Source organism: Eumetopias jubatus, unplaced genomic scaffold, assembly GCF_037043125.1.
Source record: "Eumetopias jubatus isolate StellerSeaLion01/CBP00866 unplaced genomic scaffold, mEumJub1_p1.0 scaffold_3, whole genome shotgun sequence".
Classification (NCBI taxonomy): domain Eukaryota; kingdom Metazoa; phylum Chordata; class Mammalia; order Carnivora; family Otariidae; genus Eumetopias; species Eumetopias jubatus.
In genome coordinates, this window is record NW_028274809.1 from 9007894 (window position 1) to 9251255 (window position 243362).

Sequence of the window (243362 nt, forward strand, 5' to 3'; positions counted from 1 at the left end):
GGGCTGCAGAGGTGCCCTTGGGTGCCCAGAGTGGGCCCCTCAGTGCAGACAGGTGCAGTCAGTAGTGGGGACTGACAATGGGGCTGTGCCCAGCAGTGGAAGAGATGGCCAGCGGCTGTTCAAGGCAGTACCCACGGCTGTGGGCTGGTGTCAGAGGCTGGTCAGACTCCCAGTAGGAAAATTCGAGGAAAGGAATTAGAGCAATACCCAGTGGATGTGGCGACCTCACACCTCTCCCACATCCTCCTCCTCTGCTGAAACGTAGAGTGCTGTCTCCGCCCTGGAGCTCTGGGGGCAGCGATAGCCCCAGCCGGGGCAGGTGGGTTCACCCTTGGCTGGAGCTGCCTCCAAAAACCCCACACTTGGCAGAGCATCGATTGAAATGTGAAAAGCCGCACACTTTGACCCCACTGTTCTCCATTTAAGTATTCTACAGGTATAATTGTAAATGTGCAAAATAAAGTGTGTAAAGAGTTTATTTACTATGGCAGTTTGTAGAAGCAACACATAGCAAACAAACCCAAATGCCCAGAAGTAAGGACAAATAGTTAAATAAAGGATCCTTCCACATGAGGAACGCTCTGTAGCTATTAAAAAAGACGAGGCAGCTCTGCATGCACTGATGTGGAGTTCCGAGATAAATCTAGTCAATAAAAAAGGGCGAGGGCGCCTAGGTGGCTCAGTTGGTTAAGCAACTGCCTTCGGCTCAGGTCATGATCCTGGAGTCCCGGGATCGAGTCCCGCATTGGGCTCCCTGCTCAGCGGGGAGTCTGCTTCTCCCTCAGACCCTCTTCCCTCTCGTGCTATCTCTCATTCTCTCTCTCTCTCAAATAAATAAATAATCTTAAAAAAAAAGGGCGAATTCACATGAGTGTATAGTATGTAGATAGCATTTGTGTTCAAAATAATAAATACGCACTAGTCTATTTGCAAATGCAGTGAGTGGATCTGGAAGGAAATGCAAGAGACTGCTGCTGGCATTGTCCTGGGACACAGTGGCCAGGGGACATGGAGGGAGGAGACCATTTACTGTGTATCTTTCTGAACTTTGTGTACTTTTATACCGTGTGTGCTTTGCAATACAACAAATAAGTCATTTTTATAAAACTTAAAAAAAAAAAAAGCAGCATTTGGAAACCAAACTCCTATGCTCTTGCCACTCTACTCTGTGTAGACCCTGGGGTCCTAGTTACAGACCCTGCGGTTCTGGTTATCCCTCTACAGGGATAGAGGAGAGCATTGGAATCCTGGCAGCAGGAGAATCACACTGGAGGGAGCCTTACTTAAGTTTCTGGGCATTTGGGTAAGCCACCTATGGGTTCCTTTCTAGAATCTCCGATTTAGAACCCCTGAGGATATGGATCTGAGCCATCCTGGCTTTACTCTTAATACTTAGCCATAGCCTCGGAAAAGGGAAAAATAATCCCTGCCTTCATTGAATAGATGAAAAACACAGGCAGAAGGGCACAGAGGGGAGAGGCACGATCTCTGGTTTGCCACCCCGTTATGTGCTAGGGCAGGCTCACACCACAATTTCCCTTCATCCAAGGTCTAGTGCATTTGGACCTTGAGAGGGAGGTCCACACTGCCTGCTCAAAGCCATCATCTGCTCTTTCCTGTTCTGGCTATAAGCAATTTATTTCATCTGGTGTTTACTCACCTTTATTTTTAGATGCTCTGTGTTTGTCTTTTAAATTTCAGCTTTGAGGTATAACTGACATTTAAAATTGTAGGATATTTAAAAGTGGATGCATCCTGGTGATTTCATATCCTAGACACCGAGAGGTGTTCCCCCGGTTAGTTAATTGACATATCCATCACCTCAGATATTTATCTTTTCTGTTTTGGTGAGAACCCTGAAGTTCTACTCTTGGCAAATTTCGATTATACAATACGGTATTATCAACTGCTGTCACTATGTTTTACATTTGCTCCTCAGACTCCTTCATCTTATAGCTGAAAGTCTGCACCCTTTTACCAACCTCTCCCTATTTCCTCAATTCCCCAACCCCTGGCAACCACTTTTCTACTCTGTTTCTAGGAGTTAGATTTTTCTTTTCTTTTCTTAGAATTCCACATATAAGGGATAACATGCAGTATTTGTTTTTGTCTGGTGTTTATTTCACTTAGCATCATAACCTCCGGGTCCATCTACGTTGTCCCAAATGGCAGGATGTCTTTCTTTTGGCTGAGTAATATTCCAATTTAAAAAGATAAAAATCTTTTTAAAGATTTTATTTATTTATTTGAGAGAGAGAGAATGAGAGATAAAGAGCACGAGAGGGAAGAGGGTCAGAGGGAGAAGCAGACTCCCCGCTGAGCAGGGAGCCCGATGTGGGACTCGATCCCCGGACTCCAGGATCATGACCTGAGCCGAAGGCAGTCGCTTAACCGACTGAGCCACCCAGGCGCCCTGTACCACATCTTCTTTATCCATTCATCTGACAGGTTGTTTCTGTACCTTGGCTATTGGGAATAATGTTGCAATGAACATGGGGGTGCAGATAATCTCTCTGAAATCCTGTTTTCATTTCTTTTGGAAACATACCCAGAAGTAGGACTGCTGGATCATATGGTGGCGCTGTTTTTCAATTTTTTGAGAAACCTCTGTATCATTTTCCATAGTGGGTGCACCAATTTACATTCCCTTGCATACCTTTTATTTTTATTTTTTTTTAAAGATTTTGTTTTTAAGCAATCTCTACACCTAACATGGGACTCAAACTCACAACCCTGAGATCAAGAGTTTCATGCTCCACCAACTGAGCCAGCCAGGTGCCCCAACCTTTGCATGCCTTTTAATTCAATCCTTGGGCATTTAAGAGAGTGTCCCCTCCTTTTCTCCTACCACTGTCTGCTCAGTAAACTCCCATCCCACTCCCTCCCTTTCCTCTCAGAAGACAACCTCCCATTCTCCCAACAGACGGGAGCTACCATGATTCTGACACCCACACTCTGTTCAATGAGTGGATGTTTACTAAGCACCTTCCACGCACCAGGCACCATCTGGGCACTTAGGAGGCACTTACTGAGCCAGACTGACAGGTCAGCCTTGCTGCTGCGCCCCCCAGCCTACATCCTGGCATACACTTACTGGCAGCTACACGGGTACTCTTACCCTTAGTCTCAAATTGGTCTGGACCAAGGGGTGGCCCCTTCATTCAAGAATCCTTCCTCACTTTATCTTGTCCTCTCCTTTTCTTTCTGACCTTCCAATTCTCCCTCTACTGGCTCCTTCTCCACAGGCTATCCCAAAGTTCATCTTCTTCCTTGAACAGCATTAGCAGGGGGATCATTCTCTTTCCTTGGCTTCTAAAACTACCCTCTCTGGGGCGCCTGGGTGGCTCAGTCAGTTAATTGTCTGACTTTGGCTCAGGTCGTGATCTCAGGGTCCTGGGATTGAGCCCTGCGTGGAGCCCTGCCTTAGTGGGGAGTCTGCTTGTCCCTCTCCCTCTGCCCCTCCCCCCCCACTTGTGCTCTGTCTCTCAAATAAATAAATAAAATCTTAAAAAATAAATAAAAAGTAAGACTCCCCTCTCTGGCTCTGCTTCTGCCTCGGGCCTTCTTCCACTTCCAGATGTCTCCTACCAGGCCTGGGCTGCCTCCTCTCTTCATTCTGGCTGCTATTCTGGGCAGGTTCCTCATACAGCCTGTGCCTGTGGCCATGTGACCATCTCTGCAGGACCAATGGCCTGAAGCCGTGGGTATTCCTCATGCACTCAGTATGTCCCACACTGATCTCCTTAGCTCCCCCCCAGATCTGCAGCCCTGCTTGTGTCACTCCACTCACGCACACACTCAACAGATAATGGAAGTAAATTATCCTTTCTCCCTCTCTATCCAAGTCACCAAGTCTGTCAGCAGTAACAATGGCTAAAAAGTGAAGGCTGGGGTGTCTGGGTGGTTCAGTCCGTTGAGCATGTGACTCTTGATTTTGGCTCAGGTCATAATCTCAGGGTCATGGGATGGAGGCCCACGTTGGGCTCCCGGCTCAGCCGGGAGTCAGTCTCCTTGAGGATTCTCTCTCCCTCTGCCCCTCCCCCCATTTGCCTGCGTGCTCTCTCTAAAAACTAAAGAAATCTTTAAAAAATTGAGGGCTTAGGGCTTATTATTTGCCCTAAAGAAATACACGCAGCATCTCACTTAATACCCATAATGACCCAAGAGGCTGGTACTATTATGATCCCCATTTTATAGATGAAGAACCTGGAATGACAGAGTAGGGTCCTAGCTCCTCTACTTACTAGCTATGTGACCCTGGACAAGTTGATTTGCCTCACTATGCCCTAGTTCTGTAAAACAGAGGTAACTTTCTTGTAAATGAATCAATATGTAAAAAACTGGAATACTGCCTGGAACTTAGTAAAGCATTATGTAAATATTAAGCATAACTATTTTTCTATCCCAGGCTGACTCCAAAGCAAGGGACTTGAACACTAAACAATACTGGATCTTCCCACTACTTCCTTTTCCTAAATCAATCATTCATTCATTCATTCATTCAACAAATGATTTTCACCTCTACTTGTGTCCGCCAATGCTTTAGGTGCCAGGAATATAGCAGAGAACAAAATCTATGTTCTCATGGCTGGGGAGGGAGCAAACAGACAATAAACAGTCAAGAAAGATGCCAGGTTGTAATTATGTACCTGCAGATGACTCAATTAGGGTGATGTGATAGGGAGTCCCTGGGTGGCACTTTTCATTAGAAGGTCAGGGAAAACCTCTTAGGAGGTGATATGAACAGATCTGAACAAGGAACCAGCCACACCAATATTTCTAGAATATTTTCACTTGATCATGCCTACCGCTCACCTCTCCAGCCTCTTTCTATGAGTGCCCTAATCTTGCTCTGTGCCATACTGCTTGAAAACACCAGGGTCTTTGGGCACCTGGGTGGCTCAGTCGGTTAAGCATCTGCTTTCAGCTCAGGTCATGATCCCGAGGTCCTGGGATCTGCCTTCAGCTCAGATCATGATCCCAGGGTCTTGGGATAGAGTCCCTCATGGGATTCTCTACTTAGCGGGGAGCCTGCTTCTCCCTCTCCCCTTGCTCCTCCCCCACCCACTCATGCTGTCAAATAAAATCTTTAAAAACAAAACAAAAACAACCCCCCCCCAAAAAAACACCAGGGTCTTATTCCACCATGCCTTGGCCCATGCCATTCTTTCTGTCCCCCATAACCCAGGAAGTGTACCCTGGTCCCCATCTCAGAATTTAGAAAATGAACTTCCTGGGGGATTTCCACAGGTCAGAAAGCAGGGTGCTGACCGCAGAACTGGCCCCAGCCCCCTCCCTGATCAGAGCCCCCCGGAGTAACTGTGGATTTCCTACATACTCAGTCCCAGGAGTATGCTAGTTAGGAATTGCAAAATAACTTGATTGCTCACAAGAATCCCCATGGGCCCTTGTTAAAATACAAAATCCTGGTCCCCAACCCAAACCTCTTTAATTAGAATCTCCAGAGTTGACTCTGAACAGCAGTGCAATTGTGGAAATATCGTCATAGCTGAAGGTATCAGGCATGGTTTCGTAGAAACATTTTAGGTATCAGATGCCCAGGATATGTTCTAGGCAGGCTCTATACTAGGCTCTAGGCAGAGCAGGAAGTGCTCTGGGTTAAGTTTGGCACCAATGAAGTTTGCCCACAGTGACCCATCTAAATAATTGGCAAAATCAAATCACAATGCAAAGAACCTTCTGTGCCTCCGCCATTGAGGGAACTTTTTCTTTGGCTCTTTTGACCGACTCCTGGACCATCTGGTGATACTGAATGCGCAGTCACATTTTAATGTATGCTTTAGTCCCAAATTAACAAAAAGGTAACTCGTGAGTGGTCAAAGGGTTGGCTCTGTGCTTGGTCAGGTTCCTCTCCCCACCCCAGTTACGACGCCTGGTGACCACCAGGAAGTTATCTCTCTGGGCCTTTTCCTCATTGGGAGAAATACCTAGTGCGTGAGCTTACTTGACATTAAATGTGCTATCTGTGCACTGCTCACAACATACGCGACTGTCTTTATTTAAAAAAAAAAAAAAAAAAGCTCTCAGGAGGCAGCTTCGGACACGTGGCCCGGGAGAGAACCACCTGCAGACGGGGATTTTCTGGCCCTGGTCCGTTGGCGGGCGGGGCTGAGATGGGCCTCCAACGGGGGCGCTGTGAACCTTGCGGACCCTGAATTTCCGGAGGTCTCGGGCTCATCAGCGGGGAAACGGTGGACGAACTGCTTTCTCCACGGCCGCCGGGCGGCTCAGCGTGGAGAGCGGGCCGGAGCCGCGTAGCATCTCCAAGGCCTCCCGAGTCCACAGGACCTCGACACACTCGGGAACCCAAGACCATCCCTATCCAACAGCCCGGGGCTCAGGAACGAGCGGCGCCAAAAACGTCCGTCCCACAGCGCAGGCGCCCGGACAGCGAGCCGCGGAGGGGCACTTCAGGAACCGCGCTCTCACTACCCAATCAGCGCCGGCCTTGCACAAAGCGAGTCCCGCCCCCAGGGCGCCGCCACCGAATCCCCTCCCCCTCCCCTGCCCGCCTCGGCCCGCCCACTCCCGCCTGCGCCCCGCCCCGCGCCGTTCTTGGGTAGAGGCTCGCGATTGGTCCAGGGGATGGGCGCAACCTCTGATTGGTCGACACGGAGTCACGAGGGGGCCGTCGTCGCCTTTCCAGAGGCGATTACTGGGCAGGCTCAGTCTTTCGCCTCAGTCTCGAGCTCTAGCTAGCAGCCAAGTGTACGCGCTCCGGGATCTTCTGTACCAGCGGCCGCCATCGACGTCGCTTGGGTTTCTCTGGGCTCGTCTGCGCCACTCGCTCGCCACACACTCTGTCGGCATAAGCCGCCATCATGGTGAAGCTCGCAAAGGTAAGAAGACGGCTTGCGCAAGCATGGACGTTGAGGCCTGCTTTCTGAGGAGCGCGCGCGCGGCGCCGCGAGGAGGAGGGCCTGCGCGCCGTCCCGGGCGCGTTCGAGGGCGCCATGCTGCGGGAAATCTCGCGCGATTAGTGGGGAGGTCTCGCGGCTTTTGGCTATTTGGTGGAGAGGTGAAGAGCTTCGGCAGGTTCCGCGGGTGGTTGATGGGGCGCGGAAAGACTTCAAGACTGATTGGGGAGGGGGCGCTGGGCCCCGGGGTGGAGGGATGATGCCAAACTCCTGCGGCTGGCCCAAACGGGACCCCGCCTCCTGACGCACGTGCCCCAGCGCGCGGCCCGCCACGTGGGCCGCGCGCCGCGTGTGCCCCGGCGTCTGCGGAGGGGACCTGGCGGTGAGGTGGAGAAGCGGCGGGATTGCTTTAGGTGGAGGCCCTGCGGCCCACGGGATGTCGGCTCCGGCCAGGCAGGCGGACACGAGGTGGGCTCCAGGAGGAGGCCCAGCCTCGTGCTTTCTGTGCCGTGCTGCGCGCACATGGGGACCTGCGGGGTATCCCCACGTGGCCCCGCCGGGCCTGGAAGGGGCGGGGTTGTTATCACGGGAGGGAAGTTCATGGGAAGACCAAAGCTGTAGTGAGGTTAAGGTCTGATTTAAAAAAAAAAAAAAAAAAAGTTGTCTTAAAGATCCTCCCCCGAATTTGGATTCAGGCGACAGTGTAGGATGTGGTGCCAGAATTTACCAAAGGCTTTTTTTCAGGTGTAGTTCCCCGCTCTCGGCGAAGGGCTACGGATTGTTGGCCGTTAAAATCGGCCAGTTGTAGTTTATTAAATTCACGTCTGAGGTAATGGTTGATGCTGCAAGTATAGTTTTAAAAAACGGATGTGCTTAACGAAGGCAGAAGGAGGAGGGAGATAATTTTCCTTGTAGCTGCCTTTCCATTCTCGGGTCCTTTTTGTAAAACGTGACAGGAATAATGGAGTGGGGGTTGACAGTTTCTGTTTTAACGTTGACCTCAATAACAGTTTATATTTTTATTTTAATATCTAGCAGTAGGAAAGACGGATTTTAAGAAAGGGAGATGACTGCTTTTTTCTAAAGAATGATGGCAAAATATGAATGGTCTGAGATGTAGGTGTAATGTGCTAAATGTCTATTTTAGGCTGGTAAAAATCAAAGTGACCCCAAGAAAATGGCTCCTCCCCCAAAGGAGGTAGAAGAAGACAGTGAAGATGAGGAAATGTCAGAAGATGAAGATGATGATAGCAGTGGAGAAGAGGTAATTATATACGACTTAATGCAGACGTGTGTTCCACTAGGAAATGGAGAGTTAAAACAGGTGGTATTAGATGTCTGAAAATACTGACAAAAGTAAGATTATATTCCTTCATCCATGGCCTGCTGACATGATTGTTTCCCAAGCCCTTCATTGACATGTTGATACAGGTAAGTATTTGGATTTGAGAGAAAAGATTGGGAGTCTCCTTTCCATGAGCACTGTTCAGGGCTTGGTGTTACTTGTTTTGTTAACTAACTAGTGACATTTTTCTAGTTTGAGTATGTTAACCTAACATACTAGATTATAAACAGCCTGGACTGTTAACTGTTGAGCGGCATTGCTGTGCATTGTATTCAGGTTTGAGGTTAGCTTTACCAGAATAATAATAGTGGTTATTTTAATTATTTTCCCAGCTTCTAAGCGGGATTTAGTCTCTGTTCATTGTGTATGAGCTTAGTGATACTGGTTACTGTACCTCTTGGTGAGGGTTGAGGGTTGCCACCTCTTTTTGTGTATAACCTGTTACCATTCCTGGTTCCTGTTTGTTCACTGTAAAGACAACTATTGTATTTGTGCTCAGATTTCTTGTGTAGGATTTAATCAAGGTTTTACTGATAATACATTACCCGATAAAACCAGCAGTGAGCAAAAAGTATAACTTAAATGTAGGTGAATAACGGTTTTTATCAAGCCTAAGATGCTCACTTTTTGTATTAATTTTGCAAGGGCTAACTGCCCAGTGTATTTGATACTCGTTTTATTTTTTGGTTTTAATAATGAGCATTCAATGAACTTTATAGTGCCACCCACTCTAGGACTTCTAAATGATTTAGTAGCACTTAATGAGTAGAACTTTTTATGTGCAGAACTTAACAGTTACATACGTCAACTCATAATCTCTAACAATATGTGAGGTTGGTGCTGTTACCTTCACGGGAGAAAGAAGTTGAGGCTTAGGATTTTTTTTTTTTAAAGCGTTGCCTAAGGCTGTCACACGGTGGCAGGTGGGGTCTGCGTGGCCTGTCGTCGGAGTCCACGTTAGGCTGTGCTGCTTTAAAGATGGGGTTGTGATGTGTGAGGTACTTTAACTGTTAAGGAGGGATTCCGTATGCTTGAGCATTGGACTTGACGATGAAGGGTCTCCTTTCCGGCACACGGCGGGGCCTGTGTCCCGGGCCTGTAGTTGAGCCCGCTAGCGTACGTCCTCCTGCGCGTGGTCTGGAGCCAGCGCCAGTTCCAGGGTTCAGTACCGGCTCATGACCCCGAGCTGTCTTTTTGGGTTTGGGAACAGACTTACGTTTGGTTTTATTTATTCTTCAGGTTATCATTCCTCAGAAAAAAGGCAAGAAGGCTGCCACCACAGCTCCAGCAAAGAAGGTGATGGTTTCCCCGACAAAAAAAGTCACAGTTGCCACACCGGCCAAGAAAGCAGTTGTCACCCCTGGCAAAAAGGCAGTGGCCACGCCAGCCAAGAAGACCGTTGTGCCGGCCAAAGCGGTAGCGACACCTGGCAAGAAGGGGGCCGCAGCAGGCAAGGCACTGGGAGCAGCTCCTGGTAAGAAGGGAGCGGCCGCCCCGGCCAAGGGAGCAAAGAACGGCAAGAACGCCAGGAAGGAGGACAGCGACGACGACGACGAGGACGACAGTGACGAGGACGACGACGACGAGGACGAGGATGACGACGACGAGGACGAGTTCGAGCCCGCGGTGATGAAGGCAGCTGCAGCCGGCCCTGCCTCAGACGAGGACGACGATGATGACGACGACGAGGAGGACGAGGACGACGACGACGAGGACGACGACGACGAGGAGGAAGACGGTTAGGAGTTCTTTCGTTGGTTCTTGGGCCCCTTTTGTAAGATCCGTCAGGGGTGAGTTTCGGTAGTAATGCTCCGTCTTCTGTGGGTTCCGTGACGACCTGGGAGTTAGGCGAAAACCGTTCCAGGCGTCTTCTGGGGTGTTGGTGGCACGCTAGGCTTACCCACAATCACTGCCTGCCCCTGAGGAGGCGCTTACAACGGCACATTCTGTGAGCATTTTTCATAATGGAGCCTTTTGCTTCCAAGTAATCTCACTGCCTTCCATCATTTGCTAAGCACAGGGGCATTGATGGGAGTATGTCTCCTTTAGATTTTCCCAGAACTAATACTGTTTTGGTAGAATTCTTCTGAGTGTTTGACTAAGTTGCATCACTTTCAGACTCTGAAGAAGATGCTATGGAGACTACGCCAGCCAAAGGGAAGAAAGCCCCTGCAAAAGCTGTTCCTGTGAAGGCCAAGAGCACAGCTGAGGACGAAGAGGAAGAGGAAGAGGAGGAGGAGGAAGATGACGATGACGATGAGGAAGAGGAGGATGACGATGAGGAAGAGGAAGAGGAGGAGGAGGAGGAAGGTAATCAAGTTAGCTTCTGAAAATTTGAAGGAGACACTTCAAGGGGCATCTGGCTGGTTCAGTTGCTAGAGCATGCAACTCTTGACTGTGAGGTCATGAGTTCGAGCCACATGTTGGGTACAGAGGTAACTTAGAAAGGGTCGGGGGAGGCCCTTCATTCTGTGCGGCTCCTCACTGGTAACGAGATTGCTTGAAATCTTCTTCAGAGCCTGTTAAAGAAGCACCTGGAAAACGAAAGAAGGAAATGGCCAAACAGAAAGCAGCTCCAGAAGCCAAGAAGCAGAAAGTAGAAGGTGACTGGGGAATAGGGGGGGATTGGGGAGGGTTAGGATGCCTGATAGATAGCACAAGTGATGAACAACAAAGGGACTTAATACTGAAACCTGATGTGATACTGTGATGTCTGATGTGCTCTGTGTGGAAATGGCAGACTGGAAGTTTAAGCTTATGCCATACTTTACAAGTAGACTAATTTGAGTTTGTATTTTGTACAGCTACGGAACCGACTACGTCATTCAATCTTTTTGTTGGAAACCTGAACTTCAGTAAATCTGCTCCTGAATTAAAAACGGGCATCAGTGACCTCTTCGCTAAAAATGATCTTGCCGTTGTGGATGTCAGAATTGGTGTGTCTAGGTGAGTATGAGGGAGTTCTGCACATTACTTCTGGGTTTGCAAGTCTTCAAATATTAGAGATTAATGAATTAAGTTACCAGATTATCAAAATAAAAAATCCCAAATTGATGTTTCCAAAATCTTTAAATTTTGTTCTACTACTAAATTTTTAATAAGTTACGAGATTCGATGTTTAAGCTTCTAGAACCATCTCAAAATACTGGATTTGGGGCCCCTGAGTGGCTCAGTCGGTTAAGTGTCTGCCTTCGGCTCAGGTCATGCTCTCGGTCCTGGGATCCAGCCCTGCATTGGGCTCCCTCAGTAGGGAGCCTGCCGCCCCCCGCCCCCATGTTTGCGCGTGCTCCCAGATAAATAAAATCTTTAAAAATGCACGAGAGGGGCGCCTGGGTGGCTCAGTCGTTGAGCATCTGCCTTCGGCTCAGGTCATGGTCCCCAGGGTCCTGGGATTGAGCCCCACGTCGGGCTCCCTGCTCCGCGGGGGGCCTGCTTCTCTCTCTCCCACACCCCGTGCCTGTGTTCCCTCTCTTGCTGTGTCTTTTTCTGTCAGATAAATAAAGTCTTTAAGAAAAAGAATATGTATGTATGTAAGAGTATTGGATTTGAAGAGCTGTAACGGTTAATGCTTTTAGGTAGGATTTTCTTAGTGCTGAAAACAGGTTCTTTTTGTCGGTTAATATCAATTGTTACGAGCAGTATGGCTAATAAGACCTCAAAGGTAAACTCGCATCAGTATTTACACCTTACGCTGTAGTAGCAACAGTTTATAGAGCCTTGACTTCTGTTAATACCGTAGGTGTTTTTGTTTTAATTTGATCCTTGCTTGCATCCTCACATTAGTGTTACTGCTTGCCCGGTATGTGGTCTATAGCTTGTGTTTTTGTGGGATTTTTCCCCCACTCATAATTTTTGCTTTTTTCATCTTACCGCCTTAAAGGAAGTTTGGCTATGTGGATTTTGAATCTGCTGAAGACCTGGAAAAAGCCTTGGAACTCACTGGTTTAAAAGTCTTCGGCAACGAAATTAAACTAGAAAAACCAAAGGGAAAAGACAGTAAGAAAGGTATGTAAGGCTTTAGGTGATTGTGATACTGCTCTCTAACTTGTTAACGGATATGTATCTAGTTGGAGCTAAGTGGCCAGACTAAATAGTTTAGCTTTTTTCCTTTGGGTTTCCTTATAATGTGAGAATTAAGTGAGTTCAACTGTTAAATCCACTGCTTGCTGGTGATACAAATTCCTGAGTCAGGTAAGCAAGAATAGACTTCATTAAAAAAAGAATTGGTTAACTATAGAGAGGTCTTTACTCACTGGAACTAGAGTGCGTCCCAGCTACGCTCTTCGTATCCTTTAGCTTCTCTCTGTTCACTTACCATGTTTCAAAATGTATGTTGATGGTTTTTTAATTCAAAAAATACTGAGCACCTATTTTAGTTTGAGCTCCGCTCTAAGTATTCAGCACAAAGTTTGATTTCAATTACGACAGCAGCTTGTGTTTTTCCACTGCTGCATCTCCATACTAGCAGAGTGCCTTATATATTGTAGGATCTCAAATTATTGGAACAGAACTTTTCCATTAGTTGGTCTTTGTGGGTGAGGAGAGTGTCTTTTAGGCCATATGTTTCCAGTTTTGTCTTTTTTATCTAGATCGAGATGCAAGGACACTTTTGGCTAAAAATCTGCCTTACAAAGTTACTCAGGATGAATTAAAAGAAGTATTTGAAGATGCTGCGGAGATCAGATTAGTCAGCAAGGATGGAAAGAGTAAAGGGTATGTTTTGTGTCTATGGAAGGTTGAGTTTTATTTAAATTAATGCATTTCCCTGATTTCGTAAAAGAAATTTTGATCTCACTTTCCCGGTGTGTGATACTGGGCAAATTAACCTTTAATCAGTGCCTCCATTTCCTGTCTGTACAGTGGAGATAATATACTTAATCCATAGTGTGATTTTTTTTTTTAAAAGGCGAGCTGGTATGTATAAAGTACTTTGCAGTGTGCCAAGCTTTGTAAGTAATAGTAGTTATGCAGTGAGGTGGGGAGACCAGGAACAAATGTTCTAGGTGTACTTGGCAACCTTGTGTAGTATGGGAGGAAAGTTTAATTGAGAAGCGGAACATGGCAGAAAACCAGAACATTTCAGTTTTTTTGAAACGACGTTTTTATTGTACTCATTTGAAACGAGTTACTGTTGCTGAGATTAAAACATTTGTGTTAGAAGAATATGGTTTCCCCCCCCCCCCCACTGTTTTGCAGGATTGCTTATATTGAATTTAAGACCGAAGCTGATGCAGAAAAAACCTTGGAAGAAAAGCAGGGCACAGAGATAGATGGGCGGGCTATCTCCCTGTTCTACACCGGAGAGAAGGGTCAAAGTCACGACTCTAGAGGCGGCAAGAATAGCACTTGGAGTGGTAAGAACTTAGGGAATCCCAGGATTGATGGGTGAAACCTTGTAGATTGACATCAAACAAGTTACACCTCTTTGTAATAATAACTCAGCGTCTTGAGTGAGAGCTATACGGAGTCCTTTTGCATTAGAACATAGACAGATTAGCTTCCTTTGATATGTATGCTTTTTACTTAATTAGTGTGCATTTTTAAATTAGAATGTTGTAGGAAGATGCAGACAGGTAGCTTTATCTCTAGGTAACAGGAATGAAATCGTGCATGACAAGTACTCAGTATGACTAGCAGGTGGAAGTCCACCTGCATCAACATTGGTATGTTAACTCTTCACAGTGTGGAAGTTCTTGAGTAAGGTGTTGTAGCCGTGACTAAACTTGGGGACCATTGCTTCAGTCTTCATTTGGCACTTTTTTTTTTTGTAGGTGAATCAAAAACACTGGTTTTAAGCAACCTCTCTTACAATGCAACAGAAGAAACCCTTCAGGAAGTATTTGAGAAGGCAACTTTTATTAAAGTGCCCCAGAACCAAAATGGCAAATCTAAAGGGTAAAATAACTAGTGTCTTTAGGTTATCAATTATGGGCTCTAAGAATGTCTTGCATAGATCTAAAAGGGGGGGGGAAGTAAAGTTATTTTTTCCTGTTACCGGAAGCTGAATGACTTCAGCTCCACAAATTTGTATAAAGAGCATGACTTAAGTATCTCTTTGAGGTAAAAGGCTTGGTGGCGTTAGATAATAGCATAGGAGCCATGTGCTTGGTAACTTGCTCTAAGTATTGATTGTTCATCCTCAGGTATGCATTTATAGAATTTGCTTCATTTGAAGATGCTAAAGAAGCTTTAAATTCCTGTAATAAAAGGGAAATTGAGGGCAGAGCAATCAGACTGGAGTTGCAAGGACCCAGAGGATCACCTAATGCCCGGAGCCGTGAGTTATATTTAATAGGGTGTGGTGTTGTGGGTCAGCACTGCTCGGTGCATTGCTGCATGTTTTTTTTTTTTTGTTTGGTTTGGTTTGGTTTGGTTCGGTTTTTTTTTGGTCCAATTTAGAGACGAACATTTTTGTTTTCCTCTTGTTGCTAAGTGAAGGATACTGGATATGATGACTGATTATCTGAGAAAACAATTGATGAAATCTCAAGAAAATTCCTCTAGATAGTCAAGTTCTGATCCAGCTGTCTTCTCTGAGCAGTACATCTGCCCCTGGTTACTGCCCTGTGCAGTAATTGTAAAAAGCTGCCTGCTTAGGGATTGCTGTCTGCCTTGTTTGCATTACTTCTGCTTTCCATAAAGGATCTGAGACAGGATCTGAGCTGCTCTAGTAATCAGTGTAAGCTTAAGATGGTGGTGGTTGTATGCCTTTTTTAATTCAGCACTAGTTTGCTAAGTTGCTTTTAGCTGCTTTTTTTCAGCTTTTAAGTGAAAGGCTAGCATCTGCTAAGATGAGCATTCTTGGCCAGTAGTCTTATACTGGACATTATTGAAAGCCAGCATCTGGTTATTATGACTTGTGGCTTTAGGTAAAATGTACAATTTTTCTTCCGTAGAGCCGTCCAAAACTTTGTTTGTCAAAGGTCTGTCTGAGGATACCACAGAAGAGACATTAAAGGAGTCATTTGATGGCTCTGTTCGGGCAAGGATAGTCACTGACCGGGAGACTGGGTCTTCCAAAGGGTAAGATGAGCAGGGAATGTTCGGTGTCTGCTAAGTGGAGATCTCCCATCTGGCACATCTTCTCATTGAGCTCCTTTCTGTCCATTGGTGGCAGTTTATGGATTCGCACGAGAAGAAGAGACAATTCACAGTTGCATTATTTTACCTTCTGTCTTCACAGAGGTATATTTTGCTATTTTGTGAGACATTTCTGAGGTTCAAGCAGTCAGTAAAACCAGTTTCAACCTTCCATAGGTAGCTGCTGTATTATTTGGGTCTTTCTCAGTTGAGCAAGTCTACTTCCTATGGGATCAGTGTCTAGCATGTGCGGTTAATCTGGGCACTTGTTCAGTATGTGTTCTATAATGGGCAATTTCACTCGGCATTTTAGGTTTGGTTTTGTAGACTTCAACAGTGAGGAAGATGCCAAAGCTGCCAAGGAGGCCATGGAAGATGGTGAAATTGATGGAAACAAAGTTACTTTGGACTGGGCCAAGCCTAAGGGTGAAGGTGGCTTTGGAGGCCGTGGTGGAGGCCGAGGTGGCTTTGGAGGCCGAGGTGGTGGCAGAGGAGGCCGAGGTGGATTTGGTGGCAGAGGCCGGGGAGGCTTTGGAGGTAAGAAGGCTGGGGGTCTTCCTTTTGTATGCCCTGGTAACTGTGGCATATGCACTTTGGAATGTGCTCAGAGCCCATGGTACCCTGTCTCACAAGTTCTCACTGATCACTCTGGGGAAGGGAGGAGTCCTGGCAGCTTTGCACTCATTCTTTAATGAATGTCTTGCCTTCTTGTAGGGCGAGGAGGCTTCCGAGGAGGCAGAGGAGGAGGGGGAGACCACAAGCCACAAGGAAAGAAGACGAAGTTTGAATAGTTTCTTCCATCCCTCTGTCTTTCCCTCTTCTGTTTGAAAGAAAAGGACTCTGGGGTTTTTACTCTGTTACCTGATCAATGACAGAGCCTTCTGAGGACATTCCAAGACAGTACAGTCCTGTGGTCTACTTGGAAATTCGTATAGATAACATTTCAAGGGAGATAACCCTGTTGGTTTTGACTGGATATTCATATAAACTTTTTAAAGAGATGAGTGATAGAGCTAATCCTTATCTGTAAGTTTTGAATTTATATTGTTTCTTCCCATGTACAAAACCATTTTTTTCCTACAAATAGTTTTGTTTTTGTTTTTTGCGTTGGGGGGTTGTAAAGGAAAGCAGAATGTTTTATCATGATTTTTGCTTCAGCAACTTTGGGACAAATTAAAAGTCCTAAACTCTGGTGCCAGACTTGTACTTCCTAGAGTGTTTCTCCTGGACTATTACTGAAGGTAGAGCATGGCAAAGCCAGCTCTGCCACTCCAGATCCATCCCACCACCCCTTCCGGAAATGCTTGGTAAATTGGTGTCAAGTATCCTGGCTACAAGATTTGGTGAAATGGCTGGTAAGGTGACATGAAAGGCTTGTTGGCAATCTGCTATGGCTTACCTGCTTATAGCAGGCCTGAGGATATCAGGTATGCTGAAGAAGTTCTGGAGAGGGTCCAGGAGCACATTGGTCAGGCCTCCTGAGGCATGCAGCTGAGAGCGTGGACCCATTGAAATTGGCAGTGACTCAATAGAACTTGTGCCAGATGACTGGACCAGTGGGGGCTTTGGGACTGTGAGCCTGGGGAGGAAACTACCAAGTCCACCAACAGCTTCAGGTTAAACCGATGAGAAAGAACTTTGGTATTAGACTATGTTCGTACTCCCTAACATAAGTACTCCTTATCCCATCTACCTCTGATTAAGGTTAAGGGCCATATGAAAGGTCTATGCCAAGGGATTAACAGGATTACTAAACAGTGGCCCAGATGATAACAGAGCAGAGATTTTAAACCTAGCCATCCAAATCCAAACGCCCATGGACTCTAAGCACCTGTTTTAATCAGAGTAGTCAAAATGTAGAAGGGGCACCTGGCTAGTTAGCATGCAACTCTTGGTCTCAGGGTTGTGAGTTTGAGCCCCACAGTGGGTGTAGAAATTGCTTAAAAATAAAATCCTTTAAAAAATATGTGTGTGTGTGTATATATATGTATATATGTACACACACATGAGAATTTTTTAGGCTTAGAGGGCAGTCAAGGAAATGGACAGTTCTGTTTTGTCCTGTTTGAGTTGCACTATGGGATGAGGAAATCTAAGCTCCATGTCATCCATGACACAAACCAGTCCTGATGCAAGTACTGTGGATGTAGAGGACCAATGGCCACCTTGGAGGGTGAGCTTGCCAGTGGAAGTTTGGTGCTGCTGTGAAGAAAGCTCAAGCCAGCAGGGGTACATTCTCTGACCAGCCAAACCTAAAAACCTTGGCATCCTGTTTGTCTAGATTCCAAAGTTTGAATTGGAGCAAATAAAGAATATCGTGGGTTAAGTCTGTTAGCTCTTAAATTACAGCAAAAGTGAATGGTGTTCAAGATTCGTATCAATGGCAGATGAATGCCCCACCACTGGACTTGCAAGAAGGCCTGTGAGGTTGGTGTTAAGATCCCAAGATCCAGCAAAGGAGGACTAGGGCTTTTGTGACCCTACAGCCGTTGCCTACGTAGGTGCTTTCCCTGGTTGCCTACTCTTGTCTGGCTGGCTTACAGGTTTATACCTGAAAAGGTATTTGGCCATTAGGAACATGAATTGGGGTTGAGGTAGGCCCAGGCCCAGCACAGCCAATGCTCAAGTACTACTCAAATGCTGTTAAATAGGATTTGACCACCCCAGACTTGGGGTTCTTGTGGGTTCCTTGCTGGAGGGAAGGGAAACCTACTGGACCATTAAGAATTCCTCTTACATGTATACTATTTAAGAGAGTGCACGGAAGGAGGGAGAAGCTGACTGCCAGCTGACCAGAGAGCCCATCCTGGGGCATGATCCCAGGACCCCGAGATCATGATGTGAACAGAAGATGCTTAACCAATGGAGCCACCTAGAATGAGTGAATTCTGATTCCAAAGAGTGCTCCTGATACTGTGCCTGGGGTATGCCAGGCATTTACCTCAGCCCCTCTGTAAACCTGCTGTGGGCAGAAAATAAAGGTTCATCTTCTATTTAGTTCATCACCATTAAGGGTGATGGTCCAGCCAGCCCTGTTACTACTGCTTGTTCCGGAGATGGTGGTCTGACTGGTGTGGAATGGAGAGGAGGTTGGAGGGTGTTGGTAGCCCTGGAAAGCCAGAGAGGAGCATTCAGGTTTCTATTTAGGGACTGGAATCCTGCAAATAAATACCTTAATTCTAGGCCTCCTTGAGGCTGGTTTTGGATTTGGTGGGTTGGGTGAAGATTTTGCAGCCATTTTAGAAAAGCGGTTCCCTTTAGCAAATGGTTGTCGCTGCTTCTGTCATTCTTCCAGCAGGTGGCAGCACATCCACAAGGATGTGAAACCTGAGGCTTCGTTTCAGGCGTGTGTGCGTGTGTGTGCGTGTGTGTGCGCGCGCGCGCGCGAAAAGATTTTATTTATTCTTTTGAAAGAGCGCACACAAGTAGGGGGAGAGGGAGAAGCAGGCTCAGCCCGACATGGGGCTCAATCCCAGGGCCCCAGCTGGGGATCATGACCTGAGCAGAAGGCAGACACTTAACCATCTGAGCCACCCAGGTGCCCCCCAGGGCCAATGTGTTTTTAACTTCAAATTTACCCCCGGGTTAAGTGCTGGGGCTTGGGAATCTGCAAGGAAGTCCACTCAGCACGCTGAGAGATGCAGTAGAATCCACAGACACCTCCCATTTTATTGAACGCTTGTCTTGTGCCCTTTCTCAGAGTTACCCCATTTTTCTGAGCTTGGTTCGCTAATGATCTCTTGTATCTCAATCTCTGTCTCCCCTCAGCCTAAAAAAGTGCCAAAACTTTTCTCATAAAAAAAAAAAGGGTTCCCTGGGGCACCCGGGTGGCTCGGTTAAGCATCTGCCTTCTGCTCAGGTCATGATCCCGGCGTTCTGGGATTGAGCCCCATATTGGGCTCCCTGCTCAGCAGGGAGCCTGCTTCTCCCTCTCCCTCTGTCTACTGCCTCCCTTGGTTGTGTTCTCTCTCTCTCTGCCAAATAAATTAAGATTGTCCACTGACCCCACCTCCCCACCCAGTTATTTCCACTTCCCTTCATTGCCAAACTTTGAGAAGGACCACACTCCTGCCTCCCACTCCTTTTCCCCAGCATTGTGGCTTCTGTCCAACTGCTTATCTGCAGCATCTGATAGATGATCTCTCCTTCCATCCTGAGAAAAATGGGCACAGTAGAGTGGCGGCTTTGTGATACTGGGCTGAGGTGGAGAGGGAAAGAAAAGAACAGCCCTAGGATTAGATCCTTTCAACAGAAAGGATCTCATTCTCTCCAATTGATAGATGTGAGTTGGTGGCTGTCCCCCTCAGGTCAGGTAACCCAGCAACTGAGGGTAAAGTCCTGGAGAGTTCCTCTGTTACTGGTCCCTCCACATGGAAATGTGAAAACACACATGTCCCTGACAGCTCTGAGTAGAGGGGCTCGGTTTTGTTCATTGTTCTGTGTCTTGGGCCTAGGACAGTGCCTGACACGTAGTAGGTACTCAGTAAGGGCTGAATGAAGGGACCCTGGAGAAACTGCTCCAACTGTAGGGAAAGCTGTGATAGCAGGAGAGAATCTAGGCCAGGAGTTCTTAACATATATTTTTAAAGTTCTTAACGTTTGCGTATAGGGGAAAGCCTTTGAACCTCTCAGAATAATATTCTCAAAATTATTTATTTAAAAGAAAGGAATACAGGGGCAACTGGCTGGCTCAGTTGGGAGCATGTGACTCTTAATCTCAGAGTTGTGAGTTTGAACCCCATGTTGGGTGTAGAGATTACTTTAAAACTTTTAAAAAATAAGGATGACAAGGGAAACCAATTATATTGAGGTAAAATTATTAAATTTTTTTCCTTTAAATTTTTTATTGTTATGTTAATCACCATACATTACATCATTAGTTTTTGAGGTAGTGTTCCATGATTCATTGTGCATAACACCCAGTGCTCCACGCAGAACGTGCCCTCCTTAATACCCATCACCAGGCTAACCCATCCCTCTGCCCCCCTCCCCTCTAGAACCCTCAGTTTGTTTTTCAGAGTCCAACGTCTCTCATGGTTCGTCTCCCCCTCCAGTTTTCCCCCCTTCATTCTTCCCTTCCTGCTATCTTCTTCTTTTTTTTTTCTTATGTTGCATTGTTTCAGAGGTACAGATCTGTGATTCAACAGTCTTGCATAATTCACAGCGCTCACCATAGCACATATGCTCCCCGATGTCTATCACCCAGCCACCCCATCCCTCCCACCCCACCCCAACTCCAGCAACCCTCAGTTTGTTTCCTGAGATTAAGAATTCCTCATATCAGTGAGGTCATATGATACATGTCTTTCTCTGATTGACTTATTTCACTCAGCATAACACCCTCCAGTTCCATCCACGTCATTGCAAATGGCAAGATTTCATTCCTTTTGATGGCTGTATAATATTCCATGGTGTGTGTGTGTGTGTGTGTGTGTGTGTGTGTGTGTGTGTGTGTGTGTATACACCACATCTTCTTTATTCATCTGTTGATGGACATCTTGGCTCTTTCCACAGTTTTGCTATTGTGGACATTGCTGCTATAAACATCGGGATGCATGTACCCCTTTGGATCCCTACATTTGTATCTTTGGGGTAAATACCCAGTAGTGCAATTGCTGGGTTGTAAGATAGCTCTATTTTCAACTTTTTGAGGAACCTCCATACTGTTTTCCAGAGTGGTTGCACCAGCTTGCATTCCCACCAACAGTGTAGGAGGGTTCCCCTTTCTCCACATCCCCGCCAACATCTGTCGTTTTGTGACCTGTTAATTTTAGCCATTCTGACTGGTGTGAGGTAGTATCTCGCTGAGGTTTTGATTTGGATTTCCCTTATGCTGAACGATGTTGAGCACTTTTTCATGTGTCTGTTGGCCATTTGGATGTCTTCTTTGGAAAAATGTCTGTTCATGTCTTCTGCCCATTTCTTGATTGCATTATTCTTTGGGTGTTGAGTTTGATAAGTTCTTAATAGATTTTGGATACTAGTTCTTTATCTGATATGTCATTTGCAAATATCTTCTCCCATTCTGTTGGTTGTCTTTTGGTTTTGTGGACTGTTTCTTTGGCTGTGCAAAAGCTTTTTATCTTGATGAAATCCCAATAGTTCATTTTTGCCCTTGCTTCCCTTGCCTTTGGTGATGTTTCTAGGAAGAAGTTGCTTTGGCTGAGGTCAAAGAGGTTGCTGCCTGGGTTCTCCTTTAGGAGAACTCTGTCTCACATTTAGGTCTTTCAACCATTTTGAGTCTTTTTTGTGTGTGGTGTAAGGAAATGGTCCAGTTTCATTCTTCTGCATGTGGCTGTCCAATTTTCCCAACACCATAAAATTATTAGTTTTTAAGCACAACTTTTGTGATAGAATTATATGTGTTCACTAATGCATTAGATAAGATGTATTTGCATTTAAAATACAGTTAAGCTAGGGAGTTTGGTTCTGGTAATGATGGAGTGGCTTAAAACAGACAAACCCTCCTCCTGTTGATAACAATTATAAACTCTGTACAAAATATAAATCAACTTTTGAAGATGTTGGACAAATAATAGCAGGTAGAAACTGGAGCAGATGTCTGTCATCCTTGAAAGAAGACAGGAGTACTGTGTGAGATCCATCTTTAACGAGCTTTCCTGTCCCCCTGAGGGTATCCCCCAGTTAGCGTGAATCCTTAGAGTTTAAGCAGAAAAGGGGGTCTTACTGCACTGAAGAGTCAGTTTGTAGTTTGAGTCTGGAAATTTTCCTGAAAATACAGGAGACATAGAGCCATAAAACTGCACACTTAATAGCTCCACATTCTCGGCCAAGTCCTAAATTGCGTATGCTCAGGGCAAGTCTCTAATTAGCCCAGGGGAAATCAACAGTGGAGGTGAAAGAGCTGACTGTGATGCGTGGCTACGGGGAGAGAGTTTGGAGTTCAAGTTCTGCCCAATTAGAGGGTTTTGATAAGCACTTCAAGCTTTTCTTTGAAACTGAGAAGGGCCATACTGTAGAAGTAACAGCCACATTCCAGGCATAAGGACTGAACCTAGGAGTAGGGGCAAAATGCAAAACCAAAATAGGCCCACCTTAACAAAGCCTAAACCTTGAAACTAAGCCCCCACATTATCAAGGTGATCTGTTGGGAATTTAGTTGCCTACTAGAACAAAATAATATTCAGAGGAGGATGATAGAATTCAGACTCTACAGGGCAACATGCCATGTCCAGGAAGAAAAATTTACTAGAGGTGCCTGGATGGTTCTCTCTATAGAGCATGTGACTTTTCATCTCAGGGTTCTGAGTTTGAGGGCCATGTTGGGCATAGAGTTTACTTTAAAAAAAAATTAGGCATGCACTGAAGTATGAAAATGTAGTCCACAATCAAAACAAATGTCAATAAACACATAACTCGCATGTTGAAATTTGTAGGCAAGGCCTTTAACCGTTACAAATATGTTAAATAGGGGCACCTGGGTGGCTCAGTTGGTGAAGGGTCTGCCTTCGCCTTAGGTTATGATCCCAGGGTCCTGGGATTGAGTCCTGCACTGGGATCCCTGCTCAGCGGGGAGCTTGCTTCTCCCTCTCCCTCTGCCCCTCCCTCCTGCTCATGCTCTCTCAAATAAATGAATAAAATCTTAAAAAATAGAAACCCAAATATGTTAGATAATTTTCAGGAAAAGATGCATATATCTAATAAATGGCGAATATCTGGAGAGAGATGGAAACTCTAAGAACAGAACCAAATGGAAAGCCTAGAACTGGAAAACAAAATATCTGAAAAAATTCACTAGAAGGGCTTAACAGCAGAAGAAAGAATTAGTTAACCAGAAGACAGATCAATAGAAAATATGACAGAGTTCAGGACATGCTACCCCAAAACATAGCATCTTGGCATATTGACTATTTCAAGCTGAAGGAATTTGAGAAACAGCAGATGTAGGAGGGACTCTGTGACCTTCCTTGAAGCAGGTCATAGACCCCCCAAGTGCAAGGTGCCTTCCCTGTACCCAGAGGAAAGGAGCACCCTTATCTCTGAAGACAGGAACACCGAGAGGAATTTGAAGAACAGGCCTCGCTGTCTGCTCCAGTTTAATGAACTTAGCTCATACCTTCTTTTTGGTCCTATCACATGTTCCCACAACTCTCCACTCTTCATCAAACCTAACAAAGACACTCAGGGGACACTTTTTTCCCAAACTGAAGCTCAAAGAGAAAAAAGACTGAAGAAAAATGGAGAGAGCCTCAGTGACAATATCAAATTGCCTAACATATGTGTAATTGAGTCCATGAAGGAGAGGAGAGAGTGAATGGGGCTGAAAAATATCTTTTTGAAAAATAATCCTTGAAAATTTCTAAATTGAATGAGAAACAACCCACAGAACCAAGAAGGAAGCCACCTCTCTACACATCATAATTCAATTGTTGAAAAAGATAAAAACTTTAATACCACCGGACAAAAAAGACCTATTACCTGTAAAGGAACATCTATTAAGAATGATGGCTAAATTCTCATCAGGAAAAATATAAGACAATGGATGATATCTTTTTTCTTTTAACATTTATTTATTTTAGAGAGAAAGTGTGAGTGGGGGCAGGGGCAGAGGGAGAGAATCTTCAAGCAGACTCCCGGCTGAGCGTGGAGCCCAGAGCCCAACAAGGGTCTCCATCCTTTGGCCCATGAGATCATGACCTGAGCCAAACCAAGAGTTGGAAGCTTAACTGAGCTATCCAGGCACCCCAAAATGAACAATATCTTTAAAGTGCTAAATGAGAAATATCAATCTAGAATTCTGTATCTACAAAGTATTCTTCAAAAGCGAAGGAGAACTAAGTCACTTTCAAATAAATGGAGATGAGAGAATTCATTAGCACACTTGCAGTTCAAACCACAGGAGTCCCTGTGTGACTCAGTTGGTTAAGTGTCTGAGTTCAGCTCAGGTCATGATCCCAGGGTCCTGGGATCGAGTCCCACATCGGGCTCCCTGCTCAGCGGGGAGCCTGCTTCTTCCTCCGCCTGCCGCTCCCCCTGCTTGTGCTCTCTCTCTGACAAATAAAACAAGTCTTTAAAGAAAAAAAGTAGAAACCCCAAGTGAGATTAGATAATATTACAAAGTGAGTGATAAAACATTTTTGGGATGCAGCTAAAGCAGTGTTTAGATGGAAATTTATAACTTTAAATGCTTTATAAAAGAATGTAAAAAAGATTTAAGATTAGTGATCTAAGTTTTTAGGTTAAGAAGGTAAAAAAGGAAGAGGAAATTATGCTCAAAATATGCAGAAAAAAGAAATAATAAAAATAATGAAAATTGATTAACAGAAAAATCAAGGTAAACAGGAATTCACTGGAAGGATTAAAAGGATTAGTACAATCGAGAGCAAGACTGATAAGAAAAAAGAACTGAAAACACAACCAATATCAGAAATGAAAGAGGAAATATTACTACAGATTTTTCAAATATTAACTATAATGAAGGACTATTATGGACAGCTCTGTTCTAATAAGTTCAACAACTTAGCCAAGATGAGCAAATTCTTTGAAAACACAACTTTGCAAAACTGTGGACACAAGAAGAAATGGAAAATCTGAATAGCTAGGCCTGCATCTATGAAGACATTGAACTTATCATTTAAAACACTCCCACAGAGAAAACTCCAGCCTCAGACAGCTTTACAAGTCAATTCTATCAAATGTTGAAGGAAAAAATAATACCAATCTTACACAAACTATTCCAGAAAATAGAGGAAGAGGGAACACTTTCCAATCTGTTTTATGAGCGTTGGTACCAAAATATGACAAGGACATTACAAGAAAAAAAAAAAAAAGGCTAATGTCCCTCATTAACAAAACAATTCTTTAAAAATATTAGCAAACTAAATCTATCAATGTATAAGAATGATACTACATCATGACTAAGTGGGGTATATCATCAATTCAAATTTGCTTAATGTTTGAAAATTGGTGTAATTCACCACATTATAGAATAAAGGAGAAAATACAAATGTCCAAATAAAAGTAGGAAAGCATCTGTCAACATTCAACACTCAATATTCATAATAAACAAAACTCAACAAACTTAAACTGATGAAAAACATCTATGAAAAACCCACAGCTAGCATCACACTTCAGAGTGAAATGTTGAATATTTTCCCCCTAAGGTAATAAACACGACAAGGATCTGCTCTCACTATTTCTAGTTAACACTGTATTGGAAGTCCAGTGCAATAAGCCAAGGAAAAGAAATTAAAAAGCATAAAGATGGGGAAGGAAGAGCTAAAACTCTTTATTCACACGTGGTATGATTTGTCTGTGTAGGGAAATCCTAAGGAATCTACCAAAATACTATCACTAATAAGCAGAATTATAAAGGTTACAAGGATGTGAAATCAGTATAAAAATCAGTTCTATTTATATACAAAGCAGCAAGCAATTGGAAAATAAAAATTTTAAATTAGCATTTATAACTGCATTACAAAAAAATACTTAGAAATAAATTTTGTGTATGTAGACAGATTTACTTTTACTGTAACAAAGACACTTGTACATTTTTTTTTTTTTTTTAAGTAGGCTCCACACCCAGTGTGGAGCCCAATGCGGGGCTTGAACTCACAACCCTGAGATCAAGACCTGAGCTGAGATCAAGAGTTGGATATTTAACTGATCAAGTCCCCCAGGCACCCTGAGACACTTGTACAATTTCAACTTTTAAAAACTGATCATCCTCTTTCCAGTGAAACAAAAAGAAAAATTTTAAGTAAACAAGAACGAAATTATAATAGAAAATGTCAGTTCCAAATAAAATCCTACAGTTTCTGCTATTTCTCTCACCAACTGGCAGGGCTCAAGTTATCGTCTGGAGGAAATTTTATTTTAAAAGCGTCATTTTAGACTGCAAAGACATCCATTAAACATCACAATTAAACATGCCAAAGGAGAAGCCAAACGTCAAAATGCCTGCTTAACCCACCCAAACATCTCAAACCCATCCTTTGCTGACCTTTCATGGCCCCATTTTTTTAAAGTTAAAAAAAACTTTTTAAACAAGAGAAAGTGGACAGACACATGTAGGTAAATGCCAACTGTCCATATTCACATGGAGACACAGTGTAATCTCTCAGCCAATATACGGAGATGGGAAGGAAAAAGGTAGAATTCTATGCACTGCTACACGGGGGCCTAGCACCCTCCAGCTTCCGGGCAGCTAAGGGAGCAGAAGGTGGTTTTGTTTTGTTTTCCCACCACAGACAACGGTGGTGTTCATTCCATAAAGTTTTTGTTGAGACAGGAAGGGATGAAAATGAATTTGGTACAGAAAGGAGTAGAGATCCCCTCCCCGCCAATGTGTTCAGCTCAAGGTCTTTTTCCTCCCAAGATAGTTGAGAACCTTTACTGGTGTGAAAGAGTGAAGAGAGACCTCAAAAAACAGGGTGACAGAGCACAAGAGGAGGGGGAAACAAACAAACAAACAAACAAACAAACAAAAAGACTGCAACTGGCTCCTGGGAATTGGAGAAAATTTCAAAAGGAAGGCTGGAATCTCTGTGTTCCATTCCTCAGCTTCCCCTTCAACCTCCTCTCCTTCCTCCCCCTCCACATCATCTTCATCTTCTTCACCTTCGTCCTCATCCCCTTCTTCATCAATATCTTCCAATCCTTTTTCAACCTCATCACCTTCTCCTTCCTCTTCGTCATCCCCTGCGGGAGCCAAGGAGTGCTGTCATGGATTGGCCGGGAACCCTCTCTGACGCTGTCCTCACTCACCTGCGCCTGCGCCTGAGCAGTCAGGGGACCAGGCAAAGCCGCTCTCTGGCCCCCCACGCTGCTTCCTCCTGCTGGCTTTATTCTGTGCCTGACTCCAGCATTTTTTCAAATCCTTCCCAAATTTCCACTGACTTCAGGGGGCTTTGAGGGTGGAGCAACACTCAGATGAAGTCCTCTGGGAAGAGCTTTGTTTTCGAAGTAAGGGTTTTCACCCAAATAAAAATCTATGCTGTAACCAGATTTAGTATCTTCAAATTCTGTTAATTCAACTCTTGGCAAACAAAGCAGCGCCTGGTCATCATCATCCCCAAGCAGTGCAGACACTTGCAGATGGCCGTCAAATGTTGTTACCCCCAAAATGTGGGATCCGGGCCATCATTTCCGACCTCTTTGGAGAAAATGGTTGGTAGAGTTTGCTATATTTCTGTTCTCCTTTCAAAGTCTCACTGGCTTATCTATTAAGTCTGTCTATTGCATTTTGTGCTTTATCGGTACAGACCTAAACGCAAAACATAAAACTATAAAGCTTCTAGAAGAAAACAAAGGAGACTATCTTTATAACTTAAGCGTAGGGAAAGATTTCTTAGGATTACAAAAGGCATTAACTATAAAGGGGAGGGGCACCTGGGTGGCTCAGCTGGTTAAGCGTCTGTCTTCAGCTCAGGTCATGATCCTGGGGTCCTGGGATCAAGCCCCACATTGGGCTCACTGCTTATGGGGGGAGTCCGCTTCTCCTTCTCCCTCTGCCATTCCCCCCGCTAGTGCACTCTCTCTCTCTCTGTCAAATAAATAAAATCTTAAAAAAAACTATAAAAGGGAAAAATGCTAAATTGGACTTCATCAAAATTAAAATGTATGCTCATCAGAAGACACTGTAAAGAAAACGAAAAGACAAGCCACAGGATGGGAGAAAATATTCACAAATGTATTTCCAATAAAGGATTTACACCCATAAAATATAAAGGGTAACAAATCCATAAGAAAAAGACAACCTGGGCGCCTGGGTGGCTCAGTCGTTAAGTGTCTGCCTTCAGCTCAGGTCATGATCCCGGGGTCCTGGGATCAAGCCCCGTGTCCGGCTCCCTGCTCAGCGGGAAGCATGCTTCTCCCTCTCCCACTCCCCCTGCTTGTGTTCCCTCTCTTGCTATCTCTCTCTGTGTCAAATAAATAAATAAAATCTTAAAAAAAAAGAAAAAGACAACCCAATAAAAGTCTTTTTTTAAAAAAGATTTTATTTATTTATTTATTTATTTATTTATTTATTTATTTATTTGACAAAGAGATACACAGCGAGAGAGGGAACACAAGCAGGGGGAGTGAGAGAGGGAGAAGCAGGCTTCCCACGGAGCAGGGAGCCTGACGTGGGACTCGATCCCAGGACCCCGGGATCATGACCTGAGCCGAAGGCAGACGCTTAACAACTGAGCCACCCAGGCGCCCCCCAATAAAAGTCTTAAACAGACACTATAAAAGAAAACATCTGGATTCAGAAGAAAGTAGATGAAAAAGTGCTCAACGTCATTAGTCATCAGAGAAATACAAATCAAAACCACAAGACGATACCACTACAGACCCACCAGCATGGCTAAAATTAAAACGACTGACAGTTGCAAATGTTGTCAAGGCTATAGAGCTAAACCTCTCATTTATTGCTGGTAGAAGGTAAAATGATACAGCCATTTTGGAAAGTGGCCGTTTGTTATAAAGTTCAATGTACAGCTACACCAATAGTTTATACTGTAAAGTCAAACATATACCTACCCTATGACTCCATTTCCACACCTAAGTGTTTCCTCGGGAGAAATTAAAACATAATATATCCACACACACACAAAAATGTATGAAAATGTCTGTGGCAGCTTTCTTGGTTCTGGGATAAGTCCTGAAAATCTTGATTTGTGTAGATATATATCTAAGCATCCAGGGCTTGCTTTACTAGGTGAAGACATGGTTTTCTCAAAGAATGCTAGAATTCTTCAAGGCTCCTTTAGTTAATTTCTATTTGTAAAAAGTATTTTTGTCCTAAGAACAATGAGTTCATCCTTAGCTGGGCCACAACTCAGAAACACATTATCTCAGAGAGGAAAGAATTGTGGATTTATGGCTCAATTTTGATTGAACCCTAAACATCGAAATAACTTTTGAAAGAGTTACGAAGTATTTCCAGGAGTTGGAAAATGGCTCTCTGCAAGGAAACTGCTAGAGCATCTTGTGTCCTTACTCTGTCCTGGTAAAACTTTTCCCCAGCTTTTGATCATTTGCAAGGATATTGTTGGCTCTGTTTTGTTCTTCTGTACTGGGAAGCTCAACCAAGAAAACTTGTAAATTTTCTAGGAACATCACAAATGATCATTTCAGGACTTTGGATAGAAAGACATCTCCTTCATATGGTTAAAAATAGCTGCCAAGTAAGCCAACCCAAGGATAAAATCTTTTCCTTCGGAGGGTTTCCAGAAGAGGGCTTGCTTTCTCATTCAGAAATAGTAAGACTTCGGTGGTTAGTTTGAACAAAAATGCTTTAGGACTTGTCCTTTGAAAGCCAGTGAGAAACATTTCATATATTGCTTTCCCATTTCCTGGTAAACTTTTTCAAATGCAGTGATTGAGAGACCTGCTTCTGATAAAGTTGATGACTTTTATGAATGTTGAAAAACATCTTGCAGAGATGTGGGGAACGTCTTTATTGTCTGTGCCTATCTGTGTAAAAAGCACTGAATAATGACAACAATGGAGAACTTTATCACTTAAGTTTGCAAAATCAGTTTTGAAGGAGGTCCATCTGAGCAGAGAATGAAGCATTTCTTTCCAGGCAAATTTTTTTTTTTTTTTTTTTTTTTGCCAAAAGCCCTTTTTACCACCTCTGGAATGTTGACAGCCTTTGTAGTTTGCACTCAAACTCGCAAACTCACATAGTAAGAAAATCGTCTGCATGCCCATAGTGACCCCAAGCAACTCCCTTGAGAGGTGTCTGTGGTTTCCTCCAAAATGCAAGTCTGCTGTTTCCTCAATGACCAGCTTCCAATGTTAAAAGATATGTCATCTATTCTAGAACATATCACACCATTTGACGAGGGAACTGCATCCACTGTTTTCCTCTGATCCAATCCAGAAAGTCGCTCAGTAATTTCTGTGCACCTGCCCTTGCCTTCTACATGTCTCTCTAACAGTGTGGGAGAGTCTTCTTCGGCTAAGCTATTTCAGAGTGCGCTTCAATAAAAGCTTATTGTGAAATAGCCAATCCAAGGGTTGGGAGTGTTCCAGCTTTACTGAATTGAGCTTTCCTTAAACAAAACCCCCTGCATCTTTAAATGCATTTGCAGGAGAGACAGACGTGCCACGCCCTTTCAGTTTTGCTGGTTTCATTGTTCCATTCACTAGAAAGAATTTTCCAGCACAAAAATGCTGGCTCTTGTGTTGTCATGTTCATTAAAAGTGAAAGTGGATAATACAGGCGCGCCGGGGTGGCTCAGTCGGTTGAGCGTCTGCCCTCAGCTCCGGGGTCCTGGGATCGAGCCCCACTTCAAACTTCTCTGTCTGCAATATTCCAATGGCAGTGTGATTTCGTCCAGTGACTTTTGATGTACCAACCTGGCTGAGTGACAGCCCCCCATTCTTTGGTCAAACACTAACCTAGGCATTGCTGGGAAGGTGTTTTGTGAGGTGATGCAAGCTCATAGGCAATTGATTTTAAGTAAAGGAGATTTTCTTGGATAATCTGAGTGGGCCTAATCCAAACAGTTGAAAGGCTTTAAAGAGCAGCATGGACATTCCCAAAAGAAGAAATTCCGCCTGTGTACTTCAGCTCCTGTCGGTGGAGAGATCCAGCTCACCCTTCCTGACCGTCTGCCTTTGTGGATTCTGGACTTGCCAGCTCCCCTCCCCGACAATCAAGAAATACATATACAATACAACACATCTCAATATATACAGCCATCCTCATTATTCTTGGATTTCATATTTGCAAACTCAGCTTACTTGCTAAAACTTAGTATATCCATACAATGAACAGGAAATGAAAAGGAGCTATTGAGTGCGCCCGGCTGGCTCAGTGGATAGGGCATGCGACTCTTGATATCCAGGGTGTGAGTTCAAGCCCCACGTTCAGTGTAGAGCTTATTTAGGAAAAAAAAAAAAAAGATTGAAAAGGAGCTATCGATGATAGGAAGCAGATTAGTGGTTGCCTGAAGAGCCGGGAAAGGGGAGAGGGAGGCAAAGAAGGAAGGAAGGAAGGAAGGGAGAGATTAGATGGGGGTACGAGTGATGGATAAGTCCGCTATCTTGATTGTGGTCATGGTTTGACATAAGTATGCATGACACAGTTACTACATCATACACTTTCAATATGTGAAATTTATCACATGTCAATATACTTCAGTAATGATGTAAAAGACCCCCACATCTTGGCTGGAATTGTTTTAAGGGGTGCCTGGCTGGCCCAGTTGGGGAAGTGTGTGACTCTTGATCTCGGGGTACTGGGTTCGAGTCCCACATTGGGTGTGATTACTTAAAAATAAAACTTTAAAAAAAAATAAAAAGAATTGTATTAAAACCTGAACATTAACTTGGAAAGACGGACATGGTTTCAATACTTAGTGCTCCACCCTGGAACACGTGTTTCACACCACTAAGAAAAACATTCACATTTCTTCACACCTTAGGAGTAGTAAGACTACTCCTAATAATTTTTTTTTACTCCTTTTTTTAAGTGTTTTTTTTTTTTTCCTCTCAAATTTTTATTTAAATTCTAGTTAGTTAGGGGCACATGGGTGGCTCAGTTGATTGAGCGTCCGACCCTTGGTTTTGGCTCAGGTCATGATCTCAGGGTTGTGGGATCGAGCCCTGCATCGGGCTCCAAGCTCAGCAAGGAGTCGGCTGGAGATTCTCTCTCTCCCTCTCCTCTGCTCTCTCTCTCTCAAATAAATATATAAATCTAAAAAAAAAATTAAATTCTAGTTAGTTAACATTTTTTTATTCCTAATAATTTTTTTCTGGTTACTTTCATAGGGTCTTTCCCACTGTTACATAATCTAATCGATTGTTAACATATGAGAAAACACGTCTGTTCTTCCTATGAGTGTTGGTCTTGCATTCAAGCCTCTTTGCTCCACTGTCATAAATTTGAAATTTTGGGTTTTTTGGAGTAACCAACTGTATCATCTGCAAATCATATAACCTCCTTTTCACTAGTCATATTTCTCTTGTCTGTTTTACTGTTTCATGTCCTTTTGCATCGTGAACTTTCAGCCCTAGTTAGCTCATGGATGTGGGTGTGCATGTGTGTTTTGCCCTTGATCATGATGAGAACCACCCTAGTGTTATACCATTACGTAGGATGCCAACTTTTAAGTTGAAATTGATGTTGAGGAAAAGATCTGGTATTAGGGACATTGTCAAGCATATGTTAAAGTAGAAAGACCAGAATAATGAACCTTCTAATCCACTTCCCCTAGCTTTGTCCACCTTTGTTTCATTTGTCCCTCCTCCTTCCCCCAACCCCCAGAAAATTTTGAAACATATTCCCAATATTATATTATTTCATCCATATTCCCAATTTTCCCAGGATAATGTCCATATATTTCCAACATTATATTAATTTGTCTGAGATATTTTAATATGTATCTTTGAAAGTTAATGATTCTTTAAAAAAGTTAATCCTGTTATCACATCATACAAATTAAACATTAATCCCTCGATATCATCAAATATTCAGTGTTCAGATTTCCCTGATTATGTCTTTTTTTTTTTTTTCCCCCACTTGGCTATCAAATCTGCATTCAAAGGAGCCACACGTGGCTCGGGGTCTCTTTCAATCTGTGAATTTTCCTTCCCTCTTTTCATTTTTCTTGCTGTTTGTTCACTGAAGACATTGAGTAATTTGCCCTGCAGAATGAACATCGATTTTGCCGATAACAGCCCTGTGGTGTGTTGACCATGTCCTTCTACCCCCTCGTATTTCTAGAGAATAGATCAGATTGAGGTTCAGGTTTTGGGGCAAATATAGGTGATGTCATAGGGCATGTTGCCGGGACCCAGACTCTGAGAGGGAACTTTGCAGAAGGAGGTTTACTGGGCAGGGCTCTCAGGCTCAAAGCCTCTGCAGAAGTGGGGGACGAGGGAGGGGACAGAGGAGCGGCTGGGCAGGGATGCACCCGAGACAGAGGTCTCAGTGCCCATGGGAGCTCTGGAGCGGGGACAACCCCTAGATTGTTCTGGAGGGAGGCAAAGGTGGCGCTTTTGTACCCTCTCATTGTCCTGTCTCTGGGGCAGCAGTACAACCTGTGGGCACCTGCAGGGAGGGACCCAGGTGTCAGCAGCCGGCCAGGCCACACTTCCGGCAGCTGGGGGGATGCCTGCTGCAGTCCTAAAGGCGGAACCTGAGCAGAGCTTGGATGGATACTTCCTACCGCATCACACGGGGAGACACCCTGTCTGGTTGTCTCTCTTCCGATGTTAAGGTTGATCAGTGGTGTCAGCTGTTGCTAGCTAGCCTGCCTGGTCTAGCCATTGTAGGCTGCCCCATCAGCGTTTCCTTAGTAGTTTAAAGAGCCACTGATGATCATATTAGATCTATTTTTTCATGAGTCACAAAATAATGATATTCTAATTCTACCATTCGTTCCTTATTTATTAGCTGGAAGTCTATAAAGGACTTTTCTCCTAAACTCTTTGGTTATCCTGAGGTACAGTTCATACAGAATAGGCAGAATAATTGCTTGGTTCTCTTGATTTTCCAATTAAAACATATCTAGTGATGCTGGGGCCCTCGGGTGGCTCAGTCAGTTAAGCATCTCCTTTCCGCTCAGATCGTGATCCCAGGGTCCCGGGATCGAATCCTGCAGGCAGGCTCCCTGCTCGGCCAGGGAGCCTGCTTCTCCTTCTCCCTCTTCCCCTACCCCCAGCCTCAGTGATGTCCTGCTTAGAGGACTGCATTCTCCTCACCACAAACACTGCTTCTGGCTTAGACCCACGACACCCGCCAGCCTCACGAGAATCTCTCCTTGAGTTTTTGCCAGAAATATGAGAAAGATACTCATTTTGTAACTGAACTGATTTGAGTTGGTTCCTTGGTGAGGGACAGATGGGCTACACTAGGTGGAGCTGTCACACAGAAAGGAACATCTATTTGCAGCAAATAAGATGAGGGGAGCCGAGACTCCGGGAGCAGGGGTGAGTGGGTTTCCTGTATTGAGGGTTAGGATGAATGCTTAGAAAGGGGAGCTTTGTCATCGTGTGCGGAGATGGGCACAAGGTCACGCATGTGTCTTAAGGAAAGGTGCCTAAACTTGTATGTTATGTTAATGAGGTTTGTGCGCCTTTTTGGGTGGAGATTTTGCATTATAAGGAGGCAGAGGTAACAGCGGGACAAGGAGGAGGGGCTATGGGCTTGCTCCAAGAGCCAAGAGCTGGAATAAACTAGACAGGGTGTTGGGGTCCTTATCTTGGGTAAGGAGTGCAGGGCCTTGCTTAACTTTAAAGCAGCACTGGGGCGCCTGGGTGGCTTAGTTGGTTAAGCGACTGCCTTCGGCTCAGGACATGATCCTGGAGTCCCTGGATCGAGTCCCGCATCGGGCTCTCTGCTCGGCAGGGAGTCTGCTTCTCCCTCTGACCCTCCCCCCTCTCATGTGCTTTCTCTCTCTCTCATTCTCTCTCTCAAGTAAAATAAAATAAAATAAATCTTTAAAGCAGCACTGGGAGTTTTACCACTCATCTATTGTCTCTTGTATGGTTAGGCTATTTCCCGGCCTGGTAGACACTGTTAAGTTTTGCATTCCTTTTAAAATCCTTCACTACTGAGGTGGGGTTTTTTTTGTTGTTTGTTTTGTTTTGTGTTGTTTAGGTTTTTGCATTTCTTGCAATTCTGACACCTCCTAGGGAGTTCTGCAAGAAGTGTGCTTGGGTGAGGAGGGCATAAGTCACAGAAAATAGCTGGGGGTCTAAAATGACTTCTCTTGTATCACGAAAGCTGTATCTCCTCTTTCTTTTTCTGGGGACTCCCTAACTCTTCCTGCTTACTTTTTTTTTTTTTTTTCTTTTGGAAGTGTGATCTGGAAAGACCACCTAAGTCTGAAGCTGCCTGTGAGAGAATCAAATCAACTCAGAGAAAAGAAAAGCCAACAGGTAAAAAAGCAATCATTTAAGCACCTGGACTCAGCCATGCCTGAAGCCCTAGAGATTTGTTACATCCACAAAAAGATCTTTTTTCTTGACCTAGTTTGTGGGTGGGTTTCTATCAGTTACCAGTGACTGCAAACTGAATAGGGGAAATCTTTGGGACAAAACTGGAAGAACCATATTCTTCCAGGGACTTCAGCAATCTTACTGTGGGCCCCACTCCCCTGGTAAGAGAAGAAGATATGAGAAGGGGAGATGTGTCTCAGTTAGGTGCAGATACAGAGGTGCTGGTGTGAAAGCTGCAGGGTGGCTAGAGAGGTGGGGGAGAGCAGCGACAATCTCCAGAAGGGGAAAGATGGACACTGCCTAGTCCACTCTCTCTAGCAGAGACCTAACAGAGGCAACTCTAGCTCGCAAAAGGTCCCCGAGGGGGCCTTCTGGGCCGCAGCTGGTTAGCAATGCCCATGGGTTGCTAGAGAGTCAGAGGCACTCAGTGGCAGCGTGGGCACAGGGCGGTGGGTGAATAGGTTAACTGTGTCTAAGTCAGTAAGAGTGATGAGGAAGACAGCAAGAAAACCCAGCTTTGGTGAGAATGATCCAGACCACAAGCCCTTTGGGGGTCCCAGAGATAAGGTGAAGGCTGGGTCTGCACTGGACAAGGGGGAATATTGATCAGTAGGACTTAGGGACAAATGGGAGAGCAAGTACCTGGTTGCTCAAGACCAGGAGCCGGATAGGGGCTCTGGCCGTGTGCAGCCTGCAGGAGTCCTGGGCCATGCAGCTGTGTTCTCTCTGCTGGGTTTGGCACCCAGCTTATATCAAATTCGTACAAGGAATTGGAGAATTTGTCCTTCTTCACATCAACCATGGCTTACATAGGCTGGAGCGACTTGTTTCTTTGGAGTCTGGAAGAACTTACTGCCCAAAGGACCTCCAGAGACTCCAGGAAGATGATTCTTTGATAATGCTTTCAAATTCCTCCTCACTTATGGGAACATAACGATTTTCGTTTTTTGAATCTGTTTCTTTTATTAATTTGAACTATACTTTTCAAAAAACATTTATAAATCTATTCACATATTCATATGGGAATAGTAGTACTTATAATTTTACATTATAATCTGCATTAATTACCTCAACTTGCTAATTATATTTGACTTTTTTGTCCTTTTATTAAGTTTGGTGTAGATCTAATGCTTTCTTTTTTTGTTCAAGAATCTACTTTTGGGGCGCCTGGGTGGCCCAGTCGTTAAGCGTCTGCCTTCGGCTCAGGTCATGATCCCAGGGTCCTGGGATCGAGCCCCGCATCGGGCTCCCTGCTCCACGGGAAGCCTGCTTCTCCCTCTCCCACTCCCCCTGCTTGTGTTCCCTATCTCGCTGTGTCTCTCTCTATCAAATAAATAAATAAAATCTTAAAAAAAAAAAAAGAAAGAATCTACTTTTGGGGGCTCCTGGCTGGCTCATTTGGTGGAGCACGCAACTCTTAATCTTGGGGTTATGAGTTCAAGCCCCATGCTGGGTGTAGAGATTACTTAAAAATAAAATCTTTTAAAAAAAATCTACTTTTGGATTTCTTTATCAATTCTGCTGCTTTCACATTCACCAAACTTAACTTTCATCTTTATTATGCCTTTATGATTTCCTTCTTCTGGCTTTGCTTTAGTCTGTTTTACAGTTCTCTCCCTGAAATTTTGAGTTGAAATGTTAGATCAGTTATTTATATTATTTTTTTCTTATAAAAATGAATGCATCTAAAGTTGTTAAATTTTACAGTGTTCAACAGTCACCGATTTAGGGCCAAGGCCTGACACTTAACAGCTTTGAAATCATAATGACGTAAGTTGGCATTGTCCCATAATGATATGGTATTCCTAATTCAAAATAATCAGACATTATGGTTTCTATTTTCTCTCTTTTTTTTATTTTTAAAGATTTTATTTATTTATTTGAGAGAGAGAACAAGCAGTGGGGAGAGGCAGAGGGAGAGAGAAAGAGAGAGGCAGAGAGACAGAAGCAAACTCCCTGCTGAGCAGGAAGCCCCACGTGGGGCTCGATCCCAGGACCCTGAGATCATGACCTGAGCCGAAGACCGACACTTAACGACTGAGCCACCCAGGCGCCCCTCTATTTTCTCTTGGACTCGACAGTCATTAAGAAAGAGGCTAGGATTGTTGTCATTGTTCTTCTCCCCCCCCCGCCCCCATCCCCTGTTGTCAATATTCTTGTTGTTTGCTTTACTTTTGTGGGTATTTTCTGGTTTATTGTATCATGGACTTAGTAGTGTTTGGCCTGTCGAATTTCTGCTTTGGAGAAAACTTGATGTTTTCTTTCCTCTTAATACACATATGTGGTGGAAGTTTCATGTGCAAAAGGAAGGTACAAACTGTGTGTGGTACAGAGTTTGATATGGATCTTTGATACAATCTTATTCACGAAAGTGTTGCATCTTTGATGGTCTTTAATTTTTGTCAGTTCACTCTATTCTGGGTTGCATATTTAATCACACTATTTAGTAGGGGAAAGACTCTCACTACTTTTGTGTTTCTGGCAACAGCTAGACTGGTGCAGCACAGCTGGGTCCTCTGCTCATGCCACAGTCAAGGTGTTGGCTCGCTGCATTCTCATCTGGAGCTCAGGCTCCTCCCCCAAGCTTATTTCTGTTACTGGCAGAATTCGGCTCCTTGCAGTTGTAGGACCAAAGTCCCCATTTCCTTGCTGGCTGGCAGCCAGGGGCTGCTCTCGGCTTCTGGAAGCTGCCCTCATTCTTGGTCACTTAGCGCCTCCAGCTTTAAGTCTGCAATGGCATCTGGAATCCTCCTCCAGCTTCCAATCGCTCTGACTTCTCCTTCTGCCACTGGCCAGAGAAAGCTCTCTGCTTTTAAGGGCTATGAGATTAGATTAGGCTCACCCGGATAATCTCCCTGTCTTAAGGTCCACTGTGCCATAAGGTGCAACATAATTATAGGGGTGATATCTCATCGGATGCACAGGTTCCTGGGGAGCAGGTGGGATGTCCGTGATGGGCGGCAGGGCGGTGGGCAGGCAGGGTGTGTGTGTGTCTGTGAGAGGCATACTGTTATGCACAATGGCTCTTCATTATACAACATACATGTTATGAGAAACTTTCTATTTTTCAAGTGCCAGACAGCACAGCTTTACATTACATAAAACAAATCTAGCAAGAAACTTTTGATCAGGTCTGGGTGAGCTGGGCTGATTTGAGTCCTGCCTTTCACCTGGCAGCTGGTTTTAGTTAACTAGAGGCAGCTGTGGTGGATGGTCAGCTGTTTGGACACCTGCCTGAGGGTCACCCCAGACCGCGTGCATGGCTTCCGTGTGGTTGGTGGTTAGCGTTCAGGTTTTGCGGCCCAGCCGCCTGAGCGCAGATCCCCCCGCTTGACTTAGGGCAGCCTGCTTCGGCAAGTGGGGCCACTGCCCTTTGTCTCCCGGATGAGCAGCCGGGTCGGACCAACCCTGCCGCAGGAGGCCCCTGGTTTTTTACTTGAGCTGAATTTTATGTCACTTGCAACCAAACATATACTAACCAATGTTGGTTATACACAGTGTTAGCTTTATATAAAAATTAGAGGGCTCAGCCTGTCTGTAAGGGCTCAGCCGCTAAACGATTCCAGGGACAGCGAACTATTCCCTGATCACCTAAGCCCTTTCGTTCGGACCTCAGAAGGCCTGGGAGGGTGGGCAGGCCTGTGATTTCTGCCAGCCGCGAGGGGCTGCACTCATCTCCTCGGTGGGTAAAGCAAGAATAAGTCCTCCTTCCCCTGAAAGAGCCTCCCTCCCTAAGGTGGCCCAGAGGACCTCGAAGCCATCTCGCTCCCCCCAAGGCCACCATGTCTGTCCGGATGTTGGCACACTTCTGCCTCCTGAACTGGGCCTCTCAACTCAGTGAGACAGGCTCATGGTAGAGAGCCTTATACAGGGGCGCCTGGGTTAAGTCTGAGTCTGGATTCCCGCTCAGCGGGGAGTCGGCTTGTCTCCCTCCCCCTCTGCCCCTCGCCCAGCTCGCACGCTCTCGCTCTTTCTCTCTCTAGAATAAAGAAATCTTAATAAAAGAAAAAAAAAAGCCTTATACAGATAAGCCAAAAGAAAAGAATAAAACCCGGGGAAGCCCACTACCAGCAAACAGTTCCTGTTAAACAGTTTGGTGTGGAGCTTTCCAGCGTCTGTGAGGCACACATGCCCTTAGGTAACGCGGGGGTCTTTGGGGTCCAAGTAACGCAAGTTAACAGATTTCCACAAAACCAGCTCAAGTCCTCCCTCCCCTCCCATTGTCACGCTATCCTACGTGGTCAGTAGGGGGCGCTCCCGCCATCTCCCGGGATGGCCCGGGAGCCCAGGACTCCTCCGGCCCCGCCCCGCCCCGCCCCGCGGGCTCGGTCCCCGCGGGGCCCCGCCCCGGGCCCGCCGCTGCCCAGCCGGTCCCGAGGGGGTCAGTGCGCCGCCCGCCACGGCCGAGCCGCGGGCCCGCAGGTGCGCCCCGCCAGAGCCCCGGGATTCGGCGGATTCCACCGTCACTCACCGCCCTCCGCTCCGCATCCCCCCCCCCGCCCCGCCCGACGGCAAATTGCGACTGTCCCCACTAAAGCCCGGGGCGGTTCAGGGATGGCCTCTGAGAGGGCGCCGGTGGGACGCCCGCGCCCTCCGCTACCTCCTTTCGGCACCGCGATTACAAGCCCTTGGGGGGCAGCTGCCCAGCCTAGGGGCGGGGGCAAGAATTCCGGGCATTCCTGTTAGATTCGGCCGCGCCGGATTAAAACAAAGCGCGAGGCGATTCCTAATCGGTCCCCGGCGGGGTCAGTAAATCCCTGCCCGGGCCGCGGGTTCCCCGCTGCGTCGCTCGTCCGAGTCGCGGGGGCAGCTGTTTAAAACCCTGGACTCGCGCCCACTCCGAGGGTCGCAAGTAACCCGCCTGCGTTGGGGCCTGGACGCGCGCATTTTTCAAAGCTCCCTGGGGGACCTTTCAGACAAGCTGCAGGGCTTGAGTCCTGTCGGAAAGGACTGAGCTCCGTGCCTGGCGTCTCCTGGACGGTGTAAAATTTGTTCCAAGATGCAAGTTTTGAATTAGAAATACATGCAAAAGTTGCATTCCGCCCCATTATGTGTCTGTTCGTTTTAATATAAAAGCAATTGTGAAAAGAATTTTCAGAAATAGATACATTTATAATTCGTACAGATATAGAAATGACCTTGAGGTAAAGATTTCTTTTATTCACCTGAGGGCAAGCGAATGCTACAGCCGGTTCAGAGACATACGGAGTGAAGGCATTGAATTCCAAACGGAGGCAAAACTGGTTTTTCCACGGCGGGGGCGGGGTGGGGGTGGGGGTGAGGCACGTGTTCCCCTAGCCCTCAGAACCTGCAATTTAAAAAAGGTGCAAAATAGCTCAAGGACAATGAACTGGGCTAGGAGCGGACCGCTTGGGGTTGTGCTTTAAAGCTTAGTGTATTTTTGAAACAGGTTTTTCTTCACAATATTTTAAGTAACTATCTGGAAGAAAAATTTTTTTTCTTAACAGGGCTAATACTGCTGGGCTCCCCCAAACACCAAACTATAAGATTTCCAAATCACTCATTGCATATAACACTTTTCTACTCTTTGGGCTTTGGGGCAAAAATCCACAAATACACCGGGAAGTTACTACTGACGGGAAAAGGAGGGCCTGAAGCTCTTGGGAGACAGTAGGTTGAAGGGTTAAGGAGAACAGACCTAAGTTCCAGTCCTGTCCTGTCACACAGTAGCTGTGGGACCTTCTCCTGGGAGCCTCGGTTTCTTCACTTGACCGTGGTGTATATTGGGGTTTCAGAAGCTTCTCTCCCTGCTCCTTCTCAGCCCGAGTGGACAGAGCAAGTCACCTGGGAACAGGCTTTCTTTGTTCAGGCTAGGGTTCTTTGGGTCGTCTCCTATAGTTATGTAAACGTGGCCCAGTGGGCATCCTTGGCTACCCCTTCTCAAACCCCCTTGGAATGCAGAGCTGGTGGCTGGGGACCAGGGAAAGCTATGTCGTGTTCGAAGCCCAGGGCCTTTGGGGAGAAAAGGGTTTGAGACCCATCTCCCTGTCAGCCTGCTCCTTAGGATCAGGTTGAGGACCGACTAACATCTGTTGTCAAAGCTAAGAGAAGGATCTCTTTGTGTGTGAATTGTGGGCCCCCCTACAGCTTGTGCCCAGAAGGCAGCATCTAAGAATGCGGGGGGCTGAGCAGGCCCACGTTCCACAGCGCCACCGTGTGGAGGGACAGGCAACAGTCGAAGAGGGCGGCTCAGGCTTTTCTGAGAGTCGTTGGATTTGTGGACTTCGGACTTTGGAAGCCCTGGAAGTTCTGTACAACTTGGGAGTGAGTGGGCTCCAACAGGGAGAAGAAATAATTTTTCTGAGACCTCCCTGGAATAAAAGACAGATAAACAAACAGAAGCTTAGTCACATGTATACCTCCTGTATGCATGGGAAAGACCCAGGAAAGCAGAGTCAAACTCTACAAAATGGCCAAAGCCACCACCCTAAATACCATCTTCAGCTAAAGATTAAAGAAAGATGTTGGGGCAGATGGTGTGTGTTGGGGGCGGGTAGTCACTTATGGGAGGTTATCAGGAAAACACAGCGAACGAGCCTGAGGTTGTTACGTAGATTTCAGACCCTGCCTTCTGCCTTGATGCTTCTCCATCCCCCTCTTCCTGGTGTAGAGAGGGACACCCAAATAGAGATTTCTTTTACAGGTTTAAATATCCTTTACAAAAGGGTCACATCTAACTCAGTTTTCAGAGCTTCTCCTGTGTCCGCTGTTTCTTAAAAATAACCAGCTCAAGATAATTCTCATGCCAAAGAGGTATATTTTGGTGTGTCATGTTCTACTTCAATTTTCTGCCAATAAGGGTCCAGGAGGGACTCAGACTCCATCACTCAATGAGAAACAAAAAATGTATCTGTGTTTGTACCCTCAGGGAAGGACATACCCATTCTACATGTGAAATGCCAGGCAAATTGAATAAGCTCCAGAAAATGGCCCTTACCATCATTGTTACTGGGAAGCAAGATTGTTAAGACCTGAAAGGCCTTTGTGTCTGTTTCCCAAAATGATCAGCAAAGCAGACCTTGGAAAGGGCAAGGTCACACCCCTTGGAGGCAGCCAGGTTACACTCCCAGGCAGATGGAGGAAATGAGGGCCAGCTGGGTGAAAGGGCCGGAGCTGGGTCAGGAGCTGGCTGAGGGCTGGTCAGCGGGGGTGCCCTCTGGGCCGGGCCAATCCTCTGGACACCTGGCTTAGGGTGGGCAGGGTCTCAGCAGGTTTTCCCAGTCACCAGCCCCTTCTTTTGTGAAGCCCTGTTCCTGCTGTGCGGACAGTGGTGGGGACGCCTTGGGGCCATGTTCCACGTTCCCAGCCTGAGGTTCCTGGGGCCTGGGACCGGCTGCCTCCCCATGCCCCACAAGGGGGACTGAGGTCAAGGGCGTGTTTCTAGGGTTCCCATCTGATCTTGTTTGTTCCTGGCTCTGGAAGCGGTGATGAGTCCTCAGTGCCTGCAGGAAGCATCCTAACCCTTAGCCAGACGAGCCCTTTTACCAGGATGCCCCCACCCCCGTCCCTCCCATCTCCACACCGTCCACACCAGGCGGCTGGCCCCTCCTCTGGATGCCCCACTGTTTTCACTCACTTCTGGGCTGTGGCACCTGTTCCTGGCCTGGCACATGTTCTCCTTCCCCTTCTACCACAGGAATGCCACTCCTCCTTTGAGACAAAGGTGCAGCGTCAGGCCCAGGGCTGAAGCCTGCTCCTCACCCTGTGCTGGGGGGCCTGTTAACGCTGGTTCCTATCGGTGGGCTCCCCGACCTTCCTCCTTTCCTTCTGCTGAGCTAACTGCCGGCGCCCCACTCGTCTGCCAGCTCTGTTAGCCCAGGCCTGGGCCCCTGAGGTAGGAAATGGGATCAGGAGCAAGGCTGCCCCTGGGGCCCACGGCTGAGGCTGAGGCAGTCCCCATGCTGGGAACGCACAGTCTGCTGAGAGCTCCCGGTCCACGGGGCCCAGCTGGAGACACCAGTGAGCCCCGTTGCTCTCTCAGGATCAAGTCTGAACACCTTCCTGAACCTAGAAGGCCTCGCAGGCCCTGCCTCCCTCAGGGGCTCCTGTTCCTTCTCACACACATCCCTCGGCCCCCACCCCAGGGAGGAGCTCTTTTCTGCTTCAGCATTCCAACCGCTTTCTCTACCTCCAGCCCTTCGTATAAGCCCTTCCTTCTGCCTGCCCTCAGGGCACAGCTGAACCCAGTGCTGCCCCGGACCCCCCCCCCCAGGCCTCGTCTGTCCAGTGGTCCTGCCACCTGCTGGGCTCCTGGATGGTGTCTCCCTTCCCCCACCATGCTCTTGTCCTCCGTGGACTGAGCTCTGGTTAGACAGAAGCCCCACAGCCCCACTCTGCTTTCTGGAGTCTTCCTGGCTTCACAGGGTGAGAGGGACAAACAAGGCTGACAACTTGGGCCTGACCTGTGCTCAGAGGGCTGTGTGCTCAGTTTAATTCTCTGTTGTGATGGGACGCCTGGGTGGCTCAGTCGGGCAAGCATCTGCCTTCGGCTCAGGTGATCCCAGGGTCCTGGGATCGAGTCCCACATCGGGCTCCCTGCTCGGAGGGGAGCCCGCTTCTCCCTCTGCCTGCTACTTCCCTTGCTTGTGCGCTGTCTCTCTCTCTCTCTCTCTCTGTCTGGCAAAAAAAAAAAAAAAAAAAAATTCTCTGTTGTGCCAATCTTGAAATTCATAACTTTCTAAAACCAGGGGCCCTGCTCATTTTGCACCGGGCCCTTCAAATTACCTAGCTGGTCAACAGAGAGGGGAGATGTGGGGAGATCTGTGCTGACGAGGAATAGCAGCAATGTCCCTTTTCCTTCTCTTAGGGCTTGGACCCGGGCAGCTGGGGCCACGAGGGACACCCATTTAGTCTCAAGCCCCTGTCTGTCCTCTAAGATGTTGCCTTATATGAGGACCCAGCCCTTCCTTTCACTTCCCCAGGGTAGACATGTGGGGGCATCTGACCTACTCCGCGATGCCTTGAGCTGGGCGCAGGCGGGGAGCTGCTGGCTTGCTCACTTCTGGCCCCAATGACTCTTGGGGCGATGGCTGTTCTCCCCACGCTGGAGGTAAGCAACTTAGGCCGAGGTGCCCCATACACGGCATTCCCCTGGACCCCCAACCCTGGACCCCACTGAGCCACTGTTTCAGTGCTTCTTGCCAACCTTATCAATGCATCCAGGTGGACTGAAGGGACATCAGGGAGCCCATCGGCCCCTGCATACCCCCACCCACCGTAACATCAGGCTCATGGGAATGTACTGTTAGCCACCATGTTTCTCCCCCACACCACCTCCTCCAGGGGGCAGCTCTCTGGACTCTGGCCCCTGTGCTTTCTGCTTTCATCCTGGCACCCGCATCCCTCTAAAGCTCTTCAAGCATCCTTGTGCACCCACCAGCCAAGAGCAAGGGAATAAACTGTGTCTTCAGAAATCTCTGGCAACCCTGGCCCCAGACTCTCTCTGATGGAAATGGTGACAGGAAGTCGCACACCAGAAAAACCAGCCCCCTTTTATTGAGAAAATAGTGTTGATCCCTCACTCTTTTCCCAGGTGCCTCCACCCTGATATGAGGTGGCATCCTTCTGTACCCATTGCCAAGGACGCCTGAGGGTTCACTCCATCCCTTCACAGGGGCCCATGCTGGTCTGCTCAGGCCCTGGAGAAGTAGGCAGGCAGGGAAGGCAGGGTTCCGGAGGGGGACTGAAACAGGCATGGGGGTGCCCTGGGTGGGGGGGTGAGTGGCCGAGGGAGGTGGTATCTTGCTGGAATGAGGGAAGGGAAAGAAAGACCACCACCATCTCCCGAGGCCTGGCACTCTCTCCCTCCAAATTCTTCATAAATAAAACTTCACAGTAATAGAGGAATGTCCATCTCAGGGCCAAACCGGCTGCCTTCCGGCTGGGGAGCTGGCCTCGGTGGGACCGCACGAGGCCCTCGGCGGCTGGGTAGCACTGTGACTGCGGGGACTGGAGCACTGCTCCCTGGCCCTATGTCGGGGTGCGGGGCGGGGCTGCAGCCCATCCGGAGGTTCTGGGCATTGCTGAGGTAGTCGGGGCGGCCAGCCGTGCTTCCAGACACAGCTAGGAGTGAAGCCACCTGCGAGCAGAGACCGGGCAGCAACTCCAGGTCTGGGGGCGGGGGTGGTGCTGAGGGCCTTCCAGCTCCCATCTCCTGGAGACCCAGGGGCGCGGGGTTGGGGGGGAGGGGGGACGGACCTTGGGGGCCTGTGAGCCTGCACAGGGTTGAGCTTCTCCTGAAAGGGCTGCTTGGGCCCGTGGGGGGAGACTGAGGCATTTCAAGGGAGGAGAATCCTCTCTGCGAAGACAAGAGGGCCACCCCTGACCCATCCAGGGCCAGGCCTAACCCGGGTACCTGAGCACGGGGTTCCTTCAGAGGCCACCAGGGCCTGCCACCAGGTCACAGGGAGCCAAGCGGGGAACCCAGGTTAGGAGGGTTACGAGTGGCCGCGGGTCTTGCTCCCAAGACAACCTGCCGCAGGCGAGGCAGTTACAAAGGTTCCCGGGCCTCAGCTCCACTTTCTGGGTAAGGTCCACGCAGGGAGGCCCCCTTCTGGCTAACTGCGCCCCATCACACCCTGGGGCCACACAAAGCTCCAACCCCCCCCACCCCCCACCTCCCTGTTGCGGGGTGGGGGAGGCCCAAGGTCTCTGTCCAGCCTGCCTGGGGCTCAAGAACCCGTGGCCCCGCCTCTCCCCGCGGTCTGGCTGCGGTCAGAGCACCTGCAGGTTGCGGGCGCAGGTGAGGTTGCCGTGCACCAGCCCCCACATAGCCAGCAGCTCGGGGGGCAGCAGCTTGTGCACCACGAGCATGGAGCGGAAGAAGCAGGGCTCCTTGTTCATGCGGCTGTTGCGGTTCCGGGTGATGCCGAAAGTCTTGAAACCCTCGTGGGCTGTGGGCTGCACGCTCAGCACCTCCAGACACATGCCCAGGAAGACGTCGTCGATGGGGTACAGCTCCAGGGTGTCGCAGGCTTGGCGCAGGCGCCGGGCCAGGCCGCCCGCCATGAGGAAGCCGCCGCCGCCCGCGTACGGGGGGTAGCTGGCCTTGCTGTACAGGACCCCCGGGATGTAGTATTTGTTGTCCTTCTTGCGGATGGGCCGAGCGCGCTGCAGGACGTCGCCCACGAACAGGTCTTCCTGAGGCTGCCGGTCAGCCAGAAATTCGAGCAGGTTGGTGGGGTTGACGAAGACATCGTCGTCGCCCTTGAAGATGAACTGGACGTGGGGGCAGTAGATGTCAAACCACTTGAGGAAGTGGATCTCCTTGAGGGTCAGGTTGAAGAAGCTGTCCAGAAAGTCCCACTGCAGGATGTCCCCGTAGAGGCGGTCCTCGTAGGCCAGCAGCTGCTGGTAGTGCGCACGCTCCTCCTGCTTGGAGGCCGTGCCCAGCAGGAAGAGGGTGCGCAGGGCGCCGCGGCCGCCGACCCCCGACTCCTGCTCCCGGCCCCAAGTCTGGCGGATGGCCTCGCGGCGGTCGTGCTGCGTGATGACCGACTTGACCACCACCAGCAGGTAGACAGCGCCGCGGCACTTCTCCGGGTGGTTTAGCAGCATGGGGAAGTACCGGCAGTGACGGTAGGTCAGAAACTGCTGGAAGTGGGGCTCCAGGCCCTGGAACCAGGGCTGCTGGGTCATGTTGATATTCGCCGAGCAGTTAGTGGAGCTGATGTCCCAAGTCTGGGGCCCTGGTGGGGCCATGGGTGTGGCGGCAGCCATGTCCTTGGTGTTCTTCCAGAAGCTGTTGGGGTTCACTAGGTGTCCGCTTGGGTTCTGGGCCTTTTGTGGCTCTCGGGTGGGCGGCGGGGGCTCTTGCAGAAACTGGTGGGGGGTCAGACTGCGCTGGAATACTGTTACGGCCACAAGCAGGGCCAGGGACAGGCACACGCTCTTGTAGACGGTTTTCTTCCTGGGGGGTGGGGTTGGAGGGTGGTACAGAGGAGAGAGGAAAAGATGAGCCCCCAGTGACTTGTTCGGAGCTGCAGGGGACACAGACTCAAGTCCCGCGGCCCCTGAGTGGTCAGAGGAGGGTCCTGCTTCCTGTCCTGCCCTGCCCTGCCTCTGCCAGGACCAGGGGGCCCACGCAAGCCCTGCAGAGTCAGGCTGCCCAGGTTTAAATCTTGACTCTGCCACTTTGAGTGGGTCCCCCCCGCCTTAAGGTCTCCAAACCGTGATTTCTTCTTGTCCTCAATGAAGTTAACAAGGAATCGGAACACTATCTAAGGAGTCCGGCGCGCAGTGGGTGTGCAGTCCCCGGAATGCCGTGAGTCTGTAAGGACGACCTCTGGTGGAGATTTCTGCCTGTTCCCCAAGCCCAGCAAGCCACCCTGTTTGCTTTCATTTCCCTGTGCAAACCCGGTGAACCACTGGGGTGAGCCATGAGGCGGGGCACACACAGCACTTGCTCTTACAGCCTGGGAGCTCAGTAACCTGTGGGGGACACTGGACAGAGGCTCTAATGTGGGACCTGAAGAAACCTGTCCCTTCCGCTTTCACCCCATCCATCCGACCCAGTGCAAAACTGCTCACAAGGCTGATGGAGGCCTGAGAAGGGGGCAGGCGGCTCCTAGCATGACCGCCGCCCTCTTACCACTCTCCTCAGTCTGGGCCCCACTCTCTCCCGCTAGGAGAGAGAAGGTCCCCCAGGTCTACTGCCCTGGGAAGGGTACACATTCAGACCCCCACTCTCCAGGGACCCTCCCTGCCCAGAGAGCCCCTACCACTCCCATTTCAGAAGCAGAAATTAAAGCCTTTTGCAGGAGGTGCAGGCAGACCCAGGGCAGAGGTGGGGGGGGGGGGCGGCCCAGGGCCCTCTCTCAGGTCACACTCTGGAGGTGGCCAGGTCTCCTGCCCAGATCTCTCTTGTGGAGATACAGGGGGTGAGGGTTCTTGGGGAACAGGCAGGCTAGAAGCGTGGCCTCGCAGGGCCAGGCCAAGAGGGAGACAACCCCGACTTCCAGGGGGGAAGCTGCAGGGCCAGGGAAGAAACAGACTGCAATGTACATCACAGGGAGTCTGGAGAAGGCTGGGGTGGTCCTCAGGACTGGCTGGTTGAAGGTGCAGGCACCCAGGGCAAGTCAATGTTGAGCCCCCTGGAGCGACATTTTCCCGTGGGGTCCCAGGGTTTCCTGTGTATGCGGCGGGAGGAAGACTGGGTCACCCCAGGTGCTGGAGTGGGGGGAGACTCGACCCTCCCAAAGGGGAAAGCACAATGTTCCGGGTCAGGGTCTCCTGCCCTGGGAGTTTCAGCGAAGCACCTCTTCCCCACAGTTGGGGAGGTCCGGACTGGGGGAAGTCCCGCGGGGGTCACCCCAGGGGAGGCGGAGGCGGCAGGGGTGTCTCTCCGCTCCGGACCGGTCCACCTGCACCGTCCCACTACATCTGGACAGAAGTCCCGCAGGGGAGGAAGGAAAAGGGGAGAGGGGCAGAGGTGGGGGGGCTGGAGGCTCTAACTCCCCCGAAGGAAGGAGAGCCCTTGGGTCCCGGAGTGGGATCAGGGTGCCTCGGGGCCCGGGCCCAGGGCAGCCGAGCGCCGCCGGCGAGGGCAGCGCGCACGGGCCCCGCGGGCCCCGGCCCGGTCCGGCTGGTTGGGGCGCCGCGCACCGCCGGGCATCCCGACCGCCGCCGCCGAGCCCGTCCGTCCCGGGAAACTGAGGCCAGCCCAGGGCATCCAGCGCGGCATCATCCTCCGGTCCCCGGGAGCGGCCCGGCGCCCCACACGCCCGTGCGTCCCCCGACCTTGGGGGAGCCGGGGGTCCCCGCGCCCCCCGCCCCGGCCCCCCCAACCCCCAACTCACCATAGAGACATGGCGGCCCGGACCCGGGCGGCGGCGGAGCAGGGCGCGCGGGTCGCAGCTCTCGGCGTCGCGGCTCGGGGACGGCGGGCGGGGACCGGGACGAGGCGGGCGGGAGCGAAGGCTGGGCCGCGCCCCCGCCGCGACTTTCCTCTTCCCCGCGGCCGGAGGAGGGGCCGGCAGGGGCCGCGGCGGCCCAGGTGCGTTAACCCCTTCGGCGCCCCCGGCCCTCCAGCCCCTCGGCCGCGCGGCCAGCCGTTCCGGACCGCGGCCAGCGCCAGTGGCCCATTTCGCGGAGGCGGAACCCGATGCCCGATCCGGAGTGGCCCAGTCGGGACTTCGGAGCCCACGAGGGTCACTCCCGTTCCCGAGGACTCGGTTTCCCCCGACGAGCTTCCCTGGGGTCCTCGGCCCCTCTGGATGCGTGTAACCGGGACACCACCCCCCGCCCACCTTCCATGCGCCCCCAGGTACCCACCATCTCCCTCTGGCCCCATTCGGGACTTTTCGGTGGTGGGGGAGGCAGAGGAGGCGAGGGCTTGCTTCCCCCCCTCCCCTTCCCTCTGCCTTCTTCCCTTTTCCCCTTCCCAGGCCGACCTCCCTGCACTGCGCTGTTGGGGCCCCTGGGCCGGCTACCCAGGGCTGGTCTGCAGGGAAGGGGGACTGGGGGAGCAATGTCCCTGGGGAAAGAGGCCCTGAGGAGGCTGGGCTGCCTGTGTCAGGGGCCACAGCTCTGGAAGCCTTCTCTGTGCCCCCAGCTGGAGGCCCTCCTCACTACCAAGGGAAGGCCTGCTTGCCTGGCAGTGACCTCCTCTCTTTTCATCCCTCAACAAATATTTCACTCAAAACCCTTTTTGTCCCCTGCCTTTATTAATCTGCTTGTGTGTGTGCGGGACCCAGCCATTCCTGGGGAGTGGGCTCAGGCAGACGTATAACACAGAGGGCCAACTTTGGCCCAGCAGGATCTGGGGTGATAGGTGTTTCCATCCAGGTGACTTCCAGAATCCTCTAGCTGGTAAAAACCTCTGCGGGTCTGGCTGTTGTCCATGTGTCTGTTGTAGTTTTGTTCCATGTTGAGGTCCCATTACTGAGCTGACAGGAGGACCTCAAAAATGCCCAGAGAATTGAAATGGAAGCATTTCACAGTCCAGTAAATAACAGCTAACATTCATCAAGCAGTTACACTATGTGAAGCACGATTCTAGGCTCACACAAGAATCACTTAATCCTAGAGGCACATACTATTATTATTCCTATCTTACAGAGGAGGAAATAGAGGTGCCCAGGGGGCAGGGAAAGCCCAGTGGGCGAGGTCTCAAAGCCAGGCAGACCCTGAGCCCTTGGAGGAGAGCAGTGACAGGGAGGTATTTTCCTGCTAAGGGGTCCCTAGGGAGGTCAGGAGGTCCCTGAGTGCAGAGGCTGGTGGTAGGAAGCCTAATGAGGCTGCTCCTACTGAGCTGGGCCCCAGGACCGGTAGAATTTGCTACTGGGATGTTGTAAGCTCTAATCAGGGAAAGTGAAAAGTTCTTCCAGGCAGAATTCCAGAGAAGAACCCTGGGGTCAGTGCTCTTTCTAATGGCCCTTCCCTAGTACCAGCACTGGAGGAAGGTCTGACCAGAAGACCAAAGTCCCCCTTGGCTTGGCTGCCTGCCTCTGAGGCCACCTGCAACCCCCCTGGCCACCTGTCGCACAGGGCACTGGCACTTCACTCCACTGCCCAGGCTTCCGGCTTCTCCCCCTTCACCCTGCTGGCGTGGCTGGGAGAGAGGGCCAGGCCCGCCTGGCTGAGAACATCCCACCAGGCCTCAGCACTGACCCCTCACCCAGAAGCTGTGGGGTTTCCTCAGGTGCCCCCTGGGGAAGGGCTTTGGAGCCCAGGTTGGAGACTCTAGGGGCCTGGGGGTTGGGTCAGGCCTCTGCACTTCCGGGCTGTCAGTAGGGGCAGGTGGCTTATCCCCTTGAGACCTCAATTTCCTGCTGGTACAGGGTGACGTGGGATGACGCACGCGAAGTGCGTAGACTAGTGTCTCTTACATGATGGTATTATGACACGTTGGCTGCTGTTGATATTAGGATTGTTAATATATGACCCAACCCAAAGGCCCCAGAACCCACCGGGGCTCAAGGAGGTGGTAAAGGGGGAAGCTGCTAAAGGCCAACTGAATGTTTGCCAGTGGAATCGCGTCCATTAGAGGAACAGTTTGTCACCATGGATTCATTTGATCTGTGCCTAGGTGGAACTGGGCCTGGGGAAATGGATGAAAATTAAGGATTCAGTCCCTGACTGTGGTGTGGGGGTGGGGGATGTGGGCGCCAGGCCAGAGCCTGGTCAGTTTTCACTGTCTCTCTGTCAGGTTCCCCTGCAGGGTGCTTGGGCCGGGCCCTATCAGGAGCACTCTGAGGCTCACCCACCTGTCCGGGCGGGCAGAGCCCCGGCGGATTCCTGCTCATTATCTCAAGCCACTGGCCACAGCTGGGGTGGTTGAGCAAAGGCCCCTGAGGAGGGGGCGGTCATGCTGCAGATGGAATCTGTCCCGGTCCTGCTGAGCCAGGAAGCTGCAGGACCTCAGATCCCAGGAGGCGGGGCTGGGTGCGGGGCGTGGTCTGTCCGGAGCCTGGAGGGAGGGCGGAGGAATGGGAAGAGTAGTTGGGTAGGCAGAGGCAGGCCAGAGTCCCAAGCAGTGGTGGCTTCCAGGTCACTGTCACCGGTTATCCCCTCTTTCTCTCAGGCTGCCGTGCTGCCCTGGGAGAGGGAGCTCTCCTTCCTCCCAGAAGCTTCCCTTCCTTCAGTTTCCCCGCCTTCCCCACACCTCCTGGGCCCCTTCCCTCCCCCTTCCCATCCCTGCTCCCTTGTTCCTCTCCCGGGTCCCTCTCTCCATCCCTTTTCCCATATAGCTGCCCCGCCAACCCTCTAGAATTGGTTGGAATCCAGACCCTGCTGGTTTGACGCTAGCACAGTGTGGGCTTTCACGGGGAAGGGGTGGGGTGTGGGTGGCTGGAAGGTCAGAGGTTGCCTTGGGCCAAACTTCGGCCAAAGCAGGGCTGACTTGGGCCCCAGAGCACCTGAACGCTGGGTGTGAGCGGGGCCGTGGCTGTGGGGTGGAGAGCTGCCCCTGGCTATAGTCACATCAGTGCGGTAGGCCATGTTGGTGAGTGTGGGGTGGAACTCAGTTGAGTACTTAAAGACCCTGAGGAGACGCCTACACTCCAGGGCTGTTACACGACAATGGCGGCTATGGCCAGGGCTTCAAGTGTGGCCGTCTACACTCGCAGAGGGCCTGCTCATTGGCAGTGGAGTGTCAGAAGTCCCTCTTCAGTGAAAAGAGTGTCCCTGAAGATGTGTGCTTGGCAAGACAGACTGCACAGTCCCCTCTCCCCGTGCCTGAACAAGTCTAGCAACCCAGCAGAGCAGTACCCTGGGTCCAGAACTTTCTCTAATTGGTCCCGGTTGCCCCGCACAATGACCTGACTGGAGGGTTAGCCGGTCTGGGGCCATCACGTCCTTGAATCCACCCAGAGAGAAGCTTTCCCGCACAGGAAGGAGAGTGGGGGTCTGCTGGGAAATCTGTTTTGTGCTTCATGGTACTAGATGCTTTAAGTGGGGTAGCACTGATTTCACTGTAACAGACCATCTGGTGAGGAGCTGTGGGGTGAAGCCTACCATCCTCACCCACCTCTGGTCCTTGGCGGCCACCCACATCCACTGCAGAGAATGACCCACCCTGCAAGGCACCCTGGGAAGAACCGCCCAGTCAGGAGGACACAGCACCAAGAAGGAAAGGGAGACCAAGAAGAAGCTAGCAGAGAGGTGGGGAGATGGAGGAAGGGCGGAGGAGGTCGGGGAGCAGGGAGGACAAAGTTTTAAGGCATGGGTGGTCTGGTCTGGAGTCTGGGAGGCCCCCACACCCAAGGGAAGATTGGGCCAAAGAGAAGCTCAGATCACAAGGGGTTCTGAGAAGATGGTGGGAAGTTAAAAGGGGCTCTCTGCAGGGTCTCCATGTGAGCAACAAAATGAACCACATCCTGTTGTGAGGAACCCTGAGATGTCCTTGCCTACAAGGACCAAATGCCGATCAAGCCAAGACTGACCCACCCAACCAAGAAGGTAACCTTGCCATAACGAGTGAAGATGTTTTAAAATTACAGTTTCAGGGCCTGCCTGCCGAGAATCTGATGGAACCTGGGAAAGGGTATGTTTCCAGTTTCCCGGGTGATTCTGATGTACAGGCAGGCCTGGGATCCGCTGGCGCTGAGCCCTCCAACTCCAGCTCTCTTGGTCAGCTGTGGGCAAGGGGCAGAGGAGGGACACAGAGGGAAGGCAGGACAGGGAGGCAGCTGTGGAGGAAAGTGGGGGCAGAGTGCAGGAGAGCTGATGAATTCTCTTTTCTCAGCCAAGCAGGTAGCAGTTGAGGAAGCACAGGTGGGTCTGTGAGCCTGACAAGTGTGGGAAAGGGTGGCACAGCCTCTGGGGGCAGTTCTGAGGGAGAGACCGTGAAGAGTGCTTAGCATCAGGCAAGGGTGTTCCTGTGCACCCAGGCCCAGGTTCCTGTCCACCCCGAGGCAAGGATTATCTAGGGCTCTTTCGGGTGTGAGTGACAGAAGCCTGACTCACAGCAGCTCAAGCAAAAGGAATGTATTTGCTCCTGTGACAGGAAACCCCTCTCTCTTGCCCTCTCTTGTTCTTTCCCCACACCCCATGCCCCTGGACAGCCCACCTATCTCTTGGCTCTTCTACATCCACAGGCTCCTTCCATGAGGAGGTGTGCAGATGGCCTCGGGCATTTAGCACTCTAGCTTGAGGATCGCGGAGGAAGGAGTTTTTTTCCCTCTGAACCTCTCAAATCCCAGGGAAAGGGCTCTCATGGGTCTTTCCTCGGTCACATGGCCCAACCTGGGTCGGTGATCGTGTCTGGGGACCTGGGTACGATGACCGGCTAAGGCCTGGGTGTCCCCTGTGGTGGTTGGGGCAGGGCCCTGAGGCTAGCAGCCCCACAGAAACTCCCTGGAGGGGGCAGATCCCTCAAAGGCAGCTGCCTATTATCAAAAAAGGCAGCAGAAGGGATGGCGGGCCAGTCTCCCCACTCCTGCCAAATCCCCTTGGCCCTTCAAATTGCCCTCCAAAAGAAGCCCCTAAGACTGAGAGCCCCAGAAGGAAGAAGAATGGGGTGGGTGGCTGTGTGGGAAATGTTCCCACATGTTTTCCTGACAAATCCTTCTCTCCTGGATGGGAGGAGCCCCCTGGCTGGCCACTCTCTGGCCCTTCTCCTTTGCCTGGGCCCCCGCTGGCTGGTCTGGGGGCAGCCGAGGCCACCACAGCTTTGGGGGTGTGGGAGCCAGTCAGGTGAGGGTGGAGCTGGGCAGCTGGAAGGAGAAGCCTGAGTTCAAAAAGGCCCAGGAACAGGGCTGTGGGCAGGCTTGGGAGAAGTGGGGGGAGGGCCAGGCAGGGCTGGCAGAAGCACTCCCCAAGTGCTGCCCTGGCCCCCAGCAGGCTCCTGTCAGCAGGGGTGGGGGGCACACGCACATAGATGTGCACTCTCTCTCACAGTCACAGACCCAGAGCGAGACAAATGCACACTCAGAGTGGAGCAATACGGCATACAGACGACACAGACCCAGAAGATACACGTGCACGTGGACGTACTTCCAGAGACACACATACACACACGACACTCGAACACACACATACACACAGACACATTCACTCAGAAGCATGCACACTCAGAGGCACGCACATATCACACTCATATTCAGACACCCATGAGATGTATGTACACCCAGAAAATATAGACCCCCCCGAGATTCACATTTCTAGAGAGATGCGTGCACACACACACACACACACACACACACTCCCTTAGACATACCCACAGTCTCACATACACCGATACTCAGCACACACAGAGACTCACCTAGAGAGACACATACCTTCACGCACATACACACTCAGGCCCAAGGTTTTCCCCAGGTGGGAGGGACCTCCCCTGACCACCTCATCTGCTACCAGTGAAACCCTACCTGGCAGGCCCATAGGAACCGGCTCAGGACCAAGCACGTCCCTACTGGGACGTTCCAGAACGTTCCTACGTTCCTACGTGCCTACTGCATCCGTGAATGGCCTCTTTTGATCTGCCTCCGGGTCCTCAAGTGTGTGCCCATCCCCACCTCTAGGAGCCTCTTAATACCCCTTACTACCCCCGCATCTACCCCCATCCCCTATTTCAGCCATCCTGGCCTTCTCCCATTTACCGAGATCCCAGCCTTCTGCTCAAATGCATCCCGCCCCCTCTTCTGAATCGAGTGAATTCCTGTTCATCTTTCAAAACCCAGCTCAAATGTCCCCTCCCTTGGCTGGCATCACATCTGTCTGTCCCACTAAACTGGACACAACTAAGAGCAGGGGACAGGCAGTTTTCCTGGCAGCGCAGGGGAGGGGAGGCCCTGAGGCCTATGGGTTGAACAGCCCAGGGAAAGAATCGCCGGCCTGGGCCACCTGGAGGAGACCCTGGCAGGGACGCCGGCTTGCCTTGGTCATATGCAGAGGATGACTGGGTGTGCCTCCCCCAGCGAGGCGTGGGCATCCCAGACAGTTTCGCAAAGCCCCAGCCCTGCCCCCAGCACACACGTTCGACTCCACACTGACACACATTCACACGCGGGTGGGCATTGTGCCCCCTTGTCCTGGGCAGCTGGGCCGCCCCTCCCCCCGGCCACCAATGACTCACATCCCCACCCGCCAGGCGGTCTGCTTGGGCACACACAGCCTCCTTTCAGCCCCTTGGCCTCAAACACTAGCCTAGTCTTCCCTCCCTGGCGCCTCCCCTTCCCCAGAGCCGGCCTGGCCTCCCAGCCTGGCAGCTCGGCCCCACGGGGAGGCCACGCAGAGGCCGCCTTCCTCTCTGGAGCCTAGGGCTCCCTGTCTCTCGTCACCCGGCTCCTGTCCAAGCCAGCCTTGAATGGCTGCCTTTTCATGGCCCAGAGCCTGGCCAGGTGCATTCTGGGCAGCCCTGCTCCCGCCCGTGTCTGCCGGGAAGCTGGAGGGCCTGGTGCTCAGCTACCACTGAGGCTTGAGCACCAGAGGGGCCGGTGAGGCTCAGCTTCAGAAATCCCTCCCGGGCTCTGGGTCACACCTCCGCAGACTCTTCACACCTCCTCCCAGCTGCCCCTTCACCTGCGCTAACCACTCCAGCGAGGCACGGATTATCCTCATTCCCATTTTACTGAGGGAACAGCTGAGGCCCAGAGAAAGCTCAGCCGGCTGGTGCATGGTGGAGCTCGACCCCGGTCTTGGTGGAAGAGGGGTTAGCAACACAGTGTATCTCATGGGATGGCACCGGATGTGATGGGGTGGCCGAGCCAGGCACCTCGAAGTGTTCCTCAAATCGGCACCACGTGATGATGGTCACAAAAGCGGTTCTGGGTTTTGTACCCATCACCCTTCCCTTCTTTTGGTAACAGATGTTCCCGTTTAGTTTTGGGGTGGGCTCGCGACCAGGCTGGGCCAGTCACAGTCCCTGTGACCGGCACTGGGCCAATTCGGGCTCTGCCCCGGGGAGTTTCACAGTGGAAACTAGGAGAGGGCCATCTCCCCTCTGACCTTGGAGATTTTGAGGGTGCGATTCAACATATCAGGCAAATGTGTCACCTGCGCCCCATGCCCCCTTCACTCTGCAGCGGGAGAGAAACAAGACAACCCACGGAGCAACACAGAAACAGTCTGAATGGGGCCAGAATCATGGTTCTAGAGGCCTGGTGGTCAGCAAAATAGAGTCCCTCCCTCAAAGATATCCACGCTCTAATCCCCAGAATCCGCGACCCTGGTAGGTTATTACAGGCAAAAAGGATGCAGATGTAACTAAGGTTAAGACCTTGAAACAGGGTGGCTAGCGTGGATTACCAGATGGGCCTAATCTAATCACAAGAGCCCTTGGAAGTAGAGAACCTTCTCTGGCCGAAAGCAGAAGAGATGCAGCAGAAAGGAAAGTCGGGGAGATTCTAGGCGTGAGCGGGACTTGGCATGCCTTTACTGCTCTGAAATCTAGGGGGCCGCTTGCAGCCCAGAGACCAGAGCGAGGTCTGCCCCCAGCTGACAGCCAGCAAGGGCATGAGGACCTGGGTCCCTCAACGACAAGGAGCTGCGTTCCCCCAGGCTGAACGAGCTTGGAAGCTGATTCTCCCCAGAGCCTCCCTATAAAAGCCCAGCTGGCCGTCACCTTGATTTTGACCTTGTAAGATTCTGAGCAGAGAAACTAGCTGAGCCAACCCAGGCTTCCCATCTCCGGAGTGTGAGAGAATAAATCTGAGTTGTTTCAAGCCACTGAGTGCGGTCACGTAGTTACAGCAGCATTAGGAAGAAATACAGGCCCTGAGACCTAGTGCGACAGACACTGCCTCCCCTGACTTGGTTACAGGTGCCAATAATTTTTTGCTGGTGTTTTTTGTCACCCACGACCAAGGACTCCTAACTAATGCCCTTGCTGTCATCCCACTCCTTCACCGTCCCCCCCAACAGCCTGCCCTCACAGGTGGATAGGAGACAGGGCACCTCAAACTTGGGACAGGTGCCACCACAAGCTTGAGGACAGCAGAGTGTGGGAGGGACAGGCCCTCTTGGACCTCACAGTCTGTACACGCCCAGCTCTGCCCCTTCCTCGCCAAGCCGGATCCCTCCCTTCCCTGCAGCAGGGCTGAGGTCAACGGGGAGAAAGCCAGTATGTAGGAGCTAGGGAGGAGTGACGTGTCTGAAAACTTTCTATGTGGCTTAGAAAGGCTGGCAGGGTCAAAAGACATGGCGGCGGGGGTGGGGGTGGGCGTGGGGGGCAGAGGGTTCTGGTCCAAGATGGCGACATAGGAGGCTCCTGAACTCATCTTCTCCCATAGACACACTGATTCTCCAGCTACACACGAGAGATTCCCTCTGAAGGAAGTTCTGAAACTAGCTGAGCAGTAACTACACATCAGGGGAACAACAAAATACCTACACTGAAAAGGTAGGAAGGTCTGAGACACACTCTCCTTATATGCCTGACCTCCAGCACAGTGACAATTGAGAAGCAACTCAGAACTCCAACTTCTCCCTGAGGAGCCAAGTGGTTTGACCCAACATCTAGCACCACAAATTTTAAGACTTCCACCTGAAGGATGGGTCCCCAAAACAACTAGCTCTGAAAGCCTACAGGGCTTGTGTCCCTGAGACCCACCAGACTATAGCAAACAAGGAAAGAGTTCTTAGCTAGCTTCCCCCCACCCCCCGCCCGAGGGCTCTACTATCAAAATTCCAATGGCGTTTTTCATAGAAATAGGAAAAACAACACCAAAATTTGTATGGAACTATAAAAGTCCCTAAAATGCCAAAGCAATCTTGGGAAAGAAGAACAAAGCTGGAGGCATCACCCTTCCTGATTTCAAACTATATTACAAAGTGATAGGAATCAAAACAGTATGGTACGGGCACAAAAACAGACATGTAGCTCAATGGAACAGAATAGAGAGCCCAGAAATAAACCCACATATGTATGGTCAATTAATTTACAATAAAAGAACCAAGAATATACAATGGGGAAAGGATAATCTCTTCCATGAATGTATTGGGGAAGCTGAATATTCACATGCAAAGGAATGAAACTGGACCCTCATCTTATACTATACCCAAAGTCGACTCAAAATGGATTAAAGACTTGAATGAATTGCAACCTGAAACCATAAAACTTCTAGAAGAAAACATAGGGGGTAAGCTTCTCGACATAAGCCTCAGCAATTTTTTGGATTTCAACGCAACAAAAGAAAATTAAACAAAGCTGGACTACATCATACTGAAAAGCATCTGCACAGCAAAGGAAACAATCAAAAATTGAAAAGGCAACCTAAAGAATAGAAGAAAATACTTGCAAATTATATATCTACTAAGAGGTTAATATTCCAAAATATATAAAGAACTCATACAACTCAATAGCAAAATTCTGGTTAAAAATGGGCAAAGGAACTGAATAGACATTTCCCCAATGAAGACATCCAAATGTCCAACAGGTACATGAAAAGGTGGTCAACATCACTAATCATCAGGGAAGGGAAAATCAAAACCACAATGAAATATCACCTCATACCTGTTAGAATGGCTGTCATCAAAAGACAAGAGATAAGAAGGACTGCTGAGGATTTGGAGAAAAGGGAACCCTTGTGCAGTTGGGTGGGAATGTAAATTGGCATAGCTACTATGAAAATAAGGTGGGGGCAGCTGGCTGGCTCAGTGGGCAGAGCATGTGACTCTTGATCTTGGAATTGTGAGTTGGAGCCCCATGTAGGGCACAGAGATTACCTAAAAAATAGGGGGGCGGGCACCTGGGTGGCTTAGTTGGTTAGGCGTCTGCCTTTGATTCTGGTCATGATCCCAGGGTCCTGGGTTCGAGCTCCATGTTGGGCTCCCTGCTCAGTGGGGAGCCTGCTTCTCCCTCTCCCTCTGCCCCTTTTCCCTACTTGTGCTCTCTCTCAAATGGATAAATAAAATCTTTTAAAAAATTTTTAAAAAAAGAAAGGAAGAAAGAAAGAAAGAAGAAAGGAAGAAAGAAAAGAAATAAAAGAAAGGAAGGAAGGAAGAAAGAAAAAGAAAAGAACATGGAGTTGTTTTTTTTTTAAGATTTTATTTATTTATTTGACAGAGAGAGAGAGACAGCGAGAGAGGGAACACAAGCAGGGGGAGTGGGAGAGGGAGAAGCAGGCTTCCCGCGGAGCAGGGAGCCCGGTGCGGGGCTCGATCCCAGAACCCTGGGATCATGACCTGAGCTGAAGGCAAATGCTTAACAGCTGAGCCACCCAGGCGCCCCAAGAATATGGAGGTTTTAAAAAAATAAAACATGGAACTACCATATGATTCAGCAATCCCACTTCCAGTTACATATTCAAAGGAAATGAACGCAGGGTATCAAAGAGATAGATGCACACTCATGTCCATTGTAGCATTATTCACAACAGCCAAGACATGGAAACAACTGAAGTGTCCATCAACAGATGAGTAGATAAGGAAGAAGTTGTGTATGTATACAATTGGAATATTATTCAGCCGCGAGAGAGGACGTCCTGCCATTTGTGATAACATGGATGGACCCTGAGGGCATTACGCGGAGTGAAAGAAGCCAGGCAGAAAAAGACAAATACTACATGGTATCACTTAATATGTGGATTCTTAAAAAAAAAAAAGTCAAACCCAGAAACAAAAAAGTGGTTGCCAGGGCCTGGGGAGTGGAGGAAAAGGCAGAGGTTGATAGAGGGGTACAAACTTCCAGCTGTAAGACGAATAAGGTCTGAAGATCTAATGTGTAACATGGTAATGATAGTAGATAACACTGTGTTGTATAACTGAAATTTGCTAAGACAGTAGAAGTTAAACGCTTTCACCAAAAATAAATAAATAAATAAATATGTGAGCTGAAGGATGTGTTAATTCACTAGATGGGGGTAAGCCTTTCACAATGTCTACCTATACGGAATCACCATGATTTAGACTTAATTGTATTTATTTATTTATTTATTTAAAGATTTTATTTATTTATTTGAGAGAGAGAGAGCATAAGTGGAGGGCAGAAGCAGAGGGAGAGGGAGAAGCTGAGCAGGAAGCCTGACTCGGGGTTGAATCCCAGGAATCCTGGATCATGACCTGAGCCAAAGGCAGACGCTTAACTGACAGAGCCACAAAGGTACCCCTATTTTTAGAGAGAGAGTGTGCAAGCTGGGGTGGGGAGGGAGGGGCAGAGGGAGAGAAAGAATCTTAAGCAGGCTCTTGGTTCTGCTCGGAGCCCAATGTGGGACTTGATCTCACAACCCTGAGATCATGACCTGATCTGAAACCAAGAGTTGGACCCTTAACCGACTGAGCCACCCAGGCACCCCAATGATATACACTTTATTTTATTTTATTTTTTAAAAAAGATTTTATGTATTTATCTGACAGAGAGAGACACAGCAAGAGAGGGAACACAAGCAGGGGGAGTGGGAGAAGGAGAAGCAGGCTTCCCGCGGAGCAGGGAGCCCGATGCGGGGCTCGATCCCAGGATCCTGGGATCATGACCTGAGCCGAAGGCAGACGCTTAACGACTGAGCCACCCAGGCGCCCCTGATGTACACTTTAAATATCTTACAATTTTACATTGTCAATTATACCTCAGTAAAGCTGGGGGAGAAAAAGAAGAAGGGGTGAAATGCCAGTTTTCACTGGATAGTGGGAGACAATGGTGTCTGAGCCCCTAAGTTGCCCACTTCTGTGACCCAGGCTGCCCTCCTGCAGCTGCAACCAGCTCCCCCTCAGTTCCTTCTGGAAAATCTCAAGGTACCATCAACATTTTTTGTTGTTGCTCCCAGTGGGTCCTTAGCAGCTCTCTGGAGCCATGTTTTCTGGAATCTACGTCTAGGGCCAAAGCTCCTCAGTCTGCCATCCTCCCCCTTCCTGGCTCTGCTTTTCACAAGCATTGATTGAGCAACAAGGGCATACAGGCTGACTGCCAGGCGCTGGGAAGGGAATGAACATTTCTCAGCTACAACACCAAAAGCAGGATCCATAAAAGGAAAAATCTGATAAGTTGGACTTCATCAAACTCAACTTCTGCTCTTTGAAAGACATTTGGAAAAGAATGGACAGACCAGCCATAGACTGGGAGAAACTCTTTGCAAAGCAGGTTTCTGATAAAGAACTTGCATGTCGAGTACAGAAAGAACTCTCAAATGTAATAATTAGAAAACAAAGAACTCAAAATTTAAAAAACGAGCAAAAGCCTAGAATGGATTTCTCACCAGGGGAGGTCTGTAGTTGGCAGGTAATCACATGAAAGATGCTCAACGCCATCAGTCACTGGGGAACTGTGAATGAAGATCACGGAGAGACACATCTAACAGAATGTCTGAATTACAAGACTGGCCATATCAAGTGTTGTTTAGGATGTGGAGCACCTGGAAATCTCATACAATGGCGGTGGGAGTGGACATGGGTGCGTCCACTTTGGACAACAATTGGACAGTTTCTTTTCTTTTCTTCTTTTCTTTTTAAGTAGGCTCTATGCCCAGTGTGGAGCCCAGGGCAGAGCGTGGAGCCCAACGTGGATCTTGAACTCACGACCCTGAGATCGAGACCTGAGCTGAGATCAAGAGTCGGACGCTTACCCGACTGAGCCACCCAGGCACCCCCAGTTGGACAGTTCCTTAATAAGTTAAACATATACCTACACCTGACCCAGCCATTCCACTCCTGAGTATTTCCCAAAGAGACTTATGTCCAAAGACTTACACATGAATGCTCACAAGCGGCTTTTATTTGTAGGAGACAAATATACCAATGGTGGTCTTTCTAGACAATGCAGTCGTACTCAGGAATAAAAAGGGCAAAGTTACTGACAGATGCCACATACGGATCATCTCAAATTAAGCATGCTGAGTGAAAGAAGCCCGAGAAAAAAGGAACACACACTGTGGGATTACATTATATACATAAAATTCTAGAAAATGCAAACAGATCTATAATGACAGAAAAGTAAGTTGCCAAAGGGGGAGATTACACGAGAGGCCACAGAGATTATTGGGGGTGATGGGTTGCTCACTCTGTTGCTTGTGGTGATGGTTTCATGGGTGCTCCCACCTACCAAAGTTGATCACGTTGTACCCGTTAGTGATACCTCAGTAAATAGTGATACTTCAGGAAAGCTGCTAGGGATTTATTTATTTATTTATTATTAATTAATTTATTTATTTAAGTAGGCTCCATGGTGCCCAAGCTGGGGCTTGAACTCACGACCCTGAGCTCAAAGAGTCGCATGAATCGCATGCTCTACCGACTGAGCCAGCCAGGCACCCCAGCGATCCCTCAGGAAGGCCGTTAAAGGGAACAAGGAATCAGCTGTGCACAGGCTCCCCGAGGGGATCTGTGGTCTGTGGGGAAGGCCGTGGACGCCCAGCAGCGGCCAAAGCCAGGAGTCGCTCCAGAGCGTGGGGCGTGCAGGGTGGAGACCTAAAGCTCTGGTACCCAGCCCGCACTCCTGCACCGGGCCCAGACAGGACGCGGTGGGGAGCAGCCCCTGCCCTCCCTCCCCTCTGGGAGCTCACGGGCAAGGACCCCACAGTGTGCCTGTGCTGTAAAGGGACGTTGAAGGATCTTGGGAAGCAAGGACCGAGAGGGGCAGGAAAATCCTCCGGGGACTTAATGTCCCTGCAGGGGTCCCAGAAGGAATGGGAATGGCAGGTAGGGGCCTAGGCAAGGAAGGGCCACCAGGGAGCTGGAGCCGGGAGGAGCCTCTCCGTGTGTCTCCTGGGGGCCGACCCCTCCCCAAGGGCCTGCAGAGCCTTCCTTCCTTGAAGGCGTGGGCCCTCCCTGATCTCAGCCTGGGGTCGGCTCTGTCCCCACATCCCGCACCCCCTCCCCGGCCCGGCTGCTGGTCTTGCTTCGCCCACCACCCTGCACAGGGCAGGGTCTCAGAAACCAGGACCCTGCCCAGGAAGTGGTAACACAGATACAGGGGGATCCACGTTTCAGGGGCAGTACCCCTGCTCCACCGGAGACCCCAGGCTGCTCTGCTCATTGTGGAAGCCCATCCCTCGGCCGGGGATAAGGAACTGATGGGGTCGTGTCTGGGGCCGTACGGGGTGAGACGTACGCAGAGTTGAAAGGCACCCGGTGACAGGCAGTGAGGGACGAGTGGGTGAGATGGACCCTGGGGAGATGGGACCCACTCCGGCATTGCCACGAGAGCTGGGTGCAGACACAGGGGCGCCATGCGCCCGAGAGGTGTTTGGGCCGTGGGCAGCTGTCCCCCCGTGGGGGCTCCCGGCTGTCCTCGGGGTGCGAGCTTTGGCGTGTGTAAGGGATGAGGCTGTGAGGGCAGTCTCTGGGGAACGGGCAAAGCAGGATTGTGGCGCTGACTTCCCCAACCCCCTCGGAGGTAAGCCTGCTTGGGGAGGTGACACCTCCACACTCAGACCTGCCTGACCAAGGAAGCTTTCGGCAGGACAGGGAGAGCTGGGCTTAGGCCCCCTCTGCCCCCTATTCTGCATGGGCGGACATCCATCTGAACCTTGGACTCCCTGCAGACAAGCCCTCCCCTCCTCTCTACTTGGACCCTCTTGTCTATGGGTGGAGTCCCTGGTGCCCTCCCTTCTAGAACTTTCGATTGGAGACTGGAGTGGAGCCCTGGGTAGATGAGAGGGGAGGGGCTGGTAGGAAGGAGGTCAGTGAGCAGATGGGATGAGGGGCAGGAGCAGAAAAGAGCAGAGCCAGGGGACCCACGGTTCTGGAGACCGGAACCCAGGATCTTTCCTTAACATGGGATGGTCACTTTAGGTGTGGGGAGTCACTGGTTATAGGTGTTAGAGAACCAACAAAGAACAGGAAACCCGGTCCTGGATTTGATGCTGCAGCAGCCCACCAAAAGGGACTTGAGTGAGGGCAGGGCCTCGGGCACCTGCTCCAGGGCACAGAGGGGAGAAGCCAGAGCTGTTCCAGGTGGGGCAGATTTCAGCACCTGCTGGTCCCCACCTTAGTCCGCAGGCAGGGACCTCGCATTGGGGCAGTAAACTTTTTTTATCAGGCGTCCGACTGTGTAGGAAAAAGGTGGTGGTATATTTCATGCCTGGGCCAGACAGTTTCTGAGAAGTTGTATTTAACTGTTAACTATGATCATGAACTTTTTGGTCCAGTTTGTTTGGCCTGCAGCCACTCCTGCCTCCTGGTGACCTCAGACTCCTAGCAGGAGCCCCGACCCTCAAGTCTAGTCCCCCAGCACAGCCCCGGGCTGATCTGACCACCAGTGTGGCACTGTGGCATCACCGTCTGTCCTGCCTTTACCGCCATTGCTGATTCCCCGGCCATCTGGTCTTGAGGTCCCCTCCCTTGTCCCTTCTTAGTCTTAGATTTGCACGCATCACAGACGGGACCCTCACCATTTCGCAGTAACAATGAAGGTGGAAAGTTGTTCTCACAAGCGTGAAGATGGCATGGTCTGGAACTTCGTGAGAGAATGGTTGGTTGCTAAAGCATCAGGAGGGACCCAGCCACACAGTCTCTTCTACCGGGAAGGGCCGGAGGCAGAGCCATGGCGTTGACACACTTCCTGCTGGCCGGGGTAAGGTGCACGTGTGTGTGTGTGTGTGTGTGTGTGTTGTGTGTGTGTGATGGCACCACAACAGTTTCACAGCTGCGGCCTGGGTACCTGGGCCCTAATGGAAGGTGCATTTGGAAGGAATACACATGGCTTCGCTCTCAAATCTTTGGGTTGCCAGTGACATCCAACTTCAAGAGTCATTAGAAGGAAAAAAAAGGCAGGGATTTATTGGCCCAGATAAACAGAAAAGGTCCCTGTGTGGGCTGGAGACAACTGCCACCAGGGGCCCCGCCCGGCCAAGGAGCGCCACCCCTGCCTCTTCCTGGGTGGTGCCTCTTCTCCCCTGCAGAAGGGGACGTGGCACCAGCATTTCAGCTTTGCCAGCGAGAAGGAAAGGGGCTCCCAGCTCAGGCTGGAGCCTCAAGTGCACCTCCCGCCCTGTAAGGCCCTGGAAACCTGGCGACCTGGCGACCGGGGGAGGTGGGTGCGGGGAGCAGACCCAAGTCCTGTTGGCACCACGAGGGGAGACGCCGACCGCCTCCCTGCTTGGAAGGAGGTCAGCTCCGGGCTCCCAGGGCAGCACCTGGTGTCTGCCTGCTGTGCAATCCCCGGCACAGCCCCCACGGTCCGCACGGATGGGGCCTGCACGGTGCTGTGGCGCCTTAAAGCCCATCTCCAGGTGTCGGGGTGTCGGGGTGTCGGGCGTCCTAGGATGCAGCCTCTGCTGCTGCAGACCTGCTGCAGCTCTGCACCTTTCTTAGTAGTAGATTGTCCCTGAAGTGGGCCCGCCCCCCCCCCCCCCCCCCCGCCTCCGCCTGCAGCCACCAGAACAACCCAACGACATCCACATCCAGTCATTGGGGTGGTGCTCAGAGGAGGCCCAGCCTGGCTCAGCCTCCTTTGCTGTGATGGGGGAGTTGGTCTCCTTGGGGTTCTAGGATAGGCCAGTGATAGCTCCCTCCCTATTTCCATGTGTTCCCTTGGGGGCGTCCCACAAAAGCTTAGAAATCCTCTCCTCTTTTGCCTGCTTTTTGTGTTTTCCCACCTGCTGGCCACTCCGTGCTTTCAGCAGAAGGAGGGCTCTGGCCACGGATTTCCTGTCCAGGGGTTGCTCCCCACTGTCCCCTGAGCCTGTTGCTAGTACTCCCCCAGCCTCTGGCCCCTCTGGCCCGGGCCACCCGGCATCCTGTCGGTGATGCTCTGGACACAGAAATCGGCTTCTCCCGAAGTGACCCACCAGGAGACTCCCCATGCCAGGCCTGACTGGATCCTCAACTCAAGCCTCAGGGCCTGGAGGTCCTCTGAGGCTCTGTAAGCCCTAAGATCACTTGGCTCCCCAGGTGGGCCCTTGAAGACTGGCTTTTGGGACTGGCGCTAGTGTCGCTCACCTCACACCCCAGCCATTTCTGTCCCCATTCTTCCTGCCTTCCACTCAGGCCCTGGATCCAGCCTCTCTGCCCTGCCTTCTGCCTGTAAGCCCAGTGTCCCCAGTAAACCCAAGGCCTTGCCCTTCTGGACCTATTAAGTCACCGGAACCCTCTGCCTGGCTTTTCCCCAGAAGATGCTGCTCCCAGAGTTCAAGGCTGACTGGGGCACTGCCCGGGCACCTGCTACTGTGAAGATGGCCCCCCCTTATCTCTTCTCAGCCCTGTCGGTGCCCCCCCACCCCGAGCAGAATACAAAGTCCCAGGGGTCTGGCCGTCTATCCAGTGAGTCCTCGCTCCTGGGGCATGGCGAGTGACCCGGGGTGATTTGGCAGGCCTTGGAGCAGGTGCGGCCGGCTGGCACATCTCTGCGCAGGGCTGGTAGCCGAGGAGTGAGTGGCAGCAGGATACCAAGCGGCGAGATCCAAGGCACACCCAGGGTACCCAGACGTCATCCTCACCGATCACCTAATCCAGGAGCAAAGGCTCCGGGCTGCTTCCAGTGAGGTGAGGGCCTGCAAGGGACGTGATGCTAGCACCCTGGGCCAACACTGGGATCTGCGGCGATGTCCAACAGCTGTGGACAGAATCTTCTGGAGCAGCTGCTGCTTCGGGGGCACACACCACCCTGTTGCTTCCGACACCCCCCCTCCCGCCCCCCGCGCAGTCCCTGGCCCACCCAGCCTTCTGCCTTGGGCTGCACGGCTCTGTACACTCCCGCCAGTAGTGTGCTGGCATATGTAACAGCCAGCTCTCAGGGGGGCAGGGGTGAGCCCTGGGGGGCGTAGTGTTTCCCAGTTTCGGGGGTGCATGTATGCCCAGCACGGCCAATTCCGAGTGTCAACATGATGTCACAGAAAACGGAGTTGGGGGGAGATGCCCAGGAGCCATGATTTTATCATATTTCCCCCAAACAGATACAACAGATGTAAGTAACCTCCGGGACAGAGAGAGTAATTTGGAAGGGATGAGTTTTGAGTATTTATTACCTTTTTTATTTTTATTTTTTAAAGATTTTATTTATTTATTTGACAGAGACACAGCGAGAGCAGGAACACAAGCAGGGAGAATGGGAGAGGGAGAAGCAGGCTTCCTGCTGAGCAGGGAGCCTGATGTGGAACTCAATCCCAGGACCCTGGGATCATGACCTGAGCCGAAGGCAGATGCTTAACCGACTGAGCCACCCCGGCACTCCTTTATTACCTTTTAAAAATAGAATTTATTTAATTGTAAGTTTATATAATTTCAGTTTTGTTGATGGTTATGTTTTTTTTTTTTTTGACAGGAAGTAGGTTTTATTGGTGGGCATGAATATGGAGGGGGCAGTGCTGAGGTTCTCATGAGTGCAGAGCCCTCCACTTGTCCAAGGGGCCATGATTAGGGATGTATTTGACCCCACAGCCATCTGGGATAAGCCACTTTTCAGCCACATGTCTTCAAATTCATCTGCATTAAACTTAGTAAAGCCCCACTTCTTGGAGATGTGGATCTTCTGACAGCCAGGGAACTTGAACTTGGCCCTGTGTAGGGCCTCAATCACATGCTCCTTGTTCTGCAGCTTGGTACGGATGGACATGATGACTTGGCCAATGTGGACCCTGGCTACTGTGCCCTGGGGCTTTCCAAAGGCACCCCGCATACCTGTCTGCAGCCTAGATTGGAGATAGCATGAGGTCAGACCTCAATATCCACTGGAAAGGGCTGTCTCCAAGGTCCCTTAGGGCAACCCATACAATCAACAGGCTGCATACACTCCCAAGGAGGCTACTGTTTGCAGCCATGGCACACTGGACCCCCATGGACAAAGAGCACAGTCGGCTTAATTGGCTGCAGAGATGGTTATGTTTAACAGCGCTCACAGAACTCATGAAAATTTAGCGATAGGCTCTTACGAGCGGGAACAAGCTGGCTCGGGGACACGACTGCCTCGGGCCCAGGGGCAGAGGAGTGCCCGTTGGAACCCCTGCTCCCCAGCAACCCCCAAGATCACTGCTCCGTGGCCTTCTCTCCGGCCTCCCCTCTGAGAGCTCATGCCCTGTCCCCTCTCCCTCTCCAGGGCATGCCCCGCCCCCTCCCCCCCCTCCCCGCCCCCGGCCCCAGCGCCTTCACAGCCTTTCCTGGGGCCAGACTGACCCCCGGCCCACACCTCGGGGGCTATAGCTCTCTGGAAGGTGCCTCAGCAGCCAGGCTCTTGCCCATGTCCCCCAGCTCGGACAGTGGTGATGGTCCCGTGCCGTGCTCTGCCCCCTCCAGAGTGCGTGTCACCTGTCCCCCTCCCAGGAGAGGGTCTCCTGCACCAGCTCCTCTTTCTCTCACCCCTCGTTCTGCCCTCATTTTCTTGTTTCTCTGGTCCCCTCCTCCGAGACCCCAACCACACTCCCCGTTCCTCCACTGACACCTTCAACAGGGCACTCTGTGTAGGTTGCCGGAGGCCTTTCTCTCAACCCCACCACCTCCTCCGGGAAGTCCGCCCGTCACTTCACTCTGGCACTGGTGCTCTGCCCTGATCTCTGGCCATCTGCAAAGGCTAGGAATCCTCCTTAGAAGATGGATAGCAACTCAAGGGGCAGAGGCATCCATTTTGTGTGGCTAAGCGGCCTGCAGGGGCCTGGAACCGTCACTAGGCCTTCCTGGAGTGCACGCCCAAGATAGTAGCCGGCAGAGGTAGAAGCTTATAAGATCTGACTTCCCCAAGGTCCCCGGTGACAAACCGTCTCTCCTGCCTCTCAGCTCCTGCCCTGGTGTGCCCCTTAGATAAGACCCCTGCAGAGCTTACCAATCCTTCCCCCTTCCCCCCGCCCCCTCCTACCCCCCGCCGCTCTTTTTCATTTGGATTGACCAGCCTGGCCTTAACCCAGGAACCCTAGAAATACTCCACTGGCCCTTTCAAAGGCAGATGCCGGGGTGCTATGGCCCCCACTCCGCCCGCACCCTGCCATGAGCCCCCCGGGTGGCCTCTCGAGGTGTGAGGACCTGTGAGAGACAACCTTCCCTATTCCCCTTGCTCCTGCTGTTGGAGGCCCCACCGAGCAAAAGTGAGTCCAACAAAATCACAACAGTCCAGGTCCCAGCACAGAGCAGCCCTATGGGATGTTTGCCGAACTGAATCAAAATGTCACACCATGGTGGAAAAACCACCCTGAAAGATTTGGTTCTGGGGAGCGAGGTAAGTTCTGAATGCCTTCAGTGTGGTGCGTTGTCTGGGTCAGGCCCCAGGTCTGTTGTGTCCCTGTAGCCTCGTCTCTCTGCAAGGACCCCTGGCTTCGGTGGTGTGACATGCTTTGGCCAACGGGGGAAGAGTAAACACGACGCCGGTAGAAACCCAAGCAGCCCGGGGGCTTCATCTCTCTCTCTCTCAGGGCAGCTGGAGCCCTGAGACCACCAGGGAAGGAGCCCAGGCTAGCCGGCTGTGGGATGAGAGGCCTCATGGAGGAGAACTCGGGACCCAGCCAACAGCCAGCCGCCAGACACGAGCGAGGCCCTTGGCAGCCCTCTGACCACAGACGCACATCTGGGCCCAGCCAAACCCAACAGAAGTGCCCCATCGTGGAGCCACATCATTGTAAAGCTGATAAGTTGTTGTTTTAAGCAGCGACGCTTTGGCTGTAGTTTGTTATGTGCAAAGCAAAGCGAACCACTCCTTAGCACAATGCACCACAAACGGAGAGATGAAGATGGTCAGGCAGGCCGACCGGCCAGCCATCCAGCTGTGAGGCGGGGCTACTGGCACACTGGGAGGGCCCAGGAGGATCCCCTAGATCCTGGGCCAGGACAAGGGTAAGGCAAGTGAGGCATTCACCTGCACACAAAATGGAAGGCAGTATCCCCAAACTGAGGAATAAAGATAAATAATATTTTAATGCAATATTAGAGAAATCAAATTGGCAAACTATGGCTCATGAGCTGGCTACCCATTTCTGTAAAAAAAAGGTTTCTTGGAACTGGGGCTGGGATTAGGATTTATTTTTATTTTTTTTTAAAAATTAAAAAAAAGATTTTATTTATTTATTTGACAGAGAGAGACACAGCGAGAGAGGGAACACAAGCAGGGGGAGTGGGAGAGGGAGAAGCAGGCTTCCCGCGGAGCAGGGAGCCCATGCGGGGCTCTTATCCCAGGACCCCGGGATCATGACCCGAGCCGAAGGCAGATGCCTAACTGACTGAGCCACCCAGGCGCCCTTGGGATTAGGATTTAGCAAGCAAGGTAAGATCATATAAGCACAGGATCAGCTCTTGTTTTTATTAAAAAGTTTGATTTTTTGACATGGAATTTTTTTTTAATTTTATTTTGTTAGTCACCATACATTACATCATTAGTTTTTGATGTAGTGTCCCATGATTCATTGTTTGCATATAACACCCAGTGCTCCATGCAGAACGTGCCCTCTTTAATACCCATCACCAGATCGGGCGCCTGGGTGGCTCAGTTGGTTAAGCGACTGCCTTCGGCTCAGGTCATGATCCTGGAGTCCCGGGATCGAGTCCCGCATCCGACTCCCCGCTCAGCGGGGAGTCTGCTTCTCCCTCTGACCCTCCCCCCTCTCAAGTACTCTCTCTCTCTCTCTCTCATTCTCATTCTCTCAAGTAAATAAATAAATCTTTAAAAAAAAAATACCCATCACCAGGCTAACCCATCCCCCCACCCCCCTCCCCTCTAGAACCCTCAGTTTGTTTTTCAGAGTCCATCGTCTCTCATGGTTCATCTCCCCCTCCGATTTCCCCCCCTTCATTTTTCCCCTCCTGCTATCTTCTTTTCTTTCTTTCTTTTTTTTTTTTTTAACATATAATGTATTATTTGTTTCAGAGGTACAGGTCTGTGATTCATCAGTCTTACACAATTCACAGCGCCCACCATAGCACATACCCTCCCCAATGTCTATCACCCAGCCACCCCATCCCTCCCACCCCCCTCCACTCCAGCAACCCTCAGTTTCCTGAAATTAAGAATTCCTCATATCAAAACTAATGATGTAATGTATGGTGATTAACATAACAATAAAATTTAAAGAATAAAAAAAAGAATTCCTCATATCAGTGAGATCATATGATACGTGTCTTTCTCTGACTGACCTATTTCGCTTAGCATAATACCCTCTAGTTCTAACCACATCTTTGCAAATGGTAAGATTTCGGTTTTTTGGTGGTTGCATAATATTCCATTGTGTATATATATATATATACACACCACATCTTCTTTATCCATTCATCTGTTGATGGACATCTTGGCTTTTTCTATAGTTTGGCTATTGTGGACATTGCTGCTATAAACATTGGGGTGCACGTACCCCTTCGGATCACTACGTTTGTATCTTTGGGGTAAATACCCAGTAGTGCAATTGCTGGATCATATGGTAGCTCTATTTTCAACTGTTTGAGGAACCTCCATACTGTTTTCCAGAGTGGCTGCACCAGCTTGCACTCCCACCAGCAGTGTAGGAGGGTTCCCCTTTCTCCGCACCCCCGCCAACATCTGTCATTTCCTGACTTGTTAATTTTAGCCATTCTGACGGGTGTGAGGTGGTATCTCATTGAGGTTTTGATTTGGATTTCCCTGATGCTGAGCGATGTTGAGCACTTTTTCATGTGTCTGCTGGCCATTTGGATGTCTTCTTTGGAGAAATGTCTGTTCATGTCTTCTGCCCATTTCTTGATTTGGATTATTTGTTCTTTGGGTGTTGAGTTTGATAAGTTCTTTTTTTTTTTTTTTTTAAAGATTTTATTTAGACACAGAGATGGAGAGATCATGAGCAGGGGGAGAGGCAGAGGCTGAGAGAGAAGCAGGCTCCCCGCTGAGCCAGGAGCCTGATGCGGGGTTCGATCCCAGGACCCTGGGATCATGACCTGAGCCGAAGGCAGCTGCCCAACCATCTGAGCCACCCAGGCGCCCCAAGTTTGATAAGTTCTTTATAGATTTTGGATACTAGCCCTTTATCTGATATGTCATTTGCAAATATCTTCTCCCATTCTGTCGGTTGTCTTTTGGTTTTGTTGACTGTTTCTTTGGCTGTGCAAAAGCTTTTTATCTTGACGAAGTCCCAATAGTTCATGTTTGCCCTTGCTTCCCTTGCCTTTGGCGATGTTTCTAGGAAGAAGTTGCTGTGGTTGAGGTCGAAGAGGTTGCTGCCTGTGTTCTCCTCTAGGATTTTGATGGATTCCTGTCTCACATTTAGGTTTTTCATCCATTTTGAGTTTATTTTTGTGTGTGGTGTAAGGAAATGGTCCAGTTTCATTCTTCTGCATGTGGCTGTCCAGTTTTCCCACCACCATTTGTTGAACAGACTTTTTTCCAATGGACATTCTTTCCTGTTTTGTCGAAGATGAGTTGACCAAAGAGTTGAGGGTCCATTTCTGGGCTCTCTATTCTGTTCCATTGATCTATGTGTCTGTTTTTGTGCCAGTACCATACTGTCTTGATGATGACAGCTTTGTAATAGAGCTGGAAGTCCGGAATTGTGATGCCGCCAGCTTTGCTTTTCTTTTCCAACATTCCTCTGGCTATTCGGGGTCTTTTCTGTTTCCATATAAATTTAGGATTATTTGTTCCATTTCTTTGAAAAAAGTTGATGGTATTTTGATAGGGATTGCATTAGATGTGTAGATTGCTCTAGGTAGCATTGACATCTTCACAATATTTGTTCTTCCAATCCATGAGCATGGAACGTTCTTCCATTTCTTTGTGTCTTCCTCAATTTCTTTCATGAGTATTTTATAGTTTTCTGAGTACAGATTCTTTGCCTCTTTGGTTAGATTTATTCCTAGGTATCTTATGGTTTTGGGTGCAATTGTAAATGGGATTGACTCCTTAATTTCTCTTTCTTCTGTCTTGTTGTTGGTGTATAGGAATGCCACTGATTTCTGTGCATTGATTTTATATCCTGCCACTTTACTGAATTGCTGTATGAGTTCTAGCAGTTTGGGGTGGAGTCTTTTGGGTTTGCCACATAAAGTATCATATCATTTGCAAAGAGTGAGGATTTGACTTCTTCTTTGCCGATTTGGATGCCTTTTATTTCTTTTTGTTGTCTGATTGCTGTGGCTAGGACTTCTAATACTATGTTGAATAGCAGTGGTGATAGTGGACATCCCTGCTGTGTTTCTAACCTTAGGGGGAAAGCTCTCAGTTTTTTCCCATTGGGAATGATATTCGCTGTGTGTTTTTCATAGATGGCTTTTATTATATTGAGGTACATACCCTCTATCCCTACACTCTGAAGAGTTTTAATCAAGAAAGGGTGCTGTACTTTGTCATATGCTTTTCCTGCATCTATTGAGAGGATCATATGGAAGAATCAAGAGGATTCTTGTTCTTTTATTAATGTACTGTATCACACTGATTGATTTGTGGATGTTGAACCAACCTTGCAGCCCAGGAATAAATCCCACTTGGTCGTGGTGAATAATTCTTTTAATGTACTGTTGGATCCTATTAGCTAGTATTTTGGTGAGAATTTTTGCATCCATGTTCATCAGGGATATTGGTCTGTAATTCTCCTTTTTGATGGGGTCTTTGTCTGCTTTTGGGATCAAGGAAATGCTGGCCTCATAAAATGAGTTTGGAAGTTTTCCTTCCATTTCTATTTTTTGGAACAGTTTCAGAAGAATAGGTATTAATTCTTCATTAAATGTTTGGTAGAATTCCCCTGGGAAGCCATCTGGCCCTAGGCTCTTGTTTGTTGGGAGATTTTTTTTTTTTTAAAGGATTTTATTCATTTGAGACACAGAGATAGAGAGAGAGAGAAGAGAAAGCATGAGCAGGGAGAGAGGCAGAGGGAGACAGAGAAGCAGGCTCCTTGCTGAGCCAGGAGCCCAATGTGGGGCTCGATCCCAGGACCCTGGGATCATGACCTGAGCCCGAAGGTAGACGCTTAACCATCTGAGCCACCCAGGTGCCCCTGTTGGGAGATTTTTGATGACTGCTTCAATTTCCTTAGTGGTTATAGGTCTGTTCAGGTTTTCTATTTCTTCCTAGTTCAGTTTTGGTAGTTTATACATCTCTAGGAATGCATCCATTTCTTCCAGATTATCTAATTTGCTGGCATATAGTTGCTCATAATATGTTCTTATAATTGTTTGTATTTCTTTGGTGTTGGTTGTGATCTCTCCTCTTTCATTCATGATTTTATTTATTTGGGTCATTTCTCTTTTCTTTTGGATAAGCCTGGCCAGGGGTTTATCAATCTTATTAATTCCTTCAAAGAATCAGCTTCTAGTTTTGTTGATCTTTTCCACTGTTCTTTTGGTTTCTATTTCATTGATTTCTGCTCTAATCTTTATTATTTCTCTTCACCTGCTGGGTTTAGGCTTTATTTGCTGTTCTTTCTCCAGCTCCTTTAGATGTAGGGTTAGGCTGTGTATTTGAGCCCTTTCTTGTTTCTTGAGAAAGGCTTGTATTGCTATATACTTTCCTCTTAGGACTGCCTTTGCTGCATCTCAAAGATTTTGAACAGTTGTGTTTTCATTTTCATTTGTTTCCATGAATTTTTTTTAATTCTTCTTTAATTTCCTGGTTGACCCATTCATTCTTTAGTAGGATGCTCTTTAGTCTCCATGTATTTGAGTTCTTTCTGACTTTCCTCTTGTGATTGAGTTCTAGTTTCAAAGCATTGTGGTCCGAAAATATGCAGGGAATGATCCCAATCTCTTGGTACCAGTTAAGACCTGATTTGTGGCCCAGGATGTGATCTATTCTGGAGAATGTTCCATGGGCGCTAGAGAGAATGTGTATTCTGTTGCTTTGGGATGGAATGTTTTGAATATATCTGTGAAGTCCATTTGGTCCTGTGTGTCATTTAAAGTCTTTATTTCCTTGTTGATCTTTTGCTTAGATGATCTGTCCATTTCAGTGAGGGGGGTGTTAAAGTCCCCCACTATTACTGTATTGTTGTTGATGTGTTTCTTTGCTTTTGTTATTAATTGCCTTATATAATTGGCTGCTCCCATGTTAGGGGCATAGATATTTACAGTTGTTAGATCTTCTTGTTGGATAGACCCTTAAAGTAGAATATAGTGTCCTTCCTCATCTCTTATTACAGTCTTTGTTTTAAAATCTAATTTGTCTGATATAAGGATTGCCACCCAGCTTTCTTTTGACGTCCATTAGCATGGTAAATGGTTTTCCACCCCCTCACTTTCAATCTGAAGGTGTCTTTGTGTCTAAAATGAGTCTCTTGCAGACAGCATATAGATGGGTCTTGTTTTTTTATCCAATCTGATAGCCTGTGTGTTTTGATTGGGACATTTAGCCCATCTAGTCCATTTACATTCAGGGTAACTATTGAAAGTTATGAATTTAGTGCCATTGTATTGCCTATAAGGTGACTGTTACTGTGTATTGTCTCTGTTCCTTTCTGGTCTGTGTTACTTTTAGGCTCTCTCTTTGCTTAGAGGACCCTTTCCAATATTTCTTGTAGGGCTGGTTTTGTGTTTGCAAATTATTTTAGTTTTTGTTTGTCCTGAAAGCTTTTTATCTCTCCTTCTATTTTCAATGACAGCCTAGCTGGATATAGTATTCTTGGCTGCATATTTTTCTCATTTAGTGCTCTGAATATATCATGCCAGTCCTTTCTGGCCTGCCAGGTCTCTGTGGATAGGTCTGTTGCCAATCCAATGTTTCTACCATTGTAGGTTACAGACCTCTTGTCCAGAGCTGCTTTCAGGATTTTCTCTTTGTCTCTGAGAATTGTAAGTTTTACTATTAGATGTTGGGTTGTTGACCTATTTTTATTGATTTTGAGGGGGGTTCTCTGTGCCTCCTGGATTTTGATGCCTGTTTCCTTCCCCAAATTAGGTAAGTTCTCTGCTGTAATTTGCTCCAATATCCCTTCTGCCCCTCTCTCTCTTCTTCTTCTGGGATCCCAATTATTCTAATGTTGTTTCGTCTTATGGTATCACTTACCTCTCAAATTCTGCCCTCGTGATCCAGTAGTTGTTTATCTCTCTGTTTCTCAGCTTCTTTATTCTCCATCACTTGGTCTTCTATATCACTAATTCTCTCTTCTGCCTCTTTTATCCTAGCAGTTAGAGCCTCCATTTTTGATTGCACCTCATTAATAACCTTTTTGATTTCGACTTGGACGTCAAAAGAACTTTAGTTCTTTTACTTCTCCCGAAAGGGTTTCTCTAGTATCTTCCATGCTTTTTTCAAGCTCAGCTAGTATCTTTATAATTGTCATTCTGAATTCTAGTTCTGACATCTTACTAATGTCCGTATTGATTAAATCCCTGGCAGTCAGTACTGCTTCTTGTTCCTTTTTTCTGAGGTGAGTTTTTCCATCTTGCCATTTTGTCCAGAGGGGAACAGATGAATGAGAGAAAAAAAATGCTAACAGGGTAAAAACGACCCCAGAAAAATATACACTAAACAAATCAGAAGAGACCTGAAACCGGGGTAAAAGAAAGGGAAAGAAAGAAAAAAGAAAAAAAAAAAAAGGAAAAGAAAAAGAAAAAAAAGAATATGATCAAATATGATCAGGCTGGTGAATAGATCAGTGCCACACACTAGATTCTGGGTGTATTTTGGTCTGTTAGAAGAAACTGCCTCCCAAAATTTTAAGGAAAGAAAAACTTATATATGTACAAAAATAAGGGTAAATATGATGAAGGGATGGAATATGACTGTAAAGATGAAAATTATAAAAAGATTTTATAAAAGGAATTGATAAAAAATTGGTTGAAAAAAGAAAGAGAAATTAAAAAAAAAAGGGAGAGAATGTAATCAGGCAGGAGACTAGAACAAAGCCACACACTAGAGATTTAGGGTATATTATGATCTGTTAGAAGAACCTGTATCCCAAAATTTTTAAGAGAGAACAGCTTATATATATACTAAAAATAAGGTTAACTACAATGAAGGGATAGAATATGACTCTAAAAATGAAAAATAAAAAAGATTTTTAAAAAAGGGATTGAGGGCACCTGGGTGGCTCAGTTGGTTAAGTGACTGCCTTCGGTTCCGATCCCGGAGTCCCGGGATCGAGTCCCGCATCGGGCTACCTGCTCGGCGGGGAGTCTGCTTCTCCCTCTGACCCTCTTCCTTCTCGTGCTTTCTATCTCTCATTCTCTCTCTCTCTCAAATAAATAAATACAATCTTTAAAAAATAAATAAATAAATAAAATAAAAAAGGGATTGATAAGATGTTGGTTGAAAAGGGAAAAAGAAAAATTCAAGAAAAAAAAAGAGAAAATTAGAAAATTAACTTTGAAAGACTAAAGAATCATGGTAAAAAAGCCATGAATTCTATGTGCAGTATTCCCCTAGCGCTGGAGTTCTGCCGTTCTCCTTGATCGGTAAACTTGGTCTTGGCTTGCTGGCTGCTCGTGCTGATCTTCTGGGGGAGGGGGCCTGTTGCCGTGGTTCCCAAATGTCTTTGCCGGAGGCGGAACTGCCCCGCCCTTTTCGGTCCGGCCTAAGCAAGCTGCTCAGGTTTGCTCTCAGGAGCTTTTGTCCCCTGCAAGCTCTCGGTACAGCTTTGGAGGATGAGAGTGAAAATGGAGGCCTCCCATGGGCGCCTGGGTGGCTCAGTTGGTTAAGCCACTGCCTTTGGCTCAGGTCATGATCCTGGAGTCCCGGGATCGAGTCCCGCATCGGGCTCCCTGCTCAGCGGGGAGTCTGCTTCTCCCTCTGACCCTCTTCCCTCTCGTGCTCTCTCTCTCATTCTCTCTCTCTCAAAAAATAAATAAAATCTTTAAAAAAAAAAAAAAGAAAATGGAGGCCTCCCAATCTCCACCCCGGAGGAGCCGAGAAATCGGGGCCCCCTCCTCAGTGCGCCCCCAGAGAAAAGCAGTCACTCCCCTGTCCCCGGTCTCCGGCCGCACTCCGCGCTCACCCGGCCTGTGACCGAGCGTTTCTATCTCTGGCACCCGACCCCGTGTGGAGTCTCCAAACCCAGCAGATCCCTGCGGTGCGCTCCCGCGCCGCTCCTCCCGGGGGAGGAAGGGGAGTCTCCCCGGCTCTGCCGCTTGTTGGGTCCCTGCTGGAGGAGCAGTGGCCCGACTGGGCCGCGGATTACAGTTTATGGCCACCCCGAGCTGAGAGCCCGCGCCTCGGCTCCGTCTCTGCAGCCGGCTTCCCCGCTCCGATCCCTGGGAGCTCTGCCGCACTCAGGCACCCCCGGTCTTTCTGTGACCCTGAGGGTCCTGAGACCACACTGTCCCGCGAGGTTTCCACCCCCCGCTTAGCCACTGGAGCGACGTCCCTCCGCGGAGCCGACTTCTACAAGTTCCTGTTTTGTGCTCCGCGGCTCTAGCACTTGCCAGAAGCGGCCGACGGAGGCCCCCTCCCCCGCCGTCTATCCTCCCGAATATCGCCTCGGATTCACTTCTCCGCACGTCCTACCTTCCAGTGAGTGGTCGCTTCTCTGTTCAGAGAGTTGTTGCTACTCTCTTCTTCGATCTCCTGTTGAGTTCGTAGGTGTTCAGAATGGTTTGATCCCTATTCATTTGAGTTCCTGAGACCAGACGAAATCCAGGTCTCCTGCTCCTCCGCCATCTTGCTCCTGGATTTCTGTCATGGAATTTTTGCGTTAATCTCATTTGTGTCTTTGTTTCTTGTTTACTTCTGATTTGGGCTTTAGCCTACTGAGTGACTGACCCCTGGTATCTGATTGGATCTCAAACCTCTACCTATTACATTCCCACCAAAGGTCATAATTTAAGCTGTTGTCAGGCATTGACATTTTGCTGTGAATGAAGCAAAATGAGATCAAGTTCTACTCAGGAAAAATTAGGGGGCCAGGTAACCAGAGAGCTGGGGTCAACTTCCGGGGGAAGAAAGTAATCTTCCTGAAGGCCCACCATTCTCAAAATTTCCATAGGCTCTCCACCGTGGCTCCCTGGGTGGGTTTCATGGGCAAATCCTAGTAGCCAGCTGCATGACCATGTCCAGATGACCTTTGAAGACATCTGGGTTTATTCCTGTACTTGATTCTTCCCCCCATAGGTCGTGTTCAAGCCCGACCCCAGTCAGCTCAGTGAGGCCAGCAGACAGCTGGGATATTTATGAAGAAGCTGTTGGTATTTTACCAAGACTCTTGCTGGCCATCAGCCCTGGGATGTGGACATGTGTGTTGGCGAGAGGAGTCTCCCAGGGTGTGGTGCGGAGACTGGATGGTATTTACTTACCCCAGAGAACCACCCCGGCTGTACCTGGTGCCTTCAGTGTAGTATGACACAGAGTTGGCTACTTCCCAAAACTCTAAAAGACATTTTCTTTTCCCAAAGTAGCCAGACGTTTACAAATCAGGCGTTAGCCCATCTGTAGGTTTGAGGGAGAAACAGCAGTTGCTTTATACCATGGATAAGGGGGTGAACCGATGACTCTTCCAGTCCCTTTGGATTTCTGGAGACAGGGGAAAGGCTGTACCAAGTCAGTGGCATCTGAGGAATCCGAAGGGGAGTGGATTTACTAGGGAGAACAGGAGAGATTTTTTCATGACATTCCCCTGCTGTTCATCTGCAACCACTTTTTAAAGTTTCACCACGGAGGGATCCCATTTCAGGTACCCAGTCTCTGCTTTTCTGTGTCCTTATCAGCAGGTACTTGTGATAAGCCTTGGTGTTTTCTCTTAATATATCCAAGTTGGGAGGTGGAGAGTGCCTGGAGGTGGACATTCCCAAGAAGAAGGTAGGGCCTTGTTCTCCACCACTTTCTTCTCCAGGAACACGGAGGGCTACAGATTTCCAGAGAATCTGGATGTGGCCTCTGAGCCAGTCACACAACCACCGAGTTCTAACACGCCCAGCCTCCTGCCACTGCCAAGAACTCACAAGATTAACCCAGGATCCTAACCTGGGATGGGTTTATGGACGTCTCGGGGGCAACCCGGCAACTTGCCTGCTCTAATGTTCTTCTGTTTACCTCCTCTGCTTGCTCTTTTGAGGAGTGAGGAGGCCATTGAAAAATGCAATGCTTATCTTCTATTTACGTCCAGTTGGATCACAAAGACGTCTTCAGTAAGGGCATAGACAGGGCAGACGGGGTGCTTAGGGTATAATACACGATTTTATTCACACACACACACACACACACACACACACACACACACACACACAGTCCATACCACATGCAAGTACCATCTAGATATTGATTGCTTTTATTTCAATACTCCTAGTTTAGGAGAGGTCAGATCCTGCTCCTCGCTTGGGGGACATTGCTGGCTCTGTCCTCAGACATGGGCTCTGATGTCACCCTCCGCAAGGGGCCAGCACAGTCCTTCCCAGTGGAGACCAGACATCTTGCCATTGGAACTGTTTGGGTTTGCAGTCTTAGAGGAGGAGGGAAGGGGGAGGCGGGGTACACTGGTCAACCCTATGAGGCCTTTAAACCACGTGTGCAGGAGATCAGGAACGGCTGTATCTGCCAGGCTCTATATGGGACTAGACCATATTCTTACCAGGTTTCAAAAAAGGAAGAGAACGTCAGATCTGCTGCTTAGGAATATGGCTTGAGAATGGGTTTCCCTTATTCTAAATCCCTTTGGTTTTCTCCAGGTTGGACGGAGAAAGTTTCCACTGAGGCCGAGGCCCCCCGTCCCTGGCTGCGTGTTCAGTCCCCCTCTCCTCTGCACAGGCTCCCAAGATGAATAGCTCGCTGGTTGGCCCCGCGCTGCCCACCCAGCTACGCTCCTCTGTGCGTGAGGGGGCAACCAGAGAAGGACAGTGACAGGAGCCCGTGTCGTGGGAGGCAGCCTCGCCTCCGCTCCTGAAGCCACCTGGCGGCTCGCAGACAACCGTCTCTCCACATCTGTCACCTGCAGCCGCTGGCTGGCCGAGAAGGGGAAGCTGGCTGGTCCTCGGGCAACGGGATGGTGACACCGGGGAAGGAACCATCCTCACTTCCTGTAAGATGGGCTGCCTGGAGAAGAAAAGCCAGAGCCAGCTGCTAGCATGGAGGCGACATCCGCACAGAGTCCCCTCTGTCCCGTACAAGCCCTTCTTTCAACCGACTCTGTGCAAACAGAATACAGAGAACCTTCCCTTCCCCCCAGGTCACCTGCTCTGTGGCCGGGGCCTGACTCACATGGCCATGCTCTTTCCTCACAGGAAGCAGGCTGCTTGGTGTGGGGCACTCAGCGAGTTTTGCTGGCAATGGTTTTGCTGTTTGTCGAGGCCGCAGGACGCGAGTCTGCTGCTAGCCGGGCTATCTACGCGCAGGCAGGGCCCCTGGGGTAATACTGTGATTACTGCTACCGGGGGCTCTGGCCTGGGGCAGCCTGGCGTGGCCCGAAGCCGGTGGGCTGAGGGCGGGCCTGGCTACCTCTCTCTGGCCACGCGTTCCCGGCATCTGCGGGTGCTTCGTCGTAGGGGTGGGGTAGGGCAGGGCACCGGCGGGCCTGTGGGAAGCAGCAGCTTGCGCTGCACGGCTGGTGGGGACGGCGGGGGGTGGGGGGCGCTGGGGCTTGGCTGTGTGCGTCCCAGCGGACAGGCGTGGGAGAAGAGGGGGGCCGGGCCTGCTCTCCAGCCACGGCCCATTCACCACACGGCCAGGCCGGCGGGGCGGGGCTCGGGTTGACCACAGCGCCCCGGGGCTCCAGCAGGAAATGAGTGGGGCAGGGAGGGTGGGGCGCAGCATAGCGGCAGAAATGCAGATATCCTGAGTGTGCCCAATTTCCTGTTGCTTGACATCCTTTGGTGCTGTTTCTCGTTTGTTTTCCTTTATTTTGATTTATTTTATTTATGTATTTATTTTTTTAAAGATTTTATTTTTAAGTAATCTCTACACCCAACATGGGGCTCGAACCTACAACCCTGAGATCAAGAGTCGCATGCTCCACTGACTGAGCCAGCCAGGCGCCCCTCCCTTATTTTTAGTTGAGACTCTTTAGAAAGGCCCAGGCTCAGCTGGGGAGTGGAGGAGAGTGGCCAACTGGCCAAGGCTAGGAGGGGACCGAGAGAGGAAGTGGTTTCTACAGTGCCCGAAATGGCACGAGGGAGGCCCCCTGGGCCCATTACCCTCAGTGCCTCTGGCGGCCCCACCTCCAAGGCACCCGCCGGTTTGGTTTCCCGGCTGCCTGAGTCGCTGCTGCTGCCTCCCACCCGGAGGCAGGTCCAGGTTTCAGGGCTGACCACATGAGTCCCACGTAGGTGGGGGGGGGGGCGGATCTTAACTCTGAGGGGCTCTGCCTGGGTGGTCTCCGTCTGCCAGGTTGTGTGTGAGCCCCCGAGGCCAGTGGGCAATTGCATAAATAGAAAGATGAGTGAAGAACTGGTCTCTAGGGCAGAAGAAGACACGGGCCGGGGCCCTGGTCCTGCAGGGAGGAGGAGCGGCTCTCCCTTTGGAGTGCGGGGCCCAGAGAAGCACAGTGCCCTGCCCTCCGGTCTGACTTACTCTGTGGGCCCCTCGTGGAGGCCGACATGGAGCTGGGGCGGCTGGCTTGCTGGGGGCTGCACGAAGAGAACTGAGGGGCCAGAGCGGATGCCTTGGCCTTGGGTGGGTACAGGTCCAGGATCTCTGGGGCGCTGGGGGTCCGGGGCTTGCAGGTGAAGGCTGATGTAAATTCCCTGGAACGAAAAGTATGCATGCTTAGGAGTCGCAGGGGGTAGGAAGGGCTTCCCCCGCTGAGTGCCAAGATGCCAGGCAGGCACGGTCCTGGGCACGGGGTAGGGGTGGGGTAGGGCAGGGCACCCGACGGCATACATCCCTGCCCCCATGGAGCTCACACTCGACGGGAGGAGGAAGATAACAAAAAAGGAACAAATGCTAAGGAGGCGATGAAGCTGCGAAGGGGGACAGGGAGCTTGGGGGATCACTGAAGTGTGAGGTAGGCCGGCCTGGGAAGGTGTGGCCGGCAGAGTAACGGTCCCCCATTCTGTCCGTGTTCTACTCCCGGGATCTTTTGTGACAAAGGAGAATGAAGGTGGAGTGGAGTTGAGGCTGCTGTCTGCTGACGTTACCATAGGGAGATTATCCCCGACTATCAGGCTGAGCCCCAGGAAACCAGAAGCGTCCTTAAAAGTGGGAGAGGGGGGCGCCTGGGTGGCTCAGTCGTTAAGCGTCTGCCCTCGGCTCAGGTCGTGGTCCCAGGGTCCTGGGATCGAGCCCCGCGTTGGGCTCCCTGCTCAGCAACAATCTGCTTCTCCCTCCCCTACTCCCCCCGCTTGTGTTCCCGCTCTCACTGTCTCTCTCTCTCAAATAAATGAAGTCTTAAAAAAATAAAAAGTGGGAGAGGGAGGCAGAGGAAGAGAGAGAAGGAGGAAGGACCGTGAGGAAAGGCACAGAGATGCAAGCCTGCTGGCTTTGAAGACGGTGGAAGGGGCTGTGAGCCAGAGAGGGCAGGCGGCCTCCAGAAGCCAGAAAAGGCAGAAAAGAGATTGCCCCATAGAACGCGGGTAAGTCGTGCGCCCCGTGCACACTTTGATTCCAGCCCCGTGAGAGCTGTGTGGGGCTTCTGGCCGGCAGAACTGTAAGGCAGTACATTTGTGGTGTTCAGGTCCCTACGTTTGTGGGCATCTGTTACAGCAGCAATAGGAAACTCATTTTAGATGCAGTGGTCAGGGAAGGCTGTGCTGAGAGGGTGACATTTAGCCCCCAAATAGTCCTGTGGGGCGGGGGCGGCGGCATTACTTCCCCATTTTTCAGATGGAGAAACTGAGGCCCCAAGTTTGTGAACTTTCCCAAGGTCACACACATAACACGCAGGTTGTGAGGCCAAGATTTGAGCCCAGTGGGATCTCATAGCCAACCCTTCTCCAGACACCACCGGGCTGCCAGCCCCGGGGAACAACCTCATGGAGATGCGGTGGACCAGTCGGAGCCGGCACCCTCAGCTTGGCGCCGTTCGACAAGAAGTGCCAGGAGTGGGGTCCCGGCTCTGAGATCCCCTCCCTACCCAGCCCTTTGCTGTCTGGTGGTCACGGAGCTTTATCTACCTTGCTCCAGCCTTGACTTCTGTGGGCCCTGGTATCTATGTGCCCATTTCCCCGACTATAACTGAGGACTGGAGTCCCAAGGTTGCCATCACCACTGAACGAGCTAACGGACGCAGCAGCTCAGCTACCAGCCCGGCACATGCTCTGTACATGGCAGGTCCGTCTGCCCTTCCCTAAGCGGGTGCCTCAGTCTGTGGGCCTCACCCAGTCTCTGCACAGCAAACAGCTGTTGAGCTTGGAGAGTGAGGCCCCGCTTGGTGAACGGTGGGGAGGGTGTGCGTGTGTGTGCACACACGGGGTGGGAACCCCAGGCAGGTGGGGGGCGGGGGGCATGCTCACTGGAAGGGCCCGGACCCTCAGTCCTGCTCTGCTGCTCTCCAGCTAATGACTGAACGTAAGCAAGTTTGCCAACATTTGGGGAGCCTCAGTTTCCCCACCTGCAAAATGTCTCTACAACAGCTGTGATGATTCTGCAAGGGAGGCTGTGCCCTGAGGTCAAGTGTGGGCCCCATAAATGGAGGTTCTGGCTCTGGGGAGTGGGACCTGGGAGGAAACTGGAATTTCTTATTTGAATCAATTCTATATTTCCATATGCCCCCCCCTTTTTTTTTCACAGTGAGAATATTTTAATCATTAGAAAAATCAAACTGAAACATCTGAAAAATCTCCTAAATTCAAATTTAGGAGAAGACTGGCATAAAAACTGCCCATACTTTAGGCAAGAAATCTTTGTTTTATTATTTACTTATTTATTATTTTAAGATTTTATTTGACAGCAAGAAAGCACAAACAGGGGGAGCGGCAGAGGGAGAGGGAGAAGCAGACTGCCCGCTGAGCAGGGAGCTCAATGCAGAGCTTGATCGCAGGACCCTGGGACCATGACCTGAGCCGAAGGCAGACGCTTAACGACTGAGCCACCCAGGGGCCCCAGGCAAGAAATCTTTGATACCAGATTGAAAAGGATACGGGTCCCCCTGCTAGTGCTTTCGCTTTCTCTCTCTCAAATAAATAAATAAATAAAATTTAAAAAGAAAAAGAAAAAGGATACGGGAGATTTAGCCCTATTGTATTCTATTAAAGTTTAAAATGATTTTTTTCTTTATTTAAAAAAAAATGTAGGTATGTATGTAAGTAAGTAGGTAAGCTCTACGCCTAGGGTGGGGCTTGAACTCACCAGCCTGGGATCAAGAGTTGTGTGCTCGACTGACTTGAGTCAGCCAGGTGTCTTTTAATTAAAAGAAATTAAAATTTCTTTTAATATTATTTGGTTCAAATGACTCTTTCCCTATTTTGCTATCCTAATTTTTTTAAAAGATTTTTATTTATTTATTTGACAGAGACAGACACAGCAAGAGAGGGAGCACAAGCAGGGGGAGCGGGAGAGGGAGAAGCAGGCTTCCCACTGAGCAGGGAGCCTGACGTGGGACTCAATCCCAGGACCCTGGGATCATGACCTGAGCCGAAGGCAGATGCTTAACGACTGAGCCACCCAGGCACCCCTCTAATTTTGGATATTTTTATTATTGTTATAGCAGCTGATTATTTTTAAGTTGTGGTAAAATACAAATAACACAAAAATTACCATCTTCTGGTATATATATATATACAGTGGAAACTACTCAGTCACCAAAAAAAAAAAAGAAATCTTGCCATTTGCAATGTCATGGATGGAACTAGAGGGTGTTATACTAAGTGAAATAAGTCAATCAGAGAAAAACAATTATATGATCTCACTCATATGTGGAATTTAAGAAACAAAACAGAGGAGCAGAGGGGAAAGGAGAGAAAAATAAGACGAAATCAGAGAGGGAGACAAACTGTAAGAGACTCTTAACTATAGGAAACACTGAGGGTTGATGGAGGGGAGGTGGTGGGGGATGGGGTAACTGGGTGATGGGCATTAAGGAGGGCACGTGATATAATGAGCACTGGGTGTTATATGCAACTGATGAATCACTGAACTCTACCTCTGAAACTAATAATACATTATATGTTAATTAATTGAATTTAAATAAAAAAAGAAAAAATAAAAAAATAAAAGTAATTCCAAGAGAAAAAAAATTCCCATCTTGACCATTTTAAAATGCAGCCCTACTGAGGCGCCTGGGTGGCTCAGTTGGTTAAAATGTAGCCCTAATACATTTTAAGAAGGAACAACTAAGAGAAACTGGTACAGACTACTCAGGGAGCCCCGGCAGCTGTCCCTGGCAGTGAGTGGCAGCCTTGGGTTACCTGGGGGTGTCCATCACATGGTCATGGGACAGGGAGGCCAGATGTGAAGGAGCTCGCTGGGTAGGCCCAGGATGGCTGGCCAGCTTCACTGCGTGGGGCCTTATAGCCAATGGGCAGCCAGTTGTCAGGTTGTGGGGATGGGGTATGCTGAGGCGAGTTGGCAAGAAGTGAAGGGTGAAAAGGCCTGGGTCTCAAGGCTAGGAATCTATAATCTTCCGACCCCAAAGCAGCCAGGAAAGGGCCCCGTCCTTTGGGATACCAATTAGGCAATGTGTATGAAAACTCTTACGGGTGCGTTCATTTTCTGGATCAACTTTCTGGGCCATGGTGCCTAAATATTCGGTCAAATGTGATTCTGGATTCAGGCGTTTTTTGGACGAGATTCACATTTAAATAGGTGGATTTTGAGCAAAGTAGACTGCCCTCCAGTGTGGGTGGGCCTCATCCAATCAGTTGAAGGCACGAATAGACAAAGACTGATCTCCTCTGAGCAGGAAAGAATGGTGCCAGCAGACCACCTCTGGACTCCAGCTGCAACTCTTCCCTGGGTCTCTAGCCTGCTAGCCTACCCTGGGGAGTTTGGACTGGCCAAGCTTCTACAATCATGTGAGCCAAACCCTTAAAATAACCCCCTCCTGCCCACCCCCCACCCCCACCCCCATCCTGTTGGTTCTCTTTCTCTGGAGAACCCTGACTAATGCACCTTCAAAGTCAGCCTCCTCTTTGCCCTGGGGCACAACCTTTGTTTGGCCATGGTAGCGATGTTGCTGGGGAGAAGAGCACCCTCAGACAAGGGCTCCTTCTGGCTTCTTCTCTGGGACTGGAGAGCGCCAAAGAGCCACTCCTTGGCTTGGCTGAGCCCAAACCATGCTGGGGGCTGCTGCGGCAGGGGGGTGGTGTCGACTGAGGGTGCTGGCCACTGTCCCTGACTCCAGCAGGGGTGATGGCATCAAGGCTCTGCGGGAGGGACACCGTGGGAGGCAGAGGTGGGGGGTCAGTGAGGCCTCCAGGCCCCCCAAATGGTGAGCTCAGCAGTCTGAGCAGCGGGGAGCCAGAGCCCAGGAAATGGTGATCGTTTAGGAGGCGATAAGGCCAGATTAGGGCAGGGCAGGAAAAGCACGCGGACAGGAGATTTGGGATGGCAGTGACCTATGACCTGGGAAAGTAAATTGCTGTGGGAATATTGGTGCTGAGTAGTAGATAAACTTTACGATCTAGGTGAACTGGGAGGTGGCCTGCAAGATAGACCATTATTTATTAGAGAGGCCTGGCCCACTGAGATGATCTCGACTCCTCAATAGGAGCATTGTGTGGAAGGGAAGAGCAATCAAAGGCTTCTGGAGATATTTAATCTTTACTTGTGTTTGGAATGCTGCTGAGTCATAATCTCCCAGCTGAGCATTCCCCGGGGCAGAGGACCCTGTGTCCCTTCAGTTCTCCGGGGCTCCTGTCTGCATGGAGACGAACGACATTCGCTCTGGGGTCCCCTCAGTGGACTCTGCTCATCAGGGCTCGCCACGCGCTCTCGGTCACTGCCATGAGATTTCATCCGCGCTATACCAGAGCCCAGAAAGGCGCGAGGCGTGGGGTGACACCAGGTGAAGGCAGACACACAGACTCGCCAACGGTGTGTGCGCGCGTGCACATGAACACGCAGGGCTCCTGTCCCCATGCTCCTGACTTACTTGGTCTTAGTTTCTCATTTCTCTTAGCTGGAGGCACCACAGGTGTCCCCACAAGCTGCCACATACCCTCTGGGGACAAGTGCGAGGGGATAAACATATATGTAGACGTATGTAAAATCTCTCCCTTCTTCACGTTCTAAAAGCCATGTGCTTGCTGAAGAGTCATTTCCTGTCTGTGGCAGGACCGGAACTCTGACCCTGTTTGCTTCTGGGAGCTGGGCCTGGGCCGGGGTCGGGGAGCCCGCTCCCCTGCAGGTCCCTGGGACACCGGCAGGCACCGTCCAGGCCAGTGCCTCCCAGTGGGTCCAGCTGGGCTCCTCTCTGCAGGGCCTGTGGGCCAGCTTGGTTAACACTATGGTTCCCCAGATACTCCGCTGAGGACTCTAAGAAGCAAGCAGAAAATGTGGCAACTGGAACACTTGGGTGTAAGGAACGGGAGGGAGGCAGTGGGCTCATGGCGTCTGAAGCTTTTACTCCCAGCAAGACCAGTGGCTGGAAGCTGGTAGAGTGGGGCTGGAGCCTCGGTTACCTATAAACCACTTCCTCTCCGGGGTTAAGCAATGAGAGTATCATTCAATCTACCATTTCCCTAAACCCGAAGCTCCAGGGGCTTCCATGGGAAACGGGAAGTCAAGCCGCGCCCACCCAGCGGCTCGTCTTCTGTGGCAAGGGGCCGTCCTCACCCTAAGGACAGAGAGAGAGGAGCTGGGGAAAGCAGAGGGACAAACGTCCCCCACTCAAGCCATATGGAGAGCCATTCTCTCTCCCTTCTCCCGATTCACCCACCAGAGATTCTGAGATCCTGCTCCGGACCAGCTGGGAACATGGGGACAGACAGCCTCACCGTGGCCCGTCTTTCAGGACAGCGGGGGACAGTCATGGACTGGGGAGGCAGCGGGGCTGTGTGACTGGACTTTGGGGTCAGGGAGGAGGAAGGGGTGCTTAGCGGAGACCTGGGGCAGCCGGTGAAGAGGCTGGGGGTGGGGAGGAGTGGCAGGCGGCAGGGGTGAGGCGGGTGGACCGACTGTCTACTTCACCCTCTTTCCATCCTCCTCTTCCTCAGACAGAACCCACCCCCACTCCTCCCAGACCTAAAATAAGAGTTGAATTCACATGACAGACATTAGGGTGAGAGCACCCATGGACTGAGCCCCACGGGGGCTTTTGTGCCCAACAGGACCTTGGAGGGCCAACCGGGTCACTCCGCTTGGTGTCACCAGGGGGAGTGTTTCTCAGGAGAGCCTTTGGGGATCCCCTGCTATGAAAACATTATTCTGGGGAGAGGGGACTGTCTCCAGCAGTAAGCCTCAGACACGAATTCTGCCTTTACAGGAAGGAAAAAAAGACATGGTTCTAGCACTGACAGGGCAGGTTTGGCCCGGCTGAGACGCAGGACCGTATCTGGGTCCTGCCCTGGGCGCGGGGGGCAAGCGCGGCAGGGGCCCAGCCTCAGCTCTGGCCCAGTCCTCTGAGGTCTCTCATTCTGAGCCCCCCACTTCAGGAGGGTGCCGAGAGCCAGAGAACCCCTGACCTGTGGGACCAGCCTGTGGGCCTCGGGCACTTCTAATCCCGGAGCACACCTTCAGCCATTCTGCCGGGTGGGGGAGGTGAGGCCCTGGGTCCCCAGCAGGTCAGGGGACACCCCTCCCCACCCCAGTCCAGGCCCCAAAGTCCTCTGGCTCCACCCCACAGAGCTCCACTGCCCCTGGGAGCTCCAACCTCCTTGTTACCCAGTGCCCTCCTGCAATCTCTGCCTAGAAAGGAAGGCCCCGGGGTGCTGCCTGCCGGGAGAGGGGCAGGGCCTGCAGCACCCTCTCGCCTGCCCACCTCCTCAGACTTTCTGCCCTGCGGGAGCCGGCTCTGCTAAGCCTTCTGCCTGTCCTGGGGCCCCTGCAGCCTTCAGAACTCCGCAGGAACTCCTGTTTCTGTGGCTTCCATCCGTGGGAGACAGCAAGGAGGGCAGCCAGGCCTGAGTAAGGGGAGGGCGGTGGGCTGGTTTCTCTGACCCCTCTACACTGTAAGGGGGAAACATCTGCAGGTGGGGGAGGCTTCAGGTCTCAGGGGTCTGGATTGCAGCCCTTCCGCCCCCGTCTCATCCAGATCTGGAAGGCCCTGCTGCTCACAGAGCTCCTGACGGGGCCAAGGTCAGCCATCACCCCAGCTGCTGGTAGGCCTGCTCACTGCAGACACACTTGCGGAAACACTTCCCAATTCTTTAGAAAGGTGGAGGCACAGGAGGCCCGACCAGTCACCATGGCAAATCTCCTCGAATTCAGGGACTCTGAGGGTGTAGTCATGTGAAACCTGGCTCAGGTCCAATAGTTTCGTGCAGGAGGTTGGCTTTGCCATCTTGAAACGAGTCCAGCTGCAGGATGCTGCAAGGCCAGGAGGAAGTGGCAGGAGCAGCCAGCCTCGCCATTGGGTTGGGTCTGGACACCAGGGCTAGGCGCCTCTTCCTGAGCAGGCTGCCTCAGATCTGAAAGGAGACCCAGGCTTTCTAGATTCTAAAGAACCCCAAGTGACCTCTCAAAGGCCAGGCTGTACTCATTTGGTGCAGAGGAAGAGAAAACACCTTTTTTTCCGTTTGGGATCCAGTTTCTATTTTAGGAGGATGACATCTGAGCCAAATATTTTCACTAATCCAGTTCGCCATCTCTCTCCCCTCCATCCCACCTTCTCCAAAAGCAAATAGCTGCTCACGGGTTACTCCGAATCACACATCCCCACAAACGTGTTCAGCTTGCAGTTCTTAAAACGAGTCCCTTGGGCATGTTTATGACTTTCTTCTCCTTCCAGTCTGACAACCGATAAGTCCCAGGGGGCAGGTGCCTCCCCTTGGGCTCCGAGGTTAACAGGTGTGGTGGCCACATTCCCCCTGGGCTTTCTCCATAGGTTGCTTCAGGCCCCAGTGAAATGCTCCTTTGCGATCAAAGTCAGAGGCTGGACCAGAGATGAGCCCTCCCAGGACACCTCCCCATCCCTACCTGGTGGTCTCTCCACTGCCTGGGGTCTGGTTGGGGACCTCCGAGGAGGGCAGGCGAGCCTCTCCCTGATGTCCTGCTGGCAACCATTCTCCTGGCTTGATGTCCACGGTGGCTGGGGAGGAGAGAGAGTTCAGTCAACTCTGGCTCTGAAACCCCTTTGGGGATGCTCCTTACTGGGGCTAGGCCAAAAAGCCAAGAAAAGCACATGCCCAGGCCAGCCCCCGATAGCTCCCTGGAGCTTATGGATGAGGCCTCGCTTACTTGCGCAGCCCCAGAACTTTCCAGGTGGCCACTTGGACTTAGGACCTGGGGCTGCAGCGTGAGTGCTCTGGCTGGAGACCTCTGGCCCTGTTGCTTCTCCTGCCCCCCCCTCTGCCTCTCAAACTACATCTCCAAGATCAAGACCTGAGCTGAGATCAAGAGTCGGACGCTTAACCGACTGAGTCACCCAGGCGCCCCTGGGGTGTCCTGTATTTTTATTTGCCGCCCGGAGGTGGGGCTCTCTTCCCCCTGGGCTGCCCCAGGCCCCTTCAGGCCTGAACCCCTCAGTCCACCCCCAGGGGCAGGAGCCGCCCTCATTCCCAGCAGTGCTCATGCTGACCTCACGGCCAAGGACCAGGGCCCCCAGGTCATCCCGGAGACCTTCACTGGGAAGTGACAGAGAAGTCCTCGATGACTCTGCCGGGGAGCTCTCCTGAGAGCCTAGTCTGGATTTCAAATGACATGACCCCCTTCTCTCCGGCCCCACTTCTCTTCTCCTTCTGCAGCCAAAGGGGTCCATGCCACCGTCAGAGCAATTCTGTGACCAAGTCCAGATTTGCTGCTTCCTTAATCCAAGCTCCTTCTAGCTGTTTTGTTTAAAAATCTCCCTGGTACCTTTGCAATTGTGGCCTCTACTTTATCTTAAATACAAACTTTCTTCTTTGCAGCTTTGACTCCCAGGTAACGGTCTTTTCACCCAAGCAGGGAATGGAACCCTGGGATGGCTTTATTTACAGTCCATACTGGACAGTCTCCACCTAGAGCTGGGCCTGGAACCGGAAATGGAGCCTTCTCTGACCTGTTCTCTGGTGGACAACTGGCCTGCTTGTCTGTGCTCTTGGCTCCTTGGGCTTCTAATCAGGCCCAGGAGATAGCATTTAGGTATATGAAGCAATAATCAACGGCAACTACGTACAGTTGTGTGCTGGGCTACACACAGAGAAAATCCCATTCCAGGGGCAGGCAGTCCTCCAGGATCAGGAGCTTTCCCAGGTGGGTGTGGGTGCAGGGCCAGGTTGGGGGGTGGGTGGGAAAGCCCCCTGGCAGGAGGGAGGAGGAGTTTTGCTGAGCTCTCCTGAGACCCTCTGAGGTCTTTTCGGCTCTGTCACCCAATAGCAGTCACCTCCTATGCCCCTTCCGACTCCCTCCACTGAATGTCACAGTGCGGGCCTTCAGAGCTCCCACCACTGAAAGCCGGACACTGGGGCGGGGGTGGGGGCGGGCACCAGCAGCTGTGTGCATGCACCAGAGGCTTCCCGGGACAAAGTACTGTTTCCTCACCTGTGGGTCCATTTCAGACAGGGCTGGGCATTTTCACTCCAGGCCACTGACAAAGTATGCGGCTTTGATACCCAAGATAGCCTCAGTTGATGGGGTAATAAGAGTAACTTTCCTGAGGCCAATGTCTTAGAAAAATTCGAAGGCACATTCTTGACTTTTTCCTTTTGGGAGCTATTTCCTTGGCTCTGTGGGGCTAAGTCCCTCTGCTTAAAAAGAATGTACTTTCTGGCCCTGTGGTCAACTGGATCAAGCAGTTGGAGGATCCCACAGGCTCCTCATCACGGGATTTCACCTTTAGCGTTGACTGAACGCAGAGATGTGAAGAGCTTCCTGCGCAAATGCGCTGGAGGCCACCGCGGCGGGTTCTCGGTGGGCCTGAGGTGGCGCAGAGGTTCCCAGCATGAGTGCGGGCCGGGAGGCCAGGCTCAGTAGCGAGTCACATGTGAGGGGCCTCTGAGGAGTAGCTGCGTGAAGCCAGACTGGGACGGGGGGACAGCTGAGCGAGAGCACAGAAGTGGGAGAAAGGGCTGGAGAAGCAGGACTGTATGGATGGAGGGGTCCAGAGGAGGTCAGCTCAGGCTCTTGACAGGGAAGGAGTATCACAGAAGACAACGGGGCCGCCTGGCCCACCACTGCCCTCTTCCTCTGGGGCCTTCTTATATCTGCTGAGCCCAGAGGCAGCCTCAGAACTAGTCTCCACCCTGATTATGTGCATTCTAAGCACAGAAGCCCAAGCCTGCTTGCTCTCCATCCTCACATAGAGGCTGGATCAGAAGAGGGAGGGATGGCCGAAACAAGACCAGCTGGGGCGGGGTTGGGGGCGCAGACGCTGGTCCAGGGCCATCGGTCCTGGGGTGGCTGCAGCTGGCCAAGCCTGAAAGAGGGTAGGAGGAAGAACAGAATCTGTACCAGAAATGCTCCCTAAGTAACCAAGGGAGAGCCACTAACCCGGAGGGTGGGCTTCTCTAGTAAAATGTTCGTAAAGGAGAATGAGGAGTGCTGTCCTGAGTCTGAGGACAGGCCAAGCAGGCCTGGGGAAAGAGGTGAATATGGCTGGTTTCTGGCTGGCGGACTGAGGGCAGCGAGTTTGGAGCCCACTGAGGTGGGGGGTGGGGAGTTGATGGACACGGTTGGGGGGGGGGGGTCCCAGGCAGGCCTAAGCAGAGAGGAGCATGCAAGAGGAGACATGTGGAATATGGCCTCAGAGTTCAGGGCTACACCTGGCAGTGTGACTCAGGCCAAGCGGCTGCCCTGGCTCCAGGTGGCCCACGAGGAGGGCTGCCACCTCCCCAGGGAGAGGCACTGGGGCCTGCTGCTGATCACCAAGGCTGCCCACTGTTTTCACGCAAGGAACCAGGACTGGCCAGGGCCTTGACTTTGTCAGGGCTACCATCGATTGTTTTTTGAAAATCACAATGACACCACCATCTCCAGGAAGATCAGTTGCCACGCAGCTACTCCATCTGTGGCAACCTCAAATGCCTCCATCCTACAGGTAATCCATGCTAAATCTTTCCAAAACATAGGACCATACCGAGAATCGGTACAAGACAGAGGACTACCCTGGTGGTTGCTTTGGTAAAGCAAGGATGTACCTGATAAATAAATTACCCTAAATGCAACTTTTGGGAAGTCCAGGCCTATAGAGCTTGAAATCATTTTTAACTCAATGGCATTAGGTTAAATTGGCAAAGGTGGTTAGACTACCTAAAACCTCCACCCTGGCAGCAGAAATCTCTGGACAATTGGTGGAGCTAATCACCTTTCATTGAAGGCATATTAATGTTTACAGCTCTAATAACATATGATCCCAGGTGGCAAAACCTCTAAAAGTGTGCATAACCAGGAGACAGTCCCCCAGACTCTCAAACAACCTGGCTCTACTCTGACTCTGTGACCAGCCTCCTGCTTTGAACTGGGGCTTGGAAGTGTTGGAATCCAATTGTGAGCAGATTATAAAAGTTCTCAGATGTTTCTCATCCTGGAATCTGATCTGCTCCTCTGTTGTTTTTCCTCTTTGCATGGAGATTATGGTCTTATCTGGCCTGCTCATATCCTTTTAATTTCCTCTTGCGAATTAAAAAAAAAATACTTTGTATGTTTCTGATTCAAAGCATATCTATTTTTTCTGGCATCTAAAAAAATCCTTTTATCCCCCATCAGTCTCTGTTGAACTCGACTAGATGTTTCAAAATGTTTTGGCTTCTTCTGGCACAGTTGTCAGACCAGCCCTCGAACAGGTAGCTGACCGCCTCAGCATCAGAGTTTGAGATGCCAAAGTCTCGGTCAGAAATCTCCATCATTCTGAGATGACTACTTGGAAATCGCACAGTAAACACACAACTTTTCGCGAGCAGAAATCTTGCCCGACTAGTGCGTGGGCAAGTCTCTCAGAGAAGAGGGTTTAGAGGTGTGCCTGTGTGGTTGCGGGCCTGTGGGCCTCTGTGACTCAGGGCCGTGGGGGAGATCAGGTGTGAGGCTGAGGCCTTTCTGGGTCTCTAACTGTTGCTGCTTGCTGCCGGTCCAGGCATCACCAGCCCCCGAGCTGACTCCCCGCCCCCACCTGCCCGCGGTTCTTACGGTTCTTACCTGAAGAGGAGATGCAAGGCTCCGAAGCACCGGGCTCAGCCCCCTTGTAGACGGGAGGGTGGGCGCTTGTCAGGGATGGGAGGCTGCCGTTTTGGGCAGGCTGGGCCATCTGGGGCGAAATGGGATGGTCTTCCAGACTGGAAGAAAAAATGAAAAACAGCAAAAAATGCAGATAGCCAGGAGGTATTTGCTGACTACCGCGTAGCATCACAAACAGATACAAGAAGTGGAAGTACCTGAAATTCCTTATTAAACTGGTATTAGCAGACATTAAACCTTTTTAAGGATATTGGCAGAAACTAGAAAATACCCTGGTAGCTCCTAAACATTTACAGTGATACATGGGCTTCATATCTTTCTAACACACAAATGATATCTTCTGGCTTTGGGGGACATGGGAGCATGACATTTCAACCAAACCATTTAAGGCACCAATCTTCTGGTTTTTCCACAGAGGATGAAGCAGATGAGCTGAAGGGACGAATGCAATCAGAAAGACGTGACGTGTCATGTCAGCCGTGACAGCAAGAGCTCGGCAGGCACGGGCCCGGGACGAGCTCGCTGTCTTCATCACCACCTCCATGGTGCCTTCCCGCCCGCCAGCACCTGGGTCGGTGGAGACCCATTCACCCCGCAGACATGGACTGGGCGCCTCATTGTGCCGGACCCCCCCACCCCAGCCGGGTGCCAGAGATGGGGGACCCGGGCCAGCAAGGCCCCGAGAGGTGGCCGGAGGGAGGTTGGCTCCTCATTCAGCCTTGACAGCAAATCCCGAGGAAGGCTCTCCAGGTGGGCCTGGCAGTCCAGCACTGGCTTCTCTTCAACAAGGAGACACTCGCCACCTGCCCAGCGAGGGCTTGGTGGGAGATACAAGCGCGGCGAGTATGTGGCGCTCTGCCCAGGGTTGGGCCCCATGAGATGGCCGTTCTTGAATGTCAGTTCCAGTAGCAAAGACAAACAGACGCTAAGCCACCCCGAAGGGCAGGAAGGGTGTGTGTGTGTGTGTGTGTGTGTGTGTGTGTGTGGCATGCGGCCAGTCCAGCTAGGGCTGCCTGGGGCCAAAAGAGGGAAAATTTTCCAACAGAGGTAACACCGCGAGGCAGATGCAGAGGCAGAAACAAACAACAATGCCGCACTGTTGCAGAAAGATTTCAGGCACCACAGAAACTGCGGGCTGGAGGGGACAGGGTGTCCGGGGGCACTTCGAGGCCCAAGGTGGGGGGGGGGTCAACTGAGAAGGACCTTGTCAGCGAGTGTTTGGTTAGATTTGATCCCTAAGGGAGATAGGAGTCACCGAAATGCCATTCTGCGATGATGTGCTAGAAATCTCATTCTAGGGTGGCGGACGGTAGACCGTGGCAGGGGGCACCACTAGGGGAGAAGAGGTGGCTCAGGAGGGCAGAGGGGAGGCCAGGGCTGGGAGAGCAGAGGGAGGAGAGGGCTCGGCCGCCAGGGGGTGGGATTCTGGCTCGGGGGTTTGGGGGTATTAATGCCATTCCCTGGAGCGGGGGGGGGGGGCTCAGAAGACAGCGGTGTTCACCTAGGAAGCGCTGACTCGGGGTGCTGGGGGGACACCCCTCGCACTTGGGGCAAGTCTGGAAAGGAGTGAGATTTGGGTGCCTGGAGTGTGTAAGGAAACCTGCGGAGAAGCAGGATGGGTAGGGACCAGAAATGGGGCATTTTAGGAGGCAGAGGGGTGAGTTAGGGGCCAAGCCCACGTGGCAGCAGGGTGTGGGGGCGGGACAGTGACCAGGAGGGTGGTCGGCAGTGGCGACCGTGAGGGATGCTGTGCGGCCTCGGCTTGGAAGCTGCAACTGATGAATTACTGAACTCTACAGCTGAAACGAATGATATTCTAGATGTTGGCTAATTGAATTTTAATTAAAAAAAAAAAAAGCAGCAGCAGCTGCGAGGTCACTGGTGGCCGTGGCAGCGGTAACTTGAAGTCACCAGTGGGCCGCGAGGGCCGAGAAGGGAGGGCAGGGGTCATGGAAGCAGGCAGAGAGGGCCTGGGCGAGGGGGGCTGGGGACCTGGGAGCCTGTGGGGAGGCCTGGGGAAGGAAAGCAGTAGGAGGGGAGGGTGAAGGTGGAGCAACGAGGTGTGAAGTGATGGTGCCAAGTTTGGACAGTGAGCAGAGGGGAGGGATCCAGAACCCACGAAGCGGTGAGGCGGGGCAGGTGGCGGGGGTGGAAATAGGCCGAGGGAGGGCTGGGGTGAAGGAGGGCCCTGAGTGGCACAAGGTGACTTTTTATTTTAAACCTTCTTTTCTTGATTAAAAAACCAGTAAGTGTTGATCATGAAAAATTAGGAAAATATATGGGCTACATAGAATGTCCTGCCCTCCCAATACCTAGACACGACCCTGATTAACATCTGATATCTTTTCACTTTTAAAAAATGCAAATATATACTTTAAAAAATAAACTTGGGATCACTGTAAGTGGCCAGCAGGCTGGATCTACCCTGTTTATGCTTTTTCACTTAGCAATATATTGTGAGGCTCTCCTCATGTATTAAATATTCTTCTAAAACGTCATTTTCAAATACTGTGTTGGTAAACAGCCTCCTACTTTGGGCATTTCGATTTTTTTTTTTTAATAAGTTTTTCTTTATTTTTTTAAGAGAGGGAGAGAGAGAATCTTAAGCAGGCTCCACGCCCAGTGCAGAGCCCGACATGGGGCTCGATCTCACGACCCTGAGATCATGACCTGGGCCAAAATCAAGAGTCAGATGGCTTCACTGATTGAGCCACCCAGGTGCCCCCATTTAGATTTCTTATGACTACTGCAATAAATGCCCCTGTCTATATATCTGTGAGTATCTGACTGCTTCTCAGCATCAAATCCTAGAAGTGGGATTACTGACTCCAGAAGTACTAGTACCTGGAATGTGTGCGGTGTGTATTGCCAGTGTCTCCAAGATCACGGAGATTCTCAGCTGATGTTCCTGGCAACACCAGGGGATCAGAGCCAGCTGGATTCGCGAGTCACAGACACTTTTTACAGGGGCTAACTAAAGATCCTGCAAGTTGACTTTCTGCCGAGCGCAGGGGGCAACCGGCATCCGCCACCATCCACTGACCACAGGACATCGACCATGGCTCTGTGTGCTTCTGGAGTCAGAAATCACATCTCATTTATTCTTGTTTCCCTAGAAATTAACACACCATCTGGCACACAGAAGTGATATAAATGTCTGTAGAATTGGCCCAATGGAGGGAGCTGGGCAACTGCACTAGAGTGGGAAGGTCCAGTTCCAGGAAAATGAGGTCCTCTCCGTCCTTGCAGGGACCACTTCCACAAGTCAGGGGACATCCCCGGCATGGAAAGACATCGTCTTCTTCCTCTCCACAAGGTAGAACACCCAACCCCAGAATTAACGGTGCCCATTGGTTAGATCTTATATTTATTAGATTCCCTTTATCCTTATTTCTAACTAAATATCCTTATGTCATTGTTGCCTCTCTGGGTTTCAAGAACTTTAAAAGCTAATCTTAAAATAATTTTTAAAGATGATGATTTGGCATCCTCTATCCCATGTTAAGCAAGATGAATTTTATCAGTTCCTGTTACCACTTCCATTTAAAAAGATATAAACTAGATTTACTAGTAGTTGACACTTGGCTAGATTAAACAAGCAAACACAAAACCTGATACAAATGACATTTTGGGGACAGTTAGGGAATACTGATATACTATAGAGTGTTACGTGAATGTTGACTTTCTTAGGTATGATAATGTGGTTAAGTACAGGATGTTCTTACTCTTGGGGGATGCGTGCTGCAAGTCTGCAACCTCCTTTCAAACTGTTCAGCAAAACAAAGTATATGTGTGTAAATTATATATTATGCACATAGAAGGAGACAGAGAGAGGATGCAAAGGTGCCAAATGTTCATAACTGGAAGCTAAGTTAAAAATTACTGACAGTAAGTTTAAGAGAAAAATACATTATTAGCAGTTTAAAATAAGAACCTTGAAATATGAAGCACGTGACGACTAGTTTTGAAATGAAATCAAACAGATCACCAGTCCACGGTATGGGCCTGGAAATACTTACAGGTCAGGTCCCACGTGGGAATAGCACTTGGCAGGATCTGGGTGTGGGGGCCTCGGCATCCCCAGCAGCCACGCACGGAGCTCCGTGAGGGCAGGCATTTCCGTGCTGTTTGTGGCTGTATGGCAGGTGCCTGGCTGTTCATTACAAATTACTACAGAGTAAAACTGGAAACAACCAAACTGCCCAGCTATGGGGGATAACTAAGTAAAATATGTCCTATTCATTTGAACTATTTTATGGCCAATATTTGTAGGTTTTTCTCCTGCTCTCTATAACCCCCTGGCTCGTACCCGTTTCTCTCTGCCATTCTCTCTAGACAGTTGGACTGACTGGCCTGGGGCCCCCCCGAGAGCCCACAGGGGTCTAGGCCCCCAGGTCCCCAGGTTGGTCCCAGGTTCTGAGAAACCACACTAAAATTTTGTTCACATCAACCAGCTAGGAGCAAGTCTATGAAGAAAGCTAGGCCGCTAAACATGCATAGAGTTGCTTTAAAAAAGTGAATGTGTTTATCTAAAAATAAGTGGATTTGATGTCTTACCCTGTCACACCCCACCCCAACAGAAGGCCTGGTGCCATGGTGGGGGAGGGGTGCAGAACAAAAGCAACCCAAGGCCTGTTGGGTGGACCCACCATGCTCCTTCTGGTCCTTGCTTTGAAATTACATTGGCCAACACTTGGCTTCTTCTGGGCGAAGGCTGGAAGTGCCTGGAGATCCTGAAATCCAACCACTTCATTTTTTTGGAAGAAGAAAGCTGGGGGTGAAGGAGACAACCTCTTTCCCCTCAAAAATCCCCAAGAGAGAAATAATGAAGAGATAAATGCTTTCCAATGTGAACGTTTTATTTTGAGTTTTTCAATACACACATCTTACACTGCAGTTAAAACAAAGCTTAAGAAAAGAAATCCCCGCCTCTGTTAGCCTGGACTTACACTGGGTACCCGGTCCTGTGGCCGCCGGGGGTGACGGGCCGGCGCAGGGGCTCGTCGGCACTCTGCTGCACACTGGCCAGGCCCTTCCGCCTTGCCTTCCCTGTGTTCGTCATAATCTGGTGGAAGGAAAGAGGAGACAGGGCTAGAGACACCACCTACTTGAGAGCTGACCTCGAAGGAGAAGTTCCTACATGTAATAAATTATAGTAATAAGAGGCTTTGCAAATAGATGAAGAAGGATCATGACACAGATTATTCGGATAAACAGAAATTGGGGCAAAAACTCGTTTAGGCTTGCATATTATACCGTTTAGCAGTATAAATTAAAAAAAACAATCAGACCATGGAAAAGAGAAGAAGAAAACAGTTTGAATAAACAATTACATCTCGGGGAAGACGGAGTTTTGAAAGTAAGAAGAAAAAAAAGATGGGCAGATTTGGTTTCATAAAAATTTTCCACTTATATATTAGAGATAAGCCAAATGAACAGGTAAACAACCAACTGTGAAGAAATATTTGCACAGGGTGCCTGGGTGGCTCAGATGGTTAAGCATCTGCCTTCGGCTCAGGTCATGATCCCAGGGTCCTGGGATCGAGTCCCGCATCGGGCTCCCTGCTCCTTGGGAACCTGCTTCTCCCTCTGCTTCTCTCTCTCTCTCTGTCTCTCATGAATAAATAAATAAAATCTTAAAAAAAAAAGAAATATTTGCACATATTTAACAGAATGGAAGGTTAAGATTTTCATTAGATAAGCAGCTCTTACAAATCAATAAGTAAGACAGTAGACGACGGAGCAAAGAATTCAAATAGCTAAGTCACACAATAGAAAAGATCACTGGTAAATACGAGAAAAAAATGATCAACTTTACAAGTAATTAGAAACTACAACTTCATAAAAAAGGTATCATCTTTCAACGATTACATGACCATGTAATTGGCTGGCAGGATTCAAAAATGTTAGTGGCCCAGCAGGCTAAGTCATTTCTAATTACTTTAGGAAGTAATCTGGTGTTTTGTATCAGGAGAGTCATAAAAATGTTCACATCCTTGGGTGTAAATCCTAGGGAAAGAACCCCAAATACGGAAAATGTTAAATAAACAAAGTTGTTTGTTACAAAACTGTCATAGAGTAAAACTGGAATAATCTAAGTGTCTGGCAAGAGAGGAATAAATAAGTGAAATATGGCATATTTATTTGAAATATTAAGTGGCCATTTACAATGATAAAGCCTGGGTTATGAAAAAGTGTTTATTTAAAACATTTAATAAAAGGTTGTAATACTGTACATAAATGATGCTTTCAATTAGGCTAAAAGTACACACCAGACTGGAAGGAAATGAACACTAAATGCATCCAGTGGGAAGCAGGATAGCAGAACCGAGAGGAATTTTTTCTCCCCTTTATTTTCCAAGTGTTCCGTAATATGGTTAGATCATGTTCACAATTAAGACAAATGGTTTACAGAAGAAATGACTGTACAGCCGGGGAAATGGAACCAGAGTCTGGACTGCGCCAGTGTGGGCTGCCCGTGCGAGGTGGTGCCCCCGTCGTCCGAGCGGGACCACCCGGGAAACCGGGGGAGGGGGCATGGGACCTCTTGACACTCCTTTTTCAAATTCCTGTGAATCTAGAATTACTTGAAAATGAAAATTAAAAAAAAATTGGCTTATACAACAACAAAAACAAGCCAGAAATTAAAAAAAAACAATTGGAATTACATCTTTGATTCCTTGATTTTTGCTGAGAGCTTATTTGGGTTGATCTCGTGTTTGAGGCAGGGGAAGGGAAGAGGGGCCTCCCCGCGCTGTGGGGCCGGCTGCCAGTCAGGGGTGTGTGGGGGGGGGCGGAGGGGAGGCAGTGGGAAGGGGAGCAGGGCCAGAGGACAGAGAAGGTGCCTTCAGCCTCCGGGGAGAGGAGACGGCACACGATCAGCCTTCTACACAAGAACTAAAACGCAGTCCCACCTCCCCTTAGGCCTCTTGTGTGACCCACAGAGGAAGGATGTTTTAACTGCAAGCCCGCCGCACTGCTGGCCCCCCTCACTCGCACTCCCCTTCGGCCACGCTGCCCTGTCCAGTATCGAGGCTCAAATTTACAGGCCGGGCTACTCATCTGGTGAGCAGGTGCCTTACGTCCAACCCTCAAACGCCCCTCCGGAACACCCCTGCTTCTCTTTCTCCCTCCATTATGCCACCCGGCTCTTTCCAAAGAGGGCTCAGAAGGTGGGGTCTTAAGGTACTGGACCAGGGGACAGGGTGCGTGCGTGCCTTCTTGCTTCCTCATCCTCCACGCCATGCTCCTGAGCTCGCCCTCCCAAATCCTTCCTAGGGGACACTTACATGTGAGAGTGTTTCAGCCTGTGGAAAACCCTGTCAGCCATACCGTTTCTTTCTTTCTTTCTTTTTTTTTTTTTTTAAGATTTTTAAGTAATCTCTACAACCAACATGGGGCTTGAACTCACAACCCGAGATCAAGATTCACGTGCTCTACCACTGAGCCAGCCGGGCGCCCCTGTCATACCAATCTTCTTAAAACCCTATAGGCCTAGGGGCACCTGGGTGGCTCAGTCGTTAAGCGTCTGCCTTCAGCTCAGGTCATGGTCCTCATTTCAGGGTCCTGGGATCGAGCCCCGCATCGGGCTCCCTGCTCGGCAGGAAGCCTGCTTCTCCCTCCCCCACTCCCCCTACTTGTGTTCCCTCTCTCGCTGTGTCTCTCTGTCAAATAAATAAATAAAATCTTTAAAAAAAACAAAAAACAAAAACCTTATAGGCCTAGGAAATAACTTAAGGTGGGTGGTATTTGTGCTCTCCAGGGGATGAAGAAACTGAGTCTAGCCTGTGGGTCAGAATGTCTGGTCTGTTACCCAGAGGCCTGAGGAAAGACCCAGCTCTGTTCAGGGCACACCTGGCGTCTCAAAGCAGCCATTTCCCAGAGGGCCTGCCCCCTGCTCACCTTACGACCTGCTGTGCCTACAGGGTGAGCCACGCAGTAGCCCACAAGGTCTCCAGGCCCCTCTCTGGGCCCCTCAGTTTCAAAGCAGCCTTTTGGGGCTGGAAAGATCTGAAAGGAAATCTAGTTCAACAACCTGCTGACTGTACCGAGTTCCGCAGAAATGCCTCAGGGGCTACTGGGAGAGAGAAGAGAATGGGTTCCTGGCAGTCACCTTACTTGTCCAGAGGGACTCAGCCTTCATCTGTGTGACAGATGGGGGGTTTTGTTTGAAAGAACGTTCTGCTACTAAAAAAATGCAGCACATGATTGAGCAGAATGTAATTTTTCAGTAGTAAAAGATGGTCGAAACATGTCAATTTAGATAAAAAATATTACTTCCCATTGACTAGTTTTCAAGGATTGGTGAATCACATAAAGAAATTGTGACATGCTAATAAAACAGTATGAATTTTTATAAGAAAATATAGGTACTTCACTCTCTATCATCTATCAATCCATCCACCCACCCACCCACCCATCCACCCACCCATCCACCCACCCACCCACCCATCCACCCATCCACCCACCCACCCATCCACCCACATAGAAAATAATACGGGAGCTGGAGCAGACACTATTTGCCGCCCACCCAATATTCATTCTCTCTTGACTAACAGTACTCTGATTTTGTTGGCAAAGAAATGTTTCTACTTAATTTGAGAGAGAGTGAGAGAGCACAGCAAGAGGAGAGGCAGGGAGAGGGAGAAGCAGGCTCCCCACTGAGCAGGGAGCCTGATGCAGGGCTCCATCCCAGGACCCTGAGATCATGACCTGAGCTGAAGGCAGACGCTTAACTGACTGAGCCACCCAGGCGCCCCAAGAAATGTTTCTACTTAAAAATAGTCCCTTTCCCAGACTTCCTTGCAGCTGGGGGTCCTGGGACCCAGTTCTGACCAGTAAGAATGGAGTGCAGTGGCCAGCGGCAGCTTTGGGGACAAGCACTGTAGAGGGGCAGATGTGGTCGGTCTGCCTGTTTGGCCCTCTTCCGGACTTTCTCATGGATCTGTGCCAGGAGCTGCATCAGTCACCTCATGACCAAGAGGCAACACCGTGGGAATGAAGGGCTGATGCGTGGAGGCAGGACTGCTGCTTCAGGAAACTGGAGCTTCAAGGCCCAGAGGGGGCCCTCGCAATGTGTTCATGTAGTCATATGTTTTTGTAACATTTGCAAAAGGATATTTTTTAAAAAATATTTTATTTATTTATTTGAGAGAGAGAATGAGATAGAGCATGAGAGGGGGTAGGGTCAGAAGGAGAAACAGACTCCCTGCTCAGCAGGGAGCCCGATGCGGGACTCGATCCCGGGACTCCAGGATCGTGACCTGAGCCAAAGGCAGTCGCTTAACCAACTGAGCCACCCAGGCGCCCCATGCAAAAGGATATTTTAATTGCAAGCACTTACTACTGCTGTTTTTATCTACTCTGACTTCCCTTCTGCCTTTTCTTCCTGCTCTGACTTCCCTTGTCACACTTCCTGTCATGTTGGTGACATGATGCTAGAATTTAGGGCTTAGGAAAGGGGATGCTGAGTCCAGCTGACATTTAATGCGGGTTTCCTGGGATATATTCATAGGATTCCCACTCATTTTGGTGCACAGCCAAACAATCACTAGCTGTCCTGGGGTAGGAACCGCTTCTAGGAATTCCCTATGTTGTCAGAGTATTTATGAATAATCAGCATGCAAGAGAACTTGAAATACCCCCAAATCTTGCAGCTTATTTGTGGAAGAAACTTGAGGATGGTGTTCTCAAATTTAGCAACAATCCTAAAAATGTACACAGCATTACCAAAAACTAAATGTGAGGCCAAAGGATTTTCTAATCTTGATCAAATTTGACTAAATTTGATCAAATACGTTACAAGAAGGACTAATTTCCTTTTCTCTCTGTAGAAAACATTACAAACTCATTGTCATATATGTAGAGACAATCAAAGGCATAAAACAAAAATAAAGAAAAAAGCCCCTATGAGTTGTGCAAAGCAGCTAATTAATAAAAACACTATTTTTCTATCTGTGGTATCTGTCAATTCTTAAAATTTGAATCCACTGTGATTTATTTTCTCATTCTCATTCTCAAGTAGGTGTTCACTTTCATAACTAGCTTTGTATTCCTTTATTTAAAGAAGGCCTCCCTCAATTGGGGTGCCTGGGTGGCCTTCGGCTCAGGTCATGATCTCGGGGTCCTGGGATCAAACCCCATGTGGGGCTCCCTGCTCACCGGGGGGTCTGCTTCTCCCTCTCCCCCTCCCCACTGCTTGTGCACTCCCTCGCTATCTCTCTCTCTCTCAAATAAATAAAATCTTCAGAACAACAACAACAACAACAACAACAACAAAGAAGGCCTTCCAAACCCTGTAAGCCTGAGGTCCTACAAAACCTGGGTCTTCCCTTCGTACTGACGGGCAGAGTGTAGAAAGACATGGACAGAGCCTGGGGTCTGATGTCCCCCAGTATCATCAGTGGGACCGATAAGGCAGGACTCTGCTATCTGCAGTTGATAAAGGAAAGACGCCGTAGAGATTAAACGGAAGGGAACAATGGTTATTATGGTTGTTTGTGCTGTTTACTTCTGACTTCTGAGTAATAAGCATTTCTTTTGTGACGAGAAAGAATACATGGCCGCCTAACTAGCTCACTAGGTAGCGTGTGCAACTCTTGATCTCAGGGTTGTGAGTCTGAGCCCCATGTTCGGTGTAGACACTAATTAAAAATAAATAAATAGGGGCACCTGAGTGGCTCAGTCAGTTCAGTGTCTGCCTTCAGCTCAGGTCATGATCCTGGGCCCCCTGCTTAGCGGGGAGTCGGCTTCTCCCTCTACCCCCTCACCCAGCTCATGCTCTTTCTCTCTCGCTGTCTCTCAAATAAATAAAAAATCTAAAATAAATAAATAAATGTTAAAAAAAAAGAATACAAGAAATAAACTGAAAAAGAAACACATTTATGGGGCGCCTGGGTGGGCTCAGTCTTTAAGTGTCTGCCTTTGGCTCAGGTCATGATCCCAGGGTCCTGGGATCGAGCCCCACATCGGGCTCCCTGCTCAGTGGGGAGCCTGCTTCTCCCTCTCCCACTCCCCCTGCTTGTGTTCCCTCTCTCGCTGTGTCTCTCTCTGTCAAATAAATAAATAAAATCTTAAAAACAGAAAGAAAAAACGAAAGAAAAAGAAACACATTTATAATACTCGGGGATTGGGGATTGTTTTCCCCTGCTTGTTCGGTTGTGTTTTCACACACAAGAATGGGGACTTTTAGTTCCAACTGATCTCCCGCTCTGCAGAGGGCACTGAGTCTTCACCATTAGGCAGGCAGAGCAGGAATAACGGATTGCAAAGTGATTGGAAAAAGCTCCAAAGTGGAGACACATTTGGGAAAAAAAAAAAAACTGCAGACTGAGGTCTTTGCTTCTCTGGTTTTGGTTTTTGCTGCAGCAAAACAGGGCCAGCTGCCAGAGCCTCGTGCTTCCACCGAGGGCAGTGGGGTGGCAGGGGCCTGGAGCCCTGCTTTCTCCGAGGGGCTCGGCCCTGCACCCGGCCAGCTGTGCCCACCGCCCAAGTGGCAAAGTTTCCATGGCCCAGACTCTGGCTTCAGGACTCCTGGGGGCAGGGGGTGGTGGTGATAAAGATGCAGATTCCCAGGCACACCTCCATACACATTCTCTGGAGGCAGGGCTAACCAGTCCTTCAGGCGGTCTCTGGAAAACTGCATGAATTTGGGCCTTCATTTGACAGGGGGAAGAAAGTGTGGAAAGTGAGTAATTAGCTTTTGCAATCGGCATTCCCCCCAAAACTGAGTCTGTGCTTAAAACTGAGACTGTACAGACATTGTGAATATGTCACTCAGTCGGACTTCTCTCAGTTTCAAATACAGCATGCAATTCACTGGAAAATCGACAGCTCTTCCAGAAGGTGGCACAGCTTAGTGGGACAGAGCAAAGGCAAGCAGGCTCAAATCAACTTGAGAATGTTCCTTACCCTTCCTCGGCCTCAGCTCTCCTGTCTAGAAAATGCTACACTAAGAGAATTTCCCCCGTAGCTTGTTGGGAGGACCAAATTAAATGGAGTCAGATGTGTGAAGCAGTCAGCACAGGGCTTGCTTGGCCCGTGACATGTGCTGAACCAATTTAAGACACGCCTATTACTGTTGTTAAAGGTAACTAACAAGTTTAAACTCTGAAATAAAAACAAAAAACTGAGGGACGCCTGGGTGGCTCAGTCGGTTAAGCGTCTGCATTCGGCTCAGGTCATGATCCCGGTGCCCTGGGATCGAGTTCCGCATCAGGCTCCTTGCTCAGCAGGGAGCCTGCTTCTCCCTCTGCCTCTCCCTCCCCCTGCTTGTACCCTTGCTCACACTCTCTCTTGCTCACTCTCACCCATGCTCTCGCTCTCTAACAAATAAATAAATAAAATCTTTAAAAAAACAAAAAACAAAAAACTGAGATGCTATGATAGATATCTGTGCCCCTTTAACCATGGCGACAAAGCTATTTAAATCAGGGCGTTCTTTTTAGGAAGAAATAAATGATTATTCAGCAGAGTATGGACAATACAAAAAAATTCAGAAATAACCAAGCAAGGAGAAGTTGGCAAATCATCAGTCTTGACCTGCTGACGGTCACGGCCTCGGGAAGAAGCAAAGCATGTGGCTTTCCACCAGAATTCCAAGTAAGCAGCACATCTCTTGTGACCACTGCCACTCTCACGCAAGCTTAGGAAAAGGGACTTGTTCTCCCGTCGCCAGCTTTCCGAGCTCCCTGTGGTCTGCAGCATTTTCAGTGGCCGGGCTCTGCGGTGCGTGCGTGGGAGCTCTGTATGCTTGCACTTGGGAGGGTGAGGACCGGCAGGGGGGCTGCGCGGGGAGGGGTGTGGCTACGAATGCCCAGCAGGGGGCGAGCTAAGGGGTCCAGGAATCCTGAGAATGGCTTCTTTCCAGCCCCCAACACCCTGGTGGGCCGCCGGGGATGCTCCAGCTCCACCCTCACACCCCCCACCCCCAACCAAGCCATAGTTTCCAAATCACTGGTGTCCACAAGAACTGATTCCTGGGATTACGGTACAGAGGTCTGGGGGCGGGTCCTAGACTCATCTTTGGGCACATTCGAGGGTCTGGGGCTTTGAGGAACCATGGGCTAGCCAGTCTCTGCCCACCCACTCACCACCCCTGCTGTTATCTGCAACCCTCACCAACAGCACAGTTTCATCTGCTCTGTGTCTTCTTTTGTAAACTTCTCCAAGGTGACAGCCAGGTCTTCAATTTCTTGGCATTCTGCTCTGTTAGGCAGATGCCATGAATTCAAGAAAGACACTTTGAATGGTCTGATACAATGTTTCAAAAAGTCCACATCTTTCAAGTGATCTTGAGAAACCTCCGATCTGCCTGGTACATCAGAAGAGGCGGCGGGAATCATGACTTTTGGGCACACAGGCCCCAGTGAAATGTCTTCTATCTTTAGCAGCTTCCCTCGCCTGGAACAAGCCGATACGACGCTGTGAACTTAGAGCCCTTGTCCGCCCTGGAGCCCAAGCACAGCAAGTCAGACTTGTCGTTGAAATTGGTGACTCCCACCCAGAGGCTGGCAGGCTGTCCATTCCAAGTCAAGACTGGCTGACTGAGGGCAGCTGAGCCTGACTAACGGACAACGATGGCAACACTCGGAGCGTACGGAGCCCCTCGGTGATGACTGCCCCACATGCACTTTTCTAATGAAACTTTAAAATCGCTTCTACTATGAGACCCTACGGTGACCCGGCGCGGTGGGTTGAGGGGTAGCCCCAGAGAGAGATGTCCATGTTCTAACCCCAAGAGCCCATGAATGTGACATTCAGAAAAGCGGGCTTTGCAGACGTAATTAAGTTACATCTCTCTGAGATGAAGAGATTGTCCTAGATGATCCTAGATCCAATGACAAGTGTCCATTTAAGCTATGAAAGAGAGAAGGGGAGGAAGCCCTTTGGAGACAGAGGCAGAGTTCAGGAGGGACACAGCCACCAGCCGAGGAACATGAGTAGCCAGGAGAAGCCGGGGAAGCATGAAAGCCTCTCCCCCAGGGCCTTCGCATGGGGCCTGGCTGTGTGGACATCTTGATTTGGGACTTCTGGCCCCCAGAACTGTGAGAGGATACATGTCTGGTGTTTTAAGCCACCCGGTTTATGCTCATTTGTTACTCCAGCTGTAGGAAGCATTGATATGATGAATTCTTTCTGTACGTCATTCGTATTCCTCACATCTCCACGGAAAGTCACGGACATCGAGACAAGCAAATGTGCTGGACTCGGAAGCTTTCCTTCTGGTGAAAGGATGGTACATATACATTCAGGGGCTTTAGAGCTGCATGCAATGGGAGGATGACACCATTTCCAGATGGCCTGACACTGGGTGGCTGGTCCATCTGCAAGTTCTGCCCCTTTGAGCCTCCCCAAGCTGCAGGAGTGAGCTGGGAGTCCCAGATGTTCTGCATCTTGGTTTTTCTTGTTGTTGTTGTTAAAACTCTTCGCCATTGGCAACATAAGATCTCACCCACAGCATTTCACTGTGTTGAGGTGCTGCAAGTCATTCAGCTGGGGGCTGCATTTAGGTTCCTGTTCACCAAGCTGCGGGACGCCCTTGCTGACGCTCATGCACCTGCGTGGTTGCGTCCGTGGGAAAGTCCCCAGGGCGCAGGGCTGTGTGCCCCACGGCTGTGGCTCCCACCCTCCAAAGAAGCCCCACCGACTCGCCTCTTCTGTTCTCGTCTCCTGCCCATGGAGCAGGAGAGGCTGTATTTACAAATGCACATCCTATCAAATGGAGCCCAGTCCTTCCCTGACAAAGCCAGTGCTCTTCCAAAGGAAACAAAGCCTCGTCAGGGCCGGACTCCCTTCCACAGCTTGAAGCCCGACTGCCTCACTTCTAACCTTACCTGACCTAATGTAAACAGAGCCTCCACAGTCCATCAGACTCCTTCGATCCTGGAGACACTCTAAGGACTGTGACTGGCTATCGGCCTTGACCATGGCCAGAGGCAAGGGGTGGGTAATGGTGGCACCCCGGCCCAGCCTCCTTGGGTCATCTCCCTTCTTTCACTCCTACCCTCTACAGTCCATTCTCCATTATGCAGCCAGAGTGAAGACAGAAGGTCATATATTAAAACAAGTTAAATTGAGTCACTTCCTTGCTCCAGGACTCTCCCAGCTCATGAAGGATAAAATCTCAAACCCTTGCTTACAAAGCTCCCACAACTGGGCCTCTGTCTGTCCTCTAACCTCAAGTGCCACCAGCAGATGCTGTACCCCCGCCTGGGGCCCTGGAAATTCTTCAAAAGGTGAGGAAGACCAGGGCCCGTGACTGAGGAGACCAGTGCCCAGGGTGAGATGAGGAGGGCAGGGCTGGGGGCAGCGATGGGGAGGCACTTCCTGCTCCTAGTCACTCCTACAAGGCTCAGGCCACCTGTACCCACATCCTTTCCCTTCTCAAGTCACTGTCCTTGCTGGCCGATCGTTGAGAGACTGGCTCCCAGCCTTCTGCTCCACCCATAACCTGACTAATTTGAGGAGATGTCAGAGTCCATGTGACTGACCCAGTCAACCACCAGCTTCAAAATTCCAGGAGCTCCTTTTAATGCCAGTGGCTTCCACTCCTGTGTGCTCTGCCGTCCGTCATAGGGCTTCAGTACTGACTGGCCCCCACTCCCTTGCAATTGCTCCTCCTTTCAGAAACCTTACACTCTAACATTCCACCTGTTCACTGATGTGCCTTCTGATCATGGTTTCGTGAGACCCCTGTGGGTCCTTGACACCGCCACACTTTCCTGGCCACTCGGCAGCTCCCTCCTGACTCACGCCCTTCCCTATTTTGCTAGTGGGTGGTAATCAGGGGCTCCCAGAGCTGGCTGAGCATCAGAGTCAGCGGGGAGCTCTCAGAGCTCAGATTATGGCCCCATCTAGGCCATGTGACCCCATAGGCCTCTTGGATGCTCAGACTGACCACTCAATCCATCCTGAAACACTCCTCCCTTCTGTTTTCCAGCACACTACGTTCTCCTCGTTCTGCTCAAGCCTCTCTGTTCACTTTCTGTCCTTCTCTGAGGCCCCTCTTCTTGCTCCCCCTCCTGACATCTGGTCCGCCTCTCTGTCCTCAGCCCCTCACTCTCTCCCCCTCCACCCTTCGCTTCGTCAGGCAACCTCACATGTATGCTGACAACTTCCTAATCTGCTGCGCTCTTCTCTTCTACAAGATTAGGTGCACAAAATTCAGAAGCTGGCCAGGTAGATGATTACCACTAAAGATGGGCACACCTTAGATGCTAGGAAGGCTCCTGGCATGTGCCCTCTAGTTTTATTTGAATCTCTTTCTGTTCACCAACAGCTCTGGGACAGGTAGCTAAGACCACAGTGCACTTCAGGGCCCCTGCAGGCAAACTGGCCAACACAGAACTTCTCATAAACACAGTATTGTAACGGACCAGACCAAACCATTATGTGTCATTGCAAAGGCTCAATGCATCAATGGCCCATCTCTCCTTTGCACATCTCCCTCGCCCCCTCATGTGGTACTTACTCCCAAGTACTCCGTGGTCAGAAGCTTCTCGCCTGAGAGCTCTCCAAGCTGGGGCTGGATCAGTTCATCTTTGTCCAGATCAGCTTCCATAGTATCATGGTCCTCCTGTTTCAAAGGACACATGGGGTGAGTGCTCTGGACCCCCGGCCACGCACTCCCAGAGAGCTGGCTCCCCAAGTGAGCACCCTCCATGGAATGAGAAGGCCTTTGCCCAAAGCCGGCAACCGGTGGGTTTGCATTTCAAAGGTCTTTGGGGGCAGACCGTCCTCTGCTTATAACCTCTCCATGAAGATGAAAGGGAAAATGCCAGCTCCCCTCTTTCGGAACCTGGGCACCTAGGGAGCACTTCCATGACCACAGGTGTGGGAAGTTTCAGTAAGACACCCAGCAGTCTCTCCTAGTCACAGTTCTCAGAATTTCCCTCTGTGAGGGCCAGGTACCACATGAACAGCCAAGTCAGTCTATCAATAACTATCACGTGCCTTCATACGCACAGGCCTTACAGGGCACATAAAACTTGTTCTTCTCTAATAGTTTACAGTCACCGAAAAGAGAAGAGCTGTTTTGCTTTTGGGAAGATGGAGTGGATATACTTTTCCTTATTCCTTCCACTAAATACGTCCCCAAACACTGAACGTTATATATAACATAAACAAAAGAGACCCTGGAAGATGGAGAGAAGGAGCAGACTGGTTAGGTCCCTGAAGACGCAAGGAATGAAAGGTGCTGAGTTCCCTGGGTTTCCTTTGTTCCTTATAGATTCCACACTTGGAGCTGAAGAAGCCAGCAACTCAGCAACGTGAATGGTGAAGACAACAAAATCCCCCCAAAGCCTGCTCTCTGTAGCCAAAGGACCAGGAAAGGGATAACCTAGCATGAGAGAAGTTTTAGAAAATAACCAAATACCACAGAAAATATCATGGCCCCATCACAACCATACCAGGAAGGGCCTCAGGGAGCCCAGGCTTCTACCCACACTAGGCTGTCATCAGGCACCCCCACATCCCCAGCTGGGGTGATATGAGAGAAGAGCAAGCAGGGAGGGGGGATTTCATCCTTGCGGGGCAGAAATGCGGTTCCCATCCCCAGGTGAGAGTGGAGACCACGTGGAGAGCCTAGCTTTCCACTTGACGGTAACGAGCTATCCCCCTCTCCATGCTCTGACGGTGCCAGAGGAGGTCTGGTGGAGATTCAAGGCCTTCACCACTGACCCCCACGCCCCTATGGTGTCAGACGGGGCAACGTGGGCAACACTAATGAGGCGCTCCTACCTGTTCTGGTTCGAGAGATACTAGTGGAGGGCTAGAAGGGATCTGGAACTCCCACCCCTGCCCTGCAGTAACAAGGGGTCTCCTCCCATCCCCTACCACTAATGGGTGTCAACAGAGGCTGAGTGTAAGTCCTGGCCTTCTACTCACACCTGGCAGTAACGAGGAGGAGCCCCTGCTCCCCCTGTCAGAGCAGTGTCAGAAGCAGCCAGCTAAGGGTGCCTGGGTGGCTTAGTCGTTAGGCGTCTGCCTTTGGCCAGGTCATGATCCCGGGGTCCTGGGATCGAGTCCCACGTCGGGCTCCCTGCTCAGTGGGAAGCCTGCTTCTCCCTCTCCCACTCCCCCTGCTTGTGTTCCCTCTCTCGCTGTCTCTCTCTGTTGAAAAATAAATAAAATCTTTAAAAAAAAAAAAAAAGAAGCAGCCAGCTAAGACAGAAGGCTTAAATTAGATCAAAAGTCTTTTTTTTTTTTTTTTTTAAAGATTTTATTTATTTATTTGCCAGAGAGAGAGAGAGAGTGAGGGAGTGTGAGAGCACAAGCAGGGGTAGCGGCAGGTAGAGGGAGAAGCAGGCTCCCTGCTAAGCAAGGAGCCCGACGTGGCACTTGATCCCAGGACTCTGAGATCATGACCTCAGCTGAAGGCAGATGCTCAACTGACTGAGCCACCCAAGTGTCCCTAGATCAAAAGTCTTATAATACTCAAAATATCTGGGTTTAAATAAAAAAAGTCATCATACCAGGAACCAGGGAGCTCTCAAACTGAACAGAGACAATCAGTAGATGCCAACATCAAGATAACAGAGTTGCTAGAATTATCTGATAGAGATTTTAAAGCAGTCATCACAAAAAGGCTTCAATGAGCAATTACGAACATTCTTGAAACAAATGAAAAAAACAGAAAGTCTCCAGAACTTTCTGGAGAAAGAAAAATAACAAAATAAACCCAAAGCAAGCAAAAGGAAGGAAATAAGAAAGAGCAGAGCGGATATCAATGAAAAGGAAAGCAGAAAAACAGTAGAGAAAGTTAGTCAAACAAAAAGCTGATTCTTTGAGAAGATTAATAAAAATGTCAAGTCTCAAGCAAGATCAACAAAGAAAAAGGTAAAAGCCACAAATTACCAATGTCAGGAATGAAACAGAAGACATTACTACAGATCCTGCAGATATCAAAAGGATAAGGGATTACTATGAATAACTCTACACACATTGGTTTGACAACTTAGATAAAAACACAAACTATCACAAGCCTCTCAGCATGAAATTGTGATATAGGACTATTCAAGTAATCTTAAAATGTTGATTATGAAGGAAATTGCTTCATAAAATTTCATAAAAATTCCCTGAAAAGAAATCTCCAGGCCCACATGGTCTCCCTGGAGATTTCTATCAAGATTTTAAAAAAGTAACACCAAGTCTATATGTCTTCAAGAACACACAACAGGAAGGAATACTTCTTAATTCACTTTATAAAGCTTTTCTGTTACCAAAACCAAACACAGTACCATAAAAAGAAAAATACAGGCAAATGTCCTTCATGAATAAAGATGCAAAAATCCTTAATAATCAAGTTAAAAGAAAAGGGAAAAAAATCCTTAACAAAACCTTAACAAACAGAATAGAAGAACAGATCAGTATGTTAAAAGAATTATACCATAATGACCAAGTAGGGTTTGTTCTGTCAATGCAAGTTTGGTTCAGTATCTAAAACTTAAACATTGTAATCCATAAGATTAACAGGTTTGTGAAGAAGAAAAATCACATGAACATATAAATGGATGAAAAAAAAAAGACAAAATTCATATTCATGACAAAAATAGGAACAGAGGGGTACTTGATAAAGAGTCTATAGCTAATATTATGCTTAATGATGAAAGACCGGATGCTTTCCTCCTAAGACTGGGAACAAGGCAGGGATTCCTGCTCTGACCATTTTTTTTTTCTTTCACCATTCTTTTCAACATAGTGCTAGAAGTTCTAGCCAGAGCAATAAACCAAAAAAAAAAAAAAAAAAAAAAAAAAAGGAAATAAAAAGCATATAGATCAGAGAGGAAGAAATAGAACTGTCTCTATTTGCAGATGCCATGATTTTCTACGTAGAAAATCCCAAGGAATCAAACCCTCGAAAATCCTAGAACTAAGTGGGTTCAGCAAGGTCACAGGATACAAGATAAATATACAGAAATCAATTTCTGTATACTAGTGATGAACTTAAATTAAGACACTGAAATGAAAAATACAACATTATTTACAATTGTTCACAAAAAATAAAAAATAAAAAATACTTAGGTGTCAATCTAGCAAAATATGTATAGGATTTGTATGCTGAGAACTATAAAACACTAATGAAAGAAACTGAAGATCTAAATGAAAGAAAAGACACACCTTGTTCATGAATTGGAAGACTCAACAGAGTTAAGATGTCAGTTCTGTTCAAAGTGATATATGAATTTAATGTAATTTCTATCAAAATACCAGCAAGATTTTTCTGTAGATATATACAAAATTATCCTAAAATTTATATGGAAAGGGCAAAGGGACTAGAATAGCTAAGAAAATTTTGAGAAAGAATAACGTGGGAAGAATCAGTATACCCAATTTCAAGACTTACTATATACCTACAGGTTTAAAGATTGGGTGGGATTGGCAAGAGCGATAGATATATAGATCAACAGAACAGAATAGAGAACCTCAAAGCAGATGTACACGAATATGCCCAACTGATTTTTTACTAAGGTGCAAAAGCAATTCAATGAAGGACTGCCTTTTTGATAAATGGTACTAGAGCATCTGGACATGATCGGGGAAAAAAATGGACCTCACTCTCATTCTCATGCCTTATCTAAAAATTAATTCAAAACGGATCATGGACTTAAATGTAATAGTATCCAATTGTTAGAAAAAATGGGAGAAAATCTTCCGGATCCATGGGTAGGCAAAGAGTTCTTATACTTGACACCAAAAGCATAATCCATAAAAGGAAAAAATTTGATAAATTGGATTTTACTGAGATTTTAAAATCTTTTGCTGAAAGACCCTGTGAAGAGGACAAAAAGCTAGCGACTGGGAGAAAATATCTAGAAACCACATATTTGACAAAGGACTAGTATCTAAATAATAGAACACATAAAACATTCTCAAAACTCAACATAAAAAGCCCAAACAATCCAATTAGAAAACGGGCAAAAGACCATGAAGAGACTAAAGAGGATCTATGGGTGGCAAATAAGCACATACGAATGTTCAACATCATTAGGTATCTGGAGAATGTACATTCAAACCACACTGACGTGTCATTCTGCGTCTATCGGAATGGCTTCCGTCAGAAACGCTGATGAAGATGCAGAGAAACTGGATCACTCCTATGTTGCTGGTGGGAACACAAAACTAGTTACAGCCACTCTGGAAAACAGTTTGGTAGTTTTTTCAAAAGCTAAGCCTACAACTACATACGACCCAGCAATTGCACTCTTGGGCATTTATCCCAGAGAAAGGGAAACTTATCGTCATATAAATATCTGTACATGAATGCTTACAGCAGCTTTCCTTGTAATGACTCAAAACAGGGAAGGAGAGATTAAATGAACTGTGGTACCTCCATAGAGGAGGTACTGATACACACAAAACTGGAGGCACCTCCAGTGACTTATGCTGTGGGAAACAAGCCATTCCTCATGGTTATAACCTGTCTGATTCCATTTACATGACATTCTTGAAAGGACAAAACTGGAAATGGAGAACAGATCAGTGGTTGCCAGGGGTTACAGAGGAAATGGGGGTGGGAGGGAAGTGGGTGTGGCTATAAAAGGGCCCCTGGTGGTCCTGGAAATCCTCTGGATCCTGAATGTCTCAATGTTCATTTTTCTGGCTGTGATATTATACTATGGTTTTGCAAGATGTTACCCCTGGATGGAACTGGGTAACGGGGGGGACCTGCAGTTCTCTTTCCCACTCTCTGCCACACTTCAGAGATGACGTTGTCCTTTGAGGTTAAATTATAAAGATCGATACAAAACAGACCAGCCCTTCACCTGACAGGTACTAAGGAAAGAAGGTGTCTATGAGGGGACCCGGCCGGCTATGGAAGTGAGAAAGAGGGAGGATGGGGCCCTGAGGAAGCTGGCAGGCCAAGTGCTGGTCCTGCCCTCAGAGTGTAGGGGTGCCCCGGGCCTCGTGCCAATGGTCCCTGAGATCATCTAACCAATCCTTCCCCTGATCCCTTGCCCACTCAACAACCTGTAATTTGGCTCCTCTAAACTTGCCAACAGGAAGAGAAAGCTCTATTCTGCCAACACGTGTACCCTGTCCCTGTTTTCAAACTAACTTCTCGTCATTCTGGATGCCCCAGTCGTTTGTGAATTTGATTTGAGTCAGTTTCCAAGGGATCTGAAAGCTCACATTCCTGTGGGCCCTGCCTCTGGGCAGGGCTGGTGCAGGGAGGACAGGCTGTCTCTCCAAGCTCTCTTTAGCACACAGAGGGATAATGCCATCTGCCATCACCAGGCAGTGTCACTCAGGACAGGCTGTTTTAAGAAAAGGGGGTTTGGCTTATGGCCCCCAAAGGAGACCAAGAGGCAGGTCCCAGACCAGCACAGAGCCTTCTCTAACCATCAGCGCTGTCTTACTCGGGGCACAGGCAGCTGAGCAGATGTTCCTCTGACCACAGGCCCACTGAGGAACCCACCTTACGTTGATTTCCACGGTACTCTGCGTGGCTCCGTGGGGACTCCTTTTACTATACTCTTCTGTGTGGTGCAGAGGCTGAGCCTGAGAGCAGTGACCAGTCCACAGTGACAGGCTGGCCTGGAGGCCAGGAGTCTAGACTTAAAGGTGGGGGCAGCCCCTTTCTGCCCAGATCTTTCTGACTCGGCCACTTGGGACCTGCAGAGAAGCCTGTGTCTGGAGAGGCCTCGGCTGAATGGACTGGGTCTTCTGAGGCCCGAGGGTCCCCACACGGGGCTGAGATGGAGCTCATCAGGGCAGAGAGCAAAAAGAGCAGGGCCGCAGCGGCATTCCAGAACCCTCGGTCTCATCCCTCTCCTTCCTGTTCTGTCCAATTCCAAACAGAGAATCCACTCTTGCCCTGCTAGAACACCAGGTTCATGGGCAACGTAAACCCCAGTCCTGACTCATTTTCCACGGTCAGGGCTGCTGCCTTCTCCTCCTCCTGCTTCACCGGAGCCTGCAGCTCGGCTAAGGGCTGGTGTAGCCGCCATCCTGAAATTTCACTTGGGGCTCCTTCAAGGTAATGCTATCTGCAAGGCCCTACCTGAGGTCAGCTCTGGGACAGCTAGATACGAGTTACGGTGTGGCCATGGCTTAGCATTTAGTTTACTAAAATGCCAACATCCTAGTGATCAAATAGTGTGTACATGATAGGATTATTTTGGGAAAGCGACTGCTCTCTGTGAACAAAAGTGGCAGGCTCTGTGGTCAGAGTGAGTGGCAGGGAGCTCTGGGCAGCGGGGTAGTATTTCAACCCTTTCCAGGGGCCGAAGCCTTGGAGACATGGGCGGGAAATGGGCATACAAATCACTGTTTCATGGAGGGACTGGTGATACACCACTTCCCTGCCAGGGTGGAATATGAAATGTTAAGAAACTAAACAAACGTCCACATTCCATTTCGATGAAAAAATAAACGGCCCACGGCTCACTTCAGCCAATGCTAGCCGGAGTTCTTTCTTTACCCTGGACAACAAGCACCTCTGTAAGACACTCGAAAATCAACCTATATACATACTGGCAAGTGCTGCTCATCGCAAGTTAAACTTGATTTATTAACTTGTCCCAAAGCTAGTAAGAGGTTCGCTGAAATATTTATTCAATATTCCTTTTTAGTTAAAACAAATTGAAGCTTTTTTTTTATTACAACTACTTTATAGTTAAATTCATTGATAATGGATAGGCCCTCCCTAACCTCCAAAAACACAGGACACTTTCTGCATTTGGTCTCTAATATATACAACTGTTGATGAAAGGGAACTCGAATCGCAGTGTATCATGGGAGTGTGGGGCCAGAGAAAGCACCAGGGCCCCATGGCCCATCTACTGACCACCTGGAGAACTGGCTTCCTCTGTCACAGCTGTCCATGGCAGCATGCGGACAGATACTCTGGTGCTTGCAGGAAGATCACCTTAGTGCACAATGGACGAAGGCAGGAAAACGGACGTGAAAAAATCGTTATTCAATTGATAGTTCTGGGTTAAGAAAGTTCTGTACTGAGGCTGTCATTTGGAAGGACAGGAGTCTTGTCAGTGTGTCTCAGTTTCTCCATTCGGTGGATGAGATCATCTTGCTGCCTCCTTGAAAATCATGACGTCCTGACTGAGGACATTTCTTAAGTTCTCTGATTTCAAAAAGCCAAATACTGCATAGACACAAGTCACAGTCCTGGTTTTCCTAAGAAACACTAATATCAGTGGAAGGGAAATGGAGGCACGTTAAGACTTCTGAAATGTAAAGAGCAAAAGTAAAACGAGCTGTACTCGTTGAGGTGGAAAATGCAATGTAACAAAAAGAAGCGAGGGCTTAATTCAATACTATTCAATCCGCTTCTAGCAGCACTTGGGAAACTGTGCAGAGGGAGGCTCGGGAAGGCAGAGGAAAGCACTAGATGCGGTGGGAAATGTAAGCAGAGAGCCTACCAGAAATGATGCTTGCTGATAGCGGGGCATTTGCTCCACTTTGAAAGTTGGTGCCAAGTGGATTAAAACCACTGAGGATGTAGAAGAACTTTCTGAAATGGACAAACCTAGGAGGCATTCCCTGAAAACCAGAGTTTATGCCGTCCACCTGGGCAAGAGGCAGCTACTTTCCATTCGTTTCACAGGTTTGGCTGGGAGCAATGTTACTCGCCCCGCACGCTTAAGTGCCAGTGCAAGCGTTTGAGTGTGGTGGCCCCCAGGGCCAGAAGGCACCGTGTGAAAACAGCACCAGCGGCCCTAACTTTCCCCCTCTGATCATGGATTCCAAACGAAACATATTTTGAAATCTACTCTGTGAAGCAAGGAGGTGATGGATAAGGAAATGGTTCAAGAAGAAATGCCTCTGAAGGGTGGGTTTTAAATACCATTGCTGGGAGGAATTTTACTAAAATTACTGGTCTTTATGTACTCGAGCAGAATGTATCTGATTACGAAAGGTACAGGTCAGCGATAACTGTTCACTTCCAGAAATTAAGAATGCCTCGTAAAAAAGGCACTTGAGCTGAGATGAATTTAGATGTTCTAATACGAAGCTTCCCCGAAGCAGCTCGGTGATCTTATGACACTACAAGATTCTTAACTGGAGGCTTTAGACACATAATACTCCAGACAAACCAGATTCTAAGCAATTGGCCTGAGAACAAAACGAAGGTTGACCACTAAATGCATTTGAAAACTCAGATTCTTCCAGATATAATGCGGAGAGCAGAATGTATTCAAGTGGTTTTACATACGACAAGTGAAAGTATTGAGTGTGTTTCCCACTTGAAATAATTACAAGACTTCTACCAGTGGTTTAAATTTGAGACACTTTCTCAGAACACTGAACTGTAAATCTCACTCTTTGTAAAAAGAAGGGAAAAACACTCCACATGGCAGAGAAAGGGTGGACCGAGGTGACCAGGCAGGCAGTTTCATCAATAGATTTCCCCGTGGAATGGATCCTTTCCACTTCTGCAGCTCTGAGCGTGTGCCCAGGACTGCAGATGCAGGCAGGTCCTGGATCCTGGAGGACTCATCGTGATGCTGAGAAGTTGTTCTAGACAGCTACTTCCCTCATTCACAGAAGGCATCCCCGGGTAATGACAGCTGGTCTAACCACCAGCCCAGTTCATAACTAACCACATGACAGAAACCAGTGAAACCCCCACACCCTTTACTTCCCTGATTCTTTTATTTATTTTAAGATTTTATTTATTTGACACAGACAGAGAGCAGGGGGAGCAGCAGAGGGAGAGGGAGGAGCAGGCTGAACAGGGAGCCCAATGTGGGGCTCGATCCCAGGAGCCGAAGGCAGATGCTTAACCGACCAAGCCACCCAGGCGCCCCTTCCCTGATTCTTTTAATTCACTGCTTTAGCTGCTCAGTTTGCTTGTTTACACTTTTTCTGAAGTCTAAGTGAAGATGCACGGAGAAGGTGGCACAGTTGTTCCATCACAAGCAAGCTTACTACGATGCAGAACACACAGAATCAGGAGACCGGGAGGCTTCACAGGACCAGAAGTCAAAGACAGTAGCCAACAGCAGAGCAGGGTCCAGAGACCACGCCTTACACAGACAAGGGCACTCGGGTAACCTGAATCGTGGTTCCTTCTAAACAGGGGTCCTGTAAGTGTGCTCAGGAGCTGGGGGGCCCAGGGGAACAAGAGACCCTGGGACCGAGCCTGCGTGTGCCCCCCAAGTAGGAGTGAGCAGGGGTAGGGCTAGCTAACAAGAAACCACCACCCGGAAGTGGAAACCATGCCCCTGACAGAGCGAAGGTATTTTCTCACGTGCCAGCAAGAATGTCATAAGGGAAAGTATTATTCAATAAACCACGTATGTTCTGGACATTTAGGTGGACCTCAAAGTCCTCACAGACTCTAGATGAAGGAGATCTGAAAAGTAAGCCTCTTGTGTTTCTCAAGTCCCCAGGGTGGGGTGGGGATGGAGGGCGGGAATCTGACTGAATTCATTCGGGTTTTTCAGGAAAACCCTCATGAGCCCACTGTTACTGGAAATCTGCACTGCTAACAGCCCCCTTCCCTTCCTTCACCCACTGAGGGTGCCCAACTTCTCTTCTCCTTGCTCTCTACGACCCCAGCTCGGCCCTGGCCACCCCCTCACTGGGCCCAGTTTCAGCTCTGGCCAGGAAACACGGGAGGAACCTCTACTCTAGGTGACTCTGGATTGCTCCAGTCTAGCCTGGCTCTGGATTACGATGACGTTAAAACCAGCTCACATGCACTGAATCTGCACTAGCATTTTACAGCGATTATGCCATTTGATCCTTGCAACCACCTGAGGAAATGGGTATTTATATTCCTACTTTCTAGATGAGGATGCTGAGGCCTAGAGAGCTTAACCAAGTCGCCCAAGGCCACACAGCTGATAAGTGTGGGGCAGGACTCAAACCCAGGCAGTCTGATTCCTGAACCACTTCCTTGGTAGTTAGGTTCAGCCAATCACTGTCCAACAGTCGGCAAGGGTCTGTCATTTCTCAGGGTCTCTGGGGGAGTACAGAGAGGCTTCTGTGCTTGGCCCCACCCATTCCCTGTCACCTTGGACTTGGAATGAGGATATGGGCAGCACACGTGACAGGAGACAAGCATGTGACCCAAGACCCCAGTGAGCGGCAACAGTAAACCGACTTGCCAAGGAGGTATCTATGGAAGTAAGATAGCGTCTTGGCCTTTAGCCCCCAGCCCTCCCCACCTGCCCCAGCTTTTCTGGAGTAGATTTATTCTGCACAGTTCCAGGAGGAGGAGCAAGCTGATACTAACTGGGCAGGAAGGAAGAAGAGGAAACTGTAATTTTAGTGTGTGTCCATTATGGGCTATAGATTAACTCTTTAATCTCACAATGGTTCCGTAATGATTATTTATCCTTCTTTTTATGGATGAAGAAATAAAGCTAGTAATGTGAAAGATAAGATAAAGGTGGGGGCACCTGGGTGGCTCAGTTAGTTGAGCGTCCGACTCTGGGTTTTGGTTCAGGTTGTGATCCCGCCCTTGTGAGATGGAGCCCCGGGTCAGGCTCTGCGCTCAGTGCGGAGTCCGTTTCAGACAGTTTCTCCCTCTGCCCCTTCCCCCGCTCACGCTCTCTCCCTGTCACAGATAAATAAATAAAACCTTAAAAAAAAAAAAAAGATAGCTTGGGGTCTCACTGAGTGGGGCTTTGAATGCCACCATTAGCCACTTAATTTTACTAGATGCTGGGGCGCACAGAAATGTTTTTTAGAAGGGAAAGTGTAAATGGGCTCAGGCACCCTGGAGAGCATGAGGATAGGAGCTGGTAAGGATGAGACCCTTCTGTACACCCAGGATGCAGCAAGCCCAGGCCTAGGTGTGTACTTGAGAGAAGCATTTATGCGTGTGAGGAAGCTCCTCGCTGCACCGTGGAAAACACAGGGACAACTTGCGGTCCCTCAGGAAAGAATGGATCCAGGCCATACGGCAGTTAAACGGATGCGCTAGGGCAGCGTGTATTGGTGTGAATAAATCTCTTAACACATAACATGAAATGGAAAAAGCAAGTTGGTAAATGAGTCACAGCGTACTATGCCATTTAAGTAAAATTAAAAGCCATAAAACAACAGCGTATTTGTTTATGGAAACATAACGATATTACAAAAGTACAGAATCTTCCATGAAATTTTGTGCACCAGTTTCGGGACAGTGGTTGAAGCTAGGGAGGAAGGGAGGGGTGGAGGCTGAAGGGACAGAGCCACAGCTGTCTGTTATATTATTTTCTGTACTTTCGGGAAAGATTAAAATGTTCCCCAATTTGAAATGAAGTGCTCATGTCCCTGCGTGCCCCAAGTCCTGCTGTCGGAAGACGGTCTGGTGGCCACATGCCGGACAGGCTGGGAAGGAAAGAGACTGGGCAGTCGGGAGGGCATGGAGATGAGCCTTAAGTGAGGGTGTGGAGCAGAAAAGGAAATGAACGGGGAGATGAAAGTGACTTTCAGAATGATGAGCTCCAGTTTCTGGAAGATGATGACAAGTATGAGTGGTAAGGAACGATTACAGATCACTTAGCAGTTTAAAGAGTATGTGTGCACACTCCTAGCCTCACGGTCTGTTAGTGCAGATGCACATACCGAATAGGTATCATGAATGAGACACTGGGTTGAGCCCTGCTCTCGTTCAGGGCGGTGAGCAACTGGCCCGTTTTAGAGAAACCGACTCTTGTCCGTGGCAGAGTCAGGACCCCAACAAGGGTCCCTGGTTCTAAGGTGGGTTTTTTAAGCCCAACTGCCTCCTCAGCCCAGAATTCATGAGGTCCACAGGCTGCCTGGTCTCAGTGCCTCAGAGCTTAGTTCAAGTACAGGAATGTTAAGCCCCATCAGTGACCGAATTCACTTGGCAGTTCTCTTTCTCACTGGGAAGCAGCACTTGTACTTGATGCAAGAGGAGTGAAGATGTCACTTCTCACAAAATCCCTTCCAACAGCTTCCTTCGTCTCTCAGAATAAGAGCTCATGTTCTTCTCAAGGCCCTAGGTGATCTGGCCATTTCGACCTTCTCTGCCCCCACCCTATCCCTTCCCTATTTCTCCCTGTTCCTAGAACACCGGAGTACGCTTCTACCTCAGGGCCTGGACGTCTGCTGTCCCCACCGTCATGGGGCTCGCTCCCTCGTGCCCTTCCCAGTTGACTGTTCTTCAAGGCACTCACTCTCATCTGCCATATTATAGTTCCAGCTGCTTATCTGTTTAAGGTCTGATTCCTCCTGACAGAGTATCTATTTTATTTACTGCTCTCTCCCTAGGGCCTAGAATAGTGCCTGGTGATGTTTGGTAATAGGAACACACGTCGCTCAGGAAATTCTCCTCTACAGAAATCAAGTACAAAATGTGACACATTTATTAAGAACAATCATTTCGGAACACTGGAAAATGACCGATGGCAGGCAGCACCTTGAGAAGTCTTTGCTCACTGGGGAAGTGCTCCGGCAGCTGAGCAAGAATGGCACATTTATGGTCCACTTGCCTGGGGGAGTTCCCATTTATTTCAAGCAGTGAAAACCCACAGCTTTACCAGCTGAAGGGGTGGACCTGGTAGCCAAGTAGAGTAGCCAGAGTCAAGGGCTGCAGAAAGACTGAGGTAATAAAACCTCCGGGCATCCCTGACTGCTAAACTGTAGACACAGGCAGAAAACTCCAGGGGGCCCAGAGAAAATTAAAAGCTTGGGCGAGGACTTACACTTTTTCTGCATGTTTAAGTGTATTCCTCAACTCTACACATGGTTCAAGTGGCAGCAGGTGGAAATCTTCCTGACTTGAGGTATGTAAACCTAATCTCTGCCCATATCGCTGACTGGCAGGCAAACTACACAGGGAGGCCTCCGGGGTGGGGCATAGCACAGGGAGCGGGATTGCTTGGTCAGAGGCCAGGCAGGTGAACTGTTTACTAAAACCAACACCACCACTCAGGAGGACAAAACATAATCCAGAGTCACCACAACATACTATCTACAAGGCCTAGTTTTCAACCAAAGACATTACTAGACACGGCGAAGAAAGAGAAAAGCCTGGTCAATACTTGGGGCAAAATCGCCATAGAACGAACTGTGAGGAGGCTCAGATATTGGACTTTGCAGACAAAGACCCCAAAGCAGCTATCATAAAACTGTTTAAAGAATTAAAGGAAAGCATGCTCAAGAGCTAAAGGCCAATATACTAAGAATGAGTAAAAAACCCAGGAAATCTTGACTGGGAAATGGATAGTATACAAAGGAACCAAATGGAATTCCAGAACAGAAAAGCATAACAACTGAAATGAAAATTGCAGTGGGTGGGCTCAACATCAGATATAAGATGGAAGAAGAATCACTTAACTGCAAGACGGAGCAACAGAAAGAGCTGGCTCAAAGAATAGAGAGAAAAAAAACCCTGAAGAAAAACGAAGAAAGCCTCAGGGATCTGTCAGATAATATCAAGAATTCCAAAATACTTGTAATTGGATTTCTCAGAGGAGAGGAGAGAAAGGGGCAGAAAGAATATTTGAATAAATAATGGCTGACCACTCCCCTACAATATATAGGCCCAAGAAGCTCAATGGACCCAAACAAGGAGACACACAAAGAAAACCACACCCAGACACATCACAATCAAATTGCAAAATTAAAGAGAAAATCTCAAGTAGCAAGAGAAAAAGAACTCCTCATGTTCAGGGAAACCATGATCTATGATACAATCAACAGCTGGCTTTTCATCAGAAACCGTGAAAGCCCAAAGGCAAAGAATGATATATTCATAGTAACAGAGAAAAGCCCATTGGCCAAGACATTTGCATCCAGTGAAAGGAGCCTTCAAAAATGAAGGGGAGATAATGGCAATTCCAGGTATTAAAAACAGAGAGAATCTGTTAACAGACCTGGATTACCAGAAATGCTAAAGACAGAGCTTTAGGCGAAAGGGAACTGAGGTCAGATGGTAACTTCACACCAGAAGGAATGAAGAGCTCTGGAAATGGTAAACATGTGGGTGGAGACACAGATAGATTCTTTCCCCACGAATTTCTTCAAAAGACATGTGACTATTTAAAGCAAAGAGTTACAACACTGTGTTGATAGTGTTGTAGTATATAGGGCAACAGAGCACAAAAGAGGAACAGAAATGGAGCCATACTGGTGCAAAGTTCTCCTATTTTACCAGAAACAGACAGTATTGACCAGAAGCAGATTGTCATACTTAAAACATGCATATTGTAATCCCTAGAGCCAGCTTAAAAGGAAAAAGGCAAATACAGCTAAAAAGCTAATGGTCATTAAAATGGTATGCCAAAAAACACTTGTTTAATACCAAAGGCAACCCAAGTGAAGAAGATGAGAACAGAGGAATAAAAAGATGACATAAATAGAAAACAGCAAACAGCAGAATTAAACCCAAGTAGATCTGTAATTACATTAAATGTGAATGAATATGAAACAAATTTAAAATTCTTGAAAAAGAACAAAACTGGAGGACTCATATTTCAAAATCTACTGTAGAGCCGCAGTAACTAAAATCATATGATGTCAGCACAAACACAGACATACATCAAGTGGACAGAAATGAGAGCCCAGAAATAAATGCTTCTGTTTATGCCAACTGATTTTTTTTTTTTTTACAGAGGGACAATTTGACAAAGTAATTCAACAGGTCAAAGCATATCTTTTCAACAAATGGTACTATGCCAATTGGATATTCACACGCAAAATGGTAAGTTTAGATCTTTACCTCCCACCAAACATAAAAATGAACTAAAAATGGTCCTAGATCTAAATGTAAGAGCTAAAATGACAAAACTCTTAGAGGGAACCACAGGAGAAAATCTTTGCCATGTTGGTTTAGGCCAGTGGTTTTCAACTAGGGGTGATTTTATCCCCTTCCAAGGGACATTTAGCAATGTCTGGAAACATTTCTGGTTGTCACAACCCCGGAGTAGGGTAGATAATACTGGCATCTAAGGAGTGGAGGCCAGGGATGCTGTGAAACATCCCTTAACACAAAGGACAGCCCCCACAAGAAAGCGCTAGCTCTCCCCAAATGTCAACAGTGCCAAAGCTGATAAACGCTGGGTGGGGCCAAGAGTCCTTAGATGCAACACTAAAAAGAGACCAAAAAATTTTTGACTTTATTAAGATAAAAAACTTTTGTGCTTCAAAAGATGCCATTAAGAAAAGGGAGACAGGCCACCTGAAACTAATGTAACAGTATATGTTAACAATACTGGAATTAAACAACTTAATAAGATAAAAAGAAAATGAAAAGACAAGCCACACATTGGGAGAAAATACTTGCAAATCATGTATCAGAAAAAGGACTTGTATCCGGAATATTTAAAGAATTCTCACAACTCAATACTAAGACAAACAACCCAGTTTTAAAAATGGGCAAAATATTTGAAAAGATATCTCACCAAAGATCACATATGAATGGTTAGTGCTACGGGTTGGGTTGTGTATCCCCAAAAGATATGTGGCAGTCCAAATCCCCAATACCTTGGTGTGACGAGAAAAATGTTTTTCAGAGTTGCTGCCGATGCATCTTCTAGTATAATAACCCTACTCACACTCAGAGTCTGGACATTTAGATAAGGACTCAAGTTTAGGATTCCTGCAATAAATTCCTGCTTTGCTTTTCCTAGGCACCTTTAAAAATAACCCCTTAGAATTAAGTCTGAGAAAAGTTAGTGACCTCTGCCCCAACCACCTTACAAGTAACAGGTGCTTACCACCCTGCCTCTCTATCCCCTGCCTTCTCTTGACCTGGGACAGAGAACTGCCTCACTGTCCAACCCAACCCCGCCCCCCAGCCCCCAAGTTCTGGGATCTGTAAGCAATAAATTTATTGACTCTACTTCCTTGGTGTGTGTGTATTAAAACAGTGCCTTCAATCAAAACAACCCCGTGGATTTCACCTCCCCAAAGTGGGAGCTCTGATTCCGAGGGAGCTGCCTGTGTGTGGTTTGTGTCCCCTCATTCAGCAGGCCATGGTCTGTACATTCCTCATTCAGTACACCAGTTCTAGCTTCTCAACACTCTCAGAGGGTGACCCTAACTCGAAACAGGGCGGTGGTAGATGTGCTTGGCGAAGGTGAGATCATACTGGAGCAGGATGGGCCCTGAATCCAGTATGACCGCTGTCCTTTTAAGAAGAGGATGTGGAGACAGGGCAGTGCCACAGGACAAGGGAGGCGGAGATTGGAGGCATGCATCTATAAGCCAAGGACTGTCCAGGACTTCTGGCCACACTAGGAATAAGACAAAGGCCTGGAACAGATTCTCCCCGAGAGCCCTGGGGGAGCACGGCCCTACTGACACCTTAACTTTGGACTCCTAGCCTCCAGCACTGTGAGGCAGGACATTTCTGTTGTTTGAAGCTACCTAGTTTGTCATATTTTGTTACAGCAACCCTAGCCAACTAAGACAGCAGGCAAGGGCATGAAAAGATGCTCAATGTCATTACTTACTAGGAAAATACACATGAAAAACACATTGTCATATCAGTTCACACCCACTAGTGTGGTTATAACCAAAACAACAGACAAGAACAAACATCAGGGAGGATGTGGAGAAATGGAACCCTTGTACACTGCTGGAGGGAATGGAACAATGGCACGGCCACTTTGGAAGAACAGTTAGTCCCATTCCACCAAAAGGTAAACACGAATGTGTCAAATGACCCAGGAATTCCACTCTTGAGTAACTACGCACGAGAATGAAAACATAAGACTACACAAAGACCTGTACACAGATGTTCACAGCAGTGTTATTTATGATAGCTAAAAAAGTGGAAACAATGCAAATGTCTACCGACCAGCGAACAGATCAACACAAAGTGGTACATCCATACAGCGCAATACTAGTTAGCCACAGAAAGGAATGAACGACGGCTGCATTCTATAATAGGGTTAAACCTCAAAAGCGTATGAAATGAAAGCCACCAGATGCAAAAGACTATATACTATTAGAAATGTCCAGGGGCGCCTGGGTGGCTCAGGCAGTTAAGCGTCTAACTCTTCACTTTGGCTCAGATCGTGATCTCGGGGTTGTGAGATTGAGCCCTGTGTCTACACGGCTCTGTGCTGGGTGTGGAGCCTCCTTGAGAGTCTCTCTCTCCTCTCCCTCTGCTCCTGCTCCCAGTTCTCTCTGGGAAGAGAGAAAAAAAAAGAGAGAAAGAAAGAGAGAAGCGTCCAGAAAAGGCAAATCTATACAGACAGAAAGCAGATTGGTGGTTGCTTGGGGGCAGGGGAAAGATGGACAGAAATTCCACCTTTGGGGATGACAGAAATGTTCTATCATTGAATTTTGGGGATAGTAGTGCAACTCTGTAAATGTACTAAAAATCATTTGAGTTGTACACTTAGAAAAGATGACCTTTATGATATGTAAATTATACCTCAATAAAACTGTTTAAAGTGTTTATGGATGCACTAAATAAACAATCCAATCAAAGGCAGAGATTGTAAGACTGGATAAAAAAGCAGAATCCGGCTACATCCTGCCTACAGAGAAGCACTTTATTATTTAAAAAAATTTTTTTTAAGTTTATTTAAGTAATCCCTTATCCTTAATGTGGGGCTTGAACGCTTGACCTTGAGATCAAGAGCTGTATGCTCCACTGACTGAGCCAGCCAGGTGCCCCTAAACAAACTTTCTTTAATTGAAGTATGGTTGACATATAATATCAAATTAGTTTCAGGTGTACAACACAGTGATTCAGCAATCATACATATTATGAAATGCTCATCTTAACTGTATTACCAGTATTATTAACTATATGCCCTATGCTGTACCTTTCATTCCCGTGACTTATGAGAAAGTACTTTAATCTCTTTTAAAGATTTTATTTATATGACAGAGAGAGAGAAAGCACAAGCAGGGGGAGCGGCAGAGGCAGAGGGAGAAGCAGGCTCCCTGCTGAGCGGGGAGCCCGATGTGGGGCTCGATCCCATGGACCCCGGGATCATGACCTGAGCCGAAGGAAGACGCTTAACCCACTGAGCCACCCGGGCGCCCTGAGAAGGCACTTTAAATTCAGAGACACAGATAGGCTGCAGGTAGAAGAATGGAAAAAGTGATATACCAGGTGAACGGTGTGCATAAGAGAAATGGAGTGGCTATATTTATATCAGACGGACAAAGCAGTCTAGGAACAGTGAGAGACAAAGAGGATATTTCATAATGATAAAGGGGTGGGATGCTGTGGGATGTTGTGGGTCAACATAACAGTTACAGATATAGATGCTTAAAACAAAAGAACTCTAAAATAGGTAACACAAAAATTGCAAGTCTACAATTATAATCAGAGACTTCTATATTCCTCGCTCCATAACTGGTAGGACAAATGGACAGAAAAATCAGTAAGGACACAGAATAGGCCCAGACATATAGTAGGTGTTCGACAAACATATGTTAAGTAAATGAATTCTTGCTGAGTCCACTTCTGTGAGGTTCCCAAAGCTTGATCAACTTGGGACGATGCAGGAGAAAACAGAAGAGCTACTGCTCAGACCACAGATGGTGTGCGCCAGGCACTCGGCTCAGACTACACACAGATACTCATTTACTCCTTACAACACGGCTTTCTGATTGTTAGGGAAAATATTAAGTTTCTGAAATTACAAACTGGAGGTGAACCCCAGTAAAGCTGGAAAAGGGTGAGATTCAGACTATCACGGGTGGCACGGGTGGTTGGATTTTCCCATGTTGGGTAAGGTTTAGATGGTAATAAATGTCAATTAATTAATTTATTATTTATTTATTTATTTATTTATTTATTTATTTATTTGACAGAGGGAAACACAGCGAGAGAGGGAACACAAGCAGTGGGAGTGGGAGAGGGAGAAGCTGGCTTCCTGCTGAGCAGGGAGCCTGATGCGGGGTTCGATCCCAGGACCCTGGGACCATGACCTGAGCCGAAGGCAGACGCTTAACGACTGAGCCACCCAGGCGCCCCAGTAAATGTCAATTTAGATTGCTAAAAACTCTTAACTTCATTTGGAAAGAACTTCTTGATTTATTGTCTTTTTTGTTTGTTTTGTGAAGTCACAAAAGATCATTTTGTTTAGCACAGAAAGGCTATCTTAAAATGGTTTGTTCTGAGATGAATCTCACTGTGGTGGATTGTTCAACACACAGCAACTCTCTACTCCAGCAAGCGCCCCTTTGCAATGTGCTTTGCAAACCCTCCCTCACGGAGGAGGACCACGCACCCCTGACCCCTTCAGGTGGGGCTGGCCATGACTCTGACCAGTAGGGTGTGGCAGAAGCAAGGCCCAACAGTTCCAAGGCCTCAAAGGCCTGGCGGTGTCTGCCTTCAGCCTCTGGGAATTCGGCCACACTTGCTGTGAAGACACCCAGTGAGCTCACCAGAGGAGAAGGACAGGCCCTTCTGCCGGCACCACCTGCCAGACCGTGAAACCACCTTGGACCTTCCACCCAGCTGACCTCCAGCCAGATGCAGCCACGGGAGTGAGCCCAGGTGAAACCAGCTGAGCATCTGCTCAGCCAATACTGGATCACGACTGTGGCTTTTTTAGGCCACTAAGGTTTGGGGTGCTTTGTATCAGTTAGCAAAGCCTACCCAGTGCACCCACAAACATAACACTGAGCAAATGAGCCAGACTCAGAAGATGTCATACTGTATGATTCCATTTAAATGTATTTCAACAACTGAGCCAGAAGCTGAGGGGGCCTGCTGGGATGAGGGTTCTAGTGAGCTGGGGGGGTTCTAACAGGCATGAGCACTTTGTGAAAATTCTCCGGGGCCTGGAGCAGGGGCCTCTGGCTGATTACATTCCTCTGGAGGATTCTCTACAGTGAGAAACTATAAGCAGTCTTGCACAACTATCCGCTGTGAGCACTTCCTCAGTGGATCTCTGTCCAGCCACCAGCATGTGTCATGGATTGTGCTAGGTGGTGGGAGTGCCCTGTGAGCCAAGCTGACATTGTCCCTGCCCTGGTGGCACTTGTAAGTTCATTACCAGAGAATAAAAGGCAGTGCGAATAAACAACAATGAAAAAAAGATGAATAAAAAAAGATGAATTAATCATGAAAGATAATATCAAAATAAATGCCAAAAAGTAGCACATGGGGCGCCTGGCTGGCTCAGTCAGTGGAGCGTGCGACTCTTGATCTCAGGGTTGTGAGTTTGAGCCTCACGTTGGGTGTAGAGATTACTTAAAAATAAAATCTTAAAAAAAAAAAAGCACATAGTTGGCCGCTAAATGAATTGCATAACTAATTCTCTGTAATGTGGCTCCCACAGAGCAATGACGACTTTTACTTTGCTTCTGGTTTTTTCTATTTCAGGGGAACTTGCTCAGCTTTTCCTTTTAAAGATGTGAGTGACATCCACTTGACTGTTCTTAGCAGCAGATCGTTAATACACCAGGTCCAGCAACTGCTTAATGACAGTCACTTCTGTACTCTTGTCATTCTGCAAAATTGAGTATGGTGCAATGCTCATTTTGCTCACTGTAATAGAAGACTGCCCTTATTTCTATGTTTTACATAGCAGCCGTATTCAATATTTTATAGAACATATGTGGTACAGAGAATTTAGATACAAACTGGCTCACCTGGAGCCAAACCAACCCTGAGTCCTTACAACCAAGCCCCAGAGATGCAGGTGGGGGCCTGAGTTACCACCCGGGGCACAGATGCCTTGAACTGTGAAGCTGGAGGCCATGGTAGGGCAGGCACTATTTTTTCCTCCAGTCACACTCCCAGAACCTAACACGCTAAATGTTTCTTGAATGCCGAGTGACAGTGATTTCATAGGGTAGGTAAAACAAGTTTATTTATTGAATAAAAATTATAAAATGAAATAATGAGGAGTGTATTTCAGCACAAGGATTTATCCAATGGGTCAAGATTCGAAATCTACATGCCTCATTATAGGTAATGTACTATTCCAAAACTCCGTGATAATAGGAAAAAGCCATGCATTGTTTCATTATTTGTAAAAAAAATTAGATAAGAGAGAAAAAAAAGTCCACTGGTTGACCTTCTCTGCATCTGTTTCCATGGAAACAGATGTTGGACAAATAGGGTTTGTGAAAGGCCCAGAATCATGAGGTGTCTCCGAGCCCTCACCTTGTTTTGAGCCTTCTGCTGTCTATTTCCATAGAAACCAGAGTGGAAATGAGGGCAGGAGCCATGAATCAGCCTGTTGGGTGGTTCATCCCAGCCAAGGTCTGAGCGCACAGGAGCTGTGTTATAGAAATAAACGAATTTAGAACCAGAAAAAAAGCAAAAGCCTTAATTGGGAAACACTGGTTTCTTTCTTGACTTGGTTAAATAATGGAAAGTCCCCACCAGTAATACAGACCTAGACAGAGATTTCTCTGCTAATTAGGTAACAGGGAATGAAAAGCACATCTGCACCATGCCCAACAAGCTGACCACCACGGGTGACCCAGCAGAGGTGATTCGTGGAGAGCAGCTTGCTGGAGGCTCTTTGGACGTGTGCAGGTTCCAGTGGGTCAGCCGTCTTGCAGGTCATATATGAAAGCGGCAGAAGAGAAAGGAGGTCATGGCCCAAGCACTCGACAGTATGCCTTTGTCTGTGGAATGCAAGATTACTTGAAGGATGCCTGCATAGAAACGGACTGGTTCTAGGCCCATCACTTTCTCTTGTAGCTAGATCATGGTATGTACCACTCCATTTAAAATCAAGTTTCACCCTGCCTATGATATGCCCCCCTAAGCCTGTGTGCCCCGTTTTTGTTAAACGCGTCACCATCCTCCCCAGGTTACCCCAGCCTTCAGCTCCTCATGACACACCGTGGCAGCGAGCACTCGTGCGGGTCTGGTCCGCAGGAGCTCCCCGTGCAGCACCTCCCCCACTGAACTGTGCAGCAGAAAGGGGGTCAGGCCCATGGCTGTCCCGCCAGCTTGGGTTCAAGCCTCAGCTCGACTAGCGACTACCCCTGTAACCTTGAGCAAGTTCCTGGGCCTCTCTAAACTTGGGTTTTCTCATCCAGTACACACAGGGCTGATAACAGAACCTTCCTGATGGCAGAGGTATGAAGAACACATGGAAAAAAGCTGGTAAAGTTCTTGGCCCCGTCCCGCACATAATAACCCCTGAGAAGATACCGCCTGCTAAGTAATTCTAAGCTTTCTGGATCCGAAGTTCACTTGAACACTGAGGCCAGCAGAATCTTCCTGGGGCACAGCGCTGTTCACAGCCCTCCCCAGCAGAGCACAATCCATGGTTCTCCATTTCCTGCAGCCCGGCTGCAGAGCACCCCTGCAGCTTTGTCCCCTGCCTTCCCACTTTGCACAGCCCCTGCCGAGGCCAAAGTGAACCATCCTTGGCTGGGTCAGGCCTAGGCTCTGGGCTCATGCCACTCCTCGGCCTGATGCCCACCCTCTGCAATGGAACTCTGGACCCTAAGTCATACACCTCTCTTATTTGCTAAGTTTCTTCCTCTGGTTTTTAAGTAAAAGTTCTTTTCGAAAGACTCTGGCCTTTATCAGTTGGGGTGAATATTAAGGGGATCAGTGTGAATCTTATAACCAGATGAGGTAACTGTCCCAGGCCTGGAACCCCGGATGGCAGCAATGGTGGGCTGATGGAAGTGGGAAACTCAGGGGGTGGAGGGGGGAGGTTTGAGACCATGTAAGGTCCCTGGAGCTCTTTCGCCCTTGGAGAATCCATTTCAGGTAGAAGAGGGAGAGGGGGCTAGAAGTTCAGCAGACCCAGCCTGTGGAAGCCTTGTGTATTAAGTACATCTCCTGTTTTCTCTGTCTGATGCTCTGACATCTGGAGCCTTGCTGGCCCTCGGGGGACTGCCAATTCCTAGAGACAGTGAACTACTCGCTTGTGAGCACACCTTTCAAAGGCAAACCAGCCAATCCAGAGCCCACACTCCAACCACCTCCTGCCTCAGGCTCTCACACTCGGGGCGATTATCCACCTGCCTTTGTCACCCCAGGCCCAGGTGCCAGACAACCAGGGACAGCCCCTAGGCCACAGAGCCCAGTGAAACCATTCAAACTAGCCAATCTTAAACCTGCTTACTCTGCCTCACTCGATCCTTCCTGTGGAAACCACAATAAATGCTACTGGCCACATTTCCCTTCCCTCCCTCTGCCTGCCAACTGACCCTGGGGTTCCCTATGTAGCCCCCCGGGATGTAGCTGCCCTTGCCTTTTGGGAACTGTAACAAGCTATCTTTTCTTTTCTTTTTTAAAATTTAGATTCAATTAATTAACATATAATGTATTATTTGTTTCAGGGGTACAGTTCTGTGATTCATCAGTCTTATATAATACCCAGTGCTCATTACATCACATGCCCTCCTTAATGCCCATCACCCAGTGACCATATGTCCCCTCCTCTCCCCACCAGCGACCTTTGTTTCCTATGATTAAGAGTCTCTTATGGTTTGTTTCCCTCTCTGATTTCGTCGTTTTATTTTTCCCTCCTTTCCCCTATGACCCTCTGTTTTGTTTCGTAAGAGTGAGTGACATCATATTGTAATTGTCTTTCTCTGACTGACTTATTTCGCTTAGCATAATACCCTCTAGTTCCATCCACGTCATTGCAAATGGCAAGATTTCATTTTTTTGGATGGCTGAAGAGTAATACATTGTATGCATACACCACATCTTCTGTATCCATTCATCTGCCCATGGACATCTGGGCTCTTTCCACAGTTTGGCTATTGTGGACACTACCAGCTATCTTTTCAAAGACACCTGTCTTCTGATCTATTAGTCTTACTGAACCTCACATTTTCTACGAATACACTGTATTTTAAGACACCTGAGGCTATATCCTTATCTAGGGCTTCTCTATGGCACCCACGCTGCCACCAGAGCCAAAGATGGAACGCCAGGTGCAGAAACACCAGTATACGTGGTTCTCTGGTGGGCCTGGAGCTGATGCTGGAGGTGACACTGATGATGGTGACCATAACCATCATGCCAATAATAATGAGAGCTAACATTCACCAAGGGCTTAGAATGTTCCAGCAACTGTGAAAAGTGATTTGATGTTAATTATTCCTTAGTGATCATAACATACAGCGATGCTATAAAAGCTACTGATTCAGTTCCATAGCCTGCCACTTTTCTTTGAACACTAATGTTTCTACCCGGGGCCTTGTTTTGGTAAAATGCATCTAAAGAGAGTATCATATTGAGTTCTATGTTGAAAATTATATGAATTTTTATTTTAAAGGAACAAGACCCAGTTTTCTGCTTTCTGCATTGATGTGTAGGAAATATGGTTTCAAAAAAAGAAAAAGTCTAGCCCTCCTGTGTCACAGTCAACCACATGAGACGGTCACTGGGTCTGAGTTGCCTGCAGCCACTGGGGGGGGTGGGGGTCAACCGCAGACCCACCCACCAGCCAGCCTCCTTCCTGTACCTGACCAGCTTCATTTCCTCAGGAGAGTGTGCATGTGTCACTGGGCCACAGGGAATGGGTGGCGGCAGAAGAATTGATAAGACAAAATAAAACAAAACAAAATGAATTCCAGCCCTTAGGAAAAGATGAAAAACCCTTGTATCCATTTTATAAAGTCAGAGTAAATTGTAATACTTAAACTCGTAAAGACTGTACAAAACTGCAAACCAGTGGTACTCAGGGTGTGGTCTGGGGAAACTTTGGAGGCCTTAAGACCTCAGAGGGTCTATGAAGCCTAAACCATGTTCACAACTACAATATACTTATACATTATAAATTATAAAATGTAAAATGTATAATTAATATTTAATAATACTTGCCTTTTTTACTCTCATTCTCTTATGCTACAGTGAAGTTTCCTAGAGGCTACATGACTTGTGATGGTATCATTCTGATGGCTAATGTAATGTATGTTTATTACTTTTCTAGAAACTTCTAAGGGTATGAATATGTGTTCTCTGTTCTTCTCTTGTGCATTTACTACCTACCTTGGTTACATCTACTAAAATTGCTATAACTTCATTATCACTCAATATATTATTCTCAACATATTATTATTTTGAAATCAAATCTTTCCTTGCTCCTCTGTGGAAACAGACTATGAGTACAATTATTGTTTTATTTTTGGAATACTATTTTTATGATTTTTCAAGAACTTTTCTAATTTTTAAGGTTTTCTCTAAAACTGTTATTTTAGGGGCACCTGGGTGGCTCAGTCAGGTGAGCATCTGTCTTCAGCTCAGGTCATGATCCCAGGGTCCTGGGATTGAGCCCCACATTGCGCTCCCTGCTCAGAGCTGAGTCTGCTTTTCCCTCTCCTTCTGCCCTTCCCCCTCACTCCTGTGTGTGTGCACACACGTGTTCACTCTTTCAAATAAATAAAATCTTTAAAAACAAAAAAACCTGTTATTTTAAAACTTAAGAATCATTTATGCTAAAATAAAAGATAACTTGTTTATGGTATTTTTTCTTATATTTGTAAGGATGGATCATTGGCTTAAAAAGGGAGATCAGAGGACCCCCTTTCTCAACCCAAAGCTGTACCATATATATGAAAAGATGCTGAGAAAAATGAAACTGACTTATCAGGAAGTTCTCTGACTCATGGAAGGGAGGGATGTTTTCCAAAGAAGCTAGGCATTACACGTGTAATTCTGTGGAACTACACGGAAGCTATCTTTCCCTCAGTTTTATAGATGTCAACAAGTTGCCTTACTATGTCTTATGGAAAAAAATATTTGTGGATAATATTACTATGCCAATTAAGCTGAGGTATAATTTTGAGAGCAATCATTGCGTGTTGAAAGAAAAAGGATCTGGGGCACCTGGGTGGCTCAGTCGTTAAGCGTCTGCCTTCGGCTCAGATCATGGTCCCAGGGTCCTGGGATCGAGCCCCGCATCGGGCTCCCTGCTTGGCGGGAAGACTGCTTCTCCCTCTCCCTCTCCCCCTACTTGTGTTCCCTCTCTCGCTGTGTCTCTCTCTGTCAAATAATAAATAAAATCTTAAAAAAAAAAAAAAAGAAAGAAAGGGATCTGAAAATTTTAAACATAGATGCGGTAAGTTCTTTAAAAGTCAAAAATTGAAAACTTTTAACTTTTTTTCAAATTAGAAATTAAAAAGCCACTGCAACTATGTGATGAGTATATGGGAACGCTGTAGTATTTTTTTCTGTCAATCTAAAATTATCCACCCACCCAAATTATTAATAAAAACACAGCCACTGAAGAACCCTGACAGGTAATTACTGTCTTGAATTGAGGAAACATACACAATAGCTTTGTAGAGCTTACACTGCTGAATGCCTGCTGAATGGAAAGTTAACAAAAGAAACTGCAGGGCGCTTGGGTGGCTCAGTTGGTTAAGCGACTGCCTTCGGCTCAGGTCATGATCCCGGAGTCCTGGGATCGAGTCCCACATTGGGCTCCCAGCTCAGCGGGAACTCTGCTTCTCCCTCTGACCCTCTCCCCTCTCATGCTGTTTCTCTCTCTCTCCAATAAATAAATAAATAAATAAATAAATAAAATCTTTAAAAAAAATTATTTGTATTAACAGATAATGGGTAGCTTACTGTCATTTAAAAATAAATACATTTTATCAGTTTTAAATTCTTTCTAATTTAGCAAATATTGATAGGCAAAATCCACATAAACAAAAGCTCTTTAAAATCTTCAGTAATTTTTTTAAAAGATTTTATTTATTCATTTGAGAGAGAGACAGAGAGAAGGGGAGAGATCAAGAGCAGAGGGGGAGGCACAGGGAGAAGCAGACTCCCCACTGAGCAGGGAGCCCGATGTGGGGCTCGATCCCAGGACCCTGGGATTGTGACCTGAGCCGAAGGCAGACACTTCACCGACTGAGATCCCCAGGCGCCCCCTTCCATAATTTTTAAGAGTATAAAAATGTTCTGAAACCAAAAATTTGAGAAGTTACTTCAAACTTTATGTAAATATTATACACATTTTTCTATGTATAAAATATTTAATAATTGGGGTGGCTGGCTGGCTCAGTCGGAGGAGCATGAGACTCTTGATCTCAGTGTCATGAGTTCGAGCCCCACATTGGAGGTATAGTTTACTTAAAACAAAAACAAAAAATAAACAAACAAAAAACAACCGGGGCGCCTAGGTAGCTCAGCTGGTTAAGCGTCCGACCCTTGATTTTGGCTCAGGTTGTGCATGATCTCAGGATTGTGGGATTGAGCCCTGTATCGTTGGGCTCTGCACTCAGTGGGAAGCCTGCTGGAGATTCTCTCTCCCTCTCTCTCTGTCCCTCCCCCTGCTTGTGCTCTCTCTCTCTAAATAAAATCTTTTAAAAAACCAAACCAAAACAAAAAATATATATTTAATAATTAAAATTTAAATGAAAAAATAGTCTTAGGAAAAATCTAGGAGACTACACATAAAATTTAAGGTTCAGGGAAACCTTAATCAGGACAGAAACCCAGAAGCTGTAAAAGAAAAGTCAATTTATTTAGCTTTTTAAAAATTTTAAAAGATTTTTGGCAAAAGCTGTAAAAGTAAGTCAATGAATAGAAGATGCATCTTTCAGTGTTTTGTAATGAAGGTGAAAAAGGGTCTATAAATGTAATGTACAGAGAATTCACATGAAGTGACATGGAAAGACAAACGCAATTTTAAAATTGGGGAAAGGCCATGAATAGGAAATCACAGCATGGCCGATCCAAATATCCAATAAAATAACATAAAAGACACTCATACTACGCAACGGACATGCAAATTAAGATAACAACGAGACAGCACTTCATCACCAAGAAACTGGCAAAAATAGAGTGACTGCGCCCATCGCTGGTGGCGATGGAGGGAAAAGTACCCTCCCCTGCACTGCTAGTAAAATCTGAATTGTTACAGCCTTTTTGAAGAGCCATCTGGAAAAATCTATTACAATTAAAAACACACATATACTGTAGCCCAGCAACAAAAGCCCATGTAAATAAAAGCACCAGTACATAAGGACATAGTTACAAAGATACTGACTGCAGCACTGTCTGACAAAGCAAAAATCTGGGAAACTGTACATCTATGTGTAGCATTAAAAAGAATCAGTTTGCTCTGCTGGCCTAGAGAGGGACTTCCGGAAAATATTAACAGGAAAAAAAGGCCACACTGTGTATGTGTGTGTTTGCATCTATGCTCATTTTATAAAACCAGGACTGACGGAAACGGACATGGACATGTGTACACAAATGTACACTGTGTATTTTTAAAAAAATTTTTTACTTATTTATTTGACAGAGAGAGACAGAGAGAGGGAACACGAGCAGGGGGAGTGGGAGAGGGAAAAGCAGGCTCCCCGCGGAGCAGAGAGCCCGATGCGGGACTCGATCCCAGGACCCTGGGATCATGACCTGAGCCGAAGGCAGACGCTTAATCGACTGAGCCCCCCAGGCGCCCGTGTGTGTGTGTATGTATCTTACAAGAAAAATATGAAAGCACACACACATACTGATGTGGGTCACGGGAGCAGCAAGGGATAAGCTGAGACTCTCTCCCCGGAAGGCACCTCTCCTGCTTTCCTGACCACACCTTTCTCTTCTTCCTCGTTCCGATCCTCTCACCTTTCACCCTAGGCTAGCGAAGGCCTGTCGAGTCAGTCACGTTCCAGTACTCTTGCAGTACTCGAATTTGTACAGTACTTTCCGTTGCTATCACATCCATGAACCGATAATCATACGTTTGTTTTCTATCATTTGTTAACTGTTTCTACGTGTTTACATCTGTCTCACGAGAGACCAAATCGGGCAGTGGTTGACGGCGTGGACTGAAGAGTCAGGCCAGCTGGGTTTGATTCCAAGCTCCATCACTTAACTTACTAGCTGTGTGAACTCGGCAAGTCACGTATTTTCTCCATTTCCCCAACTGTGAAATGGGACCGGTAACAGCAGCTCTCGCAGGCTTGTTGTGCGCAGAGTGAGCATGCGTACCACACCGAGGACAGTGCCTGGGACGCGTGCTACAGCCGTGAGCCCCTGCTATCACCATCACAATGGTCTCACCTCTCCATATTTTAAACTCTTGGAGGTATTTTAAGCCACCTATACTCTTTTAGATTTCTTTTGTCTCCCTTCCTCGTTATTTCCTAGAATAATGTGATTTCAAAGAGCTCAAATATTTGTTGAATAAATAAATGAATGACTCCTATATTTGAGAAATCTCTAGAGAAGGAAATGGCTGAGCATTTGATTGTCACTTATGTGGCAACCAGCAATTAAATCTCTCTTTTTACCAGGTGGCTGATCTCACCTGGCACTTAAACCTGTTTTGTTAAGAGAGAATATTTGTCTTAAAATCCGTCTTCTCAAATAGCACAGGAAGGCCTTTCTTCTCCACTTATGAGCTGGACACCTCACTTTAAACTGTCACAAGGAAACGAGCCGTTTGTGGTAGAAACACAGGCCTCGGGGTTCCCGATCCCTGTGATTTACCGGCAGCTCTTTGGGAACATATGACATATGCTTAATACAAAAATAAATTGTATTAGACGATACATTTCTTTAAAGCACCTGGTGAGATGCGTTCAAACCCTTCCACTGTAGCGGTCACCTGCCTGTGGCTGTGCCTGTACGGTCCAAGCTTATCTAAGGATGGTTTTCTTTCTCTGGAGGTTTAAATGGGCCTGGGGGCATGTGGGCCACGAGAGCGTAAGAATCAATTGTGAAAATAATGAAAACATCTGTCCTTCTGATGCCGTCCTTTCTCTCTCCTCCTGACTCTTACTCCCTCTCAGCTGGATCCTTCCCAGCAGCACTTGAACATGCTTAGGTCTCTCCCAAATTAGAACGGAGCAGAACAAAACTGCCCTGCTTAGCCTCTATCCCACTTTCTGTCTCGCTCACAGCCAGATTTGTGGGAAGCGCCGCATACACTTACCGGCTCCGTTCTCCCACTTCCCAGCTGCTCCCCAACGACTCAGTTTGGCTTTTGCCCCATTAGTCTTCAGAAGGGCTCAGCACCCGCCCTCCGTCCACTAAATCCACACCCTCTCACTTCTCACTTCACGGACTCTGTGGCTCTCTCTGGCTGACCAAGGCCTCACCACCGCGCCCCCCCCCCCCAATTTCCTCCTCCTACCTACCCCCCAGGTAGTTTCCAATGTCAACAAAGAGGGCACATAAATTTCCATGCCTTTTTGTTACACGTATACAGAGGCACATACATCATTCATCAGAATGTGTATTTATGGTTTTTTTTCTGAAATTGTAGTGTTCATAACACTTTGTGATTTCCTTTTCCCATCTGACATGATATGCCAGTCTTGAAGTCAAAAAAAAAAAACATTTCTAACTCTACAATTTTTTATTTTCACATATAAATGTACGCATATCAGACATCACTAAGTGATAGCGCATCAGGACAAGTTATTACATTTTTAAAAATTAGAGAGAAATTGCATCTAGGGGTACTCTTGAGTTTCCAGGGGAGCAGGACCCATGGCCGCAATCGCAAGTGCACAGATGTTAACTCAATGGAAGGCAAAACGAGCATAATTTCCTGTGGCTTCTGGCCACACCCCGATAGAGCCATTTTATCTTGAGAAGTACTGAGCAGCTCCCTGAAAACACTGGCTCCATTATCTGTGTTTTGGGTTTAAATAGTAAATTAAAAACATTTTACATTGCTAAGCAAAATGACATATGATCAGAGGCCTTGAAAATAATTTTGCTTGGGAGGTGGCAGCCACATTCCAACGACAGTGGAACTTGCTCTCTGCAAGTTTCCTTTAGTCTAAGTCTGGGCATCTTTCACTTTCCTTTCTCTTTCCGATTTAAAGAGTCACACCGACCCTCAACGAAGGCTGAGTAAAACACAGACAGCTCAGCCTTCCCCGGGGTGCCCTTGCTCATGCTCTGCGGTGGGCCATCAGGGTCACGAGGGAGGGGAAGTCCAGGACCTGCTGACCGGAGTTCAGCACAAAACGTCATGTTCTGGCCTCAAATGCCCGATCCTGTCCTTACAATTTCCCAATTACACCCCTTCTAGGAATCTTCTGAAAATTCTCGTTATCACAACAAATATTTTCAAACACCACCCTCTTAAAATAAAAATCTGCACAGGATAGCCAAAAGCCTGGAAAATTAAAAGATCTCTATATGGGTGCCTGGCAGGCTCAGTCAATGGAACATGCGACTCCTGATCTCGGTGTTGTGAGTTCGAGCCCCACGTTGGGTGTAGAGATTACTTAAAAATAAAATCTTAAAATAAATAAATAAATAAAAGATCTCTATATTCCTTCATTTTTAGTAGACTATAATTGCTTCCATAGAGATATTTCCGAAAGTTGAATGCCCATCATTAACAGAACAGTTGAATCAAATGAATTTTCCCTTGCAATTCAAAGGGGTTAACAGCAACAAAACAAAACAAAAAATCCAAAGCAAACAAAAAAACCCTCAAAGAGGTAACGCAGGAGGAGGAGAAAGAGATCTGGAAGGGAACTTTTGGACATAATGACAAAAACTCACTGGAGTTAAATAATTAAAGACATTAACTCAAGGGCGCCTGGGTGGCTCAGTTGGTTAAGCGACTGCCTTCGGCTCAGGTCATGATCCTGGAGTCCCTGGATCGAGTCCCACATCAGGCTCCCTGCTCAGCAGGGAGTCTGCTTCACCCTCTGACCCTCCCCCCCCATGTACTCGCTCTCATTCTCTCTCTCTCAAATAAATAAATGAATAAAATGTTTAAAAAAAAAAGACATTAACTCAAAATATAATTTAAAACAGTACCGAAGGGCCAGGCACAAAGCAGGTGTCTTATCACAGTCCTGAGAAGACTGAGTCAGGAAGCTGGGTTCTCCCTGGCGGCTGGCAAACAATGGCCCACAGGCCAAGATGCTTTTGGGTTTTTTTCTAATTTTATTTTATTTAAATTCAATTAATTAACATACAGTGTATTATTAGTTTCAGAGTAGAGGTCAGTGATTGATTCATCCGTTGGATGCATACAACACCCAGTGCTCATTACGACACAGGCCCTCCTTGATGCCTGCTTGTGAAAGGCCAGCAAGCTGAGAATGAGTTTTACATCTTTAAACATTTGAAAAAAAAGATGGTTAGTACACATAAAAATCAACTGGAATTCAAATTTTAGTGTCCATAATCAAAATTTTATGGGAACACAGCCACATTTGTCCATTTATGTATTGCTGATAGCTACTGTGCATTACAGTGGCAGACCTGAGCGGTTGGAACAGACACCTGGGTAGCCCACGAAGCCTAAAATATTTACCACTTTCCTCTTTACAGAAAAAGTCAGCCAATCCCTGTTCTAAACCAGATTTTACTGCCGTCGACTTTGTGTGACCTGAGGCTGGTCTCCTGCCCTCTCTGGGCCCACCCCCAGAGAAGGTGCTGGCCAGGACCCCCAGCCAAGGTCCAGGGCTGCACTTGTCGGACAAAGGCGGACAGAGCAAGAGCAGCCGCTAGTGCCACCTACAGCTCAGGAAGGAAGTGGCAGGCGTGGGGCTGCGGTGGGAGAGACAAGTCACTGGTGGACCTCAGCGCGGCTGTCTGCTTTGGTGGAGGGCTCCTATTGAATTATCTCCCCAACTGGTGCCATCGATGGACAAAATCTGACTTTTACACACCTTTCAAACAGACCACAGCTCCAAGTAGAAACATATCCCCCACATTCACTTCAGGAGTAACTGCTCCCCACAAGAGAGAAGGAATGCAAACCAATTATTACTACAGAGAACTGGAGAGGGTGATGTGTACGTTTTCTCTAGCTCTGAAGGAAAAACAAGGAAAAAGCTTGTCATCTGAGAGATCCATCTATAGTGCATGAGTCACCATTCTCTATACCATTTCATGAGACTCACTCACATCAGTTCTGAACCGTCAGGCTTTAAAAAACCAGGTAAGCAGATTTTTCACAGCGGAGGAAACCCACATGAAAACAATGCAATTAAAGGAGCCAAGTGAACCAAGCCTCTCACGCGAGAGATTCTCGCAGTGAGCCTCTGTGCCCAATGTTCCCAACCAGGGGAGGCTCATGCCCCTTCAAAGCAAAAGATTCATGTTGAAGAACTGTTGTCTTTGAACTTCCCGTGAAATCCAAGTGCTGTGGAGTGTGGCATCTGTGTGCTGGCTGAGGCAAGCCCACCAAAGGTGCGGCCACCCACAAGTGCTCCCACCTCGAACCCTCCTGTTGGTGGAGTCTGGCTGCTGCCCCCCAGTGCCATGCCCTGAGCAGAACCCAGCAGGAGTGATGCTCTGATGCTGTTGAGTGTGAAGAGGGTTGGAAGTTTTGCCGCCAACTGGGAAGGAAGTGCAGGCGAGACCGCTGAGTGATTAGAGGCCGTGGAGGACACGAGGCTAGCGTGGACATGGAAAGGAGCCACACGACATTCCACGTAAGACCAGCAGACACCCACCCAGCCGAGCTCTAACCAACCCCCAGAACTGTGAGAAATAAGGCAGCAGGGATCGAAATCTCCATTTCTGGACTAACTCTTCAAGGCAAGGAAGAGACTCAATAGTTTGGCCCAAGTTTTTTATGTGGTGTCAAGAGCCTCCAACTTACTTCATCATCTTCATCTTCATCGTCGTCAGATTCAAGAACACCATCCAGTAGCTCTTCTATATAAAGAAAAAATAAACGAATGAATAACTGCGAACACAGTGGGGAGCCTTGGCCAACAGAACCCTTCAGCTGCTGCAGAGACAAGAATGAGGTGGCACCAGAACAATCGGGTTTCTGGTGCCCATGCAGCCACAGACTCAGATCATCCCAAGCAACTTAAATCTCTCTCCCCGTTTGTACCAGAACGCACTGGTAGTGGGCATGAGAAAAGTTGAAAGACAGCATATAATTTGAGAGGAATTTAGAGGAAAGGAAGTGAACGAGTATCACTAGGCACCGTGCTGGGTACTGTCGCGTGTGCTGTTTAGTCCTTACAAAGATTTTGTTGACTCTCATTCCCATTCTATAGCAAAGAGCAAACAGAGGCATAGAGAGGATAAGGGACTTGTTTACGGTCACATTCCCACAGGTGACAGAGTTGAGATTTGACTCGAGTCTATTTCTAAATCCCATGATTTTTCCACAGAGGCTGGAATAGTGGCCATGGCAGTAGGGTTCCCGAAGGCTCTCGTGGTTCACTGCTAGATTGTAAAAGCGCTTATAAAGGGGATAACAGCACATTGGAATCAGAGAAAGAATGAGCCCCTGTTTCTTCATCAGTGAAATGGGTATCAGAACACCTACCTCCTAGGGTGATTGGGGGGATTTTATAACACATCAGAACTACACCACCTGGCCCAGGTTCAGGTACAAAGCAGGTATGACATAGACGTTTGGTTACTTTCTCCTCCACGAAGACTTCCCTGATCCCTCACTGAGTAGTCATCTCTCTTGCTCTGCTGAACACACTCAGCATTTTCTCTAGACAGCACTGCACTAGCATAGTACTAGACAGTACTATAGTATAGTACTAGACGGCAAGGTAATAGATAGTAGTACTAGACAACACTGGGGTAGATAGCGGTACTAGACAGTACTATAGTATAGTACTAGATGGTACTGTAGCAGACAGTAGTACTAGACAGTACTGCGGTAGACCGCAGTATAGGTACTGTAGTATAGTAGTGCTAGAGAGTACTATAGTCCTAGATGGTACTGCAGTAGACAGTAGTACTAGACAGTACTGTAGTATAGTACTAGACGGGATGGTAGTAGATAGTAGTACTAGGCAACACTGCGGTAGACAGCAGTATTAGTACTGTGGTAGATAGTAGTGCTACACAGTACTGTAGTATAGTACTAGACGGGATGGTAGTAGATAGTAGTACTAGACAGCACTGCAGTAGACAGCAGTATTAGTACTGTGGTAGATAGCAGTGTTAGTACTGTAGTATAGTACTAAATGGTACTATAGCAGACAGTAGTACTAGACAGTACTGTAGTATAGTACTAGACGGCACGGTAGTAGATAGTAGTGCTAGACAATACTGTAGTAGATAGTAGTACTAGACAGTACTGTAGTACAGTACTAGATGGCATGGTAGTAGACAGTAGTACTAGAGAGTACTGTAGTATAGTACTAGACGGCATGGTATGAGATAGTAGTACTAGCCAGTACTGTAGTATAGTACTAGTCAGCACTGTAGTAGATAGTAACAGTAGACAGCACTGTGGTAGATGGCAGTACCAGACAGCGCTGTGGTAGACGGTAGTACTAGACAGTACTGTGGTATAGTACTAGACAGCACTATAGTAGACAGTACTCTGATAGTGCTTGCCACTTTTGGATGACCAGTGTTTCCTAATGTATGAATGGCTACGCACTATCTGGGAATTGTGAGTGCCTGGGGAACGAAGCACTGGGCTTACTCATCCCTTTATTCCTTATGTGTCTTCCTTATGATCTCTCATTTCTTGAACAGATGACATGTAAGTAACGAAAGCCTGAGAGAAGAGGGTAGGATGTCAAATAGGAAGCAGGAGGAAAGAGTGAAAGGCAATTCTTTTTTTTTTTTTTTAAGATTTTATTTATTTTTTGACAGACACAGTGAGAGAGGGAACACAAGCAGGGGGAGTGGGAGAGGGAGAAGCAGGCCTCCCTCCGAGCAGGGAGCCCCATGCGGGGCTCAGTCCCAGGACCCCGGGATCATGACCTGAGCCGAAGGCAGACGCTTAACGACTGAGCCACCCAGGCGCCCCTCGAAAGGCAATTCTTGAAGAGATTGCTCAGCACACGTAGAAAGGTGGCAGATTCACCCAAACTTAACCCCCAAACCATTTCACAGAAGGGAATATGCAGAAACCCCAGGACACCCATCGTCCTCAACATGAGCCTCATTTCGAAGGGAAGGACTCCACAGACTCGGCTGGACCAAGGACAGCAGGACACAGACTTCTGTCCTCACCTCAGTGGGGCTTGCACGCCTCCATGCCCATCATGGCCCCACCACTGTCAAGAAAACTACTTTGCAGACAGGGGGAAATTATGTCATTCTGCCTCTGAGCTGATGCTGCATTACCTAACTTCTACTCCCTCCCAGCGCATGAGGAGCATGACTCCATTCTACCTGCAGTAAATGCCCATCAAGCAAGTGGTTTTCAAAATGGAATTGCTGTTATATTCATCAATTGTAAACATTTCTTTTTCAAATAACGGAAATGTCCTCTGCCACTTTTAAAAAAGAATCTTTGACATTTTGTGAGGTCATGGCTGGTCCAGCCATACTCCCTCCCGAGCCTGTTGGCTCAGAGGCCTCCTCTTTCCAGAACAATCCAGTCCTGAGAACTAAAGTACCTTATCAACCTCAGCTCTTGCTCTAGGGCATGACGGGGGCATCAGCCCAGTTTCCCACGCTGTTCTGTTCGCTGGGCCCTGGCACAACCAGCTGCCCTCACTCCGGTAACTGCCAGCATGTGGTGCTGGAGCTGCCAGTTTCCGTGTTTTCCTGAGGACCCAGCCGGTTCGGCTGGCTCTGCCCTGCTCCTGTCCTCTCCGCAGTCCCCAGCAAGTATGGGCCAGGCCCCCCGCTGAGGGCTGGTATGACGGACAAACGTCCCTGCTGTTGCTGTTGGCAGTCATCTCCGCTTGCCAGGTCACCAGCATTCCCGTAAGCTTCCCCAGAGCAGTCCTTCCTCGCCTGTGGGGAGAGGTTCCCAAAATAGCTAGAATTTTTGTATTTGGAAACCTTAAAACTTTCTAAGATAAGTAGTGCTAGAGAATGGAGACGGGCTTGAATGTATGAAAACCCATTTACATGTCTTAAGTATATACTAAAGTAAAACAAGAAAGTCAAAAAATAAAGATCGTGGCAATGCCATTTCACGTATCTTAAACTAGAAAACTGCTACTAATTCATACTTTCCTGTTACCGTCCACTTGAGGATGAGGCCTGGACTGGGTGGGAACTCCAGCTCTGCCCTCTCTGGCTTTCATCACCATGCTGGTACATTCATCCAGCCTGACTCCATGCTCATGACACATATCCTAAGGTATTTGTGTGTGTGTGTGTCTGGTCCTCCATCCAAATGTTCAGTGACTTTCTAATTTTGGTTCACAGTAGCAGACTCCTAGGTAATAGTCTCTGGGGACCTGCCACTGTCCCATGGATACAGAATAACTTAAGTGCTTGAGATCAAAAAAGAAATACTTCTCACACTCTTTCTTTAAACTGGAACTTACCGAGAAAGGCAGGTGTATCTCAGGCCTTTCCTGGACATAAAGCATGAGCTGCGCCCATGATAACTTCTTGGCAAAGCACATCTCTCACGGAAATGTCAACTGACCCTCCCTCTTCACATTTGTCAGCATGCTGGCTTGAGGGCCAGATTTACGTAAGAGAAAGAGATGGTTTTGGCCAGAGAGCAAGGCGGACCTCCCCCTGTGCCTTGGCTGCCAGGAAGGAGGGAAGACTGACAAAGAAATGGAGGTGGCTATGTCTCGACAGACTGAAACACAGAGTGAGGCTTGAAGAAGATTCGCAGCTAGATGTGACCTTGAGGCTGCATAGGACCCCTGGCCTGGGACGGAGGTCTCAGCATGGCTGAGGAGCATGGAGCAGAAAGGGACCAATGCTCCCAGCCTTCCCCCGCTTTCTAAACTGTTGCCTACCCAAAGAAGGTTAGGGAGCAAGCTCAGCCCTGACTGAAGTTAAGGTTTTATTTAGCGTTATTTTGTAAATATGCCTGCCCAGCAGAACTGGGGCTCGAAGTCAGAAGTGAAACTGTTTAGCAGGGGCACCTGGGTGGCTCAGTCGTTAAGTGTCTGCCTTCGGCTCAGGTCATGATCCTAGGGTCCTGGATTCAAGCCCCACATCGGGCTCCCTGCTCGGCGGGAAGCCTGCTTCTCCCTCTCCCACTCCCCCTGCTTGTGTTCCCTCTCTCGCTGTGTCCCTCTCTGTCAAATAAATAAAATCTTTAAAAAAAAAAAAAGCATCTGCCTTTGGCTCAGGTCATGATCTCAGGGTCCTGGCTCAGCAGGGAGTCTGCTTCTCCCTCTCCCACTCCCCCTGCTTGTGTTCCCCTCTCTCACTGTGTCCCTCTCTGTCAAATAAATAAATAAAATCTTAAAAAAAAAAAAATAGCATCTGCCTTTGGCTCAGGTCATGATCCCAGGGTCCTGGCTCAGCGGGGAGTCTGCTTCTCCCTCTCCCTCCACCCCTCCTCTCTGCTCATGCTCTCTCTTGCACATGCTCTCTCTCTCAAATAAACAAATAAAATCTAAAAAAGAAAGAAAGAAAGAAAGAAATGAAGCTGTTGCAGGGGACCTGGGTGGCTCAGTCGGTTAAATGTCTGACTCTTGATTTTGGCTCAGGTCATGATCCCGGGGTCCTGGGATCGAGCCTCGTGTCAGGCTCTGTGCCCAGCGGGGAGTCTGCTTGAGGATTCTCTCTCTCCCTCTCCTTCTGCCCCTCTCTCCACTCGTGTGCGCGCAAGCTCTCTCAAATAATTAAATAAAACTTAAAAAAAAAAAAGAAATGAAGCTGTTGCAAAAAATCAAATTCTATTCCTTGCTCACCTGAATTTGGGATGAATCATATTTGCTCTGTAGGAGCCAAGGGGGAGGATGTTCCCATGGAAACGGGCCCTAAGAGAGAGGAGGTCTCACACCTCACTGGCTGCTCTCCCAGCTGCTTGCTTCCTGTTGATCAGGAGCCTCTAAGGCCTCTTTCTGCCTCTCCATTTGTGCGCACGTCAGCGGCAGGGATACACCATCTTGGCTGCCCATGGGGATCACCCAGGAGCTTTAAACATTATTCACACCTGGGGTCCCCCCGGAGATTCTGATTTCACCAGCATGGGATGCTGCCTTGCGGATTTAAAAAACTCCTCAGGTGACTGCCACGTGCAGCCCAGGCTGTGAACCGTGAGCTAGAAGAGCCACCTATGGGCTTCTTCCAGTGAATGGCTTCTGGCAGCTACCTTGCTCAAGCTACTGACTTGGGAGTAGCGATCAGGAGATTTGTTTTTCACCTTCGCTCATGGGCAGGACAGGATCTGTGCACATGGACTTTCTGTGATGGGAAGGGCATATAGAAAGACATACACGACAAACTTGGCCCTGCAGGCTGGCAGGGCCAGGTGCCTCTGACAGGTCTATGAGTCAGGATCAAGGTGTCAGGGGTCCACAGAAAGAGCTAGCGTTTCCCCTCCATCCTGGTCCCATCCAAAGCTTCCTGCACCTTCCTTTCCTGCTTATTATGGGATGTAGGTTGTCACAGTAATGGAGAAAGCCAGAGAGAAAGAGGATCATATCCTCCCGTGGAGCCAGTAGGCAATATAAATTTTTCTTGAAAGAATGAACACATGCGGGAGAATGATGTTTTCTGTAGCAGTCCTGGGGAGAGTGGCCTTTGTTTTCCTTATCGGGACCCCAGGGAAGCCTTATGAGGTGGGGGAAGAATTAGGAGGGGAAAGCCCACATAAAGAGAATGTAAGGTTAGAGCAGGGTGTTTGTGATTGCTTTTGAATTCTTTTTCTTGACTATAAGCCTGAAGTGTGATGAGAGATCGCTGGTCTTGGGACACACTGGCTTTGACTACCTGGTCAAACTTTTGTTGGTGGGTTCACTTGGGTCTCCCCAACCTCCCTTAAAGCCTCTTGAATGAATTTCAAGACACAACAAGCCTTCTAAGAAAGCTCACACATTTTTCTAGCCCATGTAAAAGATGCAAAAGATCACAGATTCTTGCACTGAACGGACCTGAATTAAGCTGCTTGATGATGAATTCAATCTGGCGGACCATCTCAGCATTGCCTTCTTTGATGAAGCAGCGAAGGATGTCCTCCATTCCCTAGGGGCATTGGAGAGAGTAACAGTTAATATTTCAGGTTTTTTTTTTTTTTTTTAAACGGGGTGAAACTAGTTTTCAACGGAATAGTTTCACCTAATCAAAAAAAAACCAAACCCCTTATTCGGGGGGAGGGATATACACAGTAAAAATTCCTCTGCTCAGTACTAAACGTTCTTTTTGTTCTTTTTACAATTCACAGTGGAATTATTTTCCTCTTGGTTGACTATATCCGACCAAATTATAAAACATTTAGCCAACAAGAAAACCTATTGTACAGGAAACTGGGGGTTGCCAGAAGGAGGTGGGTGGAGGGAGGGGTGAAGTAGGTGAAGGGGATTAGGAGATACAAACTTCCAGTTAGAGAATAAGTAAGGAGTCACAGAGATTAAAAAAAAAAAGGAAGTACAGCATTGGGAATATAGTCAATAACGTTGTAATAATGTTGTATGGTGACAGATGGTGACCACACTTCTCGTGATGAGCACTGGGTAACATACGGAATTGCTGAATTACTATATTGTACACCTGAAACTAAGATAACACTGTATGTCAACTACACTCTCATAACAAGTGAAAAAAAAACTGTAAAATTTTACTGGGTAAGTATTCCCTTTAGTTCGGGCAGTATGTTGTTTTGGGAGGTGGTTTCTTTCTTATGATTTCTTTATACTCTAACTTCTGGATTTTAGGCACAAAATGAAGAGTAAAACCACATGTGTAGAGAAGTAAATGAACAAGCAGTACCTCTTTTTAAACAGCTATCATTCTTTTTCTCTCAAAATAATTACAAAGTCACCACACTGTACATTATTTACTTCATCATAAAACGCTGGCGTCAGAATTTTCAATATTGACTACGAGAATTGCAGGGAAACGTCGAGGTAAGACACTGACTCGAGCACATTGTCTGTCTCCCCTCCCTCCTCTTTCCTTGAGGGATGTGAATGAGGATTTGTGGCTGGAGCTGGTGAGGCTTCTTGCCACTACAAGGGGAAAGTGTTTCTCATCATGAACCCAAAACAGAAGAAGCAGAGAGACACGGATCTACTAACAGTGAACTCTGATCAAGCTCTGCCTGAAGCTTATGCCTGGACTTCTCAGTGAAATGAGCCAATATTTCCCTCTTTAAACGTAGGCCTGTTTGGAATCAATAGCTCTAACTGAATCAAAGCAGTGCCAAGTGTGCAGCTTTGAACACGGTGAATTCCCATCGTCTAGAGCAGAGCATTACCTTCTAGAAGGTTAAGACTGGATTGTATCTGAGCTCCCTCATGAATTAACCGTGTGACCTTGGTCAAGTTGCTTAGTTCCTCTCAGCCTGTGTCCTCAACTATAAAATAAAGATGGCAACTCTAGTTAACATGAAATTTTTAAAAGATAAAGAATGTAAATTGGGTATTGGTTATATAGATGTATGTTTGTCAAATGCACTGAACTGCGTATATAAGGCCTATGCATTTCACTGTTTATAACTCATATGTAAAAAAATAGCATCTAGTCCAACTGCTGGCACACAATAGATGCTCAATAAATGGTTAAGATTGTGCTTGCTGTGTTTGGAAGGGTTTTGTGGCTCAGAAGAGAGCTCTGGTAGCTGAGGCCAAGGGAATAAACAAGGTTGCAGGTGACAGAATAGTGAGAGGCTTAGGACAGCATCTTTGAGAACAGTAACATTTAACTGGTAGGCAGAGATAGGTAAGCACACAGAGGAGAACATGAAGGAGTGGTCTGGAAGGGAAGAACAACTGTGGATAGTCCTTGGATCAAGGAAGAGGGTGCCAAGAGGGCAGTAGTCTGCTCCAGCTCAGGGCAGAATGTTTGGCTGGGGTTTAAATCCCACAGAAGAGCTTCGTGGCCGACAATTGCTTCAGCCCTGGACGCAGGAGGCTTTGGAGTAGGCATGAGGGCATCCCTATTGATCTGAACTGCTCTCCTGCCCCAGACCTTGGCAGTCTCTTCCAAGTTCAAATGGGGCTCAGTGCACTCATTTACCATTTTCTCCACTTTGGTGGGTATTATTTTGAGACCGCCATAATAGCATTCAGTACTGATATAATTTTTAGGTATTCTTTGTCATTTTCCACCAGCACACAAATAGTTGCAAAAACAGAGTTCTTATAATGTCATACTCTCCTCTCCTGGGACTCCAGCTACATAAGTGTGAGACCTCTGGGTATTGTCCCCCAGGTCTGAGGCACTGTCCCTTTCCTCCACATTTTTTCTCTGTGGCCTGGATGATCTCTAAGGGTCATGCCCTCACATCCTACAACTTCGACTCTCTCCTCTCCACCTGGTCCCTGTCCCTTTGCTGCCATTCCCTCCTGTCTTCTCTACCCCTCACCCTGGATGTCCTTCCTCCACGCTGCCTTTCATGCTACTTGATCCATATCACCTCTGTTCTTTCTTTTTCTTCAGCCTACATGTCTGCTTCCTTGTTTCGGCCTTGGTTGACAACTCCTGTCACTGGAATGACCATAATGCAGAATTTAATCGTTTATTTTCCCTGTTCTGTATTGAGATAGCCGATTTTATTTTTTTTTAAAGCAATAGGCAATTAAGTTCCATTATTACATTGTGACCACACAGAATGGTTCTTAATTAAGTTTTTATCTCTGGCATAACTGTTGATGTAATTTTAGATGACTAATTAGGAGATTTAGCAATTCTTCTAAGTAAGCAAAATCAAGTGGAGGAACATGTTTCATTGGTCTCAAACTGAATATGGCCTGTGTTTTGACTGTGGAAATATATTTAATCTCTTCATAGCATTTAATATGCCCACTGTTAACCTGGTTTCACATTACAGGGAAAAGGGCAAAACTCCAGCACTTTTGCTGATTAGATCTAGAAACACTTGTCATCTCAAAAGAGGCTAATCACCTGAAGCTTGTTTTGTATTTCTAATATAAACACTAATGTAAACACACTAAATATTGAATTCACTATTTACCAACCAAAGTAGCTACCTGACAGTTTGATCATCATTAGCAGGATTTCTGCCCCCATTGGTTGCTGTCAGAGCACCTGTAGGTTAAGAGTGTCTGGCCTGCACCAGTTTTTTTTTTTTTTTTTTTTTAAGATTTTTTATTTATTTGATAGAGAGAGACACAGTGAAAGAGGGAACACAAGCAGGGGGAGTGGGAGAGGGAGAAGCAGGCTTCGCATTGAGCAGGGAGCCCGATGCGGGGCTCGATCTCAGGACCCTGGGATCATGACCTGAGCCAAAGGCAGACGCTTAATGACTGAGCCACCCAGGCGCCCCTTGGCCTGCACCAGTTCTCATTGCTGCCCCAGGCCCTCGAGGAATCCTGGGGGTGCATTTCATTGGGGACTTTCTCCATTTCACCATTTTCCTGCATGAAATGCATAGACTTACCCAAAGCCCCAAATTAAAATGAACCATTAAAAATGTCTATAAAAATGTAACTTTCCAAAAATAAGCCTGCTGGGAACTTTCTAACACTGTAGTTTTTGTTAGAGAGAGAGAGAGAGAGAGAGAGAGATTAAGCATGAGGAAGGCAGGGGCAGAGGGACAGAGAGAATCTTAAGCAGGCTCCACACCCAGTGCAGGGAGCCCAATGTGGGCTCACGACCCTGAGATCAGGACCTGAGCTGATCAAGAGTCAGATGCTCAAACGACTGAGCCATCCAGTGCCCCTCTAACACTGTAGTTCTTCCTTTTTAAAAAAAATTTTTTTTTTTTTTTTTTTGAGAGAGCGAGCGAGCACGAGAGGAGGAAGGGTCAGAGCAGGGAGCCTGATGTAGGACTCAGTCCCGGGACTCCAGGATCATGACCTGAGCTGAAGGCAGTTGCTTAACCGACTGAGCCACCCAGGCACCCCTTTAACACTGTAGTTCTTAAGATTTAGGAGTTAGGGATCGCTTTAGAATCTGATAAAAGCTACAGACTCTCTCCCCAGAAAACTGCAAATGCGTATCTGGCATATAATTTCAGGGAGTTCGCAAACTGTGTGTCAGCCACGGAGCCAAGACGGTCTAGGAGCTCCCTGCTCTAACAGCTTCTGAACTGCGCCACTGACTGAAGCTTACGAACTGCTCAAGCCCATTTTCTTACCATTGCTCTTGCTTCCTCACGAATGGATGGAATAGAAAGGATGCTGTACAGAGCTCCATTCACATACGGCTGTATCTTTAAGGGGAGAAAAAAACAGTCATTTGCAAGTTCTCAAACACTGTACAACTCCGTGATCAAACACCCCACTCAAGAATAATCTGGCTAATGAGGAGAGTGAGCGTTACCATCTTCCTGAGCTCCAGGATGCACGTTTCCAAATGACCGATATCTCCATTTGCATGTCCCAGGGGCAGTGACAACTAAGAGTTCAAAGCCACGTTCATTATTGGCTCCCAAAGCTCACTCCTGCTGTGTTTCACTGCTTGACTAACGTCATGCTGATCACGCAGGCTTCTAGAACCGCTGGAGTCATCATCGACTGTTGTCGCTTCTGCTCTCCAGCGTTCAGTCTCCAGGCTGCCTTTGATAGGAACCCTTCTTTCCCACACACACTACCACTGTCCTTGCTCAGACATCGTCCGTGACCTAGGTGACACTCAATCTCCAAAAGAGTCTCTCTCTGTCTTTGATGTTCACACTATAGTCCAACAATCATATCATTGCCAAAATTCTACAACATGGGCCAAATCATCCCTCTTCCTACCTTGGAAACCTTCCCTAGAGCCTACCTGGAAAGTTCTAACTTCTTAGTACAGCACACAGGCCCCTTCAAGGTTTGGCCTCAATATCATGTCCCCCTGCCCCTCCCTTCCTGCCACCTTGAGGTTTACTCTGTACAGATTGGTCCCACCCTACTTACAGGGCCCCCCACCACACCACACACTCTGCTGTGCTTCCTGTATATCCCTCCACTGCCGTACTGGATTCAGTGTATTTTTATATTTATACTTCTGTCTCCCCCATTGTGAGCTCTTCAAGGACTGGACCCATGTTTTACGCACATAGGTAACCCCAACATCAAGCTGCACAGGACACAGTACATAGCAGGTGCTTGATAAATGACAGCTCCCTTTTGAGTAGATTTTGTGCTACACCCTCCACAGCAATGGAGGAGGGCCCATTCCCACCATTCTTTTCTAGCACTGGACTTTATTATCCCTTAGTTTTTGCCAGTCTAATGGGTAAAGAGAAAAAAGGCATCTTATGGTTGTTTTTACTTTCATTTTCCTGACTATTGGCAAAACTAACCATCTTGTCTTTATCTATAGATCATCAAGATTTACTGTTCTGTAAACTGCCCATGTGTGTACTTTACCCTTTTCTTACGTCTTTTTATTACCAACTTATAGGAGCTCTTCATATATAAGGGATATTAAACTTCGGTCCTATGTGATGCAAACTTTTCCTCAGGGTATCATTTGTCTGTTGACTCTTACTGTGGCCTCTTTGTCCATATAAAAAAATTTAATGTTCACAAAGTCAAACCTGTGCATCTTTTTCTTTATGGCTCCCAGGTTTCATTTTCAAGATCACGACTATCTCACACAGGACTCATATACGTAGCATTGATTTGTGTAGCGAACACATTTCTAGGCTCTAACATGTGTACAGGTAGATTTTCCAGCTCATCTTCAAAGCAGATATATTTGTAACAATCCTCCGGTCTATTCTGTCCTCAGAGGTAACATACTGGTTCCAACACTTGAAACCAACATTTACTATTAGAGACTGAATATATTTCCCGTAGGCTTCAACTGCCTTTGTTGAATAAAATGGAGAACAGAGTCTAGAAGTAGTTAAGAGCTCTTGATTTTAAAATATAAAAAGCATGGCATACACTGTAACAACCACCAACGCTTCACTTGCTGAAGCAGCCCGGGTCACTCAGCTGGGGAGGGGGGGCAGGGGGATGGAAGATGCGAGAGAAGTGAAGAGAAGGGGAGCTGTCTGCAACTAAGTGCCTCACTCTGACCCAGTGGTACTCAGTCCTGTCCTGCTAAGACACCCGTGCACCTGATCTGGCTAGAGCGGTCAGGTTTCTGTTGAGGCTTTGGCGTCAGGTGCCAAGTCATGCCACGGTTTCTGCACAGGCATCTGCAGAAAGCCAGTGAGAGAGCACTCATACCATTTCGAAGTTTCTGTTAATTAGTTTATCAAGACCTCTACTTCATTTTAAAAGGGCTTATGGCCCATAGGCTAGACGACAGAAAATCCCACCATGCTGGGGAGGACACGGGGGAGAGCAGAAGGCGGTAAAGCCGCTCTGTGGGACAATGTGGCGGGACTCCGACCTGAGACGGACACACAGGGCGAGCCAGCAGTGACGTGTGTGTCTGCAACCCAGGGGCCCTTGGGGGCCAGGATGGCGATGTCACCGAGGACCGGCGTGGCGGCTGAGGGCTGGAGGCAGCTGAGGTGGACAAGCCTGGGGGACTGGATGGGGGCACCGCAAACAGGGGCTGTTTTGCAGGGGCGAGATTAAGGAATGAAATGTATACAAAGCAACACAGAAAAGTCTAAAAACACAGTGAAAAGGTAGGAAAAGAATGCGATCTAGAGCGCGATACTACTGACACAATTACACACATGCAGCAACAGCGTTAACTAAATTTTCAGGCCGCGCCGCAGCACAGGGAGAGCCGACGTGGGGGAAGAATGAAGCAGGGTAAGTGACAAGGAGGAGAATGAGGCCTGGGAGGGAGCTGGTACACACCAGTGATGGTGGAGTGATAGGAAATGAGGAGTTGGGATCAACTTCCGGCTTCCCAGTTCCAGAATTTGGAGGACGGGGTGCACTGACTAGTGTGGCCAGCCTCCCCCAATCCCCAGGCTAGCAGCGCTGGCCCAGTACCTCGTGGTTCTCATGGCCGAGCAGATCCGAAAGAACTTTTAGCACCAGACCCGCCACCTTGGCACACATGTTCTTCCCTTTAGAAAAAACAATGAGACAAAATACGACATGTCTAAACGCACAACAATCACAGTTTCAAGTCAGGCAGACTTGAACACAAATCTTGGCTTCTCTGCTTATGAACTGTGTGACCCTGGGTGAGTCACTTAGCTAATCTGGGCCCCAGTTTCTTCCTCCTGGGATTCCTTAGGGATTTTTAACATCTACTGCAAAGGGTGATGCAGAAGGAAGTAACTCAGTACAGGCTGCGCATTCCAAGTGCTCAGTAAATGGTGGCGCAGAGGGCACAGAGCTATTCATGACCGTGAGTGGAAACACAATCTATTCCAGAGCAATGCTCTGCCTCCCAGGTGCACATACCATCGTCATAAAAATCATACAGGTGTCTTAGCCAATCCAAACATCATAACAATCACTGCAAATAAATTGGTGATACTAAGAAAAGCTGCTTAGAATCTGGTAAACGTTTTAAAGCTAGGATACTTGCATATGCTATTCTTTAAGAGAAGACTGAAATCACATTTACTCAGTCAACAACACATGAGTGGTTCAGATTACAAAGCATCCAAAGGCAAAGAAGCTTCTCACAAATACCGCTATTTAACTATGTAACCTTCTTCCAAAACTGGGGCTGCTCAGACCGGGGTCAGCCACAGGCTGGACTTAGCACTTCTTCTAAAGAAGCTTCTTCCATCCCAGGTAACAGATGACTTAAATGGGATGGGACCTCTAGAAAAGCTGCAATCACTACTTTTATGGATCAAATGTCCTGAGATGTGCACGGGAGAATCCCATGTTGGGGGAGTGAAGGGGGAGAGACGGCATGGTTAGGAGCAGGGACACGGTCTGACATCCTTGCTCTGCCCCCCAACTTAGCCCTGTAGAATCTTGGAAACATATTTCTCTGTCTTTGGATAGAATGGATCATAATTCTTCACCTCCTACCTTTGAATAATGCAATGAAGTTGAAGAAAAATGTGAACTATTTTAATTTCCTCTTAATTCAGGCACTGCATACCTCTAAAATGTTCTTTTCCAAGGCCAGAATGGTATCCGGCTTCAGGGATTCAACACCCACATACCTAGTTGGAAATGTTTTACACTCTATTTCTGTTTCAGTTTTCTATGAGGGAGACTAAAGGCAAACCACATCAGGCTGGGTGGTCATCCAGGTTCGACAGTCAAGCTCTCTTCCCCTCCCCCGCACTAAAGCCAGAGGGCCCAGGGACAGGGGGCTGAGAAACCTGCACTCCTGAGGCAGAGGTTCATGAGCAAAGCCACCGAGTACTCCAGTGTATAGTCCGACAGGCAATCGGGGTCCTTCAGAATATCAATCAGCCAGAAGATGAGGCCATCTCGAATCATCGCTGTCTGCAGCGGGCGCCTAGGATGCAAAAGCCTACAGGTCAACTAAAGCTGGCAAGAAACTTTCCCTGTAAGAGTGCGTGGTGATGTGCATGATGATCGGAAAAGACAAACTGATGGGATGCCTGGGTGGCGCAGTCGGTTGAGCGTCCGACTCTTGGTTTTGGCTCAGGTCATGATCTCAGGGTCCTGGGATCGAGCCCCCTGCCGGGCTCTGTATTCAGCGGGAGTCTGCTTGAGGATTCTCTCTCTACCTCTGTCTCCCCCCCGCCTCCCCGGCTCCCTCTCTCTCAAATAAATAAGTAAATCCTAAGGAAAAAAAGAGACAAGACAAACTGTGCGGAAGATACAGACTCTGAAGAATATTTTGTTGTTAGACCCACACACAACTGAAACAACAAATTCTTTACCTTTTGCAGGTATCCCTAAGATTTAGAGAGAGACAAGGCAGTCAGGAGGACTTCTACCTCGAAAATTTCTTTTTCTATTTAAAATGAGCAGAGTACTACTTCAAATATTTAATAAATATTTACTGAAAGCTTTTGGTCTACCTCACCCAGGAGACAGCCATAGAAATAATTCATTGACAAACAGATTTTTAGTAAACTCTAGTCCGGCTAGGCACTTTGAGCTGTGTAAAAACAAAGAAAAGCCAAAAACCAGCTCAATTCCATTTTGATTCAGGTCTCTGTAACGTAAGGGTAGTTTAATGATGTGGGCAATACAATTTATACAGAACTATTTTCTGCCCAAAGTCCAGGTGTAAGATCTTATAAAATCCAACACCTCATCCAAATGTGTTATGGTGAATGTCTTCCTGCCAACCTTAAGAACTGATGAGATTCAGAGCGCCTGGGTGGCTCAGTCGGTTCAGCGTCCGACTCTTGATTTCAGCTCAGGTCATGACCTCAGGGTTGTGAGATCGAGCCCCATGTCCCACTCTGCACTGGGCCTGGAGCCTGCCTAAGACTCTCTACCTCTCCCTCTGCCCCTCCCCCCACCAAAGAACTGATGAGATTCAGCATGATGGTATCACCATGAGAAGTCATGTGAATTCTTTGAAAATCAAAACACCATGGAAGAAACACCATTGCACATCCCCTAATGAACAGGTTACGGAAAAACTCCCACCCAGGACATTATCTGTTTGGGCTATTCTTTTTTTTTTTTTTTTTTAAGATTTTATTTTTTTTAAGTAATCCCTACACCCAACGTGGTGCTGGATCTCACAACCTAGATCAAGAGTCACATGCTCCACTCACCGAGCCAGCCAGGCGCCTGTCTGTGCTATTCTTAAACACCACACTCACCTCACTGGTGAAATTTACTGGAATACATTGAAGGCTACACTCTTGGTAATCCTAACTACTTTCTACCTTCATTGTACAGACCCTAGAACATTGCAAAAACATTAAGCATATTTCTAGAACAGAACAGCTTATTACTGTTTGAAGCACAAGAAAAACTGGCAATAAATATCTATATTACCAGGAGGAAGTATTCCTTCATTATATCTTATCTTTGTTACTGTAGTTATTAAATTTCCAAAAATTTTCCAAATACGGTCAACATCAACCTAAATTATCTTTCTAAACAAATAAAAACCAAGTGTTCATATGATCTGAGGAAACAAGAGCTTTGCTACTGGAGTTTAGTTTTCAATTTACACATAGTTTGAACAAGAACTTTTCATTGGCAGGGACCTGGCAAACAGTAGGAACTGAATACCTACTCCTTTCCCTCTCTAAATGTGCACACTGAGAACAAGTCACTTTGCAGGCCTTAGGTTCCTAGCGAGAGTCAATCCCGTGTCAACCACGTCTGACAGGAAGCAAGTATGTCCAGAAGAGGACTGACGATCAGAAAAAGCTGAGGACTCAAGGTACTAGAATTCTTCCTGTGGCAAAGAGACAGTGAGGTGCTCCTGAGGGAATCTACATGTTGGAAGAATTCCATGACTCAGTGACTCCACTCCTAGACATTGACTGATGCAGGCGAAGGGAAAGGTTGCAACCACACAGAGACTTGTAGGCAAATGTTCAGAACATGATTAGACACAAAGAGTAGATACAATCCAGATGTCCATCAACTGATGAACAGATAAACCAGATGTGGTCTCTCCATGAAATGGTGTGTTCTTCAGCATTACAAAAGGAGCAAAGTACTCACACAGGCTACCATATGGATGAACCTCAGAAACACTACGCTAAGTGAAAGAAGCCTGTCAAACAGAACACATATTATATGATTCCACTTATCTAAAAATGTCCATTATGGGTAACACTACAAAAAACAAATCAGTGGTTACCTAGGGCTGGGGGTCGGGATAAGGACTGGAAATGGGCCTGAGGTTTCTTTGTGTGGTGATGGAAATGTTCTAAAATTAGCTTGGGGTGATGGTTGTACAACTCTGTAAGTATACTAAAAATCACTGAACGGTACATTTAAAAAGGGATGAATTTTGTGCTATGAGAGTACACTTCGATAATGCTGTTCATGAAAAAAAAAAAAGCTCTAGGTGGATAGAGCATGCCAAGTCCTGACAGGGTCCAGATGGAGACTACAGGGTGGGCGGCTGGAAGCGGGAGGCTCCAAACCTGCCTTCCACGGAACTACTTAGCACACCGACGTGACTGTGTGTTTACGTGCACCTCCCACCACGGGCTGTGAGCAACGTGCAGGCTGAGCCCTATCAGGTTTTGTTCGTGGGCATGTGGCCTGGAACACAATCCAGCCCCTGGCCAGCACCAGCTACTGGTCACGAGGAGACCGCAACAGCACTTCCTCCCTCTGCAGCAGCTTGAGCAGAGGGTTTCGAGGATTCGAGATAAGCTTGCTAGCTCTATCTTGGAAAGTCACCCAACCTCTCCTAAATGTTAACTGAAAATATCATCTGCCTCTTGGGCTGCCACTGGGACTAAACAGTGGCTCACATAAGCCCTATCTGATTTCACAGGAGCCACCAAGACCTACTGCAGTCAGCACCTGAGGCTGAACTTCTGCAAGGCCCCGAGAACGTTCTCGCGGGTGACGATGTCCTCATCTTCCTCCTTCAGCCTTTCCTCCAGCATCTGCAGCACCTTTGTGCTCTGGGCCAGGTAGAGGCGACCTAATAATATAACCAGAGATGCATGGTCAGAGAATTTATCTTGTGTTAAGTTCATGCCCCAAAATCACTTTCTATGAACACATGGCATGTAATACATGTAGAGTTTAGGTAATTTTAGGTTCTAAGAAAAACTTAGAACCTATTTCTTCTGCAAAGTGGTTTTATCCAATCGACTATCTAATGATGAGAAAACCACTCTTCTTATAATCGAAACATAATTCATCATGGGGCACCTGGGTGGCTCAGTCGGTTAAGCCTCTAACTCTTGATTTCAGCTCAGGTCGTGATCTCAGAATTGTGAGATCAAGCCCCGTGTTGGGCTCCACGCTCACTGGAGAGTCTGCTTCTCCTTCTCTCTCCCCCCCGCCCCCGCCCCCGCCCTCTCAAATAAATAAATAAATAAATAAATAATCTTTAAACATAATTCATCACTATGTTTTTGCGGGGAACACTGCTAGATCTACAGGGAGAAAGAAGGTGAGGAATCTATATGTTATGGGCTCCTTAGTCTTTATAATAGAGGCTGTCAAATAGTAATGCTTTCTGGCCACACTCCTTGCTCCTTCTAGACGTACCCGTGGCCTGGAGAAGGAGTTGGGAACCACACCTGGGACCCTACAATAAGCCTTGAGTTATCACTAGGCCATTGTGGACTTGTGTCTTGATACAGATGACGTTAATGCATGTACCTTCATTCATAATAAAGGTCTGCTAAATGGTTGGAAGAACAAGCAAATAATCGAGTGAACCAACTTTTGGAGTATCATATATTCATAATTTGAAAACTCCCTTTATTCACATTTAAAAAGCTGAAACAAAGTAGAACTTGTGAAAGATAATGATACTTTGTAAAGTCATTCTGAATTCAGCTTTGGTATGTACTACCTTTGGAATTTTCAAATTCTCTTGGTTTTAGAAGTTATCTGCTTTTTTTAAAAGATTTTATTTTTAAGTACTCTCTACAACCAGTGTGGGGCTTGAACCCACAACCCTGAGAGGTCAAGAGTCACACGCTCCACTGAATGAGCCCACCAGGCACTCCCAAGAGTTTGTACTCTCTTGAAGGAAATGATGCAGTGCCTATGGGATCAGCTCTGATTATTTCACTAACCTTATTTTGCCTTAAGCAGAAAATTACAGAAAATGCATTACCTGTTATATACTTGAAAACAATCTAAATAGTACTATTACAAAACCAGGAAGCTTATAAAATAAAACCAGAAGGCTTATAAACTCTAAAACCATCAAAATTTGCTCTGACATAAACTAAGCAATATGACAACAACCAACTTGCACGAGACACCTTCGATGCACTAAACAGGAATATACTGAGGAAACATATGGCGCCTTTAAGAAACTTGAAGAAGAACGTCCCCTTTCAAAGGAACAGAATGCATTAAATAAGACCCAGCTGTTCTCTTTGAAGAAAGCTGACGACTCACCTTCTGCCAGGGATGCGAATGCGTTGACGAGCCGGGCCATGTACTGCCGCACCACCTCGCTCCTGGAGTGCAGCAGCTGGAGCACTCTCCTCTGCGGGTGGAAGCATCCAGAGAGGCAAACGATGAGGTTAAAGGAAACAGAGCTAAACATGCGGCTCCTCTGTGGGCCTGCTGTTCTCTGCCTCTACGCGCAGTTATTAGAGGTGAAACAGACTGAAGACAACAGTTCATCTGGAAATCTCAATTTCCAATTGATTTTTTTTTAAAGATTTTATTTATTTATTTGACAGACAGACACACAGCGAGAGAGGGAACACAAGCAGGGGGAATGGGAGAGGGAGAAGCAGCAGGCTTCCCGCAGAGCAGGGAGCCCAATATGGGGCTCGATCCGAGGACCCTGGGATCGTGACCTGAGCCGAAGGCAGACGCTTAACGACTGAGCCCCCCAGGCGCCCCTCCAACTGGCTTTTTTTATGAGAGTTGACAAGAACAAGTTACTGAGACTCTAAGCTGAAAGACTGAATTATACAGCGCGCTTAGCCCGTGGCTGGCACAAGGGAGGAATGCTGTTTGTGATGACCACTGCTCCTGTTTTTCCAGGTTCACGACAGATCCAATACATGCATCTAATTTTGCCCCCTGCAAACCACAGTAAAGCTACAGTGCATGGAGTTCTTTAAAAAGGCATAAATTCTGAAGGACAGAGAGGCAGCACAAGTAGTGCTAACAACACAATTTCGGAATTGGGAATGCAGTCACCAGACAGACCTTAGCAGACCCAAGAATACCAAGTCTCGAAGGCAGCAATGGGCAATGAGGAATTACCCAATTTATAGCACTTCATCCTCAAAAGGAAAAAAAAACTAAAGAAGAATGGGTGAAAGCTGTGAAAGCCGCAGCTGGGTCGCACTCTTGCTGCTCCTCCCCACCGTCCTCCCGCCTACTCCCCGCCTTCAGTCTGGGGGTACTCCCTTGCCAGGCTAACACGAAAGGTTTCTGGGGCTGTGAGGAGCGAGTTGGACAGGTAGGGCGGTCAGGGTCAGGGTCCCCAACAAGAAAATATGGAGACAGCTAAGATGAAATAGCACTAACGTCCTGTTTTGCAGCTTAGACAGGATCACATTTGCATTCTATTTTGCAGCCTTTGCAGAAATGACTTCTGCAAAATGTCCTAAAATAAGACCATTAACCACAAGCATTTGTCAATATCACGGGCAAGGGGCAGTTAAGACCTAAGCCCCCAGATGTCAGCAAAAAAAGACCATCAGCACAGAGACATTAACCTAATAGGTAGACAGATATGTGACCAAAGCCCTGATTGGCATGACTCAGCACACTCTGCTTGCTTAAGATAGTTTTGCAGAAGAGCTGATAAAAACCCCTCAACTTAGAAACTCCGGGGGCAACCCACTCAGGCCCCCCGCCGGCTCCGGGAGCTTTACACCCTTGCTCAATAACCTTTGTTTTGCTGCCCACCACTCTTTGTCTGGTCTACCTCTTCGTTCTTCGAAGTGGCATGACTGAGAACCATGGGCACCCAGGGGACAAAGAATCCTATTAACAGAGGGGGACACCTGGCACAGGTGAGCAGGGCTTCTACACCCAAATGGGGAGAAGGAACAGTGCCTAAATGCAGAATGAATACTGAACAGAGAGCACCCCATCCTATTCTCCTACATGGCTCCCAGAAGGCTGCACCCAGATCTTCACCCTCTAGGTAGGAGATCAGAAAACTCTTCTTGGAGGAAAATGACCACCAGCCCAAGAGAAAAGAACCAGAGATCCTAAAATCAGAGGTTCCTACTAGAAAGCCCACCTGGATCACCCTCAGTGGAGCTCTGCATCTCCAGGCCCTACCCTCATATTCAGAATTTCCAACTGGCTTTCATTCCCCCACTCAAAACATTATGAGATAACCAAGGTCTACCAGAAACCCAAGGCAAGTTTCCAATATGGGAGACAGGGTTAAAACAAATGGCGGGGGCAACCCGGAGGAAATGGGACTGTGCAGGGAGAAGAAAACCAGAGATAAGCGAAAATGTGTCACTCATAGTAGCCTCAGAGACACAAGAGGCTCTACTGTATCCATGAAAAAACAGATTGCCATAAAAAGGGGGAGTGAAGAACTCGACAGAAGGGATGGAGAATAAAGATGAGATCTCCCAGAAAGCAGAGCAAGAAGAAAAACAGAAAATATGAGAGAAAAGACAGAATCAGAGAACCAGTTCAAGAGGTCCAACATTCAGAGAGAGAGAGAGAACCGAGAAAACAGAGAGGAAATCATCAACAAAATAAAATCGAGAAAAGTTCCCAGAACTGCACTTGTCAGATGGAAAGGGCTCCCAAAGCACTCAAAACAATGAACCAAAATACACCTCATGAAAGATATCAGTGCGACATCTTTTAACACTGGTGATAGAAGACTCAACAGGTTGCTAGGGAGAAATAACCAGGCCACATACAAAGGATCAGGAAATAGAATGGCTTTGGACTTCTCAACAGCAACACTGGAACCTAAAAGACAACGGAGCAAGATCTTCCAAGTAATGAAGGAAAATTATTTACAACCCAGAATTTCATACAAAGAATAAAGACTTTTTCTGACATACGTTATCTCAAAAAATCTACTTCTCACTCCGAAAGCTATTAACTATAGGACGTTACTCTCTCGGACCAACCGAGAGAATAAGAAAGAATAGTGATTCTCGAAAGTGTGGTCCTGGACCAGCAGCAGCAGCATCACCTGAAAACTTGCTGGGGATGCAAATTCGCAGGCCCCATCCCAGACTTACTAAATGGAAACTGCAGGGACCCAGTAGTTTGTGTTTTAATGAGGTTTCCAGGCGATAAGACTGCATGCTAAACTCTGAGAACAGCTCAGCTATTAGAACTCACTAAACGACTGGTCCAATTTCCCGGCTGAAAGGGCCAATCTCTCCGGTGTCATGGTGACACGGCATCCATTTTGCTCGAGTTTTCCTGCTCTGCAGATTCTCTGACACCTTAAGATAGCTCCAGCTCATTCCTTGCTTAAAATAAACCATGGCAATTAAAAATAATGACTTGGGGAAGAAATGACCTGTCTTCGAGGGCTACAGAGATCACAGCATTGTGACAAATATCACAAAACCTAAGACGCCTTTCATTAGAGAACACGTTGTTTTTTATATATACAACCAAGAAAGGCAAGAAGCCAATTAAACTATAACAGGCCATCGACTATTAGATATGCTCTAATTTCCCAGAATCCTAAAATGGGTGGGGGAGGAATGCATCTCAGATTTAATGAAATAAGATAGTTTTAGAAAGATTCAACATTGAATTTATTCTTCAAATCTGAGTTTGTAAAGTCACAACAATATATTTTTCAGTGCTTCATGCCTGATAAGTTGGTTTCAATGCCATTACAAAAATAAGCAGAAATAAAAGTAAAAGGAAATAAGTCAAAAATTTGAAAGACTATTTTTCAAACTAAATACAACTCTTTCACGGGAGTAGTAAGACTACATTCAAAGAATAAACTGGCAGCTCAAAATTCTCAAACACTACGCCTGTGTGCAGGACAGACTAACGTGTGATTAGCTTCTGCAGGGTGCTGTTTCATCAGCGATCCTAAGGGGTGTCGATATTCCACCCAGTATACACCCTGTGAAGCTTCAGAACAGGGAGGTAAAGTATTTAGATCATTTTGGATAACACTGAATGCAGATAATGAGATGCAGTGTCCTTATATATGCCATGTTCGAGATCTCACTCCTCCTGTCCAGTGAAGCCCGGTGTTGATAACAGGTAACGGGGTGAGGAGTGGGGAGGGAAACCACCACGTATTGGCTACTCTGTGCTGGCCACTGGGTTAAGTACTTCCCGTGACCAAACGCAATCATTGCCACAACCTCACGAGGCAGGTGATGGCTCCTTCTCCGAGATGGGAAGTGCCCAGACACCCAGTATCTTACTTAAGGTTATCTGGCTCATGGGCAGTAGGGCAGAGGTTTAAAACCAGTTAATCTCACTCCGAATCCCATACTTTGCCCACTGCATCATCAGACCTATCTGGTCCAAAACTATATACAAATATTGTGTTAACATATTTTAAGTCAGGCCCAGATGAAAAACAATTGAATTGGCTTACCCGCCTTGCCCACCATAAGTCATGCTGAGCTTGCAGGACTCATGGTTAAGGGGTGGAGTGAGAGAAAGAGTTGGGATTTTGGGAAAAGGAAACATGACAGCAAAGAGCTCCGGAGTTGAATCAAGCAGTTCTAACCTGTTTAGGACTCTATTAGAGGTGAAAAGTGGGCCAATATCTGGGGTGAGTAGCAGATCTCAGCAGCTATCAGAAGCTTGAGGTCGACATACGGTCACTAGGCTGAAATATCATATAAGTCAAGCCTCCCCCTACTGCTAAGATCACCCCCTCGAAATGAAGGCCCTGGCTGGGCTCTGGCCCATCTCTCACGGACCTGGCTGTGGCTGTGACAATCCAGGAGGTCGTTGCCGATGTAGGCTTCCAGAACGGTCTCCCTCTGCTCTCCAGGAAGGGATGTGGTCAAGCGCTAGAATGAAGAAAAAGTCACACACCCAAGTCTTAATATGGAGAAAAATGTTCATATAGTGGGTATCTTTTAAATGGCAGTAGCAGTAACTACACATTTAACCAAACTAAATAATATTCTGGTGGGGGCGGTGGGAGTAGCTGCCCAGGCAACCAGTCAACTAACAAGAAGTTGCGATGTTATATTTCCTAATGGGTGATGTAGGAGTCAACTCACACACATGAAATCTCCAGAGAAGGGAAGTGATAAAATGCCCAGATGGTAAGTGTATAAATAAGGGAGAGTCCACCAACACCTAGAGGTTTTCTCACACAATGGGAGAGAAAGAAGGAGCCGACTATTTAGTCAGCACAGGGGAATGTGAGCATGGTGGGGGTTGGGCGGGCGGGGAAGGAAGTGTGGTACGGTACAGGTCTGGGGGGCGTGAAAATGCAGGGGGCATGTGGGGGTGGGCACAGGGCAGGTTGTTGAGGGCTTGGAGCCAATGCATCGCCAACAAATTAGACTTTATCCTATAGGGACTGATGCAGCAATATTGCGTGCGTGCGCGTATGTGCGTGTGTGCGTGTGTGTGTGTGTGTAAGGGGTAGGTGGGTAGGGTTTTGTAGATTCTGAAAGTCATAAGCCTCTTGCATTGTATTAAGGAAGAATTCACTTACTGTCCAGGGGGCTAGAAAAAAAAATGTTGTATGGGGAGTGTGTGAAATGTGGATGTGGGTGTGTACGTGAGTGTGTACAAGCATGAATTCTATGAGAAAGTCACGTAACTAAAGTGAGCAAATGTCCTTGCTTTTCCAGGAAAATCCTACTAAAGACCCCTGAGACTGTGGGCCCTGTCTCTGCTGAGGAGGGGCTGGACATGTAAAGAACGACATGGAAGAAGACAAGAGCAGCAGAAACCCCCAGGACTGAAAGATGGAGGCCTCCAGAGGCGGGTGTAGCCGACAGACTGGATCCACCTTGGCCAAACAGGAAGGCCCTGAGGGGAGAGAGCACCAGATTAAAGGAGGGTGTGCCAAGAGTGTCACAGGTGGGGGCTGCCGCCCTTCCATCCAGTTCCCTGAAGCCGGGGCCAGGGTGCTGGAATAGGGTGGAGGGCTGAGAAGCCGGAGGGGGACACAGACAGATCTTAAGACACCTTTTTATTCTTCCTGGTTATTCTGTGACAATGTCATTCACTCAGCAAAGGAATACCCTGTCTCACCAAGAGGCTCAGTAGCAGGGACTGGGAGGAGGTGCTGGGGGGACAAACTGGGAGCCAGAGCATGAGTTTGCTAACTTGAGCAGACAGAGGCAATGTGCGGGGTAGGGACGGTCGCCTGAGATTCCTCACGCTGCCCACGCACCCTAGTCAGCTGAGGCAGGCATCACCAACTGACCACAGGACTCCTGCTGACCCTGGATGCATCCTCAGAGTACTCCTCAAGACCATATTCCAGGAAGCACGACCAACCACCAGAGGTGCAAGTGAGGAGACCTTTTTCTATAGAGATGGGGAAATTACTCAAAGCCATTTTTGACACCAACATACCCTGAAATTTAGGGATCCATGAAGGGGTCTGACACGATTACAGCCTAAGTAAGAACGGATCATTCGGTTAAAGAGCCAGCCAGTGTTGGCCTAGACCTGCAGTTCTCAAAGTGTAGTCTGTGGAATCCTAGGGGGCCCCAAAGACCTTCCAAGGAGCCCACAAGGTCATGATTATTTTCATAATAATACTAAGATATAATGCATCTTTTTAAAAAAGATTTTATTTTATTTCTTTTTAAGATTTTATTTATTTATTTGAGAGAGAGAGAGAAAGTGCACAAGCAGGCGGAGGGGCAGAAGGAGAGGGAAAAACAGACTCACTGCTGAGCAGGGACCCTGACGTGGGGCTCAATCCCAGGACCTTGGGATCATGACCTGAGCCGAAGGCAGATGCTTAAACTGGACTGAACCACCCAGGCGCCCCTAAACATTTTATTTTTTTAAGTAATCTCTACACCCAGCGTGGGGCTCGAACTCAAGAACCCGAGATCAAGAGTCGCACGCTCTACTGACTGAGCCAGCCAGGAGCCCCCGATTTACCTTTTTCATGGTCAATCTCTCAGAGGCTATATGAAGTGTGACACTGTGATGAATCAATTGGGGAAGCAGATGTGAGAATCCAGCTGTCCCTCCATCAGGCCAGACATTAAAGAAATTTGCCAAAATATAAAACAATTTCCTTATAAATTTTTTTGTTTGGAAAATAGTTATTTTTAGGGTGCCTGGGTGGCTCAGTTGGTTGGGCATCTGCTTTTGGCTCAGGTCATGATCCCAGGGTCTTGGGATTGAGCCCCACGTTGGGCTCCCTGCTCAGCAGGCAGCCTGCTTCTCCCTCTGACCCTCCCCCATCTCGTGCTCTCTCTCTCTTTCAAAATAAATAAAATCTTTAAAAAACATTTTAAAAAGGAAAATGGTTATTTTTTTATATTTAAAAATTATTTATGTTATGTTCTGGGTTCATTACTGTTCATCTTAAATGAATGAATATTTAAAATGTTCTCAGTTTTGGGGCACCTGGGTGGCTCAGTCGTTAAGCGACTGCCTTCAGCTCAGGTCATGATCCCAGGGTCCTGGGATCGAGCCCCGCATCGGGCTCCCTGCTCAGCGGGAAGCCTGCTTCTCCCTCTCCCTCTGCCCCTGCTTGTGTTCCCCTCTCTCGCTGTGTCTCTCTCTGTCAAATAAATAAATAAAATCTTTAAAAAATAAATAAATAAAAAATAAAATGTTCTCAGTTTTAATTAATTTAATTTAATATAGTATCTACTATAAATATTGGTAGATAAAATTCACATAAACTAAAGCCTTTAAGGTCCTCAGTAATTTGAGAGTGCCAATGCGTCTGAGACTAAAAATCTTGAGAACCACTGGCTTAACTGGGACCAATCTGAAGAGTGGGAAGAAAAGCAACAATTCAGACGAGGCTTGACTTCCCTTAAAAGACTAGTTCATCAGTGTCCACCCCTGCTGTCCGCTCGAGTGGCCCCAGGGAGCACCTAAAGGCAGAGGTCTTTGTGAAGCTGTCACGAGAGTGACTCTGGGCTCTCCTACGCCGACTCCGCGGGCTGGGAGGCTGGCTCACGACTGACGACGGGGGCAGGCTTGACACTGCAGAGAGCAAATGACCAAGGGACAGCACAGGCAACTGTGAGGTCAACAGCCGGGTTCTTACCAAGAGGCCAAGGCTGTCTTCAGAAGCTGTTTTTACCTTTAGCTCTTGGTGTCGGCAGGCAGCACGAAGAAGGATTTGTGGTAAATGGGGTACAAAATACAAGCAAGGTAGCCAGCCAAGAAAACCGGCATGGTCTTTTTTTTTTTTTTTTCTTAACTTCAAGGGAGAGGTACATACCCAGCGCAGAGCCTGCAACAAGAAGGCTTTCAAGCGGTCACTCCCCAAAATCAAATCCTTCTTCAGTTTCTCATAATCCAAGGAGGGCAGCAATGGGACATCCTTCAGTTTCCTACTCAGCCACACAAGTTCAGAGAAAGAGAAAAGGGCAAAAGGGAACATTCGTTAGACCTCCTGAGTATCGGGACACCAGCGGCGGCCCAGCTGTTTTCTCCGCTCCTGGAACCAAGTCCAGGCTCCCCGCCCCTCCAGCATCATCGAGCTCGGTTCTGCCTGTGGATGTACTGGGGCTTCGTTGAACGTCTTTCCCTGAACAAGGAGTCCCTGCCTGACCAGGTTTAGAGAGCACTGCGTTCACACTGGGCCAGGTCTCCGTCCCACGGAGATGGAATCACCTTGGAGGCACCAGAACTTGCTGCACTGCTCAAATCCTATTAGAATCTGGAGCAAAGCCCCCAAAGACCACCAGCAGCGGCCCGCAAGAGTTCTCCCTAAAAACTCGCAGCCGCCGTCCCGCTCAAGCCCCAGGCACTGAACTGGGGGGGGGGTGCGAAGGACAGACCAGGGTTAGAAAACAACTGTGAAGAGCAGGTGCACCGTCGACCCCCAAGGCAGTAAAGGGTGTGCTAGGAAGTAGCGCGGGTTCATCTCTGGGAGAGTGCCAAGTAGGACACTTGGCAAACCCTCCTCGAGAGGACACAAGTGGAGCCCTCAGCAGAAGCCAGTTTCCTTTGTTCCACAGGAGGGGACTGGAGTGCGTGGGAGAACCAGTGAAAAGGGAGCGAGGCCTGCGGTCTAGCTAACAGCACTGTACCCATGTTAATGTCCTTGCTTTGATGTTGTACTTGTCACAGAAGATTCACCACGGGAGGGGGAGGGGGCCTGGGGGGGTCAACTTCCTGTGACTCTATTAAATTATTTCAGCATAAAACAAGTCAAAAAACAGTATGGTTTTCCGGACACTGTGCAGGGAATATTAATACTAAGATCAATACTCCCGGCACAATACTAAATGGGGGCTCATGAGGACTTGGGTGAAAAGATGCATGATAATGGGTTCTGGGGTGCCCGGCTGGCTCATTCGGTACAGCGTGCAACTCTTGATCTTGGGGTTGTGAGTTTGAGCTCCATGTTGGAGGTAGAGATTACAAAAATAATAAAATCTTAAAAAAAAAAGATGAAGCGTTCTTCTGCTTTTCATTGACGTGTAACCGAGCTACGTTACATTAGTTGCAGGCCCTCGACATAATGATTCGCCATTTGTACATAGTGTGTAGTGGTCACCACACTCTCTTTACCCTCTGTCACCATACAAGGTTCCCATGTTTCCTTTCTTGGGATAAGAATTTTTTTTAAAAGATTTATTTATTTACTTATTTATTTGAGAGAGGGCGAATGAGCGGGCGAGAGAGAGAGAGAGAGTACATGACAGGGGGAGGGTGAGAGGGAGAAGCAGGCTCCCTGCTGAGCAGGGAGCCCGATGCGGGACTCGATCCCGGAACTCCAGGATCATGACCTGAGCCAAAGGCAGTCGCTTAACCAACTGAGCCACCCAGGTGCCCATGGGATGAGAATTTTTAAGATTTACTTTCTCAGCAACTTTTAAATTTGCAATACAGTATTTACGGACTATAGCTCCCAGGCTGTCCACTGCAACCCAGGAGTTTCTATTTTGTAAGTGCAAGTTTGTACCTCTTGGTCTCCTTCACCCATTTCAGTCGTTGCATTAGTTTTAAAGGGTGCAATAGAGGTAAGGGTGGGTGGAAGGGTGGAAAGGAGGTAGGACGCCAGCGGGACAGCATTTAGGGTACTGTAAATTTTCTTTGTATGTGCCTATAGCATTCAACTTTTCTATAATGAGCATGTATTAACATTATAAAAAAATACATGCTAGTTTTCTTAATGTTAGTTTTTAAAAGACAAAATGAGATCCTCTCATAAGGCCCAGGAGAAAAGGCCTGAGAATGGGGCAACAGAGGAGATCTCAGTAAACACGCCTGGGAGGAGGTTCTATTCTGCACATCACACAGCAGAGCCACGCACATGTGCACACTGCTTATTCTGACACGTATTTTCCTGAGGCAGATACTACTGTGTTTAAAATTAACACAGATGGGCGCCTGGGTGGCTCAGTTGGTTGAGCGACTGCCTTCGGCTCAGGTCATGATCCTGGAGTCCCGGGATCGAGTCCCGCATCGGGCTCCCTGCTCGGCGGGGAGCCTGCTTCTCCCTCTGACCCTCTCCCCTCTCATGTACTCTCTCTCTCGTTCTCGCTCTCTCAAATAAATAAATCTTTAAAAAAATAAAATAAAATAAAATAAAATTAACACAGATACTTTAGAAATTCCAATTACAAAGAACTGGCCAGTATTCTTCGAAAATGTGAAGGCCATGAAAGAGTCTGAAGAATGACTTCAAAAGAAAGGAAACACAGACAGGACAAGCACATCAACGTGTGACCCTAGACTGAATGCTGGGCCAGACAAAGGACGCAATAGAGCAGCTGGTAAAATGTGAGGAAGGCCTGTAGGTGAGATGATACGGCGTCAGCATTAATTTTCTGACTTTGATAACTGTACCGGGCTTACGCAAAATATCAACATGCGGAATCTGGGTGAAGGGCATAGGGGAATTCTTTGTACAATATGTGCAGCTGTGAAATTATTTCAACATAAAAAAAGATTTTTTAATTTAAAATTTAAACAAGGTCCTGTTCTAGACAAAAAAAGTTCCATTTGTAAAGCCACATCTAAAATTGTTCTATAGCTGGGGTGCCTCTGGAGGGAAGAGAAGTTATCAAACGCAGGCCATAGTTACTTGCCCATAATGGCAATATTAGCCAGTAAATTTATCGTCAATTAAGTTGCTCAGCAGCCCCACATTTCTGTGGTTCAGCCACTCTCCCACTGCCCAAGAGGACTGTGTTATACCTTCTCCTTTGTCCCCTTTAGCCCCTCCACTGACTACCCCCTTTACTCTCTGCAGGTAAGCTTGCCTCTTACACCACTGGGAATAACATTAGCAAACACCCAGAGAGTTTATTAAGTCCCCCAGCATTGTACTAAGTGCTTTATACACATGAACTCATTTTTATCCTCACAATAAGCCTATAAGAAAGTTACTACTATTACTGTCTTTTCACAAGTGAAGAAACTGAGACACAGGGAAGTTACATAACTGGTCCAAGGCCACAGAGCCGGCAGCAGAGGAGGGATTTTTAACGCTGGCAGTCTGTCTCATACGCACTACATTATACAGCCGCCGTCTGAAGAGAACAAAGTGCAGGGTCAGCGTCAGACTCAGGTAGGACTGAGGGAGGAGGCAGGCTGTGTCTCTCTCAGGTGTCTGAGTAATCTGACAGCACCCCCCGAAACCCCACAACAAGGGTGGGCCTCAGAGGGTCACCAGAACCCACCCTCGTCCTCATGCCTCTGCCGAAGTTTCTCAACTTCCTTGTTACTGCAACATACATACCAGATGAAGTTCCCGAACATCAGACACCCACACGGGTGACAACCTAATCGATTTGGATAGGAATGCTCAGGCAACCACAAAGCTATCCTGTGGCCCTGGTCCCATGTGAGCCAGCAAAGAACATAAAATTTAGACATTGCAACACCCTGTTGACTGCCCTACAATAGAAGATTAATCTCTATAGAATATCATAGGAACAATTCAACAATTTTTTTTCCCTTTGATGTGATCTAGCCAAAATAAATAGAATTAATACTAAAAGATACTTTTAGTTTAACAGTATTACTTAGAATTACTGGTATTTCCTTTATATCCACACGGAGCTCTAGCTAATCAAAGGCTCTCCTCTAAGCTAGGCTGTCAAGATGAACGTTTATCAAAGTTTGAATTCTAGTTTTACTTAGAGCTGTTTACCATCCTAACAATTCCTAAGAGCAATTACTTACCCGGGTGCCAAGGAGGCTCTTAACATGGTTGAAGCCTAGAGGTGGGGGGTGGAAAGAGAAGAAGAGAGACCGTGTTAAGCAGTGAGAACAATGCATTAATCCTAAATCACTCTACTCACACAGAATCAACAGATTTGCAAATTTTTGATCCATCAGGATTCTCCTATCATAATCATATATGATTTAAAAATTAGCCCAAACAGGGACGCCTGCATGGCTCAGTCGGTTAAGCGTCCAACTCCTGATTTCAGATCTCTGGGTCATGAGATGAGCCCGGTGTCAGGCTCTGCGCAGAGTCTGCTTGTCCCTCTCCCTCGGCTCTACCCCTGCCCCCAGGCTCGCGGGCGTGCTCGCTAGCACACTCTCTCTCTAAAACAAAGAAAGAAAGAAAATTTAAAATAAATAAATAAAATAAAAAATAAAATAAAATAAAATAAAAATTAGCCCAAACTGAAGTTAAGCTACACACTACTCAAGTAGTTCCCAAGCTGCCTACCACCCTTGGTTTGTTGTGACTCTGCTCCAAGGAATACTCCATAAAAAAACAAGCAAGTTCTCCCCAGCCAAACTCTGAGAGGCGCTTAAAGCTGCCTAGTCAGATGTCACAGAGAACAAAAGTAATGAAAAGTGCTTTATTATCCTGACTTTTTTCTTAAATTAACTCTTTTTTAAATTTTTTAAAATATTTTATTTATTTATTTGAGAGAGAGAATGAGAGATAGAGAGAGAGCATGAGAGGGGGGAGGGTCAGAGGGAGAAGCAGACTCCCCGCTGAGCAGGGAGCCCCATGCGGTACTCGATCCCGGGACTCCAGGATCATGACCCGAGCCGAAGGCAGTCGCTTAACCAGCTGAGTCACCCAGGCGCCCTATCCTGACTTTTTTCTTTATTAAGATTTTCTCCTTAGGGGCGCCTGGGTGGCTCAGTCGTTAAGCGTCTGCCTTCGGCTCAGGTCATGATCCCAGGGTCCTGGGATCGAGCCCTGCGTCGGGCTCCCTGCTCCGCGGGAAGCCTGCCTCTCCCTCTCCCACTCCCCCTGCTTGTGTTCCCTCCCTCACTGTGTCTCTCTCTGTCAAATAAATAAATAAAATCTTAAAAAAAAAAGATTTTCTCTTTGAGTATAACAATAACATGCACTTGGTACCAAATCTAACCCTATAGAGGTGTTTATAGAAAATCCCCCTCCCACCCTACTCCCTTTTAATCCTATTTATAGGCCAAATCACTGCCCACTGTATGGATATTCAGTGTCCTACTTATTGTTTGTTTTGTTTTTGCCACTACAAACAATGCTGAATTAAACATGTACTAAAATAGACTAGAGAAACAAAAAACCAAATGTTGTGTGTGGTGCTTGGTTGGACCCACTCAAACCAACTGTAAAAGTTGTTTTGAGACAATAAGGGAAATCTAAGTATGGACCACACTGATACTGTATGATACTGAGGAATTCGTGCCAATTGTATTTGGCATTGCAGTATGTTTGCTTTTTGTTTTGTAAAGGCCTTATCTGTTAGATAAATATATTGAATTATTTACAGGTAAAGTGATAGAATGTTTGGGATAGGTTCTAAGGAACTCCAGGAAAAAAAAGTAAGGAGAGAAGAGAAGAGATCTTGGCCCTCTGTGGAGCTCTTCCAGAAGCGGTGGGCAGTGGATCTCCGTCTGCTCTGTGTCACCACAGCTCTTGAATGGTCATTATCCACACTTACCGCAATGAACTGTGATTATTTTGCAATGATTTCTGTGCTTTCTCCTTTAGCAGATACCGAGTTCCATAACAAGTGGAGATATATTACCCTTTATATATGTACCCAGCACCTGGTACAGTGCCTGGGCATACAGAGGCACGTGATCAACATTTGTTGAATGAATGAATGAATGAATGAATCAATCAATGAACGAATGAATGACGACTGACTTCTCAACATGGGCTCTCCAGAATCCTTGACTGATAAACTGGCCCTAGTTGATGATTCCATTCTCGACTGTGTCCGTCTGCAGTATTTACAGGCCACACAGATTCCCACCTTGGAGACAGCAAACTTCACTTTTAAAGGGCTCATGACCATGTATGTTTTTATATTTTTTAACCCTTGACTTTTTTTTTAATTAAAGGAAATGCCTATTCCTGTTATTGGCTTAAAGAGCAAGGAGTTGAGAAAATAAATTTGAAATGGATATAAATTACTCATCTAACACATTAAGACGACCAAGAAGCCAAGATAATAAGTCAAATGAGTCAAATAAGGGCATAGACATATTAAAATATTAGCTTAGGGGTGCCTGGGTGGCTCAGTCGTTAAGCGTCTGCCTTCAGCTCAGGTCATGATCCCAGCGTCCTGGGATCGAGCCCCGCATCGGGCTCCCTGCTCAGCCGGAAGCCTGTTTCTCCCTCTCCCACTCCCCCTGCTTGTGTTCCCTTTCTCGCTGTGTCTCTCTCTGTCAAATAAATAAAATCTTAAAAAAAAAAATATTAGCTTAATATAAACACAAAATAAAAATATTTTTAGGGGTGCCTGGGTGGCTCAGTCTGTTAAGCGTCTGCCTTCGGCTCAGGTCACGATCCCAGGGTCCTGGGATCGAGCCCCACATTGAGCTCCCTGCTCAGAATTTCTACCTGAGCAGAGAGTGAAATGGAAGCATTATGTCTCCATCGCTGCTCAGCTGCAGGCAAGGAACCTGAGCCTGGCCCTCAGCTGTTACTGCTCCCTGAAGCCAGTGGTCATGGGGTGGGGACAAGGATGGACGGGGGCCACATGAGCGGGCCAACAGCAAGATGAGGAGCTTTGCCCATGTTTTGTGACATCAGAAAGGGTTTTGAGGGATCGGTCTAAGCTGTAACATGACAAAGTGTCCCTTGGTCAAAGCGTCTGCAGATGTACCAGGTGGGACTCTTGAAGAGTCTTTAGTGCACTGCTGAGTGTTGTGAATCTCAGAATATGGCATGTCCCAAACTTCAAACATCAGCCGTTGGCTCTGGGGACAGCAAACCCTCTAGGATTAGTGTCTGTAGGCACTTGCTTTGGAAAAAGCTGCTCTATAGGACGTCGCTACCGCCAACTCTGCAACACTAAGGGCTACTTGCACAACACGGGACTACAGGGGTACGTGCAGGAGGGGAGGGCTGAAATGAGACACTGTGCACATGGCATTTGGAAATGCGGCTGAGTCAGTGGAGTGGGAGTGCCGAGTTGCTGAACGTGCTTTCCGGGCAGGTGCCTCTCTGGCTTACCAGGTCACAGAGGGCACCACCCTGGGCCCTGCCTCCACCCTGTAGACTGCAGGCATCTGAGAGCCTGGGGCTAGGCAAGGTATGCGGCAACAGGCTCACTTGGGGAAGTGCTAGGGGTCGGGGTGCTGAGGCCTCTTGGGCTTTCTGTGACCAGAGCTGAGCATGGAGAGACAGATGGGTATTAGATCACAGAAGGCTGTGGACTCCATGCTGAGCACTGTGGACCTGGAGCAACGACAGGTATTAAGCAAGACAGTAACATGATAGATGCCTGTACGTACCTACATCCCTCCTGAAACTTGAGGGCATAAATAAATAAGACACAACCAGAAAGGTCACCCCCGCTCCCGCACGCATGAGTAATCCGATAGGTGAGAGCTTTCAGACTGAGACCGGTTAGGAAATGTTGCTTTAGCCAGGAGAGAAAGAGGAAGAGCCCGAACAGACACAAAGCAACAAAGACAAGGGGCAGGAGGGAGGAAGGCGCTCAGATCCCTAGACTGCCTGAACATAGGGCCCGAAAGAGGGAAGAGGCTTGGATGATTCACAGGTGTTCTCTGGAGTGTATCTGCCAAGACAGGAAGTACAGGAGGGGAGACCATCTGTCTGGAGGAAAAGATGAGCCTGTTTTTGGATGCAGAAATGATGTGCCTATCAGACATTCACAGGGAGAAAGCTTGTAAGTCTGAGTCTGGAAGTCAGAAGAGAAATCTGAGCTAGAGGTACAGACACTCTCTGCCAATCACGGTCCCACCAACTGGCTGAGATCAAAGGTGATCAATCCTCACATCACCAGGGTCAGGTCAGGTATGGGCATTGGGGTAGGAAGTGTAGCAGGGAGAGGTGAGCCAGGTGTGCAACTCCTCCTCAGTACAACGGAGCATGAGACCCAAAAAGGCTTCCTTGAGGTGCAGTGGCGAGGCAGACAAGGAGCAGGCATCTTGCCAAGACTTAAGAAAGCAACATAATGGACAACATAAAGTCTGATGGTGTTGAACTTTAAGCCAGAGCCACCGTCCACACAACAAGCTTTAGGAAGACTCCTCCTCAGCAGAACAATGCCAAGCAGTGTTTTGTGAGCAACTGCATGAGGCCATCCAAGAAAGGGTCACCGCCACCAGCCCCAGCCCCCTGCAGGTTTTTATTGCTAAGAAGGATGGCTGATTTTGAAGTAAATGCTTTCTAAGATTTGCATGTCCTGAGCCTTAAATATATATAATGCAATCACACCTGGCAGTATTTTAACTTATATTCCCAATGGAGTCTACTTGGGAGTTGCTGAAAAAGAATTAATTCCCAAATGGGCCATTTTTCCAAATAAGGTTGTATTTAAATGAAACGTCTCCAGCCAATGAACTCCAAAACCCACAGGTACCACTAGGTAGGACTTGGGACTCACCCACAGAGCTATGCTTGGGTTTCCACCTTTGGAGTCAGCACTGGACTCTGTATCATGGTCAACCCTCCCCCTCCCCACTCCTGCCCTACAATGGACGCTCTACATGGGTAAGGATGGTCACTCTCCTCCATCAGGCACTCCTTCCCTGGGGTGTCTCTGCATTTGTGCTTACCCAGTATAAACAGAGGACTAAGAAGAGAGACAAACCACGGTGCTTTCCCATGCTGTCTGCAGATAAAAAGATGTATGCTGAATCATTATCAGAAACAGCAAAAAACTGAAACGCCACCTAAAGGTTTGCAAGAGGAATGGTTAAATGGACCACACTGCTCTTAAATTAAAACTCTAAAAGATAAGGAAAATATGAATAAATCCAGAAGGATATAGAAAACTCTTTAAAACAGTTGCAGAGTGATATGTCTAATAAAAACCTTAAGTCTATATAATTTTTTAAAGTCGGGAAGGATGGATGTGAAACAGTCACCAGGGTCACCTATGGAGGGAGAGGAGATGGGTAAGTGTGAGGGAGAGACGGGTTTGTGTTCACTTTCCTATTAGATTGTTGTTTTCCAGTGAGCACATTTGTGTATTACTTGTACATGTACAATCTTAGAAAACAAAAAATCCCTGCCTTTTGTGCCCTGAGGGAGAGGTTTCCCTTCTTTACAATGATCAGATTGCTGAAAATGTAAACACAGATTTACCTTGTCTCCCAGGAGATACTAACCCATGGTCTGGAGCCTGAGCTGGTGACGAGAGCAGGATGACAAACCAGGGGGTAGGGTGGTGACAGGCAATCAAACTGGAAGGGGCCACCTGAGAGAGTTCTCTTTTCAAAAAATCAATCCTGCCATTATTAGTCCTTCTGGGAACATCAGAATTTGATCACCAGCTCTGCTCATGTGAGTGGAGTTCTGGACACAGTTATGTGGGCATGAACTAGGCCCCACTCCTGGTGTCTCCTCTGCAGGGCCCTGCACCAGCATAATCCCCCTGCTCCAGGGCGTGAATTCCTGGCTTTGGGGGTTTGGGAGAGAACTGGGCACGCATAGCCCTGCTCCCTGCTTCCCGGCTGGGGGAAGATGAGCGCTCCCAGGGAGCAGAGGTCAGTCCTAGAGCCCTTGGGTCCTCACTGCCAGTGGTGCTGGGAGAGGGGAGGGGCTTGTCTAGAGCTGGCCGTCACTGGGTGGCCACATTTCTTGAAGGCCAGGATTTAAATGTAGGAAACCCACCTGTCTACAAAGAAAATCCACATTCTCCAACATAAGCTTCATCAGAGTTGATGGCAATATTGCCAGCCCCTTTTTCCTTTATTGTCCTATTTTCCAAATGGTTCAGAACTCGGGGGTTAGAAGGGTGTTATTTACCGAGTCCTTCTGAACTTTCAACAGCGAGTGAGGTTGCAGAAGGCCAGATTCTTAACAGCCAGTTTTAAAGAACAGTATCAAACATACTAAACTTTATGGATACCAGCAGTGTTCTGATGGGCCTGGGCCAGCTCCTTTATAGAGTACAACGAACTGGAACACTCAAAGGCAACAGAACAGAGAGGAGCTGATGGAGGACCACACTAAAGGGCATGCCGGGCCGTGCCCACCTCTTTATCTTGAAACTGATGGCATTGTGTTTGGACCTAGCGTAGAACTTAAACCCCCGGCAAATAAGAAAGCGGCCCTGCTCTCCGTCCTGCCATTCAACCACCAGAATTCCTATCTAAGTTGTACCTTCACACGTTATAAATCCAATATCCTACACTGACTGTAGGCTTGCCCAGCCAACTATGTTCTATTATACTTTTACAAGGATGTTCTTTTACAGTGACTCACATCCACTTTTTATCATCTTAGAGAGAAATCTATGGGAATAATAAAAGATTGTTTGCAGCTTTTATTGCCTGTTCCTAAGTCAGTGACTCAGGAGAAAGAAAATGGTTAGGAACTAAGATAAACAGAGCTCATCCTCTCTCTTCTGGCTTCTAAGCCCAGAATCTGTACCTTAATACCACTGTAACAGGGAAGGATGATAGCACTAGTCTCTTGACAAAAGACATTAATGTCTAATGGGATAAAATACCAGATATGATGTGCCCCCCCTTTTAAACTGCTCCTTATTAACATGATATCCATTTTAAATAAGCTGGATGCCTCACTCCGCCAACAGAAAGTGAAAATATAAGGATGCTTGTATATATGCAAGATAGGATGGGATTTTATAACACAGACCTGAAAAACACTTAAGTACTTGCTGAGCTAATAAATAAGTGGAAGGGAGGGAGGCAAGGAGTAGTCTAGACACAGGTCCTGCTATGCTAATTCCTGCTAGAAAGCCATCCTTTTTGGTAAACATGCTCCTTACCTGACTTAGAGCTAAACGTACAGTGTACACAGAGGGTCAACTCAGCCAGTCCTCGGGGATGTGGCATGAAGCCCCTCATTCTGGAAGGCCCACAAGGAAGTTACTTTTCTGAAACTCGGATGTCTCTGTGTGCTTTCCTGACATTTAAAAATGGCCGATTCCCTAAGATTTCTGCACGCTAAAACCACTGTGGCTGCACAGACCCTGCAGCTTCTATTTTTTAAAAAGAGATTTTATTTATTTATTTGACAGGCAGAGAGAGAGAGAAAAAAAAAAAAAACAAGCAGGGAAAGCAGCAGAGGGAGAGGGAGAAGCGGGGCTCGATCCCAGGACCCCGGGATCATGACCTGAGCTGAAGGCAGCCGCTTAACCGACTGAGCCACCCAGGTACCCCCCTGTAGCTTCTATTATCCACGTGTCTTTGCCCCTACCACCCACGGCTCTACAATGCTGTGAGCAGCCGAGTGATGGGGTCAGGGACATCTGCTCTCCGCCACGTTACTATGTCCTTTCTGTGAAGACCCACAAAAGAAACTGGCAGTGTAAAGGGCCCAGGGAGGGCGTCAGTGGCCCAGGACTGGTCTGTCCGGGGCATGTGTGGCGGGCTCGGGGGCATTCGGCTCACTGCTGTGCTTCCCACGTTGCGTGTGTAGCATGTATGTTGTTGCAGGTGCGGTGAAAGGTAGCTAATGAACATCACGCAACTGTCTTTCTTCCCCGGGAGTAAATCATGTACCTGCTCACAGCGCTGTGCGGCACGGGCTGCGAGGAAGCTCTGAGCCGGTCTGTCCCTGCTTCCACAGGCGTCCGGCAGCCCTGACACGCACGTTTGTACTGGCCCTGGCCGGTGCTCATTTGTACTGTCCTACCCTCATTGTCCTTTAACCACAGTTTCTCCCCCCACCCCCCGCAGCATTACTGAGACGTAGTTGACAGAGGACACTGTGTAAGTTTAAGGTGTACAAAGTGCTGCATTGATACACGTATATCTGTGAAATGATCACTGCGATCAGGTTAGTTAACACGCCCGTCACCTCAGTTACTCTGCGGGCGGTGGTGAGGACATTTAAGATCTACTCTCTTAGTAACCTTCAAGTATATAATGGAGTATTGCTTTTTTTTTTTTAAGAATTTATTTATTCATTTGACAGAGAGAGACACAGCGAGAGAGGGAACACAAGTAGGGGGAGTGGGAGAGGGAGAAGCAGACTCCCCGTGGAGCAGGGAGCCCGATGCAGGGCTCGATCCCAGGACCCTGAGATCATGACCTGAGCCGAAGGCAGACGCTTAACGACTGAGCTACCCAGGCGCCCCTAATGGAGTATTGTTAACATTAGCCACCACGCTATAAAGTCCCAGAGCTTATTCATTTTATAACCAGAAGTTATACCCTTTGACCAACATCTCCCACTTCCCCCACCTCCCAGCCCCAGGCAACTACCACTCTACTTTCCATTTCTGAGTTCTAACCACAATTTTGTTCTTTCCATCTTCTATTTTTTTTTTATTTCTCATATTTGTGTTTTCTCATAATAAGCTGCTTCAAACATACTTGAGAATGAAGTAGGGTATACATTTTTCCTTAATACTAAAAAAGGCCTCTGTTTATGAAGACCCTAATATTAATGTGCAAACCCTCCCCCTTAATTAAAAGCCGTGGCTCTGACCCATGGGGGTGCCTCAGGATCCCCTGGCACTTCCTTCCGAACTGAATACGCCTGGCTCCAGCATTGAGCCTGTGGCCCAGACAGCAGGTTGAGGTGAGCTCCAGGGACATGGGTTCAAGAACTTTGAAAACGTCCGCAGGAGACACTGGTGTACTCGTTCCCCAGGTTAAGAACCCCAACACAACACCACATGCCTCTGGATGAGCTATCCTAAGAAGGACGCAACATCACCTAACTAATATTTTGCCCTGGGAGGCAAACCCTGAATCTAATCACGAGGAAATATGAAACACAAAAAGGGAAATGTTCAATTTTTTAAATGAGGGAACAACTATAGAGGACATGGCTCAGGTGAAAATTGGAACATGCTCAGATTAGGTAAGAGCATCATAAAGACATTAAATTTACTAAAGCAGATCACTGTATGGTTACATAAGAGAATACTATTAAGAAATGAACTCTAGGGGTGCCGGAGTGGCTCAGTCATTAAGCGTCTGCCTTCGGGTCCTGGGATCGAGCCCCGCATTGGGCTCCCTGCTCCACAGGAGGCCTGCTTCTCCCTCTCCCACTTCCCCTGCCTGTGTTCCCTCTCTTGCTGTGTTTCTGTCAAATAAATAAATAAAATCTTTATTAAAAAAAAGAAAGAAAGAAATGAACTCTACACTGGAGTAAAACGCCATAATATATGTGATTTATTCTCAACTGGCTCAGAAAATAGAATGTGTGTGTGTGTGTGTGTGTGTGTGTGTGTGTGTGTGTGCAGACAAAGTAAACAAATGGGCAAAATGCCAACAGTTGCTGGATCTGGGTAAAGGGTATACAAGTGTCTTTTGTGCTATTTTTGTGACTTCTTTGTAAGTTTGCAATTATTCCAAGTAAAAAGTTAAGAAAAGAAAAAGAGAGAGCACCTGTTTTTGACTGTACAGCTTCCAATATGGCAGTTATTTTAAAAAAGAGAATGAAGTTTCCTTCCTTTCCTATTGATTTGCACATTGTTACCAGTAAGGCCTTGGCACGGAACAGTCCCAAAGGGAAGAGCAGACTGTACCTCTCTCCCGCCGCCCCCAGGACGCAGGCCCCAGCTGCTCACTCCTCAAAAACAGCTTTCTTTTCCTTCTGGGACTTTACAGACCTCTGAAATGCAGACTCCTGCATGTTATTTGCCCTTGCTCTTTCATTTTTTTTTAGTTAGGCTATGTTTAAATCTGGGGGGCAGACGCGGGGCCCAGAGCCTCACCGTCCCAGGCCTCGTGAAGTCCACGCTGTGGGCCAGGCTCTGCCGCATCTGGTCACTGAAGAGACGGACACACACGCTCTGGAGGTACTCCGGGGTGATCTGCGGAGAGGGCGCGAAGATGGCTGGTGAGAGGCCCAAAACTCCCGCAGGGACATCACGGGCCCCAGTGATTAGCAGAGCCCTCACTGGGATTTCTGTAAGGTACGCACAGGAGCTCTGGGAGCTAAAGCACTGGGCCCGACAGAAATAAACCGCTAACATACTGCAGGTATGATCGTGGGCTACCATATTTTGAATTCTGTAATTGCACGAGATGGTACTCTCACGGTCATGTAAAAGAAACTGATTTTAAACCATTTCTGTGTGTGTGTGAATTCCAGCAGGAAAGTCAATCAGGTGGCCAACGGGTGGTAGAAAGAATGGTGGGCTTAACATCTGAAAATCTGGGCTCAAGCCCTGGACTCAAGAAAACTAACAGCTCTGCCCCTTGCCTTCTGATCTGTTGAGTGAGATGAACAGTCTGCATCTGTGGGTCATGGTGACAGGGTGAATGAGATCACGCAAATGCCCGGCACAGGCCAGGTCTCTCGGGAAGTGCTTGCGGAATGAATGGTGGAGACATTTTTGATTGAGTGCCGGCCAGCGTGAGGCTGCCCTGCTGTCCCCGTCAACGGCACTTGATTCTGGCCTTTCTTTAGCACCTCTTCCACCCTCTCGTTAGCTACTGTAACTCAGGACTGGCATACAGCATCTCAGGTGGTAATCTCTGAATTTTTTCTTTTCATTTTACATCTTCTCTTTTTATAAAACGAATGCACATTTAAATCGCACAAGTGCCCCAACCTCTCCCCAGTCCCATCCTTCCCCATATGCCAATCCCTGGAGGTAACTATTAACCATTTTGCACCCTTCCAGCCTTTTTTTTTTTTTTTTTTTTTTTATGCCTGATTGCCGGAGGGGAAGCTCCTTTTCCCTGGGCTCATGATTCCATGTGGTGAACCCCCACCTGGTCATGTCACTGGCCCCTCTCCGCACCCTCACTCGATTGTCCCCATGCGAGGACTATGCAACCCATTCACAAGTTAGAAAGAGCTGCAATGCGGAGCTGCACCCACTTCTCTCCTTGGAGGACTCCACTGACCCACTGGAAACTTCTGGTCTGCTTCAGACACATGAAAGGCTCTGTGCACCCATGGCAGATGTCTGTACTCATCCCGACACTCAGCTCTATGTGAAGCGACTCAGACAAAGAAGCGCCCCATCTCAGGCCTGCACTTGCCACATTATCCTGCATCCATTTCCTCTGAATTTCGATAGTATCAAAATGTAAACAATTCCTTTCTCCTCCTATATTTTTAACCTTTCCTTTTACACCTTTTCATTGTCTATAACCTAAAAACACATCCAAATATAGTTCATATTTAAAAAGCACCTTCCCCTTCCTCTACCCTAGGTCTTCATCTATCGACCACCGGCTCAGTATTCTTCCTTCACAGCCAAGGTCCTCAAAAGAACAGCCCACGTTTGCTGTCTCACTGCCCCTGGACCTCCCAACACACTACAATTAGGCTTCCAGCCTCATCACTCCATGGAAACTCCCATGGCAAAGGACACCACCACTGACCTTCTAAATGTCAAAATCATTGGACACTTTTCAGTTCTAGTCTTCTGTGGCTTCTGAGTTTTGCATCACCCCTTACTCCTGAAACTGTTTCCTCCTTTGACTTCTGAAACTGCTACCAGAACCATTTCTTAAACAAGAAAATTTGACTGTGTCACTTTCTTGCTTAAAACGGGTGAATGAGGAAAGGACACAAATAATCAATAGACTAAAAAGCAAAGTACAAATGGCCAACAAACATATGAAAATATATTCAGCCTCATACATAATTAAAGAAATATAAATTGAAACATAAAACACCAAGTTTTACTTAACAAAACTGGGAAAGAGTTCAAAGTATAATCAAAGTATAATAGAGTCTAGTGCTGGCAAGTGTGTGGAGAAATAAACACTCTGATACAGATAAACTCCTGGGAGGGTTGGGCAGACATCTTTGAACTCTCAGGAGAAATAATTTGGCAACATCTATCAAAATGTTAATGCCCATAACCTTTGACCTAACAATTCCACTCTTAGGATCTTACTTTACCTGTTTTCAAAGGTATACAGTACATACAAGAATATTCATTGCAACATTTTTTTTTGTTCTAGCAGACAAAAAATCTAAATGTTCACCATCAAAGATCTGACGAATTATGGTTCACCCTTACAACGGCATAATGTACAAGCCTAGAAAAGAATGAGGGTAGTGTGGTCATGTGGAAAGATCTCCAAGATATACCGAAAGTAAAACACCAAGTTTCAGAAGAATAATGGGTCATAGGATCCCAAGTATATGTAGGCTGCATGCACACACATGCATATGCATAGAAATGTTTGGAAATAATACACAAGAAAATGTTCATCTTGAATACAAATAAAGAAGGGACACTAAGAAACGGTGTCTGGGAGGGTGCTTCTGCTCTTTAGTATAGACTACTCAGACTTGTTCCAATTTGTTACCACAAACGTGTATTTTTTTTTACATTAAAAACAAGCCAGTTAAAAGTCTGGTCCCTGGCCCTACCGTCACGTCACCTCTCTCCCTGTGCGGTGGCAGTAGGAGCTCACGTGCCCATCCCTGGTCAGCAGGCCACACCTGACACCACATGACTCTGGCTCTTTTGGTAGCTGTTGTTTAACAGGAGAGAAGGCAAACAAAGGCATATGCTTTTCTTTTTATTTATTTCTGTATTGTTTGAACCTTCTGTGTGCCCATATTTGTTACCAGAGATTACAGAAGCCATGTATGGTTTCTTTCTGATACTTTTCTTTTTTTTTAAGATTTTATTTATTTATTTGACAGAGAGAGACAGCCAGAGAGGGAACACAAGCAGGGGGAGTGGGAGAGGGAGAAGCAGGCTTCCTGCTGAGCAGGGAGCCCAATGCAGGGCTCGATCCCAGGACCCTGGGATCATGACCTGAGCCGAAGGCACACGTTTTAACGACTAAGCCACCCAGGCGCCCCTACTTTTCTGTTTTAAAGAAAAGTCAACACATGCTATTTTTAAAACTAGAAAAAAAGCTAATTAATTTGAAAAGTCCAATTTTTAAGGTATACATTTCAAAAGCTGCTCACTAACTACAGGACAAAGCAAAACTTCCTAAACATGGTCTCTAGGCCTCCCCAATCTTTGGGAGATGGTCTTTGCCGGTCCGTCTTCCCTGCATCACCTGCCAGCATGTGGCCACCTCCCCAGCTTCGGCCGTTCTGGCCGCACCAAGCAACTTGCAGCAGTTTGTGGGCTATGCGTTCACAGGAACAAAGAGGCTTTCAGTACAGGATACTACAACACATTAAAAAGCTACTACGGTAAAAAATACAATGCATTACTAGCTTAAGAATAGTCAGATCATGGGCGCCTGGGTGGCTCAGTTGGTTAAGCGACTGCCTTCGGCTCAGGTCATGATCCCGGAGTCCTGGGATCGAGTTCCACATCGGGCTCCCAGCTCAGCGGGGACCCTGCTTCTCCCTCTGACCCTCTCCCCTCTCATGCTGTTGCTCTCTCTCTCAAATAAATAAATAAATAAAATCTTTAAAAAAAAAAAAAGAATAGTCAGATCATGGGGTGCCTGGTGGCTCAGTCGTTAAGTGTCTGCCTTCAGCTCAGGTCCCAGGGTCCTGGGATCAAGTCCCGCATCTGACTCCCTGCTCCGTGGGAAGCCTGCTTCTCCCTCTCCCACTCCCCCTGCTTGTGTTCCTTCTCTCGCTTTGTCTCTCTCTGTCAAATAAATAAATAAAATCTTTAAAAAAAGAAAAAATAATCAACGGAAAAAATTAAAATCCCACTACGTGATAAAGGTAGCCATTCAAATTGGTAAAGAAAGACAGAAGTAAATAGTTCTGGCTCAAATGGTTATCTTTTTTGGGGGGGGTAATTTCTTCCTTATATCATCTATTAAAATAAATTCCATAAGGATTAAAGATTTAAAGGTAAAATTAAAACAATAAAAACCAAACAAAATGACCAACAGAAAAAAGTTAAGGTGAGTATTAATTTGGCTCCCTTAGTGGGAAAAGCTTCTTTGCACTTCAGAGCTTCAAAGCACTTCGAAAAGGCAGAGTGAATGAAGGGAAAACTTGATAAATTGATTTGACTATACAAATCCGTAAATTTTACGAAACTAAGAAACACTAATTTAAAAACCAAAAAACAAACTATGGAAAATATTTACAAAAGATGAATTCTGAATGGCCTGTGTCTTAACAGTGATGTCCAAAGCTATATTCCTGCTTTCCCCTAAAACCTGTTCCACCCGAGGCTGTCCCTGTCACAGCTGGTGGCGCCGCCCCTGCCCCCACCCCCGCACAGCTTAGGCCAAAAACGTGGAGTCGTCCGTGATCCCCCCAACCCCTGTCCAGGTCCAAGCCAGCATGAGACGCAGTTGGCTCTATCTCCTAACACACCCAGCGGGGCACCTCTCTGGCCCCACTTGCTACCTCCTCCACCACCAGGTCTGCCCTGGTGACTGCAAGACCCTCCTGCTGGTCTCTCTAGTTCCCCTAACCTTCCAAGGACCGTTCTAAAGCAACGAGAGCTGATACTTCCACAGCATCCAGACCACCCCACCCCACTGCTCTGCTCCCCAGTTTACTCAGAGTAAAGGCCCCATCCTTAACGGCCCTTGGACCCCTGACCTGCTGTGTGCCGTTCCTCCTCCCTCGCCGGGCTCCTCAAACAGGAGAGACACACGTCCACTTTTGGTCCTTTGCACCCTTCTCCTTTGGCCTAGAACTCTGGGGAGAATCCCCGAGGACTGCATACCTAATACCCTCACCTCTTCCAATGAAGCTCAAATGAAGCACACCCTGACTACCAATTTAAAATTGCCCCCGGCCCACATCCCCACACATCCCCACCACAAACTCTGATCCCCTTCACCCCTACAGCGATTGTCATCTTCTAACACATGACGTCATTAATTATCTGTGTTTACATGTACCGTTTATTAGCTCTCGCCCCTACTGGAATGTATGCTCCCTGAGGTCAAGGATCTTTGTGTTGTCGTCCGATAGATCCTACATGACTAGAACAGGGAGGGCCTGGTGCACGGTAAGCATGCAATAAATCTGTGTTCAACGAATGAGAGAAGCATATAAAAAATGTTCAATGTCATGTGTAAAGAGTATAATGTGTATTTAAATCCTGAGATACTATTTCTCATTGATTAAATCTGCAAACAAATACAAATGTTAATGCTAATACCCAGGACTGGCAAGGGTATAATGATAAAAAGAACTGCCAGTAGACTCAGATGAGCAGAACCTTCCAACAGGACCTTAGTATAGATTTCAACCTAGAAAATCAACTTTAAAAAATGTAACCGGGGCCCCTGGCTGGCTCAGTCGGTGGAGTGTGTGACTCTTGATCTCGGGGTTGTGGGTTTGAGCCCCATGTTGGGTGTAGAGATGACTTACATAAATAAAACTTTAAAAAAATAAATAAAACTAAAAATGTCACAGAGGCTCATCTCCTCCCATGACATTTATAATTTATGACAGTGGAAAGCTGGAAATGATGTAGATGTCCAACTGCAGGGACTGGACACTAAGTGAAGTACGACAATGCCATATAAGGGGATTGAAGCCACTAACGCTTGAGGCTTGTAGAATAATGCCTTCAAGAATGCAAGATTCAGTATTAAGGAAAAAAGATTAGAAAACTTTGGGTGAACTAGAGTCCATTTCTGTAAAACACATGTAGCCAAGCACTGAAAAAAATACGGAATGTTAACAAGTGTTATTACTAAGTGACACAATTACAGGTAATTTTAATTTCACTTTTGCATAGTTCTCTATTTCTAAAAATTTTTATAATACATATTATTTTGTAAGCATATTTTTAAGTCACTAAAAAATCTTATTTTTTTTTAAGTAACCTCTATGCCAAACATGGGGCTCAAACTCACAACCCCAAGATCGAGAGTCACATGCTCTACCAACTGAGCCAGCCAGGCACCCCACTAAAAACAATTTTAATACACAACCTTACATTTGTGACAAAATGATACAGAACTTGATACATGCACATGAGTACAAAACTGGGGAAATCAGAATAAGATCAACAGACTGGATCAATGCCAGCATTCTGGTTGTAGTACTGTACTATGGTTATACGGTTACCATTGGGGGAAACTGGGCAATGTGCCAAGACTCTCTTTGCATTATTTCTTAAAGTTGCATGCGAATCTACAATAATTCCATTTTTATAGAAAAATGTATATTTCCACAAAGAAATTTTATTATACTTTCTAATTTTTTAGTAAGTGAAACACTAAAGTCATTCCCATTAAAGTCAGAAATAAGACAAGGAAGCCCATGGCCACATTATTTGACAGTGCTCCACAGTCTTAGCAAGTATGCTAAGAAAAAAGAAAAGTCATTACAAATAACGAAACAAAACAAAACAAAAATATTATTATTTGAAGATGGTATGACTGCTAACCTAGAATACAGGAGAATCAATCAAAAGAATCTATCAGATTAACAGAGTTCAGAAGGATAGCTGGATATAAAATCAATATGTGAAAATCTGTAACTTTCCTTTACACCAGCAGTGTATTTCCCTCATTTTTATGCCACTCCATATTATTTTTTTTTGTTGCCAGACAATTTATTCTTTGCTAATGTTAAGAATAAGGTAGAGGAATAAAGATGTGGTCGATAGTGTGTCAGGAAAAATGGATAAAATACTGCAAGCAGCACAATAACCGGTGTGGAATGTCCGCGTGGTCTCCTTTCTGCTCTTGGCTTTGTGAGGCACAGGGGCAGGTCTCACTGGCTGGGAGCGGCCAGGAATCCCATTATCAACACAGCCCGTGCTCTTAACACTTCTTTAGCTCCTAACAGACACACGAGTGACTGCGGATCTTTCTTACCATCTTGCCACTGACGGTGGCCTCCAGGGAATCCACCAGCTCTGCTGTGACCCCGATGAGATTGTGGTAGTCTGCCTGAATCTTGTTGTACCGCTTCAGGTACGTCACTGACCTTCGCTCGGCTTCTACCAGCTGCTGGTGGAGCTGCTGTGACATTTCTAGGAAGACAATACATATTGAAACAAATAAACAGTAAGAAAACCCCACAAAATAAAAAAATAATCATATTCTTCTCAAGGGAGTATCATGCCTACTTTCAGAGTATTTTGCTATCACAATGAACTTGACATTATTCGTGTTTAACACTTTGTTGCTATTTCTCCACATGTTTAATTACCAAGTGCTGTGTAACCACTGATTTTCAATTTCTTGTCTCTGGTAGTTCAACTGAACCATCACTAGTTTTCTTCACACAATCTTTCCTTGACTGAGCTCCATGCAATTTCTTTTAGTTGTTCTATGTACAAGAAACAAACTCAGTGTTTCTTTTTACAATCAGCTCACAAACTGGATGAACCAAACCTCTGTCTTTTCCTGGTTTTGCCCTGTGATGTTGGCCGGGGGACAGTAAGTATCTGCAGGACAGTTCTTCATTTTAAGTCAAGGTTAGGCTACTTGACTAATGCTGAGAAAGCTAGAATCCAGAATTAGGTAAGGTTCCAGGTGCTCACTCTGCCAGCTTGATAAAGCACAAACCAGCCCACTGGGCCTTAGAGCAGGCAGCCTTGGAAGCTGTTAGGGCTCTCTTCTTGGACTCCCCACCAGGGGCAGCGCTTGACGGCCAAGCCACCCAGGACACAGCTGGGATAGCAAATCTTCATCCATGTCAACACTCCTTTGCCCTATCCTACTTTCCGCCCTCTCAGAGGGCTAAGTTTGGATCGAAGGAAATGACGCTGCCCCCAGACCCAAGTTAACTCCCTCCTGTCCCAATCCAGGTACTGCATAATAGTTAAAAGTCATTGTTTCTGAACACATTTCATCTATACAGAGAGAAATTTTAAAATCATAAAGACCTGGGCTCAAGCCCCTCTTCTACCACAGTCTTGCTGGACACCTTGGGCAAGATACTTAACTTCTCTGATACTCATTTCTTTCTTTGTATATTTTTTTGAGAGAGAGAGAGAGAGAGAGAGAGAGGATGCATGCAAGGGGGAGGCAGGGCAGAGGGAGAGAGAGAATCCTAAGCAGGCTCCATGCCCCACAGAGCCCAACAGGGGGCTCGATCTCACGACCCTGAGACCATGACCTGAGGTGAAATCAAGCGTCGGACACTTAACCAACTGAGCCACCCAGGCGCCCCTGATTCTCATGCCTTATGAAATGGGGATGATAATGACCTTGAAGAGTTACTGTGGGATTGTACTGCACAGGGAATACAGTCAATGATATTGTAATAACACTTATCCAGGTGAGCATTGAGTATTGCACACCTGAAACTAATGTAACACTGTATGTCAACCACACCTTAATTTTAAAAAAGCACACATACAAAACCGAGTCATTGTGAGGATTCAATGAACAGATACATCCAAGTGCCTAGCTCACTGCTGGCCCACGGGAGGAAGTCAATAAGTGGCAGCAATTACTATTGTTTCCTCTTTGGGAAGGGCCAAAGATTTTCTAAATGTATTTCTATGCAAGAAGATAACCTGAAAAACCCAGAGGTTACACTGTGAAACAGTAAGACGCAAAGTTTGAAATATGTTAGAAGCATCCAAAAATAAAGATGATCAAGCCTCACTTCCAGAGACTCTGATTTTGTGGCTGTGGGCTGGGGGCTGAGAAACTGTAGGGTCAACAAAGTCCCCACATGGCTCTGACACATACCACAAGTTTGAGAACGGCAGTCCTAACTCATCTGTTCCTCTTGGTGTTCTTTTTTTTTTAAAGATTTGTTTATTTGACAGAGAGAGACACAGTGAGAGAGGGAACACAAGCAGGGGGAGTGGGAGAGGGAGAAGCAGGCTTCCCGCCGAGCAGGGAGCCCGATGCGGGACTCGATCCCAGGACCCTGGGATCATGACCTGAGCCGAAGGCAGATGCTTAACGACTGAGCCACCCAGGCGCCCCTCCTCTTGGTGTTCTAAAGAGCCATGAAGATCATGCACAAACTGTATTTCAAAAACTTTGTTTCATGATTATGTGTAGAAGTAAAATATTTTAACTATTAAAACCCAAAACATCACATAATAATGAACTAACATTATTATTGCTTAGCATCCTTCAAATCTTTTAAACTCCTCTGGCATAAACTTACATCCAGGGGCGCCTGGGTGGCTCCATCGTTAAGCGTCTGCCTTTGGCTCAGGTCATGATCCCAGGGCCCTGGGACCAAGTCCCGCATCAGGCTCCCTGCTCGGCGAGAAGCTTGCTTCTCCCTCTCCCACTCCCCCTGCTTGTGTTCCTGCTCTCTCTCTCTCTCTCTCTGTCGAATAAATAAATAAAATCTTTTAAAAATAAATAAATAAATAAAAATAAACTTATATCATGTATTGAATCTTTGGAGAACATCTCTGGAAATCATTTATCGAGTTTTTACTTAAATATTATTAGGGAGAAGGAGTCACTACCATCTCCCTATGCTCAGTTACATAAGCTAGAACTTCTGATGATGAAAATTCTACAGGTTGGTTTATAATTCCATTTCGTGGTAATGACTATTAGAGAGCATCTGGGAGAATTTTCTCAACGTGTACCAAGTGGCAAATGATGAATGAAGAACCCAAACCCATTAGCTGGGGCAAATGACCTCACAAATCATCAATATAAAAGCCACCAAAGTTGTCCCTCTTGAAAGGGGACTGCACAAAGGAACACTCCCCCTCGGAAACTCACTGCGCAATTAGCTAAATGTAAGGGACCCAGAAATATCTGTGACCATTTCAAACACACTGTTTAGCAGCCTGCTCTACAGAGACTGATACCACCTTGCAGACACCTTAGCTGCCTACAAACAGGACCTGACCATTACTGGAAGCTACTGGGGTCGCAGCTCTAAGATCTCAACTTTATTTCTGAGCATTAAAAAGAACTCTGACTCTTTTTTCCTTCTCAAAAATTTTATGAGACAAGGACGACTGAGCCAACATCCCTAGCCGTGCAAGAGCTCAACTTTTAGCAGAGAGGTCTCATTTCAAATTCCATGTTATATTAATGAAACTGTCTTAGTCATGGCAGTGATATTTATCGAGACTCTTCATATTTCAAAACTACTGGCAGAATTTGTACCAAAATCCAAAGAACTACATCCCAAGTTTTAAACAAGGAGATATATACAACTAAAAGAATGTGGGTTAAGGTCACAGAAAGTTTCTTGATCATTCCAGCATGCATTCAAACAGTAACAAATGTGATGGAGATCTCCCCTGTGGGCAAGCCTCAAGCTTTCTCTTAACATTTCCACTTTAAGTACATTGCTTTTTTTTTTTTTTTTAAGAGTAGATGAGATTTAATTTTAGCGATCCCTCTGTTGCTCAAGACAAAATGGTACATTTTAAAACACGGAACTATTTTTCCAACATCTAAAAATCTAAAATCAATCACTCTAACTTTACAATACAATATACTCTCTCTTCTTTGTATTCAGATATAAATTGGCTCTTTGCTGTTTTGCTAATCCACAAGTACTGGATGAAGAAAGTTACGATGTATAACTTTCTGGTCATCATTTTTAAAATACCATTTAAGGCTCAAAAAAAAAATACCATTTAAGGCTCTACACTCTAGAAAAATGGTCAGTTGCTCATTTTCTGAAGGAGTCAAATCAATTAATGGCAAAAATGCCAAAAGATACGATTTCTCTACCTTTTTTAGATGGCCAGGTAAAATAATAACACAATACGCTGTATTTCCAACCTGAATTTTTCTTCTAAACTTCATTTTATTTTTTGTATTTATTTTTATTTTTTTTTTAAGATTTTATTTATTTGAGAGAGAGAGAATGAGAGATAGAGAGCACGAGAGGGAAGAGGGTCAGAGGGAGAAGCAGACTCCCTGCTGAGCAGGGAGCCTGATGTGGGACTCGATCCCGGGACTCCAGGATCATGACCTGAGCCGAAGGCAGTTGCTTAACCAAATGAGCCACCCAGGCGCCCCTAAACTTCATTTTAAAATATAATTCCTTTTCAGAGAATTTTCCACTCCAAGCAGTTTTTTTTTTTTTTTTAAAGATTTTACTTATTTGACAGAGAGAGAGAGCACAAGCAGGGGGAGCGGCAGGCAGAAGGAGAGGGAGAAACAGGCTCCCCGAGGAGCAGGGAGCCTGATGCAGGGCTCGATCCCAGGAACCTGAGCCGAAGGCAGATACTTAACCAACTGAGCCACCCAGGTGCCCCTCCAAGCACTTTTCTTGCCTCCTTCAAAAGCTTATGGAAATCTTAGCTGATCCATGAAACCTTCCTATCAAGACACACAGAATAATGACTTGCCCAACCATTCAATGTAAAAAACAATACTTAAGTCTAGAATTAAATTAAATTGGGGGCATGTCTGGGCTTTGAGATCACTGCAGCCATTAAGTGTGGGAGGAGGGGACAAAGTGCAGACAACTGGCTGTCATGACACCGGCCGGGCCCCTGGTACCAGGGCTGGTGCTAATCTCTGGTCTCCATGGCAATGCTGCATTGGCGCTTATTTAGCCACAGCCACACGCTGGGCCTGCCAGTCTCAATTCCACAGAAATTCTGCTTGGCATCCTCAGAAAACTCAATTAAAACTGAACCTAAAAAAGGCTCAGACACCCTGGTCTCCTTGCTGAAATCCAAAGGAAAGATCTATAGAAAAACACAGGCTCTTCCCCTCCCAGATTTTGCACTCCCCCTCCCAGATTTATTTTATCTGTAAAATTGGGCTACTTCTCAGAGACATGACTGGTTCCTGGCAGAAAGCTATCCTCTGAAGCTGCAGGGTATGTTGGGGTGACAAGGGCTGGCTGAGATTCAGGAATCGGGGAGGTTTCCCACCACTTTCCCTCCACCAGTACCGAGGAGTTCAAAGACTGAATCTGAACAGAGGCCAAGCAGATTCAGTCAAGAACTAAGGCGATCTTCTGAAACTCTTAAGGATGCAGGTTGAGGTAGTGGTTTTAAAATGAGTGCCCCGTCTTTGACACTCCTTCCTATCAAGAGGTGGAAGGTCATTCTCCTTCCTTTGAATGTAGATTGGCCTTAGGAATTGCTTCTAACGATAATGTAGCAGAAGTGACACTGAGTTACTTGAGAGGCTGGTTTAGAAAAGGTGATGCAGCTTCCACTGGCTCTGTCTGGGGACATTCGCCCTTGGAACCCAGCCACCACGCCACGAGGAAGCCTAGGCCATGTAGGAGTTCCACTCAAGGGCCTCAGCACCAGCCACCAGACTTGTGCAGGTGGGTGAGGAAGCCTTGAAGATGGCTCCACCAGGCTCCATCGGCATCCAGGAGACACCGAGGGAGAACTGCCTGAGCACACGATTCCCGGACCATGCAAGATGGTGATAATAATATAAATGGACATTGTTGTTTTATGCCACTAAGCCTGAGATGGTGCACTAGGTTGGAACAGAAACAGAAATAGTGGGGCAAAGCTGCATTTCCAGGAGTTGCAGGGCAGGACCCAAATGCCCAGCGCAACTTATGAATTCCCACTGTTCTGGGGGCGCCTGGGTGGTTAAGCAACGACTCTTGGTTTTGGCTCAGGTCATGATCTCGGGGTCCTGGGATTCAGCCCCACATTGGGCCCCGTGCTCAGCGCAGGGGTCTGCTTGAGGACTGGAAAAGGTATATGATGTGTTTCAGGCCTTCGGTAAGTTCTGGCGGCATAATCCTCAGTCCCACTCCCTCTGCCCTGCCCTCCCCTCCCCCCTCACGCGCTCTGTCTCTCAAAATGGATAAGGAAATCGTTAAAAAAAAAAAAAAAAGAATTCTCACTGTTCCAAACATGAGAAAACTGGCACGGGACCCACTCCAGCCAAGGCCCGGGAACTGTACTAACTCTTCAGGGAGCAGGCCCGAGGAGCCGAAGAAATCCGCTCAGGCTCATCTTTGGGCTTAACTACACTGAGGGCGGAGCAGTCTCCGGAGCGCCAAGGTGACCCGGGGAGCATTCCACGTTGACCCCATACACCCACATCTGGGTTCAGGCAAGGACTGAACAAGGATCCCCCGTGAAGGATCGGTGGGGCCTGTCCCTCTGAGCTCCGGGGGGCTGGCGGGGCTGGCGGGGCCACGCACACACGCAGAGCCGCTGGGCTGGGGAGAGGCAAGGCTACACAAGGCCGAAACAGGCATCCAGACTTCCCGCTACCTCCCTCCTGGGGTGTCAAATCTAAAGCTCGTCTGTCACCTCCCTGGAAAGCAAAGAGCTAAATAATTTACTAATACTTCCTTTCTTTACAAAACTTTAATTTTCTAAAAAAAAAAAACCAAAACAACAACAACAACAACACACACACACACACCCATGGCGAAACAATGGCAGGAAGTTTTAAGATCAGCTCTAACACTACCCTGCGGCAGGAGGGGCAGATGTGCGATTCCACGTGGTAAAACTCCACCTGCTGGGGACTGAGGATTAGGCCACCAGAATTTAGCGCAGGCGTGAACGCTTCACACAGCCTTTCCAACATTTCAGCGGTTTCCTAATGTAGCATCGAGGCCGAAACTCAGGCAAAGAACAATTGTGGCCACTGACTTTGTTTTGTTGTTGTTGTTTTTTTAAACAAACCCTTCTGTCAAGGGCTGACCGGCTACTGACTTCATATTAACTAAAGTTTTTCTCACCTTACCGAAAAATGAACAGTTCTGGTTAAAAAAAAAAAAAAAAAGCTAATAATGGAAAACCATCATTTTATGCTAAAAACTTAATGTTGGAATTCCTACTTTGAATGCAAAAACTGGAAATGCTTTCTAAGATGGGTGCTCCAAATTGCTACAGAAATAACACCCCCCTAGACTAGTTCAAGACAAAAGTGACAGATACTAAAATGATTCTTCCCCCCCACCCGCGCCTCCCCTGCATGCCGCACTGTGTCTTCTGGCTGTGCCCTTTGGGACAGGGCCTGGATTCCCTTCATCTCTCCACATCTGGGTTACCTGATGTGCCAGCCCTACTGCAGAGGGGGCCTCAGGGAACCACAGCAAAACTTGATTGCAAAGCACTTCATAAATATTTAGACTCTGTTTTATTTAAAAAAAATATTTAGACTTTTAAAGCCCTTGTTCACCAAGTGCATGAATTTTCTCCATCTCTGCTCCTATCCCACTACTCAAAAGTGAGTCAAAACTTTTGAGTTGGCAAAACTGTTCTTTAAAAAATGTTAATCTAGGGGTGCCTGGGTGGCTCAGTCGGTTAAACGACTGACTCTTGGTTTCAGCGCAGGTCATGATCTCAGTGTCATGAGATCGAGCCCCACGTTAGGCTCCGTGCTTAGCTTGGAATCTGCTTGGGACTCTCTCTCCCTCTCCTTCTGCCCCTCCCCTCTGCTCGCTTGCGCGCGCGCGCTCTCTCTCTCTCCCCCACTCTAAAATAAATAAATAAATCTTGAAAAAAATAAAAATTAAAAAATGTTAATCTAGATGCTTTACCTTTATGACTTTGTCCGTTCTCCTTCTGGGATGAGAAAGAAGTTGAGGAAAACAGGCATTGAGGGTAAAGTCCTCAGGGTCTCTCACATTGTGCAGCCAATCTGAGAAAGCCTTAGCAAGATGCGAGAGGGAATTCTCAGGATGGTAAAGTCTGCTTCTTCATGTAGCTATAAGGAGCTGAGACACTTACTGACTTCTCAGAACCTGGATGGCTCACTCTCAAGCGAACCCTCTTCTCTCCAGCTCAACTCCTGCTGCCTGCATGCAAGTCTTATGCTGCTTCAACAGCCCCCCAAGCGGCCTCCTTGTCCCCTTCCAAAGACCTTCCCCACTGCTACCAAACATTCTCCTAAAAACGCAAACTGAACTCATACCCTTCAACTCTGTCACTTCAATTTTAAAGCTCCACCCTAAGGAGATTGAGATGGGGACGACAACAGCAAAGCACAGTAGCTAAGATCACAGACTCTGGAGCCAGACTGCAAAGCAGTCTAAATCTCAGCTCCCACACATCAGGCCACATGACTGAAGACAAAGCACTTAACTTGTCTGGTTTGGGTTTTCTTAAAATTTTTTTGGTAACAGCTTTACTGAGATAAAATTCACAGATAACTCACTCATTTTAAGTTTATATTTCATTGGTTTTCAGTATGTTCATACGGTTGTACAACCATCACTACAATTAATTCTAGAACATTCTTATCACTCCCCAAAAGACCCCTGTACCCATTAGGAGTCATCTCCATTTTCCCTACCCTCCCTGGTGCTAGGCAACCACGAATCTACTGTCTCTATTGATTTGCTTCTTCTGGATCTTTCATACAAACAGAATCATATAAAAGGCAGCCTGTCACGTCTGGCTTCTTTTACTCAGCACGATGTTTTCAAAGTTCATCCACATTTGTAGCATGTGTCAGGACTTCATTCCTTTACATGCCTGAGTAATATTCCACCACATGGGTATGCTGCATCTTATCTATCCATTAATCCCTTGATGGACATTTGAGTTGTTTTCACTTTTTGGCTGTATTGAATAACACTGCTGTGAACATTCATGTACAAGTTGTCATGTGGGCATATGTTTTCAGTTCCCTTGGGTATATAGCTAGGAGAGGAGCTGCTGGGTCATATGGTAACTCTATGTTTTAAACTTTTGAGGAAACAACCTATTTTTTGAAGATACCATTTAATGATATGGGGAAATGGGCTCTCTTCATTGGATAAAAATATTTAAAAAGACACACATGTACAGGTATCTATGTTTATTTAAACATTACATACTTTTGGGTGTATGTATGTATACAAATGCATTTCTGTGCTTTCCAAATTTTCTATGAGGAATATGATCAATTTTATAATCAGGAATAAAAAGGAGTGATTTTTTTTTTTTTAATGTAAATATGAGCATGGTATTCTCCTACCTAAAATGTTTCAAAGGCTCCTCTTGACTTACAAGACCTCACACAAACCTTTGTGCCCTGGCCCTGCCTAGTCTCTGACTTTCTCTCTATTCTGTTCCAGCAATACTGAATTCCCAAATATACTGTCTCAGTCCTTTCGCACGAGCTGTTCCCTCTACCTGGAATTCTCTTCATGGGCCTTGACACACTCTGTCATGAATGCTTCATTCACCTGGCAAATATGAAAGCAACACTAAGTTATCCCCATCTAGGAGGCAGCCTGAGCCAGCGGGCTGCTTCAGCACCACAGGTGGTCTCCATCTGCTTCAAAAGGATACGTATAATGTTAAAAGCTTTGGCGTGTTACTGGCTTTAAAAATTAAAGCCAGAAACTTTTCCAACTTCAACTTTAATTCTGGAGTCCAAGAATCCTGAAATAAAAAAAGAAAAATAATAAAAGCCCTAGATCATTAAATGCCAACAGCATTGTCAAATTGTGGCCTTTGGCTTAAATAACCCCATCCAACACAGTTACTGAAATCAAAAGCAAGATGCCTTGCCTGTGGTGTGATGCCGCGAAAAATAGGTTTTTGGACATCTAACCAATTCATTTATAAAAGATCAGATACCCACAGCAGGAGGAAAGAACGAGTTCTGTTATAAACAAGGAAAAAAGAACCCTGTACATGATTTGAATATTTCATGTGATTTAAACACAAGCATGACAAATAAGCTTATTAGGTTGAATGCCAACCAGAATTCAGAATCGTTGAAGCATACACGGTGCTGGCGGGCATACACGGCTATCACTCAGTTCCTGAAAGTTTCCCAAAGAGAAAGACTCATTTCCATAAACCTCATCTAGATAAGAAAAAAAAAAAAAAAAGACAGAAGCTGTTATCTGCCTCAAATAACCCATCATGTCAAGAATTACGATATACTTTTAGTTTGATTTGTCCCTTAATAATAAATTACTTATCTCAAATAATGCTCATTAGAAGGAAAAAATAATGACTTAAGTAGTAAAAGAAAAAGTGTGACAAGCAATCATTTTTCTCAGGACAATTTTCCTTACAGTCTTTATATAAAAAAATCTATCACCAAACCAAGAAGTTCTACAGAAAAGAAGCAAGATCTCTAAAAATTCCTATCAACTTACCTCTTAGGCCCTGCCCCACCCCCGCAGGACCCCCCCCCCCCATCCTTCCGCGCTTCCCCTCCCCAGCTCTGTGTCCTTCTCCATGCCCCCACCCCACCCGTTCTACCCAGGGCATCATCTGGCTTTTGGAAAAAATACTGTCTTATATTTTTAAAAGACTGTGTAATTCCCTGACACGGCATGATAGCTTTAGTTATAATGTGTGTGTTACGGGTTGAACTGTGTCCCCTAAAAAGATATGCAGAAGTCCTAGCCTCCTCAGAATGTGAGGTCATTGGAACGGGGTTGTTGTAGATGTAATTAGTTAAGATGAGGTCATACTGGAGCAGGGTGGGCCCTTAATGCAACATGACTGGTGTCCTTCTAAGAAGGAAAATTTAGACAGACACAGAAGATGGGCCTGTAAAGACAGGGGATTGGAGTTATGCTGCCACTAGCCAAGGGACATCTGAGGCTACCAGAAGCAGAAACAGGCAAGGAAGTATCCTCCCCTAGAGGCTTCGCAGGGAGCATGGCCCTGCCAACACCTTGATTTCAGACCTCTGGCCTCATGAACGAGACAGAAAGTCTCTATTGTTTAAGGCACCCGGTCTGTGGCCCTCTGTTACAGCAGCTCTGGGAGACTAACACAGCGCGCTACCGCTCAAGGCTTCTGCGCTCAACCATACCATAAAGAAGGACTACCATGTTGGCCGACATAAATGAAGACATCTTAAAAAACAAACAAAACAAAATATTTGGGACATGGAGACTTCCAGTTAAATTGCTCTGTTGCTGATTACTATTTTGTACCACTAACAAGTACATATTTTCAATTGAACTGTTTACCTTCTGATGCTCTGCTAATGACAAGGCTGAGATTGGGATAAAACCTCTCTGGGTAATGAATCCCTTATTTTTTTTCTTGACTGCTCTGATTATTCTGTGCTTTCAGCTTTGAGAAGAAGAACATTTCCCAAGTCTGCTAGGCACCTGACTGCCCAGCTCCCACAGGAATGGGGGAAGCACTGGGCTGGTTCTCTGTACTCCCTGCATGAAGTCATGCCCCCTCTTTACAACATAGTCTCTTCACTTGTAGAATGTAGACTTTACACTAGATGAGTGATCATCTGACTTTTTTTTTTCCAACAGCAAAACCCTTCTGATCGTTCAAAGTCTTGCCCAGAACCCTAATATATGAAATGAATAAAAGCAGGGTATTCTTGTGGAGTTCATGGAGAACTCCATGCTTGACTCTCTTGGCCTACCCACTGCCTCCTCCCTCCCTCACAGAGCCCACAAGAATTCCTTCCAGTTCTTTCCATTTTCACTAATTAAGCTTGACTTGGTCCCTGGCACCTAAGTGCCCAAAAGTTTTTCTGGAAGTAATCAACTAGAGGAATACCTAAATATTTCTGCAAGGAGATGCTCACTGACAAACAATTTGCTGAAAAGAGCTCATTACAATCTCTACAAAATACTTTTCTTTCCTGACACCTCAGCAGAAAAGATAACCTGAAAAAACAATGAAAACAACTAAAAAAGCTGGATAAGTTAACCATATTTTAAAATCCATCCCCAAGTGGCAAGAAAGGAAAAGCAGAGGCTCAAAGTGACAGTTTTCGCTCTAAGGATAACTCAGAGTCTAGAAGACCTTACACCTCAGTTCTAAGAACGGTCATGGTACAGAAGACGAAGACAATAGGATCCACTCATAGTAAACAATCTAATAGGAGACCCTAGCATAAAACTGGGATCCCAGGGCACCTGGGTGGCTCAGTTGGTTAGGCATCTGCCTTCAGTTCAGATCATGATCCCAGGGTCCTAGGATTGAGTCTTGCATCGGGCTCCCTGCTTAGCAGGGAGCCTGCTTCTCCCTCTGTCCCTCCCCCATTTCGTGCACTCTCTCTCTCTCAAAAATAAATAAAATCTTTTAAAAAAACCCTGGGTTTTTTTTTTTTTAACCCCAAAGGGCTATACCATCAGGAAAGAGTCAAGGACAAACCAATCCACTGTCTAGAAGGCGACAGCAAGGAAATCTACCTGTCTTGACCTTGACATTAGGTAGAAGGGAGGAAAAACCTCATTTGAAACTTCATAACCCAAACTAGTCTCATTAAAGATTGCAGCCTAAACTGAAACTATCTATATGGTTCCCAAAGCCTTGAGCAAAGAAATTTAATTTAAAATGATCCTGGGTTGGTAATGCCCTAGATGACTGAGAGATGCAAATGCAGATCTCTGAAAGAACCAAACTTCACTCAGGCCTCAAAAAACTCCCACAAGTCCCAAGTAGAATAAACTCATTGTCAAAACTCAAAATAACTAATTTTTTTTTCAAAAAAAGATATAAGGTGCCGTGAATGAACGAGCAGAAATTAAACACAGCAGGATCAAATCTATAAAGGCTCCTGATGTTAAAATTAACAAAGAATAGGGCGCCTGGGTGGCTCAGATGGTTGGGCGTCTGCCTTCGGCTCAGGTCATGATCCTGGAGTCCTGGAATCGAGTCCCGCATCGGGCTCCCTGCTCCTTGGGAGCCTGCTTCTCCCTCTGCCTTTCTCTCTCTCTGCCTCTCTCTCTGTCTCTCATGAATAAATAAATAAAAATCTTTAAAAAAAAATAAATAAAATTAACAAAGAATATAACACAAATGTATAAAATGGTAAACAAATAAAAAGGCTTGAAAATATGAGCAAAGAACAAGAGACTATAAAAAATGACCCAGTAAATTTGAATTAAAAAACAAAAAGAACTTCTATTAACAAAAGTTAGTGACTGAAATTACAAATTCAGTGGATTAAAGAACAGATTAGACTGTTTGAAGACAGGTGTGAATAAATCACCCAGAATACAGTCCTGACAGAGATCACGAGATGGAAAATACAAGATGTTAAGAGACATGGAGGGCACAACACTGTGAACATCCTTGACTCTACTGAACTGTACACTTCACAATGGTTGAGATGGTAAATTTTATTTTATGTGTATTTTGTCACAAATTTTTTAAATAAAAAAAAAAAGGATAGAAGAAGCAAGTCTAATGCAGATTTAATCAGATACATAGATTAAATGTAGATTTAATCAGACATCCAGAAAAAGATAATAAAGAGGAGAGGCAATATATGACGAGAAAACAGAATTTTCCAGAGTTGTTCAAAGACACAAAACGTCACATCCAGGAAGCCCAACAAATCCCAAGTAAAAATAGAAATCTACCCCTAGACAGGCCATAGTAAAATTGCACAACCTCAAAGCTCAGAGAAACAAGACAGATCACCTACACAGGAAGAGCAATGAGACTGATGGCCGACCTCCAATAGCAATAAAGGGAGCGGGGTGATAACATCACCTTCAATGTCATAAAAGAAAATAGCTATATGGGGCGCCCGGGTGGCTCAGTGGGTTCAGTGTCCGACTCTCGGTTTTGGCTCAGGTTATGATCTCAGGGTTGTGAGATCCAGCCCACACTGGGCTCTGAGTTCAGCATGGAGTTTGAGATTCTCTCTTTCCCTCTCCCACTGCCCCTCCCCGCCCCACACGCATGCGCGCGCGCTCGCTCTCTCTCTCTCAAAATAAATAAATCTTAAAAAAAGAAAAAAGAAAGAAAATAGCTGTAAGCCCACCATTCTGGACCCTGTCTAAAAAAGCAACAGAGACATTTCAGACAAGCGAGAATGGAAAGAAGAGATCGTCACCCAAAGGAGACTCTAAAGGGATGTATGTGAGGCAGAGAAGATGATTACAGATGGAAGGTCCTTAACGCAAGACGGAACAGCAAGCACATCTATGGGTGAACAGAAGGGTAAATCCATACACACATAGATTGAAATCAAATAATAAGATTCTGTAATGTGTGGGGTTAAAGTATATAACTGAAATACTTGACAATAGCAGCAAGTGAGCTGGGAAGGGGATGAAGGAGGTGAATGCATTCTAAGGTCCTTGTAATGGTCAGGAAGACGAGAAGATCTATGAGCTTTAGATTTTGTTATGCATACATACTCAGGTATCTATGACGGCCACTGAAAGAACATATGTAGAGAGTAGCAAAAGGAAAAAAAAAAGGAATAACATGACTCCCCATGAATACTGAACCCTGCAGACTCGGGACACCAAGCCAGAGCGGGCCAGCCGCCTGCCGAAGCCCGGGCTGGACCTCAGCTGCAGCTGCAGTACTGTGCCATCATCTTCATAAACAGAAGTCTTCGCAGTGAGAAAATCCACTATTTCTTTTCAAGTTTCACCAAACTAAATTTGGATGGACAAAGAAAACCAAGCACAGAATTCAACATAGGCTACTCTATGACAAGCCTGCTTTCATGAAGTCATTCAACTCTGTGGCCTTCAATTTAAGGGCTACTATTCGGGAATGCTGACAGGTGTCTGACTAAAGTATAACGGAACAGGAGACGGAGACACACTGGGTCTGGAGAGAGAAGAGCATCTGTTGTCCAGTGGCGCATGAGGACTCTCCAAAGAGATGCTCGGAAACAGTGTGAGATCTTTCTTTAGAAAAAGCAACTGCATCGGTCTCTTAAACATGTTTTCATAAACCTCTCAGGGGACATCTTAATTTTATTAAGTCAACAAGAATTACTACAATGGATAAACACTGATAATAAATAGTATGCTGAAATGTCAACTACGGTGAAATAAAACAATTAAAAGAGCTCCAGGCAAGTAGTCTGAAGGAAGTAAGAGTACGCAACCAGGTCCTCAGAAATGTGCCAAGTAAGTGAGACTCTGAATAGAAATTAAAACACATATGGTCAGCAATTACGTAAAATAACCTAGTTCTTTTCAGGCCACAAATTTCGATGTAATTGAATAAAAATTATCCTTCCGATATTGAAAAGGTATGCATGGAATGCTCGAAGAAGTACACTTAAAAATAGTTATGTTAGTCTGAGTTAACAAGTCTTAATACACCCAAAAAATGAAATTTTATGGCACAAGAAAAGTTCGTCAAAGAAACTTATCTGAGAACAGAAGCGAATTTTCAGGTTTTTTACGGCATCATTCAGAAACCACCAGCGTCGACAAGGTGAAACCGCAATGCTGCCCCGGATCCAACTGGTCACTCACCTGGAAGAGCTCTTTAAAGGAGGGGTGGACCATGGGGTTGGGAACAAAAGGCAGAGCATAGAAAGGGAGAAACTCCGTGGTCTGGCTCAGCGCTGCCCCTTTGGTCTCCAGGTAGGTTTTGAAATAAGAAATCCTCTCTTCCAGGTCCTCTTTGTCCTGCAAAGAAGGAAAGATGCTCGCGTGGGGTCTCCTGCTGGACGTCTGGCTCCCCCCGCACCCCGACCATCCCACTCCTTCTCCGCAGCCCCTCTAGTTCCAGCCATGGTGCTGGCATCCTCCCCCTGCCCCCCCCTTGCCCCGGCCTAGCAAGCACACGGTCTCCAGTCATTCAAACACCACCCCTCATGTCCCCCTTGACGGAACTTTGTCAGGAATTTCGGAGAACTAGATACATAGTTCGATCTGCTGCCCTTTTACTTTATAATTATCATGTTCTCATATCCTTAAAATTCTTCATAAACATCATTTATACCGGAAGGACAAAACCTGATCTCATGGGTCTATCACAATTTACTTAGCCAATTCCCCTATTATTAGATGTGTGCATTGTTTCCACTTGTCAAAAATCATAAACATGCGTTTCCAGGATTCCCTCAGGAGAGGTGCAGAAGCTTCCACTGCATTCCTCCTTTCCTCTGCAAAGCTAACTAAGGACTGATCTTGCAGGCTGCACTGGCTGCACGCGTGATCCAAGGCAACCTGATCCCTCTCAGGTTTTGATTTCCCCCTGCGCCTCAGCGAGGTCGGAGCACTTGAGCTGCTCAGCCCGGAATCGAGTGCTCTCCTTCCCTGACCACCTGGCTGCACCAGAGCCGTGTATCCTGTGTATATGTGCTCTTCTAATCAACACATCTCACTCCGTCTACACCGGGAAGCCCTCTTCTGGCCACTGGGCTTAAAAAAATATATGGTGTTTATTGATTTTTTTGATCTTACATCAAAATAAAAAAGTTAGAAAAGAGAAATAAATATAAAGAAAGTGAAAATCTCCCATGATCTCACCCCCCATGCACACTGTCTTGAGGAACAGGAATGGCTACCGTGACTTACTATAAAGCTGCTCCCTCCACCATGACCCCTCCCCTGGCCCCCCTGACATTTTAATAAGTGAACACAGGTGCTTGGGGGCAGTAGCTAATGCAAGGAGAAGCCACTAAAGAAAGGCATGTAGTCAAATGTCAACATGGCCCTGCTCCCATCTGTCATTTGCTCTGTACTGGGAGGCTTGGTGGCCACAGTAGCGGGCGCTCTCAGCCGTGCCCTTGGCACCCCTGCAGAAGGACTGCAGAGGCTACTCATCTGACCGCTCAGACAGACCTTCACAAACAGGCATCTTTCCACTGCTTAAGCTCAAACTTCTCTTCTATTAGACAGTCTAATATGTGGTCTCAATAGGTGTCCTCTTAGACATATGTGTATTCGTGTTAAGTTGCCAAATAAGGAAACTTTATTTTGCTGGGTTTTCAGAAATTTGAGGCATTGAGGAAAACCATGTAGCTTTCCGTACAGAAATTATTAACTCCCCGTATAAACTAGAAAATAAACTACTGGGAATGAGACAGAAAATCATGCACAGGACATGGGACGCCTACTCCTTGGAAGCAATACGATAAAATGGCCACAAAACTAAATTAATGCTCATTTACAAAACAAAAAGCTAACATTTCCCCTTGAACACACCCCTCGGACCCACCCAAATCACAAAGGGAACCTACAGGTCTCCCTACGGAGTGTTTCAGAAGATAGATGGCAAAATGGATGTGAAGATAGAATTCCAACTTCTGGGCAAGGGAGTCACGATCTCGGATGGAACTGGGAATATGCTCCTCCCACAAATTGAAGAACACCTTCTGGTCACCACTGTCAAATGCAGCAACGAGGTCCTTCTGTGGAGAAGACATCAGACTGAACCCCAGTCATAAGGGAGGCCCATTCTCCCAACACCCCAACTTCTCACAAGCTACCCAATACCCTGCATACCCCATACACTCTGTGGTTCCAGTGTGAAAACTCAGTCTCCTTCCTGAGATAAGGGACAGAAAACCAGAGAGCTAGAAGGCTTCAAGCATCTTAGGCTGAGATTCCCACAAACCAACCCTGGTTGCAAGGTCAAGTCTCAGCTTTACAAAGAACAGATGAAATATTTAAGTCTCTGACATGGAAGGAGCCAGGCACAGGCCTAGGACTTGAGGCCCGAAAACTCACAGGCACATAAATACACTGAAGTCATCCTGTGAACTTGCTGACCCAGAGCATGTGATCAGTAAAAACCAGGTCAGATCCAAAGCCCAGCCAGGCCTCCGTGGCACTCACCCCGCACACAGAAACTTACTGACAGTCCAGCTGAGTCCTGGAGTGGCAGCTCCTATACACTGCCTCAGTCAATCCCTGGCCTGGGCGGCGGGTGCTGTCATTTGCTCCCTGTTGCTAAAGTATGTCCCATCAAGATGGCACTTGGGAAGTGACGACAGATTCCCAACACACCATGCAGTGACTGTCTATGTCCACCAATTACAGAAACAGGGACGCACAGGTTGGAGTTGGAGGAAGGAGCACAGGCCTGGCGCTCTTCCCACCTCGGGGCTGTGTGAGTCTGACCATGCAGGGCAGGCAGTTTCCCAAACTACCATGCAAAAGCAGAAATAGAGAATTCTGGGGAAAGGAGGTGGCCATTATCATGCCACCAGCCTGGCAAGAATGATGACTGACCCACTGCAAATACCTGCTGCGTAATTTTGCAGATTTAGGTATAAGGCAGAATGGACAGAACTTCCTAATGGTCCCAAACCATGTGATTCATATTGTTTTCCTTACTGTATCAAATGCCCAAGATACTCAGACCTACATTTTGTGCTCATATGCAAAAGTTTTTCTTGGATTGGATCTTCTATAGAACCTCCCGTTCCCCCCACCCAACACCATTATTCATCACCATTAATTGATCATTGTTTTTTTATACTTTTTAAAAATGGCTTTATAGTTTTCCTCTTTTTTTTAGGTTGTTTAGAAATAAGCTTGTTAATATTATAAAATGGGAATGTACTGCACAATGTTGCACTGTCCGGTTATACTTAAAGACATTCATTAATGAATCTTTGAGGGACGCCTGGGTGGCTCAGTCAGTTAAGAGTCTGCCTTCAGCTCAGGTCATGACCCCAGGGTCCTGGGATTAAACCCCGCACTGGGCTCCCTCCTTAGTAGGGAGTCTTCTTCTCCTCCCTCTGCCTCTCCCCTAGTTTGTGTTCTCTCTCTCACTCGCTCACTCACTCTCAAATAAATAAAATCTTAAAAAAAAAAAAAAAAGAATCTTCGGGGTGCCTGGATGGCAACCAACTCTTGGTTTCAGCTTGGGTCGTGATCTTGGAGCTTGAGGATGAGCCCCACACAGGCTCCATGCTCAGCGTGGAGTCTGCTTGGAGTTTCTCTCTCACTCTCCCTCTGCCCTTCCCAGCTGCACTCTCTCTTACTCTTTCTAATAAATAAATCTTAAAAAAAAAAAAAAAAGAATCTTCAACTGTGCTTATTACAGAAATGTTCTCTATTTCATGTGATCAAGAACAATGACTGTTACCTTACTCTGGAAGGTCTTGGCTCCTCAGCCTTGGAAACAGCGAAGGACAGCTTGTCAGCAGCCATGGCAAGGGAGGTGCCCAAAGTGCAAACAGGCACCACGGCGTCCGGAAGAACTGGGAGGAAGCCCATTACTGACTGACGCAAGGTGCCGGGGATCTTCCCAAGCAGCAGTACTGCTGGAGTCTGACCCCACTCCAGGCTCACCGCGGCTGAGCTCGAAGCCGACCCCGCCATCCCTGTGAGCCACTCTGGGGGAGGCATGCTCTCAAGAGAGGGCTGGAGACCAAGAGCTCTTTGTGTGAGTGAGTTGTGTGCAGACTCTTGTGAGTATTTTAAGGCTTCGAGTCAAGGTATTTTCTTATGTGGACTGGCAGAGTCCACATGTTCAAATGGGCCATGTACAGTTTGTTCTAAATTCTTCACTTGTAGACCTGGGACCACAAACTTTCCTGTATCATTATAATCACATCTAAAATCCATCCTAACTTATGATTCATATTCTGTACCTGGAAATAGTCCCTGCATTTAATATCGACATACAAAGCGATCCAGTGTTATAACTCAATATAGTCACAAATATTAATGATCTTCTCTAATATAAACCATGATCCCAGCCAGAATCACCAAGCTCAGAATATTTATACACCATCCTGGGGTCGAGTCCTGCGTCAGGCTCCCTGCTCCTTGGGAGCCTGCTTCTCCCTCTGCCTCTCTCTCTCTCTCTCTCTCTCATGAATAAATAAATAAAAAGTTTCAAAAAATAATAATAACTTATAAACACACACACACACACACACACACTTCTTACAGAACTGTGCTTCGGGAAATTCTCCATTTGTTGAGTGTCACTGGCACTTAAGATATTTTGCTAAGCTGCTGTTCCAGGTATTTTTGTTTGGAATAGCTATCACAGTGGGCGCAGCTGTTGATTGGATGAGCAGAAAAAATATGCTTGCGGCAATCAGAAAGTTTCAAGGTCTTTCAAGCCATAGAAAAATGGACCTGAATACAACTGAGAAATGTGAACCCAAACCATAAGATATCACTTCACATCCATTAGGGACTACTATCAAAACCAAACCAAACCAAAAACAAGTATTGGCAAGGCTGTGGAGAGCTTATAACCCCTGCACACTGTTGATGGAAATGTAAAATGTAATCACCATGGAAAAGAGTATAAAGTTTCCTCAAAAAATTAAAACTAGAACTACCATATGATCCAGTAATCCACTTCTGGGTATATATCCAAAATAACTGAAAGCAGGATCTCAAAGAGATATTCGTACACCTATGTTCACAGCAGCACTATTCACAACAGCCAAGAGGTGGAAAAAACTCAAGTGTCCACTGATGGACGAATGGATAAACAAAATGTGGTACAGACATATAATGGAGTCTCCTTCAGCTTTAAAAAGGAAGGAAATCCTGTCACATGTCACAACATGGACAAACCTTGCTCCCTGTCCCCTCCAGCCTCCCTGAGCTAGAACGCAAGTGCCTGGAGGGGTGAGCTTTGGTTTGGTTCACTGTGTCCCCAGTGCCTAAAATGCATAACCTAAAACTCCTCAGGATGGGGATCACATTTGTTTCAGTTACTAAGCATTGCATGGTTTCCTCTTTTTCTTCTTCCCAAGAAATGTACATTAAGGAAGGCACTTGATGGAATGAGCACTGGGTGTTATATGCAACTGATGAATCACTAAACTCTGCCTCTGAAACTAATAATACATCATATGTTAACTAAATTGAATTTAAATAAAAAATTAAATAAATAAAATAAACAGAAATGTACTTATGTGGAAGATATTATGTCACAACCCATTTCCTAGGGAAGGTACACAGATTTAAAGATGACATTACTGGGATGCCTGGGTGGCTCAGTCAGTTGAGCACCTGACTCTTGATTTTGGCTCAGGTCATGGTCTCAGGGTCATGAGATAGAGCCCTGCTGTGGCGGGCTCCGTGGTCAGGGGGAAGTCTGCTTCTCTCCCTTCTCTTCTCCCTCTGCCCCTCCCCCTACTTGCACGCTCTCCCTCTCTCTAAAGTATATAAATAAATCTTTTAAAAAAGAAAGATGATATTACTAATTCATACAAAAACACCTGAGCATCTACAAGTCACACTGGGGGTGCCTGGGGGCAACCTGGCTGGCTCAGTCGGTGGAGCATGTGACTCTTGATCTCAGAGTTGTGAGTTCCAGCCCCATGATGGGCACAGAGTTTACTTAAAAAAATCAATCAATTAATTAATAAAATAAAATAAAAGTCACTCTGACCAGGTTCCCAGAAACAATTCCAATATTCTCTAAAAACTGCATTTTTTACAAGTTGGGAGCATCTTGATTATTGACAGATATCAAAAAAAAGGAAAATGTTACCTGGATGATCAATGATTTGGAGTCCCTTAAACAACCACCTGCTGTTTTAGATAATGGCTTTCCTTTTATTTTGCATTCTTTTGAAAATGTTTTCAAGGTGTCTTCAAATTCAGCAAAATCTAAATACTATAAAAAAAGAACATAAATGTATATACAATTCTCTATTTTAACATCAACAAAGCCAACTGTCTTTGATGTAATTGTACCAGCTCGAAGTTACCACCTATTTATAATGGGGTTAACGAACTGTCATCTTTGGAAGAATTCAGGATCCAGCTTAGAATTTACTTACTCGACACACGTACCCAAAGCCTAGAAAGACAGTATCATAGAAAGTGCTTATTTACAGAAAATAAATTTGCTTTCAGAAAGAAAATGTGAACTGCATGATTCATGATCATTGTTAACAGAAGCAAAAGGATGTGTGCAGCATTCTGACAAAGGCAGAAGTGATCCCCAGAAGGCCTGATGGCTTGGGGTCTGGTAGATCTCTGGGAATTTGCCACCTGAAACTGGCCCTGGAAAGAGTGCCTGTCCTTAAGAACAGAAGACCAGCCATTGAAAGACAGGCAACGTCATCACTGATCCTGGAGCACGGCACTCCTGCTCACCGCCCATCCTGACCCCTCTCCTGGCCTCCCCTACCATGTACTCTACTGCTGTTCTCCCCTCCTTCTCAGTTTGTGGCAGTTACATCTTTTGGTTTCCACCTCCTGTGTGTGGGCTCTTTCCACAGGCCCTGTCCACAGCCCTTTGCTGGGACAGCTTTAAGAATGTATTCATGACCACACCAACGAATTCCAAAGCTGCATTTCCAGGGCAGATGCCTTGCCCCACGGCCGTGGCTCACAGTGCCTGATGAACGGTTTAATCACAGACTAAAACAGGAGCAACAGTTTCTTGAGCATCAGCTATGTGCTTGCCCCACGCTAAAGGCAGTAGAGAATATAAAAAAGCCTAGGCTATGGGTCCTGTCCTTCAAAAGCTTTCAGTGTAGGAAACCTAAATGTCCATTAACAACAAGTTAAGCAGATACAGCCGCTCAGTGAAATATTCTACAGCATAAAAAGTATGAGGCAGATCACAGGAAGATGTTCACGCCATGTTACCATTGATAGAGAAAAGCCAAGCTTCAGCACAATGTGCATGGCATCATTCCATTTTGTAAAACAAACTATAGACATGTAAATATATTTTGAATATTCATATAAAAAAGTCTGGAAAACTAGACTAACCCATTAACAATGGTTTCTGCAGGAGTGGAGCGCAGGGAAATGAACTTTTTATACTTCCACATTGTTTGAATCTTTACTGTGAGCATATGTTACAATTTTCTTTAAAATTTTTTTTCAAGTGGCTTTAAGATTTCAGTTTAGTTATGAAAACAAAAAAAAATCATATAATGGAAAACAGGTAACTCTAATGCAAGGATAGAAAACACATTATAAGTTACTATAAAATTTGCTGCATTGTAAAATACAAGTTTTCAAGATCTCTTTCTGTGACCCATGTTTTGTAAAACATACCTCTTTCACAAGTCCAAGTAATTCTGATTCATGAGCCAGAACATCCCCCATATTGAATGGTTACTGTTAATTCTCACAGCAAAAATCTCTACAAGGCAAAAATAGAAGATAAAAGCTTTCATTTCAACCGTCTGTGAAATCATAAAAAGGTGGCTGTGGTGGGCAGAATAAGGCCCCCACCCTAATCCCCAGAACCTGTGAATACGCTAGGTTGCATGGCAAGAGGGAATTAAAGTTACACACGGAATCAAGGTTGCTAATCAGCCGACCTTAAAATAGGGAGAGTATATATGATTATCTGGTGGGCCCAGTGTAATCACAGGGATCCTTATAAGGAGGCAAGAGGGTCAATGTCAAGAGTGATGCATCGCTTGCCCTGAAGGTAGAGGGAAGGGCCCCAAGCCAAGGAATGAGTGCAGGCAGCCTCTATATGCTCAAAAAGGCAAGGAACAGATTCTCCTCTGGAGCCTTCAGAAATGAACAAGCCCTGTGGACACCTTGATTTTGGCTCCATGAGGCCCATTTTGGACTTCTGACCTCCAGAACTGTAAGATAATAAATCTGTGTTGTTTTAGGTCACCAATTTTATGGTAATTTATCATACGGAAATACAAAGGCTAATGTTCATAGTAATTCCTTCTTCTATGACAACTGCTAAAATGAATATGAACACGGCCTAGAAGTTGGTGTAAATGAGCAGCGAGGGCTCTTTGTGAGACTGGGGAAGATTATTCTTCTTATTTGGCTTTCTAATGTGCCATAATGTGGTATGTGTAATTCAAACAGTCAAGACCACAAAGTGCATTTTAGAACAAAACAGAATTTGATAAGGTTCATTCATTTACTTTAAAGAAGGATATGCATTAATATTAATTTGATATAAATGAACACCAATTCCTCATTCTGCCTCCAAATAAAAACTAATCATTCACACAAAGATATGGGATACTACTTATCTGCAAGAAATCTTTAATGTTTCCTGAAGATCATAATCATTTAGCCTTACAGTAATGGGGGAGGAAGTGGAGTGCATTTACACAAGTGTTAACACAAGGTCAGGCACCAAGGAACGTATTAGGTCAGTCTTTGTTTTGTTTAGTTTAGAGAGAGAGAGCGAGCGGTGGGGGGGGGGGCAGAGGGAGAGAATCTTAATTAAGCAGGCTCCATACCCAGCATGGAGCCCAACATGGGGCTTGATCTCATGACCCGAGCTGAAATCAAGAGTCGGACGCTTAACCAACTGAGCCACCCAAGCACCCCATGGTTAGGTTTTTAATTACATTTAAGGATGCACAATATCTATGTACATTTCCAAACATTTAAATAAATAAAATATTGCAAACCTTTTAAAAAAGTATTTTCTACTTTTTCTGTCCCCAGGTGTGCCCAAAGCAGCCACTCCCTGTGCCCCACTCCCAGGCTCTTCAGCCAGATGGACTGCCCATAACCCCAGGGGAATGAAAAAAGTCTGGGCACCGATACTAACTGTGCCATTCACTGGCACCTGATCTGGGGCAAATCACTGAAACTCGGGGCCTCTTGCATCTACAAAGGAGAGTGGAGAATTGATCAGATCTCTTCTAGTTCTAGGAACACATGATTCTGTAACATTACATTTTGATCTGCCCATTACAGTGCATTTGATTTCAATTATTTGAGCATAAGTCAGGAAGATTAAATGTAGTAATGTCCCCCTTTTCATTCTTTTGTCTGTCTCACCATCAGCTTGTGGCATCTCTCCCGAGGTACGGTGACACAATCTCCCATCCCCTCTGTCTCCACTTCAATTTCTATCCTATTAACAAGGGATCTTGCCCTTCCTGCTTAGGACCCTCCTGTGGTTCCACCATCCTCCACTACTTAGGCCCAACTCTCAAAGGCTACACAACGTGGCCTCCCACACTCTCGCCTTTGTTCTGTTAACTTGAGCCTCGATGGCCACTTGTGTGACTGCACCCACCAGAAGCCCACATCACAAGCCTGCCCTCTCTCGAGGACTTTGCACTTACTGCGGACACCCTCCAGATGTCCCCATCTCCTTCAGGTTGCTTAAGTATCACACCTTCAGAGAGACTTGCCCTGACTACCCTTTGTACGGGGTCAGTCCCGTCACTGCTTAGTCTTTTGTCCTGTTTTATTTTTCTCAAAAGCACTAACCACTACCTGACTTGCACATCCCACCTGTAAACAGGAGAACACCTGTCCCCTGGCACCCCCAGTGCCTAGGCCAGGGCCCGGCACGCTGGAGTTGCTCAAAAAGGAATGGCAGTAATTTCAGGTATGAGGAAAATAAAGCAAGGAAGGGGACAGAGCTTGGAGAAGAGGGGTCTAGGGTTATTTTAGATAGTGGGGGCAGAGAAGGCCTCCCTGGGAACATGTGGGCAGCGATGTGAGGACGTGGGTACCTCTGGATCTGGGGGGGAGGGATTTGCAAGTGCAGGGGCTGCAGAGTGCTGAGAGTGGCAAGAGAAGCCAAGCCAAGCAGACACTGAAGGCCGTGAGGTGCCGGGCCAGGTCAAACGGGCCTTGTGTAAGCTAGCGGCTTGCATGTACTGGGAAGCCCGGACAGGGGGCTGTCAGGGGACTGCCACCACCCGATTTACAGTTCCTAACAGCGGGGTCTGCTGTGTGGGGGAGAGACTGAGGGGATGGAGCGGTAAGGAGGCCACGGCAAAGCCCGAGCTGGTGACGAGGGAAGTCTGGATGGGGAACAGGAAGCTTGTGAAGGGTTCGGCTTCCACATGTGAAAAGGAGAGGTGGCATGACCCGCTGATGGACTGGAGGTGGGATGTGAGGGGAGAAATGAAGGGCGACACTGGGGCCTAGGCAGATGCCATTTGCTGAGGTGGGGGAAACTGGGGGGCCGTCTGAGAGGTCAGCTTGAGAGTGCTGTTCCAGCCATAAGCATCACAGGCCCATGAGGCATCCGAGGGAGTGGGGTGCTGAGAAGGCTGGTGCATGTGAGTCCGGAGTAAAGGGAAAGGCGATTTTCTCTTTCAACATTCCTTCGGCTATTCAGGGTCTTCTCTGGTTCCATACAAATTTTAGGATTATTTGTTCCAGCTCTGTGAAAAAAGTTCATGGTATTTTGATACGGATTGCACTGAATGTATAGATTGCTCTAGGTAGTACAGACATTTTAACAATATTTGTTCTTTCAATCCATGAGCATGGAACGTTTTTCTATTTCTTTGTGTCTTCCTCAATTTCTTTCATGAGTGTTCTATAGTTTTCCAAGTACAGATCCTTTGCCCCTTTGGTTAGGTTTATTCATAGGTATCTTACGGTTTTTGGTGCAATTGTAAATGGAATTGACTCCTTAATTTCTCTTTCTTCTGTCTCATTGTTAGTGTATAGAAAGGCAACTGATTTCTGTGCATTAATTTTTATATCCTGCCACTTTGCTGAATTCCTGTATGAGTTCTAGGAATTTTGGGGTGGAGTCTTTCGGGTTTTCCACAGAGTATCATGTCATCTGAGAAGAGTGAGAGTTCGACTACTTCTTTGCTGATTCGAATGCCTTTTATTTCTTTTTGTTGTCTGATTGCTGAGGCTAGGACTTCTAGTACTATGTTGAACAACAGTGGTGATAGTGGACATCCCTGCCGTGTTCCTGATCTTAGGGGGAAAGCTCCCAGTTTTTCCCCATTGAGAATGATATTCGTTAATGTTGAAAAAGAAAAGCAAAGCTGGTGGCATCAAAATTCCGGACTTCCAGCTCTATTACAAAGCTGTCATCATCAAGACAGTATGGTACTGGCACAAAAACAGACACAAAGATCAACGGAACAGAATAGAGAGCCCAGAAATGGACCCTCAACTCTATGGTCAACTTAACTTTGACAAAGCAGGAAAGAATATCCAATGGAAAAAAGACAGTCACTTCACAAATGGTGGTGGAAAAACTGGACAGCCACATGCAGAAGAATGAAACTGGACCATTTCCTTACACCATACACAAAAGTAGACTCAAAATGGATGAAAGACCTAAATGTGAGACAGAAATCCATCAAAATCCTAGAGGAGAACATAGGCAGCAACCTCTGTGACCTCGGCTGCAACAACTTCTTGCTAGACACTTTTCCAAAGGCAAGGGAAACAAAGACAAAAATGAACTATTGGGACTTCATCAGGATAAAAAGCTTTTGCAGAGCCAAAGAAACAGTCAACAAAACCAAAAGACAACTGACAGAATGGGAGAAGATATTTGCAAATGTCTTATCAGATAAAGGGTTAGTATCCAAAATCTATAAAGAACTTATCAAACTCAACACCCAAAGAACAAATAATCCAATCAAGAAACGGTCAGAAGACATGAACAGATTATTTCTCCAAAGGCATACAAAAGGCCAACAGACACACAAAAAAATGCTCAACATCACTTGGCATCAGGGAAATACAAATCAAAACCTCAATGAGATACCACCTCACACCAGTCAAAATGGCTAAAATTAACAAGTCAGGAAACGACAGATGTTGGTGAAGATGAGGAGAAAGGGGAACCCTCCTCCACTCTTGGTGGGAATGCAAGCTGGTACAACCACTCTGGAAAACAGTATGGAGGTTCCTCAAAAAGTTGAAAATAGAGCTACCCTACGACCCAGCAATTGCACTACTAGGTATTTACCCAAAAGATATGAATGTAGTGATATGAAGGGGCACCTGCACCCCAATGTTTATAGCAGCAATGTCCACAATAGCCAAACTATGAAAAGAGCCCAGATGTCCATCAACAGATGAATGGATAAAGAAGATGTGGTATATTATATACAATGGAACACTACTCAGCCACTAGAAAAAATGAAATCTTGCCATTTGCAATGACGTGGATGGAACTAGAGGATATTATGGTAAGTGAAATAAGTCAATCAGATAAAAACAATTATCATATGATCTCACTCACATGTGGAATTTAAGAAACAAAACAGAGAAGCATAAGGAAAGGGAGGGAAAAATAAAACAAGACGAAATCAGAGAGGAAGACAAACCATAAGAAGCTCTTTTTTTTTATGATTTTATTTATTTATTTGACAGAGAGAGACACAGCGAGAGAGGGAACACAAGCAGGGGGAGTGGGAGAAGGAGAAGCAGGCTTCCCACTGAGCAGGGAGCCTGATGTGGGGCTCGATCCCAGGACCCTCGGACCACGACCTGAGCTGAAGGCAGACACTTAACTGACAGAGCCACCCAAGCGCCCCAAGAGGCTCTTAACCATAGGAAACAAACTGAGGGTTGCTGGAGGGGAGAGAGGCGGGGGGATGGGGTAACTGGGTGATGGACATTAAGGAAGGCATGTGATATAATGAGCGCTGGGTGTTATATATAAAACTGATGAATCACTGAACTCTACCTGTGAAACTAATAATGCATTATATGCTAATTGAATTTAAATTTAAAAAAAAGAAAAAAAAAGGAAAGGTGGGAGCTGGAGGTAAGCATTTGGAAATTGTCAGCATAAAGATAGCATTTCAGGAGACAAGGATCCCAAACAGACCAGGACTCCTAAGGAGAAGGCGCAGCAGAGCAGAGCTCAGGCCTGTGCCTGAACCCTGGAGCACTGCGGTACTGAGGGCTCAGGAAGAAGAGAGGCAGCCAGCAAAAGATGAAGCCAAGAGCAGTGACTTATCGGTGGGACACAGCCGGGAGACTGGGGAACCTGGAAGCCAAGGAAGGCGTTCCCCACATCAACTGTGACTACACATGGTTGAGTAAAATGCGGGCAGAAGACTTGAGCCCTGGATTTGGCAACATGGAGTTTGACAGTGACATGGGCAAGAGCAATGAAGAGAGGCACCTGACTGGAAAGGGTTAAAGAGAGGAAGAGAAGTCACAAAGAAGGGACAGGGAGATCTGTCACAAAAAGGGGAGGAGTGATCGAGTGGTGGTTAGAAAGATATGGGAGGTTTTTTAAGGAGGAAGATATTATAAACAGTAGGTTTGTAAGTTGATGGGAAGGACCCAGTTAGAGAAGGACAAATCGAGGCAGAAGAGAGGAGATGGTCAAAGAAGCAAGGTCCCGGCCGCATCCAGTGTCCAGCTGGAGGGCTGGCCCTAGATAGGGCGGGGACAGTCCATCCCCTGACACAGAGGGAGGGCAGAGGAGATGGGTCAGTACCATCTCCTGGAATCTGTCCAAAGAAACGGACAGACTCAGCGATGAGTAGAACAAGAAACAAGGTCATCAGCGGGAAGATGCGTGTTGATAGCTGGAAAAGAAGAGAAGGCAGGAACCAAGCTGACTACCGACCAGGGCAGGATTTCCAATATCAGGAGTCTGCTTAAGACACATGGATTCAAATCCAAAATGGAACCAGTCTGCATAATTCTGCAGTTTCTCCAGCCTCTGCCAGCTGTCTGAGTTAGGTTAGCCAAGGTGAGGTTTTTCCAGAAGACAGGGGAAAGAGAAAACAAGTATAACAGTGATGGAGCAGCGGAGCCGGAGGAAGGGAGGTGCACGGGGGGTTCTAGGGCAGTGAAAAAGCAACAGGCTCAAACACCTGCTTAACGAGGCATGGCACCTAAGATCTGCTTCTGAGACACATTGATGGGAGCTTGAAAAAGTGTGATCAGAGCAGAATGGGTGCTTGATTTTAGAGGTGATGCAGTAGTAAAATGTTCATGACCATGGGAGTGGTGGATAAAGAGAATGGACAAAAGAGATGCCTAAAAGATGAAACCGGAGTGAGCAGCCAGGATGGTAACATCTCCAGAACTGAGGTAGAGACGGGAAGCCAGGCGCTACAGCCTTCACGGAGTAACAACTGCGCCCCTGCTAGGTGACAGCCTCAAGGAGGGGTGGCGAGTGGTAAAGCCCAGAGCATGTACTTCAAAACAGGTGGGGGTTCTGAAGCAGGGAGGCAGTGGTCTAGAAGTAGCAGGGAGGACAGGACGCCTACCCTTCCCGGGACCTACAGTCCTGCCAGATACACAAGGAGGAGAAAGACCGCCTACTGTTGGGGACCACCAACTCTGCAACCCTTCTCTGGATCCACACCACCCCTGCCCCTCTCCCCCTTCCCCACATCAGGCCCACCAGTGGTAAACCCTGGCCATTCCCCGGTACCACATGCTTTTTCACAACTCCAAAACTTCTGTTTGATATACTTGCCCCATCACAAACTTGACACAACATGCTAACTTAACCCAGAACTGACCTCCTTCAGGAGGTCTCCCAGGAACCCCTCCCCTTCCTTCCCTATCAAGGCTATTCTCCCTCCTCTGGGGTACCTCTGAACTCTACATTTACTTCTACTGCTACACTTATTACCCTGTTTACAAAGGCAGTGAGGTGGATTTAAATGTGATCTCTCCAGGGGCACCTGGGTGGCTCAGTTGGTTAAGCATCCAACTCTTGATTTCGACTCAGGTGATGATCTCAAGGTCGTGAAATAGAGCCCCGTGTCTGGCTCCACGCTGGGTGTGGAGCCTGCTTAAGATTCTGTCTCTCCCTCTCCCTCTGCTTCTCCTCAAGCCCCCCACCACTCACGCACTCTCTCAAATAAATAAAAATAAACAAATAAATTTGATCCCTCCAGAGCCTAACAGAGTCTGCTAGGCATGATAAGACACCCAAGATATTTACAAATAAATGAAGTCCAAGCAGAGAGAACAGCATTTTTTTTTTGAAGGTCCTAGAATAAGAAAACTTTGTTTTTGAGAACTCAAGCTCCTTCCTACCTCAGGGCCTTTGCACATACTCTTCTCTCTGCTTGCAACATTTTCCTCCTCTTTATTCACCCAGCTAACCTCTGTGCTTAATAAACATCACTTCCTCGGAGAAGTTCTTCAAGACCATCATTTGAGTAAGATCCTACTGTGATGGTCTCTCCGTGAATGTGAGCCACTGTTCGGTATTCTATTACTCTGACATACTTAGAAATTAGAATTTTCTCTAAACCTTTATATCATAAAAGTTCATTTATTAAGAATTTTTGTATGCCAGGCAATGTGCAAAATGTTTCATTTAATTTGCACAATACACCTGAGAGATGAATATTATTTACATTCTTTTACAGATGAGGTAACTGAGGCTCAAGAAGCCTGAGGTGCTCCCAATAATCCAGCCAGTAAATGACAAAAGTCAGAATTTAAATCCAGACCGACATTAACCACTACACAGCATTACCCCAAAGGCTGGGACCACCTCAATCAGAATCAGCTTGTGCAAATGAAATTCCTAGAACCACCCTGATCCTACTGAACACCACGGCAGGCACGATGCCCAGAAATTGCTTTAAACAAGCTCTCTTTTATGCACACTCAAGTTTGAGAACCACTGCTCTACTTTATGCAAAAACTAGAGAAAACTTCAGCTACTCGTGGGGGTTGCAGTATGGCGGCTTCTTATTTTCTATATAAAGGGCTTTAGGACCTACAAGCTAGCTAAGGGGAAGGCTATGGGATTTGTCTGGAAGACGAATTTGCATGGCTAGGATCCTAGTTTTGCTTAGACCGGATGAAGTCTGGGGAGGAGGTTAGCTGATGCAGAAAACGGAGGGGCTGGATCTAAAAGCCCCAGGCTACCCGCTTACGCCGTCACTACCCAGCTGGACGACTTGCGCCCCCCTCCAAGTCTGGCCCACTGAAGCCCAGATCAGGGACTACCTGCGGGAAGCAGCTGGGCCTGTCCTCGGTTTGTTCAGGAGGCCGCCTCGGGCCCACGCCAGAGTAACAGCCCAGGGCGGCTGACCAGAAGTGGGGGCGTTCGGCAGCGGCTGCCAAGCTGGCTTTCCTCCGGGGCGAGGGCCCCGCAGATCTTGGGCCCTGGGGCCCCACCACAGCCCCTTCCCGCCCGCGGGCTGCGGGTGCCGGGGCAGCCGGGCCGCGTCGGAGGACAAGCTTACCTGCTGCACGGCCGCGGACACCCTCCCTTAACCTGCTCGGCCACTCCTGCTCCAGCTGTCGCCCCGGCAACCGCCGCCGCCAGCCCAGCATCACGTGGGGGCGGCGCAGCCAATCACGGGACGCGCCGGCGCGGAGCATCCTGGGAGGAAAGGCGGGCTCTTTGGGAGCTGGAGCTGCGAGGCTTCCTGGCGGCGGAAATGAAGCGAAGGTTTGCCTTGCAATGGGTCCTGCGGGGCGCGTCCTGCGGTGAGGCTTCCGGGTCTTCCTCTCCACGACTTCCCACTCGTTCATTCCACAGACATTGCGCCCGGCGCTGTGCCCGGCTCTGGGGATGAGCCGGCCGGGCGCAACACCTAACCTCAAGGAGCTCGTTCTATTTCAGGGAAAACAAAAGAGGCAAGGGGTTACAGTATAGGGTGGTGTTCGTGAGAAAACACGTAGGCGTTGTTATTCTCGCTTTACAGGAGCGACCCAGAGCTACCTTAGAACCAACAATGTCGCCCAGTTCAGACTTCCACCCCACTGCAGCAGTTTCCCGGAATTTTAGAGACACCCCCCCCCCCCCCCCGGTGAAATTTGGTTTTCAAATAAAACAGGAGCACAGATCTTCCCGCTCCTTGTACATGGTGCTTTGGAGCTCAAGTTAGCACTGAAAAAGCACCTGCCCGTCCCCAACTCAGCTGGAGGTTGGGAGGTGGCTAGAGACAGTACCTTCCTTCCAGGCATTGAGGCTCTATAGTGGGAGTCTCTGTGTTTCCACTTCATACTTCCAAAAAGGTGACCAAGGCCAGAGTCAGGGAAGAGGGCATGGAGAAAGCAGGTGAGCTTTACTTTGAAGAAGCCCTGAGATGGTCTGTGGCCACCATCTCTCCAGCCCCCAGCCCTGCCAGTTCTCTTCTGGGACGAGATTATCTTCAAAGAAAAGTTGTATTTATCAGGAAGAGAAATCCTGTCTTTGGGATATGTATTGAAGATAAATCTCCCTGTTCCCAATAATAAGTTAACGCTTCTCACCTCACTGTGTGCCACAGGTTGCCAGACAAAATAGAACACTTAAATTTGAATTTCAGATACGTTTTTAATAATAAGTATATTCCAAATCCAAATATTGCCTTATTTTATGCCACATACAGGACATTATATTGTCCTGTATTTTTATTGGCTGAATATGGCAACCTTGTGTGTGCCCAGCACTGTGCTAAGTGATTACATAGATTATTTAATTCACATCACATTGATGAGATGGATATTATTTTCAGCATTTTATAGATTAACAGTGTTGTACTTGACCTGAGGTAATGTACATGATGATGTCTGATCTGGGGTGCTCTCCCTATTGCCATAACCTGAATAAAAATCAATCTCCTTACTTGTCCCGGTTTGGTCTTTGACAAGATATATAAGATGAGGTACAGGGAAGTTAAGAACTCAGAGGAGTGGTGGTGGCACCAGGATTGAATCTAGGTCCTTGTGCCTTTGAACCCTGGGCTCTTAGCTACAATAAAAACCACTCCTGGGGCAGCTGGGTGGAGAGGTTGATTAAGTGTCTGCCTTCGGCTCAGGTCGTGAGATTGAGCCCCACATCAGGCTCTGCGCTCAGCACAGTGTCTGCCTGAGATTCTCTCTCCCTCTCCCTCTGTCCCTCCCACTCATTCTCTCTCTCTCTCAAAAACAAAATAAAACAAAACACTGCTCCTGCTTTGCTTTGTCTTCTGAGTGCACTTGCCTAACTGCCAGGATTATGGTCATTGTGGTGGCTGTTATCTTTTTCTGCCCATCACCTCTCTCCCTCCTGGTAACACACCTGACCACAGGGTTGGACACACGGCCCAGAATGGACTAATCTTACCCTAGCCCTCTGACCACAGTGATTGGCCCAGGATGAGTATGTGATTCAAGCTGAGCCAATGAGAGTCTTACCTTGGGATTTTTCTGTTGAAGTATGTTCAGATCATTGTAAAATGAGACTCCAGGGCAGCCTGGTAACCATGTCCTTTATCACATAAAAAAGCCTGAGAAAATGAATTTGTCACACAGAGAGATGCAAAGAAAGCATGTTGGGGGCATCAAATCCCTGGGCCAGGACTCTGAGTTCCGTGGAGCTGCTGTCATTCCTGCAGCTGCTCCGTCCTTTGTAAGCCACACCCCCTCCCCAGCGTCCCTCCAATTAACCATCTTTTTTATTGAAATGCATTCAAGTTGGGTTTGTCTCTTGCAACCCAAAGAATCCTATTGCAGACATAATTTCTATATATGTCATACCAACTAAAAGTGGCTTCAACAATGGGTTTATTATTAATTAAAAAATGTTACATCAATTTTTCTTATAATAAATCCAGAGGTAGCTTCTTACGGGTAGCTCAAGTTGTCAAAGACCTAGGTTGGTTTTGGACTTGTAACATCTTTGTGATTATGGATGATACTGGAACAAGTAGCTATAACTTGATAAAGTTAGCAAATAAACTGCTTTTTGTTATGGTTTAAGAATTCCTCCAAATCCTTGAACATATGTGTGATACAAGCATTAAATTGGAAAAAAATCTCTAAATCAAACTCAGTATATATAACCCATTTGATATGTCCTGGTATAGGACAAAGAATACTTTTGTCACAAAGCGAACTGCTTCCGCCTGAAGCTTCATCTGGGCTCTGCTCTGTACATCCATAAGCTCCCAGCAGTACACTGACCCAGCCGCCTCACCCTCCCGGTTCTTAGGCTTACCAAAGCACCCCGTTGGTTTTTGCTTGACAAAGTGCCAATGGACCCAAAATGACTTTCTAAAATGTTTAGGTATGAAAATTTTAAACATTTGCAAAAGTAATTCATTTAATAAATCCCTGTGAACCCATCACTCAGATTCTAGGATTATCAAAATCTTGCTGCTGGGAAAAAACCCCAAATTCAATTCTTGAAATATACACAATACTTCCGGGGATCTAACCAGGCTTTCCCTGGAAATAAAAGGGACTGGCTGAGTTCCGCCTTCAAGGGACAAATCTGAATCTTACGCAGTCGGCAGCCTTCTATGGGCCTCAGCCCTTGAGCACCTTGTGGGTGGGAGGCCATGCATCTCTGTGGCATGCTTTATAGCTCTTTTTTTTCTCCCAGTTTTAAACATTTTAATTTTTTATTGATTTATAATTGATTTACTAGATAGTGATTCGATATTTTTATACACTACAAAATGCTCACCAAAATAGGTCTAGTTACCATCCGTCCTCATACAAAATTATTACAATATTTAAAAAAAATTTTTTTAAAGTAATCTCTACACCCAACATGGGGCTCAAACTCAGGACCCTGAGATCAAGAGTCACATGCTCTATTGACTGAGCCAGCCAGGTGCCCTAAAGTTACTACAATATTATTGACTATATTCTCTATGCCGTAAATGACATCCCTCTCACTTACTTAATTTATAACTGGAACTTTGTACCTCTTAATCCCCTTCACCTGTTTGCCCCCCCCCACCTCCCTCCCCTCTGGCCACCACCAGTTTGTTCTCTGTATCTATGAGTCTGTTTCTGTTTTGTTCTGTTTCTTCATTTGTTTTGTTTTTTTAGACTCCACATAAAAGTGAAATCATATGGTATTTGTCTTTCTCTGACTTATTTTGCATAATACCCTCCAGGTCCATCCATGTTGTCGCGAATGGCAAGATTTCATTCTTTTTTATGGCTGAGTAATATTCCATCGTGTGTACATACACACACACACACACACCACCTCTTTATCCTTTCATCTTTTGATGAAAACTTAGCTTGCTTCTGTATCTTGGCTATTGTAGATAATGCTGCAATGCACATAGGGGTGCATATATCTTTTCAAACCAGTGTTTTCATTTTCTTCAGATAAATTCCTAGAAGTAGAATTGCTGGGTCATATGACAGTTCTATTTTCAATTTTTTGAGGAACCCCCAACATACAGTTTTCCATGCTGGCTGCACTAACTTACATTCCCACCAACAGTGCACCTGGGTTCCCTTTTCTCCCTGCCAACACTTGTTATTTCGTGTCTTTTTGATAATAACCATTCTGACATATGAGGTGATAGCTCACTGTGGTTTTGATTTGCATTTCCCTGATGATGAGTGATGTTGAGCATCTTTTCCTGTGCCTATTGACCATCTGGATGTCTTCTTTGGAAAAATGCCTATTCAGGTACTCTGCCCATTTTTTAAAGGATTTTATTTATTTATTTGAGAGAGAGAGAGTATGAGTTGGGGGTTTGGGGGCAGAGGGAGATGGAGAGAGACAATCTCAAGCAGACTCCGTGCTGAGCGCAGAGCCGGATGCGGGCATGATCTCACCACCCTGAGATCATGACCTGAGCTGAAATCAAGAGTCAGATACTTAACCGACTGAGCCACCCAGGTGCCCCTCTGCCTATTTTTTAATAGGATCGTTTGCCTTCTTATTATTGAATTGTAAGAGTTCTTTATATATTTTGGATATCCACCCCTTGTCAAGTTTGTATCTTCTCCCATTCTGTAGGTTGCCTTTTTGTTTTGTTAATGGTTTCCTTTGCTGTGCAGAAGTTTGACATTTTCCCATCTGTTTATTTTTGCTTTTGTTGCCCTTGCCTGGAGAAACTGATCCGAAAGTGAACACAGCTGTCAAATGAAGTCATCCTTGCAGCTATAGCAGGGAACTGCCTGGCCACTGTCTCTACCGAGGGCCAAAGCGCCGAGACCACACACAGAGAACAGTGTGAAAACTCCGCAAAAGAATGAGTGGGACGAGAGGGTGAAGCTCTTAAGTGGGTGTTGACCCACCCAGACAAAACTGGAGGCCAGCTGCACTGAGCTGATCTTGAAGCTCCTACAGGGGGAGTTCAGGCCAGGAGCATGTCTCTGAGCGAGCCCAGGGCCTGGATCTAATCAGCAGGTTGGAAGAGGAATATACTGAAATGTCAGGCACAAATCAAAAGAGGGACTGCGGCAAAACGCTGCCTAGACACACACACACACACACACACACACACACACACACACACACACACACACACACACACAACATCCTTCCATCCTTCCAGGAAAGTTGGGTTTTGGTCACTGTCCAAATCTCATGATGTATGGGGGATTCAGATCCATCTGACTTCCTAGCTTAGAGTCCATACAGAGATGGAGGGACTGGATTTTGGTCTCCCAGGGGCTGCTTGATTTCATGGAAAGAGAACATACCCAGGTGGGAATACACATCCCCCAAGGGAGCTGTCATTGAGCAGGAAAGTAAGGAAGGCCTGAAACTGGGGGAGGCCAGAGTTTTGGAGTCCATCTTGGCCTCGAGTGCCATTCTTCCTTGCCCTATCCTGGAGATGGGAGTCACATCACAGCCCCCAATTGTTCTGTGGCCTGGATAAAGTTGGCAAAAAGACCCAGGTCTCAAAATGGACTTCCAGAAGAGCAAACCTGGAACCACAAACCCTCTCTCTCTCTCTCTCTTTTTTTTTTTTTCTTTTTGAGTAGGTTCTATACCCAACATGGGGCTTGAACTCACAATCCCAAGATCAAGAGTCAGGTGCTCTACCAACTGAGCCAGCCAGGCACCCTATGGAATGAAGATCTTTCCAAAGCAAGTATACTTCTGCAAGAGACAGGTGGGACTCCAAGGTTTTTAGTGAGGCATATCACTAGCTTCAAAGCAGGCTTAAAAATGCCCATTGCATGGCATGTGATGTGAGCCCAGAGTAGTGAATGCTAAAGTGGCCACATGTCACTGGTTTCCTGGAGGGTGGACACATTTTGAGGACCAGCAAGACAAGGCACACACAGAATGCTTTTAGGGATGTGGCTGTCCCTGGCTTGTGGACGGGATGCTGCAGAAGGAATTCCTGAGTCACTAAGCAGGTCCTGGCCTCATGTTGTGTTAGCTAAGCACCTTGTGATTGTTGCTCTCCCGGTGAGACCTCCAGCAGACTAGAAAGGAGTATGAGACCGCTATAACTGGGTTACTAAATAAATAGTTGATTCATCTTAATAAAAAGAATAATTCCTGATGATGGAACGTGCACACAGTAACATTAAATCTCCCTTTTTACCCTTCTTCTCATCATTAGTGAGTGTCCATGAGGTCAAGAGCAGGATGTAGAACTTCTTTCTGGCCCCGGGATGAAGCCTAACAGACATAGGAAGCCAAAAGTGAAACCATGGGCGGCGAGGGGAGAATCTGGAAGGACTGGCCACTGGCTTTCCCAGTGTGGTCCCCAGGGTGGCCTCAGCAGCGTCCGCTGGGAACTTGTTAGAAACGCACATTCTCAGGCCCCACCCAGACCTGCTGAATCAGCTGCGGGGGGCGGGCGCGGGCCCTACCATGCCGCGGGCTGGGGTGGGCGCCCGGAGGGGGGCCGGCGGGGAGCGCACGGCTGGGGAAGAGCGCCCAAGGCCGACCCCGCGCACAGAGCGGGCCGTGGACTGCGCGGAGCGGGGGGGGGGGGGGGGGCGGAGAGGGTGCGAGGCGGCTGGCCCGGGTCCCCCTCCCGCCCGCGGCCCGCTCAGGGAAGGATGGGGTCAGCCGCGGATCCTGGGCAGAGCGGGGGTGGAGCAGCCGTCCCCCATGCCCCGGACCTGGGCGGGGGCCTGGCGGAAAGCTGGCTCCTGCCGGGCCGCAGGCGCCCCCCAGCCCGAGCCGCGCCCCCCCTTCTCGGGCGGTCACTTCCAGGAACCCGGACTCCGGTTGTGCCAGCGCGGCGGGCAGAGCGCGCGGAGGTTCCCAGAAATCGCGCCGCCCGGGCACCGCCGCCTTCCTCCCATCACGGGCCCGGGCCACTGTCCTGACGCCGCCCCTGGCCCCCCGCCCCCGGCCTGGGAAGAAGTGGGGCAACGCCTGGAAGTGTCCTGGCCCAGCTCCCCAGTCACCGCAAGCTCGCTCCCTCTCCCTCCTGCCTCGACTCCCTACAAAGTCGGACCCGGACTCCTTCAAGCCCAGGCACAGGAACCCCTCTCAAAACAGCTTAGGGAAGGGGCGCCTGGCTGGCTCACTCGGTATAGCATGCGACTCTTGGGTCCTGAGTTTGAGCCCCAGGTTGGGTGTTGAGCTAACTTAAAAAAAAAAAAAAAAGTAAATAAGTAAAATATTAAAACCAACAACTTAAGCCAAAGGGCCTCTGTTGGCTCGCATAACGGGTAGGTCAGGGGAGGAGCCGGCCTCGCGGGAGGCTGGAAGGAGGGCTCCAGCAAGGAATACCTTGAGCTCTGCCCTTGTTGCTCCTCCCTGGGCTCTGCCTTTGGCTCTGTGTGGGAGCCCCTGGAAGTCAGTTCTCTCTGTGGCTAGGCCTGAAACGGTGGCCTGCATAGAGATAAACCCCAGGGGCAGGGTTCTCCCTGGAATCTGGGGGCCCTGAGTATCTGATTCCACTCGTCCCAGCGTGGCTCACGCTGCCCTTGGCTTTCTAAAATACCTCTGCATGTATAGGGTAAAGGCTCCTTGTTTGCTGAGCATGTTCACTTTGATCACTTTACTTGCAAAGAGAGTCTGGGCTCACACAGGCTTCCTGGGCAGTGGTGGATCAATCCCAGCCCTCTGGGACCTGCCCAGGAGGGGGAACTCTCCAGCAAGGAGGAGAAGTGAAGGGGCACAGACGCATGCCCCAGCTGCCAGCTCTGGGACCCCCTCCTCCTTCTTACTGCAAGTCAGGCGAGTGGCCTGGTTCTCTGACTCTAGGCCTGGACCAGGTCCGGGAGGGCGTGCCAAGATCCCAGGCGGGGGGTGGGGGGTGGGGGGTGGGTGTCAAAGTAGGCAGAGATTTGGAATATTGTACAGTGTAGCAGCATCTCATCTGGGCTCAGAAGTTTCTGGTAAAGAGAGTTAACTCACCCCTTCCCCTGAGTATTTGCAGCCCCTAGGGGCCAATAAGCTGCCCAGGAAAATGATATGAACCTTGCCCATCCCTTGGGCTCAGGCAGATATGGCCCACCCGAGGGCACGGGGCAGAGCTGAAGAGGTAGCTCCAGGAAGCTGACCCCAGAGCATGGGGTGCAAACAAATACTGCAACAGCCTGGGGCCTGGACAGCTGCTCTCTGGGCCCCTCAGCATCCCAGCAGTCGAGACTAATACGTCAAGTTTGTGCTGTCCACTTTGCAGGTGACACTTGGCAGCCACCTTCCAGTCCCGCCAGCTACGGGGTACATCAGGCCCTGGCTCTGAGAGACGCTTCTAACAGCAGAGGTCCAGAGTCTTGGAGCCAGACCTCTCTGGGACTGCGGAGCAGGGGCTCTGGAGTCAACGGGACCACATGAAACACACAGGCAGAGTGAGAGAAGTCCATGGGAGGGGGACCTCCTGCTGTCAAGGGACGCACCCCCTCTGAACCCCCCGGGTGGGTTGGGGAAGCATGAGTCACTTGGATCCAGCTGCTCCCTTACCCTGGGCCTATTGGCTGGTGGCAGGGATGGGGAGAGGCTCTGAATTTGGAGGTTTCGTGACCGAACTGTGAGTGGTGACACCCACCCAACCACAGCCAGGCTGGACAGATGACATGGTCCCATTTGTATGGAGATGAAGGAAATTTCTTTCTCCAGATTTTCTGGTAGGCTGAACACTGGATTCGTTTGGAAGAAATACTTGGATAAGCCCTTCAGGGTGCCCTTGGGGTGAGGAGCAGACAGGAGCCCCTCAGGGTTCTGCCTTCCTGGGAATCTGTGTGCTGGCCCCAGGGCCTTTGCCTCTGAGCACTGAGGTGGGTGTGGGCTGTGCTGTTCAAGGGGGAGCTGCGGCTAACCTCAAGTACCCTGGGAGAGAAGGGGATTTGGAGCTGGGCAGGAAGGGAGCCAGCAGGGTGGGGTGCCGCTCTGGGAAAGGACAGTGGTGCTGGCTCCATCAGCAGGGCATTTGGGGGCCAGAAACATCTAATGGAGGCAAATGGAGTTAGGTTATTTGTGGTGCAATGAGCAATATTGTGCCCCATGACCCTTCTCCCCTTTTTCCACAGTGATAAAAGCAAGCATTTTTAGCTGTGCTACTAAGGTGTTTCAACTACGGCCAACAGGATGAGGGCAGAAATGATGGCGTCCAACATCTGGGATGTGTCAGTCAGGGAAAATAGTGTCTTCTTTGTTTCCTTCTTCCTTTCTCCTTCCCGATGGCTGGAATGCAGATGGATTGTTTGATGTGCAGGCATCCACGTGGGACCTAGAGGTGACCCTGGGAAAGGAATCCATGCATCATAGCCATATTGGTTTGGTGGGGCCACCATAACAAATTGTCACAAACTGGGCAGCTGAAAACAACAGAAACATATTCTCTCTCTCTGAGGTGTATTCTCTCACAGTTCAGGAAGCCAGAAGTCTGAACTCAAGGTGTTGGCAGGGTTGGTTCCTTCTGGAAACTTTTTCCTAGCTTCCGGTGGTTGCCGGCCATCCTTGGTGTTGCTCAGCTTGGAGGGGCATCCCTCACTCCGTCTCTGCCTCCGTCATCACGTGCTTTTCCCTCCCTCCGAGTCTGTGTCTCTGTGTGCCCTCTTTCCTGGTAAGGATGCCATTGCGTTGAAGGCCTCCCCCTACTCCAGTCTCACCTCATCTTCACTAGTTACTTCTGCAAGGATCCTATTCCCAAATAAGATTACATTCTGAGGTTCTGGGGGGATACGAGTTTTGTGGGGGACACTACTCAGCCCAGTACACAGCACAACGAGAGAGAAGGACGACGGGGCCTTGACACTGAGGTGCCCCAGGCCAGCCCTGCACTAACTACCTACAGACGCGATGAGCAGAGGGAAACGGGCATCTCTCCTGTTGAAGCAACTGTCGCCTTGATTGTTCCGAGATCTGCGGTCAAATCTCATAGAGCGCCTCAGACCCCCGCGTGCCATCTGCACATTTCTCTGTGGGGGATTCAAGCGTGGGGCACTTGAAGGGAAGCTGAGCTCTCTTCAGAGTTGGGCGCCGGTCGAAAAACCCAGAGCTCCCAGGGGCCAGAGCCGTTGACATGCCCCTGGGTGCTGCGTCTGCAGAGCAGCGCCTCCCACGCCGGGTGCTCAGCTGTGGGAGGACGGGCGAAGGAGTCCAGCATCCAGGGCTGGGCCCAAGGGGTGGTGTCTGGGGAGGGGGTATCCTGGCAGCTGGGAGCATCAGGAGGCTGGCACTGCTCAAGAACCTGGCTGCCCTGGAGGTGGGGGAGGTCTGGGGTCTCTTAGCTCTGTCTCTGCTGCCTCCCCAGTCCACATGGCCTCACGCTGTTCTTTGACCTCCTCTATGCATGACACTGGGGGAGACCCAGATTCCAGGCCCCTGTCCTCATCCCAGGCTCTCAGGGAGCCAGGGGTCCGCAGTGTGTGCCCGGCCCGCGCAGTCACACAGACCAGCTTCCCACACAGCTGGCAGAGGGGGAGGGTGGCCTAGCCGACTGCTGGAACTGAGGCTCACCTTGACGTGATCGAGACCCGGGCTTCCACACGCCGTAGGGCTGGGCAAGGAGGCGCAGGTTGACCTGCGATGAACCGCCATCCTGTTCTGTGCCTCCATTTCCACCTTCGGCCTGCCGGTGAAGATCCTCCCGGGAGGAACAACCAAAAGGCAGGGAAATCAGCATTTTTGCTTCCAAGAACAGCTGGGGAAGGAGGTGCAGGGGTAGCTTCTTCTCAGCCTTCTCCCTGGAGCTAGCCCAGAAGTGCCGATGGAGTGCTGGGGTCTGAGGAGCGGCCCTCCCTCTGGGAAGGCGGTGTGCCGGCTGACCCATCACTGAATCCAGGGGTACTCCGGGCTGCTGGTGCACCAGGGCGGCCCAGCCCTGAAGTGTGCCTTGCTGTGGATCCCAAAGGCCCCCGAGTCTAAGCTGTCCAGGTCTTTGGAAGGCCAGGTCTCAGGCCAGGCCAGCTGTGTCTTCACAACTTCCTAAGCAGGCCTCTTGCCACATCCACTCATAGCACCAGACCCAGAGCACAGGTCTGGGGAAGGAGCCAAGACAGGGTCAGTTTTCCCTCCTTGCCCCCACCCCGCCCCCCACCCCACCATCTTGGCTCCAAGAACCCTCGGGACTCTGGTCTGTTCTGACTCACATTTTCTAGAACCATCTGTGGCATGCAAATGTGTGTGTACCCGTCTGGAGGTAAGTAACAGGGGTTGTAGAGAGCCAGTGTTCTTTACTTGCACTTGGAAGTCTGGCTGGCTCTGGATCATCTAACCAGGGGCTCCCAGGGCCAGGGGTACAGTGGAGCCCAAGCTCTGGGAGGAGCCCTCTCCTGGGAGGCTGCTTGGCCCCCAGCCTTCCATAGCCCCCACTCACTGGCTCCGGGAAGCCAGGAGAGCCGCAGACGCCAGCCAGAAGAGCCCATTCATTTTCTCTGCCTGCTCAGCCCTCACATGTCCTTATAGGGTAGAGGCTGTGGACGATGCAGCCAGCGGAGGCCAGGCTGCCGGGAGGAACAGACAGGAGGCCTCAGAGGGGCTCCCTGCTGAGGATGCCCAGCTGCCCTAGGTGGTGAGTCTCCATCTTCCCAGACTCTCTCTTGACTCACATGTTTTGTAATATCCTCCTTCCTGTCCTAAAATGAAATTTCCAGATAATATAACCTACTTACCCACATGATTTCAAAATAATCATTATCTTGCCCTAACTGTAATAAAAAGAAGAAATCAAAGGAAAGCCCTTTATAAAAAATAAATCTATTTCCATATGTAAGCACTTGGCCTGGCTACACCAGGAGACATTAAAGGAAGTCTGAAGCACGTGGCCTGAAGGTGGCCACTGTCACACGACGGGTCCAGGTGTGCAACTTGGTATCCCTCCCGGTGTGGCCATCTTTGACGTGAGTTTGCAAAATGAAGAAGAGCTCTTGGTAAAGTTCTGAGCTGGACCAAGACCAGTCTTATCCCCACCACACACTGCAGGACATCCGGTGTGGCAGGCTCCCACCGGGAATGCCTCTTGCGTTCCCTACTCATTGTGGAAACCAAAAATGCCCCCACCAATGTGAAACGCCTCCCTCCTTGGGGCAGTTGGGCCCCTACTCTGAAACCCAGTGCTCTAGGCCATGGGAATGGATGGCATAGGAATATGAATTGACCAAGTCCAGTCCCAGGAGCTAAAACCTGGTGTGGCAAGAACATAGCCCCTCTTGAAGTACTCTTTTGGTATCAAGTGCCCCAAATTCAACTCCAAGTGGCTTGCTTTTTGCTTACGCACAAGAAGAGACCTTGTTGCTCATGGAACTTCAAAGTCTGGAAGGAGAGGCTCGGCTGGATTCAGGAATCACCCAATGCTGCCTGGAGCCGCCTCTCAGCTCGGCTTCCTCTGGGTGGGCACCATATTCAGGCCACATCAGAAGTGGAAGAGAGAGTGGTTCCCAATTCTGGAACAGAATTGGGTCTTACTGGCTGGGATTGGCCTGACGTGAGTCATGGCTTCTTCCCTGACTCAATCACCGTGGCCTGTGGATAGAGGGTGCTGACTCTGTGTCTGGGCTGAGCCCTAACATCAAGGAGAAATGAAGATACAGGCATCAGTTACTAGAAGGAATGCAAATGGTGGCTGGGCTGCAAAGCTTAAAGAAGTTCTCTAGAGGATGGGCAATAAATGAGGGAATGAGCTTCTCTGCTTTTCTCTAATGTGGAATCAAAGTAGGAGCTAAATCCGGTCATTTACAGATTGAATTTCCACAGTTTGGTTTGGGCACCCTGGTTTCCTCTCCAGTGTAGTGCTTTTCCATATTCCTTATTCATATCAGCTCCACCACCAGAGCATGACTGTTTTGAAGCAGAGGCTTGAGAATGTGAAGGGACCAAGCACAGACTACATGTCCCCATTTGGGCCTGGATTAGACCTTTACAGACTCCAAGCACTAAAAAGATCACGGTGCTTCCACTCACCCTCTTCCTTGCCCCCATTAAAAATAAAAACATTTCTAAGCCACAAAATAAATGGAAGGAAGTCTAACAATTTATTAATTTTTTCCATAAAGACTATTTCAACTGCACGTTGATCAAATTATTTTAAGAAAAATGGAATGATTTTGTCCCGGGCCCCGGATAGGCCGGCTCCAGCATGTGATGGGAAACCTGGGGCTGTCTTTCCCTGACCCTGGGGCTCCTCTCGCTTTGCCCTGACTGCTGGCTGAGGTGTTAGTGCACTGACTGACCGCACTGCCCCTGAGAGCACTCGAGAGAGGAGAGGTTGGGGTACCTGTGTTCAGGCCGACCTGCGACCTGGAGAATCCAGGGCCAGGACCGCCTGGATGGCATCTACTCACAGGCACCGTTAGGTCATGCGACGTCACCACAAGCCGCAGTCTCAGGCTGGGGGCCGCAGTGGGGTACTGCCCAAGGTAAGTGGTACATCGTGGCCTCTCGGCTCCTCAAGATGCCCATCTCAAAAGGCTCTAGGAAAGAGAGCAAGAAGCATCTCATGAAATGGGCTGCTGCCAGAGTTTGACAAATCTCAAGTCCTTTCTGATGGTGCATAGCAATGGCAATGGTGTGTATGGAAGAGGCTGGAGACAGGGAAGCCAGGGGGCCTGGGGCCATATAGCACTTGTACTACAAAGAGAGACCCATCCCAGGGACCACTGCAGGACAGTACTCCTACTTTCTGCCACTTGGGCCATTGGTTTGGTTTCTGAGGACCTTTCCTTCGGGGAGAACATTCTGTCTCTAGGTAGTATGTTCACACTCTCTCAGTAGCGAGGTCCTGCACTACCCCTGGAGACATCCGTTTCCTCAGGAGGGCTTTTGCTGATGGCTATGCTGTTGGGAGGGGTCCCCGTAGCCACACCCCATTGAAACAGCAATGGGACGCCGGTCTTCTGGAGGCAGCTTGGTATAGGACAGTGTTTCTCAGTATGGTCCCAGGTCCCTTAGTATCACAATCATCTGAGTCTGAGCTAAACTTGCTGGATTCTGAGCTGGACTCCAGAGCTGCTGAGTCACTGCCATAGTGACTAAAATATAAGCAAAAGCCAAAGCAACAACAAAAGATACAGAATTTGTAGTCTCACAGATTTGTGTTTGAGTTCTAGTCTCCTAACTTATGATGTACCCTGATCCCCTTTAAGCCCCATTTCCTGGGGCTAGTAATATATTTACCTCACAATAGAATTGTGAGGATTAAAAAATGGCAATGTGAATAAAGTGCTAAATATAGTGCGTAGCACACAGGAGCAAAATACACGTTTGCCACCACCTGTCCATCTGTCTATCCACCCATCCATCTAATACTTAGGGAGTGCCTGCGGTGAACCAGGAACTGCTCTAGGCACCAAGAATACAGCAATCATCAAAAACAAGTCCCTTGTCCTCATGAGGTTTACATGCTAATCATGTGTAAGGGCCATGGAGAAAAATTAGAATCTTCAGACTCCCCAAGCTAAAGCAATCATAATTAAAGAAGTATTCAATTGGAAACCAATAGGCTTTATTTAGCAAACACTGTGACAGGGACTTTGGGAGATATTTTGATGCTTGCCATTAAGGAGCTTATATATAGACTGGCTGGGAAACAAACATCCTACAAACACAGGAAACCACTGGAGAACAACGAATCACCTTGCTAACCTATTGTGGCGGACATGACTGAGAGCTGCTGGGAGGAGAGACTGATTACTGGGGCTGGCAGTGAGGTGTAAGTGAATAACCCCTCTTCCAACCCCACAGGCTTCTAATCTAAGAACGAAGGAAGGAATTTGCTTAGGGACCCACCACCAGCCCTTATTCTGGACAGGCTAATTTATACCCATCATAAGCAGAAAGCCTTTGATGCTTGAAACCTCTTAAATCTTTAGAACATGAACCAGGGCTTCCAAGAGATCATGGCACAAGAGTCAGAGGCTGCTCACACCAGGTCATGGGAATATGACTTGATGGGAAACTCTTCATCTCTGTCCCAGCTCTATGTAATGCCCAAGATGCTTGAAGGTAATTATCTCTCAGATGCAATTTTATTGTCAATAAATAACCCATTGATTTGGAAAACATTGAGTGCATGCACCAAAGGAGCTGCCCAGATTCCAGCAAACAGATGCGAAGTGCCCATCAAGAGTGGGCTGTGTTGTAGAGGCTCTGGGTATTAGAAAATACTACTTTTGGAAGACATCCAGATAGCCAACAGACACATGAAAAAGTGCTCAACATCACTCATCATCAGGGAAAAACAAATCAAAACTACAATGAGATAATCACCTTCCACTTATCAGAATGGCTAAAATTAACAACACAGGAAACAACAGATGTTGGTGAGGGAGGATGCGGAGAAAGGGGAACCCTCTTACACTGTTGGTGGGAATGCAAGCTGGTACAGCCACTCTGGAAAACAGTATGGAAGGTCCTCAAAAAGTTAAAAATAGAACTACCCTATGAGCCAGCAATTGCACTATTAGGTATCTGACCAAAGAAACAAAAATACTAATTCAAAGGGATACATGCACCCTGATGTTTATAGCAGCATTATCTACAATAGCCAAGTTATGGAAATAGCCCGTGTCCATCAATTGATGAATGGACAAAGAAGATGTGGTGTATATTTACAATGGAATATTAGCCATAAAAAAGAATGAAATCTTGCCATTTGCAACGACATGGATGGAGCTGGAGGGTATTATGCTAAGTGAAGTAAGTCAGAAAAAGACAATTATCATATGATCTCACTCATATGTGGAATTTAAAAAATAAAACAAATGAACAAAGGGAGAAAAAAGAGAGAGAGAGGCAAACCAATAAACAGATTCTTAATTATAGAGAACAATCTGTTGGTTACCAGGAGGGAGTTGGGTGAGGAAAGTGGGGGGTGGAATAAGTAATGGGGATTAAGGATGATCTTGTAATGATCACCGGGTATTATATGGAAATGTTGAATCACTATATTATACATGTAATACTAATATTACGCTCTATGTTAACTGTTATTTAAATAACTTAAAAGACAAAATACTGCTTTTGTTGACAATCGCTTTCTGCAAAAGTGTAGTGGCTTAAGAGTATGGAGAAGGACACAAATTGGGAGCAGAGTCTGGATATAGGATAGGCAAAGAAATGGCTATTTGCCATTTGTTGGATGCCCCTTTGGATCAAATAAAGCCAGAAAATGAATAGGCCAGAGACCAGCTTAATGGAGAAGGTGAACTGGAGACATGACTATACAAATGGCTCTTGGTGTTGAACGGGTCACGTCACTGTTATGAGTGTCCTCATGTGTAAAATGAAGGGTTAGGCCATACTGTTCTGATTCAACTAAAATTTAGTGAAGGCCTCCTTAAGTGCTAGGCTCTTTAGTATAGAAGATCTCAAAGTAACAGCATCTATCTCCTAGGGTGGTTGTGAGGAATGAGCAGATTCTTAGCAGTGTCTGGTGCATAGTAAGGAGGTAATAATTAGCCATTATCATTTAATGCCTGGAACAACCTTGAGGTGAACATTATTTCTTCCGTACAAATAAGGAAACCACTAAGGGACAAGATTAGGATATGAACCAGTCTGAGGCCTGAGTCCACGATCTTCCCATTATGCAGTCTGGCGTGGAAGGGCCCTTACGTCTTTTAATCGTAACAAAGGAGAGGGTAGAAAATGAGTTCAAACTTTAGAAACAATCAAGCTAAGCACCTTCTAAGGGATTTTCTGTGGAAAGTAGAAGTGTTGTCTCATTTATGATGAAAGTAAGGAGGTTGGGGAGTGCTTTGGGACAAAGCCACAAAAGCTTCTTTGTCCAGGCTCATTTCTTCTCATCTCATGGCAATGATAGATTTCAGAGACACCATCTTCCCTACACACACAAAGAAAAGCCTGGGTTTTCCAAGAATAAAACAATTGAAAAACAGTCCCTAGCAGGAACGTTTAATCACTGCAGGAGAGGGATGAGAAGAGACAGTTGTAGATCCCTGGAGAGGGCAGCTCCAAGACAGATGAATTAATCACCCATCACGCCAATGAATTAATCACCTCTTAGGTGCTCACAGACTCTGTCCCAATTGTTCTGTTAGTGCTCAGTTGTGGCTCTTACCGTTCTCAATTCAGGTAGTCGATGAATATATGATCATGCTCTATGTGCTAAGGTATATTATAAAGGTAAGCAAGGCAAATGAGGGGGGAAATAAGTCAACTAGGCAATGAATGATGGTGTGATAAGGACAACAGGGGGCAACACTGGGCGCTGGGGAAACAGAAGGAAGAACCTAGTCCCACTCTGGTGAGGGAAATTGGGATGGGTTTCTTGAAGCAAGTCTCTATAAATCAGGACCTAAAGAACTAAGGAGTAGATTCACTGGACCTAGAGGGAGAGGTGGGGGTGAAGAGAGAAGGGTATTTCAGGAAGAGGGGCTGATATGTGCAAAATCGAAGTGACAGAAAGCCTGGATCTTTGGAGAGAAAGGAAGTGGTTCTGGGCACGAGGTGGGAGGAGTCAAGAGATGAGAGGCTGGAGAGGTGAGCCGCAGCTAAAGCCTTGTATAGCTTTGTACACCGACTAAAGAATTTGGGCATTCTTCAACGGAACTACTGAGAAATTTTAAGCAGGAGACGAGTATGATTTGCATTGTAGAAAGATCAATTTGGAGAATGGATTCGAGTGAACTAGGTCTAGAGGCTGATGGAGTTAAGTGCTTGAACCAGGGGTAGTGACTAGTGGGGAAGGAGGGTGGATGAACTGGACAGATACTTGAGGCTAAACGTTGAGTCAAGGGTGAAGCATGAGTTTCTGGTGTGAACTACCAGATGGAGGCGTTGTCATTAGCTCCAAGTAGAGGAGGCTGGATGAGCTTTGGATATACTGTTTCCAGAGCCTGTGAGGCTCCTGAATGGGGATGCCCAGTGAATGGCTGGATGTGCATGCCAGGAGCTAAGATGGAAGGGGTGGGAGGGATGTGGATGGGGGGGGCGGTCATCTGCACAAAGACAGTGGATGAAGGTGTGCGATAGATGGGGTTGCTTAGAGAGTGGGCCAACTGAGAAGACCGAAGACCCAATTCAGAGGAAGGCTGGAGCTCAAAAGCAGTCAGAGGGAGTGAGTGGGACCCGCCAAAGAGCCCAAGAATCCCTGCACAAAGAAATGCTCAAATTAACTATTTTTTTCAATTTATGTTAAATGAAGAGATCGGTCTGAGACAGGAGGAAGACTTGCTATTGATGCCAAAGAGAGGAAGCCAGACACAGCAGTCATTTAACTGCAGAGGGGTAGGAGAAAGACGGGATTCCAGTATTAAGCCCAGTCTCAGAAATCAATTTCCTTCCATTTGGTTTCCTGGCTGTGCATCCCACCTGCCTTCAAGTCTGAAGGTGTGTCACAATGACATCACCTGGGAGTAAGTGCTGCCACTTTCCCTTCTGTTCTTGTGGCAAACATGCCAATC

The 243362-nt window shown here is 47.5% G+C and overlaps 3 protein-coding genes, 4 non-coding genes and 2 pseudogenes across 12 annotated transcripts; 4 read left to right on the plus strand and 5 right to left on the minus strand.

Moving 5' to 3' along the window:
* Positions 1–6671: 6671 nt before the first annotated feature.
* Positions 6672–16509, plus strand: NUCLEOLIN (nucleolin multifunctional protein). Its single transcript, XM_028105194.2, has 14 exons — positions 6672–6860; positions 8026–8142; positions 9463–9961; positions 10342–10533; positions 10740–10826; positions 11028–11169; positions 12104–12228; positions 12813–12936; positions 13420–13577; positions 13995–14118; positions 14367–14500; positions 15120–15246; positions 15617–15840; positions 16018–16509. The coding sequence occupies exons 1-14, from the start codon at positions 6843–6845 to the stop codon at positions 16092–16094; spliced, it is 2148 nt and encodes a 715-aa protein (XP_027960995.1). The 5' UTR covers positions 6672–6842; the 3' UTR covers positions 16095–16509.
* On the plus strand, positions 10877–10945 carry LOC114210925 (small nucleolar RNA SNORD82). Its single transcript, XR_003609618.1, has one exon. It is a non-coding gene; the product is annotated as a small nucleolar RNA SNORD82 (small nucleolar RNA).
* On the plus strand, positions 14667–14747 carry LOC114210926 (small nucleolar RNA SNORD20). The gene has a single exon (XR_003609619.1). It is a non-coding gene; the product is annotated as a small nucleolar RNA SNORD20 (small nucleolar RNA).
* LOC114210921 (small nucleolar RNA SNORA75) lies at positions 15303–15436 on the plus strand. The gene has a single exon (XR_003609615.1). It is a non-coding gene; the product is annotated as a small nucleolar RNA SNORA75 (small nucleolar RNA).
* Positions 16510–26614: 10105 nt separating the features above from the next.
* Positions 26615–33439, minus strand: LOC114210914 (protein SET-like; annotated as a pseudogene).
* Positions 33440–44701: 11262 nt separating this feature from the next.
* B3GNT7 (UDP-GlcNAc:betaGal beta-1,3-N-acetylglucosaminyltransferase 7) lies at positions 44702–49120 on the minus strand. Its single transcript, XM_028105289.2, has 2 exons — positions 49026–49120; positions 44702–47137 (listed from the first exon to the last, which is right to left on the minus strand). Exons 1-2 carry the CDS (start codon positions 49034–49036, stop codon positions 45943–45945), a joined length of 1206 nt encoding a protein of 401 aa, XP_027961090.2. The 5' UTR covers positions 49037–49120; the 3' UTR covers positions 44702–45942.
* Positions 49121–67814: 18694 nt separating this feature from the next.
* On the minus strand, positions 67815–68346 carry LOC148164658 (large ribosomal subunit protein uL16-like; annotated as a pseudogene).
* Positions 68216–68349, minus strand: LOC114210924 (small nucleolar RNA SNORA70). The gene has a single exon (XR_003609617.1). It is a non-coding gene; the product is annotated as a small nucleolar RNA SNORA70 (small nucleolar RNA).
* A 12238-nt stretch (positions 68350–80587) lies between these two features.
* Positions 80588–225170, minus strand: ARMC9 (armadillo repeat containing 9). 6 transcript variants are annotated; one of them, XM_028105234.1, is made up of 25 exons: positions 225095–225170; positions 216252–216339; positions 214726–214851; positions 210491–210661; positions 208776–208931; positions 202888–202980; positions 201150–201174; positions 193586–193743; positions 186607–186705; positions 176714–176748; positions 172794–172905; positions 169324–169416; positions 164861–164951; positions 163295–163418; positions 160189–160328; positions 158885–158961; positions 156133–156207; positions 151967–152057; positions 145828–145883; positions 111924–112028; positions 100402–100517; positions 95414–95550; positions 91283–91394; positions 82841–83013; positions 80588–81367 (listed from the first exon to the last, which is right to left on the minus strand). In XM_028105234.1, exons 2-25 carry the CDS (start codon positions 216300–216302, stop codon positions 81345–81347), a joined length of 2439 nt encoding a protein of 812 aa, XP_027961035.1. In that variant the 5' UTR covers positions 216303–216339; positions 225095–225170; the 3' UTR covers positions 80588–81344. The 6 variants fall into 6 exon arrangements, 5 of the variants coding, with proteins under 5 accessions (XP_027961035.1, XP_087877636.1, XP_027961038.1 ...); XM_028105237.2 differs by lacking the exons at positions 80588–81367; positions 82841–83013 and adding an exon at positions 90667–90774; XM_088021508.1 differs by lacking the exons at positions 80588–81367; positions 82841–83013; positions 91283–91394; positions 95414–95550 and having other exon boundaries at positions 100291–100517.
* Between the last annotated feature and the right edge of the window lie 18192 nt (positions 225171–243362).

Coding starts and splice junctions, on each gene's coding strand:
- NUCLEOLIN (XM_028105194.2), top strand. Junction 8,143..9,462: donor ATGATAGCAGTGGAGAAGAG/GTAATTATATAC, acceptor TTTATTCTTCAG/GTTATCATTCCTCAGAAAAA. Junction 14,119..14,366: donor CAAAATGGCAAATCTAAAGG/GTAAAATAACTA, acceptor GTTCATCCTCAG/GTATGCATTTATAGAATTTG.
- ARMC9 (XM_028105234.1), bottom strand. CDS start 216,302: ATGGGGGATGTTCTGGCTCATGAATCAGAATTACTTGGACTTGTGAAA. Junction 208,932..210,490: donor AACACTCCGTAGGGAGACCT/GTAGGTTCCCTT, acceptor CCTTCTTTGCAG/GACAAAGAGGACCTGGAAGA. Junction 158,962..160,188: donor CCTCTGCCTCAGGAGTGCAG/GTTTCTCAGCCC, acceptor TTTTTTCTAAAG/GGAAGAACATGTGTGCCAAG.